A 225,272-nucleotide genomic window follows, 5' to 3' on the forward strand; every position below is an offset into this window, starting at 1 on the left:
CAGCCTCCTCTTCTCCAGGCTGAACATCCCCAGCTCCCTCAGCCACTCATCAGACTTATTCTCCAGACTCATCACCAGATATAGGAGCCGTTTTTGTTTGCATTCAAGATTTGGGATTTAAAATGCTTGCACAGCACATTTTAAGAGAATTGGGACAGCAAGTCTTTTTCTTAAGCAAATGAATTGATATTCATCTAATCACATGGATGCAAGCAGGGAAAAACTAAATGACTCTTAGTCAGACCAGGAGAGCTGGAGATGCTGCAGCACTTTGCTGCACTGATTAGAGATACCCAAACATGTCCAGGTACAAAGCTTTACTCCCAACCATATACTTCAAGCTGGTAATGCATCTGTACCCCTGTACATTAGCATCCTCAGAGCTGTGGGTGGGCAAGATGTGGGAATTTTCCTCTGACCTCTGCCTGGCTGGTACAGGAGCTACGGACACACCTGGGTCTTCCAGCCACTGAGTCTTTCCCCATGGCCACAGCAGGAGAAGCCTGATGAACAAGGGTGGGATCCTCGCTGAGGTACTTTACCAGTCTCATTGCCCTTCATGGCAGTCTTACCTCTTCAGCCTTGATGGATTTCAGAGAAAGTAAGAATGTATGAGAAAACTGAGCAAAAATAGTATGGCTTTTCTTGTGCCCAACATCATCTTCTTCACAGCACCTGAACCCATGACCAGGGTGCAGAGCTGCCTCCAGGTGATGGGAAGAAACGTGGGAACTATCTGCAGAATATTTGCTCATTTTAGACTGAGCCTTTTAGAGCTGGTGAATCTCTGATTTTGGTCTGAAGGATTTCATTCACTTGTGATATGAGGTATTCAGAGAACACACGCAGCAACACAGGCAACACATCTTGAGCCTGCAGCCCAAGGCATGGGCATGATCCTCTTCTCACCACAGATATTCTCAGATCTCCAGTTTCTTTAGTCACAACTGCAAAGCTGATGGAGGAGCAGTGTTTACTCTGCCAAAGCAGCACTGTTTCAACAGGTGAGCTTCCTTGCCTTTGGATTTGGGGTGCCCTGGCCTCAGCTGCCCCCCACTGCTGCCCATCACCCACTCATGTGGGGGCCAGGGGAAAGGAACCCCCAGATTCACACCCACTCACCCCAGCTCTGCCTCCTTACCTGGCCAAGCTGGCTGTGAGCCATTGAGATATTCTCAGTGCAAAGACTGCCAACAGCCCCCTGGGAGGGAAAGTCACTTGAAGCCTGAGAAGGGCTTCCAGCCTCTGCCCACCCACCCAGCAAGGGCTTTGTCCCTGCTCTCCCCGTAATTCACAAGGATGGAAGGCAAGTGAAGCTCTGCCTTCCCTGTTCACTCCAGGTGAGCATTCCCACCACCTCCTCTGCCCTGGCTCTGGAGGGTGCCACAGCAAAGCAGGGGGAAAGCAGAATTGCCCCCTAGCATAGCTGGGGCTGGAGAGAATTGTGGCAGGTTGTCCCCAGGACTGTTTATGGTGGAGATGATGCTGAGTCTGAGGGCTGTGTGACTGTGAGCCAAGGGATGAGATGGACACGTACTGATAGGGTAGGCCAGCTGAGAAGTTGGGGTTCCAGGAGAGAAAGAGACATTATGAAAGGGAAGGAAAGGTGATGGGTAGCATGTTGGGATCCCAGCACCCAGCACAGGATGATGGCAGGGTTACAGCAAGCTCTCGCAAGGTGTGAGAGCCAGAGGGCTGGGGGAACATCCATCCCAATGCAAACCAAATTCCCACTCCTCACCAGAGAAACCTTCCTGCACTGGAGCGTGGCCTCGGTGGCCAAGGTCCATCCCATGAGGATGAGGGGAGGACAGTAGCTTTACAGATATGACAGCTGTTAGGAAAAACAGAACACATTTACACACAGCTTTGTGCTTTATTTACATTACTAAGGAGACCGGGTTGGGGGTGGGGTTAGGCACACACAGAAAAACACACCACTTCAAAGTTACAGATGCCTTCTACAAAGCAAGAACACAAAACACTAATTTCTGCCCTGCAGAAATCCCCTGGGGCAGGGATAAAACGAAGCAGCAATGTTGGGCAAGGCAGGATCAGCCACAGGGCAAGTCGGGTGGCACAGGCAGGGCCCGGGCAGGCAGATGGCCGAGCTCAGCGCCGCTTACGATGGTCGTGCCTCCGTGGGACTTGGTGTGGGACAAAAAGTGCCTCTGGGCTGCAGACAACAGATCACCCTGTGGGGATAACAAATGTAGTTTGGCCAGGAAGTCCTCATTCGAAACAAGGGTTAACATTATGAAGTCCCTCTTAATGCTTCCTGTCATTTTCTACACTCTCCATTTCACTACAAGGACCTTGGCAATGAGCCTGGTCTCTGATGGGGCACAGACATGTCTCCCCAAGGGGTCTTGGGAATGCAAGAACAGTTTGTGTTCCAGGCTAGGGGAAGATTGAAGTGCCTGAGCTGTTTGCAGGTGATATGTCAAATGCAGACATTTGGAGACTTTGAAGTGCCCAATTGCTACCAAAAAAAGAGTATTCTGTTGTGTTTTCCATCAGAGAAAAAACAAAACAGCTGGAGAACCAATGATGGGCAGCTCCTGGAGTGCAGAGCTCAGGGTCATCCACCCACCCAGCCCTTTTGTCCCTAGAGTATTTTGTGTCTGCCATGCAGCAAACAGACACTGCCTGTGCTGCAAGTTGGGGAATCTTAGAGACAATGTGGCATTCACAAAGTGGCCTTTGCTCAGTGGCACAGCTTGCACTAGTGGGCAATTGAAAAAGGCAAATCCAAGACAATATATCTGTTGAGCAACTTCAGCTCCAGGGATTTGGGGATGTGATGTAAGTATTGGAAAGACACCCAGCTGATGGAGCAAGAGGATGAAGTATGTTAAACCTCAGTCAGCTCCTCCTTGGAACTGCATACTCCCAAGTTCTTACCTCAGAGACTGGGACTGCAGGTTCAAGAGCTGGACTGGTCTTCACCGAGGTTGATCTGCTCCAGGATCTGGCTGTACCTGCGCGTGAGGGCGTTGGTGTTTTTGGTGAGGTCCGTCAGAACTTGCTGCAAGCCATTGACATGATGGGAGAGGCGCTCCTCCAGATCACTGCCTGCACCCTCATCTGGGGCCATGTCGGAGTCGTCGATGTCAGCACCGCTCTGGCCTTGGTCAGTGACAGAGGCCAGGCCTTTCTCCACCATGGGCTTGATGGCCTTGAGGTGCTGGTAGCGCTCGTAGAGGTCGGAGTGGCCACCCTCATCTGGGTCTGTGCCCTCCTGCTGTGGGAAGACCCCTCGCAGCAGGCTGGGGAACATCACCTCCCGCTCCATCTTCTGCGTGGCCGAGAAGTACTGCTCCATGGCTGTGGTGGCAGCGCTGTGCAGTGCTGGGCTGGGCTCTTGTCAGGGGCTGCCCTGAGCCTGCCCGGCCCTGCCTGGGGCTTTTTATGCCCCGCTGGGGCACAGCCCCCTTTGCTCTGCTCTGCTCTGTGCTGTGCTCTGTGCCCACCCCGCTGGGGCTGGATGGCCACGGGGCCAGGCTTGGCTGGGGCCCAGCTGGGTCTGGGCCAGGCCGTGTCCCTGGCTGTGTGCAATGGCTGCTGGCCCAGCCACCCCGCGGCCTTCGCCCGAGCTGGCCGGGGGTCCTGCTGTGTCCCCACGCCGGGAGCAGGGCTGACAGCAGCAATGCTGCTGAGGGCTCTCCTCCCCTGTCCAGTCTTGTCCCCACCACTCCCCTGCTTCTGAGCGTTCAGGGAGAGGGGGTCTAGATCCTGTCCCCCAGTGCAGGGAGGCTGCCTTGATTTGGGCAGTTTTGAGGAGGGTGAATGATAGTTTTTTCTGGAGAGATACAGTCCCCCATGAGCCCTGCTCCAGCCACCTTCAACTAATGCCCTTGATGACAACCCCTGCTAATAGACAGTGATTATGAACAAGTGGTACTTGTCTGAACAATATTTACCCCAAACTGGTTATGTTAACGAGGATCATGTCCATCAGCTGAATTAAATATGCGCAGGGACATACAAAAGATACTTTTAAATTAAGAAGGCATTCAGCTGAAAAGAATCGTCAGCACTCCAAGCATGAGGGAAAGAATGTGGGAGGAATATGGCAAGAATCAAAACAACATGTCAGATAGGGCCAAAAGCAGTCCTGCTGACATCCTAGCTGCAGTTTGGTCCATCTCTTTACCTGATCAACACAGACTGGTTCTGCTCCTGGCAATGTTTCAGCTGAAATCCAGAGATCCTTGGTTCTGATCCTCTCCTCACATGGAAGCTGTTTCACTCCTTTCATCACCTTCCTGGCCCTTCTCTGCTGTCTCCCCAGTAGCTCCATGTCTCTCTGTACTGGGGAGCCCAGAGTGGCCCCAGACTCCATCGTGTCCCACGGGGCTGAGCAGAGAGGAAGGGTCCCCTCCCTCCTCCTCCTCCCAGGGGGTTGTTGGTTGTCTTTGCCCTGAGCACACCTCGATTGCTCACGGCCAACATGGCCAGGCAGGGGGGCAGAGCTGGGGTGAGCGGGTGTGAATCTGGGGGTTCCTTTGCCCCGGCTCCACACGAGCGGGCGCTGGGCAGCAGCAGGGGGCTGGGGCCGGGGCACCCCAAATCCAAAGGCAGGGGCCCGCAGGCAGGGAACGGCCCTCCCGGCACCGGGACAGACTTTGCAATTTCGACCTGCTCTGGGATTTCTGAGGACAAAGCCCTTTGGCGTGAGCACCTCGGTCTCTTATCAGCCCTGGCCAGCAGCAGCGGGCAGCAGCAGGGCAGCCAGGGCTGGAGGCAGCCCGGGGCTGCGTGGAGCGTGGCCCTGCGGCCGGAGCTGGCAGAGCCCCTGCAGCAGCGGGGCCGGGGCTGTGCGGGCACACGGCGGCTGGCAGAGAGGGAGCTGGGGGACTGCAAGTGGCCCAGAAGTCATCAGCGTCTGCGTCCAGCCGTCCCACGTCAGAGATGTTCTGGGAACATCTCGCCTCTCTCCTCAGGCGTGCTCAGCAGCGGTGGGCAGCGCTTCCCTCGTGTCCCGCCACGAGCCTGAGCCCCACGGCTCTCTCCAGCTGCCCAGCACCCGGCCCGGGCCAAAAGCCATGGAGGGAGGTGGTCACAGCCACAGGCCTGTGGCCTGTGGCCACCATCTCCCCAGGGGACACAAGCCCCGTCTGAGCTCCAGCCAGGCAGGACACCAGAGGGAAATCACCTCCCCTGTGCTCCTGGCCTCACAAGGAACCAACGTCCCTCCATTTGTTGTGGTTCAATGGAGGAAGAGAAGCTCTGAGAGCAGTTTGGAGACCCCATGTCCATCTTCACCCCTGGCCTGTGCCACTGTGCCCCACCTAGAGCTGGTACTGCAGTGGGGACAGCTTCTGTGTCCCTGGAGTTCACTCTTTCTGGAGAAGATGAGGCTGCAGCATTGGCAGGGCTTATGAGCAACAGTGGGGTGGATCTGCTGCCAAGTGCTGGGGCTGGTGTTGGGCACAGTGGTGTTTGCCCATGCTGGGGGAGCACAGTGCTTGGAATCCATTTTCATAGACGTCAAAGTTGCACTTCCCAGAAACAGAGGGACTCAGGAGGCTTTTGGCCAGAGACAGGGTGAGTTCTGGATCCCATCCCAGCCCTCCAGCACACGAGGGTGGCATCGCCTGGAGCAGCGCAGATGTGATGGAGCACAGCTGGTGCCAAGGCCTTAAAAAGGAGCAACAAACTCCTCGTGTCTCTGTGGCTGCAGGGCTGGTGTTTGGGAAAGCTTCCCTTGACCCCAACCCTGAGAGCAGCATCCTCAGCTCTGGCTTTGGAAGGGGAAGTGACACACGTGTCCTGAGTGTGGGCTCCCAGAAGCTCAGGGGTTGAGAAGCAGAAGGAAGGTGTGGGGAGCTATGGGGCAAAGAGCAGCACCAACAGTGGTGGGACCAACCAGAGAGAGCTTTGAGGAGAACCTGAAGCTGTGGCTGTTGTGGGGAGCTAAGGTCAGCCTCCCTTCCTTCTGAGTGCCCAGCAGAGCGGCTCAGTGTCCCTCTAACTGTCACATGTCAGGGCTGTGCCTTTGGCAGACTCACGCCCTTTGACTCACAGAAAGGAAGCAGCAGCTTCTCATGGTTTTGCTGTTGACATAAGGCAGAAATTCTTTACTCTGAGGGTGGTGAGACACTGGCACAGGTTTCCCAGGAAAGTTGTGTATGCCCTGTGGCTGGACAAGGCTTTAGAACAACGTGATGTAGTGCAGGTGACCCAGCCCTGAATGCCCTCTGAAGACCTCTTCCAACCAATCCCATCCAATCCTTGTTGGTTGATAATAAACTAACCATGAGCCAGCAACGTGCCCTCGTGGCCAAGAAGGCCAATGGCATCCTGGGATGCATCAACAAGAGTGTGGCCAGCAGGTGCCCTGATGAGGCCTCATCTGGAGTCCTGTGTCCAGTTCTGGGCTCCTCAGCTCAAGAGGGACAGAGAATTTCTGGAGAGAGGCCAGTGCAGGGCCACCAAGATGATCAGGGGACTGAAGCATCTTCCTTATTAGGAAAGGCTGCAGGAACTGGGGCTGTTTAGTCTGGGGAACAGGAGAATGAGGGAATACAAATATCTAAAGGGTGGGTGTCAAGAGGTTGGGACATCACTTTATTCTATTGTATCTATTGACAAGACAAGGGGTGATAGGATGAAGCTGGAACACAAAAAGTTACATTTCAATATAAGAAAAAACTGTTTCACCGTGACGTGAGGAAACCCTGCCCCAGGCTGCCCAGGGAGGGTGTGAGTCTCCTTCCTTGGAGATCTTCAAGACTGGCCTGGACATGTTCCTATGTGACCTGATCTAGCTAGGACCTGCTCCTGCAAGGGGGTTAGACTAGATGAAGTCTACAGGTCTCTTCCAACCCCTACCATTCTATGATTGTTTGGTTTTGTGGTCCCATGCCATACCATGCCATCCCATGCCATCCTATCCCACAACACCCCATCCCATCCCATCCCATCCCATCCCATCCCATCCCATCCCATCCCATCCCATCCTGTGGCTCCCTGGTGATTCTCTGTCCCTTCCCATTCCCCATTGCTGCGCCACAGAGTCCTCCCCTGGCAGAGCCCGCGTGCCCCTGCCCACAGGCTGGGCACTGCCCCAGGGCTGCAGCCAGGGGAAAGCACCAGAGCCACAACAGCTTCCAGAGACGGTTTTATTAGCAAAGAGGGGGGGCAGTGCCCCGGCAGTCCAGGTACCAGCTGGACAAGGGCTGTGCAGGCGCAGGGCAGCGTGGCAGGCCGGGGCCCCCGCACGCTCCCTGGGCCTCTGTGCGGCTCTTGGACAATCAAGAGCAGCCCCGGGGCGTGCAGCCGCTGCCGTGGCGCTCCCGGCGTGAGCGGGGGCTTCTTCCCAGCGGCATCGGGCACCGTGCGATGGCATCGCGGGCGGTGGCAGCCGGCGCCGGCCAGCGCTGCCCGCGCCGGGAGATGGGCTGAGCGGCGCGGGGAGGGCCGAGGGGCCGGGGCAGAGCCCAGGCCGGGCAGCCACGGGGACGTCTTCTCCTCGGGGCCGGCGGCGCTCGTCCTGCAACAGCAGCCGTCCGTCAGGCCGCGGCCCGTGCCGGGGAGAGTCCCGCCGGCCCCGGCGTGGGCACGCGGAGCCCGGAGCCCAAAGGCTGTGTCGGGAGGGCCGGGAGCGGTGCCCTGCTGCGGCTGCAGGTGGAGAGCTGCCCGTGAGCCAGGGGACGGCCCCCGCCGCAGGGCGCTTGGCGTGGGGACACGGGCCGCCCCTGTGGTGCTGCGGGCTCTTACCGGCTGGCCGGGGCAGGGTCACCAGCTGGGCTGTCCCTCGCTGGGGCTGATCTGCTCCAGGATCTGGCTGTACCTGCGCGTGAGGGCGTTGGTGTCCCTGGTGAGGTGGGTGAGGACCTGCTGCAAGCCGGCCAGGTGGTGGGACAGGCGCTCCTGCAGCTGGGCGTCCGTGCTGTCGGCGTCCTCGCAGGAGCCGTCGGCGGCGTTGCCGCTCTGGGCCTGGTCGGTGACAGAGGCCAGGCCTTTCTCCACCATGGGCTTGATGGCCTTGAGGTGCTGGTAGCGCTCGTAGAGGTCGCAGTGGCCGCCCTCATCTGGGTCTGTGCCCTCCTGCTGTGGGAAGACCCCTCGCAGCAGGCTGGGGAACATCACCTCCCGCTCCATCTTCTGCGTGGCCGAGAAGTACTGCTCCATGGCTGTGCTGGCAGCGCTGTGCAGTGCTGGGCTGGGCTCTTGTCAGGGGCTGCCCTGAGCCTGCCCGGCCCTGCCTGGGGCTTTTTATACCCTGCTGGGGCACGGCCCCCTTTGCTCTGCTGTGCTGTGCTGTGCTGTGCTCTGTGCCCACCCTGCTGGGGCTGGACAGCCCTGGGGCCGGGCTTGGCTGTGGCCTAGCTGGGGCTGGACCAGGCTGTGTCCCTGGCTGTGTGCAATGGCTGCTGGCCCAGCTGTCCCGTGGCCTTCACCCGAACTGGCCAGGGGTCCTGCTGTGTCCTCACACCGGGAGCAGGGCTGACAGCAGAGACATAGCCAGCGGCTCTCCTCCCCTGTCCAGTCCCCAGGCCCTGGCAGCCCATCTCCTCCTGGGGCAGTGAGGCCAGCCCGTGTCTCCACAGCAGACAGCAGAGATGCTGGGGCATGGTCACCTCTGTCCCTTCTTGCTGCCATGAGCTGGGGATGTGAACCCCCTGGGACATTGAGCAATCCCTGTCTGCAGCCCTCTCTGGTTAACTTTCAAACACCACGTTTCCCAAGCCAAGATTGATCTATTTCTATAAATAAAACGACTGAAGGTCTCTTGAATTAAATCCAGCAAGGGATGTAAAGGAAAACAAGAAGGGCTTCTTCAAGTAAGTGAGCAGCAACAGGTAGACCAGGGAGAGTGTGAGTGCGCTGCTGAACAAGGAGGGAGGCCTGGCGATGGAGGATATAGGGAAGTGGAGCTACCGAATGGTGCCTTTACTTCAGTCTGTTATCCTATGGCCAGACCTTGGGAGTCCCAGACCCTAAAGGACAGAAGGAAAGTCTGGAGCAAGAAAGATCTTCCCTTGGTTAGGAAGGTTGTGACCTGCTTTAGATGAGCTCTGCAGAACACCCTGAGATACTGGTGGGCAGCAAATAAACAGCAACATGCCCTCATGGGCAGAAAGGCCAGTGGCATTCTGGGTGGAAAAGCATGGGTAGTGGGTGGAGGGAGGTTCTCCCCCTCAGCATCACCTTGGTGAGGCCTCATCTGGAGTGCTGTGTACAGTACAAAAAGTCATAGAACTGCTGGACAGAGGTCAACACAGGTTCACAGAGATGCTGAGGAGACTGAAACATCTCTCAGATGAGGACAGATTGTGAGATCTGGTACTGTGAGACACTGGAACAGATTGTTAAGAGAAGTTGTAGTGAGACACTGGCACAGATTGCCCAGAGAAGTTGTGGATGCCCTGTGGCTCGACAGGGATTTGGAGCAACGTGATGTAGTCCAAGATGCCCAGGGCCTGGGAGCAACCCAGGACCGCAGAGCTAGTGAGACCCAACCCACTGCCATGAGCACAGGCTGAAGGATGATGCTGAAACCAAACGAGGGGAGCAGGAGGAAAGGGAGCTCTCCTCCCCTGTCCCGTCCCCAGGCCCATGCAGCCCATCTCCTCGCAGAGCAGTGGGGCTGGCCCATGTCCCCACAGCAGACAGCAGCGCTGCTGGGGCATGGTCACCTCTGTCCCTCCTTGCTGCCATGAGCTGGGGATGTGAACACCCCTGGGACATTGAGCAATCCCTGTCTGCAGCTCTATCTAGTTAACTTTCAAACACCACGTTCCCCAAGCCAAGATTGATCTGTTTCTAAAAATAAAAAAGTCAGATACAGGAGGTTCAAGCCCTCAGGGATGAAGAAGAAGGTTCTGGACCAACTGAAATGGAAGAAGGAAGTCTATGGAACATGGAAACGAGCCTGGTCACTTGGGAAGAGTTTGGGAATGTTGTCAGAGCATGCAGGGGTGTAACAAGGAAGGCTGAAGCCCTCTTGAGTTAAACCCAGCAAGGAATGTAAACAAGAAGGGCTTCTTCAAGGAAATGAGCAGCAAAGGGTAGATCAGGAGAGTGTGAGTCTGCTGCTGAACAAGGAGGGCGGCCTGGTGATGGAGGATACAGAGAAGTGGAGCTACTGAATGGTGCCTTTCCTTCAGTCTGTTATCCTAAGGTCAGACCTTGGGAATCCCAGACCCTGAAGGACAAAAGGAAAGTCTGGAGCAAGGAGGAACTCCTCTTGGGTGGGGAGGTTGTGACCTCCTTTAGATGAGCTCTGCAGAGAGGGCCCTGGTAGTACTGGTGGGCAGCAAATAAACAGCAACATGCCTTCATGGGCAGGAAGGCCAGTGGCATCGTGGGTGGAAGAATATGAGCAGTGAGTGGAGGGAGGTTCTCCCCCTTTGCACAACCCTGGTGAGGCCTCATCTGGAGTGCTGGGTCCTGTTCAAAAAGACACAGAACTGCTAGAGAGTCCATCACAGGGCCACCAAGATGATCAGGGGCCTGGAGCATCTCTCAGATGAAGAGAGGTTGTGAGACTTGGTGCTGTTGAGCCTGGAGAACAGAAAGCTGATGAGGTACCAGTTCTGGGCTCCCTCACTGAGGGGAACCTGCTGTAGCAGGGGGTTTGGTTGGATGAGCTCTGGAGGACCTTCCCACCTCCATCAAGGATTCAGTATGGAAAATCCCACATGGCACGTGCTGAGATGTGGGGCCTGGGGCTGCAGGACCCAGCTGGGTGTCTCCTTCCCCTGGTCTCTCCCCCAGCCCAGCACAGGCAGGGACAGGGACGGGAGGCCATGCTGGGTCATTGCCGTGGCAGCAGCACGGAGCCGTTGCTGCCCGTGGGGGATTGGGACAGGGCCACCCCCCGCTGCCCCCATCCTGGGGCAGAGGCCACGCTCGGGGCAGCGGCCACACTGCCCGTCCCGTGTGTCCCTGCGGCCTGTGGCAATCGGGGCCTCTTCTATTTGGGGAAAGGCTGAAGGGCCCACGGCCCTTTTGCAGCCCTGAGCGATGGCAGCGCTCCCACTGCCCCGATGGGTCCTACACAGGTGTTCTATTTGGGGAAAGGCAAACGGTGCCCTGTGCCAAGCAGACCCATCCCCACCAGCCCTCCTCTCTCTTTTCACGTGTCCTTCAGGTTATCTGAGTGTCCTGGCCTAGGCACCAGCACTGCACTGAGGTGTGTGGCTGCTGCTGGGTAATCTGGGCCACTTTGGTGGCACCTGCAGGTGTCGGGACATCACAGTGTCCCACAGGTTGGGCATGGCACCTTTGGCAGGCTCACAGTCTTTGGCTCACAAAGAGGAGATGCACAAAAGATGGGAAGGGGAGAGGAGGGGCAGTGGGGACAGTCTGGTGGGCAGGGGGCATTTGGCAGTGTGGGGCCCTGGCTGGGACACTGGGCTGGTGCCGAGCTGTGCCCTGCCCGCAGGGTACCGATGGAAACTGGGAAAGTGCAGTGAGACAGGATTTCATCCTTACACAGCAATGACATGGCTGGAGTTGCAAATGTGCCTGATACACAGTTTGAATCACAGTTTGAAGTAGGCAATGGGTTAGAGGAAGGCTTGCTGCATGACACTAGTGCTGTAGCTGCTATTCATTCCTAAGGGAATTGATAGTTTGATGGCAGCTTAATGATTACTGAGTTCAAAGGCAACGATGTTCCTCACCCCTATCAATGGCAGCGGGTGATTCTCTTTCTCTCAGCTGCAGAGGATAACCCTGATGGGTGTCCCTGCTAGGGAGGGATTTCCACACACACCAAAGAAGAGTGTGTAGGGATCCTCTACCCTACAGAAATGGGACAGGGCTTTTATAGAGTGAGGGACTGTCAGTAGCTGAGTTTACATCTCCACAGAGCTAACAGGAACAACTACCTTCTAGCAACAACGTTACCTCACACGTGTCTGCTTCACAACACACTAGCTCAGGAATTGTCTTACCTGCCTAGTTATAATAGGAGATCCCAGAGCCAGGCTACCATGTAACAGCCTTCAGAGCTAACAACCAGGGTGGCCTTCATCTGATGTGTTCTCAGCAGGCACACAGCCCTGCTACACCAGCCTGAGAGGGGTGCAATGTGCTCCTCGGGTCTCTGTGGCTGCAGGGCTGGCATTTGGGAAAGCCTCCTCTGACCCTCCTCCCTGAGGGCAGCACATCTTCAGCTGTGGCTCAGGAAGGGGAAATGATGCCACACAGATGTCATGAGTGTGTGCTCAGAGCAGCTCTGGTGCTAAATATGTGTGAGCAGGAGAGAGGTGCTGGGAGCTGTGGGGCACAGGGCAGCACCAGCAGCTGTGAGACACTTGGGAGAGAGCTTTGAAGGGAACGAGAAGCTGTGATGTTGTTGTGGGAGGATGAGGTCTGTCTCCCTCCTTTCTCGGTGCCCAGCAGAGGGGATCAGTGTCCCTCTCCCTGTCACACGTCAGGGCTGTGCCTTTGGCAGATTCACACTCTTTGGCTCATAGAAAGGAAGCAGCAGCTATTGTTGGTGTTGCTGTTGACATTGGACTAGATGATTTCTAAAGGTCCCTTCCAACCCTACCATTGTGTGATTCTGTGATTCTATGATTACTCTAAGGGTGGTGAGACACTGGCACAGCTTGCCCGAGAAGCTGTGGCTGCCATGCGGCTGGACAAGGCTTTGGAGAAATGTGATGCAGTGCAACATGGCCCTGCCCAGGGCATGTGCTGCAATTAAATGGCATCTTTAAAGGGTCTTTCCATGCCATGCCATGCCATGCCATGCCATGCCATGCCATGCCATGCCATCCCATCCTGTGGCTCCCCGGTGATTCTCTGTCCCTTCCCATTCCCCATCGCTGAGCCGCAGAGTCCTCCCCTGGCAGCGCCCGCGTGCCCCTGCCCACAGGCTGGGCACTGCCCCAGGGCTGCGGCCAGGGGAAAGCACCAGAGCCACAACAGCTTCCAGAGACGGTTTTATTAGCAAAGAGGGGGGGCAGTGCCCCGGCAGTCCAGGTACCAGCTGGACAAGGGCTGTGCAGGCGCAGGGCAGCGTGGCAGGCCGGGGCCCCCGCACGCTCCCTGGGCCTCTGTGCGGCTCTTGGACAATCAAGAGCAGCCCCGGGGCGTGCAGCCGCTGCCGTGGCGCTCCCGGCGTGAGCGGGGGCTTCTTCCCAGCGGCATCGGGCACCGTGCGATGGCATCGCGGGCGGTGGCAGCCGGCGCCGGCCAGCGCTGCCCGCGCCGGGAGATGGGCTGAGCGGCGCGGGGAGGGCCGAGGGGCCGGGGCAGAGCCCAGGCCGGGCAGCCACGGGGATGTCTTCTCCTCGGGGCCGGCGGCGCTCGTCCTGCAACAGCAGCCGTCCGTCAGGCCGCGGCCCGTGCCGGGGAGAGTCCCGCCGGCCCCGGCGTGGGCACGCGGAGCCCGGAGCCCAAAGGCTGTGCCGGGAGGGCCGGGAGCGGTGCCCTGGTGCGGCTGCAAGTGGAGAGCTGCCCGTGAGCCAGGGGACGGCCCCCGCCGCAGGGCGCTTGGCGTGGGGACACGGGCCGCCCCTGTGGTGCTGCGGGCTCTTACCGGCTGGCCGGGGCAGGGTCACCAGCTGGGCTGTCCCTCGCTGGGGCTGATCTGCTCCAGGATCTGGCTGTACCTGCGCGTGAGGGCGTTGGTGTCCCTGGTGAGGTGGGTGAGGACCTGCTGCAAGCCGGCCAGGTGGTGGGACAGGCGCTCCTGCAGCTGGGCGTCCGTGCTGTCGGCGTCCTCGCAGGAGCCGTCGGCGGCGTTGCCGCTCTGGGCCTGGTCGGTGACAGAGGCCAGGCCTTTCTCCACCATGGGCTTGATGGCCTTGAGGTGCTGGTAGCGCTCGTAGAGGTCGCAGTGGCCGCCCTCATCTGGGTCTGTGCCCTCCTGCTGTGGGAAGACCCCTCGCAGCAGGCTGGGGAACATCACCTCCCGCTCCATCTTCTGCGTGGCCGAGAAGTACTGCTCCATGGCTGTGCTGGCAGCGCTGTGCAGTGCTGGGCTGGGCTCTTGTCAGGGGCTGCCCTGAGCCTGCCCGGCCCTGCCTGGGGCTTTTTATACCCTGCTGGGGCACGGCCCCCTTTGCTCTGCTCTGCTCTGCTCTGCTCTGCTGTGCTCTGTGCCCACCCTGCTGGGGCTGGACAGCCCTGCGGCTGGGCTTGGCTGGGGCCCAGCTGGGTCTGGGCCAGGCTGTGTTCCTGGCTGTGTGCAATGGCTGCTGGCCCAGCTGCCCCGTGGCCTTCACCCGAGATGGCCGGGGGTCCTGCTGTGTCCCCAACACTGGGAGCAGGGCTGACAGGAGAAACATAGCCAGGGGATGCCCTGTGGCTGGACAGGGCTTTGGAGCAACGTGATGCAGTGCAAGATGTCCCAGGGCCAGGGAGCAACCCAGGACTGAAGATCCAGTGAGCCCAAACCCACTGCCATGAGCACAGGCTGAAGGATGATGCTGAAACCAAACCAGAGGAGCAGGAGGAAAGGGAGCTCTCCTCCCCTGTCCCGTCCCCAGGCCCTGGCAGCCCATCTCCTCCCGGGGCTGTGGGGCCAGCCCGTGTCCCCACAGCAGACAGCAGAGCTGCTGGGGCATGATCACCTCTGTCCCTCCTTGCTGCCATGAGCTGGAGATGTGAACACCCCGGGGACATTGAGCAATCCCTGTCTGCAGCCCTCTCTGGTTAACTTTCAAACACCACATTCCCCAAGCCAAAATTGATCTATTTCTATAAATAAAAATCAGATAAAGTAGGTTCAAAGCCTGCAGGAATGAACAAGAAGCTTCTGGAACAACTTAAATGGAATAATGAAATCTATGGAACATGGAAACGAGCCTGGTCACTTGGAAGAGTTTGGGAATGTTGCCAGAGCATGCAGGGGTGTAACAAGGAAGGCTGAAGCCCTCTTGAGTTAAACCCAGCAAGGAATGTAAAGGAAAACAAGAAGGGCTACTTCAGGTAACCTTGCAGTTAAAGGTAGGACAGGGAGAGTGTGAGTCTGCTGCAGAACAAGGAGGGAGGCCTGGTGATGGAGGATACAGGGAAGTGGAGCTACTGAATGGTACCTTTGCTTCAGTCTGTTATCCTAAGGTCAGACCTTGGGTATCCCAGACCCTGAAGGACAGAGGGAAAGTCTGGAGCAACAAGGACTTGGCTGGGGAATGGCGACCGGCTGTAGATGAGCTCTGCAGAGAGGGACCTGGGACTGCTGATGGGCTGCAAAGAAACATACACAGCAATGTGCAGAGAGCAGTGCTCACAGAGGACTGTGACCTCTCCCCCTCCTTTAACCAAGTGCTTGGGAACCATCAGAGACATTGAGTAATCCCTGTCTGCAGGCACATGGAAAATCCCAGAGTGCATGCACTGAGACACAGAGTTTGTTAATAGGGGGCCCAGCTGGGTGTCCCCAGAAGCATCCCCTTCCCCTGGTCTCTCCCCCAGCCCAGCACAGGCAGGGACAGGGACGGGAGGCCATGCTGGGTCGTTGCTGCGGCAGCAGCACGGAGCCGTTGCTGCCCGTGGGGGATTGGGACAGGGCCACCCCCCGCTGCCCCCATCCCGGGGCAGAGGCCACGCTCGGGGCAGCGGCCGCACTGCCCGTCCCGCGAGTCCCTGCGGCCTGTGGCCTCTTCTATTTGGGGAAAGGCCGAAGGACCCACGGCCCTTTTGCAGCCCTGAGCGATGGCAGCTCTCCCACTGCCCCGATGGGTCCCACACAGGTGTTCTATTTAGGGAAAGGGAAACGGTGCCCTGTGCCAAGCAGACCCATCCCCACCAGCCCTCCTCTCTCTTTTCACGTGTCCTTCAGGTTATCTGAGTGTCCTGGCCTAGGCACCAGCACTGCACTGAGGTGTGTGGGTGCTGCTGGGGATGGGTCTGCTTGGCACAGGGCACTGTTTGCCTTTCCCCAAATAGAACACCTGTCTGGGACCCATCAGACGGGACGGGGGCAGCGGGGGGTGTCCCTGTCCCAATCCCCTACGGGCAGCAACGGCTCCGTGCTGCTGCCACGGCAACGACCCAGCATGGCCTCCCGTCCCTGTCCCTGCCTGTGCCGGGCTGGGGGAGAGACCAGGGGAAGGAGACACCCAGCTGGGTCCTGCAGCCCCAGGCCCCACATCTCAGCACGTGCCATGTGGGATTTTCCATACTGAATCCTTGATGGAGGTGGGAAGGTCCTCCAGAGCTCATCCAGCCAAACCCCCTGCTACAGCAGGTTCCCCTCAGTGAGGGAGCCCAGAACTGGTACCTCATCAGCTTTCTGTTCTCCAGGCTGAACAGCACCAAGTCTCACAACCTCTCTTCATCTGAAATGCTCCAGGCCCCTGATCATCTTGGTGGCCCTGTGATGGACTCTCCAGCAGTTCTGTGTCTTTTTGAACAGGACCCAGCACTCCAGATGAGGCCTCACCAGGGTTGTGCAAAGGGGGAGAACCTCCCTCCACTCACTGCTCATATTCTTCCACCCAGGATGCCACTGGCCTTCCTGCCCATGAAGGCATGTTGCTGTTTATTTGCTGCCCACCAGTACTACCAGGGCCCTCTCTGCAGAGCTCATCTAAAGGAGGTCACAACCTCCCCACCCAAGAGGAGTTCCTCCTTGCTCCAGACTTTCCTTTTGTCCTTCAGGGTCTGGGATTCCCAAGGTCTGACCTTAGGATAACAGACTGAAGGAAAGGCACCATTCAGTAGCTCCACTTCTCTGTATCCTCCATCACCAGGCCGCCCTCCTTGTTCAGCGGCAGACTCACACTCTCCTGATCTACCCTTTGCTGCTCATTTCCTTGAAGAAGCCCTTCTTGTTTACATTCCTTGCTGGGTTTAACTCAAGAGGGCTTCAGCCTTCCTTGTTACACCCCTGCATGCTCTGACAACATTCCCAAACTCTTCCCAAGTGACCAGGCTCGTTTCCATGTTCCATAGACTTCCTTCTTCCATTTCAGTTGGTCCAGAACCTTCTTCTTCATCCCTGAGGGCTTGAACCTCCTGTATCTGACTTTTTTATTTATAGAAATAGATCAATCTTGGCTTGGGAAACGTGGTGTTTGAAAGTTAACTAGATAGAGCTGCAGACAGGGATTGCTCAATGTCCCAGGGGTGTTCACATCCCCAGCTCATGGCAGCAAGGAGGGACAGAGGTGATCATGCCCCAGCAGCTCTGCTGTCTGCTGTGGGGACACGGGCTGGCCCCACTGCCCTGGGAGGAGATGGGCTGCCAGGGCCTGGGGACGGGACAGGGGAGGAGAGCTCCCTTTCCTCCTGCTCCCCTCGTTTGGTTTCAGCATCATCCTTCAGCCTGTGCTCATGGCAGTGGGTTGGAGCTCACTAGCTCTGTAGTCGTGGGTTGCTCCCTGGGCCTGGGACATCTTGCACTACATCACGTTGCTCCAAAGCCCTGTCCAGCCACAGGGCATCCACAACTTCTCTGGGCAATCTGTGCCAATGCCTCAAGACTTTCAGAACAATGAATTTCTGCCTTATGTCAACAACATCACCATCAGAAGCTGCTGCTTCCTTTCTGTGAGCCAAAGAGTATGAACCTGCCAAAGGTGCCATGCCCATTCTGTGGGACACTGTGATGTCCCCACACCTGCAGGTGCCACCAGAGTGGCCCAGATTGCCCAGCAGCAGCCACACACCTCAGTGCAGTGCTGCGCCTAGGCCAGGACACTCAGATAACCTGAAGGACACATGAAAAGAGAGAGGAGGGCTGGTGGGGATGGGTCTGCTTGGCACAGGGCACCGTTTGCCTTTCCCCAAATAGAAGAGGCCCCGATTGCCACAGGCCGCAGGGACACGCGGGATGGGCAGTGCGGCCATTGCCCCGAGCGTGGCCTCTGCCTCCGTGCTGCTGCCACTGCAACAACCCAGCATGGCCTCCCGTCCCTGTCCCTGCCTGTGCCGGGCTGGGGGAGAGACCAGGGGAAGGAGACACCCAGCTGGGTCCTGCAGCCCCAGGCCCCACATCTCAGCACGTGCCATGTGGGATTTTCCATACTGAATCCTTGATGGAGGTGGGAAGGTCCTCCAGAGCTCATCCAGCCAAACCCCCTGCTACAGCAGGTTCCCCTCAGTGAGGGAGCACAGGAACATGTTCAGATGGGACACATTCCTTCTTGTTCTGTCCTTCTTTTCTGGCAATGATTTGTTGAGAGAGAGAAGTGACCATGCAGACCCCAAGGTCAGTGAGGGAAGAGAGGAGGAGGTGTGCTGGGGCAGAGACTCCCCTGCATCCTGCAGAGAGGACTGTTGAAGCAGAGATTAGTTTGTTAAAGACCCTGTGCCAGGGGCAGTGACTGTGGCCAGAGGAAACCATGTCCCACGGCAGGGACCCCATATTCACAGAGGCTGTAGCTGCTGGGAAGAGCCTACACCAGAGAAGTTCATTAAGGACTGTGTCCCAGGGCAGGGACCCCATGCTGGAGCAGGGGAAGAATGCCAGGGGTCGTCCTCATCTGAGAAGTGGCAGAGCCCATCTGTGAGAGACCGAACACATTCCTCATTCCCTGCTCCCCTGAGCTGTTGAGGGGGGAGGAGGTTGAGATATGGGGAGCAGTCAGCTGGGCCTGGGAAGAAAGGAGGGATTGGGGAGAGAGATCTTAAAGTGCTGGTTGTAATTTTCTCATCATCCTACTCCCTTTTCTGTTCTGTTCTGTTTCTTGTATGTAGTAGAATAAACTTTCCTACTTTCTTCTCTATGTCCCAAGGTCTGACCCTAGGATAACAGACTGAAGTAAAGTTGGCAAACAGTAGCTATGCCCTCTCTGTATCTTCCATGACCAGGGCACCTCCTAGTTCAGCAGCAAACTCACACTCTCCCTGGTCTACCATTTGCTGCTCATTTACCTGAACAAGCCCTTCTTGTTTTCATAGAAACACAGAATGACAGGGCTTGGAAAGGACCTTTAGAAATCATGTAGTCCAACCCCCCTGCAGAAGCAGGTCAACTTAGATCAGATTGCATAGGAACATGTCCAGGTGGGTCTTGAAGACCTCCAAGGGAGGAGCCTCCACAACCCCTCTGGGCAGCCTGTGCCAGGGCTCCCTCACTGAAACACTGAAACAGTTTTTTCTAACATTTAAATTGAACTTCTTGTGTTCCCGCTTTTTGCATCACTGTTCTGGTTTAGCAAGGAGCAGCTTTTGGCTTAGTAACAGGGGGAGCGGGTTGCAGTGAAGACCTGGTAACGAGTTTGCAGACTCTCCTCCGGCTCCTGGGTTCACACCCACCTCCGGCCCGGCTGGGCCAATCTGGCGCCTCTGCCATCACTATTTAGGGGACGGGAATTTGAAATGCGAGGCAGGAGGTGTAAGAGTGATACAAGATGGAGGCGACCACGCGGATCCTTCAGCCAGAGAAGGAGGAAGGAAGGAGAAGCAATAGACCAGAGACCCTTCTGCAAGCCGTGGCAAGAATGCAAGCTGTGCCCCTGCAACCTATGGAGATCCATGGCAGGACCGAGAGTTACCAGCAGCTCCATGTGAGTGAGCCCGGATGGGCGAGGGACTGTGTGGGGAGGGGCCATGGCCCAGGCCGTGCTGGAGAGCCTGCACGCCGCAGAGCAGCCCCACACGAGAGGCAGAGAGGAGCTGCAGCCTTTGGGATAAGTGCGCGTCGGAGCAGCCCGAGCAGGGCTGCTGTGTGTGTGAGTTACCCCACAGACTTGCAGGGAGGACTGGTGTGGAGTTCACCCGTCCTGAGGAGGGACAAACGGCAGAAGCTATCGGGAACAGACTAACTGAAACCCCCACTGCCTGCCCCCCGAACCGTTCAGGAGGGGACAGGGTAAAAACACCGAGATCAGGGCTCTGAGCCCGGGAAGAAGGGAGGTGTGGCGGGAAGGTGTTCTTAAAAAGGCTGGTTGGACTCTTCATTGACGTATTCCTCTGTGTTGTTTCGTTTTGGTTATGTTTTGGGTTTTTGTGGGTATGTTTTAGTTGATGTTGCATTAAATTATTTTTCTGTTTTCTTCCCCAAACCGAGTGGCCTGGTCTGTTTTGTCCTGAACCTTAAGCGGCAATTAAGCCCTCCCTGCCCTTAAGCAATTCTCAGCCTCTTAGGTACTCGAGGCTAATCGTGGCCTTTGTTCCCTGATGGGCCTAAACCCTTGTCCTGTTGCTAGACACAATAGAAAAAGGTGTCGCCCCAACCTCCTGACACTCACCATTGAGATATTTGTAACTATTAATGAGATCCCCCCTCAGTCTCCTCTTCTCCAGACTAAACAGCCCCAGGTCCCGCAGCCTTTCCTCATAAGGAAGACGCTCCAGTCCCCTGGTCATCTTCGTAGCCCTGCACTGGCCTCTCTCCAGCACTTCCCTGTCCTTCTTGAGCTGAGGAGCCCTGAAATAGACACAGGACTCCAGATGAGGCCTATACAGGGCAGAGCAGAGAGGGAGAAGAACCTCCCTTGACCTGCTGCCCCAGGAGGAGATGGGCTGCCAGGGCCTGGGGACTGGACAGGGGAGGAGAGCCCCTGGCTATGTCTCTGCTGTCAGCCCTGCTCCTGGCGTGGGGACACAGCAGGACCCCCGGCCAGCTCGGGTGAAGGCCACGGGGCAGCTGGGCCAGCACCCATTGCACACAGCCAGGGACATGGCCTGGCCCAGCCCCAGCTGGGCCCCAGCCAAGCCCAGCCCCGTGGCCATCCAGCCCCAGCGGGGTGGGCACAGAGCACAGCACAGCAGAGCAGAGCAAAGGGGGCCGTGCCCCAGCAGGGTATAAAAAGCCCCAGGCAGGGCCAGGCAGGCTCAGGGCAGCCCCTGACAAGAGCCCAGCCCAGCACTGCACAGCGCTGCCAGCACAGCCATGGAGCAGTACTTCTCGGCCACACAGAAGATGGAGCGGGAGGTGATGTTCCCCAGCCTGCTGCGAGGGGTCTTCCCACAGCAGGAGGGCACAGACCCAGATGAGGGCGGCCACTGCGACCTCTACGAGCGCTACCAGCACCTCAAGGCCATCAAGCCCATGGTGGAGAAAGGTCTGGCCTCTGTCACCGACCAGGCCCAGAGCGGCAACGCCGCCGACGGCTCCTGCGAGGACGCCGACAGCACGGACGCCCAGCTGCAGGAGCGCCTGTCCCACCACCTGGCCGGCTTGCAGCAGGTCCTCACCCACCTCACCAGGGACACCAACGCCCTCACGCGCAGGTACAGCCAGATCCTGGAGCAGATCAGCCCCAGCGAGGGACAGCCCAGCTGGTGACCCTGCCCCGGCCAGCCGGTAAGAGCCCGCAGCACCACAGGGGCGGCCCGTGTCCCCACGCCAAGCGCCCTGCGGCGGGGGCCGTCCCCTGGCTCACGGGCAGCTCTCCACCTGCAGCCGCAGCAGGGCACCGCTCCCGGCCCTCCCGGCACAGCCTTTGGGCTCCGGGCTCCGCGTGCCCACGCCGGGGCCGGCGGGACTCTCCCCGGCACGGGCCGCGGCCTGACGGACGGCTGCTGTTGCAGGACGAGCGCCGCCGGCCCCGAGGAGAAGACGTCCCCGTGGCTGCCCGGCCTGGGCTCTGCCCCGGCCCCTCGGCCCTCCCCGTGCCGCTCAGCCCATCTCCCGGCGCGGGCAGCGCTGGCCGGCGCCGGCTGCCACCGCCCGCGATGCCATCGCACGGTGCCCGATGCCGCTGGGAAGAAGCCCCCGCTCACGCCGGGAGCGCCACGGCAGCGGCTGCACGCCCCGGGGCTGCTCTTGATTGTCCAAGAGCCGCACAGAGGCCCAGGGAGCGTGCGGGGGCCCCGGCCTGCCACGCTGCCCTGCGCCTGCACAGCCCTTGTCCAGCTGGTACCTGGACTGCCGGGGCACTGCCCCCCCTCTTTGCTAATAAAACCGTCTCTGGAAGCTGTTGTGGCTCTGGTGCTTTCCCCTGGCTGCAGCCCTGGGGCAGTGCCCAGCCTGTGGGCAGGGGCACGCGGGCTCTGCCAGGGGAGGACTCTGCGGCGCAGCGATGGGGAATGGGAAGGGACAGAGAATCACCGGGGAGCCACAGGATGGAATGGGATGGGATGGGATGGGATGGGATGGTATGGGATGGGATGGGATGGCATGGCATGGCATGGCATGGCATGACATGGCATGGCATGGCATGGGATGGCATGGCATGGGATGGCATAGCATGGGATGGGATGGGATAGGATGGGATGGGATGGAATGGGATGGGATGGGATGGAAAGAGCCTTTAAAGAGACCATTTAATTGCAGCACATGCCCTGGACAGGGCCATCTTGCACTGCATCACATTTCTCCAAAGCCTTGTCCAGCCGCATGGCAGCCACAGCTTCTCGGGCAAGCTGTGCCAGTGTCTCACCACCCTTAGAGTAATCACAGAATCACACAATGGTAGGGGCCTTTGGAAGGGACCTTTAGAAATCATCTAGTCCAATGTCAACAGCAACACCAACAATAGCTGCTGCTTCCTTTCTATGAGCCAAAGAGTGTGAATCTGCCAAAGGCACAGCCCTGACGTGTGACAGGGAGAGGGACACTGAGCCCCTCTGCTGGGCACCGAGAAAGGAGGGAGACAGACCTCATCCTCCCACAACAACATCACAGCTTCTCGTTCCCTTCAAAGCTCTCCCCAGGTGTCTCACAGCTGCTGGTGCTGCCCTGTGCCCCACAGCTCCCAGCACCTCTCTCCTGCTCACACATATTTAGCACCAGAGCTGCTCTGAGCACACACTCATGACATCTGTGTGGCATCATTTCCCCTTCCTGAGCCACAGCTGAAGATGTGCTGCCCTCAGGGAAGAGGGTCAGAGGAGGCTTTCCCAAATGCCAGCCCTGCAGCCACAGAGACCCGAGGAGCACATTGCACCCCTCTCAGGCTGGTGTAGCAGGGCTGTGTGCCTGCTGAGAACACATCAGATGAAGGCCACGCTGGTTGTTAGCTCTGAAGGCTGTTACATGGCAGCCTGGCTCTGGGATCTCCTATTATAACTAGGCAGGTAAGACAATTCCTGAGCTAGTGTGTTGTGAAGCAGACACGTGTGAGGTAACGTTGTTGCTAGAAGGTGGTTGTTCCTGTTAGCTCTGTGGAGATGTAAACTCAGCTACTGACAGTCCCTCACTCTATAAAAGCCCTGTCCCATTTCTGTAGGGTAGAGGATCCCTACACACTCTTCTTTGGTGTGTGTGGAAATCCCTCCCTAGCAGGGACACCCATCAGGGTTATCCTCTGGAGCTGAGAGAAAGAGAATCACCCGCTGCCATTGATAGGGGTGAGGAACATCGTTGCCTTTGAACTCAGTAATCATTAAGCTGCCATCAAACTATCAATTCCCTTAGGAATGAATAGCAGCTACAGCACTAGTGTCATGCAGCAAGCCTTCCTCTAACCCATTGCCTACTTCAAACTGTGATTCAAACTGTGTATCAGGCACATTTGCAACTCCAGCCATGTCATTGCTGTGTAAGGATGAAATCCTGTCTCACTGCACTTTCCCAGTTTCCATCGGTACCCTGCGGGCAGGGCACAGCTCGGCACCAGCCCAGTGTCCCAGCCAGGGCCCTGCACTGCCAAATTCCCCCTGCCCACCAGACTGTCCCCACTGCCCCTCCTCTCCCTTTCCACATGTCCCCATCATCTGTGCATCTCCTTCCACGAGGACCAGCACTGCACCAAGGTGTCTAGCTGCTGCCAGCCCCATGTAGGTGCCAGCGGGGAACTCGGCCACATGAGAGCATCTGGGCCAGTGTAGAGCTGCTTGGAGGGGCAGGGACATTGCAGGGCTCTGGGCACAGATGGACATGTGGGATGCTTTTTCCTCCTGCTCCCCTGGTTTGGTTTCAGCACTGTACTTCCAGCCTGCTTGTAGTGCTCAGGGTAGTGGGTTGGGGCTCACTAGCTCTGCAGTCCTGGGTTGCTCCCTGACCCTGGGACATAGAATTGTTTTGGTTGGAAAAGATCTTTAAGATCATCGAGTCTGACCCCTCCCCTCACCCTGCCAAGCCCATCACTACCCCCTGGCCCTCAGCACCTCAGGTCTGCAGCTTTGCAATGTCTCCAGGGCTGGGGACTCCCCCACCTCCCTGGGCAGCCTGGCACAGGGGCTGACAGCCCTCTCAGGGAAAAACTTCTGCCTCAGCTCCAATCTAAAGCTGTTATAGTCCAACTTGAAGCACTTTCCTCTTGTCCTGTCACTGGTAACTTGGGACAAAAGGCCAATCTCTACCTCACCACAGGTTCCTGTGAGGGAGTGTCAAAGTGCTGCTGTCTCCCCTCAGGCTCCTCTTCTCCAGGCTCAACACCCCATTCCCTCAGCCCCTCCCCAGCCCCTTGTGCTCCAGCCCCTTCCCCAGCTCTGTGCCCGGCTCTAGCCACGCTGCAGCCCCTCAGTGTCCCTGTGGCAGTGAGTGAGGGGCCCAGCACTGACACAGCCCTGGAGCTGCGGCCTCCCCAGGGCCCAGCACAGGGGCCGGGCACTGCCCTGGGCCTGCTGCCACCCCACTGCTGAGCCCAGCCAGGCTGCCCTTGGCTGGTTGCTGGAGACCTTGTCAGCCAGTAATGGGCCTCAAAATGCCCCACAGCCGGCTGTGGGAGGTCGGAGGATGCTGCTGACAGTGATGGCAGGAGAGGGGGAGAGGGCTGGGGCTTCAGCAGGGCTGGGGCTGGGCTGAGCTGAAGCAGAACCAGCCCTAGGTGAGGGCCTGGGGGTCTCACAGAGCCTTCAGAACCCCAGGAGCTGCAGTAAGACCCTCGTGTCTCTGCTGCCACAGACCCTGAGTCTGGGAAAGTCTCCCCTTGACCTGCTGCCCTTCTGCGTAGCCCATCCCCAGCCATGGATCACAGGGGTTAAAATGCCACCACACATGTTCCCACGTTGTCCCTGGCACCTGCTGCTGCTGGGTGCCCCCATGGCATCACAAGAGCCTGGGGGACTGGGCTGCCCCAGCACACAGTGCTGAGCACAGCGCAGCCCCAGGCTGTCTCGGGCCCAGCTGCCCCGAGCAGAGGGGGAGATGCTGGGTGAGAGATGTGGGGTGAGAACATGCCTGGGGAGGGACCTCACGTCCTGGCGAGTCGTGGCACTGAGCCCTCTCCCAGGGGCTGGCTGTGGAGACTCCTGCCCATGTGTTCCCAGGAAAGGAAATGTCCACGGCTGTCACAGGTACCTGCAGACCAAAACATCCTCGAGGAACCCATGGTAAAGCTCCAGCCCCAGGGCCAATGCAGCTCTCCCCTGCCCATTCTGGGAGGACACCTCGATGTCCCCATAGGTCCATGGCGGCCCAGATTGCCCAGCAGCAGCCACACACCTCAGTGCAGTGCTGATGCCTAGGCCAGGACACTCAGAAAACCTGAAGGACACGTGCAAAGGGAAAAAAAGGTTGGTGGGGATTGGTCAGGTTGTCACAGGGCACTGTTTGCCTTTCCACAAATAGAGCTTCCCCAAATAGAAGAGGCCCCGATTGCCACAGGCCGCAGGGACACGCGGGACGGGCAGTGTGGCCGCTGCCCCGAGCGTGGCCTCTGCCCCGGGACGGGGGCAGCGGGGGGTGGCCCTGTCCCAATTCCCCACGGGCAGCAACGGCTCCATGCTGCTGCCACAGCAACGACCCAGCATGGCCTCCTGTCCCTGTCCCTGCCTGTGCCGGGCTGGGGGAGAGACCAGGGGAAGGAGACACCCAGCTGGGTCCTGCAGCCCCAGGCCCCACATCTCAGCACGTGCCATGTGGGATTTTCTATTCAGACTTGGACTGGGAGGGCGGGTGGCTGGAAGGAACCTGTAAAGATCATCTAGTCCAACTCCCCTGTTCAGGCACGTTTTTCCAGGCAGGTTTGGAAACCTCCTGAGAAGGAGCCTCCACACCCTCCTGGGCAGCCTCGGGCTCCCTCACATCACAGGAAAACAATTCTCACTTGTGTTTAAGTGGGAACTTCTGTATTCCAGCTTGTGTCCATTTCCCCCTGTCCTGTGACAGGACACTACAGCAAAAAGTGATGTCCCATCCCCTTGACAAACACCTTTTATATACTTGTGTCATGGTTTGACATGGAGCCATTTCTGGTCACGGGGAAGGGGCTGTAAAGATGGCTCCTGTAAGAAGTTGCTCGAATGAATGAGGCTCCCCCTCAGGCTTCTCCAGTTGGAACAGCCCTAGTTCCTGCAGTCTTTCCTCCTGGAGGATGCTCCAGGCGCCTGATCACCTTGGTCGTCCTGCACTGGCCTCTCTCCAGCAGTTCTGTGTCTTTTTGAATGGGACACAGAACTCCAGATGAGGCCTCACCAGGGTGGTGCAGAAGGGGAGAACCTCTCTCCACTCACTGCTCGTATTTTTCCACCCAGGATGCCACTGTCTGTCCCGTCCAGCAGGGCACATTGCTACTTTTGCTTCTTTGCTGGTCATCAACAGTCCCAGGTCATAGAATCATAGGTCCCTCTCTGCAGAGCTCATCTAAAGGAGGTCACAACTTCCCCACCCAAGAGGAGTTCCTCCTTGCTCCAGACTTGCCTTTTGTCCTTCAGGCTCTGGGATTCCCAAGGTCTGACCTTAGGATAACAGACTGAAGCAAAGGCACCATTCACTAGCTCCACTTCCCTGTATCCTCCATCACCAGGCCGCCCTCCTTGTTCAGCAGCAGACTCACACTCTCCTGGTCTACCCTTTGCTGCTCATTTCCTTGAAGAAGCCCTTCTTGTTTACATTCCTTGCTGGGTTTAACTCAAGAGGGCTTCAGCCTTCCTTGTTACACCCCTGCATGCTCTGACAACATTCCCAAACTCTTCCCAAGTGACCAGGCTCGTTTCCATGTTCCATAGACTTCCTTCTTCGATTTCAGTTGGTCCAGAACCTTCTTGTTCATCCCTGAGGGCTTGAACCTCTTGTATCTGACTTTTTTATTTATAGAAATAGATCAATCTTGGCTTGGGAAACGTGGTGTTTGAAAGTTAACTAGATAGAGCTGCAGACAGGGATTGCTCAATGTCCCAGGGGTGTTCACATCCCCAGCTCATGGCAGCAAGGAGGGACAGAGGTGACCATGCCCCAGCAGCGCTGCTGTCTGCTGTGGGGACACGGGCCAGCCCCACTGCCCTGGGAGGAGATGGGCTGCCAGGGCCTGGGGACGGGATAGGGGAGGAGAGCTCCCTTTCCTCCTGCTCCCCTCGTTTGGTTTCAGCATCATCCTTCAGGCTGTGCTCATGGCAGTGGGTTTGGGCTCACTAGCTCTGCAGTCGTGGGTTGCTCCCTGGCCCTGGGACATCTTGCACTACATCATGTTGCTCCAAAGCCCTAACCAGCCACAGGGCATCCACAACTTCTCTGGGCAATCTGTGCCAATGCCTCAAGACTTTCAGAACAATGAATTTCTGCCTTATGTCAACAACATCACCATCAGAAGCTGCTGCTTCCTTTCTGTGAGCCAAAGAGTATGAACCTGCCAAAGGTGCCATGCCCATTCTGTGGGACACTGTGATGTCCCCACACCTGCAGGTGCCACCAAAGTGAATTTGTGTTGATGCCTCAGAAAACCTTTTCCTTCATGTGTTTGGTGATGACATTCACAATGAGTTGTTCCATCAGCTTTCCAGGGATGGAGGTGAAGCTGACAGGCCTGTAGTTCCCATGTCTTCTTTCGTGCCTGGAGTCATATTGGCCTTTCTCCAGTTCTCAGGCACTTTGCATGTCCTCCACGATCACTTGAAAATGAAGGAGGGAGGTTTAGCAATAACATCAGCCAGTTCCCTCAGCACTTGTTGGCACATCCTGCCTGGTACCATATATTTATGTGTGTCCAGCTCTCCTAACAACTCTCTAACCCCATCCAACCTGCTGATTGAAGGTCTTCTTATTCTTCCTTCCTTCCTTTGACTTACTATATTACTATTACGCAGGGACTGATCTTCTCAAGGGCCAGACTTGGCAATGAAAATTAAAGCAAAGGTGGTGTTCAGTAGTTCTGCATTCTCTACATCCTACATCACCAGAGCTCCCTCCTTGTTCAGCGGAGGTCTCAAAGTGTCCCTAAGAGTCCCTTTATAGCTTGAGGAAGCCCTTCTTGTTTTCCTTTACATCCCTTGCTGGGTTTAACTCAAGAGGGCTTCAGCCTTCCTTGTTACACCCCTGCATGCTCTGACAACATTCCCAAACTCTTCCCAAGTGACCAGGCTTGTTTCCATGTTCCATAGACTTCCTTCTTCGATTTCAGTTGGTCCAGAACCTTCTTCTTCATCCCTGAGGGCTTGAACCTCCTGTATCTGACTTTTTTATTTATAGAAATAGATCAATCTTGGCTTGGGGAACGTGGTGTTTGAGCAATCCCTGTCTTCAGTCCTACGTGGTTATCTTTCAATGTCCCAGGGGGTTCACATCCCCAGCTCATGGCAGCAAGGAGGGACAGAGGTGACCATGCCCCAGCAGCTCTGCTGTCTGCTGCGGAGACACGGGGTGGCCCCACAGCCCTGGGAGGAGATGGGCTGCCAGGGCCTGGGGACTGGACAGGGGAGGAGAGCCCCTGGCTATGTCTCTGCTGTCAGCCCTGCTCCCTGTGTGAGGACACAGCAGGTCCCCCGGCCAGCTCGGGTGAAGGCCACGGGGCGGCTGGGCCAGCAGCCATTGCACACAGCCAGGGACACGGCCTGGCCCAGCCCCAGCTGGGCCCCAGCCAAGCCCGACCCTGTGGCCATCCAGCTCCAGCAGGGTGGGCACAGAGCACAGCACAGCACAGCACAGCAGAGCAAAGGGGGCCGTGCCCCAGCGGGGTATAAAAAGCCCCAGGCAGGGCCGGGCAGGCTCAGGGCAGCCCCTGACAAGAGCCCAGCCCAGCACTGCACAGCGCTGCCAGCACAGCCATGGAGCAGTACTTCTCGGCCACGCAGAAGATGGAGCGGGAGGTGATGTTCCCCAGCCTGCTGCGAGGGGTCTTCCCACAGCAGGAGGGCACAGACCCAGATGAGGGCGGCCACTGCGACCTCTACGAGCGCTACCAGCACCTCAAGGCCATCAAGCCCATGGTGGAGAAAGGCCTGGCCTCTGTCACCGACCAGGCCCAGAGCGGCAACGCCGCCGACGGCTCCTGCGAGGACGCCGACAGCACGGACGCCCAGCTGCAGGAGCGCCTGTCCCACCACCTGGCCGGCTTGCAGCAGGTCCTCACCCACCTCACCAGGGACACCAACGCCCTCACGCGCAGGTACAGCCAGATCCTGGAGCAGATCAGCCCCAGCGAGGGACAGCCCAGCTGGTGACCCTGCCCCGGCCAGCCGGTAAGAGCCCGCAGCACCACAGGGGCGGCCCGTGTCCCCACGCCAAGCGCCCTGCGGCGGGGGCCGTCCCCTGGCTCACGGGCAGCTCTCCACCTGCAGCCGCAGCAGGGCACCGCTCCCGGCCCTCCCGGCACAGCCTTTGGGCTCCGGGCTCCGCGTGCCCACGCCGGGGCCGGCGGGACTCTCCCCGGCACGGGCCGCGGCCTGACGGACGGCTGCTGTTGCAGGACGAGCGCCGCCGGCCCCGAGGAGAAGACGTCCCCGTGGCTGCCCGGCCTGGGCTCTGCCCCGGCCCCTCGGCCCTCCCCGCGCCGCTCAGCCCATCTCCCGGCGCGGGCAGCGCTGGCCGGCTCTGGCTGCCACCGCCCGCGATGCCATCGCACGGTGCCCGATGCCGCTGGGAAGAAGCCCCCGCTCACGCCGGGAGCGCCACGGCAGCGGCTGCACGCCCCGGGGCTGCTCTTGATTGTCCAAGAGCCGCACAGAGGCCCAGGGAGCGTGCGGGGGCCCCGGCCTGCCACGCTGCCCTGCGCCTGCACAGCCCTTGTCCAGCTGGTACCTGGACTGCCGGGGCACTGCCCCCCCTCTTTGCTAATAAAACCGTCTCTGGAAGCTGTTGTGGCTCTGGTGCTTTCCCCTGGCTGCAGCCCTGGGGCAGTGCCCAGCCTGTGGGCAGGGGCACGCGGGCTCTGCCAGGGGAGGACTCTGCGGCGCAGCGATGGGGAATGGGAAGGGACAGAGAATCACCGGGGAGCCACGGGATGGGATGGGATGGGATGGGATGGGATGGGATGGCATGGCATGGCATGGCATGGCATGGCATGGGTTTAAGGGCTTCAGAGCCTCTTTATTCCAGTCCATGCCCTGGGAAGGGCCATCTGAACTACATCACGTTGTTCTAAAGCCTTGTCCAGCCACAGGGCATACACAATTTCCCTGGGAAACCTGTGCCAGTGTCTCACCACCCTCAGAGTAAAGAATTTCTGCCTTATGTCAACAGCAACACCTACAATAGCTGCTGCTTCCTTTCTACGAGCCAAAGAGTGTGAATGTGCCAAAGGCACAGCCCTGACGAGTGACAGGGAGAGGGACACTGAGCCCCACTGCTGGGCATTCAGAAGGAAGGGAGGCTGACCTCAGCTCCCCACAACAGTCACAGCTTCAGGTTCTCCTCAAAGCTCCCCACACCTTCCTTCTGCTTCTTAACTTCTGGGAGCCCACACTCAGGACACGTGTGTCACTTCCCCTTCCAAAGCCAGAGCTGAGGATGCTGCTCTCAGGGTTGGGGTCAAGGGAAGCTTTCCCTAACACCAGCCCTGCAGCCACAGACACCCGAGGAGTTTGTTGCTCCTCTTTAAGGCCTTGGCACCAGCTGTGCTCCATCACATCTGCGCTGCTCCTGGCTGCAGCCTCATCTTCTCCACAAAGAGTGAACTCCAGGGACACAGAAGCTGTCCCCACTGCAGTGCCAGCTCTAGGTGGGGCACAGTGGCACAGGCCAGGGGTGAAGATGGACATGGGGTCTCCAAACTGCTCTCAGAGCTTCTGTTCCTCCATTGAACCACAACAAATGGAGGGACGTTGGTTCCTTGTGAGGCCAGGAGCACAGGGGAGGTGATTTCCCTCTGGTGTCCTGCCTGGCTGGAGCTCAGACGGGGCTTGTGTCCCCTGGGGAGATGGTGGTCACAGCCACAAGGCCTGTGGCCACCTCCCTCCATGGCTTTTGGCCCGGGCTGGGTGCTGGGCAGCTGGAGAGAGCCGGGGGGCTCAGGCTCGTGGCGGGACACGAGGCAAGCGCTGCCCACCGCTGCTGAGCACGCCTGAGGAGAGAGGCGAGATGTTCCCAGAACATCTCTGACGTGGGACGGCTGGACGCAGACGCTGATGACTTCTGGGCCACTTGCAGTCCCCCAGCTCCCTCTCTGCCAGCCGCTGTGTGCCCGCACAGCCCCGGCCCCGCTGCTGCAGGGGCTCTGCCAGCTCCGGCCGCAGGGCCACGCTCCACGCAGCCCCGGGCTGCCTCCAGCCCTGGCTGCCCTGCTGCTGCCCGCTGCTGCTGGCCAGGGCTGATAAGAGACCGAGGTGCTCACGCCAAAGGGCTTTGTCCTCAGAAATCCCAGCGCAGGTCGAAATTGCAAAGTCTGTCCCGGTGCCGGGAGGGCCGTTCCCTGCCTGCAGGCCCCTGCCTTTGGATTCGGGGTGCCCCGGCCCCAGCCCCCTGCTGCTGCCCAGCGCCCGCTCGTGTGGAGCCGGGGCAAAGGAACCCCCAGATTCACACCTGCTCGCCCCAGCTCTGCCCCCCTGCCTGGCCATGTTGGCCGTGAGCAATCGAGGTGTGCTCAGGGCAAAGACAACCAACAACCCCCTGGGAGGAGGAGGAGGAGGGAGGGGACCCTTCCTCTCTGCTCAGCCCCGTGGGACACAATTCAGTCTGGGGCCACTCTGGGCTCCCCAGTACAGAGAGACATGGAGCTACTGGGGAGACAGCAGAGAAGGGCCAGGAAGGTGATGAAAGGAGTGAAACAGCTTCCATGTGAGGAGAGGATCAGAAACAAGGAGCGCTAGATTTCAGCTGAAACATTGCCCAGGAGCAGAAGCAGCCTGTGGTGATAGGGTCAAGGGAAGAACCCGACTGTCTCTACCTCAGTGTGGCACTGGGCTGGGCACAAGGTTGAGGCCTCGGCACCCAGAGCACAGTGCCATGGAATGGGCACATGGGAAAGGGCTCTGTGATGGTGAGGAGAGCAGAGGGTCACACCAGGGGCACAGGACAGAGCCAGGGGAGATGCTGAAAACCAACAGAGGAGACGGGCAATTCCATAAAAAACATTCACAGAATCACTGAAGTTGGAAAAGAACAAAAAGACTTTCAGCTCCTCCATTCCAACTGTTCCCCCAGCACTGCCACATCCATCGCTAACCCATGTCCCTCAGCCCCACAGCTCCGTGGCTCCTGGAGTCCCTCCAGGGATTAGGACTCCAACACAGCACTGGACAGTCCATGCCAGAGCTGGATAACTCTTTCGGGGAAGAAATTGTTCCCAAGCTCCAATCTAAACCTGACCTGATGCAACTTGAGGCCATTCCCTCCTCTCCTGCCCCTCGTAGCTTGGGCACAGAGACCAATCCCTCACCAGCCACAACCTCCTACCAGGGAGCTGCAGACAGGGAGAAGGTGTCCCCTCAGAGCCCTTTTCTCCTTCTCCCAACAAACTCTGGAGATGCTGAGCCCCTTGCAGAAGAACTGCAGCTGCTCAGTGTCTCTGGAACACCTTTGGATTCTGGAGCCAAGAACCAAAGGACAAAGCAGAATGGTCAGAGCCTGATCCCCAGCAAAGAGAAAGCAACGTGGGAATGCGAAATAGAGAGAGGGAAGTCATCTATTTTCATCTATTCATCTATTTTCACTGGCAGGACAGGAATTTATTTCACAGCAAGACCTTGGCTACAGTGTGTGCAGGGGCTGAGCCAGAGCATGCTCGAGGGCTGGGGAGAAACACCAATGAGAAGTAGAAAGAAGGTTTTTTATAAGATACACACTGCACAGTTTTCCATCCCCACAATGAAAGGAACTGAAAAACCTCTGAATCCAAGTCATCCTCAGTCCCCTCTGTATCAATTCACCCTAACAGAGCAGAAGAACAAACAATGAAACACTAAGTATTTAAGCAGAGCTTTTATTAGGTGGATATAAGCAGTGGTTCACGTTCCAAGGCAGGGCTGAAGAGCCACAGCCAACCCAGCAGAGCTGTCGGGGCAGAATTAGCTCAGCAGCTGGAGAGACCCTCAGCGAATCGGGTGGAAATCCTCCATAAGCTCCCCTATCCTTTTCTTTTCTACAAAAGGCAAAGGGTTGGGAGAACCTCATCAGCATTTGGGATGGACTCTGGAGATTCTGAATACTCAAACCTGAGGTTAACAGAGCCCCCCAGAACTCTGACTTTTGTCAACTATTATCTTGCTGCATAAACTATGTCACTGACATGAATTTCACACAAATAAAGAGTAAAACTGTGATTTTGAGAGAACACAGCCTGTGATTTCTGATTTTCATCCCTTTATTGCTTTGTCAGTGGCACAAGTTTGGTCTTTTCCTGGGCTTCCTTTGCCTCTGCCATCTCTTTCTATTAAGATGAGCTTTAAAGAAGAAGAGTTCACAGCATCACAGAATCTCAGGGGCTGGAAGGGGCCTTGAAAGCTCACCCAGTGCAACCCCCCTACCAGAGCAGCACCACCTAGAGTAGGGCACACAGGAACTCGTCCAGCTGGGGCTGGGATGGCTCCAGAGAAGGAGACTCCACAGCCCATCTGGGCAGCCCCTGCCAGTGCTCCCTCACCTCAACAGGGAACAAATTCTCCCTTGTGTTTCTTTGGAGCCTCATGTTCCAGCTTGTCCCCATTGCCCCTTGTCCTATCATTGGCCATCACTGAGCACAGCCTGGCTCCATCCTCCTGACACCCACTCTTCATGTATTTGTAAACATGAATGAGGTCACTCCTCAGTCTTCTCCAAGCTGCAGAGCCCCAGCTCCCTCAGCCTTTCATCAGAAGAGTTGGTCACTGAGGCAGCTGATGGTCTCAATAACAATATCTACCTTAATAAACCCCTTGATGTTCTGCAGTTTAGACTGTGAATAAGCAGGAAAGAGCATTCAGTAGGACTTGCTGGGGAAGAAGAGGTTCTGCAAGCAGCTCAGCAACATCTTCAGCAAGTATTAAGTAAATGCTTGTAAATAAATGCTTATTAAGCACGTTATGGCAGGCTGAGGTCTTTCTGAAAACACCAACTTATCCTACCTGCTGCCTTGAAGTCTTCTGGATGGTGTCTGACATACTCAAGGAGCTCCCTGTCCAGCTTGGCGTGCACGTAGTTGCTGCGTTTCATCAGGTAGTAGCCAGCAAACCAGCCCACGGTAGTGAAGAGGATCTGCCGGTGAACGCCTGCAGCAGGAGGAGGGATGTCCCACTGCCCCAGCCCCCCCAAGGCACTTTGGCCTCACACATCCCACCTCCTCTGTCCCCTTTTCACCCCATGGACAGGCCCTCTCCATCCTTACAGAGTTCCCGTGGCCCCTGTCAGCCCCCTGGAGAGGATCTGCTTTCCTCAGGGCTCTGTCCCCTTCCTGCTCCCTCATATCCCTCAGAGAGTCACCTCAGATCCCCTCCACACCCCTTCACCATGCCCCTTTCCCCTTCCTATTACCTCCAAGCCCCCTTGCCTACAGACCCCACACCTCAGGGCTCCCTCCCCCTTCACTCCTGCCCCTACAACTCTCACAGGGTCACCCCTGATCCCACAGAGCATCCCTTCCCCCCATTCCTTCCAGCTCCTCACCTCAGGGCCCTTTCCCCCATCCCTGTATCCCTCAGTCACCCCAAATCCCACACACCCACTTTCCCAGTCCCTCTACCCCCTACACTTAGTCCCTAACCTCAGGGTCACCTCTCCTATCCCTCAGTGACCCCAAATCTCACACTCTCCCAGTTCCCTCCCACTATTCTCATCCCCTCACCTTGGGGTTTCCTCCCCAGTCCCTCTACCCCTCATAATCATCCCCAAATCCTATACACTCCCTTCTCCACCATCCCAACACCCTCTAACTCCCCCCATACCCTCAATTCAAGGCTCCCTCTCCTCTATCCCCTCAGTCACCCCAAATCCCAGATACTCCCAGCCCCCCTACCCCCTCATCTCAGCTCCATCTCCCCTTTTCCTCACCCCAAATCCCACACATTCCATCCTGCAGCCCCTCTAATGCCTCCATCCCCTCACTTCAAGGCTGTCTCCCCTTCTCCTCACTGTGATGCCAAATCCCACAAGCCCCATTCCCCAGCTCCAGCCCCTCACCTCAGGGCCCAGAGGGGTTGTGGAGGCTCCTTCCTTGGAGGTCTTCAAGACCCGCCTGGACACGTTCCTGTGTGACCTGACCTAGGTGACCCTGCTTCTGCAGGGGGTTGGACCAGAGGATCTCTAAAGGTCCCTTCCAACCCTACCATTCTATGATCTCCCTTTCTTCCCAGAGTCCTAAATCCCACATTATCCCCTTCCCCAGCCCCACATACCCTCCTCTACCCACCCCCCCACCTCAGTCCCTCACCTCAGGACCTTCTCCCCTTACTCCTGCCCCTATATCCCTCAGACTCACCCCAAGTCCCACACACTCCCTTCCCCAGCCCCCGTCTCAGGGCTTGCTGCCCTTCCCCCGCGCCTCCATCCCACAGTTACCTCAGACCCCAGACACTCTCCCCGTCCATCCCGTCACCTCAGGCCCACCGCTCCCTTCCCTCGCCGCCACCCCAGCTCCCTCACGCCCTCCCCAGCCCCTGCACCGGCTTTGATGACAGGTCGGCGGTTGAAGATGTTGTCCAGCATCGCGGCCACCCAGCCGGTCAGCCCCAGGCAGAAGGAGCTCTGGTTGAGGAGCGGGGGCGGCGGCAGGGAGCGGGACTCGTCGGGCAGGAACGTCATGGCGGCCGCTGCAAGGTGACCGGCGGAGCGGTGCCGCTGCCGCTCCCTCCCTCCGCGCCGCAGCCCGGCCACTCGGGTTCCGCCGCGCCGCCGCCTGCTCTTAGTTCTTCAACAAAAAAACCCCCAAATCTCCCAGCCGCAGCCCCAGAGCGGGCGGCGGTGCCGGGCAGCGGGTGGGGACCCCGCATTCCGGAGCCCTCGGGGCGGGCGGCTTGGCCCCACGGCCCGGGCGATGGCAGCGGGACCGGGCTGGGAGTCGCTGAGGAGCTTAATTAAACGCTGAAAGCAACCGCGAGTCATCGTCAGAGCGGCTCCTGCACCGCGTTACAGCCTGAGGCGGACCCGGGTGGTGGTTTTTCAGTTCACATGGCGGACCCGGGCGTGTGCAGGCTGAGGGGAGATGCGAGCGCTCTGCAGCTCCCTGGCAGGGGAGAGGTGCGTCTCTGTTCCCAGGACAAGAGGAAACGGCCTCAAGTTGTGCCAGGGAAGGTTCTGTAGGAGCTGAGGCAGAACTGTTTCCCTGAGAGGGGTGTCAGCTCCTGTGCCAGGCTGCCCAGGGAGCTGGGGGAGTGCCCAGCCCTGGAGGGATCCCAGAGCCGTGGGGCTGAGGTGCTGAGGGCTGTGGGTCAGTGATGGGCTGGGCAGGGTGAGGGGAGGGTTGGACTCAGCAATCTTAAAGCCTTTTCCAACCCCAACTCTTCTGTGATTTTATAAAAGCACATGAAGCCAGCTGCCACAGTACCAGGACTGGCATGATCAGTAACCCCCCTGCCTTTGAACATGTCACAGCTCCTAAAGGTTTCCCATCCTCTTTGTAAACAATTACTCAGCTTTTCTCCTCACACAAGGAGGTTGGGCTGCCACCTCCTACAGGAGTTGAGGCAGGAACATTCGAAAGGTTTTAGCTCCTATTGCAAAGGTGCTGCTGGACAAGAGCATGGAGACAGGGGGTTTTGTTTTTACCATTCGTGTACACAAGACAGCATCCATAGACCCAGTTCAGCTGTGATTTGGGAGACCAACCTCTGCCTCGCCCCAACCTCTTGCCAGAAGAGGGCAAGGAGGCCTCCCCTCAGGCTGCTCTTCTCCAGGCTCAACACCCCCATTCCCTCAGCCCCTCCCCAGCCCCTTGTGCTCCAGCCCCTTCCCCAGCTCTGTGCCCGGCTCTGGCCACGCTGCAGCCCCTCAGTGTCCCTGTGGCAGTGAGTGAGGGGCCCAGCACTGACACAGCCCTGGAGCTGCGGCCTCCCCAGGGCCCAGCACAGGGGCCGAGCACTGCCCTGGGCCTGCTGCCACCCCATTGCTGAGCCCAGACAGGCTGCCCTTGGCCTTCTTGCCCCCCTGGGCACGCTGCTGCCTCCTGTTCAGCCACTGGCATCAATCCCCTCCTCCACATTTTATCCCCTTGAGCCTTGTGGATGCCCTGCCCAGCACTTTGTGGCTTAGAGCAAAGGTAGAATACAGGTAGAAGCAGGAGAGAGGCACTAAAAAAAAAGCAGAGCAAAGTAGTTAATGGCATGCAGAAAGTGAGCAAGGCATGAAAGAGAGTGTGAGAGACTGAAAATGAGCTCACCAGCTTTAAGTTTAGAGAAGCAAGCTAATGGGTGAGACAACTGTCCACAGCAACTTCTCTGCTATCCACTGTCCTAAGAAAAGCCACATCCTTTAACATCCAAAAATATTCAAGAGAATACAAAGAGCAGAGGCAAGAGACAATAACCATCTTCCTCAACTTACCAGAGCATCTGTGGCCACTTCTGTCATGGCTGCAGTTCTACATGAATTGAAAATAAATACAATTAACCAGCCCCATTAAGCAGACATTTAATGGTGGTTAAAGAAACTCATTTCAAAGACCAAAAGGATATGGAATTATTGAGAAGCTAATTTAAAGCTTGGGATTCAAGAGTTCACGACAAGTTGCCAGCTAAATGATTGAGGGGTTGTCCCTCAGAAGCATGGCTTGGATATGAGCTGGAAAAAAGACACAAGAAATGCTCAAACCAAAAAAATTCAAGTTTTTAATGTACATACTCCACAGAACACAGTTACACAGCTCTCTCTGTACACAGCAGTGAGCCCTTGTCGCTTGCCACAGCAATTTTTATTCCAATACAGACAGTAATGGGAAAGCCAGGCTGGTTTTCCTCAGGACAGAAGCCTGGCCCTTGTTCAGCTTCACAGTTTTACCCACAGCAAGCAGCATCTCACCTTGCCCTGTGCTCCTGTGAGGGGCACTTCTGCTCAGGTGTCCTTGTTGGGCTGTATGACCCTGTTGGAAGGAAAAACTCCACATCTGCTGTGTTTTATCAAGAGCTGTATGTCCTTGTGGCAATCCCTGACCCTGATGGATAATCCCTGCAGAGGGATAAACCCTGGTCCCAGCACAGTGTTTACTCAGCCTTTTGTCTCACAGGAATTCTCTCAGTCAAGACAGAGATGTAGAGTTTCAGCCAAGCGTATGTGATGCCCAGAGCACAGTAGACAGAGGTCAGCAACAGGGGGGCAAAAGGAAAATGCCTCTTCCAGGTGGTCAGAGGAAATATGATTTCACAGAAGATTTCCAAAGGCACCAGTTGGAGGAGGTAGATTGTTTCAAGCCAGTTAAGGAGAAGCTTCTCTCTCCTGGCAGAGGAACCAGAAAAATTGTGTTAGAACACATGATGTTAAGGTATTTAAGTATTTAAAAGGTGTTTGTCAAGAGGATGGGGTGGCACTTTTTCCTCTTGTCTCCATTGACAAGACAAGGGGACATAAGCCTGAACACAAGAAGTTCCACTTAAACATGAGGAGAAAGTTCTTAACTCTGAAGAAACTTTTCAGCTGTCACTGGTGATCAGTGCAATGAACATCCCCCATTAGTTCACCACAACAAATAACAGTTTGAAGACACATCCTCACAGATTACACAGCTCATTTCCTCCTCATGTGGCTTTTACACCAAGTCCCAAGATGCCCTGGAATTTAAGCAGAAACCTCAGCAGCTGCTCTGCTTCACATCATTCCAGTGAACAACTGAACAGAGACCTTCACACACACACTTGATCCACCAAAGTTGTTCTACATCCAAAGACTGGAAATGTGAGGTTTCCCTTAATCCCTTAAGCCCCTACCCTCAGGCTTTCTGCAGGATGTATGAGCCAACCTCTCTTGCAAAGCACACTGGTGGTAGTTTGTTGTAGTTGACTGTAGGTAGTTTACAGGGTAATTCCTGTTCTTTGGGAAGGAAGTTCGGGGTTTTTTTGAGAGTTAAGAACAAGAAACTTGTAAAAGCTTCATCTCTAAGCTCCAAAAGAGGTTTTAAAGTAGAGCTCTTGAGACAGAATGATTGAATTCTCGACTATTACATGGGAAGGGAGACAGTCTGATTGAAAGAGGATCACCTACCAAAAGCAGGTGACTGAAGGAGTGAGTACAGGTCTACAGCTTTTCTGACATGTCTCCTTACTGCTTGGCTTTGCCATGAAAAGTTTGGGAAATAGAAAGTGAAGACTAGAGGAGTTGTAAGGATAAGCACTACTTTTGGTCAGGGGCCTGTGAAAACACACAGGATGATTTTGGTAATTCCCAACAACTATGTGTTTGCAAGAGATTTGTTGACAAATTAGATGGTGTGAGATTATTTAACACAGAATCACAGAGGTTGGAAGTGACCTCTAGATATCATCCAGTCCACCCCTCTGCAACAGCAGGTTCCCCTCCATCAGGTTATTTATAACCTGCCCCTTACACACATGAAAATATTAAGTACTACTGTAAAACACTGAGCAGTATGTACAACTGCCAGCACAGACAACCTCCACATCACTCACTGTACTAAGTGCTGAGAGACTCATACCTCAACAGGTTACAATATTATAGCTCTGTGCTTTAAGAACATGGAGCAGGTGGGGATTTACAGCCTGCAGGGACCAACTGTGGAGCTGTCACAATTCAAACATAACAAGGACATTATATAACAAGCCTAACAGATAATCTATAACAATCCTAAACTAAGCCTTGCCTCCTGAGAAGAAGCAGCAGCAGCTTTTGACTAGTAACACATCAATTTGATACTTCAGCACCAGTTTTCTGTGGCATTTTCCCAGTAGGGCAACGCTGTTGCCAGTGACAGAATACTGGGGAACAAGTTTAATTACCTGAACAGAGATTTCAAGGCAGAGAAGCTATAAACAGTGAAGAGCAGCATAAGCAGTATTTTAATTGGAAGTTCTGAAATACAAGAAACATGACATACTTTTAAAATCAAATCACAAAGCCCTCGTCACAGGAATTGCAGTATCTTTAAATCCTACTGGTCATACTTAGGTTGGACAATGCAAGTATATTCCCTTAACAAAGCATTTTACTGCTTAGGTGTCCTAAAAGTAAGCATAGATGTTTACTAAAGCAAATGCAAAGCACTTGCAATACTTACATTCCCTATAAACATACTGAACACATTCATTGTGACTACATGCGATAGGAAAACCTTATTTGGAGTGTGTCTGGATTTGAACTCTGCCAGAAGGATGACACCATTGTGACAGTGTCATAGCTATGATGGCCTAAGGTTTAAGTGAAGCAAACAGACCCTTAAAAGGGCAGAGGAATAGGAAGGAACAAGCTCTGATGACAGATTTATCTGTCCTTACACATAGATTTAATTTATGCTGCTGCATGGCTTTTAGGTTTAAGCACATTACTGATACCATGAAGCAGCAGTCAGCTGGAAGACAGGCTGCCAGCCTTCCAGCTTCAAATTGCTTTTACCACTTTTATCACATGGTTATGATAGTCAGGAGGAAGTTTCTAAACTGTGGCAGAATGAAGGATAACAAGTATTTACCATGACAATATCTCACCTCTGTATCAACTTAAAGCCTATGGCACCTCTGCAGCTTTTTAAGCCAGTCATTAGTTGGAGAGTTTGCATTCATGGAAGCAGGCTGACATACAGCCTCCTCCAACTCTCAACCTATTACATAAGATAACACAGACCCATTACCTGCCCATCATCTCTGGGACAAAAAAAAGAGAGCCCCAAAGCAAAGGTGAAAGTGCAGAAAGAAGGAAAACACCTTACCTGGTGCTGTGAACAGCAATGGAAAGAGTGAGAAATGCCCTGTAGTTGTCAGGATCAAGTAGATGCCAGCATCCTTCGCTCTCTGGACAGACAACAGGCTAAAAGAGACATGAATGTTACATTTTTGTCTTTTAGTGAAGACAATTGAGGCAAAACACTACATAATTCACAAGCGACTGGAGAACAGGTCACCTCAATCCCTCCAAGCACTGTACTTGTGATCAAGCCTCCTGCTTCCAAACCAGAAATAAAAATGGAGGAGAAAAATCAGCCAGGAAACCCTCCAGCAGAAACCACCCCCCACCACTGAACACAACCACCACAAAGACCTTAACAGCCTTTCTTTACCCAGCTGGCTGCCAGCACTGTCATCTCCACCTCACCTCCTTCCTTTTGTTTTCCCAGTGCTAATTCCCCCTCTCCCACAATCCTCACTTCAAGTGTTTAACCATCACTAATTCTCTGACCAAGGAAAATACAGTTTGTAGCAGCAGTGGTCAGGCAGCTTATGAGCTACAACCTTACTTCTGTCCTAAGCAGGCAGAAAGTCCTTTGACTGTGTATTGTTGTTGTGAAACACAGTGCAGAAGGTCCCTTTCCTCAGCTGTCTTCTAAACAAACTTCCTGGGAGTTTTAAATACTAAGGACAGCACTCAGCAAGGCTTCAACAGCCCAGCAGCTAAGAGACTACAATATTTTTACATTTTCCCCTGCCAGAGAGCTCTAAAAACAATTGCTCAGGGAGGAAAAAAACTAAATCAACTACAGAAGTTTAGCAAGCTTAAGTATGACAGGACTATTGAACACTTCAAGCCAGACAAGTCAGTTAATTTTTCTCTTTAAAAGTCAAAGCTACAAGACAGGTAACCAAGAGGCCTTGGACTATTTGGGCACAATTGCAGTAATAATAGTAGGGCAAACCAAAGACTAAGATAGACTTTCATCTATGTTACATGAATGAAGCATTTCCTCAGGCCTGCTTCCGAGCTGTCACTAAGAACAGGAGGTTTCAAGGGGAAGGTAAATGAATTAAGAGCTGTGGGTTCACATGCAGCCTGGAGTCTGAATTCCAGTCTTTCATAAACATGGTTTGTTTTGGGGTTGGTGAGGGCTTTTTTTTGCATTATTCTAACAGCAACCAAGCACCTGAATCCCAACACAGATTCCCTGTATACTCTGTATCTTTCCAAAACTCAACATTCAAAGAGACACAAAAGAGTGCAGGCAGTGTACAGGCCTGTGTGTCAGACTCCTAAACAGGTCACTTCATCCCCACACCATCCACTTCTGCTCTTCCCTTCAGCCACAAAGCAGCACAAAGCTTTGCTCTGCTCCAGAGAGCCAAGGGGGGAGTCAGATACTACCAGTAAAGCTCTACTTAAAGCTTCTGTCAATGCAAACTATTGTAAAGTGTAAGCCAGTGTTAGTAGGCCCTAAAAAATACCCTTTAATACCACTGTGGTCTCCTACATATGCTACACCAGCATCAGCACATTCTGTTGTGCCTGAAATTAACTGCACTACAGCTTTAAGTGTTGTACAAACACACCAGTGTTCTAAAATATACTGAAAATTAAGCAATCCTCTGTGAGGATTCCTCAACAAGTGGCTGCAGGTTCAGCCTGGTCAACTATTATGCACAAAATCCACTTACCTTAAAGGCAGAATAGCAAGGAGTATTGCTTTCTCATGCACGTGCCAGCCAAACATGAAGGAGCTCAATGCACAAAGAACAAGGCACTGTAGAAAGCCTCTGGGCCCTTGAGGTTTAAACCAAAGACAGAAAACAGAGGGCTAGAAACAACAGGTAAAAACAGGACTTCAGTGAAAAGTTTGGCAATCCTGAACACAAGCCACTGTCCCATGAGATTTATTTTGTCCTCAGTGTTAATAAAACACCACAGCACTCAGGCTGTGCTTGGGTGGAACAAGCATTGCTTAGTGTCTGAGGAACTGTATCTATCTGGGTGTACAAGTAGAGCCTGAAGGACTTCAGTGTGAGGGGAAAAAAGCAGCCCCCAAGACTACAGCCAACTCCCTGATATTTGTGTGGCAAGAACCAGCTCTGTACCTAAGCCACTAAATTAATTGTATCAAAGTTACTACGGAAAAGGTGTCAAAACAAAGGCTTGCCATTAAAGGCCGGTTGCTCAGAGTGAAGAGGACTCTGTATCCAGTTAATGACTTATTGAACCTTCAGTTCTTTGCTTGGCACCTGAAGAACACAGTGCTCACCTGCAGCTTATGCTGTTAGGAACACAGCTGCACAAATAATTCCATCAAGTACCTCTCCTCACATCCCAGTTCAACTAACCTTTAGCACAAATGCTTACTACTGGCTCACCATGCTGAATGGTTTTGATGCATCATTTTAGCCATAGTAGAAGTAAAATTGTGTATCAAGACAGACATCAATTCCAAATTTATCCTAGTAATTGTTTTTATTTCTACTTTACAAGAAAACTTATTGCCCTGGAATTCAAACTCATTTGAAATAAAACCCACAGGGAACAAAACATTTCCAACAGGACTATTTGTTCTTACCAATATAGATATGAAAGTACAGATTAATGTTGCCAGTGGAGTCACAGAAGGAAGGACAGTGTGCTGAAATTCTTGAACCAGTCCTCCTGTCATTGAGGCTTTAGGAATTTTTGTGGGGTCAAGAAAATTACACTTCAAACCTGAAAACAAAACGTTGAAAAGAGCACAAATTGAAAACTGTTGATGAAGAAAATTAAGTAGCTCAACTAGGTACAGGGCCAAGCTTTTTCTTTTTTTAAAGTAGAAGGAAGTCTGAGTTCTGACCTACCACTGGAAACATCATGCACAGGATTATGTAGACAATTGGATGATTTAAGGCAATCTAAAGCTTTAACTTACTACCCATATTTCAGATGGAGGAGACTAAACTCCAGAGAGCTTTATCTGTAAATAGGCACCAGAGAGCAAGATTAGCTTACTGTACCAAAAATTGTTAGTGCTTTATCCATGGCATTGTACAAAGCCCAGAAGTTTGGGGCCCAATAAGCATGGCAGAGGCCTCTCTTGAAAGGAAACAGCCGTGAGATGACTTGAGGCAGCTGGCCCTACAAGCAAACAAGATGACAGAAACAACCCCTTTAGATGGGAAATGGTTTGTAGTTTTATAACACATTTTTCTAAGAGCTGAGGGGAGTAACAGATGAAAAAGGGGTTATTACCAACACTATGAAGGGGCCCAATGAAAGAGCAGAAACAAGAGAGACAATCAATCCCAGAAGAGTTACATGAAGAAAGCTGAAACTTCTCCACTTCAAGGATCCATCTACAAGAAGCAAACAGATAATGAATTCAGTTACTGTGGCAAGGGGAGAGACAAAGTATTCCACACCAACAATGGATCACTCGCACCCTTCCCTCAGCAGTTAGTCTGCATTTACTTTTTCCTCATTGCAGCTCCTCCACCACAGAAACTTTCAGTATTTCTCTTTCAAGAGAAATGCTTTCTCTGTTAATGTGAGGGATATCAAACATGTTTTCCAGTGCTGAGTGGAGAGAGACTCAAGGAAGACTTTGAAATAGCTTCTGATACTACCTAACCATTTCATAACCAGACTAATTCTTATGGCTTCAAACTGCCACCTGCAGTCTGTTCATGTTGGTTTTTCAGAACCCTCTAGAAACATGAATTTGATATAAATAAATTCCCAAGTTCTTTACAGATCTTGCCAACTCTGCTCCCTAAGCAGAGCCTCCATTTGACCCATAGTCATTTTGTTCTGATGGTACCTGCATGCCACGTGTCTTCTCCAGCCCCACTAGTTCACACAATCCCCCAAAAGCAAGAAGGAAAGCCCATCCTACCTGCATTATTAGCAGTAAAACAGTAGGATCGCAGCAAGTAAATGCCATAGGCTGGGGCCACGTACACGTAGATGTGTTTGAAATGCAGAAGCACAGCAAAGAGAAAGGCACCCTCCAAGTATCGCTTCTAAAAGAGAAACAAACCAAACCTCAAGCTTTGCTGTTGTTTTCCCTTTGTGCTCACTTTTAATGGTCCTTTCCTGTACTCCTAAGGTGACAAAGCATTTATCACAGGCACAAAAGCAAACAAGTATTTCCTTCCAAGTACAAACTCAGCAGCATTATGCACAACAGGTATGGAGGAGGAAAGTATATCCCCATATGACACTGGGAAACTGGGACAGGCCTCCTCAGCTTCAGAGGTACCTTTTCTAAGGACTGGTGACTGAGAAGATAAGATGGCAGGAAACCATGGCACGCTGCTGAGGTGTAACACAGGATTTAGCATTCTCAAGGAGAACTGTAGTGCTGCAGCATCAGCAATTAATTGTTGTGAGTTTCAAGTTATCTTCTTCCCACCAAACAATTAGATATCCAGCTTAGCAGCCCTCAACTTTGAGCTGCTCCAAACACTTTCAAAAGAAACAACTCAATGAATTACAGAAATATTTAGGTTGGAAAAGACCTTTAGGATCATCAAGTCAGGAGGTTGGGACATCCCTTTTTTCTATAGTAGCTAGTAACAAGACAAGGGGTAATGGATGAAGCTGGAACACAAACAGTTCCACTTAAGGATAAGAAAAAACTATTTCACTGTGAGGGTGAGGGAGCCCTGGCCCAGGCTGCCCAGAGGGGCTGTGGAGTCTCCTTCCTTGGAGGTCTTCAAGACCTGCCTGGACATGTTCCTATGTGACCTTATCTAGGTGACCCTGCTTCTGCAGGGGGGTTGGACTAGATGATCTCTAAAGGTCCCTTCCAACCCCCACCATTCTATGATTCTGTGAAGTCCAACCACCAACTAATGCATCTAAAATCCACGTGGTGACAAAGAGAAGGAGCAACTCAAGCTTACCTGATATAGTCGGGCTACAGAAAGAAGCATCAGCCCAAACAGAAAGCCGTTGTACTGAAAGTGAATATCTGAACTCAAGTCAAGAAAAGTTGCTTTTCTATATATGTATCAGTCTTCTGGGAAAGGTCCAAACAAACTCAAACTAAAATGGGACTTAAATCAAGAAAGTAACCTTAAATTCACTCCATGTAGACATGAAGTCATTACTTATCCACACCTGTAAGCAAAAGCTACTGACAGCAGGCTGGATCTTGATGAAACAAAGCATAACAATCTGACCACATGTATCATGTGAATTGTGATAGGAAACAGAAGAAACAAAATGTTCATTCTCCACTTTGAGTTTTTAACTATGAATTTCTGGTTAATGGATGGAGACAGCAGCTCTCACCATGTACTACTTATAAGCAACTTAAGTAAGGATTGGGACAGAGCAAACTACTTTTGCCTATAAAATAATTCCTCTTCTTTTCCCCCCTCTGTTCCATTCTAAGCTACAGCAATGAACTTTACATCAAGACTGATCTTTCCCTGAGTTATTTTTACATCCTCTTTAAACCTTGCTAATTCTCACAGAACATTAGCCATTTCAATACAACCTGAGCATAAAACATTTGTAAGATTTTTCTCCTTGCACAGGACAAATTTATAACCACAGCCAGAAAAAAAAGCAGCTTCCTTCTAATGCTTCTGTAGGCAGGTGGCTGAGGAGCAGCCAGAAGGAACAGGCATGTTGCACTCTGTAATTTTAGCAAATCAGACAAAAAATGGAACAATTTCCATCTTGCCAAATAATAATTCTAATAAAAACAAAAGTTATTCAATTAACCCCTGAAACAGAACCACTAGTGTTACTTGTTGTGATAGTAACAATCATATGCATGGGTTTGGAGCACACCCTGTAACAAGTTGTTAAACCCAAAGCCACAAACAAGCTGCAAGGGTTTGAAAGGATACGATCCACAATCAACAACCCAAAATTCCACAAGAGCAGAACAGCAAGAATAAATGTTGGTTTCTCCAGGATATCCTTGGCAGCTCGTTTTCCATTTACACATCTGCAGCACCTGAAGAAGAGCAGAAGAAACACAAGTCTTCTTTGAGACAGCCAACAGCAGCATTGCTCTTTTAAAAGTTGAGGAGTGGACTCAACCTGAAGTTAACCATTTTGTTAGGATGGCAGGCAATGATGAAACTCTTGCTAAATTCAGAGAGGATAGTGTCATGAACAAAGTTGAGCAGAAGCCCAGGATTTATACTTCAATGGCTGCAGTATGCTCCACATGCTAAAGCTGTGTGAAGTAACTGAGTCTCAAGGCTCACTCAATAGTAACTGCAGAGTTGTCAAAACCTGTTTGCCATCAGCTTCTCATGATTGAATAATGTATTGCTACACCTAGAGACAACCTACCAAGTTGTACTTAAGGTCCTCAGTCAGACATTAACCTCTTCCTGGCTTCTACTCCCTCAATATTATGAGCTATTTCTGTTGGTTAAAACTTCTCAGTGAAGCCATACAGTCCATATTGTATCTGAAGGCAAGGTTAGATCAGGCTGAAAAGTTGCAGATGACTTGTGTTGAACTACTATTAGTAGAGCCATTTTGAAAAAGCCAGGTCACTTGTGCATCTCTGAGTCAAAATAATACAAGGGGGAAAAAGTCACAGTGCAAAGCCAGCCTGTTTCAAACAGGGAAAGTAAATAAGGAGCTGAGGTCATGCTCCAATGTGACACAGACCTTTGTAGAAAGATCTGAAGAGAGAATAAAGTGAGGTAAGATCTTTACAAGTTAAGGCAAGCAACATTTCTCAAAACATATCTCTCCCTACTCCTTAGGTGCAAGACAAATGCTTCTTTACAAAGTCAGGGCACATGGAAAACATCCAATCTTGATATTGTTAATAAAGTGACAATTCCAAGTCCAATTGATAAAGAATATAAAGAAACCAATGGCATATTTGATGACACTGGCATTTTGTCACAAGTTTCCTTTATGCATCTACTTTAGATGAGATTAAAAGCAGGAAGAAACAGTCATGTGTACTCAAGCTGTTCTGCAACTCTTACAAAATTAACCCAGTGACAGAATCAAAACACCTTTGAAGTGTGAAACAGAAGCTCTTGTCTGAAGGTGTACAAATCTGATCACATGTACAGCAATGCTCAGAGACAGGGGCTGGAGCAAAAGTCTGACAGGGAGCAGCTGAGGGCCCTGGGGCTGTTCAGCCTGGAGGAGGTTGAGGAGAGACATGAGCACGCTTTCAAACTCCCCGACAGCAGGTTGTGGCCAGAGAGGTGGAGGGGGTGTGTGTGGTGGTCTCTTCTTCCAAGCTACAAGTGACAGGACAAGAGGAAACAGACCCAAGTTGTGCCAGGAGAGGTTTAGATTAGAGATTACAAAAAATGTCCTCAATGAAAGATTGTCATGTCCCAGCACAGACTGCCCAGGGCACTGGAGCAGTCTCCATCCCTAGAGGGATTCCAAAGCTGTGTAGCTGTGGAGCTAAGGCATGGTGATAGTCATGGCAGTGCAGGAGGAATGGTTGGACTCCAGGAGCTTAAAGGTCTTTTCCAGCCTAAACAATTCTGGGTTCTATATTAAAGTCTCCAAGAACAAGTTATCACCTTGCACTTAGCGGTGTGTTCCAGATTTCTCCTTGAATAGGTTAAAGCAAACTTTGATACCTCTGCATTTACAACCTTATTTGCACAAGTAATTATTTGTTGTTAGTCTAGAAAAGGTCCATATATCAAAGACTACCCACTGTACCTAAAATTAGAACATTAAGACTTACTCACGAACTGCATATATGAAAAGGATATCTGTGAAGATAACAGAAAATCTTTGGAAGAAGACAGTTGCACGACTAGTGTAATTCAGATTTTCAATGACCAACATCTTAGGGTCAAAGTACTTGGCAATGTGTGAAAGGGCATATTCAAACCAAGCAAAAAAAGGTGGATAATCCAGGGTCCATTCTGAAGTTGCCTAAAACCAAAATAAGATGAAATAGGTTAACACAAACCATGCTGTTTATACTCCTTCAAGTACAGTTCATCACAGCAAATCAGATGTATTTTATCTCAATAGCCTCTATTTAACAGAAACTACTTCCCAATTAAGCAGCCAGATCTATGGTGCTGAACATGATTTGAGCTGCTCTCTAGTGCTGGTAGAGGGAAAGGACATCTGTAGTAGAAAGATATTAAACAACCTTTTGTTCATCTTCACCTCACCAACATATAGCTGTCAGGAGGATGGAGCCAGGCTGTTCTCAGTGACGGCCAATGATAGGACAAGGGGCAATGGGTATAAGCTGGAACAGAAGAGGTTCCAAAGAAATACAAGGAAGAATTTGTTCCCTGTTGAGGTGAGGGAGCACTGGAAGGGGCTGCCCAGATGGGTTGTAGAGTCTCCTTCTCTAGAGACATTCAGACCCAGCTGGATGAGTTCCTGTGTGACCTACTCTAGGTGGTCCTGCTCTGGCAGGGGAGTTGGACTAGGTGATCTTTCAAGGTCCCTTCCAACCCTTAAGATTCTGTGTTCTTTATAGAGCAACTTACAGGGCCAATATAAAAAAGCTCAATGTAATAGCTTACAGTGAATATTGGTCTGTGTTAGAGGAATTACCAGCACAGTCAGCCTTGTTACAGCCTCAAAATTATTTTTACTCATTAGTCAACAAGGTTTAGTTCTAATAAGACCTTATCAAGCTCAAATAAAACTATTTGATCTTTTCCCATACACATAGCAATTATGCCCTGACCAGTGATTAACTTGTCTGGGAAAAGAGAGGAGGAAGAAACACAGAGGTTGGGATGGGCTACATTTGTTAGCACACATGTTCCCAAGGGCTCATGTTTTGATGCTGAAAGGCACTTGTGCTTTGGCACTGGGATCACAGGTGTCACAGATTTGTTGTACAGTACTGGGATCAGCCTTTCAAAGCTGATCCACACCAATCATTTCTTCCTGGATATATTGTTCCCAGACACTGAGAGGGAAGAGTACTACAGACTGTGGTATTTATCCCAGAACTCCAAAGGAGATCATAAAATGAAAACCCAATTGTGTAGGTTAAGTTTACCACAAACTTAAAGGTGATTCATCTAGATTAAAATCAATACATGCCAGCAGTGAGCAGAGGATCAAAACTTTAATACAGTGATGTATTTCTTTATGCCCATACCCATTCACTCTTTATCACAGCTGTATTATTGATATCAAGAGTGAAGAGAGTAGCAATTTAAGACTACTGTGTAATTTGCTCCTGCATTACACAGACTAATAATCCACGTACTTAAATTGTCTTTTCCATTTCACCTTCATAAGCACCAGCAGCTTCCTAAAACAACTCTCATTTTTTAGCCAAGTGCTACAAAGGGCCAAAAACTTGAAATAGGCACTTTTTTATGCCACTGCATTACAGCTGCCACCCGCCTGTACTTTCTGCAAATAAAAGCCTTTCTCCTCTAACATTCACAGAGGCCAGCCTACCCAATACACTTATACAGAGCTAAGAAAACCCCAAATGCATACTTACTTCGTAGTACCACTGAGAGAGGGGTAGGTTGTGAGTGATGGCAAGCCAATTCCTATGCACTTCAAAATCTGTGGAATAACTAGAGACGGTTTATAGTGAGTCACATCCATGCACTTGAAGGAGAAACACTTCAGAGCACATCACCACAGGCAGATAAAAGGAAGCCTACATTGAACAGCTCTAGGGCAAAACTGGGATCAAGCAGCAAAGATCCTGCATGAACTTTTTGCCAAGGGTACACACAGCTGACTACAGGATAAGTACTACTTATAGCTAGGCCTTTTCTGGGAACTACTATCAATATTCCAGGATCTAACTGACTTTTTAATAGAAGCTTTAAATATTTTCTTTGAGGTAAAGAACTACGGCCCCTTTCAAAGCTAAAAAGCATTCATATTCTAGGATATCTGAAGACCCCTGCGAACAACAGCCGTTCAAAACGTCTGTAACCGCCTTCACACAGAAAAGCTAAGCTATTCCACACCGCTGCGAGGCCCAGGAGGTGGCACTTCCCACACAGCCCAAGGAGTTAAAGCTCCTCAGGACGCTGAGGCCCCTCAGGCACCGCGGCCCCGCGCCGGCCAGGGCCGCGCTCTCCACCCCCGAGGGGCAGCAGAAGGCAGCCGCCGCGCCGGGGTGGGCTGACAGGCCGTGCCGCCCGCCCCAGCCCCATCCCGGGAGAAGCTCCTTACTAGGCGGGGATGAGGAGGCACTTGAGGAAGGACACGCCGAGGGCCAGGGCGCGGAACCAGCTCCTACCGCCCGCCGCCATCGCGCTCCCAGACCCGCCGCGCACGCGCACCGCCGGCACCCGCCGCCCGCCGCCTGCGTTTAAAGCGCGCGCGAGCCTGCCCATGGCGCAGAGTGCGCATGCGCCGACCTGCCCGTACCTGAGTTCGACTTCGGCTGTGGCACTGCGCATGCGCCAACCTGCCCGGCTCTGCTCTGGGCTTCGGATGCAGTGTTGCGCATGCGCCGAACTGCCCGCTCTGCTGTGGTTGGCCGCGGCTCCGGGCGTGCGTGTGGGTGTTGTGGGTGCTGGTCCGTCTGTGGCTTGTGGCTAAGGTTTAGGAGTGGGGGTATGAGATTGTTTCATTCCCCTGCTGTATTTTGGAAAGGCTGCGGATAATTAGCCTAGAAAAGAGAAGATTATAGGGGGAACCTCATTAACACCTACAATTGCCTAAAGGGTGGGTGTGAGAAGGATTGTGATGCGTTTTACGCAGTGTCCAGGACAGGACTGGAGGTAGTGGACAGAAGTTGGAACACAAAAAGTTCCACTTAAACACAAGAAAAATCTCCTTTGGTGCTGAGGTGAGGGAGCCCTGGCCCAGGCTGCCCAGGGAGGGTGTGGAGGCTCCTTCTCGGGAGGTTTCCAACCCCACCTGGACACGTTCCTGTGCCCCCTGATTGAGGGGAACCTGCTGCAGCAGGGGCTTGGGCTGTAGGAGCTCTGGAGATGCCTTCCAACCCTCACATTCAGTGATTCTATGAGTATGTGTACAGCTGAGTGGTGTTGGGCCATGGTGATGTGGGGTTGGGTGATAAGAAGGCTGTGTTGGTAATGTGGCACCACCAGTGAGGCTGGGTTGTCTGTGAGACCAGATATAGTGTTGGGTGGTATTTGACCTGGGTGATGTGGCATTGGGTGGTGTGGGACCAACAGTGGAGCTGAGTGGTTGGTGATCCTGGGTGCTGTGGAGTTGGGTGGTTGGTGATACTGAGTGTTTTGGAGTTGGGTGGTTGTGTGACCATGTATCTCCATCCATAGGTGGGCCTGGTTTGTGGCAAGGTGGGGGTTGGTCTTCCAAGTTGCAAAACAGGCCAAGAAGACACAGCCTCAAGTTGTGCCAGGGGAAGTTTAGATGAAGAACCCAAAAGAGCTGTCAACCCTGGCATAGGCTGCCCAGGGCCATGGTGGAGTCTCCATCCCTGGAGGGGTTCTAAAGCTGTGGAGCTGCGGGGCTGAGGGACATGGTTTAGTTGTGGCCATCACAGTGCTGGGGGAACTGTTGGACTCAATGAGCTTAAAGGTCTTTTCCAACCTAAACTATCCAATGATGTGGGATTGGGTCAGGTGGTGTAGGGCCACTGTGGAGCTGTATGTGCTCAGGCTGCTCCTGGTGGCCAGCATCTCAGTGATGGGCTGTGATGCCAGTTCCATGTTCATCATTACTGGTCTCACACAGGGTTGATCACCTGAACACAGCCTCAAATCCATCCCTTCATGATCCTTCTCTGTATTTGCTAGAGCCAAGAAATACTGTTCCTATGGGCTCAATCTCATCCATTGCATCTCCCAGGAGACTCCCCTGTCCTTGGGATATGTTTAAAGAGATGGAGGGCTCTGTCTCACCCTGGATCTGGGTCATTTAGGATATGTCTCTGGATACTCCTTTGCATCCCATCTGTGATGCTGGGAAGGGTGCTGGGAAACCCACCACACTGCTATCAGCATGGGCTTGATCCCATTGATTAGGAACAGAGAGACTGTGTCCCACCACATGCCCAGAAACACAGTGTTTGTGGGTGAGTTAATGTTGGGTGAAAAGCATCGGGGACTGAGTTGGCTTCCAGGTATAACTGCTCTATCAGGGGAACAAGCTCAGATTTTTAAAAACCTGGAAGAAATTGCAAGGCTGATGCCTTTTCAGTTCCTTAGGGAAATCCTTTATTTATCTAGGAATAGTAACTTGTAGGGGCTACATGAAATCAACTAGATAATGTTAAACATTCCTGTACATCAGCAGTATATTATCAGTTGTTCAAACTTGTGGATTAGAGACACAGATTCTGACAGATTCAGCAAGCATCACTGCATGCTTTTTCCCCAAGAAATGCACATCAGGCAGAACATCTCCTGCTTCATTCATATTTTATTTACTGTTTTCTAAGGTACATCTTAGTAATGGTTCACTGAAGAGTTACAGGCAGAGAAATGCAACCAGATTTTTAAAATGTGATAGCCCTACAGGCTCTCTGTGAAAATGGTAAGAAAGAAAAACCATCTTTTGATGGTTTTGACACTTCCCAAATAGTATTCACTCCAAAGCATGGCTTTTAGTGAGTTGGGGACCAAATTGTGATCATCAGAAAAATCCTACTGATAGGAGTAGAAGCAAGAAAACAAGAGGGAGGCAAATGGCAAGAGGAGGAAGCAAGAAAGAGTTATTCCATACAGCTCTCCTCTATAGCTCCTTTTATTTTCCCCCCAAATCCATAGCAAAACCATCCCTTGTGTTACTCCCAAGTGAATCTGAGGGCATGATCTGCACATTTATGCTCGCTCCAGCCCTTCTCACACAATACATACATGACTGCCTGTACTAATTCACATAGGAGACTTACACTGAGAGGGCCACATATTAGCAGTGTTTGTACCCTGCCTGTTTGTGTCCATCAGTGTGTGGATACCAGACTCATTACAGAACAGCAGTTACATATTTCAAAATACACAGAAACCTTGATCAGTGACACCACATTTAAAGGGATGAGGTGAAAATGCAACTCTCTGAAGGAGTCTTCTTCATAACTTCTCCATTTATCTGTGAAGTATCAGAAGACCCTAGATTACACAGTCAGTGTGTATCATTCCTATCAACCTTACATACAGACCCCAGCAGCCATTCCTCCAGAGGGAACTGCAGGTATTTGCTGCCAGTGAACACAAGCAGCAATTTATACTCAGTAACTCGGTTTAAACGTGGTAACTACAGCAGTACCTACATTTACTGTTTTAAAGCACATGCAAATTGAAGCAAAGCTGTCTGCTCCTGACAAGTTACCAGCATAACTCTTTGTGTGACCAATATTTAAGTTGCATAATGGGAGATTAAAACAGGGAACGGCCAGTGAGTCACTTCAATCACAGCCTCCTTCCATAGCAAAATCTTTGCCTCCTTTGTTATCTTGCTGGGGATTTTTTTTCCTGAATACACCAAGATTCTTTATTCTCTCCCTTCTGAATCCTGAATTACTTGTTAACATGAATTCTTTCAGGTCGAACTTTTTAGACCTATTTCATTTATTTCCCTACCATCACCTGCAGCAACAAAAGCTCCTCCCACCAATCCTTACTGACCCTTAAGGGCTGCATGAACCAAAGATGTCTTAATATTTATGTATGGTTTCAGTCCCTTTACTATAACTGGACATTGTTAGATCTTTAAGAGCTATCAAGCCCAAAATCACATTGAGAAATCTGTGATTCCTTCTGGACTCCACTAGGACACCTCATAATAATCCTTTTGTCATATAAGAAATCCCCCTGTGCTGTGCCCATGGCCATTGCTGAAAATGCCATTAGACTACAGCTAATAACTTGTGTATCATCTGCCTTAGCTCTGGTATCTTTCTGCTCTGACACTATTGATTGCTCTATTCAGTGGCTCTCTCAGCAAGCAGGGCATTTTAAAAAGAAAGTGCACGACTTAGCCTCATTTAGTCCAGGAAGGTGTTGAGGGACACAGGCTTATGGCAGAGTCAGGAGTTATGCACTGAGATGTGGAAGACGGCACCCTTCAAACTTTAAGGGTAAAAAACCCCTCCTTAGATCTTTTCCTGGTTCTCAGGCCTTTATAAGGAAAAGAAAGTAGTTTGTTCTGAGAGTGAATATTCCACTCAACAGGGAAATACCTGGAATATTGTATCCAGTTCTGGGCCCCTCAGTTCTAGGAGGACAGGGAGAGAGTTCAGCAACATGATGGAGTGCAGCATCTCCCTTGTGATGAAAGGCTGAGGGAGCTGGGGCTCTGCAGCTTGGAGAAGAGGGGACTGAGGGGTGACCTTATTCATGTTTACAAATACATAAAGGGTGAGTGTCAGGAGGATGGAACCAGGCTGTTCTCAATGATATCCAATGGTAGGACAAGGGGCAATGGGTACAAGCTGGAACATGAGAGGTTCCAAAGAAACACAAGGAAGAATTTGTTCCCTGTTGAGGTGAGGGAGCACTGGCAGGGGCTGCCCAGATGGGCTGTGGAGTCTCCTTCTCTGGAGCCATTCCAAACCCAGCTGGATGAGTTCCTGTGTGCCCTGCTCTAGGTGGTGCTGCTCTGGCAGGGGGGTTGCACTGGATGAGCTTTCCAGGTCCCTTACAACCCTTCAGATTCTGTGACTCTGTGACTAATGATGGGGTTGTGCTGCACTTAACATGGCTTTGTGCACGTTCACTTTTCTTTAATTCAGGCATACTCTTGAGAAGAAGAATCACCAGTGCTGCTGACTGGGAAATAAAAGCAAGCTCTAGCTCTAGGGCTCAAAGAAGACAGAAAACAAAAGCCAGCCATTTAGACAGAAAAAGGAACAAAGGTTTTAGAGAGAGAACATTCCTATAAACAGCCATTATAACGTAACTTACCGGCTGCAAAATGAAGGGGCAGCTATAAATTGAGCTGAGTGTGTAGTTTGAAATAGCAACTGCGTTTGTGCAGCATATGTTTGACTGCAGTTGCCTGTGATTCACTTACTGCTTACTTCATGTACTTGATTAGCATGAAGAACAACTAGAAATAGTACCTCATGCTGAAAGATGTTTATTCTGATTAGCAATTTAGAGGCATCTCAAGTTTTTCCATTCCTCCCAAAGCCTGTCTTCACTCATGTCTTTATACCTGTTGGAAATCATGCACCTCTCTGCATATTGGCAAATGCTACAGATCTGTGGCCAGCTGTACCTTTGCTTGGTTTAGTTATGTCAGCACAGATAAATGTGTGTTCAAGTCATCCACCTTTCACATAATAGACTCATGGGTTAAAGCACTCCAGGAGATGACCTGAGTTCAGTTCTCTTCTCAGTCTGTGGCGACTGAAACTCCTATTTCCGTGTCAGCAGTAACCCTGGTTACTTTCTAGCCCAGGTTGGGACACTCTTAATTTCTTCTTTAGACTTCTAAGAAACTGTAGAACTGCTTTTCATGTGGGTGCTGCTACTGCCCAAAGAAAAAGGAGTGGGAGCAAAGGCATGGAGTAAATGCTCTAGATTAAGCAGAAAATACAGTAATGATCCAGCTTTCCCAGGGCATGTCTTTATTTTGCTGAAACAGAAGGGAGCAGTACTGATCCAGAGCTCTAAAGGGTGTAGATCAGACTTTTTGTCCCTTTCCAAATGAGATTTAAGCCCACTGCTTCTACCTTTGGATAAACTTGAGCTGACAGGAAACAAATTACTACAGATAAGTATTATTTTTAGTCCTGACATATAAGAACTTCTGTTACAGATCATTGAACATCTACTCTCAAGCGCGTGGGTTGAAAAGAAATGCTGTCAACAGTCTCCAGAAGCTCTGTTAGCATCAATCCAGCAAAGGCATATCTGTTTCAAGGCACAGATTTGATGAAAGAGGGTTCATGTATAGCATTTTACAGATCATAATCATATTACCCACGTACTATGAATGTCCAACTGGACACCAAGCTCATGCCAGAAATAAGGTTCACTCAGCAATCAGTGTGTGACAGCTGCTTTGTCAGTGGCACACAGCAACCCCTGGAACAGATTGTTCCTGCTTTGTACTTCAGGACAGGGATGAAGGGAGAAAAAGACTTGTTCCCAGTGCAACTAAAACTAGAAGAATATGGTGATTGAAGCTGGAATTTGGCCAAAAAAAATCCTGTTTACAGTCCTCAACATTCATGACACTTGCCAGGTTTAATGGTTTTGAGACCTCCAGGCCCAGTCAGTGCTTCATAACATGGTCCCATGTATTTCATGCTGCTTTAGCACCAAGGCAGAGAGGGGAAGGGGTTTCTAACAGGCTGCATTTTTACTGTCAGCATGCTGATTTGTGTTGGTCATGCAGTTACAGCTTGGGACAGCAGGAATATATTTATCCTGCTGTTTTTTTACAGCAGTAACAAAACACTTTCTGCTTGTTCACAGGTCAGCTTCATGTGATGACAGACTAGTTACTTTGGGAAACAATGACATGAGCAACACTGAGCTTTGCAGCCCTGTGCTGAGAATATTTTGAAGCACTAAAATACTGAATGCAAAACACACTTATTGCCTCCTTCCTTTTGTCTCATTAGAGATGACAGGAAATGTTCCAGAAGGTCTCCCATGCATATGTAGCAACCTGGTTAAGGAAAGACAGCTAAGGGATGTTTAAACATAATTAGGTGAGAAGGAACCATCTTGAATGTGGCACAAATGATGTTTAGAGCCAACATGCAGCTAGTGGATTATGATCTTCATTAGAGCACAGGCTGGGGGTGTAGGAAGGAGCTTGACCACTGTCATCAGCTCTGGTTTCCCACTGCCTTACCTCTGACAATCTGACACTGAAGCCAAGCAAGCAGGTAAAATGCTGGCTTAGTGACATGACCATTTCACAAAGATGTTAAAAACAATGTCTCAGTGCACCAGGAAAATACAAGATGTGACCTGATGTGGGAATGTTGTCTTTTCAGATGGAATCCATCCTACCCAGAGAGCATCCCATGGGCTCCAGGTGTGGCTGAAGGGAAATGAGCCCAGAAGGCAGCCCTGTCCAGGCAGAAGAGGCTCAGACGTTTAGAAGGTATTTGGGAGCTTCTGCCCCCAAGTCTGTCTCCACCTCAGAAAGTTCCAGCAACAACATCCAGATGCATATAACATTGTGAGAGAAAGAAAAGGACTAGCTGTCTTGCATGCTTTGGGAATGTAAAAGCAAAGGTTTAAGAACATCATTCTTTCTGCTGTGGCTTTCTTCATTATTCCCTCTGGCAGTCCCATCATTCAAACATGGCTTCCCTGAAAGCAGAACAGAGCAAGGGCTTCCTTATAGGGTTCAGAAAAAAACCCAAGCCAGCTTCAGATGGTGACAGGAATCCTTTGTTGAACTCAAAGACACAAGAGTCCCTTACTCCTTTGCAGTCTGCAGCATCCTTTACAGCTAAATCGAGTGTGTGCACGTGGGCAGGCTTCTCTGGGGATCCAACCAAGCTCCTTGGATGCTCTGCACAAGTGATATGGAGAGACATGGAGAATGTGCCCCTAGGGCTCTCTGTTGTGCCACAGCTCCATGGCCTCCTTCACCACATCCCTTCTCCAGATACCTTCCAAACCTTGCCGACTGAACCCTCACATCTCCTCGTGAAGGAGATTGCTGCCAGTTCCCAACTGGAAAACATAGGAAGGGCAGAAGTTGAGTGACTTTCCCCATGATTGAACAGCAGGTGAGAGATGGAGGCAGTGACAGAACCAGTCCTTACGTCCTTGACTGACAACATTCCTTCCGTCTCACGTCTTCAGAAAGGTTGTGTTGGTAAATACATTAAAGGAAAATCATCTCCCTGTTAGTGACTCTTAATCCAGATAAGCATGATTCTGAATTAGGCTGTAAGTGTGTTTTAAAGGGAAACACTTAACCTGTGTTATCTCGATGCTGCCACCATAACAAACAGCCACCCCTACTTGTACCGAATCAGGCGAATCATCTTATTATTCATCAAGTCTGAAGTATGGGGATGAGAAGAATCTATGCAGAAACCATCACTCATGGCTATCTTAAGCACTTCCTCCACAAACACCTGGAAGCTATTGATTTGCTTATTATCTGGTACCACCCAGAGTCTCTTTAAGTTCTGCCTGGTGTACTCCTCTTCGGGAAGGCCTTCCACGCTTGCAACCCAATCCAAGGTCAAGTGGTTGGGGTCCTGCAGGTAGCTGGATATTGAAGAGAGGTTTCCATTGAAGCAATAGTAAAGTTTGGAACCGAGAAGCTTCAAGAAGAGACATGATGTAGAGAAGATATGAGCACTGAACACTTCCATGTTGGAGGAAGACAGGCTGTAGATCTGGGGTGCTTCTCGGACGGTGAAGTGAACAGTCTGGGTTTTCTGATCGAGGGTGATGTTGAGCATGGCGTTCTTCTCTGCTTTAGAAAGCTCCACCTCCTTCTCCTGCAGAGCCTCAATCAGGGGCTGAATTTGATAAAAATCAACCTCTCGTCGGAGTAAGGGCATTTCCTGAAAATCTTCAGGGAGGTCCAGGTGAGACGTTCGTAAGAAGTTCAGGATATAGCGGAAGATTTTGCCATCCCTGTCAATGAAGCAGTTGCCTTGGCTGTCCTTCTTGGTTGGGATCTTCCCACTAAACATAGCTCCCAGCATGGAGTCTGGAAAGCTAGTCAGGGTGGACAGAGAGGTGGTATAGAGTTTTCCTCCAACGTTGAGCGTGATGGGTTCTGACATGATGGAAAAGTCACAGTGCTGGGACTAATACTAAAATAAGAAGAAATCACAGAATCATAGAATGGTAGGGGCTGGAAGGGACCTTTAGAGATCATCCAGTCCAACCCTCCTGCAGAAGCAGGTCCCACCTAGATCAGGTCACACAGAAACACATCCAGGTGGGTTTTAAAAACCTCCAGAGAAGGAGCCTCCACACCCTCCCTGGGCAGCCTGGGCCAGGGCTCCCTCACTGAAACACTGAAACAGTTTTTCCTTATGTTTAAATGGAGCTTTTTGTGTTCCAGCTTCATCCCATCAGCCCTTGTCCTGTCACTAGATAAAATAGAAAAAGTGCTGCCCCAACCTCCTGACACCCACCATTGAGATATTTGTAACTATTAATGAGATCTCCCCTCAGTCTCCTCTTCTCCAGACTAAACAGTCCCAGTTCTCACAGCCTTTCCTCATAAGGAAGATGTTCCAGTCCCCTGATCATCTTGGTGGCCCCGTGCTGGACTCTCTCCAGCGGTTCTCTGTCCCTCTTGAGTGCAGGAGCCCAGAACTGGACACAGGAACCCAGATGAGGCCTCACCAGGGCAGAGTAGTGGGGGAGCAGAACCTCCCTTGACCTGCTGCCCACACTCTTCTTGATGCATTCCTAACAGAAGAAAACCCAACACCACACATTTAACTGTATTCACATGTTTTCAAGGTTAAACTAAAGAGGCCAATAAGTCCCAGGATATATAAGGGTAACTACGTGGCAAGAATTCATCACAGAAATGAGAGGTGGGGAATTACTTCTGGAGGCTGCATCTTGAGAACAAGTGTAAGGATGTTTTTTTTTCTCCCAATACACTTGAACAGGACTCTGTTTAGTTCAGTTTAGGGCCAGAAATCATGAGACTTCCAGAACTTTACAGTCATGCTAGAAGTGAAATGTCTCCCATGGATGCCTGCCATGGAATGACTGGAAAGCAAAAGCTGATCCCATCTCCCTCACAAACACTGAATTTAGAGGGGGTGGGGGAAAAAAAGGACAAGAACTGGACAAATCCCAACCTATTCCATGGCACCTAAAAAAGATAATTTAAAGCAACAAAGCTGTCACAGCAGAATCCCCTGATGCAGGTTTGAGTGCAGGCAGCCCATCAGCAAGCACTGCTGCCAAGAGGACACGACATTCTGGGTCCATCCAGTAACAAAACATCCCCAGGCTTTCTCCTTCCAATGTGCTTTACCTTAGAAAACACTTCCTAATTAATTGGAGCCACATCCCAGCTGATGTTGTTTCTACTCAGCTGCTCTGCAATTAGCTGAGATGAACGGAGGATGTGATTTTATGGTGCAGTTAAGGGTGGCTGCCTCTGGAAGGGACAGTACCTCCCTTCACTCTCCACCATACCTTCCTCCTCCCTTATTCCAGCTCTGTCACTCATCTGACCCCACAGTCAGACATTTTAGGGAGAAAACCTGTCATTTTCTGTTCAGGATATGTTTCTGCTGTATCTTGGAGCCAGACAAATGCCAGGGCTGGTGCAAGTAAGGAGGAAGGAGCCTCACAGCCCCTTCCACTGCAGCTCAGCTCAGTTACCTTGAAAACCTGGGCCCTCATTCCTGCTGGGGATCTGCACATCTGTTTTCCCTTGTTTGCTGAATCCAAATCAATCAGCAGTTCAGTCACAGTTTTATTGGTGACTTAATCAGCAGGAAACCCATCAAGGTTGGCTTGCAGAGGTAGGAGGTAGCTCTTGCTGTAGTAACTATGGCTATTCAACAGAAAGCCACCACCAGCTCTCTTAAAATGAAACTGAGGCCTTTTCCTAACTAGCCATGGAATAACCACATGCACTATGGCACTACTTTCAGCTCTGAGTCACAGCTAAATACAGAGAGGAAGAAAATCACCTTGTGAGAATATTGATAGCTGCTAAACCCCAAATCAGAGTGCTAATGGCACCCTAAAACAAATACCCCTCTAGATAGCAAAGCACATATTGCTATGAAAAACTTGCCCAACCTAGAGCAGCTAATGAACAGATCAAAGGAGAATCTGCATTTCATTCTAGTTTAAGACTAACATTCCACTCTGCTCTTTAGCCTGCTTTAGCCCCCAGGCATGGAAAAATTGATGGAAAGAAGAATAGAAAGAAGCAGATCTCTGACTCCACTGAGTGCTTTGCCTGCAGATCCCTGAGTATCCAACCTTAACCATAACCCTAGTTAGTCTCAGCCTAGCCACATCCTCTCTACACCTGCCCTTTAAGGTATTTCTCAGCATTGATGAGATCCCTCCTCAACCTTCTCCAGACTGAACATCCCCAAGTCCCGCTGCCTTTCCTCATAAGGAAGGTGCTCCAGTCTCCTCAGCACCTTGGTAGCCCTGTGCTGGCCTCTCTCCAGCAGTTTCCTCCCTCTTGGAGAGCCCAGAACTGGACACGGGACTTCAGATGTGGCCTCACCAGGGGGAGCAGAACCTCCCTTGAGCTGCTGCCCACATTATCTTCATGCCCCCAGGATGCCATTGGCTTCTTGCCCACGAGGGCACGGTGCTGCTCATGGGTAGTTGCTGCCCACCAGCACTGCCAGGTCCCTGTCCCAGAGCTGCTCTCCAGCAGGTCTTCCCCAGCCTGTGCTGCTGCAGGGGCTGGTTCCTCCCCAGCTGCAGGACTCTGCCCTTGCCCTCAGCACATTCCTCTCTGACCAACTCTCAGCCTGCCCACATCTCACTCAATGGCAGCTCAGTCTCTGGTGAATCAACCAGTCCTCCCAGGTTGGTGCCATCAGGGAACTTGCTGAGGGTCACTCTATGCCCTCATCCAGGTGTTTGATGAAGATGTTGAACAAGACTGGCCCCAGAACCCATCCCTGTGGAACTCCACTGGCCACAGGCCTCCAACTCCATTCTGTGCCATTGATCACCACCCTCTGGGCTCTGTCATTCAGCCTATTCTCAATCCACCTCATCTAACCCACACTGCCAAGAGCTTTCCTTTGAGGATGTTGTAGGAGACAGTGTCAGAAGTCTTGCTGAAGTCAAGATACATTACATCCACTGGCCTCCCCTCATCTCTTCAGCCAGTCATGCCATCAGAGAAGGCTACCACGTTCGTCAAGCAGGACTTCCCCTTGGTAAATCTGTATTGACTCCTCCTGATGGTGAAGTGCTTAGAGATGATATCCAGGATGAGCTGTTTCATCACCTTTCAAGGGCAGGCTACAAACCCATATAGGACACCAGCTTGCCTTTGGTTTGGACCTCCCTGCTGTCCCTGCACTGCATTCAATTTCATTTAATGTATGCAAACCTGGCCCAGGGATAAGGCTGCAGCATAACTCTTGCCCAGCTGTCAATAGTGGAGTCAACAGATGATAAGTTAACCATCTGCTTTTGCCTAATACTTCTCATTACTTGCAGGTTTCTTTCTTCACAGTGGGAAGATGAATCTGATAATCTAGCAACCTCAGAAGACCCCAACTGCAGCCCAAATAATCATCAACCTGGACTTATTGCATTGCCAGCTAACACACTGGGGGGAAAAGGTCAACCTTTGCTGCTTTTTTTCTCTTGAACCTGTTTATCAAAAAAGATTTTCATAACCCCATTAAAAAAACAACATTAAATGGGTTGTCAGTTTTCTCTTTGCTCATTCAATCAGCATTTCCAGTTTATCAGGACTGAGTACTTTGCTAATGCAGTATAAGGTTCTCCAACAATGCAGCACATAAATCACTCCTTGGTGGCATTTCCATGAGGAAAAGTCAAACTCCTGAACAGAAGCTGCTTTCTGAGCATTTCAACCAAGCAGGGCTTGTACATTTTAACTTGGGTTTTACTCACAGGAGCATCCTCAGCAGATGCATGGAGAACATTTCTGTAAGGACCTTCTACCCCATCAGTTTAGTTCAGCAAATACTTGCTTCAAACCTGGGGGAGTGATGGGGGTTGACACAGCAGGAAGGTGTAAAAGAGTGTGCAGAATGACAAAATCTACCTGTTCTCAGTGCCTTCATGTATTTAGAACCATCAGTTCAGTTCTTTCATTATCATAACACTTCCTTTGCTTAATCATTTTCAGCACACAACAGCTTTGGATAAGCTTATTTCCCCTCTTGTGTATCCATCGCATTTAAGAGCGCTTTAATTAGCTAATAAATAAAACTCTGTACATGTAATTTCACTGAGTGCCTGTTTCATCTAACTTGGCAAAAACCCACAAGTGTACACCATCCAAAAAACCCCCCATAAAAGGCATCAGTCACGATTTGCCAGCAGAAGTGAAAAGTAAAGCAATGGCACAAGTATTCCTACACATTTTACCCATCCTGAAAAATGGGTGCAGCTGTGGTCTGTCCTCTTTAGCCCCCAAAATACAGTTTGATGGAAAGTCTGAAGTTATAAATACAGTTTTCTGTATCTTTCCTTAAGATATATAAAGGCAATTTTTAGCAGGATTTTTTTTCTGGTTCCTTATTCAGATAAAAAATGACAACTGAGATCATCCCTGTTAAAAATCATCTGCCCTGGAACAAGATCATAGAATCCTTATGGTTGGAAAAGACCTTTAAGATCACTGAGTCCATCCACTCACCTCACACTGCCAGGCCCAGCATTAAACCCAACCATATCCCTCAGTATTTCATCTACACTTCTGAATATCTCCAGGGGATGGGGACTCCCCCACCTCCCTGAGCAGCCCCTTCCAATGCTTAATAACCCTCTTGGTGAAAAAGTTCTTCCTGATGTCCAATCTAAACCTCCCTTGGAGCAACTTAAATCCATTTCCTCATGTTCTATCAATTGTTACTTGAGAGAAGAGACTGACTTCCACCTCACTACAGCTCCCCTTCAGACAGTTGTAGAGAGTGATTGTGTCTCCTCTCACCCTCCTCTTCTCCAGGCTGAACATCCCCAGCTCCCTCAGCTGCTCCTCATCAGACTGTTCTCCAGACCCTTCATCAGCTTTGTTGCCTGTCTCTGGACATGCTCCAGCCCCTTCTTGTAATGAGGGGCCTAGAACTGGACAGAGAATTTGAGCTTTGACTTCACCAGTGCTAAGTACAAGGGGATAATCACCTCCTTGGCCCTGCTGGTCACACTATTGATCGGAGCCAGGATGCCCTTGGCCTTCTCGGTTAACTGGGCACAGTGCTGGCTCCTGTTCAGCTCCTGTCGATTAACACCTTCAGGTCTTCTGCAAGACAGCTCTCAAGCCCCTCTGTCCCAGCCTGGAGCTGCCTGGGCTTGACAGCTCTCAAGCCCCTCTGTCCCAGCCTGGAGCTGCCTGGGCTTGGGGTGACCCAAGGGCAGGACCTGGCCTGTGCCCTTGTTCAGCCTTGGCCCATGGCTCCAGCCTGCCCAGGGCCCTCTGCAGACCCTTCCTGCCCTCAAGCAGATCCATGCTCTTACCCAGCCTGGTGTCATCTGCAAACTGACTGAGGGTGCCCTCGATCCCCTCCCACAGGTCATTGATACAGATGTTCAACAGAACAGGCCCCAGCACTGAGCCCTGGGGAACACACTGGTGACCAGCCAACAACTCCATTCCCACCACTCTCTGGGCCCAGCCATCCAGCCAGCTTTTCACCCACTGCAGAGTGGGTCCATCCAAGCCACAGGCAGCCAGTTTCTCCAGGAGAATGCTGTGGGAGACTGTGTTGAAGGCCTTACTGAAGTCCATGAAGTTTGTGAAACACCAAAGAGATGTTGTACACCCGGTTCTGTTTATCAGTGTCATGCAGTAGCTGAAGAAAACTCTCTCTGCATTAACAAAATAAAGCTCATACTAGTTTATCTGAAGCTCTAAATGCCAGCAGGGCAGAGAAAAGGGACTAAGCAGACCTTAAAACAAATAGCAAAGATTTCATATGGGGAAATGTGTAGCAATGCCTTGATTTGCCTGACAAGTAAACCCCAACACCAAAGGAAAAGAGGCAGTGATGGACTGCACACACAGATGTCACTTTATGAATGGCAGGGAAGGAAAAGGGATGAACTCTTTGGGATTTCAGAGGGGTTAACAGGCTCATCCCAGTGTCAATCACAGGACCTCATTAATGCAGTTAATTAAACAGCAGCAAAGCAAGAATGATCTGTACTTTGGTAGGAGTAGATCCTGATGAGTTGTTAGGGTTTCCAAAGTCCATCCCACAGGCTGCTTATGGCCTCTGAAGCCTTCATGGGGAGCATTTAAAAGTTGTAGCATCTGCTGAAATACAAATTAACGGCTGCTGTGACAGCAAGGAGGTCTTTTGCTGCCAGACATAATGAAATGTGTTCCTTTACACCACCACTGCTCCTGGTTTCAGTCCAATCCCCCTGCCAGAGCACGACCACCTCAAGTAGGTCACACAGGAACTCATCCAGCTGGGTTTGGAATGTCTCCAGAGAAGGAGACTCCACAGCCCTTCTGGGCAGCCCCTTCCAGTGCTCCCTCACCCTGAAGGAGTTTTTCCTTATGTTTCTTTGGAACCTCTTACTTTACACAACAAGGTGTTGCTTTTCTGGGTCATTTTATTGAGCCTTCAACATCTCACCCATGGAACATCCCTCCACAGTTAAAACCTTGGAAATCTGGATTTAAGATACTGAAATACATGCAGCTTTGTTGAGACACAGTTGAGGAGTAACAATGAGCTGCAAAATACACATACAGCAAAAAAAAAACACCCCAAGAAAGGAGAAAATGAATTATTTAGGCTGGCCCAATGAAGGATGCCGAAGTAGCAATAAAATCAAAGCAAGCTGGGGACCATTTCTGCTAAGCATCAGGAAGAGCAGCCAGACTAAAAACCTCTCTGGCTTTTTGAGTATTGCCCAAGAGAGCTGCTGAAAGCCACATCGGCTGGATAAAGCAGAGAGACAGGTCAGGTAATGCATTAGAGGAAGCAATTCAGCCCAGGGAAGGGGCAGGATTGATTTCAGCTGAAAAGGAAGGTATGAAAAAAGAAATGTCTGGGCACCTGTGTGGCAGCTGCAGGCTTTAAATGTGGTTTGGCAGAGGGTGGCTGTTTGCAGGATGAGGCTCCAGGCTGCTTTATTAGAGTGCATTAATGATGAACACAGAATCAGGCAAAGAGAAGGGTTTTTTTCTGCACAGTGCTGGGTTTGCCTTGTGTTTTTTGTCCCAGACTCCTCACACTTGGCACCTGTCACTTTGTTTCATTGTGTCTTACTGAAACCCAGGTTCCAGTTTGATGTAAAAAATCTGGTTTCCACAAAACACCTGGGTGTTGAGGAAGAAAAATGCCCAAACTCTTATGAAACAGCAAACTCCAGATCTGTGCACAGCCAGCCCTTACTGCAGTGACCTTTCCTGCAGAGCACCTGTGTGCTTTGTCCCTTCTCAAGGAGACCATTTCACAGAGGAAACCCAGACTCTCAGCTACGAGCACTGTGGGGCCTGCAGTCTGAAGCCTAAAAGTCACCCCAAGAAAGAGCAAAACCTTAACAAAAGAATGACAAAGGCTGTGCAGAAACTGTATAGTATTTAGGGGATTAAAAAGTCTGGTGATCTCTTCCCTAGCCAGGAGCAGCTGGTGGGCAGCAAGTGAGAGCTGAATTTCAGGATGGATTTGGGACACAATTAATCACATGGAAGGATTCATCCTCCCTTCACGGACCCCTGATGCATTTAGCTCAGTTCATCTTCAGTTTAGACATTTGCAATATGGTTTCTGCCTCCTCTATGCTTATTTATAGTGACCTTAGAAAGGAAAAGTCATGTTTTCCCATGGCTGCAGGACGGACATTGATCCCACCTAACGCCGGCCGCTTGGTTAATGTCAGCAACTGTAGTGCAGCACTTTACTCAGAGGCTTAGAATCCAGCGTGTGAAGCCGAGCGTGGTACGTCTGCCAGGAGCAATATATCCTGAAATGCAGCCCCAGGGCGGGGTAGGGGGAAGAAAAAGCAGTTTCGGGGCTGTTGTAATGCCTGTGGAAATTTCCAGGCGGCGTTTGGGGAAAGGCCACTCAGCCCCGGGGCTGGGAGTGACAGGGCCAGAGTCCGGCAGGAGACTCCAGTTCCCAGCAGGCGTGTGGCAGGAAACGACGGCTCAGCCTTCCCTTCTTGGCTGTGAAACAGGATGGGGATCTAGAGGTGATAACCCAGCGACACCGTCCCTGCTCAGTTCTGCACCTTGATGCCCTTGAGCATCTCCTGGGCTGCGTGCTTGGGGATGCAGGTGACTGCAAAAGGCTGCGTGGCTGGTTCTCCACAGACAAAAAAGAAAGGGGTAAGGAGATGGAGGAAAACAGAGCTGGTGCCCACTTAGTAAGAGGAAGGAGTGCTGTAAGACAAAGGTCTCACACTGCTGGGAGCAGAGAAATGGAAACACTGGCACATGGTGAAGAGGAGAATGAAATGAAGGTTAACTGCTCCTGAAGGAGAATGGCAGAAGATGGAGGGGGAGAGGGAGTGCAGAGCCAGAGAGATGAGGCTGCAGCGAGGGCTGAGGAATTAAAGCCAAAGTGCTGCAGTGCTCTGCACTCTCCTGGTGTGACCTCTGATACCTGCAGGCTCAAGGGCCACTGTGTGGGCAACACAGATGGCCAGGAAGACACTGCCACATCTGGAGTCTCGTGGCAGCAAGAGCATCACTTTTCCTTCCCAGCAGCTGGTGTAACCCTTTGTACAGTCCAATGTAGCTGTTTAATGCCAGCCTTGGCCAAACTTCTCGCTGATTTCTAATGTTCTGTCCAAGCATCCTCTTAAGTATCACTTGGCACCCTTGGAGCATCTTCCAGATACTCTTTATTTCCTTCCTGGACCACTTTACATGTGGTAGACCACCACCACCTGCACACTGCTTGATGTGCACAGCAAGTGTGGGTCAGCCATCCAGCTTCCTGCCCCATCTCCCACTGACACAGACCCTTCCAGGGCACCCCTGCAATTAGAGGGCAGCTAATTGCCAGCAGGGATGCAGCTGCACGCTCACAAAAAGCCCTCCCAAAGCACACTGCTAGGGTAGGTGCTATCTAGAACGAGAAGCTTCTCAGGGGTTTGGCTCCTGCACGTCACCCAGCCCGGCCAGGGCTGGCTGCAGACACACAGAGCCAGCAGGGCTGTGGGCACACGGGGCTCGGCTTTGCTAAAGCCTTTCTCTTCTGGAGATGCTTCATTGAAAGCGCGGTGGGAGAGAGGCAAAGTTTGCCGAGGGCGCTGAAGCTGTTAAGGGGAACCATAGGTACGGCTGCTCCCTGCACAGCCAGCCGTTCACATATGGGTTTAGCTTAAAATACTAACAAACCCCATCCCCGATCCCCCGAGAGGCAGCTCACACCTCCCGACCGGCGCTCACCGCTCTGGCCCCCCTCCGTGCCTCAGTTTCCCTATCTCGGGGGGGGATGTTGGGTTACGCTGGGGTGCCCCCGGCCGTTCCCACCCCCCAGCCGTGCGGCCATCCCTCCCTCCCTCCCTCCCGCCGTCCCCTCCCCGCCGCGGTACCCACCTCCGCCCCCTGCAGCCGCCGAGCCCCGTCGCCGGCCGGGCGCGGCGGGAGGCGGCGGCGGGCGGAGGAAGCGGCGGGGCGGGGAGCGGCACGGCACGGCACGGCCCGGCACAGCCGCGCTGGGAGTTGTAGTTCGCCGCAGCTCTCGGGCCCTGCCCCGGCGTTGTCCGTTGGATTGCGGCTCCCAGACCGTCACCCCGCAGCCTTACGGGCACGGTAACGCGGGGCGGGGGGGATGGAGGTGCCGGAGAGGGGGAAAGCGGGGGAGGGGGGCGGGTCGGGGGTTGATCGAGGAGGGGGGCAGGGGGAAGGGGTGTTTGGGAAGGGATGGAGGAAGGTTGGTCTGGGGTCGGGATGCAGGAGGGGTGCCCAGGGGATGGGGCAGAGGAGGGGTAGTATGGGAAAGCCGTGCAGGAGGGATGCTCGAGGTGAGGGATGCAGGAGGGATGCTGAGGGGAAGGGGTGCAGGAGGGATGCTCAGAGGTATGCAGGAGGGATGCTGAGGGGAAGGGGTGAAGGAGGGATGCTCAGAGGAATGCAGGAGGGATGCTCAGAGGAATGCTGGAAGGGATGCAGGAGGGATGCTGAGGAGAAGCGGTGCCGGAAAGATGCTCAGAGGGATGCAGGAGGGATGCTGGAAGGGGTGCAGGAGGGTTGCTCAGAGAGATGCAGGAGGGGGGCTTAGAGGAAGGGGTACAGGAGGGATTCTCAGAGAGATGCAGGAGGGATGCTTATGGGAAGGTGTGCAGGAGGGGTGCTCAGATGAAAGAATGCAGGAGGGATGCTCAGGGGAAGGGGTGCAGGAAGGATGCTCAGGGGAAGGGGTGAAGAAGGGATGCTTGGAGTGAGAGATTCAGGAGGACTGACAGGGGAAAAGGATGCAGGAGGGATGTTTGGAAGGATGCAGAAGGGATGCTCAGGGGAAGAGATGCAGGAGGGCTGCTCAGAGTGAGGAATTCAGGAGGGCTGACAGGGGGAAAAGGGTGCAGGATTCAGAGGAATGCAGGAGGAATGCTCAAGGGAAGGGGTGCAGGAGGAATGCTCAAGGGAAGGGGTGCAGGAGAGATGCTCAGGGGAAGGGGTGCAGGAGGGATGCTCGGGGGAAGGGACACAGGAGGGATACTTGGGCTGAGGGATACAGGAGGAATTCTCAGAGTGAGGAATTTGGGAGGGCTGACAGGGGAGAAGGCTGCAGGAGGGATGTTTGGAGGACTGCAGAAGAGATGCTCAGGGGAAGGAATGCAGAATGGGTGCTCAAAGGGATGCAGGAAGGATGCTCAGAGTGAGGAACTGAGGAGGCCTGATGGGAAAAGGCTGCAGGAGGGATGTTTGGAAGAATGCAGTGAGGTGCTTGGGGGAAGGGGTGCAGATAGTGTGGCCAGAGGTCAGGATGCAGGGGATTGCTCAGGTGTCAGGCTGCTTGGAGGGAGGGATGCACATTGGAAGGAGTGCAGGAGAGAAATTTGGGGGCTGGGATGCAGGAGGGGTGCTCAGGAAGGGATGCAGGAGATTGTTCAGGGGTTGAGATGCTCAGGGAGAGGGATGCCTTGGGGCAGAGATGCAGAAGAGGTGTCTTGGGGAAGGGGTTGCAGGAGGGATGCTCTGAGGGAGGGATGCTCAAGGAGAGTGATGCAGGAGGGATGCTGAGGGTTGGGATTGGGATGTTCAGAGGTCAGGGTACTGGAGGGATGCTCAGAAGAAGGGGTGTAGGATGGATGCTCAGAGGGAGGAATGCTTGGGGGTTGGGATGCAGGAGGTTGTTTAGGGCTCAGGATGCAGGAAGGAGCTGGAGTAAGGGGTGCTTGGGGATTGTGATGCAGTCAGGGTTCTCAGTAACTGGGATTCTCAGATGGAAAGATGCTCAGGGGAAGGGGTGCAGGAGAGATAGTTGGTAGGGATACTCAGGGGCACAGGATATTGAAGAAGGCTTGGAGAGAGGTGTACAGGAGAGATGGATGGAGTAAGGGCTGCTTGGAGGTGCAGGAAGGCTGCTCAAGGTGTTCAGGAGAGATGCCCAGGATTTGGCATTCCCAGAGAGAAGGGCACTGTGTGGTCAGGATTTGGGTGTTTGAGGTTTAGGCTCCATGGGGATGCTTGGAGGCAGAGATACAGAAGGAACATTATCAGTGGGTGTGTGTGCAATCCTCTGGTGCCTGCAGGGCTTTGCAAAGCTATTTAAAAGGCAGCATCTCGTCATGAGAAACTGGGCAAGGTGAGTTCAGATTTTTCCCAGGAAACCTCTCAGGGAAGAGACTTTCAGACTCTAAAAGTGAGAGTGAAATTCAGAGCAGTCCTGATCCAAACCCCTCTTAGGTTAAATCCACCCTGGCTTGGACTTTACAGGTGGATAAAAGCAGATGAAGCATATCGAGAGGATAAAAGCAGATGTGAGGGTATTTGCCACTTCTGTGAGGTTTCCAAAATGCTTTGGGAACTCAGCTATATCCTGCTGTGTTTGTGCCATGGGACTCACAGCAGAGACTTTTCAACTGCATGTTCTACCTCAGGCTGAAAGAATGCAGCAAGGGGCTGAGCTTTCACCTGGGGAGGGGATTTGAAATGCCTTGGACATCTCTGTGATGGAGTCTGCACTTTGCCTTCCTAGTTTCTGGATTGTCTGATGCAAAGCCAAATATTTTGGGGGCTGGAGGGAAACTGAAGTCTTGAATAAGTGGCATATCCCACTTTTTTCTTGAAGGCACCATCAAAAACGTGAAGATCTCTGTATCTCCAAGCAGTGAAGCAGTGTCTGATGAATCCAGCCCTGGGCCTGATACACTTTGGTGAATAGGATGTGGTTTTTCCTTGGGCTGTGTTCAGGGTTTTAAATTCTATACATAGACAAAAGCAGACAGAAATCTGAAGACAGGATAGTGATGTTAATGCTATAAATACCTTCAGGAAAATGACCAGCTTTTAGAGTGGATATATTGAGAGTCTCCAGGTCTGATGGTGGGAGGGACGTTGGTCTGAAGGTCAGAGCAGCATCTGGGTATTGCTACTATAAAACCCCATAGAAGGAGGGTAGAGAAAGGTGGCTGAGAGCTCTGACTAAGGAGAAGACAATAAAGCTTTATGAGGCAAGAAAAGGAAGATATCTTCATCTTGGGGATGTGAAGAGGATTGACTGTCCCAGGAAAAACTTAGCTAGTGCAGGCAGGACAAAGCTTTTGTGCATCCAATGCCAAATATATTCAGAAAGCTAAAAAGCAACTGGGGTGGGTTATTTTTGTCTGTGTTTGGTGCTGGGCTTAGCCACAGAGCCAGTGATTTGCCACTGCTGGTCAAGTGGTTAGAGCTAGTCCTGCCTTTTTTGCCTTTTTTCTGCTGCTGGTTTTTAAGGCAACGAGAGAGAGGAATTGAATTCCTTGTGCCTTGCTTTTTGTGTCCATACCAGCATGGCTGATAACATACTAGTGATTGTTTTGAGATGCTCTAATAGAATAAGATACCCACAGGTGTTGGAGATGTGTGTATGTAGCTGTTGGGTGGGAGGTGGAATGGAACTGGAAGGAGCAGTCTGGAGAAAGAGAGGATGAAATGTTAGAGCCTTGGGCTTTATTTGGTATTATCATGCTGATCACTTTGCCATCCAGCCAAAACCTTTGTTTTTAATTGGATGACTGTGTTTCTTGCTGTTAGAGCAGAGCCAGAGAAGAGACTGTAGGTTCTGTATGCACTAAAGGGATCAAAGAAGAAGCAGTGGGGAAGTGAGAGAGCAGGGCAGCTAAGAGTGCTGGGTAGAGGTAGGGCAGCCAGTCCAGCACTGCTCATGAATTAAGGCCATGGTCAATCACTTGTAGATGGCCAATAGAATTGTATGATGTGATCAAACTGCAGAAGAAAGGAAAAGGATCTGCAGTGGGCTGTGGATCTAAAACATCAACAGATTTAAGTAAAGGTAGGGACTACTCATAAAATCATAGAATGGTAGGGGTTGGAAGGGACCTTTAGAGATCATCCAGTCCAACTCCCCTGCAGAAGCAGGTGCACCTATATCAGGTTGCATAGGAACATGTCCAGGGGTGTCTTGAAGACCTCCAAGGAAGGAGCCTCCACAACCCCTCTGTGCAGCCTGGGCCAGGGCTCCCTCACTCCAACACTGAAACAGTTTGTTCTTATGTTTAAGTGGAACTTTTTGTGTTCCAGCTTCATCCCATCACCCCTTGTCCTGTTGCTGGCTACTATAGAAAAAAGGAACGTCCCAACCTCCTGACATACACCCTTTAGATATTTATAACTATTAATAAGATCCACCCTCAGTCTCCTCTTCTCCAGACTAAACAGCCCCAGGTCCCACAGCCTTTCCTCATATGAAACATGCTCCAGTCCCCTGATCATCTTGGTGGCCCTGTGCTGGACTCTCTCCAGCAGTTCTCTGTCCCTCTTGAGCTGAGCAGCCCAGAACTGGACACAGGACTCCAGACGAGGCCTCACCAGGGCAGAGCAGAGAGGGAGCAGAACCTCCCTTGACCTGCTGCCCACACTTGATGCATCCCAGGCTGCCATTGGCTTCTTGCCCACGAGGGCACATTGCTGGCTCATGTTTAGCTTATTATCAATCAGGACTCCCAGGTCTCTCTCTGCAGAGCTGCTCTCCAGCAGTTCGACCCCCAGCCTGTACTGGTGCCTGGGGTTGTTCCTTCCCAGATGCAGGACTCTGCCCTTGTCCTTGTTGAGCCTCATGAGGTTCCTCTCCGCCCAACTCTCCAGCCGGTCAAGATCCCGCTGAATGGCAGCGCAGCCTCTGGGGAATCAGCCAGTCCTCCCAGCTTGGTGTCATCAGGGAACTTGCTGAGGGTACACTCTCCTCTCATCCAGGTTGTTGATGAAGATGTTGAACAAGACTGGCCTCAGAACCCATCCCTGTGGAACTCCACTGGCCACAGGCCTCCAACTCCACTCTGTGCCATTGATCCCCACCCTCTGGGCTCTGTCATTCAGCAGCTCTCCATCCCCCTCACTGTCCACTCATCCCAGCCACACTGCCTGAGCTTTCTGATGAGGATGTTGTGGGAGACAGTGTCCAAAGCCTTGCTGAAGTCAAGGTAGATGACATCTGCTGTTCTCCCCTCATCCAGCCAGCCAGTTATGCACTCATGTTTACTAGATGACAAATTTAGGCTGATTTCAAGTAGATGCTTTTGGTTACTTTTTAGGGACCCCGTAGAATAGTCTGTGGCCACAGAGGAGACACTCATTATTCTCAAGGTGGAACTCCTGATCTATAGAGTTATAGAATCATTTCAGCTGGAAGAGACCTTTAAGCTCATGGAGCCCAGCCTTTGTCTCAGCTCTATCAACCACCAGCCCATTTCCATCAGTGCAACATCCACTCATCTCTGAAACCCCTCCAGGGACAAGCCATGCAAGATACCAACAGTCCAATTGGGTGATGATGCTGAAACAAATCTCTGGAGAGCCCAGAAAGGTGCTGAGCAGGGTTGAAGGTCCTGCAGAGTGTGGGGACAACTGCCCATAATCTGCTACTGCCTGTGGCTGAAGGGAAATCTCCATTGGGGCTGTGCTAAAGGGCAGCTCAGATTCAGTGCAACACAGAATGGGAAAGCACGAAGAGCCTTGCCAGCCAAAAGCAATTAGCTCTAGCAAGTAGAAGACACACAGCACAAGTGCAATCTGTCACTGGGAAACAGTTTGGGACAGGAAAGGAAGGAAATATGATTTCCTTGAAAAGAAGTTAGAAAGGCAGATTATAATTACATGCAAAACATTTGTCCAGGCTTCTGTGCCACCAATTTGTCCCTGAGTGCAGATGGGTAGAGTCTCACTTCTGTTTCTGAAGGGGCATTTAACTGGATTTCTTCTGTAAGATCTCACTAATATTTATAAGTATCTCAATGGTGAGTGTCAGGAGGTTGGGGCAGCACTTATTTTTATTGTATCTAGTGACAGGACAAGGGGTGATGGGATGAAGCTGGAACACAAAAAGTTCCATTTAAACATAAGGAAAAAACTGTTTCAGTGTTGGAGTGAGGGAGCCCTGGCCCAGGCTGCCCAGGGAGGGTGTGGAGGCTCCTTCCTTGGAGGTCTTCAAGACCCACCTGGACACGTTCCTGTGTGACCTGATCTAGGTGGGAGCTGCTTCTGCAGGGGGGTTGGACTAGATGATGTCTAAAGGTCCCTTCCAACCCTACTATTCTGTGATTCTATGTTATTAGATCACAGGGAAGCAGAAGTAGGAGGTGCTGTTGCATGCATGAAGGCTCAGCAGTGGGCTTTGTTTGATTATTTCCAGCTCTGTGGGGAAATGACAATTTCTTCCTAGTTCTTTAGATGGCTTTTTAGCCTTTTAGAAAAACAGTCATAGGGAAATGGTGAGAACTGTCTGTGACTGTCAGATCCCTGCTGGTCAGGCTGTACCTATTGGATGTGGGGATGCTGAGTTGCAGGCTGGGGTTTCCCCTCCTTGGCTGGATGAGTAAGCAGGACTTTGCACCAAAGGAGGTCCCCTATGCCTATGAATTAAGGGAATATTTGTTGTGTGTGTGTGTGTGTCCTAATTGCAGCTCAGGATTGAGCCCTAATTGCCTGGCTGCCTGGAGGATGCAGCAAGAATAACAGTAATGTCTTGGCTGACATAAACTATTTCAAGCAGGAGTTAAGGACAATAAAAGGTGAGTCTTATTTCAGTGCTTCCAGACCTCCAGAGAATTCAAGGAAATGATGATTTCTTCTTTGTAAATAGGAAGCAAATCACTTCATTTATCAATCTGTGTTTGGATGGTGTTTTTTTTCCTCCTTTAGTGATATTTATCAAAATATAAATGATGCCATTGTAGGGAATGGGCTGAATTTATTAAAGGCACATCCCATTTCTTAAAGGTACATCTCAGATCTATGTTTTCAGAGCTTTATAAGGTCTGGGGTGTGGGAACTGATACTGCATTCTGCAAAAACTACTGAGGAGCCTGTGCTGGAAATCTGCTGCTGGCAGGGCTAGGGGAATGAATTGATTTAGAAGTAACTGGATAGACTTCAATAGAAATAAATCCTAATTAAAGGGAAAACACAAGCAGAAGAGGAATAGGAAGACACCTATGAACAGCACAGATTATGTAGATCAGACCCAAGCAAAGCCCAAGGTGACTTCTTATCCTGAGGTTGGGTTTTGGATTTTTTTTCACAGTTTACTCATTTTGGAAAGTGAAGCTAAACTGGCCCATGCTGCTCTTTGCTTAATTCCCTTTCTGGTTTGCAGAGCATGAGTGGCTCTGTCCTTGCAGGGACACATCTTGCAGTCAGCAACACCTGTTGCAAATATTGAAATGCTTCATGTTTTGTGTGGCTTGAGATGGAATTGAGTTCTGGAGGCAGAGCTGCTGTCTTTTACAGCACCCTTTTGACTTTGAAGGGAGCATGGGAGAGAGCACTGTGGACTCTGGGGTGTATTTGTGAATGCAGTGTGTGGTACCTAATGCCATCAACACTCGTTGATACAATGGAATGGAGAGTGTCTTCAGGGCAGTTTTGTAGGTCTGAGTGTCTTGCTCAAGGTATATCAAGGATGAGATAGGAAGATATCCCTCTCTTTTCCAAAGCACATCTTACCCTCTAGCACATCTTCAGAAAATCAAGAAGGATTATCTGGTAACCTGATTTTTTCACCCTCCCTTTGGTTCTTGGGACAGACGTGGAGCACATACTCTTAGAAGCTGTGTGTGGGCACATGAAGGAGGTTGACTGGGGAAGACCAGCATTTATTTACCTGTATGATATGACCTGTGTGATGGCCTTTAAAGATGGAATAAGGCAGAGAGTTATGATCAATGGGGCAGGGTCTAGTTGGAGGCCTGTGTCTAGTGGAGTCCCTCAGGGGTCGGTGCTGGGACCAGTTCTGTTCAATATATTCATTAATGATCTTGCTGAGGGAACAGAGGCACTGTCAGCAAGTTTGCTGAAGATACTGAACTGGAGGCAGTGGCTGACACCCCAGAAGGCTGTGCTGCCTTTCAACCAGAGCTGGACAGGCTGGAGAGTTGGGCAGAGAGAAATCTAATGAAATCCAACAAGGGCAAGTGTAGAGTGTTGCACTTGGGAAAGAACAACCCCATGTAGCAGTACAGGCTGGGGGATGAACTCTTAGAGAGTAGCACAGGGCAAAGGGAGCTGGGGGTGCTGGTAGGCAGCAGGATGAGCTTGAGCCAGCAACGTGCCCTCGTGGCCAAGAAGGCCAATGGCAGCCTGGGTGGGATTAGAAGGGCTGTTGCCAGCAGGTAGAAAGAGGTTCTGCTCCCCCTCTACTCTGCCCTCCTGAGCCCACATCTGGAATATTGTGTCCAGTTCTGGTCCCCTCAGTTCCAGAAGGACAGGGAGCTGCTGGAGAGAGTTCAGTGCAGGGACACAGAGATGGTGAAGGGAGTGGAGCATCTCCTTTGTGATGAAAGGCTGAGGGAGCTGGGGCTCTGCAGCTTGGAGAAGAGTAGACTGAGGGGTGACCTCATTCATGTTTACAAATATGTGTCAGGAGGCTGGAGCCAGGCTGTTCTCAGTGATGTCCAATGATAGGACAAGGGGCAATGGGGACAAGCTGGAACATGAGGCTCCAAAGAAACACAAGGAAGAATTTGTTCCCTGTTGATGTGAGGGAGCACTGGCAGGGGCTGCCCAGATGGGCTGTGGAGTCTCCTTCTCTGGAGCCATCCCAACCCCAGCTGGATGAGTCCCTGTGTGCCCTACTCTAGGTATTGCTGCTCTGGCAGGGGGGTTGCACTGGGTGAGCTTTTAAGGTCCCTTCCAACCCTTAAGATTCTGTGATTCTGTGACTAGTAGATCTGTGGATGAGGAGAGAGTATTGAATTTTGTCTTTGACTTCCATGAGGCTTTTGAGTTGATGTCCTGCAGCATTAGTGTATCAAAGATATGTTCCCTATGGCTGGACTTCTAGTTGGGTAGGAACCTGTCTGGAACTATGGTGAAACCTTTCCTTTTCAATATTTTTTATCAACAACCTGGAGGAGGAGATGAAATTCAGCTCAACAAATTTGTGAGTGCCACCAAACTTGGGGAAACAGGCCATCTGCTCGAGGGAAGAGCTGCCATACAGGAAGACTGGACAGGTGAGGGCAGACAAGAACCTGATGATATTCAAGGACAAATGCAACATCCTATACTTTGGATGGACTTAGCTGAGATGGATGTGAGTCCTGCACTGGTGAAGTCCAGGGACTGACTGACAGCAGCCCCTCACTACCTCCAAGGAGATTATGTGACCTGATCTAGGTGAACCTGCTTCTGCAGGGGGGTTGGAGTGGATGATCTCTAAAGGTCTCTTCCAACCCCTACCATTCTATGATTCAGTGATTCAGGAGATGGGGACGGGCTTTTCATGGCAGTTCATGGTAGCAGAATGAATAAAACCAGCTGTAAAGTGAAACAAGTGTTTCCAACTGGAAATAAGGAGGAACTTCACACTCTGAGCTCCTTAGGCACTGGGACAGATCACCCAGGATCGCTGTGAGATCTCATCCTGAGATGTTTTCAAGGCCTAAATGAACAAAGCCCTGGGCCACTCAGTTTGATTTCAGCTTTGTGCAGGGCTTGGATTAGAGCCCTCCCAAGGTCCTTCCCCTCCTGATTCTGTGATTTTACCCATGTTGTCCCTGCCAGTTGTTCACTGGGGGAGCAGAACAGCTTTGCCACTTCATGGGGTTTTTCTTTTCCAGTGCAAAGCTCATATTATGCACTTTCTGGTTGATGTGAGCTACACAACAGATGGGAACCTCCAAGCGGCTCTTCAGATTAATAATTAACACTTTGACCTTCCACAGCAGCCTCGTGTGCTCCAGGAACTCATTTCTCTTTACAAGCAGGAATGAGCCAACCCTCCCAACTTCTCTGTGAGCTGTTATTGCCAGTGAGGAAGTTGAAGTGCAGAAAGGTTGTCCCACTTCAGGAGTACTCATTACAGAAACCTGATTATCTGAATGTTTAACAGAGGAGAGCCAGGGACCAGATCTCTAAGGCAGCATTTGGCTGCCCAGCAATGAAACTGTCTCCTGCAGTTCCCTGGGTTATTTGTGACACACTTCCAATTTCTACAACAAATGTGACAGTGATCTTACAGACACCACTCTCCTTCACTGCAAACTCTGATTCATTCCTCAGGAAGGTCCTGGGGAAAGAAAAATCAGTTAATAGGAAATCATTCAAATAATGTCTCTCTGAAAGCATCAGGAACTGTGCTGGAGGTGAATTCGCCATCTGATTTCCCAACCTTTGACATCTGAATGATCTTTTAGTATAGTTTTAAGACTGTAATAGTTATTATTAATGTTACAAAGCAACTTGAATATTTTTTAATATGATTGTACTGTTTATTATGTCTCCTTATGGGCTCCCTGCCTTTGTCTGGCCTCCAGCCTGGCTTTGTCTGGCTCACACCCAGCGACCAGCTTGGTGTACCCTGGTACACAACAGAGAAATGTGGTTGTTTGTCCCCTCCTGGTGACACTGGGGTAGTTAGAGAGGTGTAGGTGGTTCTGTGTTACAAAAGCTGGGCTTTGTACTGTAAAGTCTTCCATTGGTGAGGAGAGTATGGATGCTTATGGGGAGCAGCTGAGGGAGCTGGGGGTGTTTAGCCTTGAGAAGAGGAGTCTGACAGGAGATATGATCACTCTCTACAAATACCTGAAGGGGAGCTGTAGTGAGGTGGGGGTTGATCTCTCCAGTAATGAATAATAGGACACGAGGAAATGGTCTCCAGTTGCCCCAGGGGAGGTTGAGATTGGAGCTGAGGCAGAACTGTTTCCCTGAGAGGGGTGTCAGCCCCTGTGCCAGGCTGCCCAGGGAGCTGGGGGAGTGCCCAGCCCTGGAGGGATCCCAAAGCCGTGGAGCTGAGGTGCTGAGGGCCAGGGGTTAGTGATGGGCTTGGCAATGTGAGGGGAGGGGTTGGGCTCAATGATCTTAAACGTCTTTTCAAACCATGATTCTGTGATTCTCTGATTCTCTGCATGTCTTTGAGGTCCTAATATCAATACGAGACATTACAGTGTTTCCTGATGAGCAAGACTGTTTGGCTTTACAGCCCAAAGATACTCTCCATTGGGATTTGTTTGTCTATTGACTGTGGAGGGAGTTTGTTTCAGCTTTGTCCTCACCACCCTGTCAGACAAGATCTAGTTGCACTCTAGTAGCAAGGCTGGGCTGACACATCCTCTGGTCCCCATCTGTGATGAGCTTGGGAAAGAACCAAGCCCTTTCAGGAGCTGCAAGTTCATCTCAAAATTCAGTCAGAAGTAGACTCTTTGCATGGAAAATTTGGATAAAGTTTGGCACTGGTAAAGTAGCTGAAAGCCCAGTCCTACAGGGAACAGCAGTGGACAACCAGCACCCTTGAGAGGGGCAGTGAGGCTTCCCAACACTGTGCACCAGTGGACTGGGGTCATAGAATCATAGAATGGTGAGGGTTGGAAGGGACCTTTAGAGATCATCTAGTCCAAGCCCCCTGCAGAAGCAGGTCCCAGCTAGATCAGGTTGCATAAGAACATGTCCAGGCATCTCTGGGGTTAGATAGAAAAGTTCTGTAGCCATTTATTGACCATCCTGCCTATGTGGCATTTCCACTCTGCTGTGCCAGCCTCAGTGTGGATTGCTCCAGAGAAGTAACCCCTTAACTGGGAGGCACAACCAGTGAGCACCGTGCATCCTCCTATCTCTTCCTCATCCCTTATCTATCTGTCAGATGTCCAGGGTATCAAGGCTCAGGCTGTGAAGCTGCAGAGGGGAGGTGAAGGGAGTACCAGTGTGACTGTAGGTCTGTACCAGTCTCTGTATAGCCAAGACGACCACTGAGCTACAGCTAGGACAATTGCTCCTCCTGATTTCTGATCTGTCTGCAAGCCCCATCTACTCCCCCAGTTTGTCCCATGTATGTCTTCTATCCTGTGAAAACAATGTGATGAGGAGCTCTGCCTCAGCTTGTTCCAGGGAAGGCAGCAGTGGTGGCTTGATGGGGAAAAATAAATGCAGCACTGAGCAGAGGACTATGTGAGTCAACAAGCAGGGGGCAGAAAGGCCAAGGTGATGCCTGGAAAGCCATTGCAGCATAGGCTGCTGCCGTCACTGGATGGGAAGGTGGCCATGCATATCTCCTGAGTTTTTTCATTCTGTGAGATTGTGGGGAAGCAATGATGGGAAGAGCTGATGTTTGGTCAGGTAGGAAGGCTTCCCAGCCAAGCAGCTGTGAGCCAGAGCTTGAGGTTTTATGTCTGGCATAGGTTTTCCCCTCTCCACCAGCAAACAGCTTGCCACTAGGAGAGATTCTAGCTCGGATACAGGCTCACTCCAGGGGTGGGATGGATCTTGAATGGCATCCTCTGAGGTCCCTTCTGGATGTCATTTGTGAAAACTAGACTTGGGGTACATGCCACCTGCACCTATTTTTTCTCATTAATGTAACACTACTGTTCTGGTTTAGCAAGGAGCAGCTTTTGGCTTAGTAACAGGGGGAGCGGGTTGCAGTGAAGACCCGGTAAAGAGTTTGTGGACCCTCCCCCGGCTCCTGGGTTCAGACCCACCTCCGGCCCGGCTGGGCCAATCTGGCGCCTCTGCCATCACTATTTAGGGACGGGAATTTGAAATGCGAGTCAGGAGGTGTAAGAGGGATACAAGATGGAGGCGACCACGCGGACCCTTCGGCCAGAGAAGGAGGAAGGAAGGAGAAGCAGTAGACCGGAGACCCTTCTGCAGGCCGTGGCGAGAATGCAAGCTGTGCCCCTGAAACTTATGGAGATCCGTGGCAGGACTGAGAGCCACCAGCAGCTCCATGTGAGTGAGCCCGGACGGGCGAGGGACTGTGTGGGGAGGCGGCCGTGGCCCAGGCCGTGTTGGAGAGCCTGCATGCCGCAGAGCAGCCCCACACGAGAGGCAGAGACGAGCTGCAGCCTTTGGGATAAGTGCGCGTCGGAGCAGCCCGTGCAGGGCTGCCATGCATGTGAGTTACCCCACGGACTTGCAGGGAGGACTGGTGTGGAGTTCACCCGTCCTGAGGAGGGACAGACGGTAGAAGCTATTGGGAGCAGACTGACTGAGACCCCCACTGCCTGCCCCTCCGAACCGTTCAGGGGGGGGCAAGGTAAAAACACCGGGATCAGGACTCTGAACCCGGGAAGAGGGGAGGTGTGGCGGGAAGGTGTTCTTAAAAAGGCTGGTTGGACTCTTCATTGACGTATTCCTCTGTGTTGTTTCGTTTTGGTTATGTTTTGGGTTTTTGTGGGTATGTTTTAGTTGATGTTGCATTAAATTATTTTTCTGTTTTTTTTTTTCTTCCCCAAACCGAGTGGCCTGGGCTGTTTTGTCCTGAACCTTAAGCGGCAATTAAGCCCTCCCTGCCCTTGAGCAATTCTCAGCCTCTTCGGTACTTGAGGCTAATCGTGGCCTTTGTTCCCCGATGGGCCTAAACCACGACACACTACCCACTTGGAAACCTTCAAATGCTTTCCAAGTGCTAATGAAGGAAACACAAAGAGTTCCATTTAAACACAAGGGAAAACTATTTCACTGTGAGGTGAGGGAGCCCTGGCCCAGGCTGCCCAGGGTGTGGAGGCTCCTTCCTTGGAGCTCTTCAAGACCCACCTGGACACGTTCCTGTGTGACCTGATCTAGGTGGGACCTGCTTCTGCAGGGAGGTTGGACTGCATGATCTCTAAAGGTCCCTTCCAATCTCTACCATTCTATGGTTCTGTGACTCTATGATAAGGAAGTTTCAACCAACTGCATGTTGTCCTCATTTCACAGATTTGAGCACTTGAGGAACAGAAAGGTGGTGATTATTCTTCTGGTCAGACACACATGAGCATGAACAGATCTACCTTGCCTTGGAGCAGTGGAACAGGCTGCCCAAAGGGGTTGTGGAGGCTCCTTCCTTGGAGCTCTTCAAGACCCACCTGGACATGTTCCTGTGTGACCTGATCTAGGTGAACCTGCTTCTGCAGAGGGGTTGGACCAGATGATCTCTAAAGGTCCCTTCCAACCCTACCATTCTGTAATTCTATGATTCTATGATCCCTCATTTAGGTAACGAAGGTGGTACATACCTTCCTTCTCCTTTCCCCATGGGTTGTTTCAGGCTATAGGGAGGAAAGGACCTTCTCCACACGTGTATTTGGGCAGTGGATTGCAGGGGGGGAGCCCTGCTGTGGATGAGCCTTTATATAGACCTTGCAATATGTTTTAAGAAATCCTGGCTGTCTAATTTTATCACACTGTAATGGGGTTTCTTGTGCAGTAGCATATCCAACACCTGGCTATAAATGCTGTTCTGAGCTCTTCCAGGGAAATCCTTAGGGTTATTTTTTAAACACTCTGCCCTCTAACACTTTATTGCTGGTGAATTTGGGCCATGATGAACACGAAGCTTTGCCTGACTCTGCAGTTTCTCTCCCCTCTTGCTTTGGTCCTGCATACAAATGCGGCAGAGCCCTGGGGAGCAGCCAAGACTGCACCACTCAGCCAGAGTGGTTGGCAGCATAGCATAAATGGCAAACACACCCCTCTGCTATTGCACACAGTGGCTGCAATCCCATCTCTGCTTCCCAGGGCTTTTCTTTCCTTTCCTGAACACGGAGACAGTCATTGGGAGCAGCTTGGCTTCTTGAGGATGCCTGAGCCAGCTGACACCAATGGAAGACCTTGGCTCTGCTAATTCCCCTCTCAGCCCCTCCCTGGGTCTGTGGCAGTCTGTCTCCAGCTGGGATTGGTTTTTCTTAAACACAAGCCACCAGCTTGAGTTACTGAACCCATCAAGGAGAGGGAGCTCATCCATCCCTAGGGTCAAGTGCAAGATTAGGTGGACCTGCTTCTGTAGAGGGCTTGGACTAGATGATCTCTGAAGGTCCCTTCCAACCCCTACCAGTCTATGGTTGTATGATTATAGTTGGTTGCTTAAAAGACAAAAATGCTCAAATGCTCAAAGCCTGAAGAAGTTGTGTATTTTGGTGTATTCATTCAGCTTGGGGGCTTTAGTCTCAGTCAAACAGCACCAGAGTGGAAGTTTTTCTGAATGCCACCAGGAAAAAGGGCACAAGGATTATCATCTTCACAGTGATCCCAGCGCTGCTTCTTTGACCTCCCTTGCCAACCTGGGCTTGAAAGCTCAGCAGGTCCTGCCTGAACTAATCTGCTGCTCTGTTCCTTTCTTTCAGCAGCTGGGAGCAGAGATGGATAAGATACTGGAGGCCGTGGTGATGTCCTCGTACCCCAACAACGTGAAGCAAGGGCTCGTGAGGCGTGTCATCGAGGCAGCAAAGCAGCCCATGGACAGCGAGCAATGCTGGTCCATGCTGGAGCTGTCGACCAAGCTTTACCTCACAGGGGACACCAAGTATAAAAGAGAGATTGGGAAAGAGGTTTTGGAGGTCTATGGCCACTATCACCCAGAGGAATTCGAGGAGTTCTTCAACGTCCGCTTCCTGCTGAGTCTCCTCCAGGAAGGCTATGGACCCCTGGGGAAGAGAAGCCACTATGTACTCGATTATATCCAATTAGGGCTGCAGTTTGTCTTGGAAAGCCCCTCAGCAAACAGCATCTTCAGCTTATTGAGGATCGAGGTGCTCCGTAAAGTGTGCGAGAGGCCCAGCCCCAAGCAGTGTGCCAAGATCAGCAAACTCCTCACCCAGCATCCTCAGTGCATCCCCACGGGCAAACACCAGGTCTTGTTTTGTCAGCAGCTCATCCGCTGCATCGGGCAGTTCCAGTGTGTCTCTGAGGGGGAAGAGGACATCATGGAGTTTTTGGAGCAGGTGAACAAAGTGAGCGGTCTGCTGCAGAAGATCTGGAGGACTCACACCTCAGCCATCCTGCCCTCTTTGAAGGAGCTGTTCACTATCATTTCTTCAACAGGTAATTAAACAGCAAAAGGCTGGGGATATAGATGTTGGGTCTGATGAAGTCTAATTTGATTAGTTTGACATTTTGCATGACTCTGATCCACTCTAGAAATGCAGCCACAGCTGAAATATAATCAACAAGCACCCCTAAAAATTACCCAGGGCTTTAAGTCAGGAAAACAATGTCCCCTGAAACTACACAGTTCTAACTGTGTTGAAATGTTTGCAGCACAAGTTTGTGTGTTCAGTAATTTCCAGCATCAGCTGGGCTTGATGGAAATCAACTTATCTGCAGATGGTCAGAGTGGGACTTGAGAGCTTTTAGAAATGTCACACTCTTGTGGCTGCCTTGATGGGACCCTGCAGCCAGGAGCTGTGCCAGACAAAGCTAAGGAGTTATTTCTCCTCCATCTAGAGGTGGGAAGCCCTACTGTCTCTCTGGAGGGTGGTTGTATCTTAAGGTGGGACAGAAGATATTTATCCAACCTCTGGGTTCTTTAGATTATTGCAGAGGGTCTCAGGAGAGTTTTGGATGCAGCAGTGCCATGAAAGGCTGGGCACTCTGAGGGAAGGTGAGCTCCTGCCCCAGCTATTCCTAAGTCCATGGGAAGATGGGTTTGTTTTCAATGACCTCTATATGAAAGACTCATCCTTGAAAGGTGCTCCAGGCATACAAATCTACAGTTGCATCCCATTGCAATTATTTGTAGTACTTGGGATAAAGAGAACATGCAAAGGAAATTTGGGACCCAGAGTTGGCCTGACAATGTTCTTGGGTGATCTCTGTCTTCTTTTGGGCTGTGTGTGGCTTCACACATCAGCTCATCTCCTATGACCCAGCCTCACTATGAGCTACACTGGGATTTGGGGAACTGTCCTAGAACAGCTGAGTGCTGCCTCTGTGTTTCTCATTTCCACTGGCTGACCATCTGCTCCATTGCATAGACAGAAATCGTTTGACTTGGAGAGACAAAAAATGACCCCATGTGCCTGGTTTTCCTGGTGACTGCATCTTCATGGCTGGCCCTCATCCTTGTCTTGCAGAGGAGCAGGAAGCTCCATCCAATGCCTTGGCCAGCGTGGTGCAGTTTGTCCCTCTGGAGCTCATGGATGGTGTGATAAGAAACCTGACCAACGATGACAGCATTACTGATGTGCAAATGATGACAGCCATTGGCAGGTAGGAGAAGCCCCATTAGGGAAGGTCGTTCTCAGCTGGGAGAAGAACCTGCCCTAAGCTACACTCAACTCCTTCTGTGGGGTTTTATCCCAACCAATTTGGCTGCTGCTGTCTAGTGAGGAGTGTGTGGGGAAAAAGAGAATTTCTGGGTCCTTCCTTCCAGCCCTGAGGGCTCAGAGAACCAAAATAAAGACAGATTATTGTTGTTGTTATTATTGATTTATTACTGTTATTATTTAATTTGTTTGGGTTTATTTGGTTCCCTTTCTTTTAGAAATAGATAGTGCTGTGGGATACCCAACTTGAAGAGCTTGGATGGATTTTTCCAGCTGTTAAGTGTCTTTTTTTTCCCTAAAAACCTCCTTGATCTCTGTCTCCCTTCAGCAGGACATCATCCTAAATCACCAGCCACAGCTGCAAACCCTGGAAAGCTGGGTATGCCCAATGGTTTCAGTGACCCCACCTTGACTTTTGTGGTACTGCTGGTTTGGATCTTGGTGCTGTGTGATGTTTATCCCTGTCCTCTCTGCAGGCAGACTCAATGGAGACCTTGTCAAAGCACGATGAAGAGTAGTGGGTAAAATGCTACCTGACATTCTAGAACTGGTCTTTGCAGTGCCAGTGGCTTCTTGGACATCAACAGATTTTCCTTATACTCTTGTGTCCAAGTCCTACAGCTGTGCTCCACACTTGCTTAGGAGTATCATTTCCAACCTAAATGATTCTATGATTCTATCTTCATGGTGGGAGGGACCTGTAGACATCATCCAGTCCAACCCCCCTACAGAAGCAGGTTCACCTAGATCAGGTCACACAGGAATGTGTCCAGGTAGGTTTTGAAGAGCTCCAAGGAAGGAGCCTCCACACCCTCCCTGGGCAGCCTGGGCCAGGGCTCCCTCACCCTCAACCCTTTCCTTAGAGGTCCCCATTGAAATGGGTGATGTTCACATGCAGCAGCACATGCACTTAACCCAAGGGAGCTGCTGTGACCTGATCTCACTGGAAATCTCTCTTTTGCTCTTATCACAGCATTTGTGTGCCCTCCCCTCATCCCAGTAAGGTTACATGGCAGGAACACACATCATTCCTGTATGCAGAAAGCGGGTTCTTCTCTGACTTTCTGGGCAAGGTCACGGTTTTCCCAGAACCCAGAGCAACCCAAGACAAAAGATTAAGTCAGTTCAGCGTCTTCTCCATCTTTTTCTCCTCTGGGCACCTGCTGCTGCGAGCTTCAGGCAGTAAATCCTTGATGGAGAGACAGTGTCTAAATATAGAGGTTGCAAAATCAATCGCGTCAGTCTCTAAAACATTGTTTGTCATGCAGAAGGATGAGTAAATGATTACTCAGTTAGATAAACATTAAGCAGAGCCTTGAAAATGTAATTAAGATCACTTAGGAGAAGCATGGAAGTCTTGGCAGTGTGTTTCACAGCAGATGGGTGCCCCATAAAGCCACACGACCATTGGCCTTTTGATGAGCTCCGTGGGAATCAAAGAAAAATGTACAAGTCAAAAGAATCTTTCAGCTTAGGATCCCTGACAAAATGGTCACATACTGAAGTCTCTTCCTCCAAAGCTTGGATTTGGGAGTTAGCATTGGATGTGGGGTGGAGCTTCTGTATAAAGTGTATAAAGAACAAACAGTGATAAAAACCCACAGCAAGCCTGGCACCTGCTGGTATAAGTGCACACCACAATCTCTTTCAAAGAGTTTCCTTTACTTTGCCCCTTTTCAGATAAACTCTATTAATGTGCATCCATCATTTCAGAAGTAGTGTTTTTTTGCTGTTTGTTTTGTTTGGGGTTTTTTTCCTGGGGATGTATCCATTTCAAAGAGGTCCAGAGGAAGAAGACATCTGCTGTCACACAGCGATGCAGGCACTTCCTACCTCTGCAAGTCAGGATCTGAGCTTTTAGAAGCTTAGCATACCAAATCTGGGGCCCTGGCTTCCCAAACAGTTGTGGATCTTGCAATGTGGGAAATGCAGTGTGAATTTAAAATGTAGTCTTTTCCTACTGAAGCAATGCAGACAGGCAGCAGGCAGGGCTGTAACAGCCACCAGTGCTGGTGAAAAATAGCTTAAAAGTGCACAAGGTTATTTTATCCCTGTGTAAAAGAAGATGGAGTGAAGAGGGACCTTCAGGTCTCTGGATCCCTCTCCTTGCTTGATAGGCATTGACATTACTGACCCCTTTCATGAATGTTCAACTACTCAAAGCAGGAAGGGCTTTTGCTCCCACTGCTTTTCTTGGCTGTTCCACCACTGGGTTCAGATATCTCTCTTAATAGCCAGCCTCTGTGTATTTCTGACCATCTTATAGTTCTTTTGATCTTACCCCAACATAAAAGGTGAAATAGCTCTTTTCCCTCCCTGGTGTTTATTCCTTCAATGTATGCAGGCTGAGAAGTCCCTTCCCATCTCAGCTTTCCCTTGGCTGTGCTAAATAAGCCATACTGTTTTAATCTTCTCTTGCAGGAAATGCTTTTCATTTCCCTGACCACTTCAACAGGCTTTTTCAACACCTGCTCCCACTTTAGTTCATTGGTCTTGGACATGAATGGTCACATTTGTGCACCATGTTCTAGGTGTGGTTCATCATGGACTTAGACAACAGCTTGAGAGGTCATTGTGTTGCTGAGAAAACACCTTTTCTTCTGTGCCTCAGCACCGTACCGGTCTTTTCCATGGCTACTGTTACACTGGAATCTCGAAGTCACCTGGTGTCTGGCTGGTCATCTCCGAGCAGATGAGTTGTCATCATGTAGCATCCATTTCTTGTGCTTTGCATGCATTTTGAATTAGAATCATAGAATCATAGAATGGTGGGGGTTGGAAGGGACCTTTAGAGATCATCCAGTCCAACCCCCCTGCAGAAGCAGGGTCACCTAGATCAGGTCACACAGGAACGTGTCCAGGCGGGTCTTGAAGACCTCCAAGGAAGGAGCCTCCACAACCCCTCTGGGCAGCCTGGGCCAGGGCTCCCTCACCTGAACAGTGAAATAATTTTTTCTTATGTTTAAGTGAAACTTTTTGTGTTCCAGCTTCATCCCATCACCCCTTGTCCTGTTGCTGGCTACTATAGAAAAAAGGAACGTCCCAACCTCCTGACACACACCATTTAGATATTTATAAATGTTAATAAGATCTCCCCTCAGTCTCCTCTTCTCCAGACTAAACAGCCCCAGGTCCCGCAGCCTTTCCTCATAAGGAAGATGTTCCACTCCCCTGATCATCTTGGTGGCCCTGCACTGGACTCTCTCCAGCACTTCCCTGTCCCTCTTGAGCTGAGGAGCCCAGAACTGGACACAGGACTCCAGATGAGGCCTCACCAGGGCAGAGTAGAGAGGGAGAAGTATCTCCCTTGACCTGCTGCCCACACTCTTCTTGCTGCCCCCAGGCTGCCATTGGCTTCTTGCCCATGAGGGCACATTGCTGGCTCGTGTTTAGCTTATTATCAATCAGCACTCCCAGGTCTCTCTCTGCAGAGCTGCTCTCCAGCAGTTCAACCCCCAGCTTGTACTGGTGCATGGGGTTGTTCCTTCCCAGCTGCAGGACTCTGCACTTGTCCTTGTTGCACCTCATGAGGTTCCTCTCTGCCCAACTCTGAAGCTGGTCAAGATCCCACTGAATGGCAGCTCAGGCCCTGGGGAATCAGCCAGTGCTCCCAGTTTGGTGTCATCAGGGAACTTCTGAGGGTACACTCTCCTCTCATCCAGGTTGTTGATGAAGATGTTGAACCAGACTGGCCCCAGAACCCATCCCTGTGGAACTCTACTGGCCACAGGCCTCCAACTCAACTCTGTGCATTAATACATATCCTTCCATTTCTACATTTCAAATCCTCATGGTGTTCCTTGTGATACCTTTATCCTCCTCTTGCATTCATGATGCTTCCCAGCTTTGCATCGTTGCAGGTTTCACAGCCACGTGCAGGATAATTGTGCTGACATCATTAGATCATGAAGAATGTTGCCTGCAACCTCCTTTCACATAGCCAGTCAGATATGATCTACTTCTGTCCTTTGACTAGAAGTTTATATATCCTGACAAACCTGACTTTGACACCTATGGCAGCCCCCTGTAGCATGCTATCCCTTCTTCCCTGTCATCCCCTCATTCCACATCTTCATGATAGGAAGTCTTCATATTCTCCTCACATAACACACCACACCAAAGCTAATAGAGTTATAAACACTCACCAGAGTTCAACATTACATGATGGAAATCACCAGCTCCTCTTGTTTGGAGTTTGTGTGCTCCCCATACTTTGCTTTCATATCAGATGTCATTGTTCTTGTTTCCATTCTCACATCTTTTATCTGCCCCCCCTTTGTCACTCTGATCAATTCTTTTTTCTTGCTGAAAAGGGCAGCAGATGATGTGTTTAGTTTGGAAGTCACAGCTAGACTAGTCACATCTAGTCTAGTCACATCCAGACATTTAGTCACATCTAGTCTCGTCCCATCTAGACATCTATCATACTTTTAATCACTATCACATCCCAATTACACAGTGATTGCATAGCTTTCCTTATTCTCCACTGATGCAAATGTCTGTGGAAGCTTTTCTGGTATTTGCTTAATTATCCAACTTGGCTTGACTTTTTGTGTTTCTCAACATCCCAACATATTCTGCTCTTCCAGCTTTCTTTACTGGCTAACCTTTTAGTTTTCCAATCCCTTGTAGACTTCAGTTATTCCTGCTCTTTGCCCTGTGGTGGTTAGTTTCTGTGTTCCCTTCATATGTTTTGCAAGAGATACAGACTGATAAGCAAAAGGGACTGATTGGGTAAGACAGCTGGAGTGAGGTGAGAGACTGAAGATCTGGGATATCAGAATCACAGAATCTCAAGGGTTGGAAGGGACCTGGAAAGCTCATCTAGTCCAACCCCCCCCTGCCAGAGCAGCACCACCTAGAGTAGGGCACACAGGAACTCATCCAGCTGGGTTGGAATGTCTCCAGAGAAGGAGACTCCACACAAAAAGCTACATCTTCCTCCTGGCTCTGTGGAAAAATCTTTTGACAGCAAAAAAGAGTTCAGCCTTTGGAGATCCCAAGCCTTGGTTACTTCCCATTTTTGTTTAACATTAAATTTGAATGGAAACAACATGTCATCACTTAGTCTGAGCTTACTTTGTTTTATGAGTGACTTCTGTAAAGTACTTGTCCTTTGCAGAAACAGGACACGTTGGTTGAGGGGCTATAGATGAGATTTACTAGCTGTGACATCCAGGAATATCTGTCTTCTATTAGGGTTACAAGTTATTTTTTCTTTTAATGTGTTTCTGGAAATCAAATGTTTCCTACACAGAGAATTAAAAGATTTGAATCTGAGTGGTTTTTTTCCCTGACCAGTAATATGTGAAGTGCTCTTCTCTTATTTGGCCATCCTACTGACTAGACATGAAATTGGAGGAGGTTTAACCCAGAGCAGAGCTTGGCTTTCATAGTATGTGCACTGAAATTGCTTTAAGAGTTTGTATTTCATTTCAGGATGATTGATTGGGTGTCCTGGCCCCTGGGAAAGAACATAGACAAGTGGATCATTGCTCTACTGAAGGGTTTGGCTGCAGTGAAAAAGTTCAGCATCCTGATTGAAGTTACTCTTTCAAAAATTGAAAAGGTCAGTCACATTCTTTTAAGCATCAATTTAAGCAACAGACTTATCCTCACACCTGGCCAGATCTTCTTCCCTTTCAACTGAACGAGGATGAGGTGTGAGTTGAGGTGTATAGAAGAGAGTGTGCTGTCCCAAGGGGTTTTGAAGGGCCCATTCTGTCCCCTGCATCCTCTGCAGAGGCTGCATTGCTCTGCATGGGGTGGTGGGCTGATACTTTTTTCATAGAATCATAAAATCACAGAATAACAGAATGGCAGGGCTTGGAAGGGATCTCTAAAGATCATCTAGTCCAACCCCTCTGCTCAAGCAGGTCCACCTAGATCAGGTCCCTATTTTTTCAGCTAGGAATGATGTTCTCCAGAACAATCTCCAACTATTAAGCCTTGGTATGCAGAGATACTGATATTTTAAAGGTTATTGAATAAAAGAAGCCAAGGATTTTCAAGCCAAGGATTTTCAAGCCAACCAGCCACCTTCCTCCCCAAGCTGTGGAGCTCTTGGAAAGCTTGCCTTTGGGAATGTGATATGCTCTCCTCCAGCTATGCCTGAATCAGTGCTGGTTGGCACAGGTGAGATACATACCAGTGAGGATAATAACAGTCCACAATGGTCACAGGTCAGTTTTAAAGCCTATGCCCTGGCTGCACTTCATTTACTGGTGGTGCAAAAGCTCCCACTGCCATTGCCATCACCTGTTTGAGAAGTGAGTACTTGCTGCTCTCTGGAAACCATGTGACCAAGTGCTGAAATTGGTCACATTTCCCATGCTGCAGTCTTGCTATTCTGTCCTTCCTACTTTAGAGATAACACCTGGCTGAGCCTCCTGTGGTAGTCAGCATAGAAATTCAGTCAGCATAGTAATTCTCTATATTGGAACATTATCATTAACTGCATTTATCCCTGTGGTCTCCCACATGCTTTGTGCAGTGGGAGAGTAGCCAAGCATCTCTGGCTTTTCTTTATCTTTCCTTTCATTGTTAATGCATAGAAAAGGGACTCAGCCCTTAAAATAGCTTGCAGGTTTTGGAAGCTCTCAGCAGTATGATCTGAAATGGGTAGAGGGCATTGTTGACTTATGTCTGTAAAGTAAAATCATAACATCATTACTTAGCCTTATCGTATCATTACTTAGCCTCTCAAAAAGACTTTTGCTTTCCATCTCTTTGCCTGAAAGGGTAGCAACACAGTTCCAAATATCCCAATGACAGGGAAGAGGCATATTTTAGAAAATGTAGCATCCCTCAGTGCTTGCATGGCCTCGTCCATCAGGAGCTGTGGTGATGCAGTGATGCTGCAGAGATCTGCTCCTCACTGTGCCAGGCATTGCACAAACCTGAAAGAATGAGGATAACACACACAGTATTTTTAGGATGCCCTGAGGCCTTGCTCTGTACAGGAGATGATTCTGGAGACCTGTCTGCAGAGTGCTTGCTTGAACATCCAGCTGTGGCAGATGCCCAGTGCCTCTATTTCCTTCTGGCCCCTTCTCCAGCCTGTTGCAGTGCCATCCTGCCTTCTCATTTGCTTTTTTTTCCTCCCTCACCAGGTCTTCTCCAAGTTGCTGTATCCCATCGTGAGAGAGGGGGCTTTGTCTGTCCTGCAGTACATGCTGCTGAGCTTCCAGCACTCCCACGAGGCGTTTCACTTGGTAAGGCTGCATCCAGCACTTGGATGAGGGCATTGCCCATGCTGTGGGGCAACACGTGTGGGAGGGAACCTAAGGTGCTGAGGTACTGGGCAACATTTCTCTCATCTGCTTGATTTCACTGGGTGATGTAAACCCAACCCTGTTTATCCACTTGTAGCCCATCCTGGCAGCTGCAGGAAGCCTCTGGTAGCCTCTTCTGCAGCTCAAATAGCTTTTTGGGCATGGTGGAGCTGGTGCTGAGATGTGGAGGCAAGACCTGAGCTTAAAAGGAGTTGGTTGCCACAGACAAAGCAGCAGCCCCATGTCAGAGAGCAAGGTGCAGAGGAGAAGTGAGGCTTTGCTTTCTCCTTTGATGATTCTTTCCATTCCTCTTGAGGCTTACCAGCTGGATGTCTCACTTCCAGGGATAAATCAGTATAAAGCTGGTTGGGGCTTGGCCCTCGTGGATTTTAAATGTGTTCAATGTGTGCATCCTACAAAATTTTTCTGCAGTGCTCTATCAGCTGGAGGCGTGATCTCTATGGCCACATGCATGCTCATGGTCCTCTCCCAGCTTCAAATCCCACCAGCCAAGGGTGCAGTTCATGTACATATATTGGATGGCCTGTCAAGCCACGCTGAGGGCTTCATCAGCAGTGTCTGTAGTGCTCTTGTATTCACTTTAACCTGGTATTTGCCAGCCCTGCAGGTGGAAGAGGAGGTTCCTGCTCTTGTTCTTACACTTCTGGCTTCTCCTAATCACTCTTCCTTGTGCTGAGCCATTTGTATGGCCATATGCTGAACTGTGTTGTAAAAGGAGTCCAGGTGAAACTTAACCTAGCAGAAAATCCTGATGGTCAGTATTGAGCAGCTTGGTCTGGGTCTGGGCAGGCACAAATCTGCACTATTGCATTTGTCTGGAGAAGGCAAGGGGAGGAGGTGGAGGAGTGGCCTGGGGCAGGGACATTAGTGGAGCTACACTCAGCTAGGGTGGTTTAGGATGTAGTTTCATGGGCAGGTTTAGAAGATAAGGCCTCATGTTTGTTCTCACCCTTTCATCTGAGGAATGGTAGATGTCACCACTCCATCTCTGGGATGTGTTAAGAAGCCTTTGCATTGAGAGCATCTCAGAGGGCTGAGGCAGTGGAGACAGGGAATATATTTTAAACAGCCTTGCTGTTTCCTAAGGAGATGCCTGACTGTCCATTGGACTCAGTGGGCCCCATCCCACATGTGACTTCAAATTGTTGCCAACATGTGTCATCCATTGCAATTTACTGAAGTGATGGGTCACCTGTCAAAGCGTTGCACGACATCAGCACAATAAGACATGAAGGCTGGATCAGAGCACTTCCACTTCATGAACTGTCTGCTGTCGAAAGCAAACCCCACTTCTAGCAGCATCTGAATCTCCTCTTTCCATTTCTACAGTGACATGTTTTATTTTGCTGTTGACACTAAGGCACAGCTCTGCTTCTGGCTGGCGTTGCCCCTGGAATGCTGTAATTAAAAAGCAAGGCTGAAGTCAAAGGCATGCTGCATTGAGCTGATAAAAGCACTAGTGGAAAATTACTGCTATTCATGTTTGATTTTATGCTTTTTCATCAAAGCTCTCACATTTGGCTTTTCACCTGAGGTTCACAGAATAAACAGATAAGGCTGGAAAAAAAGCAAAGCTAGCCAACATTTTCAAAGGATGCTTTTTTTCATCCCTCAGCTGGAGACACTTTAAATGATCCCAAATTCCTTGAGAAATTCTTCTGTTGCTAAAAATAAGGTCACTCCAACGGATTGTCTTCAGTTGGGTGTCCAAATTTTGAAACACTCCAAGAAGCTATTGGTTGCTCTGGGTTTGAAGTTTCCATCTGCAGCCCAGGGAGCAGAAATTGCCTCTCCTCTTCTTAAAAAAACAAGTCACAAACCTGTCTTGCTTCTTGTCTGTTTGTGCTTGTCCTGGCACTTTGGGGAAGTTGAGAGGGCTTTTTTTTTCCCATCACAGCTTGGCAAAATGCTGATGTGTAAAATTGGGCTGGGATTCATTTGCTTCCACAGCAAAACTTTCTGGTTGGAAAGGAGGTAGTTAAAATCTCCAACATTCTGAGGAGAAAGAAAGAGAAAGAAGAGATGAAGAAGAGACCAAAGAATAGCTGGACTGGGGATCCTGAGACTTTACTCCAGGATTCTTCTGGGGTAAAGACAACATCAAATGTCAATGTGGAAAAGGTGGTGTTAAGTGCCCAGGGTCATATGCAAAAGGCAGTGTAAGTGCCCAGGGTCATTCTAGCACATCTGCAGGGTTGGAAGGTTATTAACTCCGTGTGAGCTGTGGGTCAGCAGAGGGTGCCAGTGAGCAGTGTATCGTTTGCCTTTGTCTGCTTGTTCCTTAAATTTTCTGAGGGAAAGGAAAATAACAGACGTGCTGTTTATGTGCCTGCTGTCACCCATCCAACCATACCAGTGCCAGTTCAGTTTATAGAGTATAAACCAAAATGTAGCACACCAGACAGCACTTCTTGTAGGTTAATTCATCTATCTTGTAGGTTTGAATCCCTGCACTTGGCATTCAGCGTGGTAAGTCTCCTTTCCACCATGGATATGTGGTTTAGCAGAGGTTGATCTGCACAGAGAATGGTCATTGCAGCACGACAAAGCAGCAGCAGCACAAACCTGCAGCTGTCACACAACGTGAAACTCTCCAAGCTCTACAGCATTTACACTACTAAAGTCAATAGAATTACTGTTGAGTTCACAGAGTGAAGGATGAAGTCCAGAATGGGACTGAAGTCAGCTGCTGTTGACTGTCCTTTCTGCCTGAGGGTGAATTTCATTCCCCTGCATGTGTGTTAAAGCTCTGTGAGTAGCTTGGAGCAATTTTTAATGGAATGAATGTTCCTTTTCCAGCTGCTCCCTCACATCCCCAGGCTGGTGGCCTCTCTGAAGAAGGAGGACTCCAACTCTGCCACCAGCTCCCTGGAGCAGCTGGCCGAGCTCATCCACTGCATGTTCTTCCGCTTCTCAGGATTTCCAGATCTCTATGAACCAGTCCTAGAAGCAGTTAAAGTAAGGCACTCACCTCTTGGCCATTTTTCTGGTTTTGGTATGGAAATAGCACCTTAGTTTACAGCCTGGTGCAGAGGGACTGTCATGCTGGTAGGGAGCTCCTAACCTCAACATCCTGGGCCCCTCATTACAAGAAAGACACTGAGGGGCTGCAGCGTGGCCAGAGCCGGGCACAGAGCTGGGGAAGGGGCTGGAGCACAAGGGGCTGGGGAGGGGCTGAGGGAATGGGGGTGCTGAGCCTGGAGAAGAGGAGCCTGAGGGGACACAGCAGCACTCTCTGACACTCCTCACAGGAGGCTGTGGTGAGGTGGGCATCGGTCTCTTCTCCCAAGTAATGACTGACAGGACAGGATGAAAGTGGCCTGGAGTTGCCCCAGGGGAAGTTGAGATTGGAGCTGAGGCAGAACTGTTTCCCTGAGAGGGGTGTCAGCCCCTGTGCCAGGCTGTCCAGGGAGCTGGGGGAGTCCCCAGCCCTGGAGGGATCCCAAAGCCGTGGGGCTGAGGTGCTGAGGACCATGGGTTGGTGATGGGCTCAGCAAGGTGAGGTGAAGGCTTGGACTTGATGATGTTAAAGGTATTTTCCAACCAAAACTATTCTCTGATTCTGTGAGACTGTAGTACAGAAAAGGGTTTTAAATTCTGAGTTTGAGCCCCATGTAGGCAAGTTGAGGCAAGAAACTTCTCTTATGATGAGCCTACAGATGTCCTGATCATGCCTGTGGGTTTTAGCTACAACTTAACCTCGAAAGGACTAACACTAGCAGCTAAACACTTCCTTGCATAGATTCATGTTCATGGGAAAAGCAGAGGCAAGGAGTTGTCTGAACATCTCTATCAGAGGGTTTTTGCAGTTACCCACTACTAATTCTTCAAGTAAAAAGATAACAGTTTGTAACACAGATCTCATTTTCCAAGGCTCTCCCTATTCCAAACGAAGACCGGATTAAACATCTCTTGGGACAAAACGCTTGGACCTCCCAGAAGAATGAGCTGGCCTGTTTCTACCCACGCCTGGCATCCAAATCCGAGACAGGAAAGATCGGGTTAATTAACTTAGGAAACACCTGCTACATGAACAGCATCATCCAGTCTCTTTTTATGGCTTCAGAGTGAGTTTTTTTGCTCCTTTGCTCCTACTCAAGACTGCTCCAGGAGTTGCTCATCCCACTGGCACTGCACGTCCCGCACTGATTTTCCATCTTAGGCCTTTGCATCTCTGCTTTTCTTTTGCAGCTTTCGGCATTCGGTGTTGAATTTAACTGAGGGCAACTCCCAGCCCCTGATGACAAAGCTCCAGTGGCTCTTTGCTTTTTTGGAGCACAGTCAGGTAATTATTTCATGTTCTAGTTATTTGTTTGGACTGTCGGCTGCGGAAAGGCTCGTCTCCAAGTTGCTTCCTGCCGGCTCCAACGTGCTGATAAGGAGCTGTGGATCTTGGTGGGTTTTTATATTGGGACTAGATGCTGTTTATATGAAAGAGCTTAATTTTGGGGATGGAGGAGGCAAGGTCCTATCCCCCATGAAAACGAGCTGTTTTCACATCAGGCTGCCTGTTTTCAGCCTGTGCTCTTCCTGTGTTGGACTGATGTAATAGCTGATAGTTCTGACAATGAAGTCCATTTGGTAATGATTTACACACGTGGCCAGCTGAAAAGCCTGTTGGGATAAAGCAGAGGGGTTTTTTTTCTTGCTGTGCAGCAAGGAAGAAGATTAGAGCAGCTTGCTTGTCCCCTTACTTCACAGCAAAGCACAAGCAGTTGGTGAAAATTGCCTTGAAAGTGGTTTTATTAAAGAAAAGAATAAGAATTCAAAAAAGATCCTCTGTATGTGAGGGAAAGTAGAACAAAAAGAACACCCTTAAACAAAGTAATTGGGAATGCTTTCTTGACAAACATGAAACCTAAGATGAGTGACTCCTGGAGATACAGCCAGGCCACATCTAGCTCTTCTCTTGAGAATACATCTTTCTGTCCCTGCAAAGACGTGGTTTTGAAAGTTCAGTGAATTTTCCCTTGCTGTGGAGCCAGTCCTCTCCATTTCCCAAGCCTTGACCGACAGAACTGGCTTCTTACATTGTGATATTATGTCATTACAGAGGACTTTTGGGGGAAAAATACAGACAACCTGTTACATTTAAGATTCGGTCACAGAAGAGTCTTGTTTTTGATCACAAGTTAGGGAGAGCATGACCAAATGAGCAAATGTTGGCTTGTTGTGTAGTTTACTTGGTTTGTAGTTTATGGTTAATAGTTTCCTGCAAATTTCCTAACAACTTTCTAGTTATTTTTCTTCTTTGGGCTGTTCTTTGCTGAAGATGGATCTTCTTCCATGTTAATTAGGCAGCAGCTTCCTAGTGGCAGCGATGACATGATGTGGTGAGGCAGATTGCCTGCCTGCAGCCATCAGAGTGATGGGTGGAAGTTTAGTGGTGGGCTTTTTTGCTCTTTTTATTTGTTTGTTTTGGGTTTTTTTTTTAAGATGGGGTTTGGTGAGAGAGATCCTGATCAAATTAAATGGAGCATCAAATTGAATTCAGGCTGAGTTAAGTAGAAGTCTGTGGGTCAGGCCAATAAAACATTTTAAAAGTGAAGGGAGAAAGAAACACGTGGCTATTTTATAGAAGCATGTATAAAATAATGGCTGTCATCCATCCTTGCAGTCCTGGCTTGCAGCATAGCAAGGAAATCTTCCCATGCACTGGGATTAGCCCTTGTAGGGGAAAAGAAAGGCAACATTACCAGGCACACAGAGGAGCAGCCAGAAAGACTCTCCTTTCCCCTCTCCACCCTCCTCTGTGAAATGAGAGGCAGATTCTTCATGTTAAAACAACTTCTCCTTCTTCTGTGTTGCTGCCAGCGACCTGCCATCTCACCTGAGAGCTTCCTCTCTGCCTCCTGGCCACCCTGGTTCACCCCTGGAGCTCAGCAGGACTGCTCAGAGTATCTCAAGTATTTGCTGGACCGGTATGTGGCAAGTGTGGTGATTTCAGAGCCTGGTGACAACTGCATCCCTAAAGCCAGCAAAATATTTAATGCTGACCTATGTGCAAACAGGGCAAGTGGCTGAGTTGGGAGAGTGGAGGTTTGAGGTGAGAGATGGTGAGACCAGTCTGGGGCTCCTTGATCAAACCTTGTTTGGCCTGGCTTAGGGGTAAGGTCAGAACTTGGTTCAGCTTGAAAATTTCTACCTCTGCTCTGCAAACAAAGGAAATTGTACCATGTTTAGAGATTTTTTCCCTGATGAGGGACTCAGCCTCCTCTGTAAAATGATGATTTTTATCTTTCTCTTACCTAGAAACCCCAAATCTCTGGTGTCACTTCTGGGGGGGGGGGGTTAATAGCACATGGAGACCTCAGGTTCTCAAATCCTGCCCAGCTTCTCCTGACCTTCCTCCCACAGCACCAGACCCCTGGGCAAAGGCAGATTAACCCCTTGGAGTGAAGAACAGAATGCCTGCTTTAGAAACTGCCTCTTGGGGTTGTATTGGTGCATAACACAGTCTTCTTTTTGTGTTTTGCTCTGCCAAAGATTACACGAAGAAGAAAAAACTGGAAAAAGGATCTACCAGAAACTGAAGGAATCCAGCTTGGTGTCCCAGGCAGTGGAGCATCATTACTTAAACAAGACATTGATTGAGAAGATGTTTGGGGGTAAAATGATGACAAAGATCCGCTGCTTGAAGTGTCTGAATGTCTCCTCCCGAGAAGAAGCCTTCACAGACCTGTCTCTGGCTTTTCCCCCGCCGGACAGGCACATGCATGGGGGCAGGTCTGTTTTACCAGTGGAAGAAATTGGCCCGCAGTTTATCGAGCCTCCTGAAAACACAACCCAGTTCACAGGGTCTCCCTGGATCCAGAGGAAGGCCCATGTGGCTGGAGACCCTGCAGCCACACTGATGCCAGTGGAAACGTTGAGTTTCCAGGAGCCAGGGGAAGCGACGAATGCCTTAGGTGGCCATGCCATCGGCGTGGATGCAGCCAAAGACCCTCTGTCGGCTTTTGGGGAGCGGCCACGTGCTCCCAAGGACTCCAGGTCTGTCCCAGATTTAATCAACTACTTTTTATCCCCGGAGAGACTGACAGCAGAGAATAAATACCACTGTGAGAAATGTGCATCCTTACAGGACGCTGAGAAGGTGGCGGAACTGACGGAGGGCCCACACTACCTCATCCTCACGCTGCTGCGGTTCTCCTTCGACCCACGGACTATGAAGAGGAAGAAGATCTTGGACAACATCTCCATCCCCGTGGTGCTCAAGCTGCCCGTCCTCGTCACCCCAGAGGAAACCGAGAAGGTTTGCCGGCGTGGGAAGGACAGGGCTGCCCCGGGGAGCGGCTTCATGTCGGTTGTGTATGACCTCTGCAGTGTGGTGGTGCATTCAGGCGTCTCCTCTGAGAGTGGCCACTACTACTGCTACTCCAGGGAGTGCACTGACACGGTTCCTCACGGCCAGCCCCGGGCTGAGGCACCGAAACCGGCCTCTGACAAACATTTGGACTTTGAGATCCAGTGGTACCTCTTCAATGACACCAGAGTTTCCTTCTCCTCCTTCGAATCGGTCAGCAACGTCACCTCTTTCTTCCCCAAGGACACTGCCTACGTCCTCTTCTACAGGCAACGGCCAGGCAGGCAGAGCTGCCTGCTGCAGGAGGCTCTGGCTGAGGCTGGCCACCTGCATGGAGAGCCCTCCCTCCATAAGGACTTGATGGAAGCTATTTCCAAAGACAACATCCTCTACTTGCAGGTAACTCCTGCTGCTGTGCACAGCAGGGTACGGTCCTGTGGCTACAGGTCACCGGCCACTTTCCCACCCACAGGGCAGCAGCAGGGTCACGTCTGGCAGGTGATTCCATGTGCACAGATACCCACCCACTCCCTGAAGCCAAAGCCCTTTTCCTTCTCAGCACCCAGGTGTAAACAGGTTGCAGTTTCCCATTTCCATTGGGCACTGAGGTTGGGGCAAGACACCGCAGGGCTGTGCTTGGGGTTAGCTTGCTGTTGCCTACCCCAGGCCTGGAATTTTCTCCCAAGTGCCTGGGACTGGATGAGTTGGGAACACAAACTAGAACAGATTTCATTCAACTGGTGGAATTTAGTGCTTTCCAAACAGCAGCATTCCCTAGGATGTGAGCAACACCTGGGGGAGTGTGAGGAGTTCCTCATCTCCCAGCAGTGACATGAAGGGCTGTTGTTTGATCATTAGAGGCAGTGCTTTGCTGCATCCCTCCCACTGAGCTCTAGAGATGAGCATATGGCCTTCTCACCCTGATTGCATTTGGAGGAGGCTCCAAGGGCAACCAAACAGACTCCCAGCTCCTCAGGGAAGGTGGGAGCATCCCCTGTCCCTGATTTAGCCACAGATATCCTTGTGTTATTTCTCCCCTTTCTTTCTCCCAGGAACAGGAAAAAGAAGCGAGGAACAGAGCTGCCTATATCTCTGCCCTGCCGAAATCCCCGCTGTGGTGGAGAGACTTTGACAGGGACAAGGATGACGACAGCTCATCGGGGGGCTGCAGCCCGGCGGCGGGCGGGGGGGGATCCAGCTCCTTCCATGGACTTGTCTTCTAACCAACGGGTTAAACCTGGCAGTCAATGTCCATGGGGCCAACCCGAAACCAGAGGGTCCACTTCCTCACCCTGATGAAAGTCTTGGAGGAGGATTTGGGCAACACTTCAATGGAAAAGGACTCAGGGGCTCATTTGGAGGTGCCTGGACGATTCCACTGCTTCCTATGCACTTGGTCTTCATGCCTTAATGTAAGTAAGCTACTGCAGAGGTGAGCAGCTGCTGATGGCTTGGAGAAGTGCCCTTTAGCTGTGTCTTGCCTGCTGTGAGCCATGCCACCAGCCTGGGGAGGGGATGGGTTCAGGGGTGAAGATGAAGCCAGTGAGGTCTCAGGGATGGAGATGTCCCCTGTACATCCCATTTACAGCCCTTCTCGTGGCGCTGAGTCAATTTTGGCAAGACCTCTGATTGGTTGTTTTGTGTTTTGGGGGTTTTTTTAATGTGGTTTTAAGAACTCACCTTGACACAACTCTAAAGGTAGAAGAATGCTGAGAAGGCTGAAAAATGGTGAGCAGCCTTTGATGTGGTGAGGGGGTGAGCTTGCAAGCTTGCTGAGTCACAGCAGGCTGTGGCAGTTTGACTTGAGGGGTTTTATGCAGCGCTGCAGAGCACCCAAAAGAGATCAAGGAGTGCAAACCCTTCCAGCCAAAAGAGACTGATCTGGTTCAATTGGGATTTTGAGGGGCTCCAGCAAAGCGCTGTTGTGTTACTGGTGACTCCTATATGCTGTTAGTGTCCACAGGACATGGCTGTTTTTCCAGATGTGTCTTTAGGACTTGGTTAGACTCTTTCTGCTACTGTCATCTCATGGCTTTCTGGGCTGGATCTGCCCTTCAGAACTTGGACTTTCCTTTGAGATACCTTGAACCAAGCAGCAGATGACAGATCCTCCCCTATTGTTTTTTAAATGCTGGTTTGCAAGGAGAGTAGCCCAACCAGATATATTATATCAACCCAATATACACACATACTATGTAAACCAATGTATCCTATAAATCAGTAATGGGGCAGGGGCTGATTTTGGTGGCAGGAGGCCAACCCAAGCCCTGGGCAATGTGTCTACAGTACCACGACTCCCTCCTATTTCCCTCCCCTGCCTGCTCCTCCCTCATGCCTATAGTAGAGATTTCTCTAGCTCAAGTGGCAGAGACTTGTGCCTTAGGTCCTGGGTGCAGGGCCTAATCCTGACCGTGGGGTATTGGGGTGGGAATATTGTATTGCTCAGGAGGAAAAGGCAAAGCACAGACATTGCTCTGGAGAATGTAAGCAGAAAGTCTGGTAGAGAGGACACTTGGGATCAAATCTCTGGTGTATGCTATTGTATTCTTTTATTGCCTTTCCTGTATATGAATAAAGGAAATGAATTAATTCGACATAAAGACTCAGTGTCTTGTTGCTCTAGACACAGCTATTGGGTTGTTAGGTCAAAAATGAGATGGGGAGGCTGATGGGAGATGAGCATCCAACCTCATGGATGTGAGGCAACCCTGCCTGGAAGAGGGCAGTGGGCAGAGGTAGGATGGGGACTTCCAGCCCTCTGAATGCAGGCCACAATCTTGTTGGTGGGCTTTTGTAGATGAGCAGTGGAGCGTGTTTGTTGTGTTTAAGTCCACGAGACGTAAAGTGGTGCTTAGAGGAAATAAATATGAATCTAAAACTGAAGTTACACCAAAAGTACAGTGTTTTCTGGTACTATGAATAAACTTTTATGAACCTCCCATCCAAAGAGGTTGCAGAAAGCTTTTGTGTTGCTGCCATGCCAGCTCTTGGCTTTGTGCTGCAGTGTCACCTGGAGGCATTTGCTGGGCCACCTGCTGAAAGGTGCTTTTGCAGGAAACTGTCTCTGACTTGATTTGATCTTAATCTAAATAATCGAGGCAGATAATCAACCCAACATGCAAAATGAAGAGACTGTATCATAGCTGTGCTCTACCCTGTGTTTTTTCCCCCCAAGATTCTCTGAGATGGGCAGAGGCAAACTGCACGCAGTGTTCAGCATGGATGGCAGGCTGAGCAGTTCCAACAGCTTCAACTGTTCCAGCAGGTTTGTTTGGTTTAGTCCCTGCTTATTCCTTGTAACTCTTAGCATTGGTCCTCCCTTTTAGACTCTTTTGTTTCCCCCAGTATTATCTACAGTTACTCCATGATCCTCTTCCCAAAGTAATTACTATATATATATATATATATATATATATAGTACAAACATGTATTTGCATGTCTGTGTAATATACACCTATATCATAGAATCATAGAATGGCAGGGCTTGGAAGGGACCTTTAGAGATCATCTAGTCCAATCCCCCTGCAGAAGCAGGGTCACCTAGATCAGGTCACACAGGAACATGTCCAGGCAGACCATCCTTGAAGGCAGGTCTTCCTTCCAGGCAGGTCTTCCTTGAAGACCTCCAAGGAAGGTCCTCCAAGGATTATAGAATAATCAGATAAATATAAGACATGAGAAATGTACTAAATATTTATACTAAAGCTTGCATGAGTACACTATTAATACTATTGATAATTACTATTCCTATGAATACTGTGAATATACCATGTGTTACAGTATTCTAGCTATTCTGTACTGTTACTATGCTGTATGATGACCATTAGTAGTACACTATTAATATCATAGAATCATAGAACCATGGGATTGGAAGGGACCTTTAAAGGTCTCATTCCACTCAACCCCCTGCCATGGGCAGAGACATTTTCCACCAGCCCAGGGTGCTCCCAGCCCCATCCAACCTGCCCTTGGGCACTGCCAGGGATGGGGCAGCCACAGCCTCTCTGGGCAGCCTGTGCCAGGGCCTCATGTTAAAAAGAATTGTCTTTATGCTCAATCTAAACCTACTCTCTTTCAGTTTAAAACTGTTTCCCCTTGTCATTTCCATATAGGCCTTGATAAAAAGTCTGTCTTTCTTACAAGCCTTCTTTATATATTGAAAGGCTGCTCTAAGGTGTCCCCAGAGCCTTCTCTTCTCCATGCTGAACACCCCCAGCTCTCTCAGCCTGTCTCCAGAGCAGAGGGGCTCCAGCCCTGGCATTATCTCGTGGCTCCTCTGGACTCTCTCCAGCAGCTCCACGTCCTTCTGCTGTTGGTGCCCAGAGCTGGAGGCAGCACTGCAAGGTGGGGCTCAGCAGAGCAGAGCAGAGCAGAGGGGGACAATCCCTTCCCTTGATGTGCTAACCATGCAATTTCTGGTGCATCCCAGGGTATAGTTGGCTTTCTGGTCTGCCAGCACACATTGCTGGCTCATGTGCAGCTTTTCATCCACCAGTATCCCAATTCCTTCTCTGCTGCTCTCAATCCCTTCATCCCCCAGCCTATATTGAGACTGGAGATTGCCCTGACCCAGGGTCAGGACCTTGCACTTGGCCTCGTTGAACCTCATGAGGTTTCATGGGCCCACTCCTGCAGCCTGTCCAGGTCCCTGAGCATGGCATCCCTTCTCTCTAGAGCCTCAGCCACACAACTCAGCTCGGTGTCATCTGTGAACTCGCCGAGGCTTCCCCTCAATCCCACTGTCTGTGTCATTGATGAAGAGGTTTCATAGTATTGGTCCCAGTATGGGCTGCTGAGGGACATTCCTTGCTGGAGTTTCCACTGGTTTCCACTTGGACACTGAGCTGTTGACTGTAACTCTCTGAACACGTCCATCCAGCCAAGTCCTTATGCATCTCTTTGTCCATCCATCAAGCCTCTACCTCTTCAATTTAGAGGTAAGAACATTATGGAGAACCATATCAAAGCCTAGTATAGCATCAGTATGATATGTTACTATGTATACTGTACCAATTACAGTATATACTCAATATTAGCTTTAGTGATAACAGGAATAGTTGTATATGGTATATTGGTAAAAGTCTATACTACAGTAAATAACATAGTATGGCCCCTAGTGTCACACATCTCTCTGGAGGGGAGCTCACAGTAGAGTCTTTAGCTCCAGCTTTGGGATCCCAGACATGCTGCAGACATGAGGTGATGCAACTGTTGTCTAAGAAAGGGGGCTACAGAGGCTGTGCTCTAGGGAAGTGTCTTTCCCCAGCTATCTTTTTTAAATTAAAAAGTAGATACAAGTGCCTTGATTGAGAGGGGGTTGAAGTTTTAGCTCTAGGGAAAAAGATTTCTTCTTGTGCTTAGGTTTTATGGTGATTTGGTGGCTTGAGCTAGGGTTCACAGGTGCTGAGCTACTGGTGGGCGAGGAAGGCAGCATTTGTGCTCAGCCTGCACACATCAAAATCATAGAATCACAGAATGGTAGAGGTTGGAAGGGACCTTTAGAGATCATCCAGTCCAAGCCCTCTGCAGATGCAGGCTCACCTAGATCAGGTCACACAGGAACGTGTCCAGGTGGGTTTTGAAGAGCTCCAAGGAAGGAGCCTCCACACCCTCCCTGGGCAGCCTGAGCCAGGGCTCCCTCACTGAAACAGTTTTTCTTATGTTTAAAATTGTCTGTCTGGAGCAGACAGATAGTAGGAATTTCACTTTAGCAGCTGAAAAACACATGATTTGGGTTCTGGTATCAGAAAAAAACCCTGACTGCATCCTAAATGGCCTCAATGCACAGACAGGACACCTGAAGCTGTGGGAAATACTTGGCAACACGCTGAGAAGATGCTCTGAAAGCTCTAAAGGCACTGCATAATTCAAGTCGATGTGGTCATTAGTTCCCCCTTTCTCTCCCCACTCTGAAGCCATGCTGGGAGTCACCAGTGAGAGATATCTTTTTATCATCATTCCTTTATTTTCTCGTTGCTTTCCCGCTGCATATACAGTACTTAAAAATGAGATCACCTTCATGTCAGGCATGTACCATCTTTATTAACAGCAAAAAAAAAGTATTATCTAGGCTTCACTCAAGACTGATTTACAGGATAAATAATTGTTTCAAATTACTTTTAAAAAAAACCCAACCCACCAAACAATAAAATCCCAAAGAATAAATTAATAACTTAAGTGATTAGCTGTCCACAGTGATTTGAAAACTTAATAACCATTCAAACAGTGACACCACAAGAAGACACGTACTGTACAGTTTGCCACAGGTTACTCTTGTCCTTCCTTCTACAAACGGAAAAAGAAACGAAAAATACTCCTCTTTAAGAACAGTCAAAGGCTTTGAAACACACAAAACATCCCTGCTTCAAAGCCAGGGCTCTGGCCCCACCTCGCAGCAGGTTAAGGAACAAATGGAGAGAACTACCCTAATGTTGGCTGGATCCGTTCCCACGGATGCAACGATGCTCAAAGGCAATGGGGGCCCATTGGCTAAGTCAAGGGCTGGGTTGAGTGAGACATAACTACTCTAAAGGTTTGGTCCTAACCCTATGGGGTTCATCACCAGGCTCTCCATGGAGCCCAGGGTGCTCCCTTCCCCTCTCTATGACATGCTTCACCGACCATATCCAAAAGGGCTCTGAGACAAAATGTGGTACTTTCAGGGTCAACGTGGCAGCAGAACGTTGGAACTGTGCAAGCTGGTTTTCCCCCACACACTCACCTCGCTCAGGAGAAAAATCCTGCCAGGTTTTTTTCCACCTTGGTAACAAAGGATGAGGGGTTTTGAATGAGTTTTGCAGAGCAGGATGTTCAGTGTCATGTGTGATGCTGGCCATGGTGATGGGGTAGCACCACGTGCTGCCCAGACATTGCATGCAGACTCAAAACTGGCTCTTTGCATCATTAGATGTCCATTCACTACATCTCATGATTACACCTGCCCAGACATTGCATGCAGACTCAAAACTGGCTCTTTGCATCATTAGATGTCCATTCACTACATCTCATGATTACACCTGCCCAGACATTGCATGCAGACTCAAAACTGGCTCTTTGCATCATTAGATGTCCATTCACTACATCTCATGATTACACCTGCCCAGACATTGCATGCAGACTCAAAACCAGCTCTTTGCATCATTAGATGCCCATTCACTACACCTCATGATGCATCTGTGAGGGGGTGGAATAAGTACTAAAGATCTTCATTTTACAATCTGGAGAAAAAGTGGGATATGGAGTTCAAATGAACCCCCTCATCCCACCTGAAAGTAAAGTGTGGTGTCACCCAAAGAACAACAATAAAAATGATGGTTTCTTATGTCCTGCTCTTGGGAAAACTGCTTCCATAAAGTAAACCCACTGGCCTGCAAATGAACCCATTTGCAATGTGCTACATCAAAAATTAAGAGCCTGCTGATTGCATGCAAGGCCATTGAGAAGCTCTTTTAGCTCAAGAGATGAGGCCATATGGCCAAGCTTCTGCTCCAGATGTTGCTGGCTGCTGTTAAAACTTGGATGCCATGTGCTAGGATGGGCTGGCTGTGGGTTGAGGGGAGGTGAGCTGTTTGGTGACACCTAACTACATACCAGCTTTTCTCAAGAGCAGCCACTGAAGTAGCAACCTGATTAACAATCCAACTCTAGGAGCTGTGAACAAGGAGATAAAAACTGCGACTACAAGGCTAAGACACCAATGTCAAGCTGATGGAGGAATGAAGTACTCCAGGCCAAGGAGAAATCATGACCAAAAGCTGCATGTCTCTACCTGCAAGAGCCTCCTCAACCGTTACAAGATCAATGTGTGCAGGTTGGTGCTTTCTGGGCAAAGACCAGAGGCCCTAAACTGGTTTATCAGCCCTTGTGTTTTGACGCTGGGCTTGTCCCTCTGATTTTCTTCATGGCTCTTTGATGGCCATGTGTGTCCTCTGAAGAGGGTTGGGGTTAGGCTCTCCTCTTAGAAGTTAGGCTTCTCCGTGGGCAGAGCTCCACTGCACCCATCACGACCTGACAACATCCCTCCACACAGTGTGGCTGAGGGGCAGTCTTCCCATGAAACAGCAACCTCACCAGGTGGGAAAACATCAACACAGTGCAAACATGACTTCAGAAAACTACCCACTTACTAGATGACAGACTAGATCATTGGATCAGACACAAATTGGGAGCTATTTGAACACCTTCCTACCAAAGTCTACCACCACATAAGATGTGGCCATGGCTCTACCTCTCCCAGTGGGTGGCCAAAGTGAGCCAACTTTTCCTGGTATGCTCAAGGGACTGGGATGCCAGGGTGCAGAGACTTGTGTGGGGCTGCAGAGAGCTCTGGGTTGATGTCAAATTTACAGGTTCAAGTTGTCCCTTGGTTATTTGGACCGTGTGTCTGTGTCCTGAATGACTTGGTCTGGGCCAACCAATACTCTCCCAGGTGCAAGGGATGGTCCCAGTGTGTATTAAGTCCCTTCACTGCAGGGTATGGCCATACAGGTTGACCTGTGCTTTGCCACTTGCCTTCATGACTAGGGAAGAGGTCCCAGCCCTGTTTTGGATGGATGCTTAAGACTCTAGGCAGTGCCTTTGGCTCCTTCCTTCACATAGAGGAGTCTCTGCTCAGCCCCAGCAGCACAGGGGCTCAGCACAAGCTGGAGGGAGGAGGTGTCTCTAGCTCCAGCCCTTGCTCTAACCAGGGATCAGCTATGGGGTTGATCCAGTCCAAAAAGCTCCAAGAGTGGAGGTAGCACTGTGGAAGAAGCCCGTGAAGCCATGTCACTGCTGCCCCATGATCAGCTCATGGGAGCCCCAGAGCAAGGTGTCTCCCAGAATGTCTGGGTCCCCACCACATTTCTGGTAGGGCTTCTTCTGCCCAATTCAGAGCCAGATGTATGGTCCAGAGCTCTCTGAAAGCCAGAGCCCTGAAGCACCACATTTTTGGGCAGGATGATGACTCCCTGAGAGCAGTGGGAGCTTCCCTGCCACCAGGGCATGGCTTTTAGTCAGCAAACCACACCTCTGCAACCTACAACTCTATATAGATCTGAATCCCATGCCAAAGAGCATGTCATTAGGACCAAGACTCAAGTCTTGCTGGCAAACTCCCCCACCTTCCCTCCTCCCAACATCACATTCCCCCATACATAATCCTGGTGGCTCTGGGTCCAAATCCACCACAGTTAGCTCCCAGCCAGACACTCAGCTTTGCCCTGGCACAAATTGCACTCACACCTATTTTCTTTCTCTGATCTGAGACTAAGCCTAAACCTGGCATCCACTTAGGGACAGAAACACGTTTCCCACACAACACTCAAATGTTAGTTCAGAGCAAATCAGTTCCAAGGCAGTTCACACCAGGCAGAGGAGCCATGAGCAGCAGCTGCACAGCCTCAGCAAGGGATGTACACTTTTGGAGACTTCTGCCTTTAAAACCACCGGCTTAGTCATTTAAAGTTCAGGGAGAGCTTTGAGCCATGGCCCTGGTACTTCATAAAACTAAATACTGAGGTCATAATCCTTCAGACAACCCTCTTCCATGAGCACAGACACACACACACACACAAGCACGAGCACATCCCTTTTTTTAAATGGAACTGTAGAGCTGAAGAGCAGGCTCAAGCCATTTTAATTGCAGTTAAAAGGCAATGTTCTCAGCTTCCTAAAATACTCATTTCTAACAAAGGAGTCAGTCATACTTGAGCATCCAAGTATAGAGTGGATGTGATAAACTCAGTGCCTTCAGGACAAAGTTCTTGGCAGTCCCTGTAATTAAAGCAGCTGCTTTTCAATATGGTTTAAGACTAACTACTGCACAAACACTAATCATCAGGGACTGCTGTAATCAGCTGAGCAGCATCAGGAATGACTATTTCCACTGCAGCCATTGATTACTTAATGGCTTTCAGGAGAGGTTGATAGACTCATGCATAGAGTCTATGGGCTGCTGCTTTGTTTGGAGGGGACATTTACTTGGTGCTTAGCAGGGAAAACAATGGAGGAATGTATCTGTTTGTGGGAAAACACAGGTCTTGCTGCAAAGCAGGGAGGGAGCAGCAACCTGCAGTCATAAAACATCTGTTTCCAGACTTTTTATGCAAAGGGCCAGTTACTGAAGATGCTCATGAAACCAAGTGCTCAAAAGAGAGGGTCTGAGCCTGGGAAAAGAGCCATCTCATGCCAGTGCTTACCAAATACAGACTTTTGTGGGATGTGGAGGAAGGAACTAGTTTCTCCACTACCTCAAAGGGCTTTTCCAATCTTAATTAACAATTTGGATTCAATGTGGGAGTAGGCAATGGATGCACCTAATCCCAGTGCAGGGTGCTGACTCAGCAAAATGCATCCCAAACCACTGTGTTGTCTGTCAAGCCACTGCACCATAAGAAATGGCTACTGCTGCTGCTTTTCCCTTGTCTGCACACTTTCAGGATACTTTAGGACTTGTTGATCCTCCCATCTTCCAGGTAGAGAAAACAATTCAATCTGAGCATGGGCTATGACTTGATTTCTCCAGGCTTTTGGTCCAGTTCAAGATTTTTCTAGCCTGGAGTTGGGCTCAGTTTCATCTTGGCAATAGTTACACTGTTTTACTGAGACAGACCCAAAGCAGCATAAGGAGCTATTCCCAAATTTGCTGCTGCAATCTACCCCAGAGCCGACTGTGTTTTAGTGTGAGGGCAAGAGAGCAGGATGATGTTGTCAGGGAAATACATCCAGCATGCACCACAACCCTTCTCCCCCAACCTCATCTTCTGCTGGGGCTGCCTAACAGCTTAGAGGATGAAATGGGAGAAAAACAGCTTCCCACTCAAGACATATTTGCTTTTCAGTAGGGTTGGGGAGCTCAGTACCAGGAGTGCGAACACACACCTCAGTGGGCTCTGGGTCAGTCCTGATGCTTAGTCTCCCCTTAGATGCAGTGATGAAACAGGCTGTAGAAACATGAAGCACTGTACTCTGGCGTTCATTTCATTATCTCACCATGCAAGTGTGCAAGCCCTCAACAAGAGCCAGTGTAACACACTCCTTGACCTTCAGAAAACATCTGGCTTTGCTACATCTCCCCATTGGGGTCTTTTTTTCCCCTCCTAGGTAATTATTATTTTTACCATGAGCATTGGGATATTTGCTTATTATTCCTATAGCAAGCCAATGCTTCAATGTCTTTAAAGGGTCACCAGAGCTTTTCCATCAATATCCTTCCCTTTCATGGCATGCAAGGAGAAAATACAAACTCTTGTTGGAAGTTCAAGAGTTCTTGTACCAGCACTCAGCCCTTTAAAGGGCTGGTAACCTATTCCCATGTGGCTCACATCTGGACCTTTCCAAACTTAGACCATGTTGAAACAAATGTGTTACTGCTCAAGCATCCACAATCAATACAGCTTGCTGGTGTTGGTGGAACACAGAGCCTGTGGTGCTGAGATGGATTGAGCTTGCAGAAAGAATAGCTCCAGCTATGTAATAAATATTATTACCTAATCTTCCTCATGTCTCCTTCGTTTGGCTCTGGGTTTGTGGTGGGCCTGTTTATCTGTGTCAGTGCTTGCTGTCTGGCAATCAGGCTGCTCTGTGGCAATCATTAGTCCTTCCTGTTTTCATGAGATCATGAGTTATTATCTCTGCAGTAATCCGTCTCCTCTTTCTTGGCTCTCTGCGCCCAGCAGCTGCCTGTGGAGTGATCCCAAAAGCCTCAATGTGTCAAGGATGCTGGCAAGGGGCAGCAGCAGATTCCCACCCATAATTAGAGCTGAGGGTCATTAGTTTTAACAAGTCCCATTTCTATGCTGAAGAATCATCGAAGAAGATGGGGAGAAAATATCTAATCCAGCCCTTTGCACCCACCACAAACCAACCACAATGCTCCATTAAAGCTCATATTGACTCTCCTGACCAGCCTCCTCCCAAGCCTCACCGTCAACCAACATTTCAATTGCTCTACTCCTTTCCTCCAAGATACATCCCAGCAGACCTCCTTACCCAACCTCTGCAGTACAGTATCCACCTTCTCCCAGTCCTTGCAACAGCCTTCCACTTCCTTCTTATCACTCATCCTCACACCAGTCCAGATACACGTGGTCTCCAGAGCCTCGCTGCATCCCTTGTACTCAACCACAGAGCTCCTCATGATGGTCACAGATGGAGGACTCTCACTCTGTGGGCTTCTTTTGATTCCACAAAGGGCAGATTTTGGTTCTCAGGGCCAGAGTCACAGGCAATCGGTTTCAGATAGGCAGTGGGTCAGGGCGTAAACTCTGCCATCCAAAGCCAATCTCTCCAGCCTATTGACTTTGAGAGATGCTGGAATGCATCGACAGCAGAAGACACCCCAACAAGCTCGGCTGTTTCATGTATGCATGTGTGTGAGCATATGCTCACACATCACTTAAAAGCATGGTCTTCTAAGTCAGCATATAATGGGACAGTCTGGATGCTCTTCAGGCTGCTGAAGGTTAACAACCCCAACCAAAACCAGCGGGGCTGTCCTGCCATGAGGAGAACAGCCCTCAGAGGTTTTGAACATATTATTTACAAGAGATGGGACACCAAAGTGATTTCAAAAGGAATGGTTCTTGGTCAGTTTTGGATTGGGAGGAGGCAAAGTTGAGGGCAGTCCTAAGGACTGAGGAATCAGAGCTGGGGAATGATGTCCTGTGAGAGATGCTGCAAAACTGCACGACGGGGTTTGGGGTTATGCTATGGAAGAAGACTGGGAAAGATGATGCAGTGTTAGCACGTACAAGGTGGCTTTAATAGCTGTAGGCAAAAGGTGTGTAGGGTGAAATCTGGTATTGCTGAGTTGAAGTTCCTGGATAGTGCATCCAGCACCTAAAGCACAAAACTAGCCACCAAACATCGTTGGTCTCTATCACTGGCAAACAGTATCCTCCAAGTCTTCCCCTGAAATCAATTCTCTTTTTGACTTAAAAAAAACCCCCAACATTGCAGACCCCCTCCCCTCCACAGGCAAGTCTTAGAAATCCAGCCCAAGTGGAGCTGAGCCCGGCAGGGCCGTGGCTGGGGAAGCCAGGGACGTTTGCCCATCTCGCCGCCTGCCCCAGGCACTACGGCTTCGTGCTCTTGGTGGGCTCCGAGGACTGCCGCACGTCCGTCCACTCCTGCATGGTGTTCTGCAGCGCCTGGGTCTTCTCCTTGTCCACTTGCACGTAGTCAACCTTCTCATCCGAGGCGACTGATGAGGTGGAGGGCTGTGGGGAGGAGAAATAGGGCCACTGCCCGGTCACTCATCAGCTCCCTGCTCTTCCCCTCTCACTCCTTCCCGCAGCAGCACCACAGCCACGTGTGCTGCAAGTCCACCAGCACCTCCCCTGCTTTCTTGTGGACTTCAGAACTCATCACCATCCCTCTAACCTCCCAAAGGGACTTGGATGAACAATCTCATTCTGCTCTGCATCTCGCTTGCAGGAGGCTGCAGTGTGAAGGGAGGATGGAAACAGCTCCTGCATCTCTACTTCATGACAGCTCTGGGACAGGAATGTTTGGTGGCACATCTGCTATCTAACTGCTGACATGGCCAATTCAGCTTCTTCCTTCTATGGTAAAGAACTCAAAAACTCTTATGGATATGTATCAAAATCCCAGGCCCATCCCTCTTAGCTGTGCTGACTCTACACACCTATGGCACTAGATTATTTTCATCCCTAAGACAACAGCTATGTTTGCAGGTTCAACCCAGGAGACCTGCTGAGGAAGAAAGAAATACTTTTTTCCCTCCATAGTTTCTTGCATCCTGAAACTTTGTCTGCCTCTACAAGCATTTCAGAAGACACTCAGCTGATTGCAACTGCAGCCAGATGATGATTTTTGATGGTCTCAAATCACCTTTCCAGGTTGGGATATGATTTAAATTGGTAATACTTGCAGAAATATTGCTGGGCAGAAAGAAACAATCAAGGGACAACTGTTAAATAATAAAAAGACCTAATCAGTAGGACATTTTGCCTAGGAAACAAGGGAGGGTTTGGGAAAGTCAAGGCCAATTCACAGGTGGTTTCCACAAAGGTTTACACAATGCCTTGACATTTACCATCCCCTCGCCCAGGTGCTGCTTTCCTTGAGCCAATCTGTCCCTCTCCCTCCCAGTTTGCTCAGGGTGACACCCATCAGGATCTGCCTTTGATCCATCCTCAGCCCACTCTGAGTGCTCTCTTCATCTTGGTATATGTCCTTGCTGGAGAGACTGTGAAATCCTCATCATATGAGAATTCTAAGCCTCATCTGTCACCTCAGGAGAGAGGGTTTCCTCTGGATGTAGGGATGTCCTGAGGTCCTCCCTTTCCCTATTTCCCTATCATTTCCTTTAAGATGGTGTTTGTTTCCCCTGTGTATGAACCTGGAAAAAAAATCAACATCTGGGTCTTTAGGAGCTTCCCTTTCCACACTTTCACAGGACACTTGGCAGAGGAATCCCATTCCCAACCTGTCTTCTCACAGCTCTTTCTCACTGGTCAATGGCTTGATCAGTTCATCCTGATCTAGCTTTTAAACACCAGCTTCACTGCTTGAAAGTGCAAATACCATCCTTTAAAAGCACCTGACTGGCAAGAGACAGGGGTCTGGCATTTTCTGAATGAGCTCCTGAAAGTATCCCTGGTAGAAAATCCAAGTCTGCTTTTGGAGGACCTGTTGTTCTGAAGGAGGAAAAAAGGAGTTCTGGTACTTTTTGGGATACTTCCTGACAGCTTTTGAGTATTCAATCCCCAGCTGAGTATCTGGTCTAGCACAAAATTTATCAATCCCCAGCTGAATTTCTGGTCTTGTTAGCATCCCCTGAACCTCTGCACATCCACAAGGTTGCTGACATGTAATAAAGACTGAGTCTGACCTATGTGTATAAAACCCCTTAAAAACTGCATCACTTTTAATCAGGAGCCTATAAAATCTCCCATACCTTTCTGTGTGGCCCTGGTGAGCTGGGCTGGAAGTCCAGGGCCAGATAATCCACACTCCCCGAACTCTTTTTAGGTGCTGGGCTGTTGGTGCCACTAGGAACAGGAGAAGCAGAAATGGGGTTTTGCTAATGCAGGGAAGAGACAGGAGAGATAACGAGGATTAAAATGGCAAGTTAAAAAAAAAGGGATTAACACAAATTTGGCAACAAAATGCTTTTGGTGGCACTTTTAAAGAGTTCTTTGGATATGTACTCACCTGCCTCTCTGGGACCAGGGTGTGAAGAACTGCTTGGTGGCTATATATACATATATATATGTATATATATGTATATATATGTATATATATGTATATATATGTATATATATGTATATAGCTAACAAATATTTCAAGCTAATGCTCTTAATTTTATGTCTTGGAGCAGTTCTGCTGCCTTTGTGCTGATTTTATTCACACGCCTCACATCAGACGTGGGCTTCAGCATTTCCCAGGAACCACACCTCAGAGAGGCCAGACCAGCTTTGGGATCTTCACTAATCACAACCATGCTACACTGAGCACAGATTTCCTCTGCTCCCTTAGTTACACTGCCTCAAAAATATGCTTCGAGTCAGCAGCTTCATAAAGAGAGACTAAATCCCCTCCCTGTAAAGCAGTACCACTCCCTGCTGCTGCTCCAATAGTCCCACCCCTCCTCACAAACATGATGTCAGCAGCTATTAGGGGAAAAAAAACCCTGAAAAAAAATCAACTTACTCTAGGAAAATTCACCCTGACAGTCCATATATGTTTTTTATCTCCTCTTGATTCCTGGCAAAGTAGGTGATACGTGTTCCTGGTCTCATACACAGTTAAAACCCCAATGGGCCACATCATTTTAGGAATGATGGCCGTTGTTTCATGCATGTGCATGTACATAGGGATGTACACCACACAGTACTATCTGAACACTTGCATGTCACGAGCTGGGAATGTGTTTGCAGAGCTGGGAAATGGATATGTCCTGCCAGGACCATATATCCCAGCTGTGGGGCCCCTTACCATCGCCACGTAGTTCTCCTCGCTGTCTCCTGAGTCAGTGCTGGTGATGCTCTGGGAGGAGACAGGGCGACAGTACTGCAGAGAGCCAGCGTTGAAGCTCTGCCTGTAAGGAGAAGGGCCAGTGTGTTTGTGAAGGTTGTGGGGGCTGCTCATTCATTGCCAAGAGGAGAGAGCAGCATCTGATACCTCCAAACACCACTAAGTTCAGATCTGGGGACTGGGTGTGAAGAAGAGCAGGGAAATGATCATGATCAGGGGGATGGAACATGTGTGTGAGGAGGAGAGGCTGTGGGACCTGAGGCTGTTCAGCCTGGAGAAGATAAGGCTGAGAGAGGGGCCCAGGCTGCCCAGGGAGGGTGTGGAGGCTCCTTCTCGGGAGGTTTCCAAACCCACCTGGACACGTTCCTGTGCCCCCTCATCGAGGGGAACCTGCTTTAGCACAGGGGGTTGGGCTGGAGGAGCTCTAGAGGTTCCTTCCAAAACCCACCATTCTGTGATTCTGTGACTATGAGTCTAAGATGGGGTGGCACTGAAATTCTCCAACCTGACCTTCCCCACATGTCAGACATCACTGGGTTTGGACTTTTTAATAACACCTTGCTTGCTATGTACCTGTAACTCTCCTGCTATCAGCTACATAAATCAGGCTCCATAAACTCCTTTATCCCACAGGAAACATTTAATTGTGGAGGATGAAGGGCCAGCCTCGGTGAAGCTTCTCAGCTCCAGGATTTGTTTACTGTGCAGTGTCCTATCCAAGTTTTTCTTTTTGCTGGAAAACAAAACCTCTGAGGCATTGTCTTGCTTTCAATTGGCCAAATCGAATTATACCGAGTAACATAATGCAATCAGCATCTGGCATTAAAGCTTGTGTCTTAAAAAGCTATTTGTTTCCTTGCAGTAAAGGCAGAGTCATACGATTAGCTGATAAGGGAAAAAGCCATTAGCTTCTCCGGGGTCAGATGCCTTGTCAATCCAACTCTGCTCGCAGTGATTTCAGCACGCAGCACTCATGCCCTGCAGTCAGTCTCCACACAATCCAATTTATTAGAGGAGTCACAGCAGCTAAGCTTTGCTTCTGCCTTTCATTGGACAACATCAGACCATGAATTAGCAGCAGAACTGGAATTGTGTGAATCCTGTTATTTTTGGCCAGCAGACTGTGCTCTGAAGTGCTTTGGTTTCATTTCAGACTTCCTTCAGGCTAGGTTTTGCTTTCAAGGCAATCAAAACACAGCTCGGTCAGACTCTGCGAGTGTCACTCTGTGTTTTGGGACTGCAGTGGGGGGGTTTGGGGGGAGACATGGGTGTGAAATCATGCCCCATGCCCTCAGTGCAGCCAAGTCAGGGTAGCTCAACTGGGTCACGAGTTGCAGCAGAGCACAGGTTCTGTGTCAGAGCAGCAGCTCTCCAGGACTTGTCAGATCCCAGAAAGAGGAAATGTCTTCAAGGGATCTTAATTAGCTGCTTGGCCACATGCTGGGCTTTCATGTGAAATCCCCACCTAAACAAATTTATCTTCCTGCCACCAGCTGTGATATGGGGAATACAACTCTGGCTCTTACAACGCTCGACTAAGCTTGTAAGAGGCCCAAAAGAGAAGCCTCTCTGCTTCAACAGCATCTGACCACAGTCCTAAACCTGGCCATGAAGTGAATAAGCTAACCCTCAAGCCCTGAAGTGTCATGGTGTGGCAGGATATTTTAGGAAATAGTAACTCCACAAATTCCTCTCTTCCCAGATAGCTCCTGCTGGTCCCTGATGGGGTGCAAGGTGGAGAGCAAGGTGGACTTTCATCCCTATGCAGATGTTCGCATGGCATGAGCCAGCTCTGTAGCTCCTGTTTCTAAAATTGCCAAAGAACATGAGGGCTGATCATCCAGCTTTTGGGGAAATTCGGGTCTGCACCAGAGTCTGGGCTCACTTCTGGCTGGATTCAAGATGACCCATGAGAAATGTGCCCCTTCCACAGAAAGAGATGGTGGGCCAGGAGGAAACTCTGCAGTGAGCAGAGGCAGAAGGGCAGCTGACATCTCCTTTACACTCAGGCAGAGATGTTGAGCCCATGGCAGAGGTGACAGCATGGCTACCTGTGGACACCAGCAGGAGCAAGACCAGATATCTGCTGCTGGAGCAAAGTGAGAATTCGTGCTCCAAGAGTTACTCACGTTGGCCTGGACCAGGATTTCGTGACTGGCGATTTGAAGGGAAGTTCATCGATGACAGTGTTGTTCCTCAGGTCCAGTGGTGATGGCTTTGCTGGGAAGGGGAAAAGCCTTTATTCAGAGGCAGCATGTTCCTACAATTCAAGGTCCATGACTGGCATGAGAGGGTTCCCAACAAATTGTTGGTTCCTTCCCATCCTACCATTCAGCCCCCCAGCCCTCCTTGCTGATGCCAAACGCCCCCAGCCAAAATCCCTGCACTCATTTTTTGCCAAGACTGAGGGAGCCCCAAAGTGGATGAGTGGCCTCAAAAGGGGAATGTACCTCCTAGGGGATGGAGGTCTGCTAAAAATGCCCAAAGCCCAGAGTATAATAAACCCATTCACTAGGAAGCTGTGATAACCTGTTAGATGAGGATATGCCCAGCTCTGCCAGCCCAAAGCTGCCTCCATCCAGAGCGTTTCCCTGCAGGGGAACACCTGCAGGGTGTCATGAAAGCTATTCTCATCACAGATGGTTCATTAGGTAGAACAGAAAAACATTGTGCTCCAGACCCATCTCTCACTTAGCATGCTGATGGCCTTAGGGGTTGACACCCCAGTGATGGGAGCCCTCATCATCATCACCTCCTTGGTGACCTGTCAGGCGATGGTCTGGGAAGGGATTTTGGGGTGGCACATAGGGAAAGTTGCAGACAGAGAATGAGATCCTGCTTGTGACATACATCTTCTGTAAAGGCCAGGAGGGGTTTGAAACAAGCTGTTCAAGCACCCTGAAAGCTGCACCTGCATCACAGTCCCCCTGAAAGAGGAAAGGGAACAGGGAAGATCTGGTCTGACTGCGTTGGCAGTAGCAAGGGACACCCCACATCGGACTCTACTGAGTGTGTACAAGAAGACAGATGTAGTCTGAAGTGCTGTGAGAACAGAAGGGTTCCTAGAAAGATTTACCCACAAACAGTCATCCTTTACCTTTCCGGTCGGGTTTGAGGTTGCGGTTGACTGGCGGGGGTTGGATTTCACTCAACCGTCTGTGGCACTGGCCCATGGCTCCTCCTTTATGCACGGGGAGGGTGGCTGAGGACAACCCTACCAGGTCAAAGTGGTGTGGCCCGGGGCTCATGGGGATGTAGAGGCTTTGGGCGTTGTCGTTGGCTTTCTCAGCGTGGATCAGGGGCGAGGAACCGGGGTTCATGGGGACGTAGTTGTCCTCGGAGTCGGTGCTGTGGGAGCGGGCCACCGCTGCCTTGGCTTGCTGGGGGAGGATGTGCTGTGAGGGTCAGACACTACTCAACACCATCCCACCACAAACCCCTTCATCCCATTATCACCAAACACACACACCTGAGGTGTGACCACCTCTAAAACCTCAACACAGAGGGAAGGGATGGTCTGCCCCCTCAGCCATCAGTTTGCACTGAGAGGGACCACTTCCACTGTTTCCAAGACATTGCAACATCCTGACTTCAGGGAAAGTTCTTGATCACCCAGACTTGAGCCTCTACTCATGATCAGACTGAGCTGCAGAAGCATGCTTAACCTGGAAAGTAATTTTTCCCTAGGCTCTGGCCATGACAAAAATGCAATATGAAAGCTTTAATGTCACTTCCATCTCAGGAAATCTTAGAAAGTGCACAAAAAAGGCTATTCTGTCAACAAAGTTCAGCTCAGCAGCCCCACAGTCTTTCAGGAAGAGGCTAAACTCCTGGGTGCTTTTTTTTTTTGGAGGTCAAAGCTCCAGGCAGATACACTCTGTGGAAGCACCCAAAGCAAAGTTCTGCATGGGGTGCTGAGTTAGGTGATTGTCCCTCCAACTATACCCTGCAGGTCACCATGGCTTTAACTGAACACAGCAATGAAACCCTTCTTAGCTCTGCAGGACTGGGCTGTGAGGTCCAACCTGGAACTGATTTTGAATCTATAAGGTGCAAAGGGTGTCTACAGAGTGGTGACCAACACCAAGGCCAGCTCACCAGGTAGGAGTTGTAGCCGTCATTCATCGACTCGACTGACTGCACAGTGCTGGAGCCTCCGTGCTGAGGGTATTCGTACGTCTCACAAGAAGAAGCTGCAACACAACCACAAATGCACAATGTGTCCCAGAGCAACTGCTAATAAAAAGGGCCCCTAAAACCAAAACCCGGGTACTAGGAGAGCAGTGTCTGCTCTTGAAGATCAAGACACTGATGGGAAGATGTGTTTTTTAGCCTGTCGTGGGCTCCCTGCTATGCTCCCTCCCAATTAGCATCTCTCTGATGTGTCAATGCAGCTGCACGTGCCACGTGGACCTAACCTGGTTCTGTCAAAGTGCTGCAAAATCCCAGGGGGAAAGATGTCAGATAAGGTAGATCATGGTGACAAAACTGGGTTAAGGGAGAGCTCCGTTACAGCTCACTCAGATGTAAGGGCTGGCAGCCTCCAGTAAGTGGAGGATGCTGTGAGGATGGAGTGCTAAGCTCTTAAACTGCTCTGTCTACTGCAGAGTATGGGTCTGCTCTCAGTCTAAATGTTGGTATTTAGGTAAAGGACATAGAAGAGGCATTTCAGAGATCTGTCTGTATCGTTTAGAGCATGTTTTATCTCCAACCACCTCTTTCAAGTTTCTCTGCAACTATCTCAACCTAGGCACAAGGTTTGTAAGGGGGGGACAATCATTCACAACCCATCCATGGTCAATGGGAAGGGTAGCTCTGCTGCACTGGGGATGTTGAGTCTTGGAGATGTGCAAAATAAAGTCCCTGTCTGGTGAGCAAAACCAAAACAGCTCCAGGTGAAGTACATTTTGATAAACCTAGCTGTGAATTGAAGTAAAAGCAAGCCAAAAGCAGCTGAAATTACCAAAGTCTGGTGAAAGGCTGCATGGGAAAGCAGGTTTGGGGTTTTGGTTCAAGTTACAACACAGCCAAGAGCCAGCTGAGAAGCTCTGGTGGGCAGAGCCCTCAGGATGCCTCTCTCTGCCTACTGCATACAAACCCCAGGGACATCCTGACCAAGGACAGCTTCTCTGTGTTCAAGCCTCTGGTTGATACCAACAGCCATCCCAGTCCTACCACAACCCAGTTGGACCGACCCGTCCAAAGCTGCCAGATAGGACAAAGCCACCCCCAAGCTCCCCACCCCCAAATTCACCTCGGTGCAACCTGCTGTTCTCCATCGCTGGCAGCGTGTTTCTCCGGGGAATGGTGGCTGCCATGGGGGCCAGCCCTAAGCTTTCACCGGGCTGGGGTCTCTGTGGAGGGCTACCCCAGCGTGGCTCCGTCTGCCCAGGTTTGGGGGGCCGTGGGGGCGGCGCGGCGGGCGAGTCACTGCCGGCCATGGCTAGAGCGTTGTGGTTCTTATCCAGTGTAAATGTCCTGGGGATCTGGTAGATGGAGAGAGGGGTGGCAGGGATGTCGTAGGAGTCCGTGGAGAGCTCCCCGAACTCCTTGCACAGGGTGTTGTTGGGAGTTTTGTAGGTGTAGACCTCCTCGTTGTCCGTTTCGGAGCTGGTGAGGCTCGCCTTGGGGTGCGCGTAGGAGCCGAAGGCACGCGGGAGGTCGTAGGCGCTGTCCCTCAGCTCCGAGTTGTGCCGGCTGGGTTTCGGCAGGCTGTAAAAGCCGTGCAGCTGCCCGCCAACCCCGTTCACACAGTGCCCGTTGCCCTGAGAGAGCTTCTGGACTGCTGTGTCGCTCCGCATGAAGAAGGCGGATCTCGTGGCTTGGGAGAAGCTGGCACTCCTGTGGGGGGAGAAAGGGGCTGAGATGGGGGGAGAGACAGTCCTGGGGGGCACCGAGCTCTGCTCTTAGAATCACAGACTCACAGACTCATTTCAGCTGGAAGAGACCTTTAAGATCAAGTCCAGTCTCTGTCCCAGCCCTATCAGCCACCAGCCCATTTCCCTCAATGCAACATCCACCCGGCTCTGAAACCCCTCCAGGGACGGTGACTCCAGCACCTCCCTGGGCAGCCCCTTCCAATGCCTGACAGCCCTGGCACCAAAGAAATTCCTCCTCACACCCAGCCTGAACCTCCCCTGGAACGACTTGAGGCCGTTTCCTCTTGTTCTAGTGCTTGTCACTAGGGAGAACAGACCAACCTCCCCCTTGTTACAGCTGCCTTTCAGGTCTCCCCTGAGCTTTCTTTTCTCCAGGCTCAACAGCCCCAGTTCCTTCAGCCCTTCCTCATCTGAGACATGCTCCAAATCCTTTCCTAGCTTGGCAGCCCACCTCTGGATCCTCTCCAGCACCTCAATGTCCTTCTTGTAGAGAGGGGCCCAAAACTAGACACAGTATTTGAGGTGCAGCCTGACCAAAGCTGAGTCCAGTGGAATGATCACCTCCCTGCTCCTGCTGACAACACTTTCTGATCCAGGCCAGGATGCCCTTGGCCTTCTTGGCCACCTGGGCACACTGCTGGCTCATGTTCAACTGCTGTCTACCAACACTGCCAGGTCCCTCTCTGCCTGTCAGCTTTCCAGCCACTCCTCCCCAAGCCTGTAGCACTGCTGGAGGTTGTATTCCTCATTGTGACCTTCCTGACTCACAGTGTGCATCCCCATGGCAGTGGGAACACCTCAGACCCCTCCCCACAACACAATTTATCCTGAAACACTTTCAAAACACCCATGCCATGGGTGGGATGTACATGCACCCAACTCTGTGGTAGGGCTAGGGGCAAGAATGAGCCTTTTTGTCCAGATGGAAATGGCTCCAAAGGGCAATTTTTGCAGGAGCTGACAGCAACCCAGGACACAGCTGCAAAGACCAACCCCATCAGCATCGCCATCACGCATCAGCTGCCCATCTGCAGTGAAGGAGGGGGGCTCACTCTCACTGCTGCCTCGCAAATGTGTTCTAGAGGGGCTGGAAAACCTCCTGACGCGGATTATTTCAAAGCCTCCAGTCCTGTAACCACTGTGCCCTCTTGCAGGGCAGGTGAGGACAGTCCCCAGCTGGGATTTGGGGTTTGCAGCTCTGATCCACACGGGATGAACCTCAGGGCTGCATTCAGATTTATTGAAGCCCACAAGTTCCCCAGGGTGAGCAGGGCAGCGTGGTCACAAAGTTCACGCCTTGCTAATGATTACTCAATTTGTATTGTGGTCATGCCCAGGGACACTAGACAGGAGAGAGGGTGAACACTGGGGAAACCTCAGTCCTCTAATGACTGCTCATTAGCCACTGCTCCTCTGCCAGTTCCCTCCAAGGCGTTTCATCTGCTGTTTTACCCCTCCTACTGCTTCCTTCTTCAATGTTCCAATGTCATGGATTATGAGTCCCATGGGCTTAGCCCTCTGCACCCACAACCCCTGGAGATGACATCTTTTGAGTCAGGAGGTGCTTGAATTGGCCACATGGAACTTATCTCTCTTACATCTTCAACCTTTGCCACTGTGAAGCAGCTCCCCACCCTGCAAGACGTGGGGAAATGCAAGATGTGGGGAAATGCAGCCATTGCTGTGGAAGCACAAGGGCTTCTGCCTCACATGCATCAGACTTTTGGGGACCATATGCTCACAGCTAGAAGGGGTTCAGCCAGCTCCAGTTAAACATCTCCTCGCTGAGAAGAGTCCTGCAGTGTACGAATCACTGTCCTGGGAGAAACTTTAATGCTTGTAGGGGGGAGTTTTCAGTTGCAGCAAAACACTGGGGAAGTGGCAGACCTATGGGAAAAGCTGGGAGACGCTGATTTACATTGCTCTGGTGGGGTGGATGCTCTGCAGGGATAACGGGGACTCTTTCAGGGAGCCATCACGAGATGGCGCTCAGAAACAGGGCTGATTTGGGCTAAAAACAAGTGATGCTGTGATATAAATCCCTGCTGCCTTCTTCAGAGCCTGGTCGGCCCGGGAGACATTGGAGCTCTGGCGGGGTCCTTTAGGCTGAAGACTTCAAACATCTCCCGGGTTAATTATTCAGCATTGCCCACCAATTAGCTACTATTACCCTCATTTTATGGATGAGTGAAGTAAGAGCTCTGGAGCTGAAAGGGGAGGGATTCCCAGCAGTCCTGCAGCCTGGCCCCGTGCACTGGGCATTGATCAGGGTGATTATTTCTAGCCCAGTTGCAGAGGCTGCTGACAGCCAGTTTTTCACTGCCCATCAAAGCAATGGTTATTGTTCCCTCCTCCCAGGGAGCGTGGTCCCAGCCACGCTTGGGTTCTCAGAGGGTGGTTTTCGGGGATCCTCAGAGCTGGAGCATCAGAGGGCCTGTTTTAAAAAACACTGTTCCATCAACTCCATCTGAAGTTGATTTTTCTGAGCGTTTTTCTGTTGTTTTTTGGGGTAGGGAAAGGCAGCTGCAGCAGGAAAGCCCAGCGGAGGCTGCAGTTCGGGCTCTGCTCTCACCCCAAGCCAGCTGGGCTCTGGCTGCCTTTCTCTCCCTCCCTCTCTTCCTCCCTCCTCGATGCTCCTGCAAGCCAAAACTCTTCACGTCAAAAAGCCTCCTCTCTATTTAAGGCAAGCGGCTGGGACTGGAGGCGGAGAGCTGTCGCTGGCTCAGAAACGCCGCACCGCTGGCTGCCGCGGAGCCCGGCCAGCGCTGGGAGCACTGCAGACCCTGCCCAGCCCTCTGCTTGTGCTCCTTCTGGTTAAAGGCAGGAATTAGGGCCCCGTCTGCACCATCCCAAAGTGGTTGAGCTTGGAAGGGATGGCCAGAAGTCATCTGGTCCAGCCCCCTGTACTCAAGCAAGGCCAACCAGAGTGGGTTTCCCAGGACTATGCCCAGAGCTTTGGAATGTCTTCAATGATGGAGACTCAACCATCTCTCTGGGCAACCTGTGCTTGGTCACCTTCATAGTGAAATAATATTTCCTTATGTTCAGAGGGATCTTCCTGTGTTTCAGATTGTGCCCATGACCTCTGGTCCTGGCACTGAGCACCTCTGAAAAGAGCCTGTCTCCATCATCTTGGCATCCTCCCTGCAGGCATTTATAAGCATTGATAAGATTCCCCTAAGTCTTCTCTAGGCTGAACAGTTTTCTCAGCCTTTCCTCTTAGGAGAGATAAGGCCTCAGTGCCTTCATCATTCCCCCTGCCCTTTGCTGGCCTCTCTCTAGTCTGCCCATTTCTCTTGTACAGGAGAACCCAGAACTGGTCACAGCACTCCAGATGTGGCCTCAATGGTGCTGAGCAGAGGGGAAGGATCACCTCCTTCTCCTTGTTGGCAATACTTGGCCTAATGCAGCCCAAGATACCATTTGCTTTCATGTCTGTATGGACCCACTTGAGCACTGGAACAGGCTGAGCACTGCAACAGGCTGCCCAGGGAGGGTGTGGAGGCTCCTTCCTTGGAGGTCTTCAAGACCTGCCTGGACAGATTCCTGTGTGACCTGATCTAGGTGGAACCTGCTTCTACAGGGGGGTTGGACTAGATGATCTCTAAAGGTCCCTTCCATTCCCCTACCACTCTATGATTCTATGATCCATTGGTGGCTCATGTTCAACTTTATGTCCACCAGGACCTTCAGGTCCTTTTCTGCCAGGCTGCTTTCCAGCTGGGTGACACCCAGCATATATAGGTGCCTGGGGTTGTTCCTCCTCAAATGTAGGACTTTATACTTCTCATTGTAAAGCTTCATGAGGTTCCTGCTAGTATATTAGCCAGCTCTCCCAGCTTGGTGTCATCAGCAAACTGCTGAGGGTCCACTTTGCCCATCATCCAGTCACTAATGAAGATGTTAAGGAGGACTGGACAAAGTATTGATCTCTGGAGTTCACCGTGAGTGTCTGGCCTCCAATTAGACTTTGTGTCACTGATCATTATCCTTAAGAGTCTGGCAATTCAGCCAGTTTTTGATACAATCCAGAAAGCCAGGAGAGCTGAGACCTCAGGAGGTTGCCACTCCGATCTCCTCCTCCCAAAAGCCTCCGTGTTTCCCACCTCCTGTGTGACCTACTCTAGGTGGCCCTGCTGTGACAGGGGGTTGGACTGGATGAGCTTTCAAAGTCCCTTCCAGCCTTCGAGATTCTGTGAAAAGTGACAAGATGAAGACTTTCTTCAGCTGGGTTTTGCCCATCTACAAGGCTGGAATTAGGTAGAGAAACTCCCCCGCCAGCCCTCCCTCAGCTGTCCCTCAGGTTTTCTCCCAGGTTGGCTACAATACCTTGCGTTTTCTGACTTCCTGCTCATACACTGGTGGAGGAAAAGGTAGTCCTGGGGTGCACTGGCAGACAGGGTGCTCTGGAGGTGGCCCGTGGGCGAGTCGAAGGTGAAGAGGGTGGGCTGGCTGGAGTGGGACGGCACCGAGGACTTGCGCTCTCGCAGCAGGTGGTGGCCGGTACCGCTGAGCTCTGCCGGGGAGGACCGTGGTGCGTGGCTCATGGAGGCCATGCTCCTCAGGGTGTCTGTGCAGGGAAAGAACACACTCATCAGCGGCCAGATGCAGCCAACCCATGCCTTGTCTTCCTGGGATTCTCCTTAGCTAAATGCTCTGGCATTTATGGTGGTTGCTGAGGTTTGCTTAAGGCCGAGAGTGATGCTCCCAGCAGCTGGCTCCTCTGCTTGAAGCACATGCAACCATAGGTACTATGTATGGGAAGAAGTGATTTTTCCATATTTCTTAATTTTATCATAGAAATTTTATCTGGGAGATGTCAGCCCAATTAATGGAGGAAGAGAAGAGCTTTCAGAACACAGTTGCTGCTTCTGCCTTTTCTTAGAGACCTTTCGTAGGTGGCTTTAGAGACGTGATTTAAGTCACATCTTAACTTGGAGCACATGCAACTACTGGTACCACTTACATAAATAAATATTTTTCCATATTTCACAATTTTATCATCTATTATCATATGAATTTTAACATATTTGATCATATATCACATCCTCATGCAATGTCTGGGAGATGTCAGCCCAATTAATAGGGAGTTCAGGGAGCTATTAGAAAGGACGAGAAGACACAACACAGTTTCTTCTGTCTTAGAAAAGACCTTTTGTAGGTGGCTTTAGAGATGTGGTTTGCCATCCCCACCCCTCTGTGTAAGGGCACCACTGCTGTCCTTTAACAGCTGGGTAAACTGAGGCAGGGGGTGGGAATGTGGATGGACATGACAGCAGAGATGAAAAATATTCCCATGTTTGCCAATTCTGTATTAATTTTGTGACCTCAGAAGAGCTCCTGCTGTCTCCTGCTAGAAAAAAAAAGAGATACAGAGCCAAGGCATGACTCCTAGTGCCTCCTCCCCTTGCTCAAGAAGAAATACAGTTTCAGATATTAAATTAACTTCAACAGAGAATAACCCAGAGGTCAGAAATAATCACCCAGCTTCTCAAGCCCTCTTGCTCCAAGAATTTGAACCAGGGATGAATTTTTACAGCCAAGCTGTAAACTCTCATTACAAAAAAACCCAAACCCAATCAACCAACCAAAATCCAAAACCTCGGAAAACCTGAAAGTTGCAGAACATTTTAAGAAAGCTGATCCCTCTCTGGCTGCAGAACACCACGCACTCTTGGCATGTGAAAACCACTCGTCGTGGTTCACTGAAGTCACCCTTTATAGTAGATTTGATTTTCATTTGTTTGGTGCTGATGCAAAATGCAGACGAAAGTCAAACCCTGACAAAAAGGTCACCTTTCCCTGGATAAATCCACCCATTTTCTGCCCACCACTGATCTAGGGATCTGCTCTTAAAATGTGACTTCAGACACTCATAAGGGATTTGACTTCAGACACCCCATGTACCAGTACAGCTCTGCAGAGAGAGACCTGGGAGTGCTGGTTGATAATAAACTGAACTTGAGCCAGCAATGTGCCCTCGTGCCAATGGTAGCCTGGGGGCAGCAAGAAGAGTGCGGCCAGCAGGTCAAGGGAGGTTCTGCTCTCCCTCTACTCTGCCCTGGTGAGGCCTCATCTGGAGTCCTGTGGCCAGTTCTGGGCTCCTCAGCTCCAGAGGGACAGGGAAGTGCTGGAGAGAGGCCAGTGCAGGGACACCAAGATGATCAGGGGACTGGAACATCTTTCATATGAGGAAAGGCTGCGGGACCTGGGGCTGTTTAGTCTGGAGAAGAGGAGACTGAGGGGGGAGCTCATTAACATTTATAAATATCTAAATGGACCGTGTCAGGAGGTTGGGGCAGCACTTTTTTCTCTTGTATCTAGCAACAGGACAAGGTGTGATGGGATGAAGCTGGAACACAAAAAGTTCCGTTTAAACATAAGGAAAAACTCTTCCATTGTTGAGGTGAGGGTGCCCTGGCCCAGGCTGCCCAGGGAGGGTGTGGAGGCTCCTTCCTTGGAGATCTTCAAGACCTGCCTGGACACGTTCCTGTGTGACCTGATCAAGGTGGGACCTGCTTCTGCAGGGGGGTTGGACTGGATGATCTCTAAAGGTCCCTTCCAACCCCTACCATTCTGTGATCCTATAAGGGGACCTGCTCTGACATGGGTATGAGGGGGATTTTACAGATTTCCAATCTCTTCTCTTTTTTTTCTCATTCCTTCCTTCAAATCTCACATACTCCCAGAATTTTTGAGCCCGACTCTCTACAGAGAAATGAGATCTCCATGCAATGGCTGTCGTGGCTCAGACGAGGAGATGCTCCTCATGGGGTGATTTTTCACTGACTTCTGAATTGTGTCAAGATACCAAATCGATCTGTCTGACGCTTGTTCACTGCTGCTACATTTTTTTCCCTGCCGTTACTGCAAACTTCACCCGATGCAGAAAAAGTACATTAATAAAAGCCAAAGAGCGTGGCTCGACTCTTGTTGTTTGGTCTGTGCTAAACACAGAAAAGATCAATATTTAACATTGACATTAATGGTGGGGGGTGAGAGCTTAAAACTCCTATTACTGTCTTCTTTGCATGGGCATTAAAGATCCCCAGGTGCTTTTCATGGGAGTAAACGACCATCTCAGTGTCCTTTGACAAAACAGTGCCCTGACCCTCATTCTTATTAAATATTTATCCTGTGGCAGTGGAGACTGATCCCATTGGAAAAGGAACTCTGAGAGCTCTGTGAGTCCTAAACGTTAGTTCCAAATCGAGTGCTCTGAGGTCAACCAGTGTCACAGAGCCCATACCCATGTCACCAAAAACAGGTGGGGTGTACCCAAAGAGTCTCTCAGGAACAGAATCACAGAATCAGAGTCTTAAGGGTTGGAAGGGACCTCGAAAGCTCATCCAGTACAACACTCCTGCCAGAGCAGGACTACCTAGAGTAGGTCACACAGGAACTCATCCAGGTGAGTTTTGAATGTCCCCAGAGAAGGAGGCTGCACAGCCCATCTGGGCAGCCTGTTCCAGTGCTCTGTCATCCTCACAGTGAAGAAATTCTTCCTTGTATTTCTTTGGAACCTTTTGTGTTCCAGCTTATACCCATCGCCCCAGCCCACTGGTCTTGATACCTCCCAAATCACAGCCAGGAATTGCCTAAGACATTGGGCTTTGGCCAAAACTCTTCCAAGGATGGTGTGAGGATGGTAGGTTAGTGGTGTGTCCCTTTCCCAGCATGAAGGTCACCTCTGGGGACAAACATCAACTGCACTGGGTTGGGGTCCCTCTGCCTTGAGCAGTCCTCCAACACTATCCTTGCAGGAAAAGTCATGGCAAGCCAAAATGCACCTGGGAGATAGAAATCACACTGATCTATTTGTGCCAACACAGCCTGAGGGCAGAGATGGGGCTGCACAGAGAGAACAGTCTCTAGCATCACCCCAAGGCACAGCAAATTCAAATCACAGCACTTTGAGGAGACCAATGAATGTCGTGCTGCCTGGTGACCCAAACAGCAAAAATCGGTCTGATTTGGGCAAACCAGAGAGCACAGTGCAAGAGATGCCCTCACTGAAAGCAGGATGAGTTACTCCACAGTGACTCCAACAACGTAAAAGAAACCAGGAGGTGAAGGGGAGCAGGCAGCAACGCCTGGTAAAAGCATGTTGCTTCCCCAGGGGAAGCCGCTCCATCTATTGATCGGCAAGATGAATTCCCAGCTCGCTTCCCACAGTGACCCGGGCAGTGAGAGCATTAGCGGGAGCCAATTCAGGACTCACGTACTCCATTAGGGCTGTGAGATGAACTCCCTAACAGCAGGTGAGAGATGGATTGCTTCACAGGTCCGGGAGGGGATGGCAAAGGCTGGGAAGATGAATCCTGAGGCTGCAGGAGGGGACTGCCAAGACTGCTCTGTGGTTTTTATGTTTTGGGGTGGGGTTTTCTTTGCACTAGAAAAATACAGGGCAGCTCATGTGCCCAGGTCACAGGCTGATGATGAGTCCTTCTGGAGGCAGAAAAAGAGTCAAGAAAGGAAACTGAGGCAGAAAAATACTATTGGGTGACTAGTACATGCTGAAAGAAAAAGTCAAGACAGTTGTGCTTTCACATGTGCCTGAAATCAAGACGGGTCTCTATAGGGTGAACTACGAGCCAGAGGGTCCAAAGTCATTCCAACTTGCCATGCTGCAATGCTCAGGTCCCAAGAGGTGAGGAGCAACACTCCAATCCTGTGTCTACACAGAGCACTTAGTTGAATAACTTCTAGAGTCCCATCTGGATGTCTCCAGGCACTAGTCCCACCCACAGCAAGACCAATGCTCAACTCAGGCTGACCACAAGCCAAAAAGAATGCTGCTTCTCCACCCCTCACAGCCATCTGCCTCGAGGCCATGGATAAACCTGTGGCCCTCCTTTATTTAACAGCATAGATATAAACTTTAAATCCCTTGGCTTTATGTTGAGGGAATGTATCAAAGACAGCCAAGGAGGGATAAGATTTTCTTCCAGTTCCTATTGCCATTCCCAGGGGGGCAGAGTTAAGGTTATGTAGCAGGGCCATGTGGGAAGTGTCATCTTAACCCCACATTTCCTGGCTGGTTCTCCTCTGAGTTCAGGGAATTGGACTCTCACGGTCTGGAAAAGGCAGACGTTGGACACCCACAACATAAAATCTGATGTCAGCAGTGTGACTTGCATGCATACATCTCCCTGGCCTTGTGCTACAGATGCTGTGCTAGTCCCTGTGAGAAAGTGAGTCAGAGGCTTGATGGGGACGAGCCAGCAGAGCCCTGCAAAACCCCACGGTGCCAGGTGGCCTTTGGTCAGCCAAAGGCTCCACACTTGCTAGTCCAGGTTAAGATGTGTCTTCTTGGCCATGTGTTGCAGCAAACGGGGAAAACTCCATCCCTGAAGCAAAAATACACAGCTGTGAGCACAGCCAGCAAGGGGGTGGACTGGGCTGGAAGCCAGGAATTTTTAATGAATCCTTCCAATCCCCCAAAGCGGTATTTCCCTCCTTGCTGACAGCCCTGGATTCCCTTGCCCAGAGCACTCGGCTCTTGCTGTGTGCACACAGCTCCACAGAAAGTTCCTTGGCTTATCTGAGTGAAAGAATTACTTGGCCTCCTTTAGAAACTGTTGCTCAGAACAATCTTTTTCACATGAGCTGCAATGTCAGTTTTCCCCACCTGAAGGCAGAGATTGGGACTACAATTCCCTGTATCCCATGGACTTGAAATGATGCCCCGAGAAGGTAAATTCCCGCTCTCCCATCTCTGTTGAAAGCAAAGTGGCAGGTTTGTTTGGTATCCCTGAGTGGCATGACTGTGAGAGTGAGGGAGCACTGGAACAGGCTGCCCAGGGAGGGTGTGGAGGCTCCTTCCTTGGAGGTCTTATAGACCGTCCTGGACACGTTCCTGTGTGACCTGATCTAGGTGGGAGCTGCATCTGCAGGGGGTTGGACTGGATGATCTCTAAAGGTCCCTTCCAGCCCCTACCATTCTGTGATTCTATGAAACTCCTCATGATGCCCATAGCATGCTGGCAAGGGTGAGCAGGTCCAAGGAGCCCCACAGATGTGGGTTCCTCAGATCTGTGCTGGCAAATAAGACCACAAAATGCCTTGAACAACTCTGCTGACTTCAGGCCACTTACAACTTATGTTCAATAAGATTTTTTTCCAGGAGAGAACAGTAGAAATGTAGTAGAACTATATCCCTAGAAGGGCACAGGGCAGAATGTGCTCATGCACTATCACCTTCCCCATCCTTTGGAGCAGCTCCATCCAGAAAGACCAAAATGGGGGGAAGCCTTCACCCATGGGAATCTGCCTGCACCTCCACTTTGGCTGACAGCTCACTCCTCATGCACAAATACAAAACATTAATAATCTTAAAAAGAGATAAAAAGCCCTTCAAAACAAGCCTTCCAAGTGCTTCTCCTGGAAGGGAAAGAAACAGTATGTCTGATGAATGAGTCACTGCGTTGCCACACTGCCAGGAGGCCCTGGGATGCTGTGAAGATAAGTGTGGCACCTGGGGAAGGTTTATTTACCGAGCTTTCCCTGAGCTGGATGGAATTTGGAAAGGCTGTTGTCAGTCTGAGGATGCCTTGGCGAGACCCTTGCTGAAGATTTCCTCTGGCAGTTGTCTGATTTGGATAATTTCTCCTCTCTCATTTCCATCAGGGTGAGAAGTACTCTGCCTGGATTATGGCAGGGGGAATGGAGTTCCCTAAAAGTGAGGATGGGGCACAACTGCATCCTCCATGGCAGAGAAGCTGAAGGGTGGAGATAAAAGTGACATCAGGCTTTTGAGTTTTTCATTTCTGATTTCTGCTGCTTATTTCCATTTGCTTTGATGAATTGGCCAGGGCAGACTGGCCAAGGGAAAAGAGAAGCATCACTGCTTTACAGACAGAGAGCTGAGGGCGCGTTTATCTTAACCATTTCAGCCATCTAAATGACACTCCTTAGGTCTCCTCTGCCCACAACAGTGAAATCCCCCAATTATTTAAGCATCCAACAAAGGATGGGGAGAATTACCCGAGAAAGAGTTTGATGGGAGGGACAGTCAGATAAAGATGAGTGGCAATAAACAGCATCATCTCTGCCCGTTGGTGTCAGTGCTCTGCTTGCAATTGTATGAAACAATGAAAAAATACTGGTAACGTAGGAACGTTTGCTTTGGAGAAACAGGGGAACTGAGTGAAAAAATCCCACTGCTGGAGAGTGAGCAAGAGAGAAGACAGGGAAAGGAGCCAAGTCAGATCATCCTGACCTCTAAGCATTATATATCTCAGCTATTTTAACAGTAATCAATTCTTTGAAGGACAAAGGGGCAGAAAGGAGAGAGACTGAAATAGAAACGATGCTTCTCCTTGGACAACACAGGTTTGCTTCTGTGAGATGAGGCCACGTCCAAAATCAAATCCCTGCCCTGGACAACACCCCTTGGTGGCAGTAACCCAGCTCTGTATCATATCAGCATGCCCCACACATGGCAGATACCCTTTAAAGAGCAAATCTGCCGCTCGATTTCGGAGCTCAACCTTTCGTGTCAATATTTGGAGGCCTAACATTTGGCCAGATGGGAATGCCTGGTGTGCACCTATTTATTTTTGTTACAAGGGCTTTGGTGCTGGAGATAAAAGCAGATGAATGTGGATGCATGCAGCCCTAGCTTATGTGTAACCTTGAGCATCCCACCTGGGACAGCCTTATCAGCTTGAGAAGCTTGGAATGGGACAACGACCTACAGCTGGGGATGAAGGACAATCCCAGGGTGGCAGCGTGGGCTGGGGCAGGACTGATTTGCTCCACCAAACTAATCTGGTCTCCAACCCTCTGCTTCGTGAATCATCCTCTCTGACATTGCAAAACCAGTTTGATGAGGGATTAAATAGGGGTGAAAATAAGAAAGAAAAAGGCTAGAACAGAAGGAAAGGGCAAAGATGATGGGCTGTAACTGTATAAAACACACCAAGTGGTCTCAAGGCAGGTATTTTTGCCTCTGACAGGGCAGGGATAAAGTGGCAAAAAGAGGCAATGGGGGATGCCCAGAATTAGCTGCTTTCTCTCTGTGGGAGGTATATGTGATTCCTGCAGAAGTCAGAGACATCCTTAGCAAACCTGGCTGGAGGTACAGGCAGTCTGTGGAGCCCAGTGCTGCAGGACAGGGCTGAAACTGTTGAAAGCAAACAGCTATCAAAAGAGATACCACATTTATATGAGAAAAGCTTCTCTGCTGCTTGCCAGAAGCAGCTTCATGATGGCCTAGCATCAAACCAGCTTTCTCACTGTGTGAAATGAAGCTCCAGCATTCTGTTTTGGAGGGTTGCATTGGTTATTAGTGTTGGTGACTATTATTTATAATCCTGCTGATAATTAGCAATTTTGGCACTTCCTAACTGGGTTTTCCCTTAGACATCACACCAATGCAGTCTCACCCCGTGCCATGGTCCAACATACCACCACAGGGCAGGCTGAAAGCCCAGAAGCTGGCATTGACTTCGCATCTCCCAGCCCCAAAAAACCTTGCTTTTGGGTCCTGAACACATTTCCTCTTGTCCTCCTTATTGTGCAGTTGTGAGCAGTACGTGGGTGCCCGTCCTTGCTTGAGCAAACATGAGCTCAAGCAGAGCTGGAGACGGAGAAAAGACGAATCCCAGCGTAATCCCAGCCCGAGCTTCTAACAGCTTGCTTTAAATTTTATAGCCCTCTTTATGGTGACAGGAGCGTAGGTCTTTAATGCTCTAGGAGAGCAGAGGAAAACTTTTGCTGGGAGGAAATGTGAACTCATTTTCTTTTATGCACGATTTAGTACCATTTCTATTCAAGGGAGCACACAAAAGGCCCAAATATTTGCGCTTTGTATTACAGAAGAACTGCCATCCCCAGCTCTTTACACAAGTAATTTATTTCGATCTCTCTTTACCTTGGGGGAGAAACATTATAACTCCCAGTTTGCCAGGGAGTCAATAAAACAGCAGTGCTGTTCAGGGTCTGCTTCACCATCATCGCTCAGCGATGGGGAAAGGAAGGGGATCCCTAGATTTCTCCTCTCAGGTGCCCCTTCTTCATAAGTGTGTTCTTACCCACGTGTGGGATCAAACCACAGGAGTCTGGCCTCATTTTTCCCTCTTACATCTTGGATTAATGTTATTTTTTGCTCCTTGGGTGACATATTGGGTTAAAAGGAAAAGGAAGTGGGTGCTGTGCCAGGGGTAGGAGGGAAAGATGGGGACAGGGGGTTAAGGTAGAGTCCTGAATTTCTTGCAGGGCTTCAGGTGAGCTTGGCATTCTCAGTCAGGACAATATCAGCTGCAACGACTGCAAAAGCTGAAAGAGGAGACAGGAGAAGTCATTAACCCTCATGGCTGCAATACTGTGTCCCTGAACTGGTGAGGAAAGCGACCCAGGGGTCAGTGTGAGTAAAGGTCAGTTCATCCTACAAAACATGCCCTTGGGGATGGAAACTCCAAAAAGGAAAATAGTTTGCCTTGGATATTTTTTTCCTTGCTGGTAGTTCAGCTCTCCCTTTGTCATCTCTGCAGCCTCTGCTCTCAAAAGGAGCCTCTCTGCAAAGGTTTCCCATGCAATCATTTTTCACTTAGGGCTACAGGCATACCCTATTCATATACTAGAATCATCTAAGGAAGTCCTGAAGGCAAAACTATTCCTAACAGGTTAGTAAAATGCCAGAGGAAAAATCTCTGCATGTGATGTGAGGATTGCACCTTACACAGCCGCTCCTCTAGCTGGGCTCTGCCACACCAGCACTCCAGGAAAAACATAAACAGCAAAAAAAAAGCCATCCTGGATCTCTCTACTCATCACTAAAAACCCAAGCCCTGCCCATTAGGCAGTCTATTAACAGTGCTCAGTGGAAGCAGAGAAAGAAAAGGTCTCTTCCAGGGAGCTTTTCTCATTGCTATGAGGTTAAAAATGCCTGTGACCCTCCCCTAAGCTTTGTGAATTCAGAAATCGTGAGCTCTCCCACAGTAAAAGTCTTCAGTATCAGCTAAAACCAGGAGGTTTTTCTCCTCCTCTTCTTAAGATGCAACGATGGCAAAAGGGTCTGGAATTTATTCCTTACACATCGCCATAATCAAATAATATGCTAATGCTATTAGCATGGGACCTTGCACTGCAAATGACTTAGAATCATATTCTCTTTCAAAATACTACAGTTTCATTTCAATTGGTCTCCACAGCAACCGGAAACGAGCTGGAGTAATGTCGAATGAAAGTCTTCATGGCTGGGCACCACAAACGAGGAATTTCCCAGCAGGAATTGAGGGGAGAGCCATGAAGATGGCTTGAACCCACCTGGCTTGGTGGGTTTGTGCCAGTCATCTCCCACCCAACCTGTTATCAGCTGTGATAATGAACACAAGGACAGAATGAACCTCCATGTCCAGGAGGAACTCAAAGCGTCCTGAACAGACACCAGGTTCATGTATACGTGAAGATTTTCTGGTCCTCCTCCTCGCAGATACTTTCTAAATGTCCCCAGGGAAGATGCACATGACAACTGGTTTCATTCACACTAAATCAGTTCTCATATGGTGAACTCAACACTGGCTATCTGCAGATGGCCTGAGGGAACACATCTCCTGATCCTGGGCCAGACTCCCCCATCCCAGGGCTGCACAAACACAGCCCAGGAAGAAAGGGTTTGCTGCTGGCTTCTCTCCATTAAAACCGGAGATGCTGGTCTTTCTTGGATCTCATCTGCTCTGCTCATATGCTCTCCATGATGGCCATTGTCTGCCATGAGGATCTAGGATGGAAATGACCTGCAACATCCTCTGGCCAGTGCCCACCAGCTGATTGTGTGGTTCTGTCCCATTAAAAACACTCCCCAGACTCATTTGAAAGTGAGCTGCGCTTTGTAAGGCCATGGCTGGAAAGCTACTGGTTGGAACTCAGCTCTAATTGCCCATGAAAACATTTGCCTGGTTGCTCCACTCATCTTCCCTGCACTTGTTTCACTCTGCGGTCTCAATTACGTCAGTGGGCATGGTGTGATACTCATCCTTGTTGGGGCTTCGTGGCGTTCCCCTAATAAAATGAGTATTAGCAATGTGGTCCACAAAAATGCCTTTGAAAGCCATGTTAGAAAGTGGGAGGCATCTTGCTTGAGAACAGCTGAGAGCTCAGGCAGTGAAAACAGCCCCAACCAGTCTCTCGGTTCTGTTTGTAATTATCTGGGCTCCGGTGGGTGTTAAAACATCTGTATTGGTTTGGCAGGGACTGGGGAGCACGGCTTGTGCCAAAGACAAGGACTGGCGTGGGTTGGAAGCAGTGCAGCAATACGTTAGTGTGGTATTTGTGCTCAGAAACGTGGGGCTGCCAGTCTCTCCTGAAAGCCCTTTTGGGTATGGTCAGCCCCAGCCCTGTCCCCTGTCCACCACAGCTTGCACTCCTCTGGGATTATCCCAAAGCAAAGCTGAAGGTGGTTAAAGGAGATGCAGGGCTGGCTGGAGTCCTGGATCCTTCTGAGTTTAACATCCCGCTGGACTTTGGCTGCCGTCAGCTCAGCTCCACATTACGCACTTGCACTTATCTCTGTGCGTGACCGTCCCCACCTGGACACCCTCCATCCCACCATCACATCTGGTTACGGGCAAGCAAATCTCTCCCCACTGGATACTTCTGCACTGAGCAGTGGAGCAAGCTCCCAGTGTGGATGTTGCTGTTTGAACTTTGTGCACTAAAGCATGGGTGGGTTTTGTGGGTGTTTTTAACTCACAGCGGCAGCAGAGCTGGGTTTAGTGGGGCAACGGAGCGTGATGTAGAGCTTGGTCCTCAGGAGACTGGGGAAAGGCAGATTTATCACAATCTCCTTGAGGGTAGTATTTTTGGATTTTGGCAATCCTCATCCCCTGACTCAGGAACAAAACATCTGGCATCCAAAGACTGAAGCAAAACCCCTCTCCCTTGATGCTCTCTCATGTGTCATAAACCATCCCATGGGCTTACTCAGCAGCTCCTTACTCTCCTCTTCCCCTCTCAAATGCATTTCACAAATACACTGAGCCCATCCCTCAAAGCCCCAAAAGCCAGATTACGTTATCATCCTTGTGGCTGTGCCCATCCTTGCACACACCACAGATGGTACCAGCACCCAGACTAAAATCCACATCTTCTGGCCCGGTGCATCGTCCCTGCTTCACGCTTGGCTTAGGGCCAGCTGAAAATGTTCTGACATCCTCCAGCTGGAAGATGCCATTTAATCAAAACAGAAGCTTGCCAAGGAATCGCGTGCAGACAGAAATTACAAGAAACCTTTAGAGGACAGAAGTGAATTTTAAGTAAAAGGGAAAAAGGTCAAAGTGTTTCCATTTGTTCTCATCAGAGCGGATCGTTTTTTGGGGGTGGGTTGTCCTTTTTGTACCAAAGATCATCATGTGCTTTTTTAGATGTGGAAGTGCAATTCTGAGAGGAACTCTTGATTTTCTCTGAAATTCATTCCAATTCAGAATGAAAAGGTGTGAATCAAAATCGATGCTGAAAGCAGACGAAAATGAATTCTAGTGAGAGCAAAAATGAACACGCTGAATTTTTACCACCTCTGAGGTGGAGTTTGGGATGGGCTTGTCACCCACTCTGCACACTGCAAGGGAAGCATTCCCCCATTATCAGCTTGCTCAGACTCCATATATGCAACATAGAATCATAGACTGGTAGGGTTGGAAGGGACCTTTAGAGATCATCCAGTCCAACCCTCCTGCAGAATCAAGTCCACCTAGATCAGGTCACACAGGAACGTGTCCAGGTGGGTCTTGAAGAGCTCCAAGGAAGGAGCCTCCACACCCTCCCTGGGCAGCCTGGGCCAGGGCTCCCTCACTCCAACACTGAAACACTTTTTTCTTAAATATAAGTGGAACATCTGAGAACTCTTCCTCACTAGAATGGTATTTCTGTGTTGGGCTTTGGGGTTTCATTTTAATTGTCTGGATGACCCATGTCTGAACTTGATGTATATGGCTGCTGAAACAGGTTTGAGCGAGATCCAATACTTGGTGCCCCTCTCATCACTACTAGAGTCTTTCATCCACGGAATGAAAAGTGGCTTGGTGACAAACACTCATGGCATTAGATCCATTTCTCTCTGCAGAGGCTGGGAGGAATAAGCCATGATATAATGGGTTTTGGCCATGACCACAGGAATGCTGCAGACCAGACCTGAAGCCATCCTGATCCAGCCTGCTGTCTCCAAACGCTTCTGAGACAGCTGAGAGCTTCACAGAGAGCAATCATGCAGCAACAGACTCACAGGGAAAACTGACTTGTGCCTCACTTCATCATTTACAAATCTTATTAAAGCCAATGTTTTAACTTATCTAATACAACTGAGGGCATTCTTGCACTCATGGCAGTATTAATTCATTAAGCCATTTTACCTGTTAAACAAACCTGTCTGACCTGTGTCGTACAGGTCTGTGAACAGAGATTGGTCTTCCCTCCAAACTGCACTGGGAGACACCAGACAGTGGCATGTGTTCTCATCACTGAGATATGTCAGTGGATTTTTTTACTGCAAGGAGCAGTTTGTCCAGGAGCAGGACACCATGGACTCATCTGCATAAAAAACATTAGTGGTGGTGTGGTCCTTCCAGCAACATGACAAAGAAATCCAAAGCATTTGCAAGACTGTACTCTGAGTTCTCAAAGCTTGCAGTTTCTGAAGCATCACAGAAAAGCCATCAGGATCTCAGCCTCTCAGAAGAAGTTGTGTTGATGTAAAAGAATAGATATAACAGTATGTAAACATGGTGATAAAGCTGTAAAAGTGTAAATGAGCCTCAAGTGAAAATCACAAACCCCCTTTCTTTGAGTTACTGAGTAAAGTTTGGGGACAAAGAAAAGCCATGGGAGGCAAGAAACTGTGACTGAGATACTTTTTAAGACATAATTAAAAAATTACAGACTGAAAAGACACCAGAGTGCTCTCCAGGAATGACAAAGTCTTCTCCTCTATCATAACTTTTTTTTTTTTTCCCAGACATATCTCCAGAGAGGAAAGCAGCATTTTCACCTGGAAGATCATGTGTTAACCAGGTTTTGACCCTATCACTAATCATCAAAGCAACCATCAACTAGCAAAAAAGACTCATCACAGAATTTATGGCTTTCAAGTGGGTATTTGAGAGACTTCATCACGACTCATTTGAGAGCAATGGGAACTGTTATGGCAATCCAGCAAAAATAATTGCCATCATAAAGGCTTTATATCAAGGTTGAGCCTGTGCAAAGTATATGCAGGCTCGAGGGGATGGTTTACACAGATAGCAATGTCAAACAAGGTGGTGCTTGGCAGGGCAGGTGATCTGCCGTGAGATAAAGGTGAGGATGGAGCCAGGGGCAGTGCAATAGCCAGTCATGACACTTGTACAAGTGATGAAGTACTTGCCAGTGCCCAGCACTTCAAAAAGAGGATTAGTTGTCAGTTAGGAAATAAATAAATAGCACATGCAATGAGTCACTCAACTCCAGCTTACTTTCAAAAGCAACAGCATACAAGAACAGGGGCAGTTTATGTATATGTATTTGGCAGTAAAATGATGGAAGGCAATCATACCAAAAATTGGCAAGGAGCAGCTGACTTGGCCAGGATGGGACTTGGTCATGAGGAGCTGAAAGAACACATGATGACATTTTTGAGGTGAAATGTTATTTTCCATCCTAATAAACAGATATAAAGGGTGGCAATCAATCAAAGGTGCAAACGAGTCAGACACATTCCTTGGCATGTGACAACAATCCAGTAAGTATGAAAGGAAGCTGAATCCTCAGTAAGGGCTGAGAGATGCCAGAGCTTTTTGCCACCCGCCATGGAGCAGCTGGAGGATTATGTGGGACATCATAGAGCAAAAAGGGTAAGAAAACATGAGTCTGGTGCTACACACAGCCAAAGGGTATCAGACAAATGCTGTGATATGGACTTAGATGAGGCAATGTCTCATCTCATGCTCTGTCTGGTGAGGCTAACAGGGAACATCTCCAGTTTTACCTGCTGTGACTGCAGAGGTATCTCAGCTCCTCACCATATGCTGAAGTCTGATATTTCCCTGCAGTGTAAGTGCATAAAAATCACAGAACCACAGAAGATCATGGCTGGAAAGGACATCTGGAAATGGTATGGCCTAACCACCACTGCTACAGCAGCTCAGGACTGTGTCTAGTTAGGTTTTGAGTATCTTCAAGGAAGGAGATACAAGTTGGGGTGTTTTTTCACTGTTAGCTCTAAGTATTTACTTAATCCTTTGTGGCTTACAGTGATCAAAGGCATGGACCAACAGCTAAGCTGCTCCTTGAATGCCTGGTGGAAACTGTAATGTCCTCTCTGAGAGAGAAAAGAAGCAGGCTGAGAGCAAGGGGAGAACAAGAGAGATACATGACATCTCATTTTCCTGGACAGTCTCATTTTCCATTAGGTTTTTCAGAAGCTGTGGCCAAGACTCCTTTTTCAGACCATTCCTAGCTTGGAGGGAGCAGGCACCATCACCGACCTGCCCCTCTGAGCAAATGACTACAGGCAGAAGAAAAGATGCACCAATATGTCTATGCTGTGCCCTGATGATGAATCCCTTTGAGCAGAGGCTGCCTTTGTGCTCAGTGCTTGTGCAGCACCTAGAATTGCAGAAGACTGGTTTCTTGGCTATATCTACACCGTAAGGGACCCTGAGAGATGTTCTCAGCCTTCCTGAAGGGAGCTTGAATGTGTCCAGGGCGCATATGTGGACACGGGCTTCCCTGGATCAGGTGTAACACAGTCCAAGTGATAAATCACCAACATTACAGCTCTGACATTGTACCACACTAAATAATGCAGAAGTATGTTCGAGAAGCAGGCAGTAATTATAACTGAAGCATAGAAACCAAGGGAAGAAGTGTTATCTTTACAGATAAAATCAGTAATAAATGCTACTGCATTAATAAATAAAAAATCAGTCTGGAAGCAAACTCTGAGTGGTGTCATGGAAAGTTCACAGCAATCCACAGCTTCACAGCTCCTTCCTGCTCCGTGGGCCTTCACTCAGAGGTTTTACCAAGCTTCAGAAAACTTTACCTTTACTCAGGCTTGATTTTAATTGGAAATATAAAGCAATACAAACCAGTAAACAAACAAGCATTGTGGGCCAGGAAACCCGAGTCTAAATCTGTCCTGGCTTTTATCAGGTTCTAGGAAGCAGTGCCCTGGGAAAGCTTTGGAAGGAACAGTGTGAATTATAGGGAGGAAGAAAAGGTGAAATACGTTGGCTTGGGATGAAAAAAAATAGTCAAGTTGTGAAAAACTGTCTCAAATCATCCACCGTGGAGGTTGTTGTGATTTTGTCCCTTGTCCTCCAACTTGCACACACACACACACACTTTGGGGTCCTGTATCCACTTCACTTCCCCAGCCCAGCCCCAACTTGCTGGGTATCACCTGCAGATCTGCATCCCATCCAGATACCTGAACAGCTTTGTAGACACAGAGTACAGCTCCATGAACCCCAACGTGGCATGGCTGGGGCACATGGGACAAAACGGTCCCAGGACCTCTCTGAGAAATATAAACGCAGGCAAATCTGTCTACGAGTTTCCTCCCAGCTGGATGACACCCAAACTGCCTCCCTCAGACAGCGCTGCTTTGCTGGTTGCTTTGCTCCAATCCCATCAGTTGTTTTGTTTCCAAAGGCTTTCTGTGGTTTTTTTCCTCTTTGATGTGATGCTGATACCGTCTGCCACACTCGTTTTTTCCACGGTCAGTAAGTCATCCTAAAAATTCCTCACTGCCTATTAAACTAATGGGGTTGACCTGACACACACAGGGCTCCCAGTGGGAAAAGCCAATTATAAAACGAAGAATTATTTCAAATGTGTTTCTGATTCTAGGTACCTGGCCCAGGAGACAGGCCCAGGCAGGGCTGAGAGGTATGAATGCAGTTTGCCAGTCTCTACTGGGAAACCTGTGCTGGAAAAGGCTGGGCAATGCTTTTTCCTCTAAAAAAAACCCCTCAAACCAACCCAAACCTCTTGAACTCCATCTTTCTTCCTTTCCTCCCAGCTCAACTCCCAGCCTCAGCTCAGCAAACCCAGTAGGACCTTGTCCAGGAATGGGCAGGATTTTCCCCAAAGGCTCCAGTCCTGCAGCTCCGTATTTATCCTCAGACGCGGTTGGTTGGATTCCCTCGTGCTGGATGTCTGCTGGGAAACCATCACAAAGAACTGGAGTGTTTGGCTGTTGGTCTTTTGCAAAAGCTGAGCATAATTTTATTATTTGCAGCAAGATAAGAGCATTCTTTGCCTATAAACCTGGTGCTCCTACAAACAGCTGCATCCTTTGTCAGTTCCTATTGATGCTGGTATGGTTAAAGGGGCCTCAGCCAACACGTGTTTCCCGGGGGTGTCTCTGGGATGTCAGAGTCATGGGTTTGCAAATACATGGCTGACATATCTTCTGCAGTTTTCCAGTCCCACCTCTCTAAAATGTCCACAGCCTCAATAAGACATCTAAATGATAAAATTCTAAACATTCCTGAATTCCCAGATGCCAGACTCTGAAGGAAACGTTGATCCAGCATTGCAAACCTCAGATTACTCAACTGCATCAGATCTCCTAAAGCCAGATCATAGTATCACAGAATCATAGAATGGCAGGGGTTGGAAGGGACCTTTAGAGATCATCTAGTCCAATCCCTCTGCAGAAGCAGGTTCACCGAGATCAGATCCTTGGTTTTCTAATCATGTAGATAACTTAAGGCTTTTCCTCTTGTTCTCTGGTTTCTAAAACCCTTTGCTTTCTTGCTTCAGTCCTTTTCTTGGCACCCAGATAGGCTAAAAATCTGCTCTTGCTATTAAGGACAGGGACTGCCACAGAAGAGTGCTGCTGACTCTGGTCCTGCAATGCTTCTGGTTACACAACATCATCAAGTACAGCAAGAAGAATAAGGTAAGGTACCTCATCTGGTGTAAACAAAACAATGACAAGATACAAACATCCCAAAGGTCTTGACAGCAATCCTGAGATGAGTGGGATTTATTTCAGCCGAGTTTTAGGAGTCTACAAAGTGGTTGTGTCCATCTGAGCTCATCAGTTCTGGTTCTCTGGAGAATCAAGGGAAAGAAATGGCCACTTCCAGGGTGCCTCATTTTAAACATCTTTTTCCATCTTCTCCACAAAAGTGGACAGATTATAACCACCAGTACACGTCTCACTCTCAATGGCTTTGGTTACCTCTCCAAAATTCCAGGGGAAATCACAGCAAGGAGATCCCACCAGTTGATGGAGATCAGCAATGATCTCTCCCTGTTTCTGTCTTCTAGGAAACAGATTCTGGGTTGTTAGTGGCTCCCTGCTCTTCAGCAAGCTCATTAGCACCTGAACTAGCTCATTTCCAAAGGGAAAGAGGGAAAAAAACGCAGGGGAAAAAAGGCAGCAGGCACTTAACTGCTCTCAAGCTGCTCCTTTGTGCCAAGACCACTCCATCTCCGGTATTGTTTACACTGAAATAAAAGCTGAACAGTGTCAGGTCTTAAAATAACTTGCTGTTTGTGGAGCAGGAAAGCCAGGGTCAGGGAAGTTTGGAACAAATTTAAAGAGGTAGGACAACCAAGGGATGAAGTGGGGCTTGGGCAAGGAGGTGCATTTGCATGCACCGAAGTTCAATCATGTGCCTGGTGCAAAGTGGGTTGGGGTCTCTGGGCCTCCCCTGTCCATTCACCCGAGGCTGGGTTAAGCCTGGGGCTGAGACTTGACATCTGCATTTGTCCTCCCAGAGTGAATCTGCAGCCACAGCTGTTTCCCTTGTAAGGAAAATTTGGAACATGGTAGAGAAGGATGGGTGGAACTGATCCAAATGCCCTCGAGATGTGCAACCAGTGGGTCTAGACGTGACATAGGCTGTTTCAAGAGAAGGAGCAGCATGATGCTGGGTGCAGAAAGCATTGATGGGAACACTAAGGAAAAGGCTACATCTATATGTATGGTAGGACATTGTGTGAGAGAAAAGGGCTGAAGCCTCAAGGTCTCCATGCTGCTGTCCCAACATAGGCCACTTCAAAGTCATTGTGTCTTTGGGTAGGTGAACAAGACATGGGAAGGTGGGATACATGGAGAGGACACAAACAGATCTGCCCCATCCACTCCATGAGTCAAGCACAACTCAACTGTCACATTACTTGTTGCTTGTCATACAGTGTCACACTGTCTGCTGGGGAACAGACTGGCTTCCAAGTGAGCTGATATCCATACCACAGCTTAAAGATGAAAAGACCAATTGAACTGGATCAATTGAAGCTGAAGAGTCAAATCCTGACCCAGTTTGAGGGCACAAGGCTCCATGAGGTGCTGCCTGCTCAGCAGTCCTGCCTGCATACATCAAAACAAACCCAGGAGGTCCTGGGTGCTCTCAGGAACACAACAACACCCCCACATCTCCCTCCTTGCCCTCATTTCTCAGCCCCTATTCATATAGAAAGACCTTTAAGACCGAGTCCACCCACTCACCTCACCCTGACAAGCCCATCACTAACCCATGCCCTCCCTGGGCAGCCTGGCACAGGGGCTGACAATCCTCTCAGGGAAAAAGTTCTTCCTCAGCTCCATCTAAATCTCCCCTGGCACAACTGAAGGATATTTCTTCTTGTCCTGTCACATTATTTGGGAGAAGAGGCCGACCCCCACCTCACTACAACCTCCTGTTCCCCAGCACTGGGCTTATAATTTGTCCAGAGCATGATCAGGGAAGGAAGGAGGCGTGTGTTAGGCACAACAGCAATGAAGTACCTGATCTTGTGGCAGTCATTAGTGTTTCCCCTTTGCTCAGGTTCTGTGTGGCCATAGGAGAGGCGGCAGCAGCAGGAACACAGGGGCTGCCTTAGGGTCATCACTTTGTGTGGGCTCCCCAGTGCCCTACTCCTGTATGCAGAGATGGTGAATACTAGTGATTTTGGGGGTGTTTGGGAGAGGTGGGTGGGTGTATGATGTGGAAATGCATGTTTGTAATCTAGTTTTGCTACCTACAGCCTCATCACTGAACTTTTGGGCAGCTCCTATCATCCAAACAAGTTTTCAGGGGTATCTTTATGCTGTTTATTCTCCAGCCCACCTCAACGCCCCTTTGCTCAGCAAACACCTATGCAAACCTGTCTGCAAGGAACCAATGGGGCAGGACGCATTGCTGGCCTGATGCTGAGACCAACACATTTTTGGGGGAGAAGTGAAGAGGGAGCTATATGGTCTCATAGCACAGACCTGCAGGCAGCCTGTGTGAGCAGGCAGCAGATCAGGGAGCCATCAGCCAGTGACCCATATGTGACCCCCAACCAAAGCAAGTCAAGTGAGTACTAAAGAAATCAATTTGCTCACGTGGGATGGAAGGAGGCAACCAGTAGAGGGTCTGGGGCAGCATCAAGCCAAAGAGACCCTCAGTGGAGACCGTGCACACGGGGTGTAGTAGACTACATCAGTGTGAGCAGGAAGGGACTGGTGTCCAGTGTGTGACCAAGCAAACCCTGCTGGAGTGAGCAGAGCTGAGCTGAAGGAGGAAGGAGAAGCACTCAGCTCTCCATTAAACATTAATGCTCAGCCCTGATTTGTGTTCAGTGAGACAGTAAAAGCCTTGAGATTGCTGGGGATCGATCCTTGCTGTGAAGTAAAACACCAGTACTGAGCCTTGGAGATGGAGCAAGGAATGAGCCAGAGCCTGGGACTGTCCTGGCACAGACCCATGGCAGGGAGCAGAGAAATGAACATAGGGAATAAAGTCCCAAATGAAAAAAAAACACCCAGAAGATGAAATGCCAAGGCTGGGTGGGAGAGGTCACAGCTGCCAGATACAACCCACTGGGGCGGGAGCCCAGCACCATCCTTTTCCCACGCCCTGCTCACCCTCTCTGAGTGATGGGAGCCTTCAGCTCAGAGCAAAGGACATTTACTCACCTGCAAATATTCCCTTCCCTGCATCCATGGCTGAGTTAAACCTCTAGCAGGGGGATATCACTGCAGAGAATGAACAAGCTCCTAAACTCCCCTCAGTGTTACCTCAGCACCCAGGAACATGAGCCCCTGTGAGAGCCCCCACCTTATGGAGAGGAGGTGGAAGTGGAAGTCCAGGGAGGTGTTGGGGATGGCAAACTGGGATAGAGTTAATAAAGGATATTAACCCTTCAAAACCTTGTGCACAGGACCCCTGCAAAGACATGCTTGCTCCAAGGACACATATTGGTTCACCAGAAGTTAAATGATACGCTGCTGTAGCTGCACCTCTGTCACACAGGGAACAGGACAAGGTGGGGTTTAGGCTGAAGTATCAGCTCCAGAAAGGGTTAACGGCACACAAGATAATGTTTAGTGGGATTTGGGTGGGGTTTTTTAACTTCAACAAACAAAGCATATGAGAAAATCCAGTTCACAGCTGAGCCCTGGCTGCCTGCCCACTAGGGCAGGGAAAATGCAGATGGTCTGAAATACCCACGCGCCTGCGTTTCTCTCCCTGACTACGGCTCAGGGTCCCCCACAGGTCTCCCCCATTCTATCTGAGTCAGCTGAGGTGGCAGCAGGGCAGACTGCAGTGTAAAAGCATCAATGAGCCAGGAGTAAATCTATTTTCCTTGAGCACCATCAGCTTCCTCAGACCTGTGGAGGAGACGGGATCCTGAGAGGCTCCTCTGCTTGTTCAAAACCAGTAATTAGCTCTCAAAGTAAATAGGTGTTAACAGAAACAAAGAGCGTCACAGCAGTCTGGGTAAACACTTTCGAGTCAATTTAATTTCCCTTCTTCCAGCAGATGTAATTGTGGTGCTCTGCAATTATTTTCAGGTCGGGACAGGGAAGGAAGCTACCGCAAATGCTTTGTGGAGCGGCTGCTCCTCGGCGGTGCTGGGGCAGCCAGCAGTACCCACCACTTCACTGACATTTAGGTCCCCAAGGCTGAAACGAGCTTCCTTTCAAGAAACCAGATGTATAAGGCAGCCAGCCATCAGCTGAACCAGCAGCTAACCGTAGCACAACACGAAACAGCCCAAACTCCAGCCTGTTTCCTAATCCTCCAAGTCCCCCAGTCTAGACAGGACATGAAGGACTAATGTGAAAAACAACTGATACAAAATTTACACTCTTCCACCGAGCTACTAACAGAAAGAATCATTAAAGGGTGTAAATTCACTATACCTGTTCATTTTTTTTTGGCCTTTTGGGAGCAGCACCCAGGTGTGGTCTTGCAGCCAGTTTGCATCACCACATCTGTCTACTTCTGGGTTGCCTGTTTGCTCACCAAATTGTGCTAAAAAGCAACTGAAATCTCATCTTTTCCTTACTATCACAGGCAGCTGGTGAAGTAGCTTTTTATCCAAACTGCCCCAAAAGCTAATGAGTTTTTCTTCCAACACCAGTGGGTTCAAAGCAAACTCACGACCAGCGACTGGGGCTTAGCTGATGTGGGATATCCCTTCAAGCAGGAGGAAATTCAGCCTGTGATGACAGTTGCAGTAAAAGCCCTTTTTCAGCATTTTTTTTCCCACTTGGATGTGAATACAGGTGGGAACAGCCTGGCTTTGAGGCTGGACCCAGCAGGACTTTCGGGTCAGTGTAAAGCAGTCACGTACCCAGGAACGAGTACAACCAGAAAAATGTGCACAGCAGCTTCCCCGGCAGTTTCTGATCTCGTTCTGCAGCGCTGCCTGTCTGCTGGGAGAGGGAACTTTAGTTCATTAATTGCTGCAATTAGCATGGAGCTTTTCCTGCCCACGATGGTTACCTTTTCCTCCTCTTTTTGGTGTATCCAATTACCGACTTGTTCATTCTCCAAAGCAGAGGCCACCACAAGGCACGGAGAGGCCTGAGGATGAGGGGGTGAAGGTCTAAGAAGTGCCAGGTGTCCCAAGCTCTGTTTCTACCTGGGAACTTTCTTAACCTCATGCAAACTCCTTATCCTCTGCCATCCATCAACCCATGGCTTCAAAGAGATGATGCAGAGGCAGCACAGAAGTTATAAATACTGTTACAACTGTTTTATTTCTCCCTCCTGCTGACCCATCATGAGAGACAGGTGATAGAGGCTTATGCACACCAAGATGGACAATATGCATCATGCTGCAACAGTCCCTCAATCTCTCCACCCAGCCTTGACTGTGGGTCCTTCAAACAAACATCATCTACTTTGGGGAACCGATGATTTATTTGCCATTACTTAGCAGGGACAGTAAAGGAAAGATGGGCATGGGGGTCACTGCTTCAGTGACCACCAAAGCACAGCACTAAGCCTGAATAATTCATGCTCCCTCTTTTCTGCAGCATCTGGATACATTTGCTGCGTTTACCATCACGGGCTTTTTCTCCTCTGACTCAGAAACTATCACACTTTGGCAGCTGGGTACTGTTTCAAGTGGGTACTTTCCCTACAGCATTAACGAGCTGTGATTTAGTTACAAACGGGGATTTTTGTTCCTCTTTTGCTGATGTCACTCCATGATCCTGCAGGCAAGAGCACTCGGATCTCTGCAGCCTGACAGGCCCTATGTGCCCTTTGGGACAGATGTACTTGCAAGCAGAAGATTGTTTTTCCTTCTGCTGCCCAGATTTATATTTCACTGAAGCCCAGTATTGATCCCACTGCTGCTGGGCTCAAAGCTCGTTTTACTAAATGGGAAGGAAAGCAGCTTCCCCCAGCTGAACACATGCAAAATGGAAAATCCTGCAACAAAACAGCTCTTAAAATAATAAAGGGGGGGGGCTGAATGGTTTCACTGGACCTTGAGGCCTGCACTGCTGATATGGGAACGGGATGTCATTTATTTAGCCTGACCTTTCCCTGAAAGACAGTGCTGGCGGCATTATCAAGGGTCCTTTTCTTCCACTTGTACACCCATTGCCAAGGTGACGTCCCGTTTCCTGCGTCAGCCGGTGAAGATGGCATCCGTGCCATGATGCTTTGTTTGCTGTCCTGTCTGACAGGCTCTTGGCAGGGTTTCAGCTCCTGCTGATGGCAGCTGCTCCATCAGGGAGCAAAACAGACACAAGCTGGACATTATTACGGGGAGTTTCATGTAGACAAAGCATGGAACTGGAGTCCCCTGGATGAGACTGAACCATGGATGAGATAAAGATGCCCAGAGGTGCTACCAAGGGATAACGGTTTCAGGATTCATGTAAGCCCTCGTGGTGCTGCGGAAGGGAAGGCAGCTGACTGGTCCTCACCACAGAGGCTTACCACAGCACAACCCAGTTTGGATGGTGGAGCACTGTAGCAGGACACTCTCCCTACTGAAAAGACACAAGTTGAAGGTCATGCTGTTTCTTAGTGGCAAAGGCTGTTACAGACCAGCCTGACTTGACTACCTCCAAGAATAACTTGGGAGGATGAGAAAATTCCTGAGCTAGTGGGCAGTGAAATAGACATCTCTGAGATAACATTGTTGCTGGAAACTAGATGTTCTTGCTAGCTCTAGAGAGATATAAATTCAACAACAAGATGACTGACAGTCAATCAGGTTATTCTATAAAAGCCCAGTCCCATTTCTGTGGGCTGTGAGAGGATTTCTGCACACTGTCCTTTGGAGTGTGTCTGAAAATCTCCCCCTTGAGTGGGGATGTCCCTCAGGGTTATCCTCCAGAGCTGAGAGAAAGAGGATTGTCTGCTGTTTCTGATATGGGTGAGTAACATCATTACAGAATCACAGAATCTCAAGGGCTGGAAAGGACCTTGAAAGTTCATCCAGTCCAATCCCCCTGCCAGAGTAGAATCACCTGAGTAGGTCACACGGGAGCTCATCATTCTCTATGAAATTATCCTCTATAAAATAAGCCAACTTATTAAGTAGTAGTCTCAGTACTAATATCACGTGGTAAGTGTTCCTCTAACCCATTGCCTACTAAAACAGGAAACCCATATTCTTACCCTGACTGAAACTGTATACAAAATATATTTCTAATTCCAATCATATTATTATTCTGTAAAAATAACGCTGTTTTGCTGTACCCTCTGAGTTTGCCATCATCACCCTGCAGGCACAGGGAACAAACACGACTGGTGGAACAGGTCCCACCACACTGCACAAAGCCAGCAGGGGATTTCCTTTCCTCTGCCTGCAATTTCCCAGTGGGCCCCAGGAGCTGGGGATGCAGGTGGGGAGGATGTGTCTGTTCCTCATGTGACAGCCTGTCAGCCGTGGGGACAAACACTGTGGGGTTTACATGGTCTCAGTAAAACTTCTCTCCAACTCAACCAATGGATTGAAAACTCTGAATGAGGAGGACTTTCACTGCTGCTTCCTATGGCTCTCAAAGGGACTACAATGATGGGTGAGGACAAAAGCTGCAGCTATGAGAGCCCCCAAGCCCCATCAACTTCTTATTAGATACTCAAAGGTCCACAGCTATGGGTGGTGGGAAATAGGTGGCTCACAGGGGCAAAGCCTGCTCTGCTTCAGATGTCAAAGGTAAGAAAGCCTCGTGGAGGATTCCCATGCGTCCATTCATTTCTGACTCCAGCCCACCTAGCTTTGTGGTGGGCTGCACCCTCATCCCACAGGTCTGATCTCAAAGAGGAGCCAGACCCCACTGGGAGGACAGGCCAGGAGATGCTCTTGGCTACAGACACAGCTCTCACGGTACCTGTGTTCTCCTCGGACTGGTTGAAGCCACAGATCTGGCAGATGCTGCGAACCCACTTGTTCATGTCCTCCTCGGTCTCAGCCACCAGGTAGAAGGTCCTGTCAGTGGTCTTGATGTCAAAGATGTAGCTGTCTTGCAGCTCCTTCTTGTTGAAGGTAAGGCCTGCATCCACTTGCTCACAGAAGTTGAGGTTGATGACACGCAAAGGCTTCTTGGAGTGGTCATTTTTGTAGTACTCCAGGACATCGGGGTCACCACTCATCCGACCACTGCGCAGGACGAACCAGCGTTTCTTCCATGCCTGAAAACAAGAAGAGAGGAAGCATGAACCACATTGCTCAAGTTGTGAGGGTCGGGAAACCACTGCCAGGCACAGGGTAACACAGATGGACATCTCTCTGGCCTGACATGCTGCTCGGGACACCCTCCCTGGGCAACCTGTGCACTCTAGGATGCATCCCATCTATGGTATCTAGTGATAGGACAAGGGGTAACGGTATGAAGCTGGAACACAAAAAGTTACACTTAAATATAAGAACAAACTCTTTCAGTGTGAGGTGAGGGAGTCTTGGCCCAGGCTGTCCAGAGGGGTTGCGGAGGCTCCTTCCTTGGAGGTCTTCAAGACCCACCTGGACATGTTCCTATGCGACCTGATCTAGGTGGGACCTGCTTCTGCAGGGGGGTTGGACTGGATGATCTCTAAAGGTCCCTTCCAACCCCTACCATTCTATGATTCTATGATTCTACGATAGAAAAAAGTGCTGTCCCAACCTCCTGACACCCACCATTTAGATATTTGTAAATATTAATGAGATACTCCCTCAGAGACTGAGGAGACTCTTCTCCAGAATGAGCAGCTCCAGATTCTGCAGTCTTTCCTCTTAAGGAAGATGCTCCAGTCCCCTAATCATCTTGGTGGCCTGGCCCAAATCATCAGTTCAATTCTCAAATCCCACCAGTTATCTGAGAGAATTAGATACCAAAATATCACTGTAGCTTAAGATGACTCCAGGAAGTGCTAGTCTTGAGGCTTAGACCAGCCCTATTCCAGCCCAGCTGCAGTTCCAGGACAGGACCCAAATACCCTTCACTCCTTGATATAACACAATTTGTGGGGTGGCATTATCAGCAATCAAAGTGCTGAAATGCCTTCTAGCAGCTTAGATGAGCTCAGGCACTTTGGACACAGTACCCTGGGTACTCTGCCCTTCAAAGAAAACCCTGTGAGCATCACAGTGTGTGTCTGACCATGCCAATCCCATCTCTGTTTAAATGCCAGGATGGAAAAGCTAATAAAACCAAGTGGGGACTGGCTTGTTTTTTTAAATATCAGGAATAATGCCAGGGAGACCCATGGAGAATCCAAGCTTCATTTGTTTTTTGGCATCTTCTGCTCCCTGCTACATGGGAAACTCCTAAGCAGAGGAAAAGGTTATCATCGATTGTTCCGAGCCCTGCCGACAGTGCTCCTCATCCAAACCACTTGGACAACAGCCTCAGGGGGTTACAAGGTTTAAAGCAAACTAGTAAAATAAATGTCAGCCATCAGCCCTGACACTGGGAGCTGCAGCCCACTGTCCCCACACCAAATGCAGATGGGAGTCCACGGGAATGGAAATAGGCACAACAACATGTTGAATGCTGTGACTTATATTACAACAGAGAATCACACAGGTGTAACTGGAAGGGGTTTTTTGCGGGGGCGAGTAGGATGGACTCTCCATGAGCATCCTGGCTGCTTCAGGAGGGATGCAATGAGTGAGAGACCACCTTGAGCTGCTCCCCATTTAGTCTGGAGAAGAGGAGACTGAGGGGGGAATCTCATTAATATTAATAAATATCTAAATGGTGAGTATCAGGAGGTTGGGACATCCCTTTTTTCAATGGTATCTAGTGACAGGACAAGGGGTGATGGGATGAAGCTGGAACACAAAAAAGTTCCATTTAAACATAAGGAGAAACTATTTCACTGTGAAGTGAGGGAGCCCTGGTCCATGCTGCCCAGGGAGGGTGTGGAGGCTCCTTCCTTGGAGGGCCTCAAGACCTGTCTGGACACATTCCTGTGTGACCTGATCTAGGTGGGAGATGCTTCTGCAGGGGGGTTGGACTGGATGATCTCTAAAGGTCCCTTCCAACCCCTACCATTCTATGATTCTACGATTGCAGAGCTTTGCTGCCTTACAGAGGGCTGAGCTCCCATAGCATATGGAAGAAAAAGACTACACCTAAGCATAGTCCTTAAGACATCTGAGTCTGGTCAGGATGGCTTTGCAAACAGTGAAGACTCAAGGTGTGCATGAACAACAGGGGCTGGATATAGCCCAAGAGGATGAGCAGTGTGATGTGGGTTATTACCAGCACTCCTGCATTATCCAACAGACTTTAGTTTGCACTAACAGATGCCAGGGGAGGGGATGTGATCCCCACTGTCTCAGCTGTGGATATTTGCTTTTTTTTTAATTTGTTTTATATTTGTTTAAGAAAATCAGCATTTTTGGGGTTCATATGGTTATGAGAGGTTGGGAAGCCCATGATGTATCTGAGAAGGAAGAACTGACAGCCACAAACATCTTTAGTATGCCCAGAGACAGCAAGGTGAGCTGTGTGCTGGGAACTCCATGATGCTCCCTGGGAGGTGGCCATAACCCTCTGAGGCTTTGCATGTTGGCGACGGGCACGTGCAAGAGGTCAGCCAGCCATCTGCACAATTCAGCCATCCCACAGTTCTGGAGAATCTGATAACTGAAATAAGGGTAAGAAACCCTTACTATGTTTTCTCTGACTGGCTTGATTCACATGGTGCTTCTCAAAGGCTTAAAAATAGCTTTTGTTGGCGTCTTTGAGATTTGTAGCCAAATTAGTTTTGCACTAATTCTCAAACTGGCTCCCGGTGCCAGCAAAGCAACTTCAGTGCAATCTTCCAAATGCAGTGGAGCAGCAAATTGCTTAGCAAGAGGACGTGAAAAGCTGGCAAATTTGAGTTTTATCTAGGAGACATTCACCCACTTTTCATCAAAATGTCTGCTTTTAGATTAACCCCCTTACACTGCAGGGCTGCATCCATCAGAGAGGTAAAAACCCCCTATTTCACCAGGTAGCAGCAAGAATTTGTTAGTCCATGTCCTAAAAACAGATCACTCAAATCATTTTTTTCTAGTTCTAGGTGGAAACCCTTCCTTTAGCTTCTTCCTATTAACAATGAGCCACTTCTTTGCAGACATTTGGCAGCACTAAGACACGGGCACACGTCAGGGGGGGATTGAAAGAATCATAGAATGATAGGGGTTGGAAGGGACCTTTAGAGAACATCTAGTCCAATCCCTAAAGAAAGACCAAAGAAAGAAGAACAAGTTTGTTCAACCACATGAACCACGACCTGAACGAAAACACATCCAGCACCAGTTCTTGCTCATCGCTTTATAACTATTCAGAGTCAAGCCTTGAAGCATCTCTTCATGGCTGAGGAGTTGCATTTAAAAACCCACAAAGCACAGAAACTAGACTCCAGAATTTAAAACTTTCATGGAAAAAGGAGGAAGCACTGCAAGCAAGGCCAATGATGCTGCCACAGCTTCCCTTTTTATTGCCAATGAGAGAGTAACAACTTCTCTAGTTCTCTTTGGTATGTCTGGTAGCAATGGAAAGCCCCACACAGTCAATATTTGTCAGAGAAAACAGGATAACACACGCAGTCTGGTGTGTTGGATAAATCCTGACATAAGCTGGTTGCAAAAGAATTGCTGTTGTGTGTTGGGTGTGTGCGTGGAGCTGTTTTTCACTTGGTAACAGGGGAAGGAGGCTGCAGTGGTGGCCCCTGTTCTTGAAACCTTCCCCAGCTCTAAGTCAGACCTACCTCTGTCTCTGGAAATGGCATCAAATTGAACCAGGGGAGGTTTAGATTGGACATTAGAAAGAACTTTTCCACCAAGAGGGTTATTAAGCATTGGAACAGATTGCCCAGGGAGGTGGTGGAGTCTCCATCCTTGGAGATACTTAAAAGATGGATAGATGAGGTTCTGAGGGCCATGGGTTAGTGGTGGGCTTGGCAGTGTGAGGTGAGTGGTTGGACTTGGTCATCATAATGATCCTTTCCAACCAAACAAATTCTAGGATTCTATTTTATGACATTAATTTGTTTTCTTCCCCAAGTCAAGTAGTCATGTCTGTTTTGCCCAGGACTGTAAGTGATGAGTGAGCCCACTCTGTCCTCTCCAAAAGGCCCTCAGTATCTTTTCTCTTCCCTGTCCTGCCACGGAGGGCCAGGGGAGGAGAGTGTGTGAATGGCTGTGTCATTCTTGTCCCCAGCTGAGCCTAAAACCACAACATCTTGCCAGGACAAAATTTATTGGGAAGCTTCAGGAGGTGAAGTACCACTGGAGTGTGGGATCCTTGAACAGGGCGACAGTCCCATCAAGCTGGATGACCACCCTGTCCATCTCCTGATGGTAAGAGTCACTGGTGTTCTTTTAAAATAGCTTCTGGCCCAGAAAAAATAGCTCATGGCAAAAACCTTTAGACTGTCTGTCCTGGACAGGCAGCTGCAGGCAGTGCAGCTGGATGCAACTCCCACCACATGTCCCTGCAGCAGGACTGGCCCTTCCTGCCTCCTAAGATCAGCCTCTGAGCCAGAGGAATAAGCACTGGCCTTTAGAATAGAATAGAAGGAAATAATAAAGAAATAGCCAGGAATCTTCTTATTTTTTATGAAGATTTTTTTCCCCATTTCTTTGAATTTTTGAGCACTGAGCTCAGCAAGTGTATTTTAGTTCTTCCCTGTGGATTTGCTAAGTCTCCATTAGGAAAAGAGCTCAACTCGTGTTTGCTGGGCTTGGGTTGCTCTCATGAGCATCTCATGGCACTTATCTAAGCTTCCTTCAACATATAGTGAAACATAGCAAGAGACAAACAGCCTGTAGCACATGGACCATCCCCTTGGGACACCTACTTCCTTATTCAAAACTGTCAATATCACTCAAACCTCCCATGTTTAAGCTTCCCTAGAATGTTACCTTCTTGCAAGAAGGTGACTTAAAAGTCTACTGGCCACCATCTGCAACAGCATTAGGATGCACAGGATCCATACATGCACAGCAATCGCAGCCATGCCAAACCAGTGGAGGATGGAGCTTCATGTGAACAAACACACTGTTTCCAAGACCCCCTTCTCCCACCATCACTTCATGGGGCTGTGATGGCCAATGTTTCTTTCCCCACCTGAATTTTCTTTCTCATAGAATCATAGAATGGGAGGGGTTGGAAGGGACCTTTAGAGATTGCCTAGTCCAACCTCCTTGCAGAAGCAGGTCAACCTAGATCAGGTCACATAGGAACATGTCCAGGTGGGTCTTGAAGACCTCCAAGGAAGGAGACTCCACAACCCCTTATTTCTCTTTCTCCCCTGCACCCTTCAAGTCTCTGTTGCTGTCAGCCCCCTCCTGCCAAAGCACTGTTCCTCAGCAACATGTGGTGCAAGCCAAGAGCTGTGTTTGTTTAACAGCTTTACAACTCAGAGGCCAACAACTTAGCAGCCATAAAATGGTGCCTTTGCAGCACAGATTTCCAGCTGTGTGGTCCTTTGCCTGCATCAGATTGCTTCATAGTTAAGCTACAGCTGCTAAAGGCCTTTAATATAATTGAGAAAGATTTTGATGCTTTTAGAGACTTGATTGTTAAAAAAATATCCCATCAAGCCAGCAGTGCAATGCAAACCCTCCCTGGGTGCTGCGAAATGCTGCTTGATTGCTTTCCACCTCAACATGCCATGGCATGTTAAAGTGCCATGGCAAGTTAAAGTTTACAGAAATGGGCCCTTTCCAGCTGGATGCTGCCTGGAATTGCTGGCTTTATGGCTTGGGACAGTTGGGTTGGCAGAGATAAAGCAGTGCTGCTGGGTTCACCTAGCAGGGATGCTCAGGCACTGGTAAGGACACTTACTATCCCCTCAAGCTGGGTGAGGAACCAGCAGAAGTAGGTGTTCTTGAGCAACCAAGATAGCATCATGAGAGATCTGACCACACAATGAGTGAGGTCCCTCATGTCCCCTGTGACTGTCCTGATGGTGCAATGTTGTGACAGAGATGACAGGGTCAGAGCAGAGGGCTCAGACTGTCCCTTGTTGGAGAATCTGGGGACTCCAAGTGCATAATAACCCAAGAGCAATTAAGGACAGGTTAAACAGAAGCTTTGTTAATTATGATCATAGTGAGAGGACATTCAGAGAGCATCTCCCTCTGTGCTCCCCTGTTCTCTGTCAAGTGATTGCAGAGACCCAGCCTAAATACTGTTTCAGGAAAAAATTAAAGAGGTGAGGAAAATACTAATTTCAATGTTAGTAAGGCCAGGTATCCATTCCTGGGGAGCTTGCTAACTGCTACAATCCTAGGAAGGAGTCAAATGGAGAGATGGCTCTTGGGAGGCCTGTAGGAGTGGCCCACCCAGTGTTAGCTCAGCTCGTAACTGAGGAGTTGGAAACAGTCACAGACTGACAGCTTTTAGTTGAAAGGAATGTTCTTTTAATTTGGATAAACTTCAGAGCCAGATATCTCAAATCTTAATAATTTTACCACCATAACCTTATGGCATATGTGGGGATAGGGAGAGAAGAGAGGAGAGAGATAAATCTCTATTTCTCAGGAAATCTCTCTGCCCTGCTCCTGCTCCTGCTCCCCACACTGCTACCTTTGTCTCTGTGAGCACAGCACACTAACAGTGTGAAATAAACCTTCCAAAATCTGATATGTCACAAATCGCAGGATCTAATCTGAGCTGGCAGGCAGGATGAGTGACCTCGCTCTGACATCAGGCAAATTTCTCACACCAGGATGAAGCCAGGAACTGAGTGATTCAGGTAGGAAACCCCACAGTGGGGCAAGCAGGCATTTCTGTCCTGGCTTTGCCCAGAACCAGGGAGTCCTGGGTGCAGGAAGGCTCCTGTCATTGCCCCCGTGGCCACCACCTGCTGCTGGGGATGCCACCATGCCCACAAAATGCCCCAACCCTGTCCCAGCGTCATATGCCCTGTGGGGAGCAGAGTGGTCTAGCATCTCATCAAGAATGTTCACTCTCCATTTAGAATCATAGAATGGTGGGGGTTGGAAGGGACCTTTAGAGATCATCCAGTCCAACCCTCCTGCAGAAGGAGGTCCACCTAGATCAGGTCACACAGGAACGTGTCCAGGTGGGTCCCGAAGACTTCCAAGGAAGGAGCCTCCACACCCTCCCTGGGCAGCCTGTGCCAGGGCTCCTTCATCTCACCCTGAAATAGTTTTTCCTTACCCCTTGTCCTGTTGCTAGATACCATAGAATGCTTTCCTGGTGCATCTGCTGTTGCAAAGAGGAGCTCGTGCTCCAGGAATATGCAAGAAGGACCATGATGCCTGGAAAGGTCTCACTGTTCTTCCCAGCCACTGCGTCCCCTTGCTGTCCCCCACTTTACCATACTGGTAAGATCTTCCCTGGGAAAGGGGGAATAAAGATGATGGGGGTATCCTGAGAGCATATTTCAAGTGGCTTGACTTGTTCAGTGATGGTATTGTTTTTGCAATTTGGAGATGAACTCCTTGTTCATCTGGAGTGCTGTGTCCAGTTCTGGGTTCCTCAGTTTCAGGGAGACAGGGAAGTGCTGGAGAGAGGGCCACCAAGATGCTGAGGGGGTAGAACATGTGTGTGAGGAGGAAAGGCTCTGGGACCTCGGCCTGTTCAGCCTGGAGAAGGTTGCAGGGTAATCTCATCAACACAAGTACCTAGAGGGTGAATGCCAAGAGCATAGGGCGACAATTTTTTCTGTAGTACAGAGTGACAGGACTAAGGGTAATGGACAAAAGCTGGCACATAAAAAGTTACAGTTGAAAACAAGGAAAAGCTTTACTGTAAGGGTGAGAGAGTCCTGGCACAAGCTGCCCAGGGAGGGTGTGGAGTCTCCTTCTTGGGAGGTTTCCAAACCCACCTGGACACGTTCCTGTGCCCCCTGATTGAGGGGAACCTGCTCTAGCAAGGGCTTGAGGTGGATGATCTTTATAAGTCCAACCCCCAATATTCTATGATTGTATGATCCCAGGCTGGTGGGGCTATTGTCCTGTCCAAGGGTCCCATCCTCTAGGAAAACTGACTGCAACCATTGGCAGTGGGGCTGCTCCTGCCCTCGTCACCTCATCTCCTCCTGCCACCAGTGAGTATCACCTGCTAACAGCATCAGCGAGTAAAACCCCATACAGGAGGACTGGAGAATAACCTATTAATGACCTGTATAATAACGTTGTCTGCTTCTGTCCCTGGGTGCTTTTTATTTCATCTGATGGACAGCAGGATGCTAGTTTTATTATTCATGCAAGAACACCTCTCCCCTCCCTGTGTTAGCGCTAACTTGGAGGAAATGCAGCTTGAAAGATTTGCAAGCAGTGAGAAAGCCTTCGTGTCTGCCCAGGTAACGGTTCTGCTGGCTAATTGCCCCCACAAACCCCTCATGTTCCTGAGCCCTAAAGCACATAGGAGCTCCCTGAGCCCCCTCCTGCCCTTCCAGACCCCCTCTCCCCAGGCTCTCCAAGCACCTTCTCCTTGCCTGCTACCTGCTCACAGCACCTTTCAACACCATGCTGGGAACAGACAGATCCAAACCCCACTCCTCTCACCCTTCAAAGGGAGGGAGACTGATCCCTGCTAATCACGTCTGCTGTGGCTGAGTTCACGGCGAGTTCATTGGCAGCACTGCTTCAGGGGAGGTTTGATTGGCAGCGTTAATAACGCTGCACTACCGTGGCAAGACCCCACTGGGTACAGGAAACCTTGCTGGAGTACAAGGTGGCTCTTCCGTGGCTTGCTGGGGGATGCAGGGAAGTAACAACGATGCAAAACCCCTCCCAACCCAGAATGTGTCTCAGACTGTCAAAATGCCCTTCTCTCCCGGGTTTTTTCCCCCACTGCTGGAGTCGTGATCAGGCTTTGAAGCACACACTGAATCGCTACGTGCGAAATCCACTCGAGGGTGGCACGACCCAAATGTCACTCACGGTGGGGCTGAGACGGGGCTTTAAGGAGGGGAGACTCAAACACAGATTCAGGTCTGTCTGCAAGATCACTTAAATACCCATAAGCTTAAAAAACAGCTCCTGCCATCAGAGATGTTTACTAGCAGGGAAGGAAGGGGTTGGGATGTCTTGGAGATAAAGTGGTGTGAGCTGGAGGGACCCGCTCCCCGCTGCGGGACTCTGCGAACGCAACGGGCGAGGAGGCAGTGACACAATGTGGAAAACATTTCCCTCTGTATTTGTTTTACGGGAGTTCTCCTGTTGGAAAGATTTCAGTAGCTCAGTGCTGCACGGTCAATCTTAGGAAAATACAGATGTCTCTCTGGGATGTGAGGGCACTGACTGTTTCTGCTGGGATGTTGAAGTGCCTGATTAAGGGTGGGATAGAAAAACAAAATACCAAGTAGTGAGGTTGTACTTACACCACCAGACAAGATGTGACTGTCTGAGAAAGAAGGACAAAGGGAAAACCCTGGGGTGGGCCAGAAGTGCTCCTACCTGGGGATGTAGAGAGGATGGAGCCAAACTCTACTGGGAAATGCACAAGAGGCAATGGGAAGGTCCCATTAGATGTAAGGTAGAAGTTTCACAATGAGTAGTAGGGCAAAAAAATCAGATGGGGTTATGTTTGTCTTTGGAGATATTAAAAACCTGCCTGGACAAGACCAGGAGTAATTTATCTCCAGAGTTTGCCTTAACTTCAACCTGGCTCTGCTTTGAGCAGGAGGCTGGTCCAGAGACCTCCAAAGGTCCCTTCTGAGCTCAGTTATCTCCAAATCCAATTTACTTTTCCATTATTAGATCCATCTCCCAGTGAGAAGTGTCGAACTTGTCAACCTGGTGAGACTGCTCAGACCTCAAGTACAGACATCTTCCTCCCAAGAGTCCTCAGCATTTAGCATCAGAAAGGGCAACATTGGCACTTTTTAACTCTTCTGGAGTAAAACGATCTTTTCTGGGTAATTCCCTCTGCTGAAAGCTGTAAGGCAGCTTTGTCAGCTGTAAGGTGCTGAGAAGGAACAGGGTTCAAAGGAGTGAGCTGGATCCCAGCTCCTGCCCCAGGGCTGTCTGTAAATGGTTCATGTGCAGGGCCTTCACTGAGTCCTTGTCACAGTACCATGGGTTTTGTTATCTGGAAGTATTTTCTGGTATTCAGCCCTAGTCTGTACTCCACTCTGTTATTCCTAGCTTAAATCTCTCCCCTGGCCATGCCGTGGCACACCCTTTGCAGGAGGACCAGAGAGGGACCCAAAGGAGGTGCATGGAGATGAGTGTCCCTGGTGACTCCCTGGGAATCTTCAGGACACACGGGGAAGGGGTGAGACGACACTGTTATGGTCTCTGCTCCAAGCCCCCATCAGCCAGCCTGAGAAAAACAGTACAGCAAACGAGATCACATCCTACAAAAGCAATGCTGCAAGCATTACCCCAGGGCCCTCAAGCAATTGCAGTGAGCCTCCAGACATCTGTCTGAGATTGATATAGAAGCCATGGCCACTAAAAGGGATTTTTTCATCCTCAGCCTTGAGGTGCTTTGTTTTTGTCAATGCTGGACCCCAGGGTGATTCCCATCCCCTGCATTTGCCCTGGCTGCATCCTGCCTTGAATGCTGGAGTAAGCTGTGGGATGATAACACTGCTGCATTGCCTTGATGGGCACAAGCATGAGGCTCTGCCACATGAGCAATGAAGTGAGCACCAAACTGCATCACCCTCATCCCCCACTGTCACTGGCGCAGTGCCGCAGGGGCTGGCTCACACTTCGCTGACTCTTTGAAAGTTGACATGGACAAGGGGCTGTGACAACTAAACAAAATGCCCTAGGAGCTTATTATGTGATATTGCTTTTATCATCTATATTATAATACTATAGTTACATTTATTTTACGTGATGTATGTTGAGACTGGTGTTTCTCAAGTCTGTCTGCAACACCCAGTCACTGCCATTGCCTACACTCAACTTGGTGAACGGAGTTAAATCCATCTGAGTTAAATATGCTGAGTGATATGGTTTAGTTTAGTGATGGGCCTGGCAGTGTTAGGTTAGTGGTTGAACTCAATGGTCTTTTCCAACTGTAATGATTCTTTGTTTCTACGATTCTCTCCAGTTGTTGGCTGGTCACCAGTGTGTTCCCCAGGGCTCAGTGCTGGGGCCTGTTCTGTTTAACATCTGTATCAATGATCTGAGTGAGGGGATCAAGGGCACCCTCAGTCAGTTTGCAGATGACATAATGCTGGGTAAGAGCATAGATCTGCTTGAGGGCAGGAAGGGTCTGCAGAGGGCCCTGGGCAGGCTGGAGCCATGGGCCGAGGGCAATGGGATGAGGCTGAACAAGGGCAAGGGCCAAATCCTGCCCTTGGGCCACCCCAAGGCCAGGCAGCTCCAGGCTGGGGCAGAGGGGCTGGGAAGCTGCTGGAGGGAAAGGGCCTGGGGGGGTTGGTGGCAGGGGCTGAACAGGAGGCAGCAGCGTGGCCAGGGGGGCAAGAAGGCCAAGGGCAGCCTGGCTGGGCTCAGCAGTGGGGTGGCAGCAGCCCCAGGGCAGTGCCCAGCCCCTGTGCTGGGCCCTGGGGAGGCCGCAGCTCCAGGGCTGTGTCAGTGCTGGGCCCCTCACTCACTGCCACAGGGACACTGAGGGGCTGCAGCGTGGCCAGAGTCGGGCACAGAGCTGGGGAAGGGGCTGGAGCACAAGGGTGCTGGGGAGGGGCTGAGGGAATGTGAGTGTTGAGCCTGGAGAAGAGGAGCCTGAGGGGACACAGCAGCACTCTCTGACACTCCCTCACAGGAGGCTGCAGTGAGCTGGGGGCTGGTCTCTGCTCCCAAGTAATGAGTGACAGGACAAGAGAAAATGAGCTCAAGTTGCCCCAGGGGAGGTTTAGATTGGAGCTGAGGAAGAACTTTTTCCCTGAGAGGGTTGTCAGCCCATGTCAGGCTGCCCAGGGAGCTGGGGAAGTCCTCATCCCTGGAGACGCAAAAGCCATGGAGCTGAGGTGCTGAGAGCCATGGGTTAGTGATGGACTTGGCAGTGCGAGGTGAGGAGTTGGACTCAATGATTTAAAGGTCTTTTCGAGCCAAAATGTTCCATGATCCTATGGAGGTGAGCAGGAGCTGACCACTCTGCTGGGGTAAATCACCTCACGCCACACCAGCACACCAACAGCAAGAGTGGAGTTTACTTTGCTTTTTCAACTAATGGAAGAAAAAGCAAACTTCTCAGAGATTTTTTTTCCCTCCTGAGACTTGGTATCAGGCTCTGATAAGTGCTTTCCCGACCATTACACAAGCAGGGCTGGACATGGGAACACAAACGACTCTGAGCACAGTATTTTGATAACTGAGTTTTTCTGGCTTTCTGGCCCCTGCAAGAGAAAAATAAATCCCACAGCACTGTCAGCAATTTCCCTTCCCTCAACCCTAGTTTTGGACTACCCCAAATGGACTTTGGACTACCCCATTGGACTACCCTGTTGGTGCTACTCCAAGAATATGGATCTTCCCCCAGAAAACACCACACTGTGCTGGAAGGGGCCATGGATCCTGCCCCAGGCTTCCTCAGCCAACGTATGCCAGTGTCTGGCCACATAAAACATTGTAGGGATGCTTTGCCCAGTGAGAGCCCAGCAATGGGAAAGAAAATACATCTCCTCTCTGCCTTCTCCCAGAGGCTGTGGCTGCTCTCCCTCTGTATCACCTCTCATCAGCCTCCTGTGACATCCAGGAAGGTGCTTAGGAGAGGACAAGGCTCACTTTCAGCAGGCTTGAGCTTGGCTATGAGACATTTTCAAAGCAGAGCATTGTATTTTGGCTATATTTTGTCCCACATCCATGAGCACCCATGAGCCCCAGATGGAGATTGGGACTTTTATAAGAAACAGGTTTCCTGGACAGTGAACCCTTCCCAAACCCCGCATGCCACTTGTGTTTCAAAGCAAAGCTGACCTAAACCAACACTTTTGAACCAAGAAAAGAATCTGAAAAAGCCAATTTGAGGTTCAGTTCCAATCATTTTGAGATTGGCACCTGTGTCTGCTCTAGGACCGAATCCCATAATTAAACTACTTTGGCCTCAATCTCTCAGGCAAAGACAGATGGAAACACAGATGGACATAGAGATGGACAACAGGAATGAGAGGTGTGTCAGGACACAGACCAATAAATCACTTCCTTGACCCCCTGGCTGTAATCATGTTGCTTTTTTCCTTGAGGAAATCTCCCCTTTTTTATGTCTCGTTTATGTCTAGCTTTGGTCAGCTTGCACATACTTGTTTGAGCTATTTGCTTACAGAGAGAATAACTTTTTGATACAAAAATGTATACTCACATCTAGGTGTTGGTTCAGATATTTAAGTGGCTTTGGCACATCCAGATAGATTCCCTTTTGGAGGAATCAAAACTTAAATACCCCTTAAATATTTCTGACTCTACTGGGAATGCATATATAGGGCTACTATGGGACTGATCCACCAGGCTGGTGGTATCCATCAGTTGGTATCAGACCCAGAGGACACCTTCTACTCTAAGAATACATGAGATTCTACACCTTCAAGCTCCTGGTCTGCTCTTGTGGAGGCAAAGCTCTCCCTTTTGCCCATGATCAGTGGTAGTCTTAGCATCCCCATATAAATTATCTTCAGTTAAACCCAAGGGTTGTTTTGTGAACAGGTTAATATTTGAGCAAAGCTGCTGCACTCTGAGCCAAACCCAGACCTTTTGCAAAGGCAATGGTGACAGTAGTATAGTCTCTGTACTTGGCACAGTCCATATATTTCAGTATGGGCTTTACAAGAGAGATGGGCAATGTCTGGGGGGACCGTGGGATGGATGACAGAAGGAAATGGGAACACTTTTACTCCAAAAAGTGAGCAAATATCTCACGAGTGGGTCAGATGCAACCATACCCAGAGACCACTCTGTGCTCTGCCTGCAGTCATCCCAGAGGGAAAAAAACACGTAAGTACACCCCAGAAGCCTATTTTAGATGAAGGAGGATGGGAAGCAGCCCTGTTCTATCTCTAAACTAGGAGGCGTGGGTGGAAAGGAGGAATGGGCCTGATTTGGCTCACATTGAACTCTCAGTCTCCTGGACAACCCTTTGCATCTCACAGTAGCAAGCTGAGCAGCATGGCCAGCATGAGAGTTCCTGGCACAATGGGGGCAACAAGGATGATCAAAGGCCTGGAAGAGCCTCTCTGCAGGGAACTCTTAAGTGGGATAGGGCTCCTCTCTCTTTTTTGTAGGAGTTTTGAACTCCATTTCTCACTTTTGCCCACTTTTAATGTGTTTGGCCTCAAATCCTTCTGCCTCTTTATCTTGCCAAAATACCAATGGCACTCACCTGTGGGTGGTTTCTCATAGCTTAGTTGAATTTGGGACATGGGGCTCATTCGTGCTGCTTAAAAGGGCACCCTAATGAGTGCTTCTTTAATGTGTAAGCTCATGTGAAAGCCTTCCCTCAGTTGAAAGAGGATTTCTCTCCTCTTCCAACTCATCCTTTTAGATGAAACTCGCAGAGACCTAATTATCTCATCTTGCTGTCAGGCCCCTCTGAAACCTGCTGAGGGATTTACTGGTTTCCAGGAGACACTCAGAGAAGGCACTTGCACATCCAGACACATCCTGAGGCTCTCCATCAGGCGTGTGGAGCTCACAGCCCTGACCACTGGTCTCCTGGCAGGCACCACGACCAGGCATTTCAGCTCAGGGGCTGGAGGGCAGCAGAGGGTAACTCAGGGTGTACATGGGGACAACCCCAGATCTGCACAACACAAGGGTCTGAATCTCATTTGTTGCATAGCTTGGTTGAGGATGGGGAGCTGAACTATAATGATTTTGAGTTCAAGCCTGCCACAGTGAATGAGGTACATCTCTCCAGATGTCCCCAGTAGCTGAAACATCTGCCAGTCACAGTAGTTGGTTGGAGTCTGTGCTGAGTCCTCACAACACTTCTATTCCCCCAACCCTATTTCCTAAACAGAGGGAAATTTCCTGCAGGTTCCTCCCTTACCTGTGTGAGTCACAGACTCAGGCACTCCAGGTCTCTTGAGGGTCCTTCCAACCTGAATTATTCAATGATTTCTTCTATGTCCCAGGCCCTTAATTAACACCACATTTATGTCCATATGGACCCCAGTGACTGCTCATTTGTCCTTGTATTCAGCCACGACCTCCAGAAACAAAAAGCAAGGAGGGGGCTGCCTCTAATCTGTCACTTTGTGGCTTTGGCATCTTGCAAAGGGCTGTTGTAATGACCTTCTCCACTAGACTGGAGTGTCTTTAGCACCTTCAGGGGAGAAAATATCACAATCATCTGTGTACTCCAACCTCTCAGCTCTTCCAAAAAGCTAACCAGCTGCCAGCCCAAGCATTTTCTGTGCTAAACATCATTTCTGCAATACTTTCATGTTGCCTTTCTTCCTCTTTGGTATTGATATTAGTAGCTGGCTACTCTAACACGTCTTGCCGTTGCTGTATGTAAGGAAAAATACATGCACCTCCTGCCCCTTCATTTAGACATCAAAGGTCACTCACTGCAGCTGTTTCTGCTGCAGCCTCGACTCAGGTGCTGCTTGTGCAGTTTCTATCTACCAAACCCATAACACTCTGCATTTGGTGCTTCGTTGCCCCTCTCTGTAGGAACAATCTGAATTTCTTCTCATTTTATGTGCAATTTTTGCATTGAGCTGTCTTCTAGCATATTTCTTTTCAAACAGGCTCTGCTTGCCAAGTCATTGCCAGACTGCCTCGTCTGATGAATTTGTCCTCAACATGTGCCGTTTCATTACCCTTTGTGCCACTGGCAGCCTCTCCCCACAGGAGTCATCAGACCTGCTTCACTTCAGGTTTCAAGTCACTTGCCACATGTTTGGGGCTGCATGGGCTGCCTTCCCTACCCTATAGCTGTCCTGTCATTAGCAGAACCATGGGCTGCACCATTTTGCCCAGGACTGATGCTGTGCATCAACCTTTTGCTGCCTAGGGAGTCTCTTCTGAACATTTCTTCTACCTTAAATAGCTTCCTTATTCAGGATTAACCTAATCCTTTTCTCCTCATATCTGGAAAGCTGTTGTCTTCTTTTCCCATGCTCTGGGTGAAAGCAGTAAGATTGCTGCTTTCAGGACATCCATGAGCTTCCCTGCAGATACTTTGCAGATACTGCTCTGCTCATCTCTTCCACAAATACCAGATTTTCAAAGCTCTCCATGGTCCTCCAGTGATGAGACCCCTTCTGAAAACCAAGTGGCCATTGAGAGTTTTGGTTGAGGCAGAGGGCTTTAGGAGAGGTAGTCTCTAGAGACCATCCACACAGAATTTGGAAGAGTGCAAGGAAAGTCCTGGGCTTCCTTGCACGGAGAAAGAGAGCAGAAGGTAGCACCTCCAAGGCAGATGGCAAAGGTAGTGAGATGGTGTGCAACTGTGCATTGTCAGAGTCCAGCACGGCCTTCAGGAACAGCCATCACCACTGAGGCATTTTATTAACCACATGACTGCCTCAGCATTTGCCTTCTGCCAGCGAGTAAGGTCTGGGGAAGATATTCCTGAGCACAAATAGTCTGTTTGGCTTTGGCAACTTAAGTGCATAATAAGTCACTTGATAAACAGTAGTATGGTTTAGCCAACATAGATGAGGAGGTCAAACAGATGAGAAGACAGCCATTTAAAAAATAACCTACTCATAGTGAATATTCATGTCACTATTTTCTTCTAAAAACTAGATTCTGTAGAAGCCTTTGCAACAGTATATTTGGGATGCTTCAGGGTTTCTGGTCATTCCTATTTCCCGCCTGACCAACAACACAGTGAGAATATGAAATATTCCGACTCTGACCTGAAGAATGTCTTCAAATCTGGCTGAACAGGGCAGAAAAATAACCTGAGGCCATGGTAACAGATTGCTTTGTTTAAAGACTCCTTTAAAATCAAGGAAGCCAAAGGGGAATAAATCATCTGAGCTGCTGAAAACTCCTTTACAACAGCCGGGAAGCTACCAGATCAACAGGACTGTTTAGTGTGCCCTCCGTGGATTAGCCTTTTCTCCTTAAATTTAAATTATTCCATTAAAAGTGGCTGCAGCCAGACACAACTGAGGTAGTCTACTTTCCCCACCAGCTGATCACACAAGCTTCATCTTTTCTGAAACCCAGCTGGAAGCCCAGCTTGAAGCCCATGTGCTTCAGGCTTCAGAGGAGTGGATGGTGATTCCACCCCACCCCCGCAGCTCCTCTGTCTGCCTGCTAATGTGTGTTGAAAAGCTGTTAACAAATGAGTTGAAGTGTGGGAAGCTCTATTTTGGCAGGGATATGCTCATCAGTGGAGGGTGATGCTCACCACCTCTCCCTCCATTGGAATCCCAATGACCCAGCTGCTGACCCCTCAATGGCTGAAAAGCCTTTCCAAAAGCAGCAAACCTCTCCCTTTTCATTTATTATTAAAACTCTCACTGGTTAATTTATTAGGGTACTTGGTGCTTGGAAAAAAAACCAATGACCTCTTTGTTGACCCACTTAAATATGCTTCAGTCCAACACAAAACCATCAGAAGGGCCAAGGGAAGAGCTGGGGAAGTTGTGCGCAGACTGATGGCCTTTGTCTCAGCGAGACGGCTCCAGGATGGAAGTGCTGGGACTCCCTGGCACGAGAGCAAAGGGTTAGACACAAGCCTTCACAAACCCAACCACAAAGGAAACATTCAGCCCATGTGCTGCATGGACACAGCCAGAGAAACAAGACTCCCTGGTCCTCCTTCCTACACGGTCCTCATCCCTCCCTGCACCTGGGGGTTTGGTGAGGAAACATGAAGTCCTCCCTGTGTTGGCTCCTCTAAAAATGCCAATGAAGAACATGATGATGGGTGGTGGATGAACCCATCCACACATGCTGGGAATTTCGGTGCTCATGAGGCAGCAAAGGTGCATCCTGGACATCCTCTGGCTAAAGGTATGCAGACCTGTACCCAGACTGTCTTCCTGGGTTTCTCCAGCCAAGAAAATCACTACATTTGCTCTACAGCAATCTCTGATTCAAATTATGAGATATGGGGTGTGGAGGAGCAGGACACTGCAGAGCAAAACTAGGTAAGCCAAGCTGACAGCGTAAACACCAAAAGCAGCCCTGTAAGTGAAATGAGCAGGATTAGCTGCCATTAGGTCTTGTTTTTCCATTAGTGTCAAAAAGATAAAGCCTCTCTCCTCCCATAAAGTAGGTCTGCAAAGTGCTCAGACTTTACAAGACTCTCAGGCTATCAGAGAGGACACAAAAACTCCATTTGCTTCATCAGGGAGGATGCCTGGAAAAGTGCAGTGAGGACAAAAGGACGCCCTAAGGTGCCTTCAGACCTTGGAGGAAGGGGGTGTTGGGTGTTGGGAGCTCCATCCTGTGCCCTGACCATTACCCTGACTACCACATCAGTGATGGTTTTAAACTCCACATCAGTGGTGAGTGTTTTAAAGCTCAAATGCTTTGCTGGGGGTCTCATTCTCTGGTGATGCTCTTTATCTCAAGCATATAGGCTGCCAATTATCCTTGATAGTAAGGGAGTGTGTAAACAAAGGTTCATGAGGACACTTAAATAGTGTGCCAGATTCCACCCCTTAGGAGAAGACCTGGACAAAATCCCATCAATCCTTGCTTAATCTCAGCTTCATAGACCTCTTGTATCATTGGTGTTAGACGAGCTAAAACACACACAACAAGATTGAACAGAATAAACTGCAGCAGAAAGCTGTCTGCAACATCAGGAGGTAGGAGTTTGTGATATCTGAGGCTCGTAGCTGCCATTAATCTGTCAAAAACCCTTGGAGGAAAGGGTTTTACCCTGTTGTGCCACAGTTTTCCAAATCAAGACCCAATCTCAGACACACGTTACAAAAACCCAAAACTGACTGAGCTGCTATCTGCAAAAGCACTTTGGGGGTGGAAAGTGCAGTTAGACAATGAGTGGGGAGTAATTTTTCTGCCTGCAACAGTTCTACAAACTGAGAGGTAGAAAACAGCGTGTGGGAACCTGAACCTGTGGTGGCAGAGGGGTGGAAAGAGCAGTAACCGATGAGTTTTATTGCAGCATGTGTTAATCATCCCTCTAGACGAGGGACTGGGATGGGGGTGGAAGACTTGGCAGCTGGGGAGAGTGAGGGTTTTGAGATGTATTTGTAATGCTAACTGACATCTGGGATCCATCCTAGAACAGGAACACAGTGTCTAGCCCAGGCAGGCAAGAAGGAAATGTTCTTTGCCAACCTGCATGAAGGACCCGACCCGCTGAGCTGAGCATGGCCTTTCAGAGGTGCCCCCAAAGCGACCTGGGGCCGTGATGCTTTCCAAAGGAAGCAGAGAGTTTCTCTGAGTGATTTGCTCAGGGGCTGTGAGGACTGCCCTGCACAGGCTGCCAGGGAAGAACAGGTCTGCTTCTCATTGGGAGCCCTTGTTCCCAAATCCTTTGGTGGAGCAGGCTGAGCTTGGAGGCCTGGGGGGCTCAGGCAGGTGCACAGTGGAGCTGACAGATGTCCTTCCCTTCACTTTGGGATGCCACACATCCATCCCAGCAGTTCCTCCTTTAGATTCTCCTGCTTGTCTGATCCCATCTGCCTATCTCTCTCACCAGCATAACCCTCTGTACTTCAGTGCAGTTACCTCTGGGTCACAGCAGTAAGCAGGGGACTAAGGTGTGGGCACAGGCATCTGGTGATCAGGGTTTGCACCCACAGACACCCTGATAAGACAGTCACCGTGTTGCTGCACAGGACCTCATTTGCAAAATCCTTTAGTGACAGTTCATTGTTAGAAACCAGCATTACTAACCCATGGGACCTCCTCTCTGGCTGTGCTGGAAGGTGCACGGGGTACATGGCTTTCCTGCCCTGACTTGCATTGGAAAGATGGGGAGTCTGTGCTGGGTTCAAATACCCCAGATTCCTCAGCTGGGTGTTTCCAAGGATATATATATTACCCTGTGTTCTGCAAGAGTTCCAGTGAAGCCACTCCTTATTACATTACCTCCTGATGTGCAGGCTTTGCTGCTGCTTGAGCTTTCTAAATTCACTGTGTGTCCAGCCGGTGCTGCCCCACAACACGGCTGCAGCCTGCTCCTTGCCATTTGTGTTGCCTCCATGGGTGCCCTTGGCAAGCTCAAGTGGTTTCTTGCAGCTGAGTAAATAGGAGTGAAGCCCATTGTGGATCCCTGCCCTGTTGACACGTGGCCTCCTCAGCCTTGCACCAGCAAGGATGAACAATGAGGATCCTGCTGGGTTCTCCACCCTAAGCAAACACTGGACAGCAAGGGTGGGCTCCATGTGTAGCCCAGATGCTCCCGATGACCACTCTTGGCATCCAGGGATGCAGAAGAAAGGAGGTGCTACGCCAAGCCAAGGATCACAGAATCACAGAATGGTGGGGGTTGGAAAGGACCTCTAGAGCTCATCCACAGGAACGGGTCCAGGAGGGTTTGGAAACCTCCTGAGAAGGAGTCTCCACACCCTCCCTGGGCAGCCTGGGCCAGGGCTCCCTCACCCTTACAGTAAAGAAATTCTTCCTTGTGTTTAAGTGGATTTTTTGGTGTTCCAGCTTATGTCCATTACCTCTTGTCCTGTTGCCAGAAACTACAGAAAAAAGTGGCACCCTATGCTCCTGACATCCACCCTTTAGGTACTTATAAGTGTTTATGAGGTCCCTTCAACCTTCTCTTCTCCAGACTAAACAGCCCCAGGTCCCCGCAGCCTTTCCTCATAAGGAAGATGCTCCAGTCCCCTCAGCATCTTGGTGGCCCTGTGCTGGACTCTCTCCAGCAGTTCCTTGTCCTTCTTGAACTGAGGAGCCCTGAACTGGACACAGGACTCCAGATGTGGCCTCACCAGGGCAGAGTAGAGAGGGAGGAGAACCTCTCTTGATGTCTCCTTGCTTCAGCCAGTAGGATCAAGTGAGAGATTAGATCAGCATGTGCATGGAAGAGTGACTGCTGGGGAGGTGGCAACAGGACCAGGACAGGCTCCAAAAGCTGTATCATTATGTCTAGAGATAAGGCTTATTAGTGTTTTTTTCTACTGCAAAAACACACATAGATGAGTTGAGATGGAAGACCTCTTTAGTGCTGCAGGTCTGCAGAGAGGTTTAAGTCTCAGTTTCCATCTTCATTAAGGAGCAGACAGGAGGGATGAGCCTAGGGAAGGGCCATCACACAAGGATCCACTGACTTCCACAGAGAGTGGTCCTATATTGGCCAATCCCTGGGTTCAGCCAAGGGGCTGTGGGACCACCTCCAGTCTGCACTGACACAAGGCAAGGAGGCATCTAGATCCCATGAATCCCAGCACACCTTCTGGCTTCATATGCCACAGGCACCTGCATTTTCTATCCATCATTTAGCCTTCTACAAGGACAGCACCTCCTGTTTCACTATCAGGGCCAGGTGCCACAATCCCAGGAAAATACCAATAAATTGGAGGAAATTCAGAGAAGAACAAGGCAAAATATTATTATGGAGTCAGAGAGACTGACTTTCTGAGCTAACATGTTTAGCTTGGCTTAATGGAAGCTTAGCAGGGGCTTGGCAACTCAAATGTCTGCAAATATTTGAAGGGTGTAAACACCAAGGACAAGAGGGAAATCACCAAGGGGGTTTTACAGAGTAGGATGAGCAAGGATGAGGTGAAGGCATTGACCCACCACAGTTGCTAACTAGAGCTTAGGGCTCTCCATGTACAATTTGATCAAGGTCTCTGATCCTATAGCTGCTGTACAGGTCCCTGTAGCACCTGGGGTGCCATGGTGTGGGCCAGAGAAGCACACACAACCCTTACATCAGGTTTCATCTCTGTGGATGCCAACACAGAGAAGCTTTCTAGATGTCAGTGTGATTATAAGCTCACCAGGGCAAGGCCAAGTGGCATCCAACACCACACAGCCCTGCTCTCAGCAGGTTGTCAGGCTGCTCAACAACCATGTCTCCCCACCTACACCCTGTTTTTCTCTTCTGTTGCCACCAGCTTCAAGTCTAAAGGGATGGATGATGACTTTTAGCCAAAACCTTAGAAGGACAGACATGGAAAGAAATATTTTGCTAATCTGCATTCATTCTGCAGAATTATTTACTTGTAGAAACATCCTTTAACCCCCCCTCCAAGCCCCAGAAACAATTACTTTCAGTGTTTCATAACTACGTTTGGATTTTTTGGTTCAAAGTAACAATTTCAAATTGGAAGGGTTCATGCAATAGCTCCCAAACAAAATCTCTGTTTTACAGTTAAGGCCAGTATTTATTAATCATCAACGACCTGGATGAGGGGACAGAGTGACCCTCAGCAAGTTCCCTGTTGGCATCAAACTGGGAGGACTGGCTGATTCACCAGACACTGTGCTGCCATTGAGTGACATGTGGGCAGGCTGAGAGTTGGAAAGAGAGGAACCTGTTGACGTTCAACAAGGACAAGTGCAGAGTCCTGCATCTGGGGAGGAATAATCTCACGCACCAGTACAGGCTGCGGATTGACCTGACAGAGAGCAGCTCTGCAGAGAGAGACCTGGGAGTGCTGGTTGATAATAAACTGAACATGAGCCAGCAATGTGCCCTCGTGGCCAAGAAGCCAATGGCATCCTGGGATGCATCAAGAAGATGCCCTGGTGAGGCCTCATCTGGAGTCCTATGTCCAGTTCTGGGCTCCTCAGCTCAAGGGAGATAGAGAACTGCTGGAGAGAGGCCAGCTCAGGGCCACCAAGATGATCAGGGGACTGGAGCATCTTCTGTATGAGGAAAGGCTGTGGGACCTGGGGCTGTTTAGTCTGGAGAAGAGGAGACTGAGGAGGGATTTCAGGAGGTTGGGACATCCCTTTTTTTTGATGGTATCTAGCAACAGGACAAGGGGTGATGGGATGAAGCTGGAATTTAAACATAAGAACAAACTATTTCAGTGTTTCAGTGAGGGAGCCCTGGCCCAGGCTGCCCAGGGAGGGTGTGGAAGCTCCTTCCTTGGAGCTCTTCAAGACCCATCTGGACACGTTTCTGTGTGACTTGATCAAGCTGGGACCTGCTTCTGCAGGGGGGTTGGTCCCTTCCATCCGCTCCCATTCTATGATTCTATGATTCTCCCCCAGCTTTGCAGAACTGCCAGAGAACCTCCCCTGAAAACAGGCCATTATGTCTTACAGGGTGACTCCGAACTGTTTTCGCTCCCCGTCATGATGTCACTAAACCCCGGACGAGAAGGATTTATCCCAGCAGGCACCCAAAGTTACTTACGGAAGGCAGGATTCAAATTTAGAGTGGCTGCTTATCTATAAATAGTCTGCAGAACTAAAATACATTCCACTTCGGCTGGAAATGCCTTTGGTCTCCTAGTCATAAACACTCCTGCCTTTTCTAGTCCAACCAAATATTTGGTTTCTATAGTTATACCAGAGAATACCCAGTGGTCTTTATTTTTAATCTGCACAGCGTTTGCATGAAAAGCAGGGCAGAGGTTTGTGGGGGCCTCAGTGGTGTCTGGAGCACAGGTGCATCATTAAAAATAAACCTGTGAGCTGCACAAAAAGCTCTCCCCGAAGCACCCAAACACACCCCGAGGTTTGCTTGTAAACAGCATTTGGCTTTCAGATGCTGCACTAAGTGAGGCTGAGACTGAAGGGCTGAGGAACCCGGTGATTGCTAATATAATCATGAGGCTCTGTCCCACTAATCTGATGTTCTCAAAAGCACTTTGAAAGCATTAATCATCCTCCCAGCGGGGCAGGTTGGGGGATCGTGACTCCAAGTGTGTTACAGGGTGTAGGGCGGCTGAGGGAGAGCTGTGCATGGTCAAGGATGTCCAAGGAGGAGGGGGAGTCTGCATTCCTTTATGTACAGCAAAGAAAAAGGCATGGCCATCTCCCAGAAACTTGTCTTCAAAGGGGTCTGTTTGTCTCTGACAGCAATGCACATGAAAGCCCTATTATTCAGAGCTTAATAAATCAAACATCCATCCGCCAGCATTATTGATGGGGAGGAAAAGGAAATTAAAGGTGACCTGCTTGGCTTGGAGATCATAGGATGCTTCCCCATCCATTTACAATAATTTAAGGCAGTTAAATCCTGCCTGTAAGAACTAAACAGGTTTCAGGTATCTTGGTGTCCCATCTTAGAGAGGATCTCAGAGCGGGTGATTGGATTTTCCAAGGAATACCTGGAGGCAGTGGTGCAGACCCAATGTCTCTGTCCTCCCAAATACTGAGCCTGCAAATCCAGCCCTGCACACAGGGGCAGGGCTTTCCCTGGAAAACACCTAAATTCAGCTTCTTAGCAAAGGCAGGATTGTTTCACTTCACAGATCTAAGTTTATTATCAATGCTGGACATACCAAGAGGATGACTGGGCAGGAAGGGTAAAAGGTAAATCAGCTGATCTCAGTTTTGGCAGGGCTGGGCTCACACTGGCCTGCCAATGACCTGCTTCCCCTGCTCATGCTCAGGATCATGGCACATCCTAATGCCACATCCTATATTGTCTTCCAGTGGGAGGAGGGACTCACATTTGTGGCTGTACATGTGGCACACTCCTGTGCTCATTCCTGATGGGCTGATGGACATCAACATGCCAGCCAGTAATGTGAAGCTGTGTCCACCTGGGACAAATCCACATATCAGCTGCTATACACAGCTACAGAAAGATGAGAAAAGCCATAATGGGCACAAAGGATCTGGAAATCACAAGGATTTATTATGGGAAGGGGAATAAAATTGCCCCAAAGGGATGAATTTCTGCATGACTCATTCAGTCTTGATTTGCTCTTGGAGTAAAAGATTCTTGAATTATCCCAGGTGGTTAACCGCTTGCAAGCAGCAATAAGGAAGCTGAACATCAGCTGAACATCAGCATCAGCCTGGTGCTGCCGTCTAGGAGCCGAACTCCTCAGCCCCATCCCTGGCTGGGACAGTCTCAGCTTGTCTTGGCTGTACAACCTGATGTGTTCTGGAGTGCTCAGGGGAGTAAGGTGGCTGTGTGCTTGTCCCAGAGGCCACAGGCAGCTCTGGGAACTCACATTCATGGCTTTGGGGTAATGTAGCAAGAGGATGAGATCTTCTCACTTGCATGCTCATGGAAATGCAGAGCAGTTCCAGGATAGGACACTAAACCCAGAATGAAAATGGGATTTCAAACCCCACTTCAAACCCATTTCTTGCAAAAAAAAAATCCTCATTCACCCCTCACCCCCTTTCACCTCTCACAGCATCACTTTAGTTGCACAAAGCCATCCTCTCCCACCCCACCCCTGTGTGCTTCCCAGAAGGGGTTCCTATGGCTGCTGGGAAGCTCTTCCAGGGAACCCTGAGGTTTATCTGGGAAAGGAATTGTGAAAATACCATCTATCATAACCACAGCTTCATCACGTGGCACCATGCAGAGCATCCAGGAACCCTCCAAGGTTATATAAGAAGAGTGTGCAAGAGCCACACCCCAGGAAGGGTTTGTTTGTGTTTTCTCAGCACAGCCTCATAGGATGAACATCCTTTGCTTGCAACTGTGTTGATCAAGGTTGGATGAAAAGCTTGTCCAGGATGTCACACAGGAGCAAGAACTGATGGCTGTTCTCAGAATAAGACACTTGTACCTGGACTGTAGCTCAGGTCAGGTCCAGAAACCTACTCCTTGAGCATCCCTGTCTCTTGTATATCCACATGTTTTGTGCCATTTGGGAAAAAAAAATGAGGCAAAGGGATTTTTTTTTCATTTTTCAAGACAAGAATCATTTAACTAGAGAACTTTAAAGCCAAGCTAGGAGGATGAGACTGCTCTCAGGAAGCTCTGGGTCCTGCGATGGGATGAAGGACAGCGATGGGAAGGTTCCATCAGCAGGAGTACCAGGGAAAAGATGCAGGTTTTATACTGAACAAGGTGTCATTTCAAAAGCCAGACCTGTTCCAGCCTGACCCAAGTCATCACCACAGAAGAGACAGAGATTTAGGGCTGGATTCTCATCTCAGACACTCAGACTAACATCAAGACAACCTGCACTGGCTTCAAGCTCTCCTGGATTTACATCTCCATCAAAGAGAGGTTGCAAGGACAAGCATGGCCATCAAAAGCTGCAATTCCCCCTGACACTCTTACAGGTGCTGCTACAATTCCCCTGTCACTGTCTTGGCCATAACTGCTGCTACAAGAGAGTTGTGGCTTGACAGCAGCAATCTGCTGACTGATCCTGCTTTTCTAGAGGAAGATCTGAAAAGCTGCTCCAGTCTGGAAGGTTTTAGCTTGGGGATGCTGAACACCCAATGCCCAGCACATCATCCCACAGACCACCTGGGACCCACTAACCTGGGTCGTGGTCAAAGGTCCTCAGCCTCTACCTTGTCCCTGGAGCATGGCTGATACTGTACACCCCAGGGGAAGGTGGAAGAATTCCCCAAACAGTGAAATTACCTGCTTCTGGGAAAAGCTTCTCCTTAAATCCAGGCAGCAGAGGACACATTCAGCACATGGGGTGTAACAGCCCCCTTACTGCAGCCATGGCTGACGCAGGGAAGTGGATCAGATAACAAAGCTTTTTGCCTAGATTTTAACATCATTAAAAACTGGATAATCTCCTCCTCCATAAAAGCACTGACTCCTGCCAGCAGCCTCTTTGTTCACCGAGCCAGAGCAATCCTGAGGCTGACTCTGTACTGAACCAGGAGATGGCAATGAAACGAGGCATTTTGGAAACTCAGCTGGAGGAGAGGGTGTAGGGATGGGGCTGAGCTGCAGTGATGGAGCTGTTCCCCTAAAAAGCTCTTAGCCCCTTATTTAACACACAGTGACCCCTCCAGTGCCACACAATCCCAGTGGGAATGATCAACACGTTGCTTTCCTCTCTCCTTGTTTTCCTCCTTTGTCACGAGTGTTTTGGAAACTTGATGGTGAACTTTTTATTCTTATCACTATTTTATTCTTTTCTAAGAAATGCCTACTGCAGCAGCCATACTTGGGAACCATTCTTAGCTCTTTCCCTGCTGTTACTCTACCTTCTGTGGGTTTCTTTTCCCCAGCTATCCAGGAACAGGAAGAAGATTGTTATTAAGAATCACCTTTTCGGACGAATATCAGGCACAACAGGGAGATGCAGTGAGAGGAGCTCACACTCTTGCCTTCTGCACTCACCTTGCTCCCCTTTCCATCAATGGATAGCAGCATGTACGTGCTGCCATGTACACCTTGCCCATCAACACCCTCAAAATTCCAGTTATCACACCATTTCACCTTACTGGTTGCATTACACAAGGTGCTGTCCTGTTGCTAACCCCCCTTTCACAGCATTGACACCTTGCAGAGTCTCATTTTGCTCTCAGATGCACACCACCTCCAGACTCTGCCAGACGTCCCATCTCATCCTCTTCATTTCTAACCTCTTACCTGGCATGTATGAGCAACCTGGGATTTCTCCCAGTCCTCCCCTCCCTTCTCATCACTTCTGATGACAGACCTCCGGATATTTTCGGCACTGGGGAGGGAAAGGAGGGGAGAGCAAGAGGGAGAGTTTGCTTTGGATCAATGCACTGCCATTGAGTGAGAAGGAGAAGGCTGCAGTGCATGTGCCCTTGGGAGCTGGCTGATCCATCCCCTGTCAAACTTGAGGGTCCCCATGGAGGAGCTGTCAAGTGAGGCCAGGCAGCTCTTGGTTATTTTTAGGAAGAGCTTCACTCCTCTGTTGTCCCTTTTGTACAGCAGGAAATCTTCTCTTGGACATTTTATTGAATAAAAAAGCAGAAAACAACCAAAAAAACCACCTCATTTCCTGGAGTCTTCCTCTCTGCCTCATTTCTTTCCTCCTGTTTTCCCTGTTTTTGGTTGGTTTTTTTTTTAGGACATGACACTCAGCAGCTTTCACTCCCTCTCCTGCTCCAACCCTTGCAGGCCAGCACGGGATCTCTGTTGTATTCACAGCTGCTGCAAGGGAGGAATCACATGCCCTGAGCTCCCTCTAGCACCTGGAGGACATCTCCTCGTGCAGGTCCTACCCCAAATGCCACTCAACACGTGAAGCCACCCCTGTTGACTTTGGCCAACGGTGGAGCTGGGCATTGGGGCACCACAGGAGCATGAGCAGGCTCCTCTTCCACGTCTATATGCTCCATCCGGAAACATCAGCTCTCTTTCTATAGGAAGGCAGGTTATCCTGGGGCAGAGGAAATGTTTCCTCTTCCTGGCAGGATGTTTGCAGCGAGCCCAGGGTGAGGTATGTATAGAAACCTCTCCATGCAGCTGTACCTCTGCTGAGGTTTCAGCAAATAACTCCCAGCAAATGGCCTGAATCAACGTTAGTGCCTGCAGAGCAGACTAGAGCCAGCCCCATAAACAGACAAGTGTCAAAAACAACATCCTACCCTTTCCAAAATCAGGCAGGAGGTCCCCTACTAGCCACAGCCATCAGTAAAGATGGGAGGGATCTCTGTGGGGTAGAGCTCCACACTGGGGATGCCCTGAATCCAGGGAGACAGTTCCCAAGTCTGGTCAGAAAGGAGTTTTTATTCCCCATTTCCACTGAATTTCCCTCTCAAGGAAAGGCAAACCTTCTCTGTAATGGTTTTTTTTTTTAGTTTTAACTTTTTATGACCCCCAAAAAATGATTTATCAAACAAATTCCCACCTCAGTCTGTTAAAGCAATCAAGATCTTGGCCCTTCACCTCCTTTAAAGCAGAACTCCTGATGCATAGCTCCCTAGGGTTCAACACAAGCCTCTCATCTAGGCTCTGGGCAAGGTACCTCATCTCAAGGTTTGCAGATAAAACTTTTAAACAAAAATCAGCCCTTTAGCAGCCTGAATCTTCCCTCAGCTGCACAGAGATGTTTCAAGAGCTCTTTGATTGATCCCTCTTCTCGTATAACATGCTGAAGCTTTACTGGAGGGCTCTGGGGTATGATATTTGGAACAGAGAAAATAAACCCCAGAGAAACGCAGCGCTCAGGAAGGAGTTTTTCTTAATTGTGGCTGCAATTTAGGGATTTGGGCACATCAACCTCAAACTTTGCATGAGGTCATTAGTTTTGTCCTTTTGGTCATCAAATCAGCCTCCAATACTGCTTGCACGAAGTGATAAAGTGGTGACTGAGCAATCAGCTCTTTTGGATGCTGCAAAAAACCCCCTTTGAATTGCTCTGCGTGGATGTAATTATTTCATTTGCCCCTATTTTCCTCTCAACATGAATCCAGTCCCTGTGACATCTAGCACGGTGCAGCTCTGCCACTCTCTTCTGGCTTGTAATCTTTAGGGATGAAAACCAGGGAGGCAGAGGGGTAGGACAGTGAAACACAAGCTGTCCATACACTTGAACAAGTGTTGATCCTTCAGGAAACAGGAAGTAAAGTAGATATTTTAGACATTTTCTGCAACACAAATAAAAATGAATGCTTAAATCATTCCTATGTCCTGTTACCCTGCTGTGGGACATGCCTGCAGTGGTGCATAGTTGGTTTTGCCACTAATGATGGGTCAGTCCACCAAGGTTTATTTTCATTTTACGACCTTTACGAGAAACTCCTGTGTGACAATGATCAAAATAGCAGCCGTCTCCTGTTTGTGCCACATCCAAACCATCTCACACCAACGCAGACACGCCACCACGATGATAAACATCGCCCTCCCTAGTTTGTCACACAAACACCGTTTGCCTGAACTCATTCAGCAGGTTTGGACTGACTCAGTGCTCCTGTGTCCAGTTCTGGGCTCCTCAGCTCAAGAGGGACAGGGAAGTGCTGGAGAGAGGCCAGTGCAGGGCCACCAAGATGATCAGGGGACTGGAACATCTTTCATACGAGGAAAGGCTGCGGGACCTGGGGCTGTTTAGTCTGGAGAAGAGGAGACTGAGGGGGAATCTTATTAACATTTATAAATATCTAAAGGGTGGGTGTCAGGAGGTTGGGACATCTCTTTTTTCTATAGTAGCTAGTAACAGGACAAGGGGTGATGGGATGAAGCTGCAACACAAAAAGTTCCACTTAAATATAAGGAAAAACTGTTTCAGTGTTTCAGTGAGGGAGCCCTGGCCCAGGCTGCCCAGAGGAGTTGGTGGAGGCTCCTTCCTTGGAGGTCTTCAAGACCAGCCTGGACACGTTCCTGTGTGACCTGATCTAAGTGACCCTGCTTCTGCAGGGGGGTTGGACTGGATGATCTCTAAAAGTCCCTTCCAACCCCCACCATTCAGTGATTCTATGATTCTATGATCTCCAACCAAGCCTTGTCCATCCATGCAGAAGACCAGCAGTGGATTCTCCCACAGTGATCTGCAGGCAGAGATGGGGGAAATGTCTTCATTTGTGACAGGTGGCTACAATCATAGAATGGCTGGGATTGGAAGGGAACTCCAGAGCTCCTCCAGCCCAAGTTGCTGATAAATCAGGTTCCCCTCAACCAGGGGGCACAGGAACGTGTCCGGGTGGGTTTGGAAACCTCCTGAGGTGTCTCCACACCCTCCCAGCTTGGGCCAAGGCTCCCTCACCTCAACAGTGAAATAGTTTTTCCTTGTGTTTAAGTGGAATTTTTTGTGTTCAATCTTATGTTCTTTACCCCTGGTTAAGTCTTTTGGAACCACAGTAAAAAGTGTCATCCCATGCTCGTGACCATCCACCACTTAGGTACTTCATGTGTTGATGAGGTCCCCTCTCAGCCTTCTCTTCTCCAGGCTGAACAGCCCCCGGCCTCTCAGCCTTTCCTCCTCACAGAGATGTTCCAGTTCCCTCAGCATCTTGGTTGCCCTCCACAGGATTCTCCAGCCATTCCCTGTCTCTCTTGAACTGAGGAGCCCAGAACTGGACACAGGACTCCAGATGAGGCCTCACCAGGGCAGAGTAAAGGAGAAGCTGAACCTCCCTCGACCTGCTGCCCACACTCTTCTTGATGCATCCCAGGCTGCCATTGGCCTTCTTGTCCACGAGGGCACATTGCTGCTCATGTGTTTTTACTGCCCACTAGCACTCCCAGGTCTCTCTCTGCAGAGCTGCTCTCCAGCAGGTCAATCCCCAGCCTGTACTGGTGCATGGGGTTGTTCCTTCCCAGCTGCAGGACTCTGCCCCTGCCCTTGTTGAACCTCAGCATGTTCCTCTCTGCCCAACTCTCAGCTTGCCCAGATCTCACTGAATGGCAGCACAGTCTCCAAGATGTGATGTGCTTATTCACTGTATCTTCAGTTTCTGTCATACCCATCCCCAGGGCTGATCCTTGCTGATTTAGTGGGGAAACCCAGATCCACCAAGCAGCAGCAAAGGCATTCCTCCTACACAAATACCAGTCCCATATGAACACAGATCATGGCACACGGAAATACAAGTGAACAGCAAGGCTATGGGAAGGGATGGAGACTTTCTTTGCTAGCCAAAGTCTTCAAAACCTTAAATAACAATAATTTTCAGGCACTTAATAATCAGAAAGGACCAACCACCTCCATAAGCAAAACCTCCTAGCAGCATTTTGGGGTCTGCTCCCCCATCCATCAACAGCTAAGAGCTGGAGTTGCCCTAATACCATTTTGGTTTTTTGGGGGGGGAAACATTCACATGAATGAAGTTCTGTTTGTGGAAAATCACATCACTTGAGCTGAAGGAGACTTCCTGCTTTTCTTTGTCTAATTATCTCGATTGCTTCTCTTTACAACACGCTCCCTTTGGTTTTTGCTGCGTCAGTGGGATCAGCGCTCAACAGGGCGTGCAGGCACAGGCCTGAGAGCATGAGGACAACGTTGCCTTGTTGGCTACACTTTTCCCTTCTCATTGCTTCCCCCCAGCTTACTGCTTTTGCCAAAAGTCACAATGTTAAGGAAGAAGGTTGGTGGGGATGTTTCAAAGACCTCAGTCCACACTCAACTCCAAATGCTGCCCAATGCAGGAAGCCACCCAGTTGACTCTCAGGTCCTGAGAACTTACAGAAAAATGGGGAAAACACACATCCTTTCAGCAAATCAAGCAGCTGGCCCCTGTCTCCAAAGGCTTGGGCTAAAATCTCCAGTATCAAGTCCCCTCAGCCTCACACACAATCATCAGCTCCATCACAGAGACACGCAGGTACGTGGCTCTGAAGGCAAATGAACTGCTGAACCAAAGGGCTTTAAAAGGTAATTGGGGACAGACTTCAACCTCAGAAAGGCTTTGGATGCTTACACGGAGCTAATGATAAGATAATTCAGAAATATTTCCAACCTGACAACATAACATACTATCTCCAGCTGCAATTTAGTGCGTGTTATCAGGTTTTTCATTGCTTCTCCCTCGCTGTGATGGATTCCGAGCTCGCAGTTATTACAGCCATTACATGCCTGATTTTAATGGGGGGTGCTTGCAGCTGTCACAACGGGCTGAAAATATATTCTTTATGTCAAACAGCACAGGAGACATTTCCTCCTTGAGTCACTGACAGGTCACCTCCCCAAACCAATTAGCTAATTGTCTCGTATCAGTCCCTGAAGAGCAAGAGAAATGAGTGACTTGCGAATGAACTCTGCCCATAGAAAATGCTTGTTCTCTCTCTCCCTCTCTCATTTATGGGCTTTTTTAAACCTTAATTTAATTGGTCAGCCATTCCAACAAACGAGGCAGTGTCCCTGCCCATTCCTTGCACGCTGACTCTCTGCCAGGCTGCTTTGTTTCTTGGGTTTATTTAAATAAAGGGGAATAAAAATTAATGGTGTTTCTTTCCTCGCATTATCTTGCTGCAGCAAAGGGGGTCACTGGCAACTATTAAGTTCATGCTTGGGTCCTAATCCTAAATCTGCCATTATCTCTTCCTGGGGTCAATTTGACCCTTGAGAGGTGGTGAGGCCCTTGCTTAACATAAGGATACGCTTGTGCCCTCTTTGGCTTCAATCAGCCAGGTTAGAGTTACTTTACTGGGCACCTTGGGCAAAGCTGCTCTTGGCTGCTGGTTTCACAAGTGTACCGAGCTGCCACTCTTCTTTCTGTTTCTCTTAGACCTGCAAAAGCAATGCAAGGAGGGGAAAACACAGGAAAAAGAAAAGAAGTTGTTCCCCACTGCATCTCAGCTGCGTTGCAGGGAGGACAGAGAGGAGCTGTAGCTCAGTGTATAGCTGCATGCAGTGAGGAGTCCCGTTTTCCTGGCACTGACAGGGATGTGAGTGGACCAGGAGAGACACGTTGGCCTCAGCACACCCATTACAGGGGTTTCCATGGGGGTAAATCTCACATTATAAACCCCTGTGTGTTGCTGAGCTCCACAGAGAAGCCCTGTGCAACCTCAGCGCCACCTCCCCTGCTGCTAGATGTTACTAAAGCTTGAATATCATGGCTGAAGCACTCCAACTAAACTGAAGTATCTGTTACAGCTACTACTGTGTCACCTCAACCTTCTGCAATTCTCTCTGACCCCATGCAAGACCCCTAAATCACCCTTGCCCAACCTGCTAGCCCTTTATGGAGAGATGATTGCTCATTTTTGGGATGTTTGCAAGCATTTCTTTAAAAATATCTCCCACTAGGTCTGCATAGACAAACTGGTGAAGTATGGGATAGATAACTGGAGAGTGAGTGGGGTCTAACTGGGGCTGAACAGCTTTACCCACTGCATTGGCAGGTGCCTGGTGGAGATCAAGTCAACCATGAGCCAGCAATGTGTTCTCACAGCAAAGAAAGTCACCAGCCTCCTGGGCTGTGTTAGGCTGAGCATTGTCAGCAGGCTGAAGGAGCAGATCCTTCCCCTCTGCTCAGTCCTAGTGGGACAGACAGTTTCAGGTGCTGGGGTCCAGTCTGAGCTCCCTGGGTATGAGAGGCATGGACATACTGGAGAATGTCCAGGAAAGGGACACAAAAGTGATCACATAGTCCCAGAACAGTGGGGGTTAGAAAGGACCTCCAGAGATGCTCCATCCCAACCCCCTGCTAAAGCAGGTTTCCCTTGATCAGGGGGCACAGGAACGTGTCCAGGTGGGTTTGGAAACCTCCCGAGGAGCCTCCACACCCTCCCTGGGCAGCCTGGGCCAAGGGCTCCCTCACCTCAACAGTAGATTTTCTGGTTTTTAACTGTGAGGATGGTCAAACACTGGCACAGGCTGCCCAGAGGTTGTATTTTCCCCCCTCCAAATCCTAATCAATCTGCACTTGATGGTGACCCTCATTTAGCAAAGGAGGTTGAACTATGTGATTGCCAGAGGTCCCTTCTAGCCTCACTGATTCTAGGCTCCAGTGGGTGACTTTCCCCATCTCATCTCCTACATCTTCCTTTCAAGCTGCTTGTCCTTTCCCTATAGTCCCCTCTCAAAACTAAACACCCACCCACCAACCTCCCAGCTCAATGGAGGAGCTGAGACCCTCGATGGAGGAGAAACCAAATGAAAACAGCAGGTCAGGAGTCTGCATGTCCCACTTGAAAGCTGGGTAACCTGAAGGTACAAATTCAGCCTGATACTTTGGCTCTGGCTTTTCCATAATAATAACAACCTGGGAAAATCATGATTCACCTGAAGCTTTGCCCTGTGGGGACGTGAACACTGTAAAGATCTTGTTTTACTGAGGTTCAGCTCTAAAGGAGGCGTTAGGAATATCTCAGATGGATGGTTAGGACAGGGATGTGACCTGCTAATTAATTTTTCAGGCTAGGCATTGATGGATTTGAAATAAAAGCAATAGTCACCACAGCAGAAATGCCCTATGAAATGACATTTGTTGACTTTGTTGGGTCTTTGAAGGGGTGGGATGGAAGATGAAAGAAATTAACAGCAGACATCAAAATGTCTTAAGGTCAGGAGGAAAATGAAAGCAGCAAGAAGGAATAAGGAAAAAGCCAGTCCTCACAATCCTAGAAACACTCCTAAGAGCTACAGTCTGAATCCTTATTTGAGCTACCCTGAGATGGGCTGAACTTGGCTTCCTGCAGCACCCTGACCTCGCTGGCAGTGACCCAGGTAGCTCACACTCAGAGGATGTTCATTAAACCAGCATCTGGAGGGTTAAGCACAACAGAAGAACCTGCCTTGACACATCTCTGATCCACAGCCTCTTTTTTTTTTCCTCTGGAAAATGCTAAGTCACTCTTTAGCAAGAGGCCAGGCGACAGGTTGCTTAGGAACTGAATTACTTCTCATTCTTAGACAGTGATGCTGGCTGGCACCCGGGGAGTGTGGGAGCCTTCAGAGGGGATGGAGAGCTCAGAAAGCTGCAAGCAATGAGCTGCAGGGTTATCCCAAAGACCAAGAGCAGCAGCAATCACTGCTCACCGCTCCTCTGGACAACAGCTCTGGCCTCTTGCAGGAAACCCTTGGGGATTTGCTCTAAAAAAAGCAACCCTAAACGGTGAGAGAAGTCTGAATGAGAAAGATTTGATAATACCACATGAGGTGGTGCACAGGCTTGGGTACAACATGAGGGCATCTGCTGGCACTGTATCCAATGAGAAGGAAGGATGTTTCAGGATAAGCAACCTTTCATCCAGGACTTCAAAACACTTTAGAGACTCAGATGACACGCAGGACACCAGCCTGTCAGCTGCACCTTCAGGCCACCTACAAGAGCTGCATTCCTTTAGGTAAAAACATCCTTGGAGAAGGTTTTCCTCTATATGCTTTTAGGAAAGGTTAAAAACCTGTAAGAGACCAGAATCACCCCAGAGGGACCAGTCACCAAGGTGGTTTCTCAAAGAGAAGTTGTGCCAATGAGGCTGTCCAGCCCTCGCGCTGTCTGCCCAAGGGAAGCTATTTTGAGGGAATCACATGAGGAAAGACTGATGACTCAACACTTTGGGCCTGATGAAGAAATGAAAGCTGCAGGAAGGAGCCAAGTCATCAGATTTCCACTGTGTGTGCTCTTGGGGAAAGGATTAGTTGGACTGAGCCGTGCAGGGAAGCTTTGGAAGTGGCGATGTAGGGATACTAGAAGTGAAAGTCCCTTTGTCCTCCTGTGCTGAGATAGTCCAGCAGCTCACCTTGGCAGCTCTGTTCAAGATTTTACACCATTAGCACTTGACAGAAAACACATCCAGCTTACAGACTTTGTAAAAGAGAAAATCCTCCACCTTACCCATCATTTCTCTGAATGTGCAGTCTTTGCAGGCGTGGGGCAGGAGGTGAGGCTGAGCCGAGGGACGAGCAGTTGATCGGGATCTCATTGGCAGGGAGCTGCCAGAGATAAACTGTTGATCCTGCATGACTTTCTAGATGAACATAAGGGAGTTGGATGCACATCTTCTGATGGGTTTCCCACTCATCTTCAGAGATCCATTTGAAAAGTCAGTCTAAACCCATTATACTCCACAGAATCCCAGCATGGTGGGGGTTGGAAGGGCCCTCCAGAGCTCATCCAGCCCAAAATCCCTCAAGGGGCACAGGAACATGTCTAGGTGTGTTTGGAAACCTCCTGAGAAGGAGCCTCCACAGCCTCCCTGGGCAGCCTGGGCCAGGGCTCCCTCACCTCAGCATCAAAGGAGTTTCTTCTCCTGTGCCAGGGGCACTTGCTGTGTTCCAGCCTGTGCCCGTTACCCCTTGTCCTGCCATTGGCCACCACAGAACAAAGACTGGCCCCATCCTCCTGACATCTGTCCTTTGGGCATTTATCAGCATTGATAAAGTCCTCTCTCTGCCTTCTCTTCTCCAGGCTGAACACCCCCAGGTCTGTCAGCTTTTCCTCATAAGAGAGATGTTCCAGTCTCCTCCTGTGCTGGACTCTCTCCAGAAGTTCTCCATCATTCTTGAACAAGGAATCCCAAAACTGGACACAGTACTCCAAGATCACATCTTGCAGTCATGGAGACTGGGCTGGACCATGTGCTGCTTCATGCTAATGTCCAAATCAGTCCCTCTTATCCCAGATCAGTTTTGTATTCTAGCAGATAGAGTTTCCTCCAAAACACTTAAACAAATATACAACCTTCCCCCAAGCACAGACATCTAATGATGCTTTCTAGAAGCACCTACAGAGATGGTACTCAGCATCTTCAAAAGTGGGGGAGAGGATGAAAACAGAAGGAAAAAATCCCACTACAATCCAAAAGATTAGTTTTCAAACCACTTGGCACCGTGCCTGTGTATCCCTGAGCCCAGCAGACCAGCACAGAGATTTGTGATGTGGGGGGGATAAATTGGAAAGTCCTCATTGCAGGGGTCACAGTGGCACTTTACATGGGCACAGAGTCTACAACAAGAAGGTCAGGACACCCAACTGGGCCCTTTCCCGTGTGGATCCTTTACTGCTTTATACAGTATTGTGGCTGTGTTTGGGATCCAGCAGAGTTTGGGATTAAACATGACATGTCCTGTAGGCATCCTCTGCCATCCTGCAGAACTCCCATGGGAGGAGGAGCACATGCTGAAGCCAAATTATTCCCTAATGGACAAAACCACAGCTCTCACCAACACGAATAGGAAAGAGACCAAGCTGGAAAGCTGTTCCTCTCTCCAGTATCGCTGCCTCCCTCCTGAATGCCTGTGGGCTGTGGATTCATGTAGGACCATTGTCTTTTACCTCAGGGTAACACAACAACCCCAGGTCAATCCTACAGCAGGCACAACAGAAACTACAAAGTCTCCAGGACAACTAACCAGGGCAGAAACCAGCTCATGGGATGTCCCATCCCAGGCATGGTTCGTGCACGTAATGGCCACAACTCTCCTCACCACAGCAGCCTCACTACACAGAGCCTTCTAGATGGTGAATTGACTTACATGCTTACAGCATGATCAACTCAAGATGAGTCAGTTGACTATTAAATCCTCATTTAGTGTCCTTGTGTCAGCTCTGGGACACAAAACAAAACAACTGTCTAGAGACAGAGTCCAAGGAGAGTTCAGCTGGCTACGGCAGGTGCTTGGAACGCAGTGCAACAAGCCAGCTTGCAAACCTTCGTCTCTGTCTTTATCTGGGTCATGAATTTTTTGGCCAAGGCAGCACAGATGTCAAGGACTGGCTGCTGCAGCAGTGGTTCTGCATCACTACCCCTCTGTCTTCTGGAGAAATCCCCCTGGGCTCAATTCACTTGGGTCCACTGCACCTGCTGGAGCCCTCCAGACTCCTGAGCAGTGTCAATTCAACTCGGCAAGGTGCACTGGTCCTTATTAGAGGGAAAAGGACAAAGCCAAAAGGCAACTGCCTTCTATCCTGCTAACCCTCTGCCCCATGCCAGATGCATCCATAATATTCTGTTTTTCTCTCCCAAATTGCTAAAATCCTGTGGTCCCCTTTATTCCAAACCCCCTCCCTTCCCAGCAGCAGCTGCCTCAGGGTGCTTGAGGTTTTCATGTTTTTGGTTTGTTTGTTTGGGGTTTTTTTGTATCCAGTTCTGGGGTCCCCAGTTCAAGAGAGACAGAGAACTTCTAGAGAGTCCAGTGGAGGGCTACCAAGATGATCAGGGGACTGGAACATCTTTCATATGAGGAAAGGCTGTGGGAACAGCTGCTTAGCCTGGAGAAAACTAAGGGAGGACTTCATGAACACTCGTAAGTATTTAAAGGGTGGATGTCAGGAGGATGGAGTGACACTTTTTTTTCTGTAGTGTCCAGTAACAGGACAAGTGGAACACAAAAAGTTCCACCTAAACACAAGGAAAACTCCTTTGGTGTTGAGGTGAGGGAGCCCTGGCCCAGGCTGCCCAGGGAGTGTGTGGAGGCTCCTTCTCGGGAGGTTTCCAAACCTGCCTGGACACGTTCCTGTGCCCCCTGAGCCAGGGGAATCTGCTTGAGCAGGGAATTGGGCTGGATAAGCTCTAGAGGTTCCTTCCAATCCTCACCATTCTGTGATTCTCCTAATATGTTTTTATATTCTCCACCTTGCTACCAGACAAGCTTTACAGTTCCTCCTTGGGATGCACCTTCCCAGGGCAGACAAATCCTGGGATATACCTGGGGTATAAAGGATATACACCTTTTAAATACTTGTAAGTATTAATGAGGTCCCCCCCTCAGCCTTCTCTTCTCCAGACTAAACTGCCCCAGTTCCCGCAGCCTTTCCTCAGAAGGAAGATGCTCCAGTCCCCTGAACATCTTGGTGGCCCTGAGCTGGCCTCTCTCCAGAAGCACTTCCCTGTGCCTCTTGAGCTGGGGAGCCCAGAACTGGACACAGCACTCCAGATGAGGCCTCGTGTGCATTGCTCCTCGCTCACTTCTCTGCAGGGTTAGAGAGGATTTATTTCTCACTCCATTGCTACTGCACAAACCCACTTGACGGTTTATATCATGGATTTGATTTGGACATCAGCACCTAACGTTGACTCCACCGAATGGTACTGTGCCATCTTTTCCCTTTGATAACAATTCTGCTGACCCCAGCTTGCAGCAAAGGGTGGAAACCATCTGCCCAGACTACCAAGCTGTTCCCCCAAACAACCCCTTTTTGTCTGCCAAAGGCAGCTCACAACTGCAGGGCTGTGTTTGCTGTGCTGACAGCCAGAGTACCAGCCCTGCTCCCTGCAAAGGGCATGGGAAAAGGCAGTGGGGATGGTGCACAGAAATGTTCGGATGGGAACGTGGCAGGGGAAGGAGTGGGAGACTTTGACCTGCAATTTGTTTGCTCAGCATCTCATCTATGGATGAAGCAATGTTTCACTTGCGGAGGGCAGCAGAGAGGAGTTTGTGTGCAAGAAGAAACTGAGGATAAAAGGAGGAGAGCAGCTCTTTGCTCCCCAGTTTTCAAGTCCAGAAGCAAACTTCTCTTGCATTTTGCCTTTTTTCTCCTCCTCACAGTGAACAGGTCATGGGGTAAGAAAGAGTACTTGGCAAAACACAGTCATGTTTCCTCATGCAGGGTCATGGGAAGAGGCTGGGTGGTCACCTTGGGGATGACGGTAGCTTAAGGTAGGGGTTTGAGATGGGTCTTTTAAAGTGTTCCTTAGACTGCCATCTCCACAGTTATTATCCAAAGAAGTAGTATGAAAAAAAAAACAGACTAGGAGAACTTGAATCAGGCAGTAAAGATTTCCCTTCCTTTTATTTACACAGCCCTGTGTCCATCTAAAAGGCATGACCCCCGCCGCCCTCACATCATTCCCAAGCTCTCAATACACTTCAAAAAAAGAGAAGGAAAGAAAAAAAACCCAAACCACCTCTCAGCAAGTATTATACTACAAGGACACATGTTTTTGTGCTCACTTGAGCTAAACCTCCTCCACAATTTTTCCTTTAGCCAAATGTCTCTGAGTAGGAGCGTTGGAAAAATAACCTCGCCTGGCATGATGCGGTGGGACACGGCCGAGGCGAGCCCCGGGGCCCCCCAACCCCTTCCCAGCCCCCTCCCCAGCACAGGCTGTCGGCTGGGGGATGTTTACTGGGAACAAGAACCTATTGTCAAGACTGAGAGGCAGCTCAGTGGGGTAAAAAAATAATAAAATGGGACTTCAGCCTTCCTTTTGGCTTTTACTTTCACCAAGTCCGTACAAAGCAACAGCTTTGGTCCTTCTGCCTGCGTTGCTCTTAAACGTAGACAAGGAGCTCTGAAACGACACCTCGAGACAATTATCCTCATTATCATCTCCCAAACAGATCATTTTTCCCTTTTTTGCCTGTCAGGAGTGCTCCAGCCCACGGTGGGCTGGGGAGTTTTGAGTGGCACGACAGCGAGGGAGTGACAGAGGTTGTAGGGCTGACAGTGGCACGAAAGCCAGCAGGTTTGCTGGAATAAAGACCTGGGTAGCACCTGGTTTCCAAAGCATGGCTGGAGTAGTTCAAAGCAAGCATGTGCCAGTGACTGCAAGGTCCAAGCTGCCTTTTAGGAAGAAATCACGGTCAGCTCCAGCGGGAGATGCCTGCAGCTGATGCCCATCTGGTTTCTTCGGTGCTTCTGATTCCCCATGTGGGATAAACACACTGATTTCTCCAAGGCAACCGTTTCTGTGATCCTTGCATGACATTTGTTGCACATATGCCAATTAATACTAATAAATATGCTAGCACCATTGCTGAAAGGGTACACAGGGTGATAAAAAACAAACACCACTTAGGAAGGACAAGGAGAATAAAAGATGGCAAAGGAAAGCAGTAACGTAAGTTAATGATCTGAGATCAAACTGCAGGAACTAATGGCCCCTTTTTCAAGCCATAGTTAAGTGTATGAATATTGAAAACCTTGTTGTGAAAGCCTCAGGCAGGATTGGGGAGGGGGGGGTGAGGCCCAAGAGGAGTCTAACAAGTGAAGAAAAAAATTAGCAGCCGCTTCCCCTGGGGAAACAGGGACAGTTGAGAGAGGATGGCTCATAACTCGGCCACCAGGATGAGAAAACACTATTATTTTCAATATCCTGCTGCAGGATGAGAGCTGGCCCCGGGCAGGCACAAGACCCCGTCATCCCCAGGGCAAAAGCCCCCAGAGGCCAAATTCCACTGGGGCTCAGCAGCATCTGCCCCATCCTCACCTCCCCATCCCCCTCCCAGAGTGCCCACAGAGGGTGATGGTTCAGGGGCTCTGCGACACGGATCCATCGTGACACCATTTGAAGCCAGACGAGCACCCTGAGTGTGTATCGATCGATGTTATTTCCAGCAGCAGAGGCTTTCCCCCGTGTTAAAAATAAACCCCATAAAGCCTAATTCAGCGTATCACAATCAGGCAGATGAATCCATCCCAGCAGACTGGTACTGCCTGGTGTTTCATCCTCTCTGTCCCTCGGTCCTCAACCCAGACAAGGCATGCAGTTGAGGACTGGCTGCCACATGCAGATTGTCCCCCCTGACCCTGCCCCAAAGCATCTGCACTTGCAGTCAGCCCTTCTTACAGCTGATTCCTTTTTATTTCTTACAGCATCTGCCACTAAACAAATGAATGCAACAGGAAGGTGAAAGGGGTCACCTCAGCTTTGTTTAACGTGGGGTACCAGCAAATCTTATTCCACATGGGAGGAGGTGAGGTCTTTGGGAACACAGAATCACAGAATGGTAGGGGTTGGAAGGGACCTTTAGAGATCATCTGGTCCAACCCTCCCGCAGAAGCAGGTCCACCTTTGGATGGATGCTGCCCAAAGCACGTCCTGAGCAATCCCTGGGAGCAGGCACGACCCTCAGCTCATTGAGTGAAGGATATTAAAAAGCCCATTTTTGCCTTAGAGCAAGTGCTGCTGTGGCATCTGGCCATGGTGTTCCTCCAGCTCTGCAGGGAAGCACGGCCATTGCTACACAAAACGGAAAGACAGAGAGAGGTGAAGGCTGGTCTCTGGGAAAGCTGATGCAAGAGCCAGACTGACTGGACACAAACGTGCCCCCTGCTGCTTGGCTGGAAGCAATCAGAGCCTCTGGGGTCTCTGGAGGGATCTCTGCTTCCCTGGGAAGCCAACACTTACAGAATCAAAAAGCAGATACAGCAGTTCTGAGCTCCTGGGACTTCCCGAGCTTTTTTGGGTAGCTTTGGGTATCGGAATGACTTTTGGTTGCAAACCCTTATGGTTACAGACCCAAACTCTGCTCCTGATGGCAAGGAAAGATTTCCCTCACATTGTGGTTGTGAGATGCGTTTGTATGGCACCAGAGGTGCAGGAGAGGGGTTCAGCAGCACCTTCATTTGATCCAAGGATCCTTCACAGGTCACAGCAACCGAAGATCTGGTCCTGAAGCTTTTCTAAAGTGTGGGCTGAACCAACTCAAAATGAATCAGCCCTATCTCTGCCCCTGGCTTGTTGGAGCTGTGGCACTTGCTGGATTCACCCTCCTGCCTTAGGAACGCAGCTGATGCTTGGTTCAGTTAAAAAAATACAGCCCTGATGGAGATGCTCAGTGTAAGCCCCATGTCCTCCTTGCCCTCTGGCCAAGAAGATGACATGGAGCACTTGCTCCTCGTGGTGCAAGAGAGCCCATGCCACCATGAATCACATCCTCCCACAGCTCAATGCTCACAGGACTCTCTTGCCCATTTAAAAAATGCTTTTTGGGTGAAAATCCCCAGGAAACATGACTGCTCTGTATTCAGATTGCAGTTTCTCACACCCCTGCATGCTGGTACATGGGCTGCTACATGGGCTGGTACAACACAGCTGAAAGTATTTCAGGAAAGCCACTAAGTCTTACAGTGAGATTTATGTCAGCCAGGAACCAAAGAGAGGTCTCCAAAAGGTATCACTTGATTTATTTCTTCAAGGCAGGAGAACAAAAGGTTTTAGAGGGACACATAGGTTATGGAGAGCAGCACACTATGGGTAGAGCTGACCTGCAATCCCAACATTGCCCTGGCATTAGTACTCATCTGTTGCTGGTATTTACCCATCACTGGATGGAAGCATGGAGCTTTCTGTGTGAAAATGGAAAGGCAGAGTGATATGAAGGCTGCTCCAGCCACCAGCTTAGAAACAAACTCACACTTGCATGCAACAGATGATACACTCAGTCTGCTAAGAAATGCAGGCTGAGTAAACTGAAAATGCCACCAGCAAACTCAAGCCCTGAGTCCCTTCTTGCTGTTTTTCTTTAAGCAAGCTAAAAAAAGACAACTGAGTTTTAAACACTCACTTGCTACAGTGCTCTAGGACCTTGCTTTCTGTTTACAAAACAGCAGAAAAGGACAGGAAAAAATAGAGAACCTTCCTTTTTACTTAGTAAGAGGCCCCCAAATCACTCAAAGGACTTGCAACTGCCGAGATAACTGTCCTGATTTCAGAGAGGATGGGTGTGGGTGGCACAGAGGGGACGTTTGTGTTGGCAGCTGAGGCAGAAAGCCTCCACACAACCTAGGGAAAAGGGAAAAGAAAGACAGAAAGACGGACAGAAAGAAAGACAGAGAGAGATAGAGAGACAGAAAGACCAAAAGAGAGATGGGGAGAAAGAGAGAAAAGAAAGAGAGAAAGATACAAAGAGAAAGAAAGAGGGAAAGAGGGAAAGAGAGAAAGAGAAAGAAAAAGATGGAGAGAAAGAAAGAAAAAGGGAAAGAAAGAGAGAGAAAGAGAGAGAGAGAAAGTGAGAAAGTGAGAAAGAGAGAAAGAGAGAAAGAGAGAAAGAGAGAAAGAGAGAAAGAGAGAAAGAGAGAGAAGGAGATAAAGAAAAAGAAAAAGAGAAGATGAAAGAAAGAAAGAAAAAGAAGAGAGAAAGAGGGAGAGAAAGAGGGAGAGAAAGAGGGAGAGAAAGAGGGAGAGAAAGAGGGAGAGAAAGAGGGAGAGAGAAAAAGAAAAGGAGAAAAGGAGAAAAGGAGAAAAGGAGAAAAGGAGAAAAGGGAAAAAGAAAGAGAGAAAGAGAGAAAGAGAGAAAGAGAGAAAGAGAGAAAGAGAGAAAGGAGAAAGGAGAAAGAGAGAAAGAGAGAAAGAGAGAAAGAGAGAAAGAGAGAAAGAGAGAAAGAGAGAAAGAAAGAAAGAGAGAAAGAGAAAGGGAGAAAGAAGAAAAGAAGGAAAGAGAAAGAAAAAAAGAAAGAAAGAGAGAAACTCCCACTCATTGAATAAACAAAAGCATTCCTAATAAACTGGAAACGTCATACTACATCAGGGATCACAAGATCGAGCCCAGAAAGGTCTTAGTGGCAAGAACATGCTGTGAAAAACAGATGGGAAAAACAAGCTAGGAAAGGTTGAGACTGTGTTTCTGAACTTCTGTTCCCGACACGGGTTTTAGAGCTGGTGCTGGTGTGGTTGGGGAGACACTGGGGTGAAATACCAGCTGCCCACATCATCCCAGTAATCCCAGTGGAAACCTTAAAGTGGGAGGATGAAGGAAAGAGTTTCATGCTAAAATCCCTAATCAACCACTTTGGAAAGGCAGATTTTTCCAGCTTCCCAAGCCCAGGCTCTCCACATGTCAAGTCAGGTTAATAATGCTGCTTCTTTGCACCTTGGCCTTGGTTTTGCAGAGCCCTGCTTTGGGGATGCTCCTTGCAGTGTGGCTGTGTGTCGAGGCAGAGCTTCAGGCTGGGGTTCTGGGAGGCTCTGCAGCACGGGGATGGCCATGTGAACCTCTCTGTGCTCCTTCCTGCTTGTCTCAAGATGGACTGGCAGACACGGTTCTACTCAGTACCATAAAAACAAGTCCCCAGCAAGCAAAATGCAACAAGTTACACACTGAGGAAAGTGGGTTCTGGCTGATGATCCTCTAAACATTAAGGATTAGAAGAAGAGGAGAAAGGAAGGCTAAAATAAAATGGAAAGATGAGGGTATCAAAACATGCAGCCTGCAGAGAGCTGGGGAGAGGACAACTCCAAGCCTGCTGCCCCCAGGCTCAGCCCATTGTCCCACAAAGAGCAGGGACATAAGGCTCCTGGATGTCAAAACCATCAGATACACCACATGGTATTCCTTGAGACTGTCAGAGATCTTCCAACACAACAGAATAACACAAGTTTGTTATTCCCCCACTTCTGAGCACATGATGACAGAGTTGGAGCCAACACAGCTCCGGATGCAAGGAGCCCTGTTTGGGGTCCACACTTTCCAGGACCTCTGATGCATTCAATCCAAGAGCTTTTATTTATAGAAAGAGGGTCTGGCCTGGAGGATATAAAAAACTTTTGAGATCCAAAACCTGGAGGATCTCAAAAATATTTGTAAATATTGGAGTTTGGCTCATGTGCCTTTCTACATGAGATGCGTGTGGGGGGAACACTTTCCAAAGCTCAAATCAAATGCTCTTCTGAAATGTAATGAGTTCAACTGATTTCCTCTATAATTTTGCATTCCTTCATGCACTAGGTTCCAGGAGATGCCTAAATATCCAAGTGTAAAGGCTGTCAGCACAGCTTTTCCAGTCCAGCAGGAAGTAGGAGATATCTCCAGGGACAGCCTATTTTTGGAGAGCTCTCCAATTCCAAACTAAACCTTCCAACTTTTTGTTGTTATTACTTGGATTAAGAAGGCAGAGTAGGAGAGCTGAGGCATTCCCACAGCAGATCACATCGCTTCTCACACTGCCTGCTTCTCAGTGGTGGATGGGAGATCTCTGTTTGGATGCAGGGCACAGATGGAAATCCATGGCTGAGGTCCTGTGGGTTTTTGAGGTCTCAAGCTGATACGTGGACACCTTAAGATTTGGATGCAGTTGTGCTTAATTGGTTCTTATTTCTGCACAGCTTACCCTGCATGAGGCCAAGATAGACGGAGACTACTATTTACCCTTTTACCCAAAATATTCCAAGTGAAAAAGATGTATATGACAAAGGATTGCATTGCAATACCTTTGCACATCATCTGATACCTGTAGTATCAACAGGCAAGAGCAGGACACCCAGAGCCCCACTACTGAATAACTGGATTACACTAAATTAATTGCATCATCCATTTTTGGGTTTTCCTATTTTACAACTCCTATTTTATACATTAAAAACCCATTTAATAGCCATCCCTCATCTGAGGGATTAATAAGTCAAAACAGAAGCACTGGGGAGTATGCAATAAAAAAGCCAAAACACTAAAACCCCCTTGGCTGGGTTTAATATCTATTAGAATCCTCAGTCACGATGGAAACGGATTTATAACCACAAACCACCACTAAATTACCTTAACAGCCTCTGGCTGTTGTGCTGATGGCCTAAACAGCCCTGTAAATTACCAGCTCACTGTACAAACTTATACGCATCACTATTATGCCCTAGTTTAGTCCCAGCCTCTCAAAAACAGGGCAAGATTTACTCTTATTACCCATCTGAGTTCACCTACCAGCACACCTGTGTGCACTGCCACGTGTTTGCTCCCGAAACAGGAGCAAAAACCCACTGATTTTTGCAGTGTGGCACAAACCCCACAACAAACGTGGCGCCAGAGACAACTGCTCGCCTTTTCCCCCTCCTGTCCCATGTCTGATTGACTTTCCACTCATCAGATTTTCCTGCCTGGCAGCTGAACTGAGTTTTTAAGCTGCCTGAATTCACTCCTAATCTCATCCCATGGAGTTCGAGGCAAGGCACGGGCGAGGTGAACTTGGCTTAGAGGAGTTGGACTTTCTCAACAGGAGACTGCAGGGCCAGAGCATGCCAGGAGGCAGGTACAGTGAAGATATGATTGTAGGATGTTGGTGCTCGGTTCCCAGCTCTGTGATGGACTTGTTGTACATCCCAAAAGATTCATTTAATCTGGAATATTGTGTCCAGTCCTGGGCCCCTCAGTTCAAGAAGGACAGGGAGCTGCTGGAGAGAGTTCAGTGCAGGGCCACAGAGATGACGGAGTGGAGCATCTCCCTTGTGATGAAAGGCTGAGGGAACTGGGGCTCTGCAGCTTGGAGAAGAGGAGAGCAAAGGGTGACCTCACTAATGTTTATAAATATGTAAAGGGTGGGTGTGAGGAGGATGGAGCCAGGCTGTTCTCAGTGATGGCCAATGATAGGACAAGGGCCATGGGGACAAGCTGGAACAGAAGAAGCTGGAACACAAGGAATAATTTCTTCCCTGTTGAGGTGAGTGAGCACTGTAAGGGACTGCCCAGATGGGCTGTGGAGTCTCCTTCTCTGAAGGCATCCCAAACCCAGCTGGATGAGTTCCTGTGTGCCCTACTCTAGGTGGTGCTGCTCTGGCAGGGGGGTTGCACTGGATGAGCTTTCGGGGTCCCTTGCAGCCCTTAAGACCCCAGCATCTGGCACACAACTTGTCAGCACAAGGGTGTTTTTTCCTTTGGAAACCCTTTGGGTGTCCAACCTCTTACACCAATTCTCTGCTCTATGGGAATGTATCAGGTTAAAATTATGTGTGTTTGCAACCCACCTTGTTGCTGATGCCAAGACCCTGTACTATCCAGGGTAGGCAGAAGAATATCAGTGAGAGAGTTGGAAGTGTAAATATCAACACTTGGGGGAAAGAAAATGAACTCAAGCCCAGCCCACACCACTAGGCTTTGGGTACAAAAGGATAAAGGTGGGAGAACAGGAGAGGCAGATATGATAATCCCCAGGATATACACTGACTGGGAATGGGTGTGTGGGATACAGCTTGGCTGCATTTCTGGTCATGCTGTGGTGTCTGGTTTTCTAGTAAACTGATGGTTGATTTTTAAAAGAAATAACATAATTAGTCAATTCTCCTATGCTTTGAAAGAAACAAATGCAAGGTTTTGATCAGGCCTTTTCATGCTGAAAAAAAGAAGGTTAAACCTTGCCTAAATTACATCTGATTCAGCAGTAATGCACGCAGCAGGGGTGAGCACGTAAACCCTAAACATGTCGTTCTGGCTTCTCACCTTCCTCCACAACCCAAGCTACAGTTGATTAGTGGGAAGCTTCAGGTACAAAGAAATGCAAAGAATAGGAATTAAAAGCTCTCCTTCTTAATTACAAATGCAAATCTTGATGCCTCTCATCCTCAAGTGGTACTCAAAAACTCGATCCTATCTGAAACTACCAGTGTATCAGAGCAGCAGGTCCATGCTTCACCCCACCCAGCCTTAACAGACAGCATTTGGAAGCATCAAGTGGGTCATGGCAGACTTTTCCAAGCAGTAAGATGGACAGAGAGACATCATAAACACAATATTTTCATCAAACACTCTAGTTAACTTAAAAACTCATCCAAAAAGCCTCACAAACATGCTACGTGTAGCACAGAACAGAATTTGCTTTACAGTCCTTTCTCAGTTCCAAACCAGACCAGTCCATGAGGTCCAGTTTCCGTTTGCCCCACGACAAATACTCATTTTTAGCCCCATGGTGAACATCTAACTCACATTACTGAGCACAGAGTACTTTGTCAAGCACCGTCCCTGACACCACCTTGCAGGACTCCCTGCCTTCTGCTGCACGTGAAGCGCCTTCAGGGTTAAAAAAAAACCCTGCAGGCAACATAACTCTACACATAACTCCATCTTTTTCTCTACACCACAACTCCCTCCTCAAACCTGGCTTCTTGGTACACCTCCCTGTGACACACGTGGTACATCAGCCCCTCTGCACACCAGCTGGCTGGACTGATTTGATACTAAAAAGAGTGTATTGATGGATTCCCAGTCGAAGCCTCAGCCAATACGTGTTTTGAGACAACTGCCTGGTCCTTCCAGGCCTTCCCTTGGGTTGACTGTGAAGGGAGTGCAAGGCAGCAGCTCAAAAGGCAGCTCTGAGAGCAATTCTGTGAGTATAGTGCTGGATCTTGCCAGCCTTAGATTGAAGTACATCCCAACGCAGGTGGAGGGAGCCTCATCAGGAGGAAAGACCTGTCCTCAACTGATTGACTGGTTTAAACCTCAAAACACTGTTTTCCTTCCCTTCCTTCCAGTGTTTTCTTCATGGTATCAACCTGTACCTCTGTGGACATTTGCACTACGCACGTCTCATCTCCTCTGAAAGATGCGAATTCAGGCTCGGTAAGGAGAAGGATTGCTTCTCCCCTGTTACACATCTAAAGCAAAGATAGAACTTGCTGAAGGATGCAGAGACAAAAAGAACTTGTAAGCTTTAATGTCTGTGATGGGCCCCACTTCTACATTTGATGCTGAGAGGTCAGAAACATCTGATCATGTCTCCTGAGTGCAAACCTCACCTCTCTGCAAGTGGGTTCAGATGATGGGGTGGGACATCCACCAGCTGCAACCAGGACCCACTGTGCTTTGGTGATGTGTCAAACACTTTGGGCCACTTCCCAGGAGAAGGACCTTGGGGTGTTCCTGTAAGAAGCCCCACTAGCCAAGCCAAAACGCTGTCCCTGCTCTGAATGGATGGCAGCCCTGTGGTCTTTTATCAGGGCACTTTCTCATTCACTTTCTCTGGAAGGGAGGCCTGGCACATAAAGCTTTCCCAGGCTCCTAATCACTCTCATCACCCTTCTGCAAAGACTCTGATGTCAGGGGTCCACCCACACACACATTGCTGCAGGATAAAGTCCTGATGGCTGGCAGGAAAACTCCCTGCTCGCTGTCCTGCCTCCCTCCACACACACAGAGACGGAGCCGCACAGTCAGGGCTAGGTTCAAACCTCAGTCCTCAGTTTCAAGCCCCAAGCAGGGACAAGCCTGCATCTGTTTCAGGCAGAAAGACCCCATAAACTCCCTGTCACTCCCTACATCCCATCTCTTCCGCCTGCCTTCTTTTTTCTCTTTCATTCATTCATTTTTACTCCCCTCCCCCAAGGCTGTAAGCCTGACACAACCCCAGAGCACGCTGTCTGCAGGGCTGCCGATGTGGAGATACAGATGGGATTAATAGATGGATATATAGAGTACAAGGCCAGGCTGGAGATAGCAGTGGGGCTCAGGCACCAGCTCCACTGTCCTGCCACCTACGGCCTGACCCCCAAAACAATGCCCCTTCTATTCCCTACCGCCCTGCTCCAAACCCCGCGCTGACGTTCCGTGGGGTGGACAGTGGGCGAGGGAGGCAGGAAAGGAAAAAGGGAGGGAGAACAGAAGCCTCAAGTCATCGATTCTTCTTGGGTCAAAGCAAACGAGGTTTTCCTGGGAGCTTCCTCTCTGGAGGGAGTTATTTAGGAACAAGGCAGAGACCCAGAATCAAAGGAGCTGTGTGCAGGGCTGCCGGCATGGAAGCAGAGCGGCTGTTTTCTGCTGTCACTAAGCCAGAAAGGGCTTTTATTGCATTTGCCCTTTCCTGTGCTGGATGGCTCTCAGGCACAGCACCTATATGGAAGCAGCAAGAGAAGGAAAGAGATCTGGAGGTGCTGAGGTGGCGATGAATAGGGACTTTGCAAGGGAGAGGCAATTAAGGAGTATCAAAACCTTGAGCTGAATGGGGGGTTGGACTAGATGATGTCTAAAGGTCCCTTCCAACCCCTACCAATCTATGACTCTATGAATTATACAGCTAACCTTCCCTTTTCCATGGGGCACTGCTTCAAGCCGAGAGCATGCAGGGAGCAGTCAAAAGCCACACATCCACCCTACAAGTAAACAACATAGAGCCCTCAAAGATGCTTGTTAGTATGTGGATGAAGATCTGCACAGCAGATCGGTAGCGATGACTAACGTTCCTGTTTAGCATGATTACTGACATTACTATGAGATATAAAAATGCAAACAGAAGCATCACCCAGTTCAACGTACACGTGACACAGCTCTTTAAAAGTTCAGAAAACACCTCAAAGTCAAAAGAAGGTTTAGTAGTCAGTTTTGGAACTGAGATGTGATCCCCGTTGGAGTATTACATGAAGTGGCCAAGGACTTTGTATAGCAAGTCAACTTGCAGCCTTTGGCAGCCACACAAGAGTCCACGGGGATGTTCAGAAGGTCAGGGAGGAACGTGAACGGGTGAGACAGCAGCTGTGATCACCAGCAAAACTTACATCACTGAAAAATCTATAAAATCCAAAAGACCACAAATCTTTGCCTCAGAATGTGATTTCCATCTCACCATATGGACGCGGGAGCTGGAACCCCACCAAGGAGATGTCTAAATGCCTTCCAAAGCAAACGCCTTTGGAAAACACCAGGTTTACATGGAATCAGATGCATAACAAGTGCTGAGATGCTGTAAGGACGGCATCTTAGATCCAGGAGACACCAGGGAAAGAGGTTGAATGTGTCTAAAAGGTGTTGGGAAACAACACTCCAGCCCCAAAAGTACTTGAAGAAATTTCTGTCAACGGATTATAGGAAAAAGAGAGACCAAACACAGAGGATTTAAGAATTCAGAGGCCGTGTGAAGAACAGCCCAGAGGAGGCAGAGATGGAAAAGCTTTCCATGCAGCGGAAAGGAAGAAGCAATCTGAATGCTTAACACAGAAATGTCTAAGAGCTGTTCTCAATTGGTCCTGCCTCAAAGCCAGATTTAAACTATAAATAAAAATGTCCTACTTATGGCCCAAGAGTGATCCTCCTGTCCTGAACAGGCATCATTTTGAGGTGAGGTTATTCACATTTGGACGGAAAAGTTCATTTCTAGGTACTAATGTCATGCAGACAACCAGACTGATGCAACATTTCCCAGATCCTGACCTTCTCCAGGAAAACTGTGCAAGAGCTCAAGGGAAAAAAAAGCAACCCAGAGAGAACTAAATACAAAAAGACAAATCCAGAGATGAAATCCACCCCCTAGGTCGCTGGCATCACATTATTCCAGATTCATGGGAGAAACAGGCACCACTGGCTATCTGACACAGCAAGAAACATAAGCTCCCAGCACTCACATTTTCCCCCGTTTAAAGGCACAGCTTGTAGGCTAAAGATGACTGTGAGCTATTTATCTTTGGGATGGGGGGTTTTTTGACCAAGACTGTGGTTTATTCATTATTTTTCTTTCTTTTTGTCTTAAAAGAGAATAGAGATTCAAACACAGCACATATGCAAATTGCTGTATGGCTAGATAAGATTGATGACATACGTGTGACTGCCCTGCGCAGGTTTTCACGCTGACCTTGTGGAATTCCTCTTTGTACATTTGAAAACCAGGCTGTTGCAGGCATATCTTATTTGCAAGAATGCTTGCCCGGAGGTGTGCACGTGGCCTGAACTATTTCTTGAGGTCTCAGGTCTGTTCTCTATGATTTCACATGGTGAGTGTTTGCTTTTTTTGTTGCTGTTGTTGCTAATCATGAGTAAGGAAGAGAAGGGATGCTCCGCATGGACCTCCTCTATATCGCCTCCCACTGCCAATTTGCTGCTGGTTTAACCTGTGATAACCACAAAGCTGCTTTCACTTGGCAGCAAGGTCTTTGGGTGCTCATCCAATTTCTCCAGATTTGGACTGAAAAAGCCTAAGGAGAAGCAAACCCACTCATCTCTCTGTGAGACACTTGACCTGGACCACTTTCACACCAGCATTTCCAGGCCAGTAAATCACAAAATCATAGAATGGGAGGGGTTTGAAGGGACCTGAAAGCTTTTTCCTAAAAGCATCCAGTCTTGGTGGGATATTAAGAATGTGAACAAGTCGTTTCTAACCTTTCAGCTGGGATGAGAGGCTGGAAAAGGCCAATAAACCCCCAACTTAGCCTTTCCCTGCTCTGCTCCGTTTGAGTCCGCAGTGCTGTGTGCTGGGGAAGGAGCTGAGATAAGGCACAGAGACCATCTCATGTGCAAACAAGAACAAGGATTTTTCTTCCTCAAGCTATTTTTATTGTTTGAACAGAATTACAGGGGCCATCACTAGACTTTGGAGATACCAAACAAAACTCTGGAGAGCAGCTCTGTCCCTACCTTGTTCATCTGCACGGGGAAGGCTACTGTAGGTGCTGCTCAGTGACTCATAGCAGAGATCCAGGAGGCTCCAGGAGACTTTCTTGATGCTCAGCAGCTTTGGGAGCCTCTCTGGAGGCAGGGGTCAGGCTCTCCACAGCCTCAGAGGCAGGGCCAGGCTTCCTGCTCACAGCTCCAGATGAGGAAATCACAACAACCTGTATTTACATGCCACCTCTCAACCCAATGATGTCCCTAGACGTGCTGCAATTAAAATTCCATAACAATACCCAGCCAAAGGACGCTGTGGGATAATAAGCATTTGCATATTGTTGATCCTGAGCTTAACCTCTTTTTGCCCAAATCCTTGACAGGATGGATCTGTCCTGGGGAGAAGGGCAGAGGGATGAAGGAGAGGCCGTGCAGAACATCAGGGACAGCAGCTCAGACACTTCTGTCAGCTGTATTGCTGCTCTTTGTGCACCGTGAAGTAAATCAAGGTCTCTCTTCTGCATTTCTCCTACCTACTGATATAGAGATAAATGCACTTCATCACCACTGTTAGGTGCTGTAAGATCCTCCTAAGCATTATGACAGGGAAGAGATTTTACAGACTTGAAAAGCAGACTGAGAAGAAGGGCAGTTTATATTAAAAGTAGTAACTTCCAAATCTTTTGGATCAACTCATCTCAGAGAGCCCCTAGACGACTCTTGGCACTCCCTCCACCTAAGTCTCAGCTAAAGGACCACGTACTTCTGTGGACCTGTTGTGATCCCTTTCCGTTACTTCACGCATCCCCAGCAGCCTGTGAGCAGCTCAGAAACCCCTGGCTCAGGCAGAAAGGATAAAGCCAGGCTGAGTTGCCAGCTGTGGGAATGACCCTGAACACCAGTGCAGCCAAACCACTGACTTGCTCTCGTGCCTCAGTCTCCCCATCTGACCAGACAGATGCGGTCTCACCCAACACCCAGAGAGCATCGAGTCCCAGTCCCGGTCACCTCGGCTGCTACTGAAATCCAAATAAATCATATTTGCTCTGCCTTTGAGTCACTACTATAAATTATGTGCTTCAGTCTGGTAAACACTATTACATCACCCCTTGCATCTGACACTTGCTAAAAGAAAAAACAAAAGAGGAAAAATAAGAAAGGTTTCAGTATCACTTCTGCTCTCTTCCAAAGAGAAGCGAAGCCAACTTCCTTAAATCTTGTTTGTCTTTCTGAAGTTCAACCTGTGCTTTGCCACCATCAATCTTTTACATCTGCCACACACTCTGCCAGCACCATCGGCCAGCTCTGAAGTCACAACAGGCAGCTGAAGATTCACTCAAGCTGCCTTAGCAAAGCAAAAGCACCAGGAAAACACATGGGGTTCGCTCCCCACACAACACATGGACTCGTTACCTCTACAGGCACGATCGATGCGGTGCCTCGGGAAGACGTCTGGGTCAGCTCTGACCAAACCAGTTGGAGCTTCAGCAGCTGAAGAGCTGCCCTAACATGGCACTTCTCCCAGGTTGCTCATGTTGGTAGAAAACAAAACCAGGACCACCGACGTGCACAGGGAGCTGGGCTAAAGCAGCCACACCGCTTCCTACGTGTGGCTCCACATCGCGCTGTCCCACAGAGATAACAGAAACCTTGGGCTGGAGGCACCTCGGGAGGTCTCTAGTCCTGTCTTGCATTGCAGGTGTGACCTGATCAGCTCAGCTGGGATTTGCTCTAGACAAATCTTGAAAACCTCCAAAGACTGAGGCTGTGCAGCCTCTGTGGGAACCTGCTCCTCTACACCACAACCGTCTTAGTGGAGGAACTTCCCTAAGACTCAGCCTGAACCTGATCCAAAGCTGGTTTGTGGTTGCTGCCCCTGATTTTGTCACCTGCTACAACCAAGAAGAATTTGACTCCCCCATCCTCATAAGTATCCTTCAAAGTAGCTGCAAGTTATTAGCTCGTGAGCATTGTGCTGGCAATAGACAACCAGCTGACTGCTGCAGAAAATGTCACTGTGGGCACAGGAATGCAGCCCCACACTCAAACAAAATGACCCTGAGAGAAGGGTGCAAGGAAGAAGTTGTGTGTTCTGACTCATGAGGAATCATGCAGCAGAGAAACAAGTTAGAAGGCGTGACCCTTGCCTAGCGTTGCCCAAGAGAGGTGGTGTTGCAGGAGTGCTGGTTGCTGCCCTGGCAAGTGAAATGCACCCTCTGACCTGCAAAACCTTCTCCAGTGCAGCTTTCTTCTGAATCATGGGGTAGATGACAACAGCTAAAACGTCTGATGGTCTGTTTGAATCACGCCTGGTGATTACACAGGCGGAGCAGGGTGCAGTGAGGCAGCTTGGCAGCTGCAGTGAGATGTGCAGTCGTGGAGTTCAGGGCTGTCAAAACCTTCTACGAGCAACTTCATTGCGCTGAGTCAAACAACTTTCCTGAGTCCCATTAGCAGATCCAGGTGACACGATTTGTGCCCTAAAGCCTCTTTGCTATCCCTCCCTGGGTTCAGGCTCAAAACCCATAAATTCGCCTAAGCCAGCACTGGAAGGGACCTTTGGAGAATTTGTCAAGTTTCTTCCACTGCCTCAGAACAGGATCAGCTCTCCAGAAGAGAGAGCTTTGGCCAACCTGCTCTTTGAAACTTCCACCAGTGGGGAATCCGAGTCCTTCCCAAACCATCTGTTCCACTGCTCCACTCCTCTGGCAAAACAGAGGTTAGGAAGTTTTTTCCTAACACTTATTTCCCTTGCTGCAGTTCCAGCTCAGCACTTCTTGGCCTCCCATCACTGGCCATGAAGAAGAGTTTACTCCCTTCCCTTTCACAGCTACCTTTGACATACTCAAGGACTGTTATTCCTCCTCTCAGCTCTCTCAGCCCTAGACTAAACAACCTAATTTCCTCCAGTCTTTCCATGTTTTCTAGGTTTCTGCTTATTTCTTGGTGCATTTCTCTGCAACCATTTCCTATTTTGGGTAAAGGGGAGCATCCTGAATCAGGCATGGCACAGCTGAGCATGACAGCTACCCACTAAAACTCCTTAGAGAGAAGAGAAGAGAAGAGGAGAGGAGAGGAGAGGAGAGGAGAGGAGAGGAGAGGAGAGGAGAGGAGAGGAGAGGAGAGGAGAGGAGAGGAGAGGAGAGGAGAGGAGAGGAGAGGAGAGGAGAGGAGAGAAGAGAAGAGAAGAGAAGAGAAGAGAAGAGAAGAGAAGAGAAGAGAAGAGAAGAGAAGAGAAGAGAAGAGAAGAGAAGAGAAGAGAAGAGAAGAGAAGAGAAGAGAAGAGAAGAGAAGAGAAGAGAAGAGAAGAGACCCACAAGATCACTTTGCTTAATGCCCATTTCTTTGTATTTTTGCTGTAGAGTCCTTTCTTCTCCCCCTGCTCTTTCATCCCATTTAGCCCCATGACAAACATCTCCTGGTACCCCAGCCTTTTGAGCAGCCTAAGACTTCTCTGCTCCGGTGATCCTACTTCAGTCCACATCCTACAGCCTCATTTAACGAGGACCTCCTTGCTGTGCAACTCTGAGAGGAATATGAAGGGTCTACTGAGGACCAAAAGAAGCTTTTCATCAGAGAGATACTCCCAGGAACAGGGCCTGTTATACTCTCTTAACCCTTCCTGCTCACCCCATCAGGGAAGAGCAGGTCTTCCAATGACCTTGATCAAACTGTTTCCGCATGACACAAAAGTGACCCCTGATGCACAAAGCCAGACTCCCTTCCCCAAGTTAAACCAGTGGGGGAAAAAAAAAATCCCTCACCCAAGAAGCATTCTAAAGGACTGTGAAACCAGCAGAAGATGAGAAGCTTCTCTTTTAGTCAGAAGTGCAGACATACATCTCAGCCAGGCAGAAAATACTCTGCCTTCACAGTACAGAGACGAGCAGGCAGAGCTGCTCCACAATGACAGCAGTTCTTTCTCACATTGCTTTTCTGCTCTGAACCCCATCGTGCCAGGCAGTGGAGAGACACAAACCACCACTCCAAACCCACATCTAACTCGGGGGACAACAGCCAGGCACGTCCGGCAGGAGAGCAGTGGGAGACGGTGAGTCAGGGCAGACGCGTGCCCGTCGCACCTCAGTCCTCACACAACTAAAGCCACGGGGTTTGTTCAGGGATGTTTTTAGTATTATTGTCATCTTTTGTTTTTTATGAGTGTTTTAAAGAGGAGCCAGGATGAGAATGAAAGGACATCTCTCTGCTTTGTGGCTGCGTATAAGGAGACTCTTCCATGTGTGAAAGGCAGAATGGGAGAAGGTGGGGATAAGACTTTTTAATAGGGCCTGTAGCAAAGGGTAATGGCTTTAAAAGAGAGTAAATTCAGGCTAGACATGAGGAAGAAATGTTCTACAATGAGGGTGGTGAGGCATTAACCCAGGTTGCCCAGCATCCATGGAAACATTCAAGGTCAGGTTGAACGGGACTCTGAGCAACCTGTCCTAGTTGAAGATGTCACGGTCCTAGGGACAGGGATGTCCCTGGGACAGAAGATGTCCCAGCAGGGGAGTTGGACCAGACAACCTTTAAAGGTCCCTTCCAACCAAAACCATTCTCATATTCTACAAAGGTACAAAAGTGTTTGTCTGGAAAAAAAAAAATACAGCAAGCAGCCAGTGGAGCTTGGTGCCCTGAGCAGAATGGAGGTAGAAGGTGCTATTTTGGTTTTCCCGTTACTTTTGACCATCAACTGTTTGGTTACCTTTCATTATCAGTACCAGGGTAGCACCCACAGGGCTCATCCCAGATCACAGCCAGACTGCCATGAGCCCCTGTCCCCAGTTATGAGGCAGAAAAGAGGCACAATTTTTCTCAGTCTTGAAGCAGTCATTATTTGGTCATTGAGTGTCCCCAATGGAAGAGAAACTCCTGACCCTACTATTTCTGGTGGGTGGCAGAAGGTTGGGACATCCCTTTTTTCTATGGTATCTAGCAACAGGACAAGGGGTGATGGGATGGAGCTGGAACACAAAAAGTTCCATTTAAACATAAGGAAAAACTCTTTCACTGTTGAAGTGAGGGAGCCCTGGCCCAGGCTGCCCAGGGAGGGTGTGGAGGCTCCTTCCTTGGAGGTCTTCAAGACCTGCCTAGACACGTTCCTGTGTGACCTGATCTAGGTAGATCTGCTTCTGCAGGGGGGTTGCACTAGATGATCTCTAAAGGTCCGTTCCAACCCCCACCATTCTATGATTCTAGGATTTCCCAGGGCATTGTACAAAGAGGACCTCCAGAAAACATCCCACAGGCTCACATAAACACAATCCTCTGAGAAGAAACCAAGCAGGGATTGCTGTAAATGGGCACTAACGCTGTGTGGATGGAGTGTGGAGGAGTGTCCCCTTCCCCAACCACTCTGGATGGAAGCTAGAAGGAAAATTTAGCAGCTTCCCCTCTTGCCAAGGATCTCCTTGAAAAGCAAAACCAAAACAAACCCAGGCTTCTAACAGCCCAGCATTTCAAGGACGGCGTCAGCAACACGCCCATGTGCAGACACGTACATTTGAAATGCACTTGTCAAAGAACAAAAATAAATCTATCATCTTCCCCGTGTCAATACAGGCAGAGCAGGAACTTCAAACCCGATTAGCAGCATCCTGCAGCCTGAGATTCCTCCTTTGAGGTCTCAAAGGAGAACATAAACCGAAGGCCTAAGGAAAGCGGCCAAGCCAGCAATTCAGCGGTTTCCCTTTGAGTCGGCACAACAGCCGTGTCTGAAAACTCCCCTTTGTGCATGAAAACCAAAGTCCAACCCTCAGGGTTTGCTGCAGACAAAAGCAGGTTTTAGGGAAGCAAAGCCATCAGCCTCAGGTTCTGCTACATTTACCTGAAGAGAACAACTTGATCAATGCATTGGCACCCTGAATCTGGTTATAGAACCACTAGTAATAAACGTTACAAAGGAAGAGGATGGGACACTACTGAGTGAAACTCCGTCCCAGCTGAAGCCAACACTTTCAAACCCAGCCACTGATGGAGGAACTGGTGTGACTGGAAGGGAAGTCCCACTGCCCACAGCTCTGGTGCAGAGGTTCATCCATCCATCCATCCATCCATCCATCCATCCATCCATCCGTCCGTCCATTCATCTATCCATCCATCCCCCCTGCCCTGAGGTGGGGGACAGCCCAAAGCATCTCCACATGGCTCCTTTTCCTCGTGGGGGAACGAGGATGTTTTGAAAACATAGGTGGCTTTTGCAAAGCACTTTGGGCTGTGTCTGGATGAAAAGCACTCTTATGCACATCGATAATTAGCGCTAACCGCCAGCGTGTCACACCCTCCCGGACAGTATTGAGCACATTTATTCAGCCCTTGCTGGAATGCTGGAGCACAAGCTGGATATTCAGAAGGAGATGTGAGCGTCCTTTCATGGGGCAGATGCTGGGGAGCTAATGATGTTTGATGAGTTAAGGCCACTGGTGACTCAGGATCAGCAATTAGTTGATTTCTGCGGGAGGAAGGTGCTTTGCTCCATTAAGCTAAAAGCATCCTCCACAGTTCAGCACGCACAGACTCATGCCGTCCATCTCCCTCAAAGCCTGCCTACATACATTAGGGGCTTCATATTTCCCATGTAAACACCCGGGTTTACCTTTGTCTCAGTACATTTGGGGGGGGACAGGGTGCAAAAGAACCCAATTCCCTCACAGCTCCATCCCAACCTGACCCTCTCTCAAAGGGGATCGGGCACACGAGGAAAAGATTGCCAAGAGAGGCTGGGCACGCAGCCTAAGGCAAAGGGATGTGGCACTGCTGATGCCTAAGGGGCTGCAACCCATTTTGGCTGAGGCCAATAACACCACATCACAAATGGGATCCCCCTCGGGCCCTGCCCTGGCCTGTGACACAGCACTACAGACACCCACCTCCCTCTCAAGGGCAGGCAGCGATGCTTCCATCGATCAACAACAGGCACTAGGGAGACACCAGCTGCACTTGCTCTGCCTGCCGCTCCCAAAACACACCCAGGCAAAAGCAACGGGACCAAAGCATCGTCTGCCTGGCTCCCCCTCTTCCCGAGGAGGGGAGAGCATCCAGATAACCGCATAACCGGTGCATGGCAGAGGCTGGGCACCGGAGTCGGGACCCCGACCGCATCCCGAGGCGCGATGTGCCGAGTCACAGGACGGCAGCTCGGCGAGAGCGGGGGGCGCAGGGTGCAGCGAACAGCCGGCTCCTTGCAGCCAGTGGGGGATGTGACAGAGCTGGCATTCGGACCCTCTTTTTACAACTTCTTTGAAGTGTTTGATCCTGGCCGCTAATGGCACGGAAGGCTATCGAGGCGCTACTGGTGCCTGTCTTCAAAGGGGCTGAACGTTAAATGATTAATGGGAACCGCGCGCCGGGGAGAGGGAGAACGACCGTTATAGGGGTGTTGGGGGCGGGGGATGCCAGGTGCATTATCACCTCTAGGCTTTGGGACAAAGGTATTCCCAGCCTCCTTCAAATGAAGGGGTGTGACGGCGGCTGGTCCCGGCTGAGCCCTGTCACCGCGGGGTGCGGCGAGAACTGCTGCCCCAAAACCGGGGTGGCCCTGTCCAGAACTGTCCCAAAGCCGGGTGCCCCGTCCAGAACTGTCCCAAAGCCGGGTGCCCCGTCCAGAACTATCCCAAAGCCAGGTGCCCGCTCCAGAGCCGCCTCAAAGCCGCGGCCCCTGTCTCGCTGTTACCGCAGCCCCGGGGCACGGGACGAGCCGAAGGGCTCGGAGATGCTCCCACCCACCCCATTCCCCCTTCCTCCAGCCACGGGGAGCCACGACCGCCCCGTTCGCCGGCTGGGCGAGCCCCGCGGCAGGTGCAGCCGGGCGGGCGGCGGCTGCCGGAGGGTGCGGGGAGCCGATGGATGGGTACGGAGCGCGGCGGGGAGCGGGGATCCCGGCTTCCCCGGAGCCGGCGCACTGATGAGACGGATTGGGTTGAGACTTACATATCTCCGTAACTTCTTCTCCGGCGGTGACTTTCGGAGCCAGCCCGAGCACACCACCTCCCCGCCGCTCATCGCGGCTGCCGGCCGCTGCCTCCCGCCGCTCAGCGCCGGCAGCGCCGGCCCATGGAGGGCGGTGGGTGGGTGGATGGATGGATAGATGGATGGATGGATGGATGAAGGGCGGGGGGGGACACACGACACCAGCGCCTCCCCCCGCCGCCGTCGCTCGGCTGCGAGCGGGGAAGCAGGAAACTGGCTCCTTCCCCGGCTCACCACGCCTCCCGCCCGGCACGGCGCCCCGCCAGCCAGCCTGCTTTAAAGATACAAGCCCCGCGGGCAAGAGGGGCTGCCCGGCCCCCGGCCGCCTCCCACGGAGGGGTTGCCTCTCATGCCCGTCCCCCCCGCACTCATACGCTGCCGATACAGAAACTTCAGACGTGCCGCAGCAGGTGATCTGCAGTGCAGCTCAGCGCTGCCTCATTAAGAAAGTACCACCACTCCCCAAACCCCTTCACTGGAAGGTTTAATTACCCTCAGCACCCCACAGGAGCTTTCCCCTCTCTTGATGGAAAAAGGTCCTTCCCGCCCCAGAAAGGAGAGGCTGCTCTCAGGAGCTTGTGCGGGAGATGAAGGTGCAGTAGGAAAACAAAGAGATTGAGCAAGAAGCAGCCCAACACCATCGACAGCAAATATCCTCCTGCATGAAAACCTAGAAAAAAGGATAAAAATTGGAGGTGAATCGATAAAAGCCTCATATTTTATTATTGATTTTTAAATAATGGAGCTGTGCCCACTGCAAGGAGATTCGACTGCCACTGGAGTCTCATGCACACAAGCCAGGTTTCGTGTTACAGAATATTGTGCCCTGCCTGAGCTCAACTATCGCCTTCCAGATCTAGAAACACTGTACATTTAAAAGTCTGATCCTCTCCCCAGCTCAGGCAGCAATAAAGCTTCTCTCTGCAGCCCTGCAAGTGGGATTCTGCTCTAAGCTTCTCCTTGCTGCATCCTCAGAAACAAAAAGCTGGGCATGGCACCCATAAAAGCCGAGCCCTCCCAGCCCACCACACGCTCCTACTGCCCATGGATTGGGAAAGCACAGCTCAGGGTTGTTTGCTGAGGATGGATTTCTAAGAGCTGTCTCTATACAAACCCCAAACCTGCTCAGGCACATTCAGTCATCGGCTTCCCTGCCCGTCCAACCTCCGTGGGCAGGGACGGTCCCTCCTGAGCTGTTTGTGCTGCAGCTGGTGCAATAACAACCCTGTGCTGGCTGGATGCTCCGAGGCACCTCAAACAGCCTTTTGTGGGGTCTTGCATCACTTTGGAGCAGGAGTTTGAGCCTGCAGTGCCTCTGGGAGGGAGGTATGGCACCTCTTTTCAAGATAGGGACAGCAGGGCTAAGCCATGTGTTATCATCTTTGTGAATACATAAAGGAGGGGAGTAACCCTTAAAGAACAAGCATGGCATTTGTTAGGAATGTATTTTCTCAACAGCTTTGCTTTTCTTTTCCTGCCAGTGACATGCAAAGGCTTAAAAAGAGACTTTTCTGCCTTTTCACAGGAAGAGTTTGATCCTATTTGAGTGCTGGGCAACCTCTGCTATGGTCAGATCAGCTCACCCACCTCTGTGTTGGAGCTGAGGGCAGGGGAGGATACAGAGGCCTGGGCTGGCACCAGCCAGTATGTTCCAGGCAGGGGCTGGAGCTGGATCGATTTCCACCACATGAGAGCAAGAGTCTCACCCACAAACTCTCCTGGCCCAGAGGCGCTTTGCGAGCTCATGGGGAAAAGGGTGGCCTGGTGACCTGTGCTTCAGAGATCTCCCCCAAACCCAGAGCAATTTCAGGTCCTGGTGACCTCCTGGGGGCTTCCAAAGGCCCAACGGAGAGCAGATGATGATTAATGTGCAAGTATCATGCAAAGCCATTCCACAGTGCCTGGTGAGGAATCTGCTCCCACTGACACCAATGCAAAATGGTATCTGTTGGCAAACCAGTTGCAGAGAACCCTGTCTGCATTTTTATGTTAACAACTTCCAGCAGGCAGAGTTGAAAAGCCTCATCTGGGGGATGGATGTTTAAAGCAATGCTCCATAATTACCATCGTGTGAACTGGAATGAATTACTCCACACCTTGGGTGACAGCCTTTGCTTTATCTCCCTGCTGCCTTGCTGTGCCATCCTTGCTCTGCTCTCACCCCCTGTTCTGGATCACATTTACTGACTTGGTTATAGCACAAAGTGAAGCTGAACGGTGTCCAAACAATGGGGAGGACCTTCTGTGAATTCTTTTGATGATGCCTGACACAGGAACACAGACTTGATGGGGAATTTGGGATGGGAAAGGGGTTGTGTTTCCTTTACATCAAACATGCTGCCAGCTCCAACGTGAAATGCAAGCTCTGCACAATGCTCTAAACAAAGGTGCTCCATGAGAATGTGCCTCCCTAATTCCACTGTGCCTGGATGAAGAGTGGGAACAGAGAGTTAACTCTGCCATCAGGCTGCCAGGCTTTATATGACCCAATGCATGTAACCTTCAACACCTTATAGTGCTGGCCCTGCTTAAAGTACTTGGCCAGGAAGACACTTGTTACCCCCAGTGTGTCCAAGGAGTTAAAGGTGATGTGTGTTGTGAGCGTGGCTCTAGTCCACAGCTCCTAACAGTTTTACCAGCTCCAAGCTGTTCCTCTAAGGGGTGGTGGAGGCTGAACTCAGGCTGGCCCCAGCTGACTGTGGCATTCTCCAGAGTGGGAGCTGAGAGCCAGCAGCCTTGGCAGAAAACTACAAACCCCACATCCCTACGCTGGGAAAACGAGCTGAGAGAGTTAGACAAAGCCATGGAGAATCTGTCTCTGGCAGCAGGAGCGACTGAAGAAGGAACAGCAGAACTAGCAGGGCAGCACAAGGCAGAAATTAAGAGATGCTGTGTAAGAAATGATCTTCCTCACACAAGGGCAGGGCAGAAAGAAAAGCAGTTTTCCAAGGAAAAGCCCTTGTGCTGCATGTTTAATGCGCCGGCTGCATGAAGAAGTTACAGCTTCCCCTGCAGAAACCTCCCGGGTTTTCAGTCGTAACCTTCAGTGAGCTTCCCTGTTCTTGTCTGAAACTGAGATCTATGAAAAATCAGTACTTCTAAGAAAGAAACCACAATGCCCACCGCCTGCTCTCCGTGTATTTAAATGAGCCGTGCCATCTACTGGCAGCAGGGAAAGCTGCAGGCAGAGCAACTCCCTGCGCGCTGCCGGAGCCTGCTGTAAGCAGGAGGGTTGCAGGGAGGGATGGATGGATGGGTGCCAGAGGACGGAGGGATGAAGGGATGGATGGAGGATGGGGATGGAGGAGTGAGGGGGTGGATGGAGACACAGGGCGTTTTCTGGGGATTAGGGGCCAGCTGGCTGAAATGCTCTGAGCTATGTACCAGGCTCTCATCCCTTAAAAGTGCCCTATGATGATGTAAATCAAAACTGGGGGGGAAGGGGGGAAGGCTCTCATAGGCTACTGTGCTGCTCGGTCTGCTTCTCAATGCCGAGCAAATGCTCAGTCTCAGGAGATCCCGATCCACAACAATACATCCTGACTTTATCTTCCCCCAACAGCTCCTGCAGCAGAGCAAGATGGAAATAGCTTTATTTTAATTTTATTTTATGAAGAATTTTCAAGGTTAAAGAGAAAAAAAACCCCATAATCACCTCTTTCAAGAACTTGAGTCTTTCCAAGCCTTTGTAAAAGAGCATAGAACAATGGCAATGGCCTCAAGATGCACCAGGGGAGGTTCAGGCTGGATGTGGGGAGGAATTTCTTTGGTGCCAGGGCTGTCAGGCATTGGAAGGGGCTGCCCAGGGAGGTGCTGGAGTCACCGTCCCTGGAGGGGTTTCAGAGCCGGGTGGATGTTGCACTGAGGGCAATGGGCTGGTGGCTGATAGGGCTGGGACAAAGGCTGGGCTCCATCAGCTTAAAGGTCTCTTCCAGCTGAAATGATTCTATGATTCTATGACTCAATGACAGCCCAGCACTTGATGGTTCTTTCTTCCTCCTGATAGACAGCAGCTCCAGCAGCACCGACTGCTTCCCAGGAGTAGGGGAACAGTAGCACAGAATGCTTTGACCAGATAAAGAGACAATTTGAAGCATCTTCACTACAGTGTTGTGGCACAGATGGGGGCATGAGGACTCTGATGCTTTAAGGTGCAAAAAACAGAGAAGGAAGGAGATGACTCAGTTCAGCAGTGTTTATGGTGCACCTGCTCCCTTGGACTTGATGATTTAGTTGTTAATGAATCATAGAATCACAGAATGGTGGGGTTGGAAGGGACCTTTAGAGATCATCCAGTCCAACCCCCCTGCAGAAGCAGGATCACCTCGATCAAGTCACACAGGAACGTGTCCAGGTGGGTCTTGAAGAGCTCCAAAGAAGGAGCCTCCACACCCTCCCTGGGCAGCCTGGGCCAGGGCTCCCTCACTGAAACACTGAAACAGTTTGTTCTTATGTCTAAATTGAACTTTTTTTGTTCCAACTTCATCCCATTACTCCTTGTCCTGTCACTGGATACAACAGAACAAAGTGCTGCCCCAACGTCCTGACACCCACCAGTGAGATATTTGTAACTATTAATGAGATCTCCCCTCAGTCTTCTCCAGACTAAACAGCCCCAGGTCCCGCAGCCTTTCCTTGTAAGGAAGATGCTCCATTCCCCTGATCATCTTGGTGACCCTGTGCTGGCCTCCCTCCAGCAGTTCTCCATCCCTCTTGATGTGGGTAGCTCAGAACTGGACACAGGACTCCAGATGAGGTCTCACCAGGGCAGAGTGATGGTGATAGGATTAAATGGATTAAACCTGCTTTGTCTCCTCTCCTTGTCAGCAACCAGCACATCCCATCAAGAATGGATGCAGAGCACTGGGCAGGACGGGGAAGAGTTGCTGAGCTGGACAGTGTCTGTGGGTGCAGCCAGAGGACACTTCCAGTCCCTGCACTGGACGATAATTCAATGGGTTCTCCTCATTGTCCAGGCTGAAGGCCAGTCCTGCCTCCTCACTAAATGGACAGTTGGAATAATTTTTCCTGGAGCTGAGCTGGGACAGAATGCTACTGAAACATTTCTCAGTTTTGGACCCAGGTAGAGCTTCTTCATGCCTGGTCCTTCCAGGATGGATGAGTTCCTCATGCAAACTCTCCTGCCTGGATCTAGATACACTTTTGGCAGCTACATTTTTGGGGTTTTAACCACTTCTCAAAGAGAAGGAAACTGGGAGTTTTCCCTTTTTTTCCCCCTCACCTTCTTAAGACAGAAAACCACTGTAGCATTGCTTGGTGGAAAGAGCACCAGGCAATGCTCCAGACACGGTCACTATACTGATTTAATCATAAAGGTCACTTCATCCTTGGTTTTCCTTTCCTGATGAGATCAGCAGCTCTGTGTGGAAAGGCCTCTCTGTGGACACAGGCACAACGGGGCTCTGAACGCAGCTGAGCCCAAGGCAAGAGACTGTAAACCAAAGGATAATAAAACGAGCAGGGAGACATCTTCACTGGGCTCCCCTGCTTGTTTCCCCAACCCTGGTATACTCTCACATCCTTAGGCATCACTTGAAGAGCAGATGGTGCTCTGTGGTAGGGCAAACGAGCAATTATCCTGCTGACACCCCACAAGGCCTCCCCGCGTTCGAGAGCAAGAAGTTACTTCACCCCAAGCTAAGAGCTGTTGTCTGGCTTTTCAGCATAATTGGATGTAATCAAGTTTAATTTGGTTGGTGCAGTAACTCTGAAGACTTTTGTAACTGGATTACTGTCGGCTCAACGGTCATGTGCCATTATATTTGCTGGTCAAAACAGAAGCCAGAATAAAACCAGATGCTTTTGCCCTATTCCTCCTTCCAGTGACACCCCTTCAGGATATGAACTTGCACTGTACAGCCAATATAATCAACTAAAAATTGTATTAGGAGAAGGAAATCATTGCTGTCATTACGTTCAGGCCTCTCCTAGAAAGTGTAAATTATCTAGAGGATGTATCTCTAGGTTTATTTACAAGCGTAGAGCTAAAACCACGGGAGCACAGACCTACGATGCACATGAGCTTTGAGACATGCAAATCTTATTATCCTTGTGTACAAGTGAGGGAGATGAGATCACAAGCAGCAGTGAATGGAGTTCCTCAGCCCCCATTTTCTGCTGTACATCACCAGCTGAGAACAAGGAATAGACTAAAGGCTGTGTTTCCAGCAGACTTGGCTGTGCTACGGGTTATCTATAGGTGAGAGGGTGGCACTTGCTAAACCTAACAAAGCCAGCAGCATCAAGACCTTGTTTTCAGCACACCTTCCCCAGCTCCTACCAGTACTAAGGCACTGCAGCAGCACGTAAAAGATTGTTCCCATCATACTTTAGGCCAAGTTTTGGAAATTCAAGACCCTGGGGATCCTTCTGATCTTTTCTAATGACCCTGAAAGGCTGAGAGTTAAGACACACTGAGATCCTCCTGACAGGTGCTGAGGCCAGGCAAATGGAGACTGAAATATGGCACTTTGTTAACAGTGGCAATGATTACTGGAGTAACACATGGAGGGGATATGCTCTCGTGGTTAAAAAGCAATTGCAGGCCCTTTAGGAAGCATAGGAAGAGGATTATATTCCAGGCTGAAAGGCCTATTGCATTTTAGACAGACACCTGCTAAAATGCAGCTCAATTTTGAACTGCAGATCTACTGTAAAAACACCAGAGTGTGAAGAGACTTCCCTAAGAGCAGCACCAAAGGATGCTCTCCAGCTCCCAGTCCCAAAAGCTCCAGAGCAGCCACCCTCAGAGCTGAATGCTGTTAAGCCATAGATGCAGGCATATGCATCTCTGTTTTTGGCCAGATGGCTATTTTGGGTTTCTAATGATCTGAGAAATGAACACTTCATAATGTTCTGTCTCAGAGGGTTTAGCACAGCCTTTCTTCCCTTTTTCCATACCAGTGTTGTTACAGATGGTACTTAGATCCCAATCAGGGACTGGAGCAACACGGTGCTAAAACCACTGTGTTTCAGCACACCCTCCAAGGAGATGGCAACATAATCCTGCCCAGCAAGTCATCCATCAAGTTCATTAACAAATAGGCTCATTAAATTTGTTAAACACTTGAACCCTATGCTTCCTAAATCACCATAAACACGAATAATTTATCAATGCCATTAATAACAATGGCATTGGGAAGGCTGAAGCCACTGAAGCAGACCCTCAGATTTGACTGGCATGGTTATTTGGGTTTTGTGGGTGGTGAAGTTCAGATGTGTAGGGTGATATGGGAAAGCACCACCCATGCATGTTTACAGAGAGGCACCTAAAGCACACCCTTCCCAGCACCTCAGCTGCTGTGCAGAGCCCCTTCTCTGGGCTGTTGGGCAACCCTGAGCACACACAGTGAGTTATTTATACTAAACAACCACAGAGGTCATTTCAAGTGCTTCAGGGAGATGCCATCGTGTCACTCCAGCCTGCCAGGATGAGGCCTCGGGGGTTACAGCAATGCCAGCATCTCTGCAGCAGGTAAGTGCTCACAGCTGGATCTCCTGGAGCTGCACACTGGCTCACCACTGATTGTCCACTAACTTTGTGCAGGAATCATAGAATCACAATGGTAGGGGTTGGAAGGGACCTTTAGAGATCATCTAGTCCAATCCCCCTGCAGAAGCAGCTCCCACCTAGATCAGGTCACACAGGAACGTGTCCAGGTGGATCTTGAAGAGCTCCAAGGAAGGAGCCTCCACACCCTCCCTAGGCAGCCTGTTCCTGCTCTCCCCTCACTCAGGCAGCCTGGAAACCTAACCCTAGTCCTAACACTTGCTTCCCTCCATAGCCTCTTGTAAGTCCCTTCATAGAATCATAGAATGGTGGGGGTTGAAGGGACCTTTAGAGATCATCCAGTCCAACTCCCTGCAGAAGCAGCTCCCACCTAGATCAGGTCACACAGGAACGTGTCCAGGTGGGTCTTGAAGAGCTCCAAGGAAGGAGCCTCCACACCCTTCTCTTCCGTGCTCACAGCTGTGTGAACAGCCCTGGCAGCAAACACACAGAGAGGTCAGCAAGCCCTGAAGTTGTCCAGAGTGGGTGTCTAGGTGTCTCCTGCTTGTCCAGGCAGCCTGTGACCATGCATTCATCACCAGAGCAGTGGCAAACTGAGGGACAAGAAGAAAATGGGAGACTTGTGTCTCTGAAAAATATGGATCACAAACCTGCTTCACACAGCTTTATCACAGTCCTGAGCACTTAAAGCCCAGGAGCTTCAAAGGGCCACAAGGACAGCATTGAATTAATGCTCAAAAATCACTTTGGAGGTAGTAAAGACACCACAGAAGTATTATTACAAAACCACTGTGTCTACAAAGTACAATTATTATCCTCTGTGCCTGGAAATCTCTCCTCTTTTGGAAGTCAGGGCAGATAGTACAGAACAGTCCAACATAGAAACTTGATGTGTTTACAGGACTTGTCAGGGCCACCTCCCAGAACACACTTTGATTTCTTTTTTCCTGAGCAGTTTGTGTATTTTTTTTTGCCAGCAACCCATAGGATCAGGGACTTCTGGAAATTTAGACCTTGGTTCCTACAGCACATCCAAGGATCAGGACATTAACCCACTAAAGACAGCAACACACAGAGTTATTGGCGAGGAGAGAAAAGTGAAGATGAAGCTTTGCAAAGCAAATTAAAAGTGTGCTCTGCTGGCTGCCTCAGAGCGTTCAGAAAACAAAACGAGAGTTGTAAGAGTAATAAACAGCAGGATTGCTATCTCTGAAAGGCCTCAGGACATACAGGGACAGATAAAAATCACTGAAGCCAGTCTAAGATGTTAGAAATTCCAAAAATGCATTTGAAATCAGATCAGTTGCAAACATCCTGCCTTGCTCTGGTGTGGCAGCACAGCCAAAGGCAAAGCCAGGGAAGTCCCGTGGGGAGGCACCCAGCAAGCATTTGGCCGATTCGGGGCAGTGCCACGGACCTGCCACACGTCTTCCATAACCTCAATTTCCCACAGTAAAGTAATAAGAGCAACAAGGCTTCTGAAAGTCATTTCATGCCCATTTCAGCCATTGTGGAGCCGACAATTTCTGATGGAGCCGGTATTTGGCTCTCAAAGGGCCACGCGGTCTCGCCCCTCTCTTGCCCTTTATCTGAAAGCTCTCCCTTTAGAGCAGCTTTGCTGAACACCTTGTGCAGCAGACAGAGCCACAGCTGCAGGACAGATAATAATACGTTTCACAGCAGCAATAAAACAACGGGAGCCATAATTTCTTTGAACTCTGGGTCAAACTTGTTGTTAGCCAAGTCTGTAAGAACTGGTGTAGTAAATTACCTTCATCTCTTTACCAGCAGGATCGTAAACTAAAACTTTACAATCCTTCTGAAGGTCAGGGCTTTGCAACAAACAGTCAGACAAAACAATACAGTCAGCATTCCCTCCCCCGAGACCACCAATTTTTGTGGCTTCTGCAGCTTTGGTTAGATCTGAGGAAATTAGAACTTTGACAGTCTTTATACAAAGTCTTCCTTATTTCCCCTTTGGAGCCATCTCCCAGTTCTCCCTAAGCATAAGGCAGAGGCTAAAACAACAGGAATAATGGCTGTTATTGGTTTCAGCAGCAGCAGCAAAGCCACATTTATCTCTATACACACATTTAATGGAAACAATGACCAAAGTGTTTCTTGGCAAATTAGTCCCCTTCTCCCCCCGAAAGAAAAACACATCTATAAGCTACTTCCAAAACAATCAATATTAGTCCAGCAAGCAAAACTGTACATTGCATTTCCCATCAAAGCCTTGGCATGCCCACAAACAAGTGATGCTTTATAAATGACAGCTACTGCCACAGAAACTGATTGCTGAGCTTTTCTCTCAGGTCTGGGGGACTTAATGCAGGTAATTCAGCTAAAATATCTGTGCTGGATGCTGACTTTTAAACATTTGGCCCAGTAAATGGTTAAATGTTTTCATTTATCACTGTTGAGGTGGGGGAGCCCTGGCCCAGGCTGCCCAGGGAGGGTGTGGAGGCTCCTTCCTTGGAGGTCCTCAAGATCCGCCTGGACATGTTCCCGTGTGACCTGATCTAGGTGACCCTGCTTCTGCAGGGGGGTTGGACTGGATGATCTCTAAAGGTCCCTTCCAACCCCCACTATTCTGTGACTCTATGATTTATGCTCCTAGAGAACCCAGTACAACAGTCCCAGACCTAGACACTGCCTGGGCATCACGACACAAACCATCGGGGGGGAACAGCAATCTCTGCTATTGGCTTCAGAGCATGCATTTGCTCTTGTGTGGATTTAAAAATAAGACTGAGACAGGCTATTAGTTCTGTAGGTATTTATGATTTTTTAAATTAAAACTGGGGTACTTTGGGATACTTTGATCCTGAACATGTAAATGTGAAGGGAAGGGATTATCTGATATTCCTGACGTGAAAACAAAAGTTCTCCTCTAAACACTCCTGTGAGAGGCTGACATTTGGTTGTGCAATGTTTATGGCATTGCTTTTTTATTCCCAGCAGTGTGGCTCTCCCATCACACTGTCTTAATGTTGCAAAGCCACAGATGCAGTAATTAATCACAGAACCACAGAATCTTAAGGGTTGGAAGGAAGCTCAAAAGCTCATCCAGTGCAACCCGCCTGCCAGAGCAGGACCACCTAGAGTAGTCACACAGGAACTCACCCAGCTGGGTTTGGAATGATACCGATTCTTCTGAAGCTCAAAGTGAGGATGAACCCGAAAAGAGCCAGTACTAGCTGCCAAGGAACTGAACCTTCCAGTAATAGTAAGGGAAAGGGTGCTACAGAGACCACACAGGTCACCTGGGCTCGAGAGCCGGCTGCTCACTGCACAGAGAATGCTCCAGTGTAAGCGACTGCACTGCATGTTCAGTCTGAGAGATGAGCCCTGTGTGCAAAGAGTGATGGGTTTTTATTTGAAGAACTGTCAGAGGCTTCATCTGGCTTCAGACATTGCTGGAGCTCTGGCTCTCAGTGAAGATGTAGCAAGGGAAATGGCTTAAACCTTCCTGCCTCTATGCCCAAGAGGAACGACCTCCCCTGCCTTGCAGATTAACTTCTGTTTCACTCTGGGAGAGGAGATTTGAAGGAAATGCACAACATTCCACGTGGAAATCCCAGGGAAAACATGTTAAACATGTTGCATTCCTTGGCAGTACCAGCCCATGTTACATACACAGTATGAGGCAACCAACACTATCCCTGAGGGGAAGAGCAGCTCCCACCCTCACTGCGTACTCATGAACCAAACCTCTCACAAGAACACCAATCTCAGCATTAACACACACACAGACCTCAGCCTCTATCTTCCCCACTTCCTTCCACCTCTCTGCTAGGAAACCCAGCACATGTTGAAGACTGTTTCCAAGACTGGACAAACCTTTCCTGTCCCTTCAGAGCCTGAACAGTCACCTGGTTAGTTCTCTTCGGAACAATCGAGCTCTCTCCTGTTTATTCTGGCAGACTCTTGGGTGTAGTTTTGTGGATGAGCTTTCAGACCCAAGGGCAAGCTCAACCCCAAGGGCAAGATCATCACATCCCCAATTCACCAAGTACCTTTGAGTGAAACAGAAATCACACAGAATACCAGAATGGTGGGTGTTGGGACCTCTAGAGACCATCTAGTCCATTGCCCTGCTACAGCAGGTTCCCCTTGATTGAGGGCACAGGAACGTGTCCAGGCAGGTTTGGAAACCTCCCGAGAAGGAGCCTCCACACCCTCCCTGGGCAGCCTGGGCCAGGGCTCCCTCACCTCAGCACCAAAGGAGTTTCTCCTCCTGTTCCTGTGTTTCAGCCTGTGCCTGTTACCCTTTGTCCTGGCACTGAGTGCTACAGAAAGAAGACTGGCCTCGTCCTCTTGACTCCTGCCCTTGAGGTATTTCTCAGCATTGATCAGGTCGTCTCTCAAGCCTTCTCCAGGCTGAATAGCCCCAGGTCCCGCAGCCTTTACTTCTCACAGAGATGCTCCAGCCCCCTGATCATCTTGGTAGCCCTGCACTGGCCTCTCTCCAACACTTCCCTGTCCCTCCTGAGCTGAGGAGCCCAGAACTGGACACAAGACTCCAGATGAGACCTCATCAGGGCAGAGCAGAGGGCGAGCAGAACCTCCCTCAACCTGTTGCCCACTCTCTTCTTGATGCCTTCCAGCATGCCACTGGCCTTCCTGCCCATGGGAGTACATTGCTGGCTCATGGTTAGTTTGCTCTCAGCAAGCACAGAAGTATCCACAGAAGACTGGGGCAACTGTTCCTCTTGGGACACTCAGTTGGAAATGCAAGAACCACTCATGGTGCACCTTTGCTACATCACTCTTGCCATATGCCTGGATACACCTGCCTAGCCACAAATCAAAGGTTCAATCTTTTCCTCCTGTCCTGCAACAACTTCTTATCGAGGCAAAGAATGAAGGGTGGATCATACCAGTCCTGAGTTCTAGTAAGCACCCACTGTTAAGGCCTTGACAGTCACTCTGCAAACCTGTTTGAAACAGTCCTGCTACCCTTCCCTGCAACTTATGACTCACTCTACATCATCCTACAACATTTTGGCATCTTCTATTGTCTCCTTCTCTACACCTTTGTTTTTCACCTGTTGCTCTTTAGCCCCACCCTGCCCATCAGATCTGGCATCTCCCAGCAGGATCAACAACAGCTTGCTGATGCCAAAC

The 225,272-nt window shown here is 49.6% G+C and overlaps 9 protein-coding genes across 15 annotated transcripts; 3 read left to right on the forward strand and 6 right to left on the reverse strand.

Moving 5' to 3' along the window:
- Window positions 1-7,120: 7,120 nt before the first annotated feature.
- On the reverse strand, window positions 7,121-8,187 carry LOC133629633 (thyroid hormone-inducible hepatic protein-like). Of its 2 annotated transcripts, none has more exons than XM_062020342.1 (2): window positions 7,726-8,187; window positions 7,121-7,498 (listed from the first exon to the last, which is right to left on the reverse strand). In XM_062020342.1, the coding sequence occupies exon 1, from the start codon at window positions 8,137-8,139 to the stop codon at window positions 7,744-7,746; it is 396 nt and encodes a 131-aa protein (XP_061876326.1). In that variant the 5' UTR covers window positions 8,140-8,187; the 3' UTR covers window positions 7,121-7,498; window positions 7,726-7,743. The 2 variants fall into 2 exon arrangements, with proteins under 2 accessions (XP_061876326.1, XP_061876327.1); XM_062020343.1 differs by lacking the exon at window positions 7,121-7,498 and adding an exon at window positions 7,533-7,626.
- Window positions 8,188-12,902: 4,715 nt separating this feature from the next.
- On the reverse strand, window positions 12,903-13,985 carry LOC133629634 (thyroid hormone-inducible hepatic protein-like). 2 transcript variants are annotated; one of them, XM_062020344.1, is made up of 2 exons: window positions 13,508-13,985; window positions 12,903-13,280 (listed from the first exon to the last, which is right to left on the reverse strand). In XM_062020344.1, the coding sequence occupies exon 1, from the start codon at window positions 13,919-13,921 to the stop codon at window positions 13,526-13,528; it is 396 nt and encodes a 131-aa protein (XP_061876328.1). In that variant the 5' UTR covers window positions 13,922-13,985; the 3' UTR covers window positions 12,903-13,280; window positions 13,508-13,525. The 2 variants fall into 2 exon arrangements, with proteins under 2 accessions (XP_061876328.1, XP_061876329.1); XM_062020345.1 differs by having other exon boundaries at window positions 12,903-13,408.
- A 6,729-nt stretch (window positions 13,986-20,714) lies between these two features.
- LOC133629635 (thyroid hormone-inducible hepatic protein-like) lies at window positions 20,715-21,774 on the forward strand. The gene is made up of 2 exons (XM_062020346.1): window positions 20,715-21,169; window positions 21,397-21,774. Exon 1 carries the CDS (start codon window positions 20,756-20,758, stop codon window positions 21,149-21,151), a length of 396 nt encoding a protein of 131 aa, XP_061876330.1. The 5' UTR covers window positions 20,715-20,755; the 3' UTR covers window positions 21,152-21,169; window positions 21,397-21,774.
- A 6,909-nt stretch (window positions 21,775-28,683) lies between these two features.
- Window positions 28,684-29,757, forward strand: LOC133629636 (thyroid hormone-inducible hepatic protein-like). The gene is made up of 2 exons (XM_062020347.1): window positions 28,684-29,145; window positions 29,373-29,757. Exon 1 carries the CDS (start codon window positions 28,732-28,734, stop codon window positions 29,125-29,127), a length of 396 nt encoding a protein of 131 aa, XP_061876331.1. The 5' UTR covers window positions 28,684-28,731; the 3' UTR covers window positions 29,128-29,145; window positions 29,373-29,757.
- Window positions 29,758-32,806: 3,049 nt separating this feature from the next.
- On the reverse strand, window positions 32,807-35,936 carry NDUFC2 (NADH:ubiquinone oxidoreductase subunit C2). Its single transcript, XM_062020348.1, has 3 exons — window positions 35,476-35,936; window positions 33,943-34,086; window positions 32,807-32,981 (listed from the first exon to the last, which is right to left on the reverse strand). The coding sequence occupies exons 1-3, from the start codon at window positions 35,612-35,614 to the stop codon at window positions 32,932-32,934; spliced, it is 333 nt and encodes a 110-aa protein (XP_061876332.1). The 5' UTR covers window positions 35,615-35,936; the 3' UTR covers window positions 32,807-32,931.
- Window positions 35,937-37,609: 1,673 nt separating this feature from the next.
- Window positions 37,610-50,870, reverse strand: ALG8 (ALG8 alpha-1,3-glucosyltransferase). 4 transcript variants are annotated; one of them, XM_062020351.1, is made up of 13 exons: window positions 50,774-50,870; window positions 50,082-50,160; window positions 48,333-48,526; window positions 46,495-46,604; window positions 45,538-45,605; window positions 44,526-44,652; window positions 43,883-43,986; window positions 43,648-43,768; window positions 43,224-43,322; window positions 42,334-42,439; window positions 40,680-40,777; window positions 39,754-39,826; window positions 37,610-38,239 (listed from the first exon to the last, which is right to left on the reverse strand). In XM_062020351.1, exons 1-13 carry the CDS (start codon window positions 50,851-50,853, stop codon window positions 38,008-38,010), a joined length of 1,491 nt encoding a protein of 496 aa, XP_061876335.1. In that variant the 5' UTR covers window positions 50,854-50,870; the 3' UTR covers window positions 37,610-38,007. The 4 variants fall into 4 exon arrangements, with proteins under 4 accessions (XP_061876335.1, XP_061876337.1, XP_061876333.1 ...); XM_062020353.1 differs by having other exon boundaries at window positions 42,334-42,473; window positions 43,224-43,363; XM_062020349.1 differs by lacking the exons at window positions 50,082-50,160; window positions 50,774-50,870 and having other exon boundaries at window positions 42,334-42,473; window positions 43,224-43,363; window positions 48,337-48,401.
- A 2,130-nt stretch (window positions 50,871-53,000) lies between these two features.
- KCTD21 (potassium channel tetramerization domain containing 21) lies at window positions 53,001-68,728 on the reverse strand. The gene is made up of 2 exons (XM_061990492.1): window positions 68,690-68,728; window positions 53,001-59,285 (listed from the first exon to the last, which is right to left on the reverse strand). The coding sequence occupies exon 2, from the start codon at window positions 59,253-59,255 to the stop codon at window positions 58,473-58,475; it is 783 nt and encodes a 260-aa protein (XP_061846476.1). The 5' UTR covers window positions 59,256-59,285; window positions 68,690-68,728; the 3' UTR covers window positions 53,001-58,472.
- Window positions 68,729-75,290: 6,562 nt separating this feature from the next.
- On the forward strand, window positions 75,291-101,591 carry USP35 (ubiquitin specific peptidase 35). The gene is made up of 11 exons (XM_062020354.1): window positions 75,291-75,324; window positions 83,851-84,547; window positions 85,579-85,714; window positions 91,210-91,339; window positions 92,883-92,984; window positions 95,865-96,023; window positions 96,939-97,132; window positions 97,257-97,350; window positions 98,880-98,986; window positions 99,552-100,767; window positions 101,421-101,591. The coding sequence occupies exons 2-11, from the start codon at window positions 83,866-83,868 to the stop codon at window positions 101,589-101,591; spliced, it is 2,991 nt and encodes a 996-aa protein (XP_061876338.1). The 5' UTR covers window positions 75,291-75,324; window positions 83,851-83,865.
- An 8,374-nt stretch (window positions 101,592-109,965) lies between these two features.
- Window positions 109,966-212,817, reverse strand: GAB2 (GRB2 associated binding protein 2). 2 transcript variants are annotated; one of them, XM_061990513.1, is made up of 10 exons: window positions 212,573-212,817; window positions 151,777-152,077; window positions 126,558-126,798; window positions 121,604-122,190; window positions 120,448-120,542; window positions 119,447-119,729; window positions 118,479-118,569; window positions 116,311-116,413; window positions 115,271-115,396; window positions 109,966-113,567 (listed from the first exon to the last, which is right to left on the reverse strand). In XM_061990513.1, the coding sequence occupies exons 1-10, from the start codon at window positions 212,642-212,644 to the stop codon at window positions 113,424-113,426; spliced, it is 2,043 nt and encodes a 680-aa protein (XP_061846497.1). In that variant the 5' UTR covers window positions 212,645-212,817; the 3' UTR covers window positions 109,966-113,423. The 2 variants fall into 2 exon arrangements, with proteins under 2 accessions (XP_061846497.1, XP_061846488.1); XM_061990504.1 differs by having other exon boundaries at window positions 119,447-119,744.
- Between the last annotated feature and the right edge of the window lie 12,455 nt (window positions 212,818-225,272).

This window comes from Colius striatus, chromosome 1, assembly GCF_028858725.1.
Source record: "Colius striatus isolate bColStr4 chromosome 1, bColStr4.1.hap1, whole genome shotgun sequence".
Lineage (NCBI taxonomy): Eukaryota > Metazoa > Chordata > Aves > Coliiformes > Coliidae > Colius > Colius striatus.

What these genes read in the sequence shown, in the direction of transcription:
- LOC133629633 (XM_062020342.1), bottom strand. Translation starts at nt 8,139, where the DNA reads ATGGAGCAGTACTTCTCGGCCACGCAGAAGATGGAGCGGGAGGTGATG.
- LOC133629634 (XM_062020344.1), bottom strand. Translation starts at nt 13,921, where the DNA reads ATGGAGCAGTACTTCTCGGCCACGCAGAAGATGGAGCGGGAGGTGATG.
- LOC133629635 (XM_062020346.1), top strand. Translation starts at nt 20,756, where the DNA reads ATGGAGCAGTACTTCTCGGCCACACAGAAGATGGAGCGGGAGGTGATG.
- LOC133629636 (XM_062020347.1), top strand. Translation starts at nt 28,732, where the DNA reads ATGGAGCAGTACTTCTCGGCCACGCAGAAGATGGAGCGGGAGGTGATG.
- NDUFC2 (XM_062020348.1), bottom strand. Translation starts at nt 35,614, where the DNA reads ATGACGTTCCTGCCCGACGAGTCCCGCTCCCTGCCGCCGCCCCCGCTC. An exon ending in CCGACCTGTCATCAAAGCCG is followed by an intron (nt 34,087 to 35,475) that starts GTGCAGGGGCTG and finishes CTCCTGCTGCAG; the next exon opens with GCGTTCACCGGCAGATCCTC. An exon ending in AGAAGACTTCAAGGCAGCAG is followed by an intron (nt 32,982 to 33,942) that starts GTAGGATAAGTT and finishes TGCCTTTTGTAG; the next exon opens with AAAAGAAAAGGATAGGGGAG.
- ALG8 (XM_062020353.1), bottom strand. Translation starts at nt 50,853, where the DNA reads ATGGCGGCGGGCGGTAGGAGCTGGTTCCGCGCCCTGGCCCTCGGCGTG. An exon ending in TCTCTCAGTGGTACTACGAA is followed by an intron (nt 48,527 to 50,081) that starts GTAAGTATGCAT and finishes TTTTGGTTTTAG; the next exon opens with GCAACTTCAGAATGGACCCT. An exon ending in CTTGCTATTCTGCCTTTAAG is followed by an intron (nt 40,778 to 42,333) that starts GTAAGTGGATTT and finishes TGTCTCTTTTAG; the next exon opens with CCTGTTGTCTGTCCAGAGAG.
- KCTD21 (XM_061990492.1), bottom strand. Translation starts at nt 59,255, where the DNA reads ATGTCAGAACCCATCACGCTCAACGTTGGAGGAAAACTCTATACCACC.
- USP35 (XM_062020354.1), top strand. Translation starts at nt 83,866, where the DNA reads ATGGATAAGATACTGGAGGCCGTGGTGATGTCCTCGTACCCCAACAAC. An exon ending in CACTATCATTTCTTCAACAG is followed by an intron (nt 84,548 to 85,578) that starts GTAATTAAACAG and finishes CTTGTCTTGCAG; the next exon opens with AGGAGCAGGAAGCTCCATCC. An exon ending in CTTTTTTGGAGCACAGTCAG is followed by an intron (nt 97,351 to 98,879) that starts GTAATTATTTCA and finishes TGTTGCTGCCAG; the next exon opens with CGACCTGCCATCTCACCTGA.
- GAB2 (XM_061990504.1), bottom strand. Translation starts at nt 212,644, where the DNA reads ATGAGCGGCGGGGAGGTGGTGTGCTCGGGCTGGCTCCGAAAGTCACCG. An exon ending in CCAGTCCGAGGAGAACACAG is followed by an intron (nt 126,799 to 151,776) that starts GTACCGTGAGAG and finishes TTCCCTGCACAG; the next exon opens with ACACCCTGAGGAGCATGGCC. An exon ending in AGGAAGTCAGAAAACGCAAG is followed by an intron (nt 122,191 to 126,557) that starts GTATTGTAGCCA and finishes CTCCCCCCACAG; the next exon opens with GAGTGCCAGCTTCTCCCAAG.